The sequence below is a fragment of the Neolamprologus multifasciatus genome, chromosome 18 (assembly GCF_963576455.1).
Source record: "Neolamprologus multifasciatus chromosome 18, fNeoMul1.2, whole genome shotgun sequence".
NCBI lineage: Eukaryota > Metazoa > Chordata > Actinopteri > Cichliformes > Cichlidae > Neolamprologus > Neolamprologus multifasciatus.
The window spans coordinates 13,940,077-14,228,434 of NC_140456.1; the positions used below are offsets into that span (position 1 = coordinate 13,940,077).

General features: G+C 39.1%; 8 protein-coding genes and 2 long non-coding RNA genes across 13 annotated transcripts; 3 read left to right on the top strand and 7 right to left on the bottom strand.

Annotated features, from left to right (window-relative positions):
* Positions 1 to 3,326: 3,326 nt before the first annotated feature.
* LOC146497523 (macrophage mannose receptor 1-like) lies at positions 3,327 to 23,308 on the top strand. Its single transcript, XM_085141855.1, has 32 exons — positions 3,327 to 3,915; positions 4,138 to 4,494; positions 4,620 to 4,790; positions 5,482 to 5,637; positions 6,520 to 6,630; positions 6,875 to 7,012; positions 7,115 to 7,291; positions 7,575 to 7,729; positions 8,631 to 8,744; positions 9,166 to 9,281; positions 9,417 to 9,565; positions 9,654 to 9,853; positions 10,707 to 10,828; positions 10,972 to 11,044; positions 11,126 to 11,279; positions 11,615 to 11,653; positions 11,898 to 12,061; positions 12,180 to 12,244; positions 13,781 to 13,881; positions 14,016 to 14,158; positions 14,303 to 14,408; positions 15,483 to 15,607; positions 15,773 to 15,820; positions 16,007 to 16,042; positions 17,344 to 17,446; positions 17,980 to 18,212; positions 18,419 to 18,584; positions 18,762 to 18,929; positions 19,017 to 19,133; positions 19,936 to 20,097; positions 20,505 to 20,528; positions 20,604 to 23,308. The coding sequence occupies exons 1-32, from the start codon at positions 3,852 to 3,854 to the stop codon at positions 20,816 to 20,818; spliced, it is 4,272 nt and encodes a 1,423-aa protein (XP_084997981.1). The 5' UTR covers positions 3,327 to 3,851; the 3' UTR covers positions 20,819 to 23,308.
* cacnb2b (calcium channel, voltage-dependent, beta 2b) lies at positions 22,854 to 68,317 on the bottom strand. Of its 2 annotated transcripts, none has more exons than XM_085141857.1 (13): positions 67,704 to 68,317; positions 35,146 to 35,211; positions 33,257 to 33,379; positions 32,668 to 32,807; positions 31,728 to 31,789; positions 31,604 to 31,629; positions 30,318 to 30,398; positions 30,172 to 30,230; positions 29,936 to 30,045; positions 28,054 to 28,205; positions 27,778 to 27,873; positions 27,354 to 27,527; positions 22,854 to 26,023 (listed from the first exon to the last, which is right to left on the bottom strand). In XM_085141857.1, exons 1-13 carry the CDS (start codon positions 67,749 to 67,751, stop codon positions 25,190 to 25,192), a joined length of 1,971 nt encoding a protein of 656 aa, XP_084997983.1. In that variant the 5' UTR covers positions 67,752 to 68,317; the 3' UTR covers positions 22,854 to 25,189. The 2 variants fall into 2 exon arrangements, with proteins under 2 accessions (XP_084997983.1, XP_084997984.1); XM_085141858.1 differs by lacking the exon at positions 67,704 to 68,317 and adding an exon at positions 56,956 to 58,361.
* On the bottom strand, positions 35,765 to 42,620 carry LOC146497525 (uncharacterized). Its single transcript, XR_014870936.1, has 2 exons — positions 38,441 to 42,620; positions 35,765 to 36,596 (listed from the first exon to the last, which is right to left on the bottom strand). It is a non-coding gene; the product is annotated as an uncharacterized LOC146497525 (long non-coding RNA).
* On the bottom strand, positions 45,074 to 56,949 carry LOC146497526 (uncharacterized). The gene is made up of 2 exons (XR_014870935.1): positions 50,077 to 56,949; positions 45,074 to 50,042 (listed from the first exon to the last, which is right to left on the bottom strand). It is a non-coding gene; the product is annotated as an uncharacterized LOC146497526 (long non-coding RNA).
* Positions 68,318 to 68,440: 123 nt separating the features above from the next.
* LOC146497527 (transmembrane protein 236-like) lies at positions 68,441 to 87,082 on the bottom strand. The gene is made up of 4 exons (XM_085141863.1): positions 81,221 to 87,082; positions 80,560 to 80,632; positions 79,608 to 79,731; positions 68,441 to 77,409 (listed from the first exon to the last, which is right to left on the bottom strand). Exons 1-4 carry the CDS (start codon positions 81,472 to 81,474, stop codon positions 76,781 to 76,783), a joined length of 1,080 nt encoding a protein of 359 aa, XP_084997989.1. The 5' UTR covers positions 81,475 to 87,082; the 3' UTR covers positions 68,441 to 76,780.
* A 138-nt stretch (positions 87,083 to 87,220) lies between these two features.
* Positions 87,221 to 95,481, bottom strand: stam (signal transducing adaptor molecule (SH3 domain and ITAM motif) 1). Its single transcript, XM_085141860.1, has 14 exons — positions 95,190 to 95,481; positions 92,385 to 92,469; positions 92,145 to 92,220; positions 91,854 to 91,949; positions 91,582 to 91,728; positions 90,814 to 90,904; positions 90,344 to 90,539; positions 89,922 to 90,016; positions 89,119 to 89,207; positions 88,857 to 88,944; positions 88,647 to 88,701; positions 88,369 to 88,522; positions 88,014 to 88,135; positions 87,221 to 87,519 (listed from the first exon to the last, which is right to left on the bottom strand). Exons 1-14 carry the CDS (start codon positions 95,227 to 95,229, stop codon positions 87,288 to 87,290), a joined length of 1,566 nt encoding a protein of 521 aa, XP_084997986.1. The 5' UTR covers positions 95,230 to 95,481; the 3' UTR covers positions 87,221 to 87,287.
* A 953-nt stretch (positions 95,482 to 96,434) lies between these two features.
* Positions 96,435 to 128,765, bottom strand: colec12 (collectin sub-family member 12). Its single transcript, XM_085141856.1, has 10 exons — positions 128,303 to 128,765; positions 124,822 to 124,872; positions 104,807 to 104,929; positions 102,178 to 102,264; positions 100,994 to 102,037; positions 99,972 to 100,523; positions 99,034 to 99,176; positions 98,795 to 98,904; positions 98,567 to 98,709; positions 96,435 to 97,944 (listed from the first exon to the last, which is right to left on the bottom strand). Exons 1-10 carry the CDS (start codon positions 128,307 to 128,309, stop codon positions 97,925 to 97,927), a joined length of 2,280 nt encoding a protein of 759 aa, XP_084997982.1. The 5' UTR covers positions 128,310 to 128,765; the 3' UTR covers positions 96,435 to 97,924.
* A 2,838-nt stretch (positions 128,766 to 131,603) lies between these two features.
* clul1 (clusterin-like 1 (retinal)) lies at positions 131,604 to 138,472 on the top strand. Of its 2 annotated transcripts, none has more exons than XM_085141861.1 (9): positions 131,604 to 131,733; positions 134,513 to 134,624; positions 134,807 to 134,955; positions 135,046 to 135,216; positions 135,700 to 136,135; positions 136,461 to 136,583; positions 136,667 to 136,881; positions 137,519 to 137,697; positions 137,901 to 138,472. In XM_085141861.1, the coding sequence occupies exons 2-9, from the start codon at positions 134,522 to 134,524 to the stop codon at positions 137,914 to 137,916; spliced, it is 1,392 nt and encodes a 463-aa protein (XP_084997987.1). In that variant the 5' UTR covers positions 131,604 to 131,733; positions 134,513 to 134,521; the 3' UTR covers positions 137,917 to 138,472. The 2 variants fall into 2 exon arrangements, with proteins under 2 accessions (XP_084997987.1, XP_084997988.1); XM_085141862.1 differs by having other exon boundaries at positions 131,616 to 131,733; positions 134,489 to 134,624.
* Positions 137,776 to 171,422, bottom strand: yes1 (YES proto-oncogene 1, Src family tyrosine kinase). The gene is made up of 12 exons (XM_085141859.1): positions 171,021 to 171,422; positions 156,266 to 156,556; positions 155,214 to 155,313; positions 153,018 to 153,116; positions 151,083 to 151,186; positions 149,624 to 149,773; positions 148,128 to 148,283; positions 145,751 to 145,930; positions 143,965 to 144,041; positions 143,001 to 143,154; positions 142,388 to 142,519; positions 137,776 to 140,131 (listed from the first exon to the last, which is right to left on the bottom strand). Exons 2-12 carry the CDS (start codon positions 156,549 to 156,551, stop codon positions 139,923 to 139,925), a joined length of 1,647 nt encoding a protein of 548 aa, XP_084997985.1. The 5' UTR covers positions 156,552 to 156,556; positions 171,021 to 171,422; the 3' UTR covers positions 137,776 to 139,922.
* Positions 171,423 to 177,592: 6,170 nt separating this feature from the next.
* On the top strand, positions 177,593 to 183,510 carry adcyap1b (adenylate cyclase activating polypeptide 1b). 2 transcript variants are annotated; one of them, XM_085141864.1, is made up of 5 exons: positions 177,593 to 177,758; positions 178,011 to 178,115; positions 179,072 to 179,206; positions 179,639 to 179,743; positions 180,377 to 183,510. In XM_085141864.1, exons 1-5 carry the CDS (start codon positions 177,754 to 177,756, stop codon positions 180,558 to 180,560), a joined length of 534 nt encoding a protein of 177 aa, XP_084997990.1. In that variant the 5' UTR covers positions 177,593 to 177,753; the 3' UTR covers positions 180,561 to 183,510. The 2 variants fall into 2 exon arrangements, with proteins under 2 accessions (XP_084997990.1, XP_084997992.1); XM_085141866.1 differs by lacking the exon at positions 179,639 to 179,743 and having other exon boundaries at positions 177,597 to 177,758.
* The last annotated feature ends 104,848 nt before the right edge of the window (positions 183,511 to 288,358 follow it).

Genomic DNA, 288,358 nt, shown 5'->3' on the forward strand with positions numbered 1-288,358 from the left:
AGACAGTAAGATCTCAAAAGCTGCATTTATTGACTGCATGGAGGCATCTACATGCTAATTTATTGCAATATTTACTAATTAGTATTATCTAGCAAACAAATATAAAAGATTTACTTACCCTAACTGGAGCACAGAAATCTTGGATGTGCTGTTTGTACAATTAAACTATTTTTTTTTGATAAGTGCATTAAAAAGTCTCCAAAACACCAAAAACAATTAAGTGATTTAATTTACTCTATTCAACAGGTAGTGGCTATCCATCCAACCATTCACACTTGCTTATCCAGTTTAGGGTTGGGGGTGGTCTAGAGGCAAGGTACAACCTGGGCAGATTAACAGTCTGTCCCACGGTAGTGGCTACAGCTGTCAAAAATGGTATTGAGCATTTTTCTGAGTTTCTGCATCAACTTGTAAATTCTAACATTGTAACATTTGGGATTTTTGTATGCTTTTGTAGCTTTGTTGTTTGCTGTGGACTTGCTCAACCTGCTGAATTAAAGTTTTGTTCTGTTTAACCTGTCTACCTTCTGTCTGTGATTCATGACAATAAGTTGACACAAGTTGTATTCATATCATCGTGATTCATGCTTAATAAAACAAGCAAGTAAGACCTATTCAGTTTGAAAAAACAGGCAATAATATTCACATGACGGCACAATTAATGTTTTCATGCTGAAACCTGCAAATTTCTCTTACTCTCACTCTCACCCAGCTACTTTGTCTACTAAGCAGTTTATAATTTGACGTCTCAGCTGCTAAATTTTTGGATTTCTTCCTCTTCGTTAGGGTTCATTTCTCAGAGTTCCACTACCCACTTCCTCTTAACTAGGGCCTCTAAACAGTGTTTAAATTTTAATTAGCCACTATGCTGTAGAAGATAAATAACTGTAATTGGCTGTGTCTGTGAAGGTTCTCAGTCATCCAGGTCATCGTAGTCTAAGGAGCTTGGAAAAAAAGCGTCTGGACTTCTTTGAGTTGCTTGAAGACGTTTCACCTCTCAGCCGAGAAGCTTCTTCAGTTCTAAGAGTCAAATGGTGGAGAGTCCCAGATTTAAACCCCACCCCCACCCCCCAAAGAGGGACAAAGGACCCCCTGATGATCCTTTACCTAATCACATGAGCCAAGGTGTTAAAGCGGGTGTGGGTCACAATCAGCCAGGGTTTCGGGTGAGCTCATTGTGAAACCTGGCCCCACCCTATCATGTGATTTCCTGAGGTCGGATGGCCCAGGATGTGAGTGGGCATTAAGGTGTCTGGGAAGGGATCTCAAAACTGGATTACAGATGGCAGACAGTTGGTGTCGTAAACCACCGCCTCTGTTCAAAGATGGTCGCTCACAGTGGACGTGGGACTCTCCACCATTTCACCCTTAGAACTGAAGAAGCTTCTTGGATGAGAGGTGAAACGTCTTCAAGCAACTCAAAGAAGTCCAGACGCTTTTCTTTCCAAGCTCCTTAGACTGTAATTGGCTGTCATCAGATATGTGTGCTTAAATTACCATTTCAAAAGAAACAATAATCTATTACTTTAATAAAATCACTCTTCAGCCATGCAGACAATTCCTCTACTCTCTTTGCAAGCCAAGACTTACCAAGGTTATTATCGTTAACGAAAACTAACGAAATAACGAAAACTAGAAGTGAAAAAACATTTTCGTTAACGGAAATAAAAATAAAAACAAAAAAAGGAAAACTAACTAAAACTGGAATGAGTGTTCACAAAACTAACTAAAATTAACTGAATTTATAGCAAAAATGTGTTTAGTTTTTGTTGATGTGTGCATGTCATACAAGAGTCAAGGGTGAAAATGAAATTTAGTTTCCAGATTTTTTTCTTGCTGTGTCTCATTATGCCAGCCAGTGTTGCCAACTTAGCGACTTTGTCGCTATATTTAGCGAGTTTTCAGACCCCGTAGCGACTTTTTTTTCTACAAAACGTCGCTAAAAAAAAAGACGTGAAAGCGCATATCGCTTTTACTCTCAACAAGCAGCGGGTGCTGTAACGCAGTCAGTTCTTCTTTTATTCTTTTACTCTTATGCTGTTTTGTGGATCACAAGGTTTAAAACTACTTATAAACACACACACACAAAGTAACTCCACCAGAGTGCCTATTTCGGGTCACTTTTGCCGGTCCAAGCCCGGGTAAAGGAGCAGGGTTGGAATTGTGACATTAAAAAAAACAATAATTACTAAAATAAATTTAATTTGTAGTTCTAAATAAATTCTAAATGCATTTAGGACGTTTTTTACTCACTTTATGTCTCTTCCACGATGTTATTTCTCTCTCCAACAACATAGATTACAATTACATTAGCATGACCAATTATGCAGATTAGGTGATGACATCATTTAGCGACTTCTAGCGACTTTTAGGACAGCCAATAGCGATTTTTCCTTACTGAGGAGTTGGCAACACTGATGCCAGCAGGTGGCAAGTACGTTAGTCGAGTTGTCTGTGTTGCTACTCCGTCCACGCGCAGAATCATGTCAGGAAAAGTCGGGAGAAAGCGCCAGAGTCCAATTTGGGATTACTTTGAATATGACTGTGTTTTGGATAAAGCAAGTGTCTTGTAGTGGAAAGAGACAAATTATGAGGGACATTTCTAAAGGGAAAAAAATCCCACAAACCTTAAAGTGCACTTGAAAAGCTCACACAAGAAGGCTAACCTAGCTTACCTTGAGAAGGTAAGGGAGCACACTCAACCCTCATCGCCAGAAAACAGAAGCTAACCCCAGGCAAGGCAGTGTGATACATCCCGAGACAACAGGACGGGGATATCTACACAACTGTGTGAGTCAATTACCTTCAAAAAGTTTATCAATTCACTTGAACCACAATTACGAACACCCGGTGCTGCAAGAGTTAATAGTCTCATTGGGGCCAAGATATACGTTTTATAGTTGCCTGGTATCAATGTTTGTTCATCTGCCTTTATTTATTTATTTAAAGAACCCATAGGTGGGAATGTGAGTTGTCTGTCTCTGCATGTTAGCCCTGCGACAGACAGGCGACCTGTCCAGGGTGCAGGGTATGGTAGCTGGAATAGCAACATACCCAAGGATAAGCAGAAGAGAATGACTGATATGATGAAACTGGGATTTTTGTTACACTTAATTATTGCAAACACAACTAAAACTATAACTGAAACTAATCAAAACTAAACTGAAACTAAGGATTTTCAAAAAATAAAAACTAAACTAAACTAGCAAACAATTGGTTAAAAACTAATTAAAACTGATATAAATTGAAAATCTGAAGTCAAAACTAAATAAAAATAAAAACTAATGAAAATTGCAAAACTATTAAAACCCTGAGACTTACATTGTGTGTTTTCTCCTCAAGGTAACACTGATTCATCAGCTATACTCAATCTTGAGTTTTAGTAATAATAAAGCTTTAATTGTATTGCACGTATCAAAACTGTTAATGTAAAGTGTATAAGAAAAACACATGTACATCCATCATATAGGTAGGGGGCAAAGACTAAACAGGATAAATGATAAAAACCGGTACATCAGTTTAACAGAACCAGTGCATCCACGGAAAGTCCACTGAGTTCTTTCAGGCCTTCACAGAAGGATATCATAACTTCCTCAGCGTGGTTGTTGCAACATAATTGTAACTGCAAATCTAACACTTCCTGTTTCACACACTGATTTGTTCATTACTCAGTTTCAATCACATAGTAATTTGTGTAATACTGGAAGTTGATAAGGCCCTCCTTGTTCCTCTGAGACAGAACAAATAATACTCTTTGGACTGGTGGTCAACAGTCATTCACACAAGCCTTAAACACTTTGCAAGAAATGAATGTATAAAGTTTTCTGCTACGAAATGCAAGAATACTAACAATGAGGACAACTTGTAAAATCTTTGTGATCCTCATCCAAACATTTGATTGTTTGGCTTCAGATGGTACAGTAATCCAACTTTTAATTTTAATCTTTTGTCAGATTTTATTGATTTCCTCTGCTCTGTATTTTTAAAACAAGCGTGTTTATCCTGTTAATTTATGTCAGCATATCATTTGGCTCTTCTTGTCAGCAAGAAGAGCCAAATGATTCAGAGTCAATGAGGCACCAAAAGCAATCCCAGTCATGGAAATGAAGTGAATTTATATCAATTATTTTTCAACAGACTCACCATTTCAGCTAAATAACAGGGGCACTGGTTTTTGTTTGATAAAAACAATTAACCACTGCAATGACATTCGCTGGACAACTGGTGATCGACTACTGGTTCTGCAGAGGAACAAGTGCCTGGGTGTCCAGGGAAAAAGTGTGGGCAGTGAAGTAAACCTCTACGATTGCGATGAAGCCAGTGAGCTCCAAAAGTGGGAATGCAAGAACGAAACAGTGCTCGCTCTTAAAGGCCAGGAGCTTTACATTGAGCTCACTGCAGATAACACAGCCATTCTCTCCAGGACAACAGGACCAAATAACCACCTCACAATTTCAGGAACATCCAGTGGTGCCTGCACAAGAACTTATAGAGGTATTGTGCCATGTGAAAAAGAATATAATGCAATTTATAGCTTCATGTCTTAAAGCTGTTTGTGATAAATGTGTTTTACAGTCACTCTTTGTTTTGTTTGTTTGTTTGTTTATTTGACCTTTTAGAGCTTTTTACCATCGGTGGAAATGCAGCGGGAAGGCCGTGTATGTTTCCCTTTCTATACAAAACTCAGTGGTATTCAGACTGTACTAAATTTGACTCCTCGGAAAAGCGTCTTTGGTGTGCAGTTGAAACAAACTATCAAAGCGAACGCTGGGGGTACTGCCCAACTATATGTGAGTAATGAAATCAATTGAAGTAAATAATTGAACTATTAGGACCTACAATTATTTTTCAGAGCTCTTACAAGGATTCTCTCGTTTGTTATATACTTTTAACTTAAGTCAACTCCCATAGCTGAACAGAGGCAAAAAAATCAACATTGAGTTAGAGAAGTAAAGTATTACCTTAACTATTGCACCAGCGTTGTTGAAGACCGGGGCCAGAATTGGCCTGGGAAAGACTCCAAACCAACCCACTGGAAGACTCTGGAAAATATGAAGAAGTGCATAGACTTTAAACTTTTAACTGTATTTTGATAAGTTCTGCTGCTTTTCTTATATTCCCAATTTTCCTTGATTATGACTCAATCACTATTTCCATTCATACTACAACAAAGTAGTTACATTATAGAAAAACAATTAAATGACAGAAAAGCTGTTTTCCCCCCCCAAAAACAGACAATTTTTCTTTGAATTGAAAAAAAAAAAAACTTTTATCTTTTAAAAAGATAAAGGACAGTGTGAGCTACCAGAATCTTTTCTGTCATTTTATACATTTCTCATGCGGAGAACCTGAGCTATACATTTGAATTGCATTGAAGGAAAGCTGAGTTTCACTGATTTGGCTCACTAAAGATTAAAGTTACCCATGATCTAAAATGAGTTTGACATAACTTATAAACATATATGCATTTTGTATATACAGCCAAGGAAGACTGGAATATGCACCCAACAACGGGAGCGTATTACCAGCTTAACATACAGTCAGCTTTGACTTGGCACCAGGCACAAGTCAGCTGCAAACAGCAGGGAGCTTCTCTTCTCAGCATCGATGATCCTCACGAGCAGGCTTATATCACAGGTAATGTGCCTCGGACACACTGAAAAAGTGATCATGTATTTATGTGCATACTTTAACTCCTGTAAAGTATGTGTATCCAAACATAGTATTTTATTCTATTTTATATAGTATGTTATTCTTTTTATCTTATTCTATTCCATTGTTTTTCTTGACTGTTGCTCCCTGTAACTTTGCACTGTCCACTTTCTGTCGTGACTCAACAAATTTCGCACATGTGTGACTAATCAGAGTTTATCTTATCTTATCTTTTCTTATCTCTTATCTTTGTGTTATGGATTACATGATTTTTCCCCCCCATCATTTAAAAAAAAGAACATTAACACTAGTTTTGATTATTGTTAAGATAAGATAAGATAACCTTTATTAGTCCCACGCGTGGGAAATTTGTTTTGTTACAGCAGTGGACAATGCAAAGTTGCATAGAAAAATTAGAAGAAAAAAACACTGGAATAATATATCCATAAGATACTGTACACAATAGAATATAATAAAATAAAATAAAAATAAAATAAAATATTATATACAATCGAATAAAATAGAATACAAATGCTATATACAATATGAGTATAATACAAAGATGCCAGAAAGAGTATTGCACTTAGTGTTATTGCTATTGCACATGTGTGGATGTGTGTGTTTGATCAGTTGAAGTCTTTGTTGTGGAGTCTGACAGCAGTGGGGAGGAAAGACCTGCGAAATCTCTCCATCCCACATTGTGGGTGCCGCAGCCACTGAAGGAGCTGCTCAGTGCTGTCAGAGTCTCCTGCATGGGGTGGGAGATGTTGTCCAACAGGGATGATAGAGGTTACAATTAGAGATTTATTTAACGCAAAGTGAAAGACAATTTTTCTTTTTCATTTCTGTACTCAATGGCTCCAACAGCACTGCTATGGAAAGGGGGCAATACACTTTGGATTGGACTGATCCTAGATCCAGAACATGGCTGGAAATGGATAAATGGCAGGCCTTACCGTTACATGAAATGGGACTCAGGTGATATAATATATTCTAGCAGATTACTGGTAAAACAGCTGTTTAAGTTAGCATAAAGACATGAAAGAGGCAGAACAGTCTGACTCTCTATGACGGCAATAATAAAACATATTAATAGAAAATATACAATTTGTTTAACTGAAAAAAACTGAAATGCATCTGCAAAAAGAAAGATAGAAATTGGAGCCCCGGTATAAGACTGTTATAGAGTTAACATGTAAAGTATATCTATCATCATGTTTAGGACATCCACTTCCTAATCTGGGATACAACTGTGCAGTTGTTGATCCTACTGTATGGTACCTTTGGCAAAGTTTACCTTGTAGCAATAAACTGGGCTACATCTGCTACAGTAAAGAGGCTGAAGAAGCTCCTACACAAGGTAAATAAAAATATATTTTTTTTTCTTCAGATTTTGGTTACAGCATAACTGAAATATTCCTCAACACTTATTTTATTACTTTACTTTGTTATTTATGATCAGCTGGGACAGGTTTTTGTTCAAACCCCTGGATACACTACAATGGCCACTGCTTCCACAGGAATCAGGCTCAGAAAACATGGTCTGAGGCTCAAGTAGCTTGCCACCAGGATGGAGGAGACTTAGTGAGCATCCACAGTGTGGAGGACCAAAGCTTCATCATCTCTCAGCTTGGATATAGTATGTATGGATATTTATTTTAAAAAGGATCATTGTTAAGGAACAAATAATTAAAACAAAAAATCCCCGTAAATCCTCAGGTGCTGGTCTCTATTCCTTATGTTAATGAATCAATACTTTGACATCAGGAAAATATAAAGACCATTGAGGTTATTCAAAAGATTTACAACCATGAATAAAAACAAGCGAACTGTATGGAATATGTTTTCTAACATGCATGTAATCCATTTGTACATTTGGAAAAATACAAAAATGTCCTTTTATTTTTAACCAACGTCTGCAGCATCCACTGATCAGCTTTGGATTGGAATGAATGACAGGAAGACAGAGGGGTTATTTGACTGGTCTGACCACTCGACTGTCGCCTTCACCAGCTGGGAGTTTGGGAAACCAGCTGTGTCTTCTGAAATAAAAGACTGTGTTCTCATGTGCGGAGAGGTACGCAGCATCATCGAGTGCATACGGTGCACATATTACTTCAATCTACACTCACTGGCCACTTTATTAGGCAGTTTGGCAGCAACTCAGTGCATTTATAGGGAGCCGTTGATGTTTAAACAGAGCATCAGAATGGAAAACAAAAATGATGATGACTGCTTTCAGCTTTGTCTACTTTGAGAAGACAACAGTAACTCAAATATTCAATAACCAATACAATACAACCTGAGGCTGTAGAGCATTTCTGAACACTAGGGATGGAAATAGATAATAATTTTGTGATTCAGATTCCATTATCAATATTACTCATTGATTCGATTACTTGTCGATTCTCTTATCAATTCTTTTCGGGTTCTCATTGGCTCTGCTTTGAGAGTCACCACCATTGCTGAGCAGTATATCAAAACATTATAGTCATGCAAATTAATTGCACACTGTGTGGTCAAATGTTTGTGCATGTTGGAGTTATTTCCCTTCTTTGTTCTGATCAGTGTATTCTCATTGCTTTTGTTACCTGTTGAAGCTCAGAGTCTGCCTGCCGGATTGGGGTCAAAATTCACTCAGCTTTATCGTCACTCTGGGTTTTCGGCTAGCTTAGTGTTAGGATGCTTTCTGCGCAGGTGTTTGCTAAGAGTTGTGTCAGGAGTGTAATACATTTGTTTCTGTCCCGGATGCAGTTTGCACTTTATCAGCGCTCTCTCTTTTGTGCAATAAAAATAAAAGTCCATATATACACACTGAAGACTGTACCACTGTCTTTCTCTTCCAACATACTATACTGAACACACAATGCACAGCATATACAATAAATATTTACATTAACATATGACATTAAATTTTTAAAGTTTAAAAAAATACCAATACCAGTACTTCCAGATCTACTTATGGTACTTTGTTACAGAATGGAAACTGGGCAGATCGTGTATGCGAGGAGCAACATGGCTTTATTTGTAAGAAGATGAGTGCCTTAAGACCATCTGGAGAGGAAGTGGAGCAGAACACAGGCTGCAAAAATGTGAGTATAATTATGAATTTGTTTAAAAAATAAACCATAAGAATTGTGAAGTTATTAGGTTGGGGTTGAGGTTGCATGAAATAATGATTATTTAATTAAATGAATACTGTTTTCTGCAAAATTTAAAGCTAAAGAATAATTTCGTACAATGAGACAATTAGGTGAAAGTTAGTGGACTGGGTTGCTTGAGCGTGTTGACAGTCGTTTTTAACATGACCGATGTTTGACAAATACTGTTGAACCTGTTCACTCATTTCAAGCTCCATATTATTACTCATGGGAGCCCCACACAGCTGCTGGGTCATAATAAGAACTGACCATAACTGAGCTTTAAAAAAAAAAAATCCCCTTTTCCTTGTCATTGTTAAAAATCTGAATCATTTACAGTGTTTCTTCATGATCTTCTTTTCCATCAAACCAGGGGTGGAGGAGACACGGCTCATACTGCTACTTTATAGGAATACAGACTAAAACATTTGATGAAGCTAAAGATGACTGTAAAGGTTCCCTTTCTTACTTAGCTGATGTTTCAAATGGGTAAGATTTGTTTTACATGTGTTTATTCCATATGTTTTGAGCGCACAAAGCAAAATGTGAACGAAAAACAAACATAAATAATCACATCAACTTTTGAAGCTTTTTAAACGGCTGTACTCTTGAAATTATTTTCAGGGTGGATAATGCATTTCTTGTAAGCTTGGTGGGGATGCGACCAGAGAAATACTTTTGGCTGGGGCTTTCAAACCAGAAAAATACTGAAGAATTTGTATGGACCAACACAGACTCAGTGAGATTCACACACTGGAATGCTGAAATGCCAGGTATGGTGACACATTTAACTCCGTCAGTAAGACATTGCAGAACGTAGCCTCACAACTAAATTTTTTATTATTTCCCTGACAATGAAAGGGAACAGACAGGGTTGTGTTGCGATGAAAACTGGGATTTTTGCTGGCCTCTGGGATGTGGTGCCCTGCACAAATAAGGAGAAATACATCTGTAAGCACCTGGCCGAGGGGGCAGTTTTAACCCCTCCACCACCCACTCTTTTCCCTCCTGAGTGTGCATCTGGCTGGACTCACCTGGGATTTAGTAACCGGTGTTTTAAGGTACAATCTCAAGGAAAAACTTAATTTGATCAGGTTGTCCTAACTCATACTAAAGACAAGATCATATACTTATATATGAAGGGCCATCAAAAAGTTCCCAGTATAGATCAATAAAAGTGATTTAAATGTGCTAAATCTCCCTTTTAAACCAGCTTCTATTTTCACATCACTTCATTGCAGTCTTGTGATCTTCCTTTGTGCTTGTAACTCTGCAGTGCATGCTGGGTCTCCTCCAGTTGTGATACTCAACTTAATTTTACATTTTGCGAAGTGGACAATGTTCCAGCGAGGCAAAAATTGGGAATGTTTCAAGTTGGCAAGCAAAGATTATGCTGGTACGGCCAAAGTAACACTGTGTTTTTCAGTGCTCGCTATAGTAGTGCACGCTAGCATGCTAGCATACACCATGTTTCAGGCTACAGTTCAAGTAATTCTGGTCTCACTCTTCACACGGCAGTCTGTCATTGTGGTTGGAAACTGTTCAGCTAAAACCTGCAGAAAACTGCTCAGTCATAGCAGCAGACCCAGCTTCCATCAGCTGTGTTGATCCTTTTGTAAGACATTTGCACCAATTTAAAACAGAAGTTGTTTTTTGCTGTTTGTGCAAGTTTAAGGTCTATGTTGAAACTGCAGAGAGCACAGTGTGTATGATCAGAGCAGCACTTCCAGAAAACAATTTAAAAACAGCAGCCTGACAAAAATTTAATTGGGTAATATTTTAATGTTTAAGTCCAGTAACCTTTTGATCACCCCATGTGAATACAACATCTTAGCCTTTGTACAGTATATAAAAGTTCTGTGACCTTGACATTACCAAATCACACTGAGCATCTTTATGCCGGTTGGTGTTAAGTTGTTTGATAGGTATTCTACACAAAAGAAGACCTGGTATGAAGCCAAAGATTACTGCAGGGCTATCGGAGGAGACCTGCTCAGCATCCACAGTTCTGTTGAGCTTCAGTCCATACAACCTAGGTACAGTATAAAAGAAAATAGAACTAGTTGTTATAATAATAATAATAATTGCTAGCAAGTTCTTCCACAGATAACTAATGAGTTGGAAAATGTCTAACAATTATTTTTTAAGTTTATATCAATAATGTAAATTTCTATTACAGATTACAAGCAGCTTGGATTGGACTTAGTGCCCCAGATCCTGGTACAGGTTATGTATGGAGTGACGGAACTCCAGTAAGTTGTTCATTTTTATGCATTATTCAGAAGATGCAATTAAATAAACAACTTTTTTTCATTGCTTTCTTCTTTTTAAAGCTAAATTTCCAACAATGGAAGATTGGAGAGCCAAACAATAAAAATAATGTTGAGTCTTGTGTGGAAATGAAACCAGAGCGCACATTCAGAAGACAATCTTGTAGCGACATACACTGTGAGAAATACAGCGGATGGCTGTGCCAGATCCGTGCAGGTGAAATTGCTAACCAAACACATTTCTCTCTCTAAGATGCATTTGTTGAAGGTGAACTCAGTGAGAGTAACTTTCCCACAATGTCTTCCTAAGATTTATTGTCCTCAGATTTTGGAGTAAACATCAAACTATTGATAAAATCTTTATTTGGGAGCTGATTTTGTGTACAGATTGGTTTGTTCCTATATGCACGATTTCTTGGTCTAGTACCCATGTTCTTGAACACTAGGATGCACAGTCATATTTCTTAACATATTCTCTGCTTATAGCTGTGTTGCAGAACCTCGAATTCTCTGTCCAGTGTACTGTTTTTAAATGATTTTATAACAATACAGGAATTACCCCAAATCCGCCTCCAGACCCCGTCACTCCAAGTAAGTCTGGCATTTTTTTCATCAAACCTGAAGAAAATCACCTTTATCTCCATTTTTTTGTTCTTCAAAGCACAATAAAGCTTATAACTGTGGGTTAACTTTTTAAAACCTATAGCTGATCTGTTGTTCAGTCCACTAAATTTTCAACCACACAACCACTATGTCTTCCTAAAATAAGAGAAAATCAAAAAAACAACAGTTATAGTGAATACAATCCATATTGCATGTTTTGATCTATTTCCAGGCTATAATAAAACATCAGATGGGTGGTTTGAATGGAACAGGAATCAGTATTATATTAACAGAAATCAGATGGGCATGGAAGATGCTCGTCGGTACTGCCAGCAGAGGCATAGTGACTTGGTAACTATCAGCAGTGAAGCTGAAAGGGTCTTTCTATGGAAACTGGTGAGCAGCAACATACTGTACTACACTACTAGCATCCATTTCTACAGAATTTAAGTTCAGGTCATGCTACAAGTTAAATATTTCTGATTCAGCCTCCTTTCTACATATCTATGGCTAGATACAAGACACAGGTCATCGTCCTTACTGGATTGGCCTCATTGTAGATCTTGATGGAACATTTGCGTGAGTATAAAACAAATAATGTTTCTAAGTAAATTCCAAAAAATTGATTCTGTTCATCTGTATGGAGCGTTTTCAGTGGGAGAAATGTCCAAGTGGCTTCTTCAGTTTCAGCTGACTGCAGGTTTCACCAACCTTATAAACAGTACATTTGCATAATGACTGAAAGCAGCACCACTTAATGAACAATGGGCTAGCCCCACCCATCATGTAGGGTGAGGCTAGGTTTCACAATGAACTCACCCGAAACCCTGGCTGATTGTGACCTACACCCGTTTTCACACCTCGGCTCATGTGATTAGAGGATTATCAGGGGATCCTTTTGTCCCTCTTTGGTGGGTTACTCCCACAGAGCTTAAATCTGGGACTCTCCACCATTTAACGCTAGAAATGAAAAAGCTTCTCGGCTGAGAGGTGAAATGTCTTCAAGAAACTTAAAGAAGTACAGACGCTTTTCTTTCCAAGCTCCTTAGACTTCCTTGAACATTAATATGCAAATTCTCATTCTAAGTAAATTACATAAAAATGTAAAAAGAGAAAGAAACTTAACAAAAATAGTTGACATATAGCCGATATTACCTGATGAACACTGTGTTGTGTTATTTGCAATTTGAAAATTAGGAATGAAAAAACTACTTTTTCAGGTACTTTGTCAGGTACACCTTGCTTGTACCAGTTTGGACCCCTTTTTACTGCCAGAAGTGCCTTAATTCTTAATGGCATAGATTCAACAAGGTGCTGGAAATTAGAGGTGGGTTCGATAATCGATTTTTCAATTAAAATCGATTTTAGCTTGAATAAAGCAATATCGATTTATTAAATCCTGAATTGATTTTTAAATATAAAAGTGTTTTGCCAGAAACGGCAGAATCTCAGGTTAAAGCTCACAAAACTATTTCAACAACCAACAAACAGCTGAAACAGCAAATGAGAGCAGGTAAACAGATTTCGCACAAAGACGTACACACAAAGTGCGGTCCCAACGCATCAGAATCTGCGAGATGTCGGTCAGGGTTTTGTCACTATTCAACCAAAATTTACTGAACCAGCAGCAAAAGAAGTTCGAAACTACGCTTCACATTTGATAAACATCATCATTAATTCTCTCTTACTTTTGCTGTTTTTCTTTCCCCATGATAAAATCACACAACCATAACCACATCCCAAAGTGCTCTATTGGACTGAGAGCTGGTGACAGCGGAGGCCATTTGAGTACAGTGAACTCATTTTCAAGTTCGAGAAACCAGCTTGAGATGATTCGAGCTTTGTGACATGGCTCATTATCCTGATGGAGGCAGCCATTACATGATGGGAATACTGATTCATGATGTGGAAACCTTTTTTACTTTTAGGAATACACTTAAAACTAAACTAGAAGTTTCCTTTTTTGATAAATCCTATAGTTTAGACTGGTCATCCTAATGAGAAGTGATTTGGCACTATTTAAAGATTTTTGAATTGTTCCTAACACACAGTGAGTGTAGAAGGTAGAAAAAAGAAATGCACATTTATGTTTTTGAAAATTTGTGTTTCAAAAAGCTGGATGGATGATTCTCCAGTCGTCTTTCAAGCGTGGAGTGAAAATCAGCCCAACTTCCAGAACAATGACGAGAACTGTGTGGCTATTACTCCCTCTAGGGGTGAGTAAGCTGATACATTTTCACTAGCTTTCATCCAAATATTAACATGAGTATAAAACACTAATGAAGTCCATTATCTGCATATTTATTCTTTCAATTACAAAAAATATTTTATATTTGGAATCGGCTCACAGGGTTCTGGCATGATTATAACTGTGGATTTCAGCTTTCCTTCATTTGTAAACGCAATAGCTCAATGCCCGAGCACATTTCAGTGGTACCAACTGTTCTTCCAAAGGGTGGCTGCCCACAGGACTGGAAAAAATTTAATTCAAAGGTCAGAGTCACTCCTAAATATTGTCTCCTAAAGAAATGTGATGTAACTCATTAGTGTGTTATAACACTGCATTTTAAAAACTACAGTTATGCATAAGAATGAGCAAATCTGAAGTATCACAAGCTGATCATTTTTCAACTACAGTGTTACAGCATCATTAACAGGGAGTTAGAGATGTGGGAAGGAGCAAGAACACAATGCAAAAACAAAGGAGGAAATCTGGCCTCTATTCTCTCAAAGCATGTGCAAGGTTTGTCCTTTTTATATTATACATTCTCTTTTATAACAAAGGAGTCAAAAGGTCTGAACCCAATCATTATTTGTGTTTTTATGCTCTGTCATACTGATAGAAAGATCTATTTTATGTTACCAGGAAAAATATGTAGTGGGCACATGAAAGTGTGTCCATAAAGTGTGGCATCTTTTCCTCTGATCCCTTCAGTTTTTTGGTTGCTTTTCTTTATCACATACATTTTCCCTGCAGACATGCTGATGGGTTTCCCAATCAGGCTTCAATAAGAAACATAGTTATGCTTTTGTGTGATGTGCATGTAGTAACCTGTGATGTAAACTGTCTAGATGTGTGTAGGACAAGAGACTATTTTATTGCATAAAACAGCGCTTAGCTTATTGCGCTGCTGGATACACTTGGCCAGACAAGGAAAAATAATTTACTGACTCCAGTTCGGTGGTCTGGTGAGCCACCTGTCACCTGACTCACAGAGACTTTCCTCCACCCTGTCCTCATTCATAAAGTGCTTTATAAGCCTGAACATTACAGCTAACGGGTGGATTTTCCTGCTTCAGTGCAGCTAGCCACACAGCATACAGCCTTTCACTGCTAACAAAATAGAGAGTAAAAGTGGACAGTATATCCTCAGTCTCTTAACATAAAACTTGTTGCAGCCAGGGACAGCACAAAAGTGATCCCCCTAAACTGATTTTTAGTTTAATTTTCTCTTGAATTACTGGTTCTGTTACTAGTTAGCTAACATAAACTAATTTAAGTCTATTGACCACAACCAACCAACCAAACTGGTCATGTAACGTTCCGTACTGTCAGAAGATGGCAGTAAACGTGTTTTTAAAGTTTAACTTTAAGCACTTATTTCTTAAATCCAGCTACACAGGCAGTGTTACATCTATGTCAGTTTTTGAGAGCAGGGCTCCATAATGTAAAACCATAAATGTAAATGATGACACACAGTGCTCACCAGTGCCCTGTCCTACCATTTTCTTAATTTAAACTGCTAACATGAAATTCAAAATAAGTATATATTTGTGACAAACACAAAACAATGTCTGTTTTTTATATTATTTCTAGTGTTTTTGACTTCTAAAATGTTGGACGCGCCTACTACAAACCTCTGGATCGGTTTACATTATTTGCTTGGTTATTCATTTTACTGGACCGATGGACAACCAGTGCGGTACACCAACTGGCATTCTGTGAGTGGTCATCAGTGTACTTGAAGTTTAACCTTGTCAGTTTTGTTATTCCTCCTACTTTACAACAACAAAAAATTATTAGCATTATAGTCATTTGTATACATCTGAATTGTATACACTGTATTTCTGTGCATTGTTAAGCATGTTTAACGTACCAGTCTTCAGTTGCAGATGACTGGGCACTGGATGCATTTTACGGATGATGAGGATGAGGTACTTGATTATTTAACTGGAAGGTGCAATAACAGTTAATTTGTTACAACTCACAGAAAGGTCTTGTGTAGTTAATGATTCTAGCACATGATACATTGAGCTTTTTATTTAATTGTCATTATATATAATATACTTTCTCCTTATATTCAAATATCACTCTAGTTCATATCCTAATTTTCATTGCAGAGAGATCATCGCGGTTATTTCTCAAGAGATGCCAGGGTAACTACTCTCCTTATGCCACATTGAAAAAAAAAAACAGTTAATATTATTTACCCTTGCATACTATTTGTATTCTATATCTTGATCCAGACCAAGAATTCCATCATAGTATTGATACAATAATAATTTAGAACAAAGCTCAATTTAGCACGATAAATAGTCTATCTGGAATGGATGAGGAATCCATCACATAACTGGAAGTCTGGGACTTCCAGATACAGACAGGCAAACTGGTGATGGCTAACCAATCAGCCATAGTGTGGCCAAGCAGTGGAAGACACCCGTAGTGAAGGGAACAGTGGTCCTAGTGGTAACAAGGGCACCCGGGGCAGTGACCTTGGCGAGTATGTGCGTCAGATCCCAGGAACAACATACGAGATCTCACGTTAGAACAACGCAGTCCTAGGAACAGCAGAGATGCTGTGCAGCCTAATCCTTTATTGACCAGAAGGTCCCTTTCTCTCATGTTTAACCTGAGTAGCGAAAGACCGCAGGGGGTTTGCAAACGATGTGCCGGGAGTTCGCTGTTCTCGCCCTGGCTAGCTATCAAGATGGTGGGTAACAGACGTCTCCAAAAAACGTCGGAGCACTTTTGCAAATATGTGATATCTTGATAAACAGAGCAGATATTTGAAGTTTACACAGCTACATTCAAGCCTGAAAATATGTTAAAAAATAATTTTGTGACCCAGAAAGAGTAAAAAGAGTAATATTAAAACTAAGCAGCTGCTGCCATTGTTGGAAACTGGAATTGGCTGGGCTGTGCTATAAATTCTGGGATATGGTAGGCCACGAAGGATACACCCAACCCATCCTTCAAATCTGGGGAAAAGGAGGACGCATTTGTCGGCTGCTATTGAAGGAGTCTCTCGCTGTGATGTAATCGGCCTACAAATGCGGCCTCAGGAGGATGCAGCCTATGAATTTTGACACCCCCATTGACCTGGAACAGCTTCAATGTTCAAAAATTCGTATCACCTGTACAACATTCAAAACATAATAAATAACCCCACCCCACCCCCACCCCCCCAAAAGAAAAAAGAAAAAGTAGTATTCTTTTTGTTTAGTCATCAAATGTCATAATAAAATAATGACATTTAGGACATTTCTCCTGTCAAATGTCAAAACACATCAAATTTGACCTGAAAAGTATATAAGGGTTAATAATGAATTAAAGAAATTGTTCACAGTAGTGTATTGGCAATAAACACAAACCATAAATATGGAAAGTAAGGCCAGCAAAACAGATCCAGATATAACCTTAGTTTCTTTATTTCTATTCTTTCTGTCTGTCTCACCAGAGAGGATGTGCTGTGATGACAACTGATCGTACCAGTGGTATTGGGAAATGGGACCAAAGGTCCTGCAGTGACAAATATGGATATATCTGTCTTCGTAATCTTGGTGAGCCAAGATTTTCAAATGCTTGTTATATATATTTATTTAATTGTATTTTTATACTGTAGCGCATCAGGAAAATGCTGTAGCTCTATGTATGTAGCTCCTCCTGTTCCAGCATATCCCTAAGGTGCTCTATTGGGTTGAAATCTGGTGACTGTGGAGGCCAACTGAGTACAATGAGCTAATTTCACATGTTCAAGAATGTGTTGTATTGCTGCCATGAGAGCGTATATAGCATTAGAACACAGAAGTTAGTATATTGTTTGGAAAAAAATGTTTGACTAACTATCAGTGCATTTTGTGTCATGGTCCTGGGTCTTCAAATCAATGTTTTGAGTTTTTATTTTGAATTTAAGAGTTTCTCAGTTTTGTTTTGTTTTTAATCTAGCCTTATTCCAACAGAATAGTGTCACAATTGGGCAAATAAGTAATTTCTTCTCGGAAGCAGAACAATATTCTAGCCTTCAAACATAGATGAAGCAAATTAAAATTGAATTAAGTTTTTTAACTATTTTATTTATTTTTACTGTGCACAGATCCATCTCTCCCAGACTCCCCTGAACCAACAGCTAACAATGGCTATGTGAAAATACTTAATGATTCAATCAAAGTTGTTACTCAGGAAATGAACTGGGATTCAGCCAAAAAGTACTGTGAGCTTGATGGCGCTAACCTGGCTAGCCTGCGAAATGAGTGGTCACAGGTCTATGTTGAGCTGATGGCTTTGGAAATGGAAGGTCCTTTGTGGATTGGACTGAACAAAAAGCAGGTACAGCACACAAATGGTTTCACCTAATCTACTTGTAACTTTACTAATGTAAATGTTTGCGTAATTATTTAGTTATGGTATGGTAATTATTTCGTTTTGCTAATGTACCTGATGTTAATAAATCCCCTGTAGGGAATTTACACTCTGCATTTAACCCATTCACCCAGTGAAGCATGTTATATATCATCTTCATCTTTTTCCTTCAGACTGGATATTTCAGACCTATTGACGGCTGGGAAATGACCTTTTCCAACTGGGATCGATTGGAACCAAACATGCAACAATCTTGTGTGTATGTGAATAATAAAAATGGAAAATGGAAGACTGCTGATTGCACTCACAACATGGCCAGTGTTTGTATGAAGTCTACAGGTAGGGCTCATGTAAAATCTGATAAAGCGATCCTGCATTTCTGGCACTATGAACTATTTTTTTTATTTCGCTATTTTAGATCTGACATAGTTTGTTTATTGTATATCAGTACCAATTAAAGATACTTGAATGCTCATTGGATTTAAACTATATATCTGGTTACTTTTGAATTCACAGATGTGCCACCAACAGAGTCAACAGAATCAGCCAGTTTTCCAGGAAATTGCCCTGAAGACCCAGCATCAAGAACTGGTTATACCTGGATACCCTTCAAGGGTTATTGTTACCTCTTTGTCAAAGGAAGTTTTGACTGGGGAGATGCATCTGCACTATGTATAAGATATGGTAAGGATATGGGAATGGTATAATGCAAATTCCCAGTCCATCAGCTGTGTTTGGATTTAACAGTTTGTTTATCTTTTGTTGGTCAAGGTGGAACTCTAACCAGCATTGAAAATCCTGCTGAGCAAAGATTCATTTTTAACAACGTGCTAGTATTTAAAGACAGCCAAACTTTTTTCTGGATTGGCATGTATCAGACTCACAAAGGTACAGTCATTTTTTTCCACTCTTTCATGGAAAAATGTTAATGTATACTTGAAGATAAATAAAAACAGAACACATAAACGGAAAATTATAATTGTAACCGTGACATAAAATAGCTGGTTAGTCTGTCTGGTGCTAGTGTATTTATTATCTCATTCTTATTGGCTGTTTATGCCCTGTCCTTATCTTCAATGTCACGCTGCTCTGTTGTATCTTAATTGCCCCTTGGCAATAAATAAAGTCTCTCTGATTCTGATTCGATCCCATGCTGAAGATTCAAGCTGAGTGTCAATTAACACAATCTTAGTGTTTTAATATAAAATGTGATAAGTGACAGGTTGCTGTGATTGAGAAAGTGATTTTCCTGGACTCTCTGCAGTGACTTGTTACTTACAAGGTAGACCAGCCTTTAGACAGATCCCCAGAGATCAAATTTCCCCAAAAGATTAATGTTTCATGTTGCATTTAGAAAGACATGAAACAAACAATTGAGACAAACTCAGTGATTACTTCAGACTTCTAGACGTCCACACTTCTTTTGGCTACCTGATGACTCATCACCTGTTGACCATTAAGAAGGAAGGGAAAAAAGCAAACTGCCAAACACAACTATGAATATTTGGTAGTGGCGCATTAAGGTGCTAGTGTTGTGTTTTCAGTCACTTCTACTGCTCTGAAGTGGCTAATTAATGTAACTTTTCAAGTTATTCCCCTTTATACATATTTCCTATTGCAAGAGTAAAAATAAAGTACTAGTTTTCTTGCAACTGAAGTAGAGCAAAAGAGAAATTCTGTTTGTTTCTAGGCTTGTGGAAATGGTTGGATAAAACAGCCATTGACTTCGTTAACTGGGGTCCAAATGAGCCTGGCGGTATTGGAATCTATGGAGCAATTGCATCTCTAGATGGGAGTTGGACAACAGGCAATGCGTATAATAGCAAGGGATTTATTTGTAAAGCACCTAAAGGTAAGTCCAGAAATGTAATAGCACAAATGTGCAATACATACACTTAACAACATGTTTCAATTAGTGCTGTCAGCGTTAATCTCATTAAAATGACGTTAACACCATAACCGCATTAACGCGGCGGTTCTCTGTTAGCAAGTTAACGCGGATCACCATGTGGGAGGAGCTGCATGGCGCTAATGCGTTAACAACCTAACCGCGCTGACGCGTTGACACCTTGCAGCCCTCACACGGGGCAATCCGCGTTAACTCACTAACGGAGATTTGCCGCGTTAATGCAGTTATGGCGTTAACAACATTTTAACAAGATTAACGCTGACAGCACTAGTTTCAATTGATTTAGCATTACAGTACCAGTTCCTGCAGTGACACAGAAATTTTTATCTTTTTTTAAATCTTCTTTTTAGTATTACAAGCACCAACAACAATTGGTAAGTTGTGTTTTTTTTATATTTGTCTTACATTTATAATTTAGTTGGACTAATCTATGTGCTCAATCTATACAGCAAGTTCTTCTATAGAGGATCCTAAAGCCAATGGCCACATGGTTTTGGAGGTTATGCTGGGCATTACTGTCACTGCCATAGGGATAGTCATCATCATCTTCCTGTTGAAAAAGTCTGGTATCTGCCAGTCCATCTCTCAAAACTTAACTACCTTTGATAACCCGATGTTCTTTAACAATGAACGGGTCCAGGCTGGTGTAGTGGGTGAAAATTAATTGGTATCAAATGCATATGATGAGAACTCACAACTAACTGTTTAATGTGTATACCTGCATAATCTAATAGAGCTCTGATTTAGAAAATTTCGTTTTATTTAGTCAGTTAGCAGTAAGTGGCATATTTTCAGATAATCTTATTTGATATTTAATTGTGTGTTTTTTTTAAATAATAAAAACTCCCAATTAAAAGATAACTGATCAGTAATTTTAATCCATACATTTTTTTTTCTTTACAAATATAAATGTTAGAATAGCTCTACATGGATAGGTGTAGATTGATTTTTGTGTGTTAACCAAAGTTGGGATGTGCAGTTGATTGTAAATAATGCAAACACTGTCACATACGTGTCCTACTGATCCATTTTGTCTTTGAAATCTTGATCACAGGAAATGAAACAATTTGATTAAAGTTATTTACAAGAATAAAATATCGGTTTCACTTTCTCCAAAAGTTTCATCTGATTTATTCTAGTACTTCCTTTGCTTAGTTTAAAATGTCTCAGCATAATGTCTGGTTACACTAGTTAGTGCAGTGCAGCGAGGAATGCCCAGACCTCTACATTGGAGAGACCAAACAGCCGCTTCACAAGCGTATGGCACAACATAGAAGAGCCACCTCCACAGGACAAGACTCAGCAGTCCGTCTGCATCTAAAGGATGAAGGTCACTCTTTCGAGGATGCCAATGTTCACATTTTGGACAGAGATGGTTTGAAAGAGGAGTGAAAGAAGCCATCTATGTCCACTGTGAGCGACCATCTTTGAACAGAGGCGGTGGCTTACGACACCAACTGTCTGCCATCTATAATCCAGTTTTGAGTTCCCTCCCCAGACACCTTAATGCCCACTCACATCCTGGGCCATCTGACCTCAGGAATTTGCATGATAAGGTGGGGCCAGGTTTCACAATAAGCTCACCTGAAACCCTGGCTGATTGGGACCCACACCCAGTTTCACACCTTGGCTCAGATGATTAGAGGATCATCAGGGGGTCCTTTTGTCCCTCTGTGGGGGGACACTCCCACTGGGACTCCCCAGCATTTGACCTTAGAACTGAAGAAGCTTCTCGGATGAGAGGTGAAACGTCTTCAAGCAACTTAAAGAAGTCCAGACGCTTTTCTTTGCAAGCTCCTTTGACTACTTAACTAGCAAAAATGCTTTATTTTATACACCCATTACATTTATCTACTGGTTAGGTTAGTATTTCTTCATTGGATATAAATGGAAAATAACACTTATGGAGGCATGTGACACACGACACAGGAGCTCTAGTTTTACACTCCAACTTTATTCACCTCCAAACATGAACTGAGCATATCGCGCCAAAACACAGCAGAATCTTTCCTCCCAGCTTGGGTGTGAGTGGAGCCCTCTAGTGGGTCGCCACACATTTTATCTTGAATGTGTGATCATTCTTTTCCAAAAACAAAGCAATAACTTGTAAAAGTGGTTTGGTTTATTCACCGCTAACAGTAATTGAATTCTTCTGATGAAAGGTTTAGTTTCAGAGACGATGATGCTTTAAAATTATACATTGTTGCATTCATAGGAGCGACCGAAAAACATGTTTTAGACCAAAACTAGCAATAATTTATTCAAGTGTTTCTGTTTCTGAAGCAGTGAAAATACCTAATAAAAAGAAAACTCACTTTCTCACAATGGGGAAAATGTACCGAACATGCATTGTAGGGCAATGTAACTGTTCTATGGTTTACTTTATATTAGGTGAACTTTAGCATGAAACATTAAAGATACCCAAAAAAGAAACAAGACAAATACAATCAACTGCACCGTAAATCAAGGAACTATGAAACTATAGATGGGTACAAGAAATCTAATTCACAGAAGATTCACAGTTTGTCCTCTATGATTTTCTTCACAATTACTCTTATTACTTATGAAACATAATTCTATGCAACTTTCAGTTCTCAGATCTGTCAAAAAATCCAATAAAAAATTAGAAATTAGAGCTATGCATGTTGCTATGCTTTGTATTTGATTAAATATTTGAGTTTAGGGCTTAGTGGTTTTGATTTTCTTCGTTTATTAACAAACTAGACTGTACTGCATCGTTTTTGTGGTTTATGATTGTGTTCTGTTTACTTACCCCTCATGTGTGATAGTGGTCTGATCAGCCATTATATATATCCTTGTGTCATTTCCTGTTGAGGTCAGTTATGTTTGTTTGGGCAGTCATTTGGTTTGTTAAGTTTGCAGTTGTTTGCCTGAGTTTAGTTTTGTTTCTTTGACCTCTTTTATGAGCTCAACATTTATTCCTTTTGCTTCTACTCCACTGTACTTTGGATGTAAGTATTATTCTTTGTACTTCATATTTATTTTAAAACTTTACTCATTATTTTGCAGATAATTTTCAATATTATAGGTTATGCTACACAACAATAGTAAAACAATCAACAGCTACATTGAACTCTCTTGCAGCACCACTGTTATCATATTAAATCTATAATGGAACACGTGAACCTGAAAATTGTGCCCACTGTTTTCTGTGTCATTTTCTACATTGACTTTGTTTCTCTTTAAATACTGTGCATTAAACCATTCATCTATCTTGAGAGAAAATTCTCCAAATACTGTAATGGAAAGATAATTTGCTGACAATATGGCTCAGGATTTTATCAGCAAAACACAAATTATAAGTCATGCTTTTCTCTTTCTTGGTACTTAGTCTAGTGGTGGTACCATAAGACCCAGGAAAAGTGTAGCGATAGGAATTTATGTTTAGCTTTCTGTTGGTTTATTTGATGTTTTAAATAAAATGAAAAATACATATGAGCTTGCTTAAATGTTTGTCCATCTTGGTTCCTGTGACCTTAAGTGTTCGGGCAAGTTACCTTGTTTCTCTCTTGCAAAACTGCTGGATGATCTTGAGTTCATCTTGAAAAAAACCTTTGCTGATAGATTCAGTGGACAGTAATTAGTGAGTGAGGTGTCATTTAACACATTTTACAGTTTAATGATTTTCAATAATAGAATGCATATTTGTCGAACTTAACTTCTGAACGCTGTACAAAACCAACAAACAAACAAACAAAGATAGCCAAAAAAAAGTCTTAAAAGGAACAGAGTCAATCCCGTCTTGTTAAGTCTGTGGTTCTACCAAAGTCTTACCAAACAGTGCAAGAGGCTCTCTGGTTCTCCTTACGTTTACTTAACAAGGCAATTATGAAGTATGTACAAATGCATAGAGATTGTATTCAAGCAATATATTTTATCACAAGAAGATGCATAGAGTATCCAGCATATAGCACAGGTCAGTGTCACCAAAAGATTATTCATGCTTCCAGACACAGCAAACACGAGTCAGTAAATATACTTGTACACCAGTGTAAAAAGTAGGAAGTAAAGTAGTGACTTCACTCTCAAATCATGTAGAAAAATAGTTTGACTTTTCATAACAGTGTTTAAAATAACTTGTCTTTGGACACACCAATTTAAATGAAGATGTGACACCGAAATGCACAAGTCGGTTGTTCGCCACAGTTATATGAACATTTGATCAGACAAAAAAAATCTCACTGTGCAGACATGTAGAAGAAAATATCCTAAAATACAACATTCATTGTTGTAACTTTTCTTTCACATTTTGTGCATTTAATGAGTTAGTTAATTGTCAGATAAGGGAGATAAACATTAATGGGCTGCAAATAATGATTTTGTTTAATTGATTAACCTGCCACTTTATACATTAGTAAATTTACTCTTTAGTCAATAAAATGTTCAAAAGATTCAAATTGCAGTTCAATAGCTTAAAGTGACATTTCCAAACTGATTGTTTTGTTTGGTTCAAGAACCAAGTTGACACAAAATAATGTTTCACAATATCAAAACAAAGTCACGGTAAAACATTTTAGTCTGATGTCACAGCTACTGTATACTGAATTAAAACATAATACATGTTTTTTGTTGTTGCTGCTATTCTGAATTACTGTAAACTGAGCATCTTTAGATATTGGACTGATGGTCAGACAAATCCATTGGCTGCAGTGATCATGACAAATTAAAAAAGTAACCTTAGTGGATACTGAAATTATATATGAAATTATTATCGTGAACACTAGACTAGAGCGAGTCATGAGTGTTCTGATGCAGTTTAACCTTGACCACTGTTTGTGCCAAAACACGTATGGAGCCGTAAGACTTAGGATAAAACATACAAAAAATTTTATCTTACAAGAGCTAAAATAAGAAAGAACCAAATGTGTGCATGTGGGACAGGGTAAATCTTTAAAAAATGAAATATGAGGAGAAACATTGACTACAAAGAAGACATAACCTGCCCTGCCCATTAGTGCATTATAAGGGGAGAAGCATAATTCCATGCATCAACCTGGAGTAGAAACAACAGTCACTAGTGTATATAGGAATCTCTGTGCCACTGTCGAGCATCTCTGTCTCTATCTCTATCCCTACCTCGATCCCTATCCCTGTCCCTTTCCCTGTCCTTATGTCTTTCTCTATCCCTATCCCTGTCTCTATCCCTGTCTCTATCTCTGTCTCTATCTCTTTCTCTGTCTCTGTCTCTTTCTCTGTCTCTGTCTCTTTCTCTTTCCCTGTCTCTCTCCCGGTCTGTCTCCCGGTCTCTGCCTGGGTAGTGGTGGTAGCTGTGATGGTTGTGTGCAGTATAGTGATCCGTTGTGTGGTGTGTCCGTGGTGGAATATGCTGGTGATGTCTGTGCTGCCGGTTGCGCTCATTGTGCTCCTGTTCGTAGTCCTCCCCAACATATGGCTGGATGTTTCCACGATGATGTTGGTGGTGGTGGTGGTGATGGTGTTGGTGGTTACTGTTGTGATGATGGTGGTTATGAACCCGGAAGTTACAGTAAATCTCCTCCTCGTCCTCCTTTAGGACATCGTCCACCTCGCCATCCCTCTCCTCGGGCATGTACCTTCGAGGAGGCCTTGAGGCGTAATCCCTGCTCGACTGTATTTCCATGCCACCCGAAGGCTGGCTGTGCTGGGCGTGGCTGTGGTGCTCCGTCCGTCGGTGGTGGTGGTGATGGTGATGGTGGTGGGTGTGCTGGGGTCTTTTTGGCTCAGTCCTCAGGAGCTGCTCTTCCTCCTCTCTCTGGCCCTCCTCAGCGGTCTGCTCCTGAGCCGGGACTGAAGGGGGCTCATGGTCTAGATGGTTCTCCCGTGAGCCTTTCCTCTTAGGGGCACCTGACTTCTTGCTTTTCTGCTCATCCTAGGAAAAAAAGAAAGAAAAAACATAGTGTTTTCTGACTAAATATAACCATTATATCACAGATTATACATCTTACAAATTTAGGCCAGGAAAAGCTTATGGACAGATCTTTATGAAAGTTCTTTTTGTATTATAAATTATAGAACTTGAAATGGTAATTGGGGCAAAAAAGTTAAAAATACGACTTTTAGGCAAAATATTCTCATGAATTAAAAGATAAATGTGATTACATTAGTATAACTGGATCACTGGTTTAAAATGGTCATTCATGATGGAAACCATCATTTTAGCTTAGAATAATATTTATCTTCTTGTGTCTAATGATCTGGTCAAAACTGTCGCCGTAATTGACAGATATCTTATTTTTGTATGTAGTGGAGGGTGGAGAGCTTAAATCCACCATTACATTACAGGTCACGACTGTTTAATAAGTATTGCAAAGATCTGTGAGACATTTACTTTGATGTTTGACTTTTATTTTCTTTGTCAGTATTTTGTCCTCAAAAATCTATTTTCAGTTTGGTGAATAAAGACAAAGTTTCCATATTTACTGTAAAAACTAAAACTCAGTATATGCACAAGGTAGAAATGGTGCTGTTTTATTTAAAGCTCAATCGTTGAAACTGTATAGATGTGCGCAAGCATGAGCCTGATTTCCATAGCCAACACTCCTTTTTTAAATCATTTACATATTAAACTGTTTGCACCACAAATATTTATTTAAATCAATTAGGAGAATGGTAAAAAAGAAATGCAACTTCACCAAATGTTAAGCTAAGAGATTCATCAAAGAAGAGAAGAAAAGTACATGTGTTTTAATTGATAGCCTTAGCTTGGGATAATTAACTTAATTAAATAAAAGTAGGTCAGCCTATCAATCCAACTATTGCTTTTTGTTTGTATCTACTACAGTATTAGTCTATCTTTATATAGTCTGTGATATTTCTGTTGTTTTCTGTCATTTTCCCAGGAAGTTTCACGGCACTATTAAGTTGTTTCTACATAGATTACACTATAGTCATAATAAACATGGTACTAACTACTGTAACTCATCTCCACTGCTACACGGGAGTGACAATAGAGTCTGAAAATATCTCACTCACCAGAGGTAGGCCTATCTCATTTCTTCAACTTGAAGTATGATGAGAGGAAATGAAATGAAAGTGTTAGATGAATTCTGATGAGATTATTCACAGTTCAAACATTTATTTTCCACACTCAGCTGTCTTTCTAATACATGAGATGAATGGGATGAGATTAGATGAAAGGAAGACTTTACATCTGTTTTTTCTTTGTAGTTTTTCTCTGTACTTGTTTGTGTTTTAAGTACCGGTATTACTGTAGGACTGGCAGGCAGTGTATTCTCAGCCAGCTGGGCCACCACTGCGTTGGCAGACTCCATCTCTGGCGGATGAGTGGCTCTCCAATAGGACTCCAGGTAATCAGCAATGTGCTCACAGGCATCCGATAGCTGGTTTTCATCTAAGATGACATCAAACATTTCCTACAGGAAATGGAAAAATTCAATTGAAAAGTATGTAACAGTCAGGAGACAAGGGAAAATCTGTGGTTATTTTTGAGAATCACAAATAAGGTCTAAATTATGTTTCAAAGGCACACCAAAATTGTCAGTTATGTTGTTGTTGTTGGGCCCACAGCAGTCCCACTGGAAATAACACATGTAGTATATATTCATACACTAAAGTAGTCACAATTCTGCCAACTTTTCTCATCTGCCACTAGATGGCACTCACTGGTGGACATTGAGCAAGCTTGTCTGCTGCCACAAGCTGAACATTGAGATGTTTGGTCTGAGACTTCCCCCTGGTCTTGATCAGTCTTGTCAACACCTGTTTGTCAGGAATCAAGAGAAGGAGGAGAATAAAAGAGGAAGTGAAAAAAGGGACTTGCATTTTAAAGTTTCTTTTTAGTATTAGTTCAAAACATTAAAAGAACTGAAATAGTCCAAAGTTCACGTTTAGAAAAATCATGTCTCATCGGATTCCACAGTCTTTTCCGGTGAAGCTTACTTTTGGTGAGGAGATCTTTACATAGACAAGAATTGGAGCCAGGGAGGTCTTGGACACCTGCATAGGGTGGTTGACGGTGTCTGCGTCTAAAATGACCAACTGCAGACTGCGGGCGAGCTCAAAGATACGCTCCACCTCCCCTTGGATCTGAGCTGCAACACCAGAAAGCAAAAGCAAGACTTTAACATCTAAAATCCAGGAAAGTTACTCTGTGCATGATTAAACATTTTAACATGTACAACAATAACACATCTTAAATATAACTTGTTTTTAGGATACGGTTGTGTATCAAGACATACCAGTGACTTATCAAGACTGTATCAAGACAGTACTTTTATATATTTTAAGGGGAGGTGTTCAGGCTTGATAATGTACAAAAAATAAATGTCAATATTAGTTTTAAGCACATCTCACTGTCACGTGCAAAACCACGGACTCTCTAGGATATGTGCTTATTTGTAATTATTGTCATCCTTTCTCTGCTGTACCATTTCTAATATAGAAAATAAATGACTACCAAACAAAAAAGGTACACACACTCACTTCAAAACAAAACACATCAGCAGATTAAAACCTGCGTTAATGAAAAACATGCCATGCTTAATAAAACTTCTTTTAAAGGTTATTTGTTTTCATTTTCTTGGTGAGCTAATCCACGCGGTGAGTAAGACTTGTTACACTCATGGGAGTGTATTTAAAGACTGGCCACGAGAGGGAGCGTGAAGCAGGGCATACAGAAAATGTGGCTGCTTCTGTCCTTAATGAGTTATAGTGTTCACAAATAACAGTGAAGCACATGCATATCTCTCAACCCAGCAAACTGAAAAACTTAATAACAGTCGATTTTCAATGTATACATACAGAGTGTTAAAAACGTGGCAGCTGAGACAGATGTGATGAGGTAATGATAGGAGAAGGAAAGTGGAGCATTCAAAAACACAAGGACTACCAGTGCTTTCAGTCATACGTACCGGCAGCATCTGGGATGAGACAGCAATGAGAAAGACAAGAGTAGAGAAAACCAAACAAATTTTTATCACGCTTCTGATACCAAATATTTACTCTTCTAGGAAAAGGCGAGATTTGCACTATCCTAGTGCACAGTGTCACTGGGACAAAGACATCAAATCCACAGTAAGTTTCCAGTCAATGTATAACCGTAACTGACAGACAACAGACTGCTTTATGCAGATCCGATGTCAGTGTTCTCTGTCATATTTAATTATTCATTTCAAACTCTTTGTCTTCATGGCAATGGATAAATTATTCTCTCACATTATGAATTTGGAATAATCTTTGGACCATATATAAAAGCAAACTCTGTGAGCATGAGCCACACTGTGTTAATGGGATAAAGCAAGCATCATATCAAACCTGGGTCAGACAGTATTGGTTTCCTATTTTATCCTAATTAGGTTTCCAAAAGTTTTTTGCCACCAGAGACCAAAAAAGTGAGTCCCAGAACTCTTAAACAATTAAAGAAGTGTAGTCAGACCACTGTCGTTTGAAATGATTGATTTATTACAGCAGCAGACAGTTAGAGCTTGATGTCCATGCTCTGAGCTCATAGGGATGCTTCTTTATCACTATGTGTTTCACATTAGAGTGATAAGTTAACATGCCCTGGAGCCTGAAGGTGGATGCTGGGGTGGTGGAGGGGTTGAACTTGCGTGCAGGGAAGCCGTAACACTGACATGTCAGAGGAAGAGATGCTAAATTGGGACATTGTGTTTTCATATATGATGCATTTTGAGTGGCTTTCATGATTTTCTCCATTTGTTTTTGTAATTGATTTATTTTCTTATTGCTACTACTGCTTCAGTTGTCTTTATGCTGTGAATGTCAACCAGGGAAGCTGTTCTGGAGATGACAGACGGCATACCTAAATTGGAGCGGGTGTTGGAGCGATCCATTAAGGCCTTTTTGCCAGGGTTGTTGAGGATGGATCGTTTTGCCAGTGAGATATCTGCTGTTACCCGCGTAATAGTAATTCTGGAGCAGAGACAAAATAACAATCGTGATTACACAGTTATGATTTTTGTTTTATTTTATTTTGGGGTTTTTTTTTTTCAAATAAATTGTGTGATAGATTATGTGAAGAATTAAATCAGAACTTACCTGCCTTCAAATCGATGTTTTAAAAAGTCAAATAGTGCTTTTTGCATCATATCTGTAACCTACAAGAGGGAAACAAATAAAGTTACTCCAAATTCAACAAATAATACTAGAGTTTTATATTTCTTCAAAAGTCAAATTAAGCTCACCTCTAAGCCCTTCAGTGATGGTCCCATTAGAACCACAGGACGCATTGTAGGCACTACATCATACATAGCCACCTGCTCCCCCTGTAGCAAAAAAATAAAAATAACAAAAATCCCCCAAAGTTAGATTTTTGCTTATGAAACAAGAGCTACATAAGGAACCACCATACCCATCATCTAAAGGCTAAAATGATCTTATTTTTATATACAACCTCAAGGTTTGATGATGCATGATGATCACAAGCTCAATTTTGGCTGTACTCAAATGCTTAAACATATGAAGAAGAATAACTTATTAACATATTATTAATACCACTTTGAGCATTAGATTTTGTTCTCATATGAGATAGCAACTTAGAAATTCATGAACTATTTTTTTAGCCCGTAATATACCAAGGTGATCTAAATGCAAGTCAAAAGTTCAGTTGAAAAGTTTCACGGTCCTGGATCGGTGACCCAGTGTTTTGAGTTTTGTACTTTTACTTTTGATTTTATCATGGATTATGACTGTTTGTGTTTTGGTTTCTGTCCTAGTATTTGTAGCTCCCTGGTTCTATAGTACTTTCTGAGTTCTAATTCTTAGGTTTTATTGTTTGGTTTCCTGGTGTTAACTCTGTGCCCTTCAGTTCTACATTTCAGGTCTCGATGTTCTGCCTCCCCAGTCTCTGTTAAGTTTACGTGTCTAGAGTTCAGTTTTACTTTGAAGGTCTGTGTCTCATGTCAGCGTTTCTAGTTTTGCTTCACTTTGGTCTCGTCATGTCTCATTTCTCCCAGCTGTGCTCTCCTCCTGTGTCTCATTCCCCTCGTTATTCCCCAGTGTATTTAAGCCCTGTGTTTCTCTGCGTCAGTGTCGTGTCGTCCCTCATGCTGTGTGTTTCCTTGTGTGCCTCTTGATGAAGTTTATATTTTCCAGCTTAGTTTAGTCCTGTATTATTTCCGTGTGTCAGCAATAAAGCTGAGTTTTGAGTTATTCCCACGTGTTGGGAGTTCTGCATTTTGGGTCCTCTTCCTGCCTGTACACAGCTGAATCATGACAGCCAGTTTTACTGACGCTGTCAGTCAAATGGACAACACACATATCCTTGCTTTAGTCTGAAAGTTAGAGCAACACTTGTAAAATGGTACACAAGACAAAACCAAAGCTTCTGCATTCAAGAATTCACTGTATGCAGTGAAAATATGAATAAGATAAAATAAGTTGTTGTGTTTCTAGAAAGCAGTGTTCTTTATAATGAGGATCGATGGGCTGAAACAGATGTAAACAGAGTGTAAACACTTTCGTCACTTACCGGCTTCTTTTTCACCTGCTGATTGGCTGCTTGTGCAGAATGACAAAATAGCAAACATTCCACAGTTATTATGAATAAAAAAGAAAACATATTTATTGTTACTCCCTTGTATGCACATACTGACCTTGTGATGGAGGAGTATATTTCTTCGAGTTCATATCTTGAGCTGCCTGAGATGCAGCTTTGCTAAAATGAGAGGAAATCTCTGATTTAGTTGAAGTTTGCAACAACCAAACGCTGATTTTACCACACTCTGAATTTCAGTGCTTTAGTAATGATAAAAATAGACCACCATGTTTCTATGCAATGAAGGATTTTGGTGCTTAGAGACTGTGTGTCTATTTATAGCATAAGACACAAATATATGAAGCTTAGAGGGCAAATCCCTCAAAGTGGTTCAGTGCAGTTTCCACCAAAGCAACATTTTTAAGATTCTTTAGATGTGTTACAGTCTAACTGTGTCAAGTTCAAATCAATGAGCTTTTGCCTTCTGGTGAGGGGGGTGGGGGTGCAACCTTTTGAAGTAACAAAAGGGAAATATAGTCATCGCCGTTATAATTTACTACCACACATGATGACATGAAACAAACTTAAGTTAAACAACATAAAATACATAAAATAACTAATGTCATTCATACATGAACACACTAAATTACTAAAAAGTAAGCTGGGAAAGTGTATGATACAAGTTTTAAGTCAAAATGTTATTTGCATATCACTACAGCAAACTTGTTTACCAGTCTGGTTGATAATTTTTTAAAATTGAAAACGTATTATTCCACACCAGTAAAAAGACTTTAGAATTGTCTTTTTGTTTTTTAAAAAAGGTCCGCTACCGAGCCACCACCCGCAGACAGGCTGATATCACAACCTTTCCTTTTTATTTTTCGTCTTTGTGCCAAAAGTATCAGTGTATACACATTCGAACCAACACTGTTTTCTCAAAGTCTCTTTGCTCCAGCAATTTTATTTATTTGTGGTCAATTTAAAACACAACTTTTGCATTGAAATTCCTGCATAAAAACCCTCATGAAGGAAATGAAAGAGCATCACGATGTACATACCTGGCTAATGCCTTGGCAGCTTTCCTCGCTTGGACTTCTCTTCGGATAAGAATGGTTTCCAGATTGACTGGACTGGGGACGAAGCCCACCACACCATCCTCCTTCACCGGCCGTCCGATCCACCAGTCATTGTTAAACTTCTGCTCATTCAGAAGAAAAAAAAAGAGCGGACATTTAAAGATTGATGTTCTCATGTGACTCACATTATTTTTATCTGATGATGTTAATGGTCCAATTTAGCAACTGTAGCTTTGCATTTTGTGTTATCTGTATCTAAAAAATTAACCCAAATCTTAATTAACAGGTGTTAAGCTTTATCAGCTAAACCACAACACATTTCAAAGTGTGTGAAAAGAAGAAGAATGCACCAAAAGTACGTCACTATCTGGAAAATTTGGGATGTTGTGTTGCTTCTCCTCTTTGGATTTCTTTTCCATCTCTTGGGTTACATTCCATCAGTTTGTTGTCATTTTGCTTGTCATTTTAAAATGCGTCTGGTTCTGCCCTGTCAGTTACGTCCTTCTAACAACCCCCATTTGTACTGTTTGTAATTTTGCATGATATGTGTATTTGTGTGTTTGTTTCAAACCTCTTTGATATGTAGGAAGTCCCTGGCCTCAAAGGTGACAGCCTGGCCTGGTACAGGGACGTTGTCATCGTCTGCTGGCGTGTAAGAGAAGTTGCATCGTACAGCAAATGCCACAGGCTTGTACTGGGAATACAAGGCAGGAGTTATGATTACTAATAAATCATATTATATACAATACAATCTACATCAGGGTATGAGAGTAACCTTGTGTAATCCATTTTACAAAAGCTAAAAGCTAAGCTTTTATAAATATGACATTTAATGAATTAGGTCAGTAATAATAGGTAAATAAAAAAATAGTAGGTAAAAGTTAAAAATACAACCATTAGTCAAGAAAAGAGAGTTACTGTGATAATACCACAAGCTGTAACGTACGACCAAACAAGTCACTGATCTTTTATCCTTGTATTAATATTCAATCCTATTTTACTGTATGTGCAGTTGCACATAATTGTGATTCCTCAGTTCAGTAAGGAATAACTAACTATTAGAGAATTTCAGAATGTTGACCTCCAGTGTTTTAACATCATTAGATCATTTTTCTTCTCCCTTTTCTACAGTTTTTTTAAATTAAGGGGTGTGGCTAAACTGCATAACTGTGTCAAGTACAATTGGCTGTGTTGCCAGCATTTTGTGTACATACACAAATATGTGGCCTGATGCACATATAAATTAACATTTTGACAGATGTTAGGAAAACAAGTATAAGTTTAATGTGAAGTGCTCTACATTTTAGAAATATAGCTCAGACACAAATTCTGGAAGATTCTGCATTTCAGCTGTATAAGATGAAGCTACTGATGATTAAATTCCTGCTGTCTGACTGTCATGGGACATGATAATGTTTTGTTTGATTTTTCTTCCACCAAAGGGATATGTATAATTTATGCTTAGGAAAAATGACCTGTTGCTGTTTCTTTTTTGTTGCACTGTAACTACTGTATGCTTCCTCCTGACCGAATGTTGGTGTTGTAATCCTATCAGAATCAAATGTCGGTGGCTTGTCAATCAAGCTGCTAATTACTCCACTTTGGAAAGATTAGAGACTGTGGGAGAGGCTGCAGGGTCAGTAGGTGACAGGTCGGGTGTCTTTGCCGCCTTAATTACAAAGCAACAGTGGGAGCACATTAAATCTGTAGGTGAGGATTTAATTTAATATAGACATCTCTAATGACCTTAATTGTGATTATGCCCCAAAAGGAAAACCTATATCGCACATTTTGTATGTATGTAAGCCAGACTTAAAAATGATAACCATATAAATAAACTGGTAATCTGGTAAATCTGGTACTTTATTAAATTTTGCACTGAAAAAGATTTTCAGGACATCATAACCATAAAATGAGCAACCAGAGAGAAGACCATACCTTTTTTAAATAGATTATAGAAATACAAACTGTATCAGAGGGTAATCTTTAACTGCATCTGAACAGATTTCAGATGCAGATGTGCCTATGATTTGAAAGTATTCAACTCACACTGCACTGTTGTTCTGACGGCAAAGTAATTAATCACATATCAAATTTCTTTACAATTTAAATGTTGTTGCATTACAATATAGTTTGTGTCAGTTAAATTGGTTATTTTGCTATTTTGCTAGAAAGCATATGGCTAAAGATGAAAGTATTGTAATTTATTTGAAGCAATAATCAATATCCTTGGTCATCGTCCTTCTCCTGGCAGTGAGCACATAAAGGAACGACAAGGATGAAGACTATGATGACTCATTTCAGTAGAAGAATATTGCTTCGCTAATCCAATGTCCTGATGTGTGTGTTTCATGTCTGTGATGTAATCATGTCCTTGAGAGCAGCCTCTCTCAAAAATGAGTCTGTAAGAGCCACAGTGGGTCAGATCAGGTGTTACATGATGCAACAGAGCAAAAGTACCTTTGCTTTCTCCAGCTGCACCTGGGCGTTTCTTTCCTCAACGACATCTGTGTCCTTATGCTCTCCCTGCAGGAGACACAAAGGAAGAGCAATTAGTTTGATCAATTCACTGTAAATAAGACAAGAGAGGAATGCTGCAGAAGGAGGACAAGAAATTGCATATTTTCTGCTGCAGTCATTTCAAGGGTGGTTACATAGTGGGGGACATATGAGACATTTAAAATGTATTTAAATCAATGCAGCAGCAGCAGCAGCAGCAGGGTTACAGTCCAAGCATGGTTCAAACTCCAGAAACACTGGATTCAAAATAAAGACCTTAGAATAATAGAGAGGAAAGCCCACCAATCAGATATGAGCAAACATGCAGCAGTGGAAAGGAAAAGATTCATATTTTAAAATTCTATCCAGTAATGCAACTCAGCAGCGTCATTAGTTAGCCATACTCTTTCTGATGAACAAACAGCATAATTTACATGTCGCACTTTATTTTTTAAAGTTTCTCTGTCCTAGTCAAAATCGAATCTATTCAAGTCATGTAGGGACCAAAAAACGAGAGCTGCAGTTGTTCAGCAAACGAGAGCCAAAAAGGAATCGTTAAACAGCAGAGTTTTAGCAAGAGAAAAAACTAAAAAGTCATAATGAAACTAACAGGAAAACCTTTATGGAATTTAACCAAACAAAAGAAAACTAAATAAAATATTGCCTCACAATAAGCTGTCCCTTCCTATACATTTGCCTTCTCAACTGCATGGACTGTCAGTTACACAGGTAAACAACATAACATAAACGACATAACATGTTATATATTATTTTTACAGAATTTCAGCAACAGAAAAAACATTCTCTTATTCTACCTTACTTGTCTTGTGTCCCAGTTGCTCTCGGGTCAGTCCTATCAATGCAAATATGGATTTATTACTAACGACTAACAGCTGATTCCCAGGAAACACAGATGCAAAATAGAAACTGATCATGTGATCAATAATTACAATAATTAAACAACTTATCAATTAGCTTTCAAGAAACTTTGCATGTAATTCTGCAAAAATGTAGCAGCAAACTCCCCAGGGACACCCAGGTTTAGGCACCATGTGTCCCTAAGATTAGATTGTCCTCTCAAAGACATGGTAATTAATGCTCTCTGTGTCATAGCCAGGAGGTGGCAAAGCCCATCGCGTCAATCTGGCACTCGTGATACGCACTCGCATCCCAGAGTCGCAAATCAGGTCTGTTGTTGAAGACAGTCTGCTCTGTCTGATGCATTTAGATCATGCGCCCTTGGTGGGTCAAAGTCAATATTCTCAAATCTAATCTGAAATTGTTGGTGCACAAAGTGAATTTTGTATTAGGTCCCTACCAATGATATAAAACATTAAAATTAGTTTGCAAATGTTTGCTCTGCTTCATTTAGATGCTCTTTAACTTGTTAGCACATTGAAAATCATACACAGCTAAATGGTGAAGTAATAAATAAACTCAGTTATGGCAATCCACATCCCAGTCCTAGCTAAAGTGTTTTTTCTGAAAAAAACTGGAATTGCTACTCTTCTAAAGTGGAATGGAGAGTTGCTTTAGTTTGCCCGCTGCCCACCCTGAGCAATGCTCCCCACAGTGTTTCCACTTGATCACAGTAAAGGGAACAATTACATTCTCCAGCAAACATTGCAGTCAGCTGCAATACCTGCCTCCTCGAAAATCTAACAAAATGTCGACATAATTTAAACATTTAACATGAAGACTTCTACAATCCACTAGTTTATGGCTGTTCGTATGATTAAGACTTTTTTTTTTTAAGTAATTGAGAATATAGGCTACTCTTAACACACCCCCGTTCTCTACTAGCCATCGGGGCGGGGGGGCTGGGAGGAGATGCTGGCTGTCCGATTGGCCTCCCTGCTGCTGCGGAGCCTGTCACGGTCTGCTTGCCTCCACCCCGGAAGGAAGGGTAACATCTCTTGGGTCTGGGCGCCGTTTCCCCCTCTGGGGGCGAGGGTACCTGGACCTGGGGTATAGAGTATGTTTGGGGAGTGTGATTGTGTGTACATGTCCATTTATGTTTATCCCTACGTTGGGTGAGTGCTGAGTGTTTGTATATGTGTGCATGAGGGTGAGAATGCATGTCTGTGTCTGTGTGTGCCTGTTTGTCTGTGTCTATATGTCAGGTCGGGTCTTAGACTCCACCTCTCTGGGAACTCCCAGGCCCTCCAAAGTGTGGAGGCCTTTCTCCCCTCACCACACTCCCTGCCGGTGACTGATGCCCTCAGGGGTCAGTGCATTGGTGGTTCTTGGTGTCCGGGGCTGGGCACTCAGGTATGTACCAGCTCACTCCTGGTGGCTACTTGGCGGGGCCTGGCGCCTGTTGCTCGGTCAGGCCTCTTCCGGGGCGCGGGGGGCCCTCGGGCCTCCAGCCTCTGTGCCTGCGGCTCGGTTCACTCTGGCACAGCTGGCTGCTGGCGGAGCCGGCGGGCACGCCGGTGCAGCCCCCTCTAGCTTCTACCCGGTGGCTACTGGGTGACCCCTCATCTGGGGATCCTCAGCCCTTCCCATGAAGGTGGCACGGATGCCCCTCCGGTGGTCCTCCTTGGGCTCTTGCACTCTGGGGCCTCTGGATGTCTGGGGCCTGGATCTCCTCCATGCCTGCTTCATGCCCTGGGGGACAGGGCTATGGCTCTCTACATCCTCTTGCAGACCATTACACGGGGAAACCATTTGAATACAAGCGCGCCGATCCACACAGGTGTGCACACGGGTGTTCACTGTTCGTAGACTTAAATCACACCTTTCTTGGCTGCTACTTCAAAGCACATTGTGCGCTGTCTGTCCTGCGTGCTGCACAACAACATTCAATATTTAGTATTTACTGCTGTTTACACTTAGCTAGATTAATGCGATGGTGTTGTGTTTAGTATGTTGCTTTGTTTTGTTTTGCTTGTTTTCTATTCTTTTTCTCTCAACAGGTGATCCAGGAGATATTTTTCCCCCTTTCTCACTGTCCCTCTCCCCTTCTGTTTTTCTTTTCCTTCCTCTTTCTTTCTCCCTTTCCTATCCCTCACTCATGTCTGTCCCGTCTGTAACAGACGGGACAATTTAAAATGAAATTGAAAGAGAATAGCAGGGACTGCAACGAGGAAGGAAAGCATGAGGCGTGAGGGAAGCAACTGAGAGCGCTACAGTGCTACAAGAAGAAAACAAAGTAAAAGAAAAATATCTTCAGAGAGAACAAAACAAAAGCACATTCAGTGGTGGCACAAAGTTTCACATATTTGCTCATTGGGGGGGGGGGGGGGACACACACAACTAATACCCGAGAAACAACAAAAGTATTGATCAAAGAATCACAAGGACATAACGTATCAAAGTGTTAGATTGCTGGTAATTACACATTACAGTTATGAAAAGCTGGTGGATGCAGTAGAGACAATGTCAAAACAGAAAATGGAAAATCAGAGAGAAGGAGGAAGTAAATCTCCCTGGGGCACAATTATGCAAAGGCAAGGATTTTTGTTTACCCATGCCTGGCAAAGACATCTGGTCGCACAGCACCCAGCTCTCCTGTGAGCCAGTGTCACCCAGCCAATAGTACAAAACGCCCCCGCTGAATTATTAAGCAATACTGAACTACTGCTGATGACTTTATGAGAATGAGTTGAGCTCTCCAAGAGAAAGGAAGCAAAAACCAATTACATATATGTGTATATATATATATATATATATATATATATTAGGGGTGCAACGATACACAAAATTCACGGTTCGGTTCAGTTCAATACTTTGGTGTCACGGTTCGATATTTTTTCGATACAAAAAAAAAAGTTCATGCCTTTTTAATTTGTCATTTATTAAATTTTCATGGCACATTCTGCACCATATCTCTGTGCGTTCATCGTTTGTTTGAAGCCAGCTCACCTCCTGCAACCACTTTTCAGAGAATACGCGCTTCTTTTGTGGTTCGGACTCCTTCTGACATTTCTTTGGAGGCGGAGGTACATCACAGTAATTGCTTAAAGGAGCTTCTTCGACATCTTTAAGAGTTCTAAACAAATGTCTGTCCTCCTCCTGAAAATCTTATGTACGCAAACACGCATTGCAACTTCTTATCTTGTGCACGTTTTTTATTTTGACAGCGAATGCGCACCTGCGGACCACTTATGTGCAGCCCTGGTCATATTGCAGCCACAGAAATTCTTTTGTCCATGAAACCATAAAGCTGCACTTTCTTTTTGCCTTATAGTCTGATTTGTCATAACTTTTCCGTTTTGTGGTAAGCTTTTCTTTGGCTGTCACTTCTTCACCCTGACCTGTCTTATTTGGCTCAGCAGAACTAAAATATATATCCTGCTGCTTTTACACAGGCACTCACTTAATGCTCAGCGATTCTCTGCGCGATCAATCTCTCACATGTTTAAGCTGCGGGAGATTTCACTTGTCATGTTTGCATAGTAAGCTAATGATTGATAAGACGATGTCAGAGGAATTGGTGCGCAAATTATCATCACTCACCAATCAGTGCTGTCGCTCTCTATACACAGTTCACGCGATTGCAAAGTGAAAGCAAAAAACAAGCGCAAATTCAAACGCGATTTCAATATGTCACATATTGACAGTGGCTCACCGATGCCAATGACACAATTACCCAGCTACATTTCTGAAAGAATGCAAAAGCATTGACATATATTTTTCCTTCCTACGATAGGCCGACGGGCAGGGCAGAGATAGATTTTGGTAGCCCGACTGGAAAAATCGCTAGCGATTTTGCGAGCCCTGTATCTGATTGAGGAATCACTCATCTTTGGAAAAGAGAGTTTATTACAGAGAAATGGCTCTTTCCAAAATAAAAGCTATACTATACGCTTCTTCTGGGCTATATTCTCAGCAGCATATTAAACATATCAGGTCCCCATAAGGAGAATCGTGTGCTAACGGCTGTCTAAATGACTCGGGTAAAGTTTGTAGCATGCGTGCTTGTTGTTTTTGTCTGCTTCCACTTGTCTTTGCACTAGGATGATGTCGGAGTAAATGTGCAGTCATATTCGTTGTGTTCCCACTAGTGCTGTCAGCGTAAATCTCATTGAAATGACGTTGACGCGCTACCGAGGATCGCCCCGTGCGTGGGGCTGGACGGCCAACACGTTAACGAGCTAACTGCGCTAACACACTAGTTCCCACCCATGTAATTGAGCATTGCTGGCACATCCAACATACTGTTTTACTTTAGTCCATGACGCGCTTACCTTCAGGGTCATACTTCACATGAAAACCAAAATAGTTCCAAACGCCAGATCTGAATGAGGGTGGGGGAGGTTCAATTTGCCATGTTGCAAGGAGAGCTTAACTTCTGTCTGCTAGCTTGCGCTGTGCTCAGTGAATGCTGCGTTCGACTACTCCGCCTAGGCTGCACTGTCGAGCGCAGATCCACTGAGCGCTCAACACAGACAGCACCGTCAGAAGGAAAGTTGATAAAATAAATTAAAAATTTTGTATTGTTCGATACATATGCGTACCGAACCGAAAGCACTGTATCGAACGGTTCAATATCGATACGAGTATCGTTGCACCCCTAATATATATATATATATATATTAGGGGTGCAACGATACACAAAATTCACGGTTCGGTTCGGTTCGATACTTTGGTGTCACGGTTCGATATTTTTTCGATACAAAAAAAATGTTCATGCCTTTTTATTAATTTGTCATTTATTAAATTTTCACGGCACATTCTGCACCACATCTCTGTGCGTTCATCATTTGTTTGAAGCCAGCTCACCTCCTGCAACCACTTTTCAGAGAATACGCGCTTCTTTTGTGGTTCGGACTCCTTCTGACATTTCTTTGGAGGTGGAGGAACATCACAGTAACTGCTTAAAGGAGCTTCTTCGACATCTTTAAGAGTTCTAAACAAATGTCTGTCCTCCTGAAAATCTTATGTACGCAAACACACGTTGCAACTTCTTATCTTGTGCGGGTTTTTATTTTGACAGCGAATGCGCACCTGCGGACCACTTATGTGCAGCCCTGGTTATTTAGCTCGTCATATTGCAGCCACAGAAATTCTTTTGTCCATGAAACCATAAAGCTGCACTTTCTTTTTTCCTTATAGTCTGATTTGTCATAACCTTTCCGTTTTGTGGTAAGCTTTTCTTTGGCTGTCACTTCTTCACGCTGACCTGTCTTATTTGGCTCAGCAGAACTAAAATATATATCCTGCTGCTTTTACACACGCACTAACATAACGCTCAGCGATTCTCTGCGCGATCAACCTCTCACATGTTTAAGCTGCGGGAGATTTCACTTGTCATGTTTGCATAGTAAGCTAACGATTGATAAGACGATGTCAGAGGAATTGGTGCGCAAATTATCATCACTCACCAATCAGTACTGTCGCTCTCTATACACAGTTCACGAGATTGCAAAGTGAAAGCAAAAAACAAGCGCAAATTCAAACGCGATTTCAGTATGTCACATATTGACAGTGGCCGATGCCAATGACATAATTACCCAGCTACATTTCCAAAAGAATGCAAAAGCATTGACATATATTTTTCCTTCCTAGGATAGGCCGACGGGCAGGGCAGAGATAGATTTTGGTAGCCCGACTGGAAAAAAGCCCCGTCGGGCTAGCGATTTTGCGAGCCCTGTATCTGATTGAGGAATCACTCATCTTTGGAAAAGAGAGTTTATTATGGAGAAATGTCTCTTTCCAAAATAAAAGCTATACTATACGCTTCTTCTGGGCTATATTCTCAGCAGCATATTAAACATATCAGGTCCCCATAAGGAGAATCGTGTGCTAACGGCTGTCTAAATGACTCGGGTAAAGTTTGTAGCATGCTGCTTGTTGTTTTTCTCTGCTTCCACTTGTCTTTGCACTAGGATGATGTCGGAGTAAATGTGCAGTCATATTGGTTGTGTTCCCACTAGTGCTGTCAGCGTAAATCTGAAATGACATTAACGTCACAACACGGCAAATCTCCGTTAACGAGCTACCGCGGATCACCTCATGAGTGGGGCTGGAAGACGTCAACACATTAACGAGCTAACTGCGCTAACACACTAGTTCCCACCAATTGAGCATTGCTGGCACATCCAACATACTGTTTTACTTTTGTCCATGACAGGCTTACCTTCAGGGTCATACATCACATGAAAACCAAAATAGTTCCAAACGCCAGATCTGAATGAGGGTGGGGGAGGTTCAATTTGCCATGTTGCAACTAGCCTAGCTTCTGTCTCGCTAGCTTGTCCTGCGCTCAGTGAATCTGTGTTCGACTACTCCGCCTAGGCTGCACTGTCGAGCGCAGATCCACTGAGCGCTCAACACAGACAGCATCATCAGAAGGAAAGTTGATAAAATAAATTAAAAATGTTGTATCGTTCGATACATATGCGTACCGAACCGAAAGCACTGTATCGAACGGTTCGATATCGATACGAGTATCGTTGCACCCCTAATATATATATATATATATATATGTAATTTTGAAAGAGATTGTAATTAATACCGCAAGTTAAGTAACCTTTTACTTTACAGTTCTGATTCACATATTTATTTAAAAGTTTTACATAAGTGGGGAAGATCTTAATGGACATGTCTGTGGTCTGGCATAACAGTTACAGTGTGTGATTCTAGACCCTATTGTAGATAAAGACTGTGCCTGGTTTACTTTATTCACTGTGTTGCTGCATTGAAGCCATCTACAGGGTGGGCCATTTATATGGATACACCGTAATAAAATGGGAATGGTTGGTGATATTAAAGTCCTGTTTGTGGCACATTAGTATATGTGAGGGGGCAAACTCCTCAAGATGTGTGGTGACCATGGTGGCCATTTAGAAGTCGGCCATCTTGGATACAACTTCTGTTTTTTCAATAGGAAGAGGGCCATGTGACACATCAAACTTATTGGTAATGTCACAAGAAAAACAATGGTGTGCTTGGTTTCAATGTAACTTTATTCTTTCATGAGTTATTTACAAGTTTCTGACCACTTATACAATGTGTTCAATGTGCTGCCCATTGTGTTGGATTTTTTAGTAGTTTAAAGTTTGACAGCCCTTAGGAGCCCCTCCACTGACCTTAGTTCCCAAGCAGTTGCCTGGTGGCAAGACAGGGAACTGCTGTTGACAGGAAGCATCTCCAGACCTTTGGTTAAGAGCCTTTGGTTGAAAAGGAGTAATTAAACTGAATATAAAGATATATATAATATATATATCTATAATAATATATATATAATATATAATACATAATATATATAAATATAAAGAGACCACCTGCACAGCTGAGTTTTTTTAAATTAGCGCTTTATTTATACAGCTTTGCCTGCAGAAGCAGATTAAGTGTTGATGTGCCATGTTTTTAAAACACTGGGTTCTTTATTTGAGATAAAATAAACAAAACTGTTTAGCAAATTTTATTAGTTGCAACTGGTGAATTGATAATACTGATGTGTGTTAATTAAAACATCTTTAGAGAGGTCGCTTGAACTGAGACATTTTCTCATTGTGTCTCATAATTATTGGATTATTCTCTCAGATTTCCCAACCTGTGCATAATCTGGCCCCAGCCTCTGAAATGTGAAGATCTGATCTTTTTCTTTGAGATAAATTACATTTAACTAAATGTTTTTTTAAAAAAGGCTTTTGTTTCATTGTGTTATTGTGATTTTAAAGACGTGATCAATTCAGAAAATAAATCTTCACATTAACCTCTTAAGCCCCAACGCCCCCTAATACGGGGGCAAAAAGCAGGAGATCAGGTAGGCTTGGGGCTTAAGAGGTTAATAGATGATCATTAGTTCATTAGTTGTTACAGTCCTTTCGCTTTTGATATTAAATTGAATCAGCTGAGTTAAAAGAAACTGCATCTTTGTTGACCAAGAATACCCAGACTCTTCCCTGTACAGTATTTTCTCTCTATCACTAAACTTTTCTCTTATATAGGTACTCCAAGTTGACTTTTCACTTCACTCTTTCAAAGTCTTTACCCTTAACTGATCCCCTCATCATTTCATTAAACCCCCTTCTTTCTTCTCTTTTGTCCTTCTCTCTCTCCCTGTTGGAGAATCTTTTTAGACCATTACTATGATTACATGGCTTAGAAGGTGGGCAAAGGAAGGTAGAGGGCAAGGATGACGTGAAAAAACAGGAGTAAAGGCACGCTCTCTCATGTGCTACCTGAAGGTGACTCCTATTCTGCTGAAAAGTGTTTACACAGCTCTTTCAACACACGCCAGGAGAGTGCATTAGGAAAGGAGCATCTGATTGGGGAGATGGACTCCATCCCTAAACCTAAATAATCAGAACCATCGAGTCACCAGGAGCCAGCTGGCTGCCCTGGAGGATTGTGATTCCCCAGAGGTCGAACTAAACTCTGAACCAGTTTTTAAAAGGATCCTGTTATCCATGCAGCTTGCATCAACATCAGATATTTAGCAGGTATTTTAAGCCTTGCATGACAAAATGTGCAAAATTATTAGATCATTAATAACCAAAGAAACCGAAGAAAAAAGAAAAGTGTGGCTTTGTACCAAGTTTGGTAAACTAAACTAATATCTTGATGCATGCTCAGTCATCTATGCAAGGAAATCCCAGAAAGTTTCTTATGTTCATCTGGACATAAAATTTTAAAGGGGGAAAAGTTTCATCGAACATTCGTCAAACATTTCGTCACTCATCCAAGTGGATAATGTCTTCCTCAGATGACTCAATCATCCAAGTGGCGTTCCTCTCACTAAAACACTGTGTCCAGATGTACAGAATCAACTTTTCAACTTTGAGTGCAGAGAGTGTGAACTGAGAACTCCACTGACTGACATTGACCGAATAGGAGATATATGAGGGCTAGTTACACAGCTGTCAGCTGCAAAACAATGGAGGAAAGCACATCTGTTTATACAGATACAGCTTCATAAAGTGCATAATTTAAAAAAAAAAAGTATTTCTCAACTTAATTAATTAAATAAAATATCAAAAAACTGCCTTTCAAAAAGATCTGGTAATGAACGTAACCTCCCTTTTTTCTAGGGGTGCAACAATACTCGTATCGATATTGAACCGTTCGATACAGTGCTTTCGGTTTGGTACGCATATGTATCGAACAATACAAAATTTTTAATTTATTTTATCAACTTTCCTTCTGACGATGCTGTCTGTGTTGAGCGCTCAGTGGATCTGCGCTCGACAGTGTAGCCTAGGCGGAGGAGTCGAACGCAGATTCACTGAGCGCAGGGCAAGCTAGCGAGACAGAAGTTAAGCTCTCCTTGCAACATGGCAAATTGAACCTCCCCCACCCTAATCCGTTTGGAACTATTTTGGTCTTCATGTGACGTATGACCCTGAAGGTAAGCGCGTCATGGACTAAAGTAAAACAGTATGTCGGATGTGCCACGCAATGCTCAATTACATTGGTGGGAACTAGTGCATTAGCGCATTTAGCTCGTTAACGTGTTGGCCGTCCAGCCCCACGCACGGGGCGATCCGTGGTAGCTCGTTAACAGAGATTTGCCGTGTTGTGGCGTTAATATCATTTCAGATTAACGCTGACAGCACTAGTGGGAACACAACGAATATGACTGCACATTTACTCCGACATCATCCTAGTGCAAAGACAAGTGGAAGCAGACAAAAACAACAAGCACGCATGCTACAAACTTTACCCGAGTCATTTAGACAGCCGTTAGCACATGAGTCTCCTTATGGGGACCTGATATGTTTAATATGCTGCTGAGAATATAGCCCAGAAGAAGCGTATAGTATAGCTTTTATTTTGGAAAGAGCCATTTCTCTGTAATAAACTCTCTTTTCCAAAGATGAGTGATTCCTCAATCAGATATATATATATTTTATTATTACTTTTTTGTTTCAGCAACATTAAATTTAAAAACTGTACTTTTGAGTTAAATTATATATTTATAATTTTAATAAATGACAAATTAAAAAGGCATGAACATTTTTTTTGTATCGAAAAAATATCGAACCGTGACACCAAAGTATCAAACCGAACCGAACCGTGAATTTTGTGTATCGTTGCACCCCTACTTTTTTCATTACCTTACATCAACTGAGTGTTTAAGTTTCTTGATTGGTTCATGACTGAGTGACTGCTAAAGCAGTAACTACAATCTCGCAAATGTTATTCAAAGAGGTGCATCGCCCTCTCTCACTGTAAGTCAGGTGAGGAGGGACCAGGTCATTGCCTGGTCATCCAACCATGTAGTGAAGTACTTGGATGCATGTGGTGGAGCTCAAATGATCATTTCCTTTTTGAATGTTTGAGACTTCTTTATGACCTTTCCCTCCTTTTCCTTTCTCTTTCATTTAGTTATCTTGCACTTAGCACTATTTGGAAAGCTTTTACTTTTTGCACTTACAGTAACATAAGTTAATGACAGCTGGACAAACTTTTTCTTTGCTACACCTGTCTTTTATCTGCTCCATGTCAGTAAAACAGAAACATAAGTGGTGAAAAAGAGAGTAGGTTATGGCTAAAATGGCTTTGACACTCTCCTGAAAGTCCAGTCTTGAACTGACAAGTTTGCCAAATTTCAAACCACACAGACCTTTGGCCCACCAGAGGCTATAACTGTAAAAAAAGAAGATATTTTCAGTCTTTCACAAAGAGTAATGAAACATTAACTATCAAGGATGAAATCCCAAGTAGGTTGAGAAAATGTATAGAGTCTTCATGTCTACACATACTAGCTGTACACTGGGAGGCACGCTTGACTCCTTGCTGTAGGAAACTGTATCAAACAGTACAAGAACATTTTCCTCTTGAGTTGAGGAGATGAGTTCAAATACAAGATATACGGTGGGAAAACTGACAATTTAAGATAATAGATGATCTTTCGATTTGATTTGATTTGTCAAGGGAAATAAAAAAAGATTACTACATTAAATAATTAAAATACAGTGATGTGCAATCCAAATTTCCTTCAAGGTGCAGCATGATAGGTGGTGACACAAAAATGAAAATGCTCATGCATCATGATGTGGAAGTTCAGAATATTTCAGAATATAATCAGAGGGAAAATCCAGACAGCTATGTGCACAACCTGTCATGTAGGTCTCTGCACATTAATTGTGGGAAGACTCACATGGGGAGAGTTTACTTTAAATGACCGCTCTATGATCTTTGGCCATACCACCCACCATTATTCAAGAATAAAAAGGAAAAAGTAAATATTACTATGAATGCTGAATCACAAAATACCTCCTCACAGGGTTAAAAACTAGAAAGGAAAATCCATCTATTATCTTAAGTTTCTTTCAGTGTCTCCTCTTGAATATATTATTCACTGTACTGTGTAGAGTGTATTGGCTGAAGATACTCATACAGTAATTCCCGCGTCATATTACTCAACATACAGAAAGACATTTCCATGGCAACCATATGCAACGTGAGCATAAATTACTTCCACTGATGAAAATATGTCTGCTGTTACATTCTGTACACCACAATCCTCAGAAAAATATACATAAGAGCCACAACAACCCATACCTGACACCTTAACTCTCCTTCAAATTCATCCTTATAGACAGACTAAAGACATTAAGTGAGCATTACATAAAACTCAATGGGAGAGCCATCAAGGAGCTAGTTAAACCGTCATAAAACTTTCATTATATTTATGTCGGCTTCATTACTGTACTTCCACCCTCAGATGACACAGCAGAAAACTATTACACCTGTACACTCATCTATAAATAGTATTTTAAATATGTCATAAAAATCAATCTTTTTATCTTTTCACGAAGTTCAGACGCTAATCCAACAACAGTGTAAAACATCAGCATGAAAGACAGGAAGCAGAAGTTAGTTGAACTAAAGATGCTTTTTGGATTAAGACAACTTTTCTATACTTATTTTAACTGCTGAAAGGATGAAAGAAGTATCACCCTTTTAATATATTTAAAGAGCAGGAAAAGATTTGAATTCTACCAGAGAATTAGAGCTCAGTTTTTATGGTATCTTTTGGATTCTTTTAGTGTAAATATATAGGGTTTGGGCTAGACATTAATATGTTAATTGGACAAACATGAGTGCACTAACACTAGTAAAATTCTAGCCCCCTAAACAGCAGAAAAGGACACATCTTAAATGGATTTATGTGATGGAGTACCCATTGTCAGCTCTAATACCACTTCGGAAGACAAGCAATTTACAGGACAAAACCCAGAGAAGTAAAACATAGATAGTTATTTAGGAAGGTAAGGATATAGTTAATCCCATAGTGATTTGTTCAAAGCATTCATATTCATATGGGGAAACTTAATTTGGTTGAGCTCTGGTTGTGTGAGTATGGCGATTTGTTACTACCCTCCTGTACCCTCCCATGCATTCTTGGATACTCCTCGGGTACTGCTGTGATCTCATTCGTCACAAAAAAGACATCTAAGGCTAGGAGTTTCCACTTCAGTGAACAAGACCAAGGTGAACAAATCGGTGGTGCCTTCATCCCTGTGGCAGTTAACTACTATAATAAGAGCCTTAAGTTTGAGAAGAGAGCTCAAACACTTGGCAGTTTATTATAGGACTGTGACTCCAGCATCATTCACTGACATACCACACAATGCAAATGAAAATTATGACAGCAGTTCTGAAAAAATGACAGTATGGTAATGATAACAGAGTTTTAAAACTGTAATATTTGGGTACTTGTAAAGCTTCAAGCATGTTTTTTGAAAAATTGTGATGCTGCTGTGTCGGTAAAATCATACAGAAAACAAAACATAGATGAGTCACAAATAAAAACAAAAACTAAAAACTAAACAAAAAGCAATGTGTTGGACCTTTTAACCCGCCTCTGAGCCATTGCTTTTAGTTAAAGGATGGCTTTGCCCATCTTTCAGGTTTCACGAGATACTGACGAAAGTGTAACTATTCATAGGAACCACAGACAGTTTTTCTTTCATGCTACACTATAGTGTGGGCTTACATTAAGAAGTAAGCTGTTGCTCCTATATGCAGCCACAAGAGCTTCTGTGCGATTTGGCATTGGCTCTTCAAGTGTCTGGAATTCTGCTGGAGGGAGAAACACAATTCTTCCTAAAGCTATTTCCTCAGGAAATTTGATGTTTTAATGTTTGTGGTGCAGACATGTCAGTCCAAACTCTTGCACGGGTTTTTAACTGGGTTGAGATTTGATGACTGTGATGGCATTAATACAATTTATTGTATTCCTACTCAATAAATTGTTCCACAGCTCCGCAGTGTAGTGGCTTACACATGTTCACACGAGGGAAGATCCCCAGGAAGAGATTGAATCCCTTGCGAGTTGCTTTAGGAAAGTAAAAATCTGCCCAATCATAAATGTGGGAGCTTCCTGCTATGGTGACGCCTTGTAAATAAGAGAGAGGCTTAAAGTCGCTTTATACAAACCACTCAGTGTGCTATGGATGACATCATCCAGGAAGAGACTACACCACGCTCCAAATTATTATGCAAATTGTGTTTAAGCGTCATAAAGATTAAATAAGTTGTTTTTCAATTAAACTCATGGATGGAATTGTGTCTCGGGACTCTTTTTATCACTGAAATCAATCTCAGACACCTATGATCATTTGTTTGCCAGGTGAGCCCAATTAAAGGAAAAACTACTAAAGAAGGATGTTCCACATTGTTAAGCAGACCACCATTTTCAAGCAATATAGGAAGGAAAAAGTGATCTTTCTGCTGCTGAAAAGCGTGAAATAGTTGAATACCTTGGACACCCAATGAAAACCTTAGATATTTCACCAAAATTTAGGCGTGATCACCATAATGTAAGAGATTTGTGGCTGAGTCAGAGCACACATGGGTTTGTGCAGATAAAGGCACAATGAGGAAGGTTTCTGCCAGACAAATACATCAGATTAAGCAGCAAACACATATTTGAAGCTGCTGGTGCCTCTGGAGACCTGCGAACATCAAAGTGTAGGATCCTCCAGAGACTTGCAGTTGTGCATAAACCTTCTATTCGGCCACCCCTAACCAATGCTCACAAGCAGAAATGGCTGCCCAGGACTACATGAAGACTAAGTTCCAAACAGTCTTGGTCACTGATGAGTGCAGTGCAACCCTGGATGGATGCAGTGGTGGATGGTTGGTGGATGGCCACCATGTCCCAACAAGGCTGCGTCGTCAGCAAGGAGGTGGTGGAGTCATGTTTTGAGTCGGAGTCACGGGAAAGAGCTGGTCGGCCCCTTTAGGGTCCCTGAAGGTGTGAAAATGACCTCTGCAAAGTATGTGGAGTTTCTGACTGACCACTTTCTTCAATCCTGTTGAGAACTTTTGGAGCATCCTCAAGCAAAAAAAAATTGAGGATGGGAGGCAGTTCACATCCAAACAGCAGCTCTGGGAGGCTATTCTGACATCCTGCAAAGACATTCAAGTAGAAACTTTCTAAAAACTTACAAGTTCCATGGATGCAAGAATTGTAAAACTGCTATCAAATAAGGGGTCCTATGTTAATATGTAACTTGACCTGTTAAGATGTGTAGATTGAAATAACTTTTGGTGTCAGTGAAATTGATCTACTAATGCTGCAAATTCAACAAATGATCATTTTCAATTCTCTACAACCTATAAAATCTTTTGAAACTCTGTGTGCATAATAATTTGGAACAGTGCATTTTAAGTTTATTTGTTTTTGAAAAACATACTGTTTTCATTGGGAGTTTTGTTTAGTAACATTTGAATTATACCCTATTGGTCGATGACTCGAAAATTATGCCGACTGTCATTTGAATCGACTATTTAGGAAAAACAGAGAAAAATATCATTTGGATAATAATTCTGAACGCTGTGTATTGCAGATCAGACAGGATGAGGCTGATCTTACTTCAGTTCAGGATTTCAGTATTTATATAGTACGAATTCACAATAACAGTCATCTCAAGGTATTTGCAGCAATCCTTGCATCTACAGAGACAAATGGATTAGAAGAAGGTATTGCTTCTACAGACAGCACCATCAGATACCCCAAAGATGGCAATGGTTCTGTTTTTTATTTTGATTTGTCACCTGCCTAAAGCACCTGCCAAAATACACTAAAACATAGCGAAAGCAGAGTGAAAGTTGCCACCACAAACGATGTTGCACACACCCAACTGCTGACACACACAGAGAAACATATTGCCATCCCACTTCTAGTACCCTTTACTCATTACTCAATGGAGGGACCTGCACTCATCTTCACATTTGGCCTTCATTTTGGCCTCAGCTATAAAAGTGCCATGGCTCTACAGATGCAGTGCGGTTAATTTGACAAAATCTGTCAGAGAGGCATATAAATACCTGACTGACATGCTCTAAACTGCCTATGTAGACACTGTTGCTGCAGAAGGTATCTCAGGGACCATATTTTTCCATGACAATACTTACTTACTGTTACTTACTGCTTACTGTTGCAGCACTTGGAAATATCTTTCTACTGCAGCTGTTTAAAGTAGATGTGCTGGTTTTGGCTGAGAAAGCATGAGTGTAGAGTCTGTTGGTGAGTTTGACGTTTTTATCTTGTATGAGTCAATGATTTATTTTTTTTCATGAACAAGATCAAAGATGTAATATCTTTACTCATATCACACTTTTGATCTGTGCATACATGCTGGGATGGTTATTAAAAGCTTGCTGCTGAATAGAGAGTCATGCATCAAAAAGGACCCAAACACAGGCCTCTTCCACTTCATTACAGTTTATTGTTATCTGCAGAGCAGGTCAGTGATCTAATTGTGACTAATTTCCTGTCGGCCCACCAATGAGGCGCTGGCAACAAGCCCAGGTGTGGTGAAACATTTGTCAATTTTTGCCAATAAATATTTCCTCAGATTTTTTTCTGTAGGTGAGGAATAATGAAACTCAGCTCTCTTACACCCATCTTCTTCTGCAGTTCATTTTTTACTTTGACATCCTATTCTGTATATTGTGATGATTTCTTTGCTACTGTATCTCTTGGTCATTAACAGCCAGTTCATTTGCATGCAGTGAGTGTTCTGATCCTGTTTTCTCCAAGCCCTGTCTAATCAGCTGCTTTGCATCATCTGTCTGAAGGAGACTGGCTCCATGCCCTCTCCCTGATGCTACCATAGAGCAGATACGGCCGGGCTGGCACAGCTATCTTTACTTTGGCACGAATCTCCGTCTGTGGAGTTTAAGGCTGCATCACATCTCTTTAGATCTCAAATTATAGATCAAAAGAGGCAGTAAATCAGTACCACGGTAAATGTATTTTAATTCAGATATAGTTTGTTAATGTGAGCTTTATCATTATTATGGCTGCTGATATTGCCAGTAAAAATAAAGGGTAAAAAAAGGTTGCTGTGGCTGCAGTGAAAAATGTAGAAACTGTAGAGATTCGATTATTAGTAACTTAATGGCTCCTCCAATTCAGACAGATTCAATTCAATTCAATTCAATTTTATTTATATAGCGCCAAATCACAACAAATGTCGCCTCAAGGCGCTTCATAGATACAGAGAAAAGCCCAACAATCATATGACCCCCTATGAGCAAGCACTTTGGCGACAGTGGGAAGGAAAAACTCCCTTTTAACAGGAAGAAACCTCCGGCAGAACCAGGCTCAGGGAGGGGCGGCCATCTGCTGCGACCGGTTGGGGTGAGAGAAGGATGTAGACAAAATCTGATGGCTGATACATGATCACATATTTAAGGGCCCATACTGTCAGCTTTTGTTTCTTTAGAGCAAAGAGGAATAACAACCAGCAACATTCCAGCTTGTCAGGAACTGAAATGTCCTAACCACGTGGCCAATGGGTCATCCATAGTTTGAATACTAATGCTATATTAGTTGTATCTAAGTGGGTTTTGAGAGAGTATGCTTAATTTTCATGTTACAAGAGAAATGAGTTTTACATACTGTAGCAGACCAGTCCCCATCCTTAGCACACAAGAGGATACAGCATATTTGTTAGAATGAGAGGGTGGTGCAGTGGTGGGGTGGGCATCCTCTGCCTGTCTCCCACTGTTCAAAGGAAATTTTAAACTGGCTGCAGACGTGGATGTGAAGGTGAATTGTTGTTTGTCTCTTTATTTGAGCCCTCTGACGGACTGGCGACCTGCGCCCCGTCTGTTGCCTATGAGAGCTGGGATAGCCTCCAGCCCCTGTGACTCTGAATTGGATAAATGGAGGGAAATGGATGGACATCTGTTCGATAAAGCTCTTCACCACCGTCATCTAAATTTCTGAAACTTCTAAAGGCACACTAAAGTTTCTGGCAACACGTGGTGGCAACAGCTTTTTAATGCAAGCCCACAACTTAACCATACTTCTAGAAATTCTGTTAGGACATAATTTCTAGAAACCAGAAGAATAGGAGCATAGTTTTTTAATTTCCTGGAGAATCTGTTAAAAGACGGTTAAAAAAAAAGGATTCACACACAAAAAATATATAAATTAGAGTCCAACTGACATTGGATTTTTTAAGATATCTGATGTGTGGAGAAAACCCAATATAGAATAGAATAGACATATTCTTTATTTTCCCTCACTGAAGTAAATTCAAGTGTTGCAGCAGCAAAGTGACAGGCAGATTGAGCAGGTGGATTCACACAAAAGTAAAGAATATAATAATAAAAAAATCTGAAATAACAGACTGTACAGTAAGTATGGGATATGTCATGCTTCTAATTTTTTGCGTAGTTATTCTTTGGTTCTGCCCAGTTCTGCTAAGATCAGCCGGTTGGTGCTTTTTTGGAGATTTAAACACATTTCATGAACAATAAAGTTGCAGAGCGCCCTCTGGTGGACAATCTATGTAATGCCAACACTCACTGGTGAAGGGTGTTTCAAGTTCATTTATCAGTCATTACTAATGATGACACCAGTAGATCGATATGACAAATAGTATGAGCCCACTAACAAATTGTTCAGGCTCCAGTATAAAGTGCTGAAAGAGTCTTGAATCACTGGACAACAAATAAACATCGGGAACTTATTGTAGTAGTCAGTGCCATCAACATGTCATGCTGAGAGAAAGAAAAAGGCCAACAAAGAAGAAATATCACTGAACAGTTTAAGATGGGCTTGCAGTTTCGTATGGAAGATTTTTTGGATTACCCCAAACTCCCTGCTTTATTGGCAGTGTTCAAAAATACATTTAATGGCAGGATTTCATTTCATTCATGTATTCTTTTTTTCTGATTTCATCACCCTGCCGTGTCTAATTACAGTTTGTAATTGCAACTAAAGAAATTAATAAACATTATTTGATTAATTTCTTTAAATGTATGAAGAAGAACAGGTCGCTGCTCTGCTATGCCTGGGCATGAAATTAGAAGTCATCCTGCAAGAAACACATTGTAGCTGCTTACATCTGTGGGAAACATTAAAACATACTGTGGAAAAAAGACTCTTGGAGTGATTTAGAAAAGGTGGCATTACAACACTTCTGATTCCACTGCTTGCAATACTCTTAACTCTATCAGCACTGTGTGCAGCACATGTAGCAGAGTATGCATCACAGCTGGACCACAGTTGTGTCCTAATATTAAGCTGCTAACTGGTTTGTGAAGCTCCTCTACCACCAACACATCAATATCAAATTTATTTTCCCCAAAAATCTGTGTCTGTATCATCCTCATAAATCCAATATTGGTCAATCTTTCAAGAGTAACATCTCATCACTCAGTCTCATCACTTTGCAGTTAATGATTACTCATTCAATCAAGAAATACAAAAAAACAAAAAAAAGATATTTGCTCATATTGAGTGTGTGTGTGTGTGGGGGGGGGGGAGGGGGGTTATAAGCATAAGAAGCAAAGTGTATTTGGATCCTTTTCTATCTCTGTCTCTCTCTCTCTTTGGGTCATGATTGTCTCTGAGTAAGGAGATTAAGATAGCATGCGTCAATCCAGGATTTAGAGACAGAGAGACAAACTCCTCACAGACAGCCAACACTGCAGCTTCGACTGGATGTGCTCAAGTGCTCCCTGACAGTCATCAGATATACATAAAATAGAAGCATTTGTCGTATCCATATCACTTAAATCCTGGCTTGCCGGGCCCCTGTAATAGATACATTTCATCTATAGTTCACAGAAATCTCTCTGCTCTTCTGCTCTGCACAACGCTGTGATGCAACGTGATTAGAACTGGTGTGCGGAGGGGTGTGCGCATGTGTGGGGATTATAAAATATCATTTTGCCAGCCATTGGTGTTCTGATCATTTCTCACTTAGTTATTGCACAAGTACTGAGCAACCACTATCACTGGAACTGTCACTCTATGAGCACAAAAACCTGACATCAAGTTAAACACAAAATAAAATAAATATAGAGTAGTTTTTGTTTTATTTTTAAATTGCAAAAAGTTTGATGCAAACAATAACATTTTAAATTTGGAAACAGCCCCAATTTGACAGGAAACAGGTTTACTGATACTTCTGGAACTTTCCACACAGCTCCACATCTTATTACTCCACTTCCTGCCTGGAAGGAGAGCAGGTATCAGCATGTAATGCTCCAGTAACAACTACTAAGAGGCTTTTCCTATTCTAAGTAACAAGCAGTGGGCCAGCACTAACTAGCACTGCAATCCAAGAGAGTAGGCCAGCCAAAGTCTTTCTGTGATGTGTTAGTATTACATCTCCAAAAAAGGAGAAAAATATCAGCTTTGTTAAACCAAGAAGCGTATGTCCAAACACTTCCTCCTGTTCTAAAGGTATTAATGAACCTTTGAAGGTATGTTTCCAATTATTTTGGCCACTACAGCTAGCGTGTTATCAAACTATACTTCATTTTACATATTCTGCAGCTACAGAGGAACATTAGTATTTGAAGTAATGTTTCTAGCCACCATGCAAATGGTATTCACTTTCCTATAGCCATTTTTGTTTTCCGGCAACTACTGTCTCTTACACTCCCTGCCCACTCTGTTTCTCTAACTTTGTGTTTTGTTAGGTAGTAGCACAGTTTAAAACAAAAAGGAAAAGCTGTATGTCACAAAAACAATGAACCTAAAGACCAAAATATAGAAGAAATTCTTATAGTTGCTTCTGGAAATGTGACAGACAATACTGGCACTGTATTTTGTAATATGAGATGTGAGAAAATAAATAAACAGAGACCAATATGACTGATGATTAGACGTATAAATATGGTCCATGCTGTACAAATTCAGTAAGGCCACTAGATTATTTCCAGCTAAGAAGTTTGCGTGTGTAAGGAAATAAGATTTGATGCTGTGATGCTGATTGTTAGAGGAGTCTTTAAATAGATTTTGGGAATACCCCCTAACAGCGTTAAGTACTGTTACTTTACCCTCAAGCTGTTTAAAAGACTGAGAAGTGGGTGCCTCACTCTGTGAAGTTTACCTGAATACTACAAACTGGAGCTTGGTTTCATACCTAAAACAAAACAATGCATGGACTGCACAGCATGTGCAAGAGACACAAAACCATGCTGCTGATGGCTGCTCTACAGCTGCAACACGTGAAGTGAAAAGAAAGCCAAACAGGTGCAGCACATAGTTTGGGGTTTAATACCACATGCCACAAAGTTCACCGCGAGTACAAGAGTCATAAATGAGAGGGAGAAGCTCGAGAAGATATTTAATCCATCCGATTTTCACAGACTATTGGTTATGCAACCCTATCTGAAGTCTGTTTTTCAGCTGGACATATGACATGATACAAGCATGCGGATATGCATCTCTATCTGCCCTGCGCGCTGTTACATAGCGAGTGCAACGATGTGGAAAGGCCTCACACAAGGATTAACGCCCAGTGCAACAGATGGCGTATTCTCCAACCCTTCCTGTTCAGCGCACGCGCACGCGCATAGATATGCACGAAAAAGAAATATCTGAAATGGTACCTTCTTTTTGGGCGGCATGGCAGTTAAAGGTGTCCTGTAGCGCTATTCCAAGGCTGTAACGACCACTTCAAATCACCATTCACCTGGCTCCAGTAAACAAATGGGCAAGCATGCCATGAGAGTGGTTCTCCCTCCACTCAGGTGGATAACTCCGAGGATGCTCTTCAGTGCAACAGATACGCGTGTTCCCTGCGCGCCAGTTTGAGCGTGAGGATGCAATTTCTTCTCAGAACCGCGACGCCGAGGACACCACCGGAGACTGCGAGAGTTGCGTGAAGGGTTTCACTTAAGTCGCTGATGTGAGTTGAGTGTAGTTGCCCCTTCCCGAGTCCTGTGGGTATTAAAGGCTTATTTCTCCGTGCGGCATCTGTTACGCCGCACACCGCTCACTCTGACCTCGGGCACCAAACACACCAGGAAAGTCTCCAACCCACCCGAGCTTTCTATGAGTTCTAAATACTTTCTTTCCCCCCCTTTTGTTAAAGAACAGAATCCATCCTCTGTGCGCGCTGTCCCTGATTAGTGTGTGCGCGTGTTCCTAGGGTTTGTGTGCAAAAAAAAGAAAAAAAGAAAAAAAAAGAATTGGAGTGTTATAATGGCATGGCTCCAAAATAGAAAGGTGGAAATTAAAAAAAACAAGCAGACCATAATTCCATTGTGCGCCCGATTTACAGCATGGAATTACAGACAAACAGAATTCATCATCCAGAGAGCGCAGAGAGACTCTTTCATCACATTGGTTCGGTGTCATTATGTCACCACTAAAACTCGATGCCAAGTATCAGCCACACATAGACGCTGCTTCTTTTGAAGCTAAATCAACAGAAGGTTTGCAAACCAGTTATTAACTATCTTGTATATTATCCATATTATTTCGTCATTTTAAATAGTGTAATAGCTGTTTATTAAAGATCATTGAACACAATGCCAATTTAATTTTACTGCTTAACTATTTTGCTGATAATACCTCTGATTTGAAAAGGTTTATAAAGGTTTATAATTTAATTTTATCATTCTGTCTTTACGCATTTCATAGGACCTAAAAAAAAAAAAAAAATGTATACTTCCTCTTCTACTGTTTAAAGGTAAGTAACAGTGTTTGGCTTGCAACCTGGACAGCTGGACAGGGGACATGAGCAGATGGGCGTGTGGTACCAAAATCTCCAGGGAGAGCTTATAAGGAGAAGAGGGACAAAGATGCGAGTGTTACATAAAACTGAGAATAGAAAAGAAAATGCAGACCTGTAGTCAGCTGAGCCAGGCTGTGACTCTGTGGAGAGATGATAATAAATCCTGGGTCAGATGTACATGTGGGCTCTATACACACATAAACACGCACACGGCTCTTGTCCTTGTCAATATCTATGCTGCTGATCAGAGGTCAGACAGCTGCAGTCACCTGAGCTCTAACAGAGTTTGGCCTTTACTAAACTCTGATCTATGACACCTTAAATCTCCTCAAGCAATAGGAGGTTCCCCTGCAGAGCCAATGAAACACTCCAACAAAGTGAAAATTTTGGCTGAAATCATCATCATCAGTACAGAGGGGGTCAGGAAAGCGATATGACAGTGAGTGTCGACAGACATCTGCAAAAAACGTTGGAGGCTCCATCCTGGTTTGGTGCTGCATTTAAGCCAGTAGTTTGGGGGATCTTGCCAAAATAGATGGAATTTTAAATTCAGAAAACAACAGATGGATTTTGAGCCACCATGCAATAACATCTCAAAAGCATCCGAATGGCAACAGTTTCATTTTTCAGCATCACAATGATTCAAATGCACTGTTAATGCAATAAATTAGATAGAAAAAGACAATGTGCAGCACTTTTAGACATGGATTTGACTCCCCAAAGTCCAGACTAGTAAAGCAAAGTGGGAACAAAAGGCAGCCAACATCCCCCAAAATAGTTTTGAATGTCCTTCAAGAAGCATGAAAAACAGATTCCTGCAGACTACTTCAAGAAATGACAAGAAAGTTGCCTAAGAGACTTCAAGCTGTGATGAAGAATAAAGCTAGTCACACTAAACATTGCCTTTCAATCTGCACTGATTTCCCATTTTCCTAGTAAAATATAAAGAAATGAGCTCAAGACTTTTGTACCGTACTGTAGCTCTATATAAACGCTACTTTCTGTCTGCACATTAATCGGGACCATAATTTACAAAAGGAAAATCATGTTGTATTAAGTAAGAACTGAAAATAGAAACTGAACCCATAAACTTTACAGCGGTCAAAGATCAAGTGACACAAGAGCTATTTTTCCCAGAACTTTTTATACAACCAGATTTCTTCAAAAGAATTGGCCAGAATTTTGGCCATTAGACAGATAACAGTCTCTACAGCATACACTGGTTTCACTTATCAGACACAAAAGCTACGTGCAACTTGTCTATACTTTCTATAATACCGCAATATTTTTTGGACTTACAGACAAGGGTAACGTTAACCTTTTCGTGTTTTTTCCCTGAACTATCAAAGCCTTTAGAACAATGTTTGGCAGATTAAAAGAGATAAAAACTTTTCAACTTCTGCTGCTGCCATATACTCAGTAAAAACATATGTAAAAACATATATTCAAACAAATGTACTTATCAAAATCTTCACTATAGAAAAAGTAGTTGACAGAACTCACTACACTAACTTAATCTGAGACATCTGACAGAAACAATTTTGTAGACTTCTTCACTCAGTTATCTCTCTCTCTCTCTCTCTACACACACACACACACACACACACACACACACACACACACACATATATATATATATATATATATATATATATATATATATATATATATATATATATATATATATATATATATATATATAGTCACAGATTTTTTTAGTGTTAAAATGCAGAAATATAAAGCACACATCTTTCATCTCACTTGTCATCCACTCCTCCACACATGAGTCCATGTGCACATGTGCTTTTACACATACATAAACAAAGACCTGTCCATAAGCTTCTTATAACCTTTGTGTGTGTGTGTTCTGTCAATCTGGGGCTGGTACTGTGAGACTGCTGAGCCAGAGATGGACAGCATGCATAATTTTCAGGCAAGACTAGACACTCCACCCTCCCCAATGTCCATAAACCCACACACCTCCCCTGAACTAAAATAATAAATAAATAGATAAGAAAAGACTGAAAATTTTATTTTTGGTAACAAGTGAACACAACCAAATTTTTTAATCATTAACACTGGAAGCCTGGTGAACACAAGTTAGCCCCGAGTGAACTAGAGTTATTTCCATTCATCGATTTCAGCCCAGTCAGTGTCTTTTCATACGTTTTTGTCAGTTGATGCTCTGACGGTGTACGACTGACACGGCAGGATGGTGCAAAGCAAGCTGAAGAAGAGCTGAGCCTTTTATCACCACACAACTGTTGGACAAACCAAAGCAGATGTGCAGAAGAGGCATCACCGACAGTGAGTTTGTCTTTTGAATATACAAACCAAACTCTGATATAATGAAACTTCTACACGCATCATTCCTTAGAAAATGCAACCGTAGACGACAAATTTCAAAGCAGATAAGCCTGACAGAATTGAGAAGCATTAAACATTGAGCTGAAATAATCTGCCTCCCCCCATCAGCCTACCAGACAGGCAGTACTCACCCAGGACACATTTTTGTTCTTGAGCAATTTTGACATGACTTGCAGGTGAAAAGGTCAAGCACCCGGCTCGTGATAAGCTTAGCATCCACAAAGACCCAGATCTCAGTCCACCTTTAAGCGCGATAGCCTGCTTGGAGATGGAGACAGGATTTTCATTTGACATCCTCTGTTTTCCCCTGTGCCAGCAACCCTCACCAGATTTACATCTGCCTGGAGCGTTGCCCTCCAATCACACCCGGCAGAACATGCTCCAAAACTCAGTCAAGAAGGAGGAGGAGGCGTGGGAGTGAGACAGAAACAAAGATAGGATGACTCCAAAAGTGCCCGTCAGAGGCAGAAATAGCACATGGAGAACATTCTTTCATTCGTCCACCTGAGTCTCACTGCTCCTTCTCTTTATCAGTGGCTTCATCTTCATGAAACCTGTATGAATAACTTAGGAGGGGCTGATGCCCCCATCCTTGCGATGCTGGTGGTTGGATGCTGGTGCCAATCCCACCCTTCTTACAACTGGGAAAGTAGAGACTGACAATGGAATACGAGGGATAGGGCAGTGAGTGTTTTAAGATGGAGGGAGAGTGAGTTAGGAAGGAGAAGGTTATGAAGTGGAGGAAGCAGTACAAAGAACTGCAAAGACACAGATGTGAGAGTCGGTTACTGATCCCTCGTGTGAGATTAAAGAGGAAACATTAAATTGGCTGCTGTGAAATATCTCATTTTTCTTCATAACCTGCTAAAGCAGGCAGCAGTGAGAGTACTATAAGAAAGTAAAGTTCATGGGGAGTCTTGAAATCTTGAGATGAAAATTCCACTGCTCACACTGCACTGAACACCTAATGCAGAGAGAGGACTACAGGCAGTGCGCACCGATGCTCACTGTCAGACCATTAACCTGCTGACTGCTGCTTATTTCGAGACTCTGCAGTTCATTTGCACTGCTGTATTGAATCATGCATTGTGTGAATAATCTGGCTACATTTACTGAATACACACAGCACCATATGATCCACAGCACATGCTGAACTCAGTCAACTGCAGTAAAAAGACATGTAATACATGTGCAGGTAAGCACTCAACTGTAGTCTAAGTAAGAGTCAGCAAACCCATATGTTTAAGGCGAGCAGTTTGGATTTTAAACATTTGTTTTTCTGCTCCCTGGAATTACAACAATTTAAGAATGTCGAAAACATTCGTAATTCCGGGATACTATGGGGATAGTAGTGGATACTATAAACATTCACAGGATTTTTAGTAGTATCCACAATTATTAGTGATATCAGTTATATGCAGCCTCCCCTTGTGTTTGCTTCTTCTTTCCTTCTTTCTTCTCTTCTGTTTCCCTCGCTCCTCCCTCGCTCATCTCCTCTGTCTTTCTTAGGGTGGTGGTGTAACCCCACATTTAAAGGAGGCTATCTCCAGCAACCTCAGATCCCTGCTCTTTCCTTTTTGGAATGCTGATCCTGGTGTCTTTGTTGCTGTATTTGTTAGTTCATTTTTGCCAGACCTCCAGACCTTTCATTTATTTTATTTTATATTTTAAAAAGAACTCTTTCTGGTAAACTGAAACTCAGTTTAAACTTCTTTGTATGCTGGGGAATCTGTGATAAGTCGAAAACATCGTTTTTTCTGACTGTGGCTGAAAAGATAATTTAAAAATCCCTCATGCAAGGATACTGCGACAGTGTCGTCAAAAACATTCGCACATGCTCCGTTACAACTTCATCCATGTAGTACTGTAACTGCAGCAACCCAGTGACCCTCGTAGTACAGCTCAGATAATGGGCATGAAGAGGTTAAATGGGTAGTATCACTGAAAGCAACACAGCTGCTGCAGACAAAGCAGCAGTGTGAGTATGCATGTGAAAGGAAAAGCACTACACAGTAGTTTAATATTAAAAGTGGGCACTTTAAGGGCTTTAGTCAGTAGAGCTGGAAAAGAGTTACTATATTAGTAAAGTTTATCCTATTTGAAGCCAGGGAAGAAAGAGGACAAATATGCTGACTGTGTAAGTTAACAGATTTATCAATATCACAGCTCTGTCAATTAAGACACAGGAGAATCTGATGGCTAATATTTGAGTATTTCATTAAGTTACCTGTGTAAAAAACAGTTGTAGTTTTTATGCCTTCAGCTGCAGACTTGATTGAGAGAAAAGAAAGAAAGAATATAAAAGCTGAGGTCAAACTTCGGCCACTATGTGCAAATCTGAAACGAGATCAGCAAGTACAAATAGATGCCCAGAATTTGGGTCATATATTAATAGCTGAAAATACAACTGTGGTCAAATTTAAAAAGAATTATATTTCTCATTGATAGTCCAACATTTGATGGTATTAAAAAGCTTAAGAACCTCCTACTCTAAGCTGCTCTGGAGCAGGTCATGTTCACAGTATGGGTCCGTGTGTGACGCACCATAATGCTTGGCCACATTATGTGATTTAATTTTGTATATTGTGTAAGTTTTCATATGCAATTTTGTTAAAGAGGGGCTGTAATTTTATGATTTTTGTTGAAGAGCCAACATATTGCGCGATCCTAAATTACGCCACGAGGGGGCACTTCCACCCTAACGTGACAGCGAAGTGTGTCGCCCATCTTTTTTCAGGTTAGTAAGTAATAAAATCACACATTTGATCCATATAATAAACATACCAAGTAAAGGTTTGTTTTTGCTTTTTGGAATGTAATGTGCTGCTGCTAGGACAGTAGGAGCAGGAATGTTTGTCCTGTCAAACCCTGTGTGAAGAACACAAATGATTGTTTGGGTTTTGATTATATTATTTGAGTTCATTCTGATTTTGAGACAAAGAGATTAAGAAGTGTTGGTAACACAGGAAAACACACTACCTGTCGTCCATCTCATCATTTAACTGGTCTGTTCAGGACCAAATCTAATCTGTCAGTCGACCTGCCACTAGGGGGCGTGTTACATAAGTTACTGTGGTGATATTCCCTGTAACAACTGAACTAACTTCATGCTGCAGACAACTTCAGCGTTAAATCTGAAATTACCCAGGTAACAGGAAGTCATAGTGGTATCCAAGGGCCTTTACTGAGGACACCACCTAACAACAATCAAATAGCATTTTTAGCATTCTAGCCTGTGTACATCAGAGATGCATGTTTGGGAGAAAACTGCTTCCTTCTGTCTTTAGTAATTTATGGTCCACTAAGCTATTAGACTCTTGTGTAAGACTCTGTGTGTGACACCCACTCTTAAAAAAACAAACAATGATCAAAAATAATTTTATATTTTTATTTAAAAAAAAATTGTATTGATTTGACCATATGACCACAAATAATTTATTCATTATAACTCTCCTTCAGTGAACAGTGCATCTATGTTTAAATACATAAAAAAAAGAACTATATTTGAGCAGTGCTGAAGGGTTCTTTTGGCCTGAAGAGATACTCGAGTATGAATCACAATGCCATCGCCTCCGGTGAAGGAGGATATAGCAGCATGAGTGAAGAAACAAGTCAATACCAACCACGGCTTGCAGCGTGTTCACCAAATCCAAAAGGTTTTGATTGAACGTTATAATCAATGCCCACCCTAGCACGGTATAGATCTGTGGTCCTTATAGAGTCACTTCTGCAATATAAAAAAGAAGCCAAGAGTTCATGTTTAATGTTAGATTCTGTGCAGGAAATAAACCTAAAGGTGAAAATATAATTTGAAATGTTCAGAAATGCTGTTGGACTAAAAAAGGGGAAACATGCTGTGCCAAAACCATATCTTGGCATGTGTGAGAGTCGGTAAATATGCACTGTTATTGTGATCTGCTTTGATTATATTAGCATGAGAAAGAGTCCCACTTAAGAACTTGTGAATAAGAAGAAATAAAAACAGAAACTTCTGTGTCACAGATAGAAAAAGTGACTTTATCTGTTTGTTCAAACAGATCACATAAAGTGAAAAAAGCGAGCCCTAAACATGTGAGTGTTCAAGTTTACAGCAGGAGTATCCAGGCAAAAAGCACGGCTGCTACATCTATCATTTAAAGCTTTGATTCTCTGCCAGAGTTGGTTTTAAATTCCCCTTGTTTTGAATATCAAAACCCACACGAGTCAGCTCAAATGATCCCAAAGTAAAAATGACTTTAACATGCATTTGTTTTGCCTGTTCCACAACCCTCAGTTTAAAATTTTACCAATGTGATAATGAATGAATGATGATGTGTCCTTGCATTAAACAAGCCCTAGTGGAATTATTATTTAAATGTGTTTTTATTTACATTTACTTTCAAGGTTTCATTTGTTAATGGGTTTCTTTTTTTTGGTAAATGACATTTGGTTGGTTAAAGCAGCCAAACAACAAAATATTATGCTCATGTCGTGCTAACATTCAGATAATGTAATGAAAAAAGTAACGTCAATGTAAGTGAATGGGCACGATACTGGACTGTGAGCACAGGTCCCATTAAAGGACATCGGGAGTTGGTTTCTAACAGTTTGGGCAGGAACATGCATGAGTACCCTCCTGGAAGTAATTCTCTAGGTCTAGCGGTGCGCCTCCTGTGTAACAGCCAATTTCCTGGTACCTCCCCCACAGTTGCAGTGCTTTACTGATAGAAAGTGTGGTTTGTTTGTCTGAAAGAACTAACTGTGGAAACTGTTGTACCAAGTGTGAAATAAATAAATAAATGAAAGTTATAAGACTCTGCTGGGAGACACAGAAATCCTTGGAAATGGACATGTGGCTCTGCCAACCTGGAGTAGCTACCATATCTGTACAACCTGAATGGGATACAGCTACCGTCTCATGCTACCAGTCTTGACAAGAACCCGAGCAAAACACAAAACTAGAGAAAAATCAGTCAGGAGGGATGAGGAAAAAAGGAGAAAAAAACAAAAAACAGAAACCATTCCTTTGTGGGGGATTGTCTTTTTGTTGCCTCTTCTGTGCACCTGTTGTCACTTCCATTTGCACCAAAGCAGCTGTGGATTGAAGTGGTTCCTATAAATACCTGAAGTTTAACTGACATTATGTTACACTGATGATCAAATGTTCCCTTCATTTTTTGTATGTATCGTTGTTTTGATTATATATACTTTTAAATTAATGCTTTTGTTTCTAAAAAAACAAACAAATACAACAACAACTTTAAGTGGAGAGGGAAGTATAGGGAATTTTAGGTAACATACAAACTGATTCCTGGAATTTATTTTGTGTTTTTAAGGTTTTATCACATTTGTGTAATGGGGATAAGCATGACTTGCCCTTCACCTTTTGGCTAAGCTGTTCTGACTCTCAGTGTAAAAAATGGCAGCCACTACAGAGAGAATTGTTTGATATCTAAAGATGTCCATAACCTCCTTCTTAGAGCCAGATGAGCACTTAAAATAATCTAGCTTTATTCTATGACGGCAAAAGCCCCACCCGGAGGAACACGGTGAAAATAAGAATTTAAATTGACTAATGATTCAGTTTCTTTGCTATATATATTTATTTAAAACGGTGACAGCAAAGACAAAATATAAAAAATCGACCACTTAATATTTCCAAAGCCTTGTTAGTAGAATTTGGATGTTACATCTTAACTTAGCTTTTAGAACAGTTTACAACAGTTCAAATTTCTTAAAAATAATGCAAGATATTGCATTATCTTGCTAAAATAAGTAAGTCCTTCCCTGAAACATGCATTTGGGGATGGCAACACATAACGCTCAGAATCCTTCAGGTCAGAATGTATATTCTGTGTTAAATCAGAAATCTATGCTACTGTATGACATATTTAATAACAAAGAGCATACGATTATGGAAATTGTATATTAGAACATGTTTATTTGATTATTTATAGATCTGATTATTGAGGTGGTGACTTCTGTGATTTATTCTCCAACCTTTATTGGTCCAGCAGCCTCCGGGCTGTTTATTTATTATAAAAGTATTTATATCTCACTCAAGTGTAATTAGCACCCTGACACATAATGTATCATAGCAACGTGAGTAAAAATAATGCATGAGTAATGTAGTTTCTGCACAGAAATTAGAAAGAGTGAGTGCATCTACAGAAGAGATTTTGTAGAATTGTGTCTTAGTTCTTTATATTTGCACGCACTTATTTAACACTAGGTGCTAAACTAAGCCTGCAAACACACACACATGTCAATGAAACTACGCTGAATGTCGGGAGGATGTGTCACTGCTTTTACCCAGCCGTGCCTTTTGAGTCTGTAAGCTCCTTTCCTGGCTCATTGCTGAGGTGGGCACACATTACATGCAGCGCTACAGTACGTGATAATCTGCGCGGCTCTGCGCTGACAGCCTATTGAGTGCTGAGGGCTGACAGTAAGCCTGTTTCATGTAGGAATGTGGTTAGGGTGCTCTGCAGTCAGCGCCATCGCACAATGCACAACTCTCACTCCATTGACTACAACACAACTAAACAGAGGATACACAGAGACTGGATAGAAGGAGATAGGAGGGCAAGTGAAGAGAGAGTTAGATGACAGGCAAAAACACGAGAAAGAAAAACAGGTGGATTAGAGCTGGAAACTGTCCTCCCTTCTCATCTCTGTCATTGAGAGGACAGTAAACTTGACTTGCAATTAGATAATAGCACATGTCTGTCCTCCTCCGCTTCTTTTCACCTTCAGAAACCTCAGCCAGGACATACGATGTGAGGAAGACGGGTACTGTCATGTTGTATCACTTAATCGTCTTAATTTTGAAGACAATTTTCACACATTGTTTACTTTACTTGCTCAGTGACCAAACTGTTGCCTGGGTGGGAAAAAAAGGAAACTGTCCATTACCTGATATTCCATCTTTTGGTACGGTGCTATTAAGTCCTGTACTGGAGTCAATACGCTGAGCTGTTTGACATTTTCACCATCTGGTAAAATGCAGCCCAGGTGAAAACTCATTGTTACTGAGAAATGAACAGCTTAGCAGCAAATAAAAGGTTGCAAGACTCATGCTCACAGCTGCTTGCAGGCAGTAATTCTGTCATGCTTATACGTTGCATATGAATGACAACCCTGGATATAAATATGAATGCATCATCAGCATTTCCTTTTGCAAAAGTATACGATAAATCCACACACCACCAAACAACTCCAATGTTGCTACGAGATCAAAAAGATGGGATGGATGCTGTAATGGTCACTTACATAGGTGGACTGCACTCTCCGCCAGTGTCCCAGCCCACAGCAATACATCAAGACATCTAGTTGGGGGGAGAAAAGGGGACAGGCTGATGAAGCCTCCGGGATGGGTCGTTTCAGGACAGGATCTTCATGAGACAGGTGATCCACCTAATTGCAAGCTCATCAGGGAGTTTTTTTTTGTTTTGCTTTTTTTTTTTGTTAGGGGGAGGGATCCCACAAAAGAAAAAAAAAAGCAGAGCTTCTGTGTCCACAGGTTGTCGCAGGAGAGAGTCACCTGGGAGTTTAGTGGCTGGTTCTATTCACAAGTTCAGTCCTCAGATGAATCCAGGGGATCCCGACGGCAGACGTTTTAAAGCATTTTCAAAGTCACGCACTTTGCGAGGAGCAAGGATCCAATCTATCGTGAATCCTGCGAAACTGTCCTGAAGACTCGGTGTGATGTGCCAAGTGTGTGCGAGGTTTCTGTGTGTGCTTCTGTTAATGTGCGCTCACCTCATCTTAAGAAGGACAGGTGGTTCTTTTTCCATCCTGTGTGTGTTTACCTTCCCGATACCAAACCTGACCCATTTCTTTGTCCCAGCTCACCCTGTCCAAAAAAATTAAAAACCTCCCATTCAGCCTCCCCCCGGCTTAAGCCCTCCGAATGGTCTTGCTATTAAAACTAAATATCATTTTCTTCTGTGTCCCTTAGTGCTTTGCAGCCTCACAAAATTGTCCAATAAGAACACTTGCATCGCTCCACATCCATCTTTCTTTTTTTTCCTGTCTATCCTTCAATGTAAGCCCACCCTGGGAGTCCAGATTCAGAGATTTTTAGCTTCAGCGTGATTCCTCTTTTTCTCCCTCCTCAAAAAAATGCCAGCTCTATGGCTCCTCCTTCAGTATCTCTCCCTCTCACTGCACACGCTGCTTTGCTCTCTCGAGGGTCGTCTTCCATCAGGGGCGTTCCTGCTTACCTGAGTCACTCTTCGCACTCCTGTTGTTGCTGTGCATACACGTGTGTGTGTGTGCATGTGTTTGTGTGTGTGCGTGTGTGTGTGGAGGCTGCAGCTGAAGCTCACCACTCTCCCTCTCTCTGTTGCCATGCTAGAGCAGGTAACATTCGGCTAGCGCAGGAGACACACAGCCTGAATTCAAATGCGCTTCCAGCCTCTCAGATTTACAAAGCCTCACCCCTCCCTAAACATCACCCCCCAACTTTCCTCCTCCCCGCCATCTCTCTCTGTTATCTGTTTTTTTCCTCTCACTCTATCGTATTATCCTCTTCTCTTTGCACAATATCCTCTCTCTGTCTCTCTTTCTTTGCCATTGCTTCCTTTTGTGTCATTTTCCCTCCGATGTCAGGGTTTTTCCATGTTATCTTGAGACTGGGCTTAGAAGGTACAGGAAATTACTCTGTTTCCGTTTGTGACAAAATATGACGACTGTTTCCTTTACAATTAAGTTAAAAAAAAACCCCCACTGAAATCAAGAGAGGAAAATCGGTGTATTTATCCGTACTATTTCCATCCATTTCCACTTTAGACACAATTTTAGCAAGTGTCAAGTGCTCAAATGACATCAGCATGTAAAAACAGGTGTGGAAGATCCTTGATGGGAACTGCATATGTCTGTGGCAACATTTGCACAACTCATAAATAAAACTTACTGCTGATGGTACAGTCCAAATATAGACAACCCCCCCCCCCCCCCCCCCAAATTTAAAAGATTTAAATCTTTTATGATTTACTAATGAATGTGAGTTAAGCCAGTAAAAATGCAAAACAGTGTACCATGCTAATATAAATACATCTTTATACAGGTATTTATCCATGTTTTCTAACAACCCATTGCATTGTGGGAGCAAAAAACCCCAAAAGGCAGAAAAAACACTGCACACTGACATGTTTCATTTTGATCTTGGACTCTACCTGAAGAAATATCAAGACTTATATTTTTAATTAAAATCATGTACCTCGAAAAAACAACAACAAAAAACAAAAACAGAATAATCATATTTAGAACATTTTGTTTTGAAAGAGTCGGTTTAGTCAGAAGTATTTTTGAGTTTGAGCTTTATATTTAACATGTGAACAGTCAGGCACAGTTTGACCAGTTTGTTCCTGCCAGTTTTTAACCTCAGGCAGTCTAACAGTGGGTGATATGACTATACTAAGGTTAGCTGCTTGCTTCTCTCAAGACTGTTGGTTGGTTGGTTGGTTGGTTGGTTGGTTATACACTGTAAATAATTTTGACTGCTTACAGATATAAGCAGGAATAGTTTGGGGCGCCATCACAAGTTTTGTAATGTGTTAATTAAACTACAGCTAAGAACCACAAGATAACCCAGCCCTCACGACTGGGAATTACTCCATATGAGTAAGCAAGTGCAATCTTATTTGTATAGTACCTTTCAAGAAAAAAATCACAAAGTGCTTCACAGAAGCTAAAACATTAAACAATAAAAACAAAAAATTAACCAAAAGCAAGTTTAAAAGGATGAGACCACTGAGTCCAGAGATCTCAAACTCAAAGGGGAGTCTGGGGGCCTCAGTTACAAAAGCTCTGTCACCTTTCGTTTTCAGCCTCGTATGATGGCCAGCCAGCAAGCCCTGATCACATGACCTCAGGGACCTGTTGGGGATTAACGGATGTAAAAGATCTCTGATGTATGTTGGTGCTTTACCATGCAGAGCACTGAATGTCAAAGTCATGATCTTAAAGTGGACTCTGAATTTAATAGGGAGCCAGTGCAGCTTGATCAGCAGAGGTGTGATATGCGAGTACTTGGAAGACTTGGTCAGAAGCCCTGCACCAGCATTCTGGACAACCTGCAGACATTCCAAGGAGGCCTTACATAAACAAGAAAACAAAGAATTACAATAGTCCAAATGAGATGAAACAAATGCATGTAACAATTTCTAATTCAAAGCGTGACACAATGGGACTCAGCAATATTTCTCAAGGAGCAAACCAGAGATTGAACGTGAGTGTCCAAAGTCAGAGCTTTTTAGACATTTACCAGGCTTCACGCGAAAGCCAAGCTAAAGTCCAAAGTTTTCATTCATTCTTTGAGATTAAAATGCAAAGAGCAGATTTATCGCTCTTAGTTTACAGTCTTAATTGTTAACTTGAAAATGACAAACTGTGTTGATCCATTCTTTGAATTATTTTGGTTTAGCAGCAGTGGAAATTGATAAATACTCACTCACAGCACATTTAACAATGGTAAAATTAATGAAGTTTAACACAATCCACAGAGTGTAATCGCCACGGGCTAAAGATGGAAAAGTGGTCAGCATCAGAAAGGGAGGAAATATAACTGGCTATGCAGCTAGCTTACGCCCCTTGTTGTGTAGCTGCGCTGAGCAGGATTTTTCTTTCCACAGCTTCAACAAAGATTTAGGGTAAAATAGGAACTTCTTTATTTGCAGTTTGTGCATCAGAATCTAGTCAATAAAGGAAAGTCTTTGGATATAGTTTTGAGAGACATTTGCAGATAGTAAAGTAAGATATGAATGGAACTATTTGAAAGTCCAGTTTTTCTTGATTGCTTCATTGCTTGGCTGTTTTGGCACAGCGAGGATTCTCTGTCTGAATCTTTGTGTCCATTTTCTTAGCGACTTATTCAGTTCAGGGTTTCAGAGGGATGACACCTATACTAGCTGGAGCCTATATTACTGGGTAAGAGGCAGGGTACAAACTGGACACGTCACCAGTCTATCACACCCTCACATTAATACCTTTTGATACTTTAGGCTCACCAGTTAACCTCATAAGTATGTTTCTGGACACTGGATTAAGAACCCACAAGCACAGAGAAATTGTATAGACCTGTGGAGTCAAAGTAACTGTGATTTATCCTCTAAATGCATCTATAAAATTAAATTAAACATCATTAAAAATCATAAATGAATACGTCTTTACATTGTACAACCAAAAAAATCACCTTTTTAGAGGCAGTATGAATATTTCTTCGAGCAGAAGATTATTTCCTCCTGTTATAAGGAAATTGGACTTCCAAGCCAGACAAAACTACTTAACAAAAACTATTTTCACTGTGCTGAATATGAATTTTAAAATGCCAAAATTAATGCAAAGCCTCTCTCTCAGCAGGCTTGATGGGTTAATTTGATGGCAGATAAATAAATAAATAAATGAAAGCCTGCCTCAGAGAACTCTCCATCCATGAATGTGGATCTTAGTCTCTTATTGTAAAGCTGTTGGTGTTTTTCCTTTGATCATTTGGAGCATTTAACCAATGTCACAAGGGAAAGAAAAAGTGCTCTCCATCCTGCCAACATGACGTATTGCAACATGGTCATAATCACTCGAGCTGCACTAATGCCTTCTTGCAGATTATAATATGAATCATTAAAGAGTAGGCTGATGGTGGCTATGGGGAAATTAAGGGAAGATAATTTTAGTTTCCATACCGGTAAATGAAAGCAGGCCAGCTATGGTCTCTCACTGTGAATCATAGCTGCTTGTCTATTGCCCTGTCATTTGTATATCATTAATAACACCTTCAACAAATCTTCTCTCTTAGTGTGGCAACAGATTTACAGCTCAGATTTATCAGCAGCAATCCAGCTGAATCCATTCATTTCTTCCTTTCTTCGCTCGAGAATAGTTGCTGGTTTGAAAATTCCCTTAAACAATTAGTCCTGCAGCCCCGGCTCATGCATCAGAGGAACAAAGACCAAATGCACCATGGGTATAATTCTGTCAGGTTTGTCCTGGTGGAGGACTGCCAATTACAGTAAACACCAACAACAGCTCTCTGTTGTGTCACAACAACAGATACACACAGAAGCATGCACACATGCATATCAAGGTTCCAGTCCACTGAGTTATACAGCCATAGAACCACATAAACTACCGCTATGCCTTCATGCTATAAACAAAAGAAGAGGGGAAATGCTCATTTGTGACATCCAAGGACAGAAGAGGCAGCACATAAAATCCAAGACTTTTCGACTTCTTAGTTTTTTTGCATTTTTTTCCACACTTAATTGTTTCAGATCATCAAATACATTTTAATGTTATCCAAAGATAGCTTGAGTAAATACAAAATGCATTTTTTAAAATCAGAATTTCATTTATTAATGGAAAAAGCTATCCCCACCTCCACTGTTAAATGTACTCGCCACACCCAGGCCTGATAGCTGCCAGATCACTTAAATAGGCCCAGAAGGACGGCCTTACCTGCCTTGCCTCAGTTAAGGTCAGAGTTCATGATTCAATATATAAGAAAAAGGCTGAACAAAAATGGCATCCATAGACAGAGGTGGGAAGTAACAAAGTGCAAATACTTCCTTACCGTACTTAAGCACAATTTCCAGGTATCAGTACTCTACTTGAGTACTTTTTTACTTTTACTTCCTACATTTTTAAACAAATATCTGTATCTTCTACTCCTTACATTTTTAAAACAGGCTTGTTTCTTTTGCTTTAACGCTTTTGGGTCGAGTTATTATTCCGTCACTGTGAGCCTCCAAACATCAAACCAAGCCTAAACAGAAACACATGAAAGGCAATCCTGTTCATTTCTTTATCACCAGAGGATGGTGCATAGTCGGAGGCTAAAAGAGGAATGGGGGGGTGGGGTGTTGTTTTTGCCACAACACCAGAATTATTGCAGGTGTCTGTACGTTGCGGTAATTCAGCATCTAGCTAGTCCTGACTTTTTTAAAGGGAGTGACTTTTTTAAGTGGCAGGTAATTTCATATGTAACGTTTCTATCAGCTCAACAACCATCAGCAAACACACAAACTGTTTGTGTGCAGCTTGTTACACAGTGTGTCGCTAGCTAAGGGTCCAGCTGCTGTATTTCACAGGGAGAGAAAAGAAAGAGCTTCACTCAGAGATGGAGAAAGATAAGAAAGAGGACAGAAGAGGAAGAAGAAAGGTTAGATTTAAAGGTAAGGATGCTCAGTGAGATTTGATAAACTTGGAAATTTAAAGCTTACGTGTAAGCCCTCGTGCTTTTAAATGTTTAAATGTTTGATTTTTCATATTGTGAAACATGCTGCAAATCAAACTGAAGCAGACTAACTGCTACTGTAGCAGAGATTCATTTGAATTTTAGCCCATGATGCTAAGATCCACTCCAATATAATTAGTATGGATGCTGATTAAACATCCACAGTATTGTTATTCTACTTTTCATCTTCAGTATGTTTTTTTGTACGCTATCTCCTTTAACACTGTTCAACTTAGAAAAACTATTCAACCACCATTAGATTCCTCTTCTTTTAGACATGTGTGCTTGTATTTTTCTCATTCTTAACTTATATATATTTTTTAATTATTCAACTTTATTCAACAAAAATTTACAGTGTATTTCAATGGGAGAATCTTCAAATTCTCACTCAACTTACGCCTCTTTCCAATCTAACTACTTCCACATACATTGACCGACAGACACCATTCAAACTGTAAAATGAAGCCACAACATTGAGCTATTCATGTTGTATTTATCTTTTTAATATCTTTTATACTTTTTCTTCAGTTCCAGTCACCGTTTCTGAGTTTATAATGGGTGTGTATGGGACGCAATGTTGGAGGTTAGAGTGAAACAGCTCAACTGCTTGAGTGGGAGCAGGGGAAAAATTGATCTTAAAAGTTTCTATTTAAACTGCTGCTGTGTCCACAGTGTTTGGTGTACAGCCATCATTTTACTCTCAAAACGTAGCCATCGTCGTTCCCTTTCATCCAATGTTATTTTTATCGTAATGGATGTTATGGTTCTTTCATAAATGCCTCCAATGCACAGCCTCCTCCATGGAACTCTTCAGAGTCCAGTGATATTATTTTCTCATTATGCTAATATAGCAACTAGGTTCAGTTAGCTTTGCACAAAAATAGAAACATCCTTGAAAGAGCTCATTTTTACTTTCTTACTCTGACTACATTTTAGAGCTGGTACTTTTTTACTTGAGTAAATAAGTTGAATCAGTACTTTAACTTTTACTGGAGTGTTTTTTAACAGCAGTATTTATACTTCTATTTAAGTACAGAAGTACTTTGCCAACTCTGTGCATAGGAGAGTTCCAAGGAGAAAACTGTTGCTGACTAAAAAGAACACAAAGGCTTGTGTAACATTTGCCAAGAACTATATTGATGATTCCCAAAATGTATGGTAAAATATTCTTTGGCCCTTTTTGAATTCAAAGCTGTTTTAGATAACGCTTCAAATAAGTGTGCAAATAATTACCCACAGGCATATTGAAATGGCTGCCAAGTGGCAAGACGTTCTTCAGGAGGAAGTTAATCTGTGTGGTCTGTGTGGATATTTCTGCCAGATGAGGATAATAGCTGTAGCCTAGAAGGACTCATCAAAGATTTTGTGGACCATGAAAATGATTATCACATGCTATGATCTCCACAATTATTAAATCCCAACCCAATCAAATTCTAAAACAATGTTTAGAAGCACAGCATATCTTTTGGAAGAATGGTGTTTATCTTTTTGGAAGCTTGTGATAGCCCAGATACTTGTTAAGGTGTTTTACTTTTTGCCTTTAACAAACTAACCATCTGTTTATGAGATTCTTGATTGGCTGCCCTGTGGCACTAATTATATGACCATTACTGCCACACAATTTCTTGAGACAAATTCCCAAAGATTGAGCAGTAAGCCACTCCATCTGAACAAACAAGATCTTTTATAAAGGATGTCCAGGTGAGTATGCTGTATAATAAAACTGTACTTATCGAGCAAAGACAAAGCATCAGCTCTTAAATCACAAGTTTAATTACCTTGTCTGAAATCATCATGCTTATCACCTACTTGACACACCCAGAAAGTTTACCGAACAGTTATTTATTTCTAAGTTAACTTACCTTCATTTGTTTGTTTGTTGCATTTTTGAGTGGGTTGTCCATCCATGTTCTTGCGCTAATCTAATTCTGGGTTGTGAGGGGAGCTGCAGAATATCTCAGTTGTAGCAGGGCCAAATACACCTGGACAAGTCACCAATCTGTCGCAGGGCTAATACCATACAGACAGTCAGTCATGCCCATGTTCACACCAGTAGTCACTTTAGGATCACCAATTAACCAGCTATAAAACCAGCTCCTAATTTAAATTTGGGAGATAAACACTCTCTTAAGCTTATGCTTAAAAATGTCATTATAGTTAGAGCTGGACTGAACCAATAGGCTTGGGCAGCTTGGGGGCTTCCCATGATGAACTTCTTTACTTGTCTATTTTAACTCTATTTTCACTTTTATACACCACTACTGTATTTAATGATTAGCAGTTATTAAACTCTGGTGCTCTCTCCATAGTTTGCTTTTTGTCCTGTTTCACTTTGCTCTCTTCTCTTTCTCCTCACCTCCAACCAGGCAGATGGCCGCCCCGCCCTGAGCCTGGTTCTGCTGGAGGTTTCTTCCTGTTAAAAGGGAGTTTTATCTTCCCACTGTCGCCAAGTCCTTGTTCATAAGGGGTCACATATTTGTTGGGGTTTTTTTCTATAATATTGGTCTTTACTTTACAATATAAAGTACCTTGGGTTGACTGTTTTGGGAATTGGGACTATATAAGTAAAGTTGAATTGAATCTCTTTGAGCCTCACAATGAAAATTACACTTTGAATTCACTTCAGAATCATGTGTACTTCATCTGATATAGCGCATCAAACCATTGTCAATCCACCTAACTTTGTCTCCTTTAACAAATAAATAAAATCAGATTAGCTTTGAAGTATTTACAGAATATACACCAGTGTCAACATAAAGGATTGTTTTTCAAGGTTTTATTCAAAAGAAATGTAAACCAATTTAAAGTTAAAATACAAAACTAAGCAGATAAACATTTGCACCAATAAATATATTTTAATCAAGATGAGAGTTGGCTTACTTTATACTTCCATCTGTACACCTGTTTTTTAAACAAAATTCAGAATGATTTTTGCACTTTGCTTTGAATGTCCTTTTAATGCATTAGAAGCCAGAAAAATTCAAACATGCTGCTCGCCATCATCAGCACCAGCATCTTGTTGATTTGGTGCTGCTCTCCACACATGAAGACCAACTGTCGAAATACTCACAGTCGAAGTGGCTTTTTCATCAACAACAGAATGTGCCACTCCTCCTCAAAACAGGCTGTGATGTCTAAAAATTTTCAGCCTGGTCAGAAATGTGAAATAGATAAAAGCTAGGCTTACCAGGACATTTTTCAATGGGTATAAGAGGGGTGTTACAAAGCCAAACACAGCAATCAGAGCAACCCGGAAAACAAAGAAAGGGAAGTCCTGAAGAGCAAATCCAGCAGAAGACAACAAGGGGTTGTGAGGCGTGATAATCATACGAAGAGTAGACAGGAAGGCGAGGATGTAGACTGGGAACACCCAGCCTGAGTAGAACACTGGGGGCAGTCCTGCCACTCTCACCATCTCCACAGTGTCAAACCAGAAAAGGAAACTATCCACAAATATTTCTGACCTTCCGTCCCTTTTCCACAGGATGCTCGGGCGACCCGAATACGACAGAGAGCGTGAGGTTGAGGAGTACAAGTAGGCAGTTCTGGTGATTCGTGTTCTTGGTGGTGAGTTGGCAACATCATGGAATCTGTTAGAGGGACTGCCATTTTTGGCCTCTGGTTGGCCTTGGGTCACACCGTTCTGGCCTTCTTCAGGATTCATCTGGCTTGATACGGTGGTCACTGGTTCCATGTGGGTGAGGACAGGGCCTGATATGTCAAAGTCTGAATCTAAGCTGTCTGCTATAAATGACAAAACCAAATTTTTCTGTATAAGTTAGGTTATCCGAAAGACTAGCTAATAACAAGAGAACTGGTCTTTTTTTAAATCATTTTTTAAAAATAAGAGAAGAAAAATCATCTTTAGCATAGGTAACGACAATCATGTGACGGGGTAAGGTGGTTAGTGTTAGGGTTTACTGTAGACTGTAAGGTCCAGCTTCCATGAATCAGGCTTCTTACTGTACATTTAGCAGATACATGATTTGAATTTGGAGAATTTGTCATCTTGGTCATGTTTTGTGCTCTTGTGTTCTCCAGCTGTTTAGGTGGGTTGTATTCAACTGGTTAGAAAATGCACAGGAAGTCTATGACCAAAGTCTCAATAACTTGACTCTGTTCATCTGGATGTAGAGTTTTCAGTGGTAGAAACATTGTCAAGTATCACTCATTCAAGTGTTTCTTCTGTCTCAGCTGACTGCAGGTTTCCCCGACCTTATAAATCGTCACTTGGTGATGAAACATTTCTCCCACTGAAAATGCTATGTCTAGATAAACAGAATCAGGCACTGACGCAATGTAGCAGTGGTACAGGAATGTATTAGGGAAAGCTGGAAAATTTTGCAGCTTACTAAACAGCTAAATTAGGAAGGGTGTGTTTATTATCATCCTCTTTGGCTCTTGGCAAAGGCAGTCACACTTTTTCTCCTCTCCTCTCCCCCTTATCTTCCCTGCTTAGCCTCTTGTATCCTTGTCTAGTGTCTCGTGTATTTTTGTATTACTTTTCCCTGGAACACTCTCTCACAGTCTGTTTTCTAAAACCTAAAGAGGAATTATGGATTTGATCAACTGGTCCCTGAATGCAATTGACACCCTTTTCTCAACGAGAAGTCTGGGCTCGGGTGAGCCTGAGTGCTGAAGATATCTACCTATTCGGAACCATGATAACAGGGTTCTTGCTGATCGGAGCTGGCTTGGCCCTGACTTATTGAAGATTAAAGAAAGTGGAATCGGCTGTTCAAAACCCCACAAGGCTGCCTGCTGGGATTGAATCGATGGTGAGTTCTCAAAATGGGCTCATTAAGTGCAGCACGGATAAGATCTTGGAGAAGCTTACGGCTGCCGTGAACACTCAGAATAAGACCTCTGAGCAAAAATTGGATTACATCTTGGAGAAGTTCTCAGAATCTGCTCTTTGAGCACAAGAATGAAAACATCACGGAGCGTAAGTTTGATAACATCATGGAGAAGCTCACGGCTCTCCAACAGGAGATTGAGAGACCAGTGTTGGACTGTTAGAACAGCTTTGAAATTCACATGAGTTGTTCGCACTAAAGTAAAAACCACCATCACTTCATGCGGCTACCACTTCGGCGCCAGCTGTGATCTCAGGCTGGAGCTGAACAAAAACACCCTGATAACAGACTGTGCTTAGACTGTTCTTCCTATCCTACGCAAGGCCACCTGGGTTGGCTGGAAGACTGTTTACTTAGCCTAGCAGAGCGAAGGACACTATCTCAGCTGAACTCTGGACACACACACACACACACATACATACACTGATACACACTCATCCCCCCTCCCTTTCCAAGCGCCTTCGATGCTTGTCCCCTCCTGGGGAAGATGGCGGTCGACTGGACCAGCGCAGACATGCTGCAGGACCGGATGCGCGGTCTACACCGGCTCTCTCTTACCCTTTACCCGCCCCTGTTGCTTGTCTTGTGGATCTATGGTGTATTGATAGTCATGTGCTTTTTGTGCTGAGGTGTTTTTTTCTGTTATCAAACTGTTCTCCCACTAGGAGCTCAGTCTGAGTGGAGTTTTTTTTTCTCCTCCTCTCACCTCATGTTATGTATTTTCGTTGTTTTTTTCCTATCAGCCTACCTCTCTGACATGTCTTCCCAATGTGATGTTTGTGTAAGGTTTGGTCAGAAGGTTCCTTTGTAAGTGCACATGCGCCATTAGCGTGCTGCCTGCTGTAACCCTAATTTCCTTCGGGATTAAAAAAGTATTCTGATTCTGATTTGAAATCTGATGTGAGTGAAGTGAGAGATATTTCTCTGAACTAGCTTGCAGTCTGTGCTGCATTAATGAAATAACAAACCAATAAAATAAGCGCAAAGGGTCTATGGCTTCAGTTAAATAACCACTCCCACAGAAGATGAAATGTGACGCAAAAATATTCAATAATCATAAAAGATTTGGAAGAATTCAAGCCTTACACTTTCCCATGAGTTTGCAGGGTCGGATCCTCTCAATGATATCCACCCAGATGAGGAAGAAAAGCACCAGGGAAACTGGCAACTCAGAGAAACTGTCCAGTGTCTGTCCTCTGTCCACCTGCACCTGTGGTTTCACAATAGAAAAAAAAAAAACAATGAATGAATAAGCAATGGTAAAGAATAAAGTGAGGAAAAAAATGAAACTGACAGTCTTTGTAACATTTGTCTCCAATGAAAAAGAAGCGCCTGCATTCCAAGTTTTATGAACCCATTAGGATTTACTTCCCTATCCTTGCAGATTTACATCTTTACGCCCGTAAAATAAGAAACACTGGGTGAATAAATATGAGAAACATCTTTGTGCTTATTTATGTTCTTGTTGGAACAGCAATAAAATACTAAATGACAGTGTAATGTAGGAATAAAAATTCTTTTCTTTTTAGGGTCGGGGATAGCATCAAACCTTAAGTTAATGGACAACCTGTTGTTTTCACTATAGGTTACTGAATAGCTCAGAGGGATGGCAGTCTTGTGACTGGGGACCTATTTTCCCTGCCAAAGTCCTTCTCACAAATTCTTTGACAATATGGCACAAACAATAGGTGTACAAACATGTAGTATTTACTTCATTACTATATAATTACCCAATAAAGAATACAATACAACTGTTTAAGAGTACAACTTCTTGCTACCTGTAGATTGACATTGAATAAGTAAACCTCAAGAGATCATTGTGAGTCCGTGAGAAGGGATGCTTTTCTTTCTGTGTGGTGCAGTGTAGCATGTCGCTGTTCACTCAGTGAATAATTATAGTGTCTTAATACTGTGGCCTCTAAGGGACTGTTTACAACAAATTCTGTATGCCTCTTCAAGGACCCTGTCAGAGCATGACTGAACAAAACATCAACAAGTGCTCCTCAGTGACAAGATCAATCAGTCTTGGTGACATTACCTTGGAGCTGGCTATTAGGATAGCAAAGCACGGTAATGTGCACAGGATGAGATATGCCAATGCTGTTGGTCTCCTGAAAAACACACAGCTTACATTTACATAATGATCATCCCATAATGAAGCGTAACTGTTCTTTTTTTAACAAGTGCATGAGTTTATATTTAGATTTTTAATTTGTGTTTGAAAAGACTTTGAAGTAGTCTTTCAGTTTTATGCAGCTTAATAATTCTACTCTATAACACAGCAGCTACACTCAATTACAGTTGTTATCTATGCTCACTTGGTTTATATTCCCTTTTGAGAGTAAGGGAAGACTTCATTTCTAAGACATAAATATACTTACATGAGCTAAAAGGTTGTATTATTATGGGTAGCACTTAGTAGAGAAGAGTCATTAAACAAATAATTAATAGTTAAAATAGTTGATCCTTAATTTCAGTTGCAATAAATACTACCAAATGATGAGCTGTAATACCAGACAATTTAAGACTGTAGCAGCAAATCACAGAACTGAACTAAAGTTTACTCAGTAAACTCGACTTTTCACATTTAAGATAGATTTATAATTTTATTTTTTTTAAGGTTACACAGACTCTGTTTATGTTTATACACACAAAACAATAAGCTTGTCACTTATTACGTTCCAAAAGCCTCAACTCACCACTGCATGACCTCTCTGATGAATCCCCGCTGCTTAATAGTCATATATCTGACAGGAGCCCACACCAGCAAGGTCACAGAGGTCACATAGGCAATAGAAGCCGCCACAACGAGCCAGTATGCTGTCTGATCCCGTCCTTTCACGTTGTATATGAGGCTGGCAAATCTCTCCATGATTACAAAGATGGGTACAATCAGTGCTGCAAACTGCAGCACCTCATACAGGATGAGCTTGACTTTCTTCCCCGAGGGCATGGTGCTGGATTACCAGTTGCTGATCTGAACTCAGAGCTTAAGACTTTAACAATGATCTCCTAAAAACGAGCCCGTGGAGACGCTGGACTCTGCACACTGACATTGCTTACACTGCACTGGAGGCTGTATTATTTTATTGCTGAGGTAATGAGGTGATCATGCTTGACTTTTTTTTTTTATGGGGGGTGACAAAGAAGAGATCTCCCATCCTATAATATCACAGGGGTAGATTACACCGAGCTATAATTGTGCACACCTTCCAAAAAGGAATAGTGACATTTGTTTTTAAATGCCCATCGCAGGTGAATATGGAGGATTTTTAGGAATGTGCCATCCTGGATACTTGTGTAGTTTTGGGAACCTCTCTGCATTCACTTATGCGAAGAGGAGATGTAGGTGGGATCCTAAAAGTGTTATCTTAAGATATTTGGTTGTTTGACCCATGTGTTGTTGTTTTTTTTACAGTAATACACACATTGTTTGCAGATATAATTTTCCAGTGAGTTGATGGTAAAATTTCAACCAGATAAACCTTTATAGTGAGCATAAACTATTCTTAATAGTTTCCTACTGCAGTTACAATCACAGTGACATGCTGAATGGCTACATGCAGCTTTGCTCAGACATGCTCAGATCTCCACCTGGTGGCAAGAAGCAGAAGGATTTTCTAGGTTCTTGCTTTTCTCTAAAGAAAAATTACTTAAAGTTATGAAATACATTCTTGATATATATAGCATTAACATTTGGAAAACCATGGATGGATTTGTATGTGTGTGTGTGTGTGTGTGTGTGTGTGTAGCTGAAATGGAGGTATACCTTTCCATTGTTAAATTCCCAACCAGATAAAACTTAATTACTTCCTACTGCATTCATTTAAAGAAGCCAGTTGTTGTGATTTGGTGCTGTATAAATAATTTAATTTAAAATCACAGTGACACGCTTACAGCCTTGCTTACACATACACCAAACTCCACCTAGTGGCAAGGAAGAGGACAATTTTCTAGTTTCTTACTGAAATGAAATCAAACTATATAATCATTTAGTTTTTCCAAGTTTCTCAATCATGTAGGGCTGATTGTAGGAGGGGTTTGGGGGGAGCTTAAGGAGTTTAAAAGTTTGGCTGGCCTGTCTTTGACTGGTGAGTACGATATGAATCCTGGGTGCTTGTGTAATTTTGGGAGAACTTCCCTGCATTGTGTTATGTTAAAGGCAGAGGGCATGTAGGACAGAGACTGTACAATATTGTCTTACCTGTTGTAACAGATATGTCCATTATGTCTAATTTATATCAACCAAATAGGTATTTCTGCATGAGGAAAACTTAAGTCTCACAAACAGTAAACAATTAAACAAAATTGCTCAAAAACTTAATCATTAAAGCATCAATCATCACAGTATAAAAGCAAATCGGTTAAACGTCAGTGATATCTTCTGTCCAGTTAGAAAGCATAACGTGTTGTTTCTTTTTCAGATCTGGCACATCTGCTTAGCACGAACCTGCTCTCATCTGTGAAGAGAACAGGGTGTCAGTGGTAAACACCAGTCAAGCTGCATGATGCTGAGCTGTGAGCATTGACCTATATGACACCCTCATGGAGTCTCTTTCATAACTCATAGAACATAGAACTCTGGCAGCGTTCTTTTTCACACAAATGAATACCGGTCCTGCTGCTGGGTTTACACCCCCTCTCCTTCCCTGTTAAGCTCTCTTTGCAGTAGCAGGTCCATTTCCTGGTATGTCCTCCACACTCTGGGAATTGCGCTGGGAGACTACCTGTGCAACCTGAACCAGCTGCAGCAAAACCAGAGAAAAATCAGTCAGCAGGGAGAGAGCAACAGTCTGCATCGACCATCTGCAGTCTTTGCTGTTTTGGAGGGGTTGTTTGGTCGTTGCCTAATCACTGCACCTGTTGTCACATTGAGTCACACCAAAGCAGGTGAAACTGATTCATGGTGGTTTATACTTCTTAACATGACAGACGGATAATCCTTTAAATAAGTCAGACTGTGTGTGTCATACTGTGATAATCAGGACTATCCTTACTTGTATAAATATATGAACACAATATCAAGCCAAGTGAAGTCATTAGTATTCTGTACATTTGGCCTGGTTTTATTGTGAATACCAATTAATAAGTATGGTTAAAAGAATACATACAAACAGCAGGGTACACCTTTAGACGGAACTTTTACAATAATGTTGCTTTAAAACTAAAAAAAAAAAAAAAAAATGGCAGCATCTCAGTCCTGTACAAAACAAAAAAAAATACATCAGGTTACAGTCCAACTCTGGGGGTGCAACAAGATGTGACATTTGGATGATACGTGACAATAAACTGGCTCCTATGGTCCCAGAACAGCTGCTACCTGGATATTTTTAACCCTCTTTGAACAAACAGATTAATTTTCCATTTCACTCCTGATTTTAGTTGAAGGCAACAAAACAAAGAAACAAAGAATATTCCTCATCTTTCTAGCGCTCAATTAAGGAACTGGAGGTACAGAGCTTAAAACACGAGTCGGTTTGTAATCTCACAGTGGTGTCGAGAAGTAGGAAGTTTGAAAAATAGTACCTCCTGAAAAACTTAAACGACACCAATTTGTTAGATCAACACACTAATTTCACCAGAAATTGAACAATTCTTAATAATTCCTTCATGTAACATCATTCGATGTCAAATACAACAGATAAATTAGTTTCCTTTTTTATAGTCCAGTCAGTTTTTGTAAACATGAACTCTTTCCCAAAGGCTTTGTCCGAGTAGAAGCAATATAAATTAGATAAATATGAAGAATAAGGTGAATACGGTAGGATATGAGGAGCAGACCTGTACATTTGATCTTGAATGACTTACATAGCGCTAACTGTTTAGCTTAGGGAGACTTTGGTAAAGAGCCGTTTACAAATCCTGACTCTGAATATTCAGAATCAGAGACACCTTCAGGTAGAATCTGTATTAGTGTTAACGGACAGGTTTGAAAAGCATGGAGGGGTTCAGTCAGCTTTTACATTATCATTTGAGCCTACAGTACATCAAGCATGTATCAAACACAGAGAGAAATGTCCATGTTCTCGTGTAAGCAATTAAATATACAACTAAGTTAGACAGAATATTACATATCCTGATCTATTCTCTGAATACATACATCCTTCACTGCTTCTCCATTTAAAATATCTTAACAATAATCCAAACATAAATTAAAACGTACTACAAAAAGAAAAAAAGAAAGCATTTATTTTTCCAACACTAACTAAAGAAATGCTTTAAAGACACTGGGGAGACACTGGGGCTCTCCCACTTAGTAGCCAAGTCTGTGGTGCGGGTTTGCTAACACAGCCCCTGATGGGTACAAAGCAAAGCCATCAAAAAAGATGCGTAACTGCCCGATTTAAAAGGAAAACTCTGCAGCATGAATTAAGCAGTCAGTCTTGTTTCTTTGAGGGGGGAAAAAAAACAATGCAAAAAGAATAGAAATAAAGAAATATACCATTTTGTTTTCAGACACTTTTTCCCTGCAACCACTTTGTTCTCTTTGGCTCGACACCTTTCAACACATCTGGAAAATCCCGACTGCAGAGTTCGCCTTTAAGGCTGAGAGAAACAGCCGGAGCTGTGCTAGCATACAGCGCCACCCATGAGGTCATCATGTGGCTTCACTACTAGTTCAGTACAGTATATACAAGAGTTATGTGCATGCTTCAGTTCCTCTACCTTCTTTTCTCTCCAAAAACAAAGTGGCTTCAGTTTTCAGTACTTCTAAAATTTGACAACATATACAAAATGTAAGTGTATCCTGATGTTTTCAGCAGATCAAAAGTCCTTTAATTAAAAAAAAGAAGAAGAAGAAGAAGAAAAAAAGTTGACACCCCTTTCTGAGACATGATTAGAACTATAGTTTGTTTAAGTGGGTGAGAAAGCTGTGGGACACTGTCATTTTATTTCTATGTCAGTGTGTGAATGAAGGAAAATGATCACGCACTACTACAGGATACGTGAACCAAGTAGTGCAGGTGTGTCTGTATGTGCATTCGCTGCTGTATGCCAGCCTGTAGTGTGCATTGTGTGTGTGCAGTCTCAGTGTGTGTACTGAGGGTGGTGTGAAGCTGTGTGTTTGTGTGTGTGTGCATATATTTCACACTTGATCAAATAGTAATTGCATTTTTTTTTAAATAGCTAGCTAGAAGTGGGAAACTGACATTTCTTATTATTATTTTTAAGTTGTTGTGTGAGAACTATTAAATTTAATAATACAGGGGAAAAAAAACAAAAATAATGGCATATGCTGAAGTCGAGCTTTAGCATTAAATATTGGAAGAGAGAATCTAATATTTGCTTTGCTGAAAAACGACCCTTTTCTGCATGCAAATTTAACTCCATATGAACTAAAAACAACTTCTTAGCACCAAATTTTTAGTTTTTCTTCTAGGAAATAATTGGAAAAAAATGTTTTGTAACCCAGTGTTGCCATAATTGTTCAATAGTCTGAAATAAATACAAAGCAATTAATGCCATAATGGTTTTGCACGTGACAAGAAAAAATTAGAATGTATGTATTGCTATCAAATCTAGATTTGAAGTGATCGGGCTTGAGAGATGGAAACTGAAAGCTGCTCCATACTTTTATGCTAAAGACAGGACATCTGTGAAAATGTGGGAAAAAATAATAATACTAATAAAAAATAAAAAAACAACAGTGCCCACTTTGTGACTCAGTGTAGTGTGAGCTCTTTAAATAAATCCCCATGATCACTTCTTTACTGGTAAGAGAAGCAGAACTGTGTATTTAAAGCTGGAGTGTGGGACCTTTGCATAAAAATGAACGTCTGCTATAGTCAAGGCTATTAGCACCTGATAAAACTCTCTAAACTTTGCAGTTTATTGAAGTTTGAAATGTGAGATGTGTGGCGAAATAGCCAGAGCTAAACTTTGGGAGCTGGAGTTGGGCTAGACGTATGGCAGATAGAAACTGAATCCTTAGTAGATTTACGCTTCTAATTTCTTTGAATACTGTGGATGAAAAAAATAAAAGTTCACCAGTCAGATGAGAGACTAAGATCTAAGAAAGATGCGATCTTTCTGGCTATCTGAATAGTTGTTTAAAAAGAAAAGAAAGTTTATCCAACTATTTCTTTTCCTGAAATACATTGTTCCTTTATTTTACTAGCACCTGGTAGGATGTAGTGTCTACTACCACCAGAAGATGATGGGACTACACCTAGAAACTGTTTGCAAGCCAAAAATTACATAACCAACAAAATCAAACAAAAACAGAAGAATAAAGACTTGTATCTAGTTGGCATCAGGCTTGTAGAGCGTTTGGTATTGTGAGATTTGATGCTTGTATAAACAAGAGAAACACGGAAAGCCAACAACAATGAACACTCTCCAACTCCTTCAAAAAATAAATGGAAGTCCAGTGTAAACTCCGCCATATAAAAGTAGTATGTCAAACGTCTGCTAGACATACGCGCAGTCATTTGACAGCAGCATGAATCTTCAAATAACAGGTTAACGCTTTCCAGTGAAAATCAAATAATATTTTTGTTTAATTACTCTGACTGCCAGAGGGAGGAAATTAAAGTTCTGCACTGCAGCTCTGACTGTATATCGGCTGAATACAACAGAAAACGTGCCAATGTTAGTTTACTCTGTTTAAATTGTGTTTTAATTGATCTGGTGTCAACTTATGCAATAAAAACACATTTTCAACTATAACTATTTGATCAGGTCTGTTTTTTTGTGAGTGTGTGTGTGTGTCTGTATGTAAGAGTGCATATGTGCCTGTGAGGATATCAGTGAGCTCCTGTGGCCCTATAACAATGCTTTCTCTGAGAAGGGGGCCTGTGGGACATCTGTGGAGGGTGCTATGCTCACGCCAGAGGCAGCGCTGTAGTTTGCGGTCTGTGTCATGCCTGCGGGAGTTGTGCATGGTGCTGGGCCAGGGTTGCTGGCTGGATTCTGGTAGGACTGAACATCTGCTGGTGCCATGCCGCCTGGAGCTGCAGTGTACACTGGCGGCTGGCCCATGTACATATGAACGTCACTGTGAAAAGAATGATGGGGAAAAAGTGAATATTATACTACAGCAAGAGGGAGATATTAACACTAGTAAGACCTCTGTCTGTTTAAGAACAGAACTGTTGTGGTGTGTAAGGAATTGCTCAATGGTGAGAAATTATTGCTTTCAATTCCAAGTACAGCAAATACTTTGATTTAAAATGTGGAAACCAAGATTCAATTTCAATGAGGAAAAACCAGAAGTTGTTCAGGTATTTAAGAAGGCTTTGTCTATAACGCTGGAACAAGTGAAAGCCTGGTTCTGCAGCTGAGTAACAGCCTCTGATACCAGCGGAAAATTTACCATATGTAAAAATAACTTAAAGAATAAGTGAAACGTGAATGTAATTAAGCATTTAAATGTATTTGCCATTTTTCATCTCACATAAAAGAGAGGAGAACAACAGCGGAAACTGATACCGATAATCTTAGTATTTGTACTGTGTGCTGTAGCAGGACCGTGGGTAACCTCAAACTCACCTGGGAACTGGTTGACCAGGAATGGGAGTTCCAGGAGGAAGTTGCTCCATAGGAACGGTATAGCCTTGCACCCCAGCACTGCTCATGGCATATGAACCTGATGCAGGCTGACCAGGGTAGACCTGTGGTGACAAATATAAACACAAAGGAAATATTAATATTCAATCAGCTTTAAAGTCCTTGAAAGAATGACAACACCTCCTAATGTTGTCTGTGTAGATTCTCAATCATTCAGGTTCATGGTAATCTATCTTTTCTTTCCAAGTGTCTTAGACTTCCCAGCGTTGGTACTTCCCTTTCAGAATGTAGCTGCTTCTCAAATTTAAAAAAAAGAAGAAGTTTGTATTGACTTCACCTGTTGTGCGGCACTGGCAGGCTGCTGCATGTAATACTGTTGGTTCTGCAGCTTGGCATACATGGCATAGACGGGATCTTCATTCATCAGCTTGGCATATAAAGACAGCGCTTCCATCACCTTCACGTTCAGCTCTGACAGCTCCGAGTGCTTCCTGGTGATACAAACAATCAGCAATCCATATCTTGTCAAACACCTTCTGCGTGTTATTCGCTTCTGCTGAGCTTACAATGTTCTGAATTTCTATGAATAAAGCACGCCACATCAACACAATGTACCTGTCAATATCCTCCAACTTCTGATCAATGAGGGGCCCCATTTGATTGCAGGCACCTGATGAAAAAATTGTTTAAATCTCTTTCTTTGGCTGACAGAAATCCACCTTTCCCAAAATGCAGCATGTGTACAATGTTATTAAATATTTTTCTTTCACTTTCATATATTCATATTTTGCATAAGAAATTAATAAATAAATGAATGAAAATTACCTTCAAGCTGTAATAATTCAACACTGTCAGACTGGTTGTCTGTTGGATCCGCACTTTGAATCATTTGCAGTAACTGGTCCATTTTGTCCTGAGAAGATGTGATAAGTATCGGATAGATGTGAGATCATTTCACAACTTAATCCAGAAGTAATAAAGTTTTTTATCTTATACTGGAAGAGATTTTTTTATTTACTGTAGCAACTTGTGACCTTAATAAATCTGAATGATCTGAGTAAGAAAGCGCACACAGCAGAGCACTCACCTCGTCTATGTACACTGGCTCCTGTTCGGGCTCTATGGTCTCTACCTGAATGTCCTCACTGAACTGTACTGTCTTTTTCTCCGTCTTCACTGTGGGTTTTCAAGCAGCCGTAGATGCAGCAGGAGAAAAACAACACAACAGTGGCAGTGGTCAGCAACACAAACGTAAGAGATAAGGACAAACTAACTTGATCACCTGTAATGCTCTGATAGAAGCATGCAGCACAGGAACAGATATCAGATAAAAATAGAAGTTAGATAAAAGTTTTTCTTTAACTTGAATTACAAGAAACGGTGGCACACAGCATGAAGGCAGTAGAAGTGCAACAGCATGATGTACATACCCAGTATGCAAACCCACAGAATCAACAATATGACAAAGCCATACAATTAGCAAGCAATAACAACAAAGGTTATCTTAATCAACAAAAAGTGGATGTGATGAAAAAGCCAGAAAACTCCTTTTTAAGACTACACATTTCTGTGGAAACAGTGAATTAGATAGAACAGAGCATCAAGATACCAACATATGAATATGAATGTTGCATTTCAGAGGGCTCTGTAATTATACCAGAACAAGATTTGGTACATAAGAAAAGAGCATCAGCAGGAGAAAGTGCTGATCACACACTGCTTGAACTCCTTCCCAGAAATTTAGGCAGTGTTATTTTTTCAGTACCTATTTTGTGTCTCTTACTGCACTCTGCTCTCTGGATATCACACTCCCAGATCTATAAAGCAATGTTGCTAATGGACTAAATGGGCTACCAGAGAAACAGCAATGATTCAAGTGTGTGTACTCACTCATCTCAGGCTCTGCAGTGAGATCAGCAGTGACAAAGTTGGAGGGAAACAGCCCCACCCCCTGATATGTTTCCCCTTTCCACCAGTTTGGGTCACTGGGAGAAAGAAAACAAAAAGCACATTCAATTATGAGAAAAATGTTGCCTTTAGTAACTGAATTTAATCCTTAATAATTTCATTGGCATTTTCCAAAGTCATTTCCAGACCTCTTTAAAGCATGAATACATAGATGTGATGTTTAAAATGTGTTTTTCTTTTGAGTTCATGGATTCTGTGTTTTTCTAAAGAGCATTTCAAAAAGGCTTCAAAGAGAACAGCCATCAAATAAGAACGCAACATAGGCCCAGGAAATCTGCTCACTATTATATACTGAAAGTCCTGGTTTGTTGTGTGCTCTTGATTATATTTGTGTAAAAGTTCACCTATCGTCCAGGATAGTGATGATTTCTCCCGACTTAAAGGTGAGCTCATTGTCCTCTGCAGCCTCAAAATCGTAGATGGCACGGACTTTTCTGCCGTCAGACTTGTGTGAGGAGAGCAGGGTGGAGGTGTTTGGGTAAAGACTCGACATTGAGGTCTGCGGTTGCTGACGCTGCTCCTTCAGAGACAACTCGATAGCTGCACACAAGAGAGATAATAAGATAATCACAAGAGTGTGATTGTGTGTTTGCCCTTGAAAACCTTGTGGAACATCTGCAATTCATTAATCCACAATAACAGGGGGAGTTTTGCAAAGCCAATAAACAACAGTTAAAATGTGTTTAATGAACATGCTTCTAATGCATTTCTATGTGTGTCTGAATACTAAAAAGAGTCTTTACACAAGAATCCTTTACAAAAACAAAATAAAAAATGGTCCAGTGCTCTGATTATCTGATAGAGTCCTCTTTACCTTTGGCCAAATCCTCCTCTTCTTTTTTGTTTGTTGATGTGGAGGGATCCTTTGCCACTAAAGCTGGGCTTGCTTTTGCTTGCTCAGCAGCCTGTGAAGACAATAATCATGTGCTTCACATAAATAATGACTTACACTCATGAATCAAAAGAATAAAAGAACGTGGATGGATTTTGAGCAAACCAAGAGAGATACTAGCATTACAAATAGAATGAGCCAGAACTTAAAATTCTGATCTTAACCACTAGCGCTGCAACGATTCGTCGGCATAATTGATGACATAGACTATAAAAACATGTTGACGTGGAATTTTAAAGGATTTCCCAGAAAACAAAGTTGAATGCAGACTGTCAAAGCGGAGCTTTTCCTTCCACAGCAGCACGACTGCAGTGCACCAGAATGTAAAACGTCAGCAATCTGGAGCTGTGACGTCAACTCTGAGTGGGTCAGTTTTAGAGAGTTAAGTTAGTGTGTCGCTTTGATACCTTGTTTATATTAATGTTTTTACAGTAATGTTTATGTTAGCTTACCTGTCATAAGGTAACGATGATGCTTGTTGAGTGAACATCATTTCAGTTTTGTTAGCTAATGAGTGAAATGCGATAGTAAACCATTAAACAGCAGTCGCTACACTGTCTCCTAGTTTTTGTTTTTCTCACATTAATATTAGCGTTTATTCTGAACAGTAAACATTTTCCAACTTGCGTCAGGTATGTATCCACTGCAATTGTGGGGGTGGGGTATAAACCACCATACTCATATACCAACCTGGGAGCCCACAGCAGGGAACGTGACACCCTGTTCCCGTAAATTCTTGATCATTGCTGAGATCAGACTGAGCTGCGGATCATTGCGGAAGTCTTCCGCCCACTCCACCATCAGGGCCTTCAGCTTCTCGCAGACTTTGGGGTGGCCCTGGAGAACACACATTAAAGCATTTTATGCCAACACGCATCAAAAGTGAACCTTTTTGAAGAAATCCCACATAGTTAATGTGGCTTATTTGGACAACACACAAGAAAGTGAAATTTACCACACACCTTGTTTAAGACATTACTGACTTCACTGGCAAACTCTCTGGAGCACACCTCCAAGTGGAAAATTTTCCCACAGTTTGAGACACAGGCACCGAGAAGCTGCGAAGACAAAGTGTACATCCTATTCATGAACCTCATGAAGTAAGTAAACAGCTGAAATACTTCTGACATACGTAATTTATCACTTATAAAAGAGTAAATGTGGTTACTTTATAAGCTTATAGCTTAGTGTCATTTAAGAAATAAGTTATCAAACATAAACAGAACATGGCTGTTTGTTAAGAGTCTGCTTACAGTCAGTGCCTGCATGGCTACGTGAGGGTCCTTGTGGTTCACTCTTCTCATTATAGAGCGGAGGCATTCTTTGGGCCTGGAACAGAACAGCACAACTCAAAGGTTTGAGAAGGTTAAGCTATATTAAGCTCTTCTTTTAAACTTCTTTAGACTTCCTTGAATATATATTCTAATGATCCAAAACTCAAAAATATAAAAGAAATGTGATGGTATGCCTCAGAATGAGGAAAGTTAACTGACCCAGTGCGTGACTGCCCTATCTTGTCACATATGTCCAGAATGAGGCCCCAGTCCTCAGCAGTGTTCATCTCACTGGTTGCTTTCTCTGCAGGAAAGAAGAACACCAACTGGCGTGAGAAGAAATCTTTACAGCAAAAGCATATTTTTTCTGCATGACTGTATTTAGAGATGGGAAAGAAGAGACATGGGAATTCTGTAGAGGAGTAATAAAGCTACTGTAATCCTACAAAAAAAAAAAAAAAAAATCACTGTTGTAAACGATCCGTGAGAATCCTCTTTTCATGATCATGTTTGGTACTGAGAAATCAAAACAACAAGATTACTATGTTCCTCTACACATAAGCATAAACATGATGAGGTACAAAGGGCTGACAATATATGAGAAGCGCCCCATCGACACTACCGCACTACAGTGAACACAATCTAACAGCTCATGATCTGCGAACTCTTCACCTGAAGTTTATCTAAGGATCAGTGCATTTCAATCAGCAGTGAGTTCTATTTGCCACTTAAGAATTGGGTTTTGGGGTTTTTTCTTCCAAATGAAATGGTTAGTCTTGAATCTACTCTGTGTGTACTGTATTTAACTCCTCTGGTCTTGGAAGCAGCTTCATGTTTTACCAAGTACCACTTGTGCAATTTTGAGCAGATAAGGTGTTTAACAAGAACATTTTAGATTTAGATTAAACAGATGTTAAAATGCTTTGTCTGACAACATTTTAACATCTTATTGAATGTTGTGCCAATAATATTTAGCCAATAATAAACATCAGCCAGTGGCATCACATACCATCCCTTTATTTGCCCACAGCAATCAACAGCGCTGATATTTCAGGGTTGCAGTTGGACTGGAGTCTATCCCAGCTGTCATAGAGCAAGAGTCTAAGTTAGCCCTGGACAGGTTCCCAGTCTATTACAGAGCTAAGTGTATTCCAAGTATAAACATAGGAATGGAAATAAGATGTGTAAATAGCTGACATTGCTTTCTAACATGAGTCATCAGTTGCTGTTATTGGGAAGTAAAAGTAATAATTGGGAAGTAATGAGTACATTGAAAGAAGCATTTTTTGCTTCTTTTGTCAAGAGCAAAAGAAGCATTAGAAAAATATCTCTATATACCCTAAACAAGATTGGAAGTATTAGAGATGGACAGAAAGCCAAAATTCATTATCCTTGTTATGTGGCACCCAGTTTTATCTACCTGCCACACCTGACTGTGTTCAAACCATAAAGAACCTCTTTGAATGTTTGGAAGATCTGGAATCACAGATGTAAAAAAACAAAAACAAACCCTTAAACTAAAGAAAGAAACTAAGAAAAAGTGAAGTTATTTTATTCAGACCCCCCGAGCTACACAACCATCCTCAGTGAGACAGTTAGTCCTTTAACCAGACAATCTTTGTGTTTTTATGAGATATTCCATGAATTTTAGCAATCAAAGGAATGCTGTGAAGGAGAGCTTTTACCAAGTGAAAACCACTGCTAGAGCCAAATCTCACCTGATCTAATGCAATTCTCTGTATATAGGATTGCCCATTTCCACGTTGGTTCAAAACGCAGCTGATTGACTCTTGTACAAAAAAAAAGATAGCTCATCGCTCCTGTTTTAGTTGAACTGCATTGGCTATCTGTGAAGTTTCAAATAAATGAGTTCCACAACAGATATTTTTTTTTGTCTGCAGGTCACCAACTCATTATCCCAACAACTTCTCTCAGTGCCCCTTACTCGACTAAAAGCTAAAGACAACCAGGCAAATGTGGTTATGCCCCCCTGGCTCTGGAATAATCTGCTTCCCCAAATAAGAACCTGATCAACAGCTGATGACTTTTAAATCTCTTCAGATTTATTTAAACTTGCTTTAATTAAGTCTGAGGTCCCTCATGGTTTGATCACACTCACTGCAAATGTCTTTTTTCCACCCGTTTTAGTTGACTAGTAATGATTTTTATTCTTATTTCTGACGTTTTTTTCCACTTATTATTTTTCATTATGTTGACTGACTATGTGAGTTTCAAGCCTCTAAATCACTTTGGCTGCTGTCATGTCATACAAAACAGTATAGTGAAGTAACAGATGCTCACAACAGTAGTAAAAGCCAGGAACAGAAGAGCACATTTACTGCTGGGTTTGGGCTTGAGGCTGTGTATGGGGCTGTGCAAGTGAACGGTGTTGTGTATTTTTCATCTATATGAAAACTACACACTCTACATGAAAATTAGGTGGCTAACCACTCGACAAAGATCAAAGAGACGACAGGAAATACAGCGATACTCTGTGGTTTCACATAGCTCCGCATCCTCTTTCACTTCCACTCACTGTGAGAGGTCAAGCACATAATTGTGGTTAGCTAACAGAAGATGGGATACATAAAGGTAGCCAGTGATATGGCTTGCTAACTCAATTCAGTGATCCGATGACAAGCCTGTGTCTCCGCCTTCATTAAGAGTTGGCCTGACTTAAATAATACACGTAATATATCTCGAGAATAACATCACCAGTTTAGGATGCTATCGCCAAACGGTCACTTGCTGTTTGCTAGCTAAATATACACATAGGATAGGGGAGCAAGCTAGCCATCTATGCTCCTCAAAAACAAGCAAAACAGACATCAAAATTAATATCATGGGCTTCAGGTTGTCAGTTTACACAACCTACAGTATGTACCAAACGTTACCCATATAACAATAATATAAATCCAGTGGCTAAGTGAAATGTTGCCCACAGCTGGAGAACACAAACAAAGCTGTTTGGTCACAGCTACTTAGCTAGCCTGCTAATAACAGCCTCCAGTTGTGATTACTCACCAACATCTTGGTCAAAGGGGTTGGTCGTGAAGAGAGGCATCGCTTGGTGTATAGACGACAACAGATTTCGCCTTTCCCAGATATTTTCTTTCCCTCTTTTTTCTTATTTCATACAATACAAATGCATAGTAACGACAACCTAATGGGTATCAAAGGTAGCTAACTGATTCTTTTCTACACAGTCACTCCTTCGCCAGACGGCAACAAGCAGGGCATTCTGGGTAATCGAAGGAGCCCTAACTGTATTTAATAAACGGTTATAAACCTCTACAGTTTAACACTCCCTGTCAGACTACTGCTCATTCCTGTGTGCTGTCTGCAAACTAGAGAGAATGAATCATAAATCACAAATTGTCCTTGGCATAGAAAAAAATAACATGTCATCGTCAGGTGATGTCGATCACGTGACAAAATGTGAACGTGAGGCTGCAGCGCGTGAAAATGAGTAACACATAAAGACTTTAATCTTGTAGTTAAGAGGATTTGTGTGGCGTAAGTGAAGCAATAAATGGGTAATTATTAATTTAAGTAATTAACAGTGGTCTAAACGAAACTACATTAACCAATATGTAATTCTAGCACAGATGACATTAACTGCTGGATGTCTACAAACCTTTTAAAATTGAACAGAGACAAGAAAGAAATATTTGATATATTTATCCAGTTATATTACTGGATATATTACCAGTTTAAAGCAGCGGCATCCAGAATCCCTACACAGAAACAGAAACTTTATCAAATTACCCCAATATTGAAGTCTTCACTGGGTCTTGGTTCCACCCAGGATTACGTTTAAAATCTCTGTTAGTTCATACAACTCTCAATGGCTTGCTCTTCAAGTACATCTCTGACTTGCTCAGTAAGACCAAGTGGACCTCTCTAGAGAGGTGCAAATCTTTTAACTATTCCCTGAGTTGGACCTAAATGCGCTGAGGGTGCTTTGCCTCACTGTTGTCTTGTCCTTTGGACCAAGCTGCCTAAAGTCAAGACACAACTGGGTCTATGTTAAAGTTCTGTTTAGTTGTTTTAATTGCTTTAGGACATTACCGAGATACAGTTTAAAAATGTTTATATAATGTATGGAAAGCACACTGAGTTTAATTAAATGTGTATATATGTGTATATATATAAATAAAATTGGCACCAATATTAGCATATATATAATTCAAGTATAATTTTGAAAAAATTATACATTTTAAGAATTTTGTTAGTGCTTAGAACAAGTATATCATCTTAAAAAGGGTATTATTGTCCGCATTTATTATTTTATGCATTTTTCACTTTTTAGACAAAGCATACATATCAAAAAACAAACAAACAAACAAACAAACAAAGCCCAAAACATACAAATATACTTTAGTAAATCTGAAATTATCTATCTTTCGAAAGAATGAATATTACATTATATAAATCCATTATTTAGTCATGGTGTTGTAATTGTCAATTTATAATATTAGCATGTTATTATTATATTATTAATACAATGGTATGTAGGTTTAGGCAGATGTTCACACACTCTGTCTAGAGTGTGTTAAATATGTAAGTTTAGCTGAAGTTCAGATTTTTTTGTAATATTTTGCTACTTTTTCTCAAAGTACTGATGCTATACTGTTATACACTAGTTTTATTGAAGACAAAATAAAAATGCAAATAATACATAAATAGCAGATTAGCAGTAATATTTGAAATTTAAAGTTTCTATTTTCCTTCAGTTTTTATGTGTAAACACTTGGCATTTCATGCTAACCAATCTGCACGCATTTACTGAAATATTTTATGGACAACAGTCAGTGATTCCACACAAATTCTTTCCCCATTTTATTGTGTTAAGCATTCTGACCTGATCCATCGGAATGTGGTGATTGAATGAACTCACAGATCAACCTTAAACTGGATTAAACATTGCTATTCAGTCCATAAGATCAACAACAAGAAAATGATTATAAAAATTATAATGTTTCACATATTGCATTTGGCATAATGAAGAAATCATCTGATAATGGATACATTACAAACCATGTGCATACGGATCATGTATATATCAGATTAAGATAATACTGGCAGGTCAAAGTCCAAGAAATACAGTCCTTTGTAAGGCAGCAACACTGCTCACATCAGCAATCAATTCTCCCCCATCCTCCAAAAAAAGCACTGAGAAAATTTACTCTAGTTTTCTTTCTTTTTGTTAGGTTACAGGTATTTATTGGGTAATGATTACAAGTGGTTGCTCACCATGTTTGTGGGAACTTGCTTGTAAACAAATGATGATTCTATGATTCTGTGGAGTATTTTATCGGATACAAAGATTTCTACTTGAAGTATACTCTGACAGTTTGAATGTGTAAAGACTGAGTAACTGAACAAATTAAACAATATCAAATTCAGTTCCAACCAACTAATTGTCATTTGTAAAATATTATTTACAGATACACATGTACAACTGTGGCTGCATCAGCCTAAATAAATGAAGATACTCATGTTTTTTCAGTACAAAATCTAAATTAATACAACAGTGGAATGGCTCTGTGTTTGCTCTGCCTTTTGCATGGTACTATGTTGTAAAGTGCCTTTAAAGACAAATAAAAGTCCAAGTGTCAGTGATGCTCCACTGGGCTGGCTTTATCAGAGTCCTCTAGTCACGTAGCGCTCCTCCGCATGGCCCTCGTTATAGTGACGTCTTCAACCTCTTCACCTTTCTCCTGAAAGGAGACTGATCACTACTTCTTAGATGGATGCTATAAAACTGGAACTTTCACTGTGAAGAGAACAAAAAAAAATACAACACATTTTGTATCTGTATCTCTGTGTGTGCGCCCAAGATGTTGCATTTACAGTTATAGCTCTCACAGTGACATTTTGAGGTGTTATTGTATGAAAGAACAGCTATTAATGATGACTAAGCTCCACTTAGCAGGGGATGTTCACTGTTACAGTGCAGTATTCACAGTGCTTATTACAAAATTCCAAAATAGATTAAATTCTTTCTTTGTGTGTGTATATGTCTCTGTGTGTATATCTATATAACTATAAAATAAACTAGACTGTTTATTTTTCTTTTGAAAAACTTAATAAAATATATCAAGGTGGTCTTGAATCAGTCCAATTTGAACAGGGGATCATAATTACTGGATCTGTTTAGATAAACAAAACTGAATAAGTCTACAAAAGAACAGCGTAAATAAATGTAGTATGTATGCCTATTTGAGTAATTTTTTAAGACATTATACATTTGTCACACATTTTAAAAATATACATTTGGAGTTGAATAAACAAACTTGGTCGCCATATGGGCTTTGTTTCCAAAAACACAAATTAAGCAACTATGGAAATACACACAACTAGGAAATTTAAAAGTCCAATATGAAGAAGGTACTAACTGTCAAAGGCATGTTCACAGATGAAACCAATGCGGTCAGTGCAGTAAAAGTCATTCCAGTTGGCCTCATGGATAAGGCCAGCACAGTCCTCGCCGTCTTCGTGACCATGCTTCCAGTTATCAGGTTGGCCAGGCTTCCACTTCCTAAAAACAACCACAAAGACACTTGGTTACACTTTGTTAAAATTGTCCTGTACAGTTAAAATACATACACAAATTTGCAACTCACGTGAAAACTGGTATGGTTCCATCTACCCACTTCCAGACATTTTCCTCCTCTCTGTCACTCAGTCCAAGCCAGAAATATCCTTTTCCTGTGATGGCTTTTTTTACAAATTGCTAGAGGTAGAATAGAAAAGAAGACGTAACATGAAAAAAATGTTTAGAATAATGTTTTATGTTAACTTGTGCAATTGTTTAAAATTAGCAATAGCTTTATATGGAATATATGGATCTAATTTAATTTACCTGTTCTTCATTGTTATTGATAATGAGCATATGAGCTGAACGATTAGTACAAAACCGGTTGGCCTCATCAAAGTTGAGCCTCTGTGAACCAGAAGAAAAGTAATAGCAGCTGTCTCCAAAGTTTCTGAATTCACGTGGACAACCTGGAAGAATGAATTACCACATACATGTTATCCAAGAAAACAAAATCACTAGAGATGCTGTTTAGATGGTACAAGGTATCAACATTTACAAAAATGTCCTGGTCTAATTTATCTAATCACTTGATTCTATCCATCCATTCATTTGCTTCCGCTTATCCTTTTCAGGGTCGCGGGGGGTGCTGGGGCCTATCCCAGCTACCATAGGGCGAGAGGCGGGGTACACCCTGGACAGGTCGCCAATCTGTCGCAGGGCCAACACACAGGGACAGACAACCATTCGTACTCACATTCACACCAAAAAATCTAAATTGCCTCAGGGCAATTTAGATTTTTTTAATTAACCTATCCCCACAAAGTGCATGTCTTTGGACTGGGGGAAGAAGCCGGAGTACCTGGGGAGAACCCACGCAAACACGGGGAGAACATGCAAACTCCACACAGAAAGGCTGGAGGGATGCTCAGGCTGGAATGAACTCAGGACCTTCTTGCTGTGAGGCAACAGTGCTAACCACCGTGCCACCATGCATGATTCTATTTTATTTTATTTATTTAGCACTAAATCACAACAACAGTCACCTTAAGGCACTTTATATTGTAAGATAAAGGCCCTACAAACCCTAATACAGAGAAAACCACAACAACTAGACAACCTCCATCAATAAGCACTTGGTGACAGAGGGAAGGAAAAACACCCTTCTAATAGGAAGAAACCTCGAGCAGAAGCAGGCTCAGAGAGGGGCAGCCATCTGCCATGAGCGGTTGGGTTTGATGGGAGTGAGACAGGACAAAACTCACCAGGCTTTGGACTTGTGGCAACAGGAGGCTGGACCGACACAGAGCCCTGTGGTTCCTGTACTTGTTTAGAAGGTTGAGATGGTTGAGGGACCGGACGGGGCTGAGTGGGCTGAGGTGGCTTTACAAATATGGGAGTTCCAGGAAGTCCTGGGAGACCGGGAGGACCTGGAGGGCCCATGGGTCCAACAGGTCCACGGGGTCCTTCCATACCTGAAGGTCCTGCTGCTCCTCTGGGCCCTTGTGGCCCGAGCGGTCCTGGCATTCCGGAAGGTCCATCCCTCCCAGAAGGCCCTGGAACCCCAGGGTCACCTTTCTCACCAGGGTTTCCAGGTCGACCACTAGACCCTCTTGATCCTTTAGGTCCTACAAGACCTCGAGCCCCAACTGAACCTTTTGGACCTGCTGCGCCTGGTGGTCCGGCTGCACCTTGCTCTCCTTTAGGTCCGACCAATCCTGGCATTCCTTTGTCTCCTTTATCACCCTTTTGTCCCGTTTGGCCCATTGGCCCCTGAGGACCCCTATCACCTCTGGGCCCTCTTGGACCTGGTGGGCCTGAAATACGAGCAGATAAGTGAACTATAACTGATAGAACAATGTGTAACAATTAATGTTTACATGCACTGTCACACAAAACGTCACACAAATGATTTCTTGTAATCTTATATTTCTTTTCATCTTGCTGGTACAAATGCATACTACAAACCAGAAGAGGTACAATCCTAGTCACTGTCAGAAGTCACAAATAATTCATAAATATGATTCTTCTTAAGACCAGAAGGTTGTAGATGATGTAACTTACCCCAAGAAACTGAAAACTGTTGTACTTATTTATTTAACAAAATGGAAGTGGAAGAAATCTATCTATATATTCTTATACTTTTCTACATTAATTAAAATGTACTAGTTCCATACCTAGAATAATTAAATATACTGGTCATAATTTTCACAAATAATTGGAAAAGGTGCTTTATTTACATATGATGATGAAAAGCTCTAAATCAGGCACACCAGGTATTCCTCACCTTGTAGGATGGTAAAGTTGGTGATAAGCTGTGTGTGCTTGCTGTCCACTAGCTTCATCTCCTCCATCACCATGGACAAGTTGTTGACTTCTCTGTCCAACCTGGCTGTTAGTTCATCCTGCTGGGCGCGCAGCTCTCTGTTGTCTGCGTTGGCCTGTGTCACACTTCCATTCAGTCCCACTAACAGGTCAGAGTGCTGCATTACTGTCTCAGCACAGGACCGCAGGCCATTCAGCTCGGAACTGATGACACCAAGAATCTGTGCGGCAAAGCTAACGTTTCCAGTCACGCGGTTCATGTCATTCTCGTGTCTGTCTAATCGTGCTTCCATTTTGTCAAACTTAAACGAGGTGGCATTATCATGGTCTCTCTGATGGTCCATCATCTCATGCAAGCTCTGGTCATTTCCCTCTGTGAGAGCTGAGGTATTCTGGATTTGGCTGGCTAAAGTGCTGAGCTGAGCTCCCAAGTCATTTAGAGCTTCTTCATTGTTTCTGGCCAAGGCGGAGTTATTGGCTGCCAAAACCTGAAGGTTCTGAACTTTTTCCTTCAGCCACTCTGTGTCAGCCCGTGTTTGTCTGGCTGTTTGCTGCAGAATCTGATAGTCATTTTTCAGTTTCTGAACTTCCTGTCCTGCATTTTCAATTGTCTTCTGTAGTGTGCTGAGGAGATTGCGCTGCTGGGCCTGCGTGATGTTCAGCGCACTGACATCAACCTGAGTCTGGCTCTGTACTTTGACCTGGCTCTGTATCTCAGACTGGAGCCGTGCAGTGTCCGCCTCAAGGCTGTCAATCATTCCACTGTAAGAGGTCAAGGTCTGTTTGATGCCACGCAGTGAAGCATCATTGTTTTCCATAAAACGCTGCAGTGAGACATGTCCACTTTCCGTATCACCTCCTGTTATCCTAAGTTCATCCAGCCTGTCGCTGTTACTTGTTGCCCTGTCTGCAATGCGCTGTAGTTGATTCTGTAACGCTTCCAGATCTGACTTGAAAGTCTTCATCTCACTAGTGGCATTAACTGACATCACTCCAGCCTGATCATCTGAAAAACAGTCACACACTGTTAATAGGACATACAAATATAGTATAGTGTCAAAGCCAAAACCTACTTTCTTGTACACGTCACTGAAATCTCTGCAGTTTTCTGCATCTATGATATAATCTTGTGTTACTGGGACTTACCTAGTTTCTTTAAGTCTGTCTCCACAGCATTGATCTTGCCTCCATAATTCTGCATGCCCTCTGTCATGTTGTCCATTTTCTCAACCACTAAGAAAAAATGAAAGAGACTGTCTTAAAGTTGAAGATAGATATAGTATATTCTGCAGAAGGGCTTCTTAACAGCAGAGGGCATTGTTACACTCATACTGCTGCAATGAAAAACTGGAAAAGTTAAACACCACTGATGGGAACATGGGATTGAATTGAGTGAAAAACTTTCCTAACATTTTTGTAACCGGGCAACTGTGTATCCGTTGATCTCCATCCTCAGTGAACACTCACAAATTCCACTTCATCAGTGTAAATAATGTCAAACACATAATCAATACCACGCCAGCGCTTTACGACTCTGGTTCCATTTTCTCCCTCCTTACATCTGCAGGAAGAGTCTCCTCTCTTCCATGCTTTGTTTTTCTCTCAGTATGTGGGCGTCTAAATACTGAACTGGAAAACACCCTAAGCGTTCACTGTTATCATTCCAGGAGTGACAAAAACATGAAACAATAACATGCACTTGGGACAAACAAAAACAGCTTCAAAGAGCTGTTGGGTAACTGCTGAGAACTGAAGTTTGAAAGTAATCTCCTTTAAATCTGTCTTAGTTTCTCTGAAATGGTCACATGCTTTTCTTTTGGGTGAATCAGAAACACTATAAATTTATTCCATTGATAACAGTGACAAAAATCTAGAATAAACTAGAAACACCTGCAAAACTCCCCACTGATCTTGAACATACCTTCTCATTCACCCCTGTTAATCTTTCCATCCTTTTCACATCCTTATATTGGAAAGGCACTGCGAGTTATATAAGGCTGCTAATTTAAGTAAGTCTTTTAGTAAGTCTGGCTGCCTATTGGGACAAGTTATGAGCAAAAGCTAGGCAGTTACCCAAACTGAGATTAACACTGATGAAAGCTGCTGGAGCAGACATTTAAATAAACAATTCTTTAACAGGAATTAAAGCATTAACTTGAAGAATAGCAGCATATCTATAACAAAGTGCATAGAAAGAAAGTCATAGAATGCAGAGCTCAGATTGGTTTCTTGCACACTCAAAGTATTTTGGACACTCGCAGCAATTTGTGAGTTAGTCTGTAGTTCACGAGATAACAAATTGCAACCAAGCCATAAAATCTGCTTTGGGCTGTGAAGCCTGGGTAGTCGCTGCACAGTCATCTGGTAGACATTAGAGCCAAGACATCAAACTCACTTGGGCTCGACGCTAACACAGACGCAAAGCTGGAAGCCTAAAACAAACCTGACAGCACCTAATTCTGATTTGAATCTAAACTTGTGGAGTAGTTTGGATTAAGTCTTTCCCCATTAGGCAAATATGCCATCCGTTGCCTCTGGAGCAGGTAGGACTGTAGCAGTGTTTCACTCGAGGATACTTTCGGCATATTTTTCTGTGACTGCTTTGGACCACAAATGTGTAAGGCACAGAAAGCATTCCCCGATGATAACCCCTGAAATATGTGGAATTCCTGTCTGTTTCTATTTAATATTATTTCCATTGTTCAAACAGGGAGTAACAGCAGCATGCATGCAGTAAGGACAGCACCACACAATCTGTTTCCCATTTAGAGCTGTGGCTAAAGATGTCAAATATGGTGGACAGTAAACAACGGTTTCTGTCAAGAGAGTGGTTAATCTTAGGCCAAAGCCTCTGGCTTGACTGTTAGTGATACAACCATTTAATTTTTTATCAAACATCAAAGAAAAAGACGAAGGCAAAGAGAAGCTGTGGGACCATGGGAGTCAGAGGGCAGGGCAGGAGTAAACAAAGGGGAAAAAAACTATAATTGTGCCGAAGTCAGACATCTTAATTCTCTGTCTGTCCAAAGTCTTTCCTGAAGTTTACCTTATCATCCTTTCTGGACTTTCTAGCAAGATTTTGTGTATTTGTGTATGTATATTTTTTGTTTGTTATCGTTCTATCTATTAGACAAAAAAAGGAAAAAAACAACCAAGTTTGTGTGAAGAGAAAGAACTTCATAATAAAATTATACAGAATTTCATTCATACTGATCCCCTCTCACTTTCTGTGAATCATGTCATACTAAACCAGTATGACATGATTCCTGTATTGTACACCTACAGGAGTACAATACAGGATTATACATCCAAGGGCAACAGGGCCAGTTGCTATGCCTTTTGACAGTCCAGGGGCTTGTACAAGTAATATCACCATGGCGCACAAAGGACAGGAACTTAATTCACATGTAAATATAAGGAAATGGCAAGAATATGTTTTTTACATTTACATAATTGGGTGATCTATTATGCCAGTCTGTGGAGGGGTAGTGAAGAACGCAATTTCCTAATTAAATAAGTGTTCAATCATCTGTAGTTAAAGGAAAGTCTATGTATTTGGCTTAGAGCATCAATATTTCTTGGCTTGTAAGAAAGGGTCTAACTGAGCCACTCTGGAAGAACTGAGGTCATCATCTGCCATTCCACTTCTACCCGTTTTGCACACATTGGGGGTTCAGTGTTGTCAGGTAAGTTGTTGTGGATGTCAGAAGTTGCAATCCAGCTGAAAACTAGAGTATTTGTTTAAGCAGGCATTTTAACTTCAGTTACGGCTTACCTTTGTATCCGAGGACAGCCACCGCTATGGTGAGCAGGGCACAGAGCACATAGAGGAGTGCGATGGCTGCCCTTAATGCCCAGTCATTTTTGCACTTGGTGCACTCTGTACCCTCCTGAATTCCTGTAACACACAACAGGGTCTGTGTCACAAACCAGTGAACAGTGTACAGCACTGTCTATTTATAGTTTATATATTTTATTCCGGGACAGTTGGCGTGGGACACCCATAATGTCGTTGTACATTTACAATGATAATAAAGTGCTATTCTATTCTATTCTATTCTATTCTATTCTATTCTATTCTATTCTATTCTAGGTTGGCTGTAAGCAAGAAGAATAAAATCGCAGTAGTAACCCATACACGCTCCAGCTGAAGAAGGAAGTTCATAAAAACATCCCAAATGCTTTCATATAAAAAGTGAAACCACATGGATTCTTTCTTTTTTACGTCATCACTAAGTTTAGACCTGCGTGTCTGTGGTGGCACACACTGTGCTTTTCTCCAGTTGAGTATCAATTGAAAACATTTGGCCCCATTAACTGCCAAGAAAACTCACTATGAAACTTTGAAAACACTGCACATGTGTTATCCATATGACTGAGGAACCAATACAAAACACTACTATTCCCCTTCTGTGTCATTGGCAACAAACCTAGAACACTGGGACAGTGAGATTTTTGGTCATTCATGTCACAGACGTTTACTTCTGCTTCCTAAAAATCACCAACACTAAGTGATTTAATGCTAAACATTGTAGGCAGGTTGGTTGCTTGACTTTACTCGAATTGACAAAGTAGCATTTAGTAAGCAGAGATACAAGACAGCTGCCGTGAATTCACAACAGGCCAAAAAGCTCTTAATGTAAGAGGTAAGAACTTCAGGTCATCAGGTTATTTAGGAAAGGAGAATTTATGGAAAATTGTCACACATTCCAGATTTGGATGTTTGCAAACAAAATGTGAAAATCGTGCAATATCACCATCTGCCGTTACAAACAAATCACAGCAGCAGTGTGGATGCAGGGCTTACAGTTCAAACTTTAGTTATAACTAACATCAGGGTTTGTTTATAACTTTGCTTCTTGACCCGGACGCTCATGTTTCTCTAGTATAATATCATACCATTATCATAACTCATCAATACAACTTAACCTGTTACAAACTATTATTTAAAAGATGTTGTTAAAAGGTGTCCTGTACATAAGATCCATAAAATAATTGTCATATGCTATAGATAATCATAAAACAAAGTGGGTCTTCCATTTACTTTCAACATTGGTTCTATTATTTATAAAAACAGTGCACTCACTTAAGCAACTGCTGTGATCACTAAACACAGTGACACTGCTGAAAGACAAGACTGACTGGGGAAGAAAGTGCAGCTATCATACAGACTGTAAGCAAGCTAAATGTTTGGAGAGACTGGCTATCGCTTCATTTGAAGGACAAAGGAAGCAACAGTATGGATAAAGGTCTTAGAGTTCAAACTTCAGGTAGCTAACATCAGGGTTTGTTTACAACCACTCTAATGTCCTGGCTGCTCATCTTTCTTTAGTTATCATTATTGGAACTCATTACTAAAACCCAAGCTGTAATAAAAAATTTTTTTTTTAATTTAAATCTGAAATACATTGAAATGGGTCAAAGAACCTCACAGAGCACAACAGCAGTCTTCAAGGCTGTTGAGCAGGAATAATAACAATAATAAGGAGATAATTGTTTATAGAAACATGTTATCTACCCACCATGGTCACAGAATACAGTCAGAAAATTTAATCCAAAAGATAACTTGTACAGTTGAGTATATCTTGTATTAAAAGATTGAAATGGAGACAAAACATGATACTAAGGATCCTTCCATTCAGCCGTGTAATCTTAACAATGGCAGAATCTTAAAGATTTCCACAGTAGCAGTGTTGATAAAAGGTTCCCTTCAAACTTCAGGTATAACCAAATAGCTCTGTTGGCCTTACTGCTCATAGTACAATATCATTATCATAACTTATTAATAAAACTCATTAGATGATCAGCGAGGTAATCTTGTATTTTATTTGTTGCTATGTATGCAGGAACCTAGCCAAAACCTATGGCTTCATATGTCATTTATAAAATGTATTAATACTATTTTAACCCTTTCATGCATAGTGGTGACTACAGTGGACAGCTATTCAAAGGCTGTTTTCTTGTATTTGTGTCCGTGGCGATGGTATACTTGCACATAAACCACAACATTGGACACTGATGTGTCACTCCAAAGGTGATGTTGTCCACCTAAGTAGACATGTAAAAGACTTGAAAAAGTCTTGAAAAGTACATGTTTAAAAAACGAAGTTCAAAAATCTTTTTTTCATGCCTACAGATGAAAAAAAATACTTAAGAAAAAAAAATCCTGATTGAGGTTGTCATAATTCATACATGAAAGGGTTAAATGTTTATTCAAAAACTGGAAAGGATGATATCAAATGTAAAAATAATCAGACTCAGTACAGACTTCAACCTGACTGAAATACTTTGGCAGGACCTTAAGAGAGACTTAAGGAACTGAAGCAATGTTGTAAAGAAGGAGCCAGAATTCCCTCACAACAGTCTGAGAGACTGATAAAGTCATACAGAAAATGGTTACCTTAAGTTATTGCTACTAAAGGTCATTTTACAGGGTACTGAAACATGGGTTGCACTCACATAAAAACCGGTGAAAACTTTCTTTTTTACAGGACTATGAGTAAATGAGTGCATTACATAGGTAATGCTTCTGGGTCAGTCCTCTGGTGCCCCTTGACATTATGGGTATGTAGACTTGCACAGCTGGGCTGACTTTTTCACATTACTTCCTCCTTCAAAAAGCATCAGAGTCCTAGATGTGTCCCTTTAAGTCTCGTCACCCATGATGGGATAGAATCTGTAGCCAAAGGAGGCTCTATGCTTTAAAGTCAGGGGTAGGCCGGGACCACCAAAGGGGCAGTGAGGGTTTGTCCTTTCTGCTTTGTACCCAGACATCTGTACAAACATCATATCTGACAAACTAAGGGGGGGGGGGGGGGGGGGGGACCACCATGGAGCTAGACATGGATATGCTGGCCACTGTTGTCCTTATGTGTGGAGAGCTCCATCAGAGAATCCCCCACTGGCCCTGAACACACGCTGTTTAAAGTACAGCATCGCACCATGTAAACATGCAGCTGAACATCTGCAGGTTCTGGGTTGAAAGCAAGGAAAGTGTAAGGTGATGAATTTCACATACGTTTTTGCATCAATAACTTTTCTCCTGGCCGGATTTCTCCCACAGAAATAGAAAAAAAAAATGTGTCTGTGACTTTAAAATCTTAAACAAAGACAAAAAAAGAGTGTTTTAATTGTTGTGGCAGAAAAATAATTGTGGGGTTTTTTTTCAAGACTTTTTAGTATCTACACTTAGCATAACAAGAATTTAGCACATACTGTGTATAACCTGGGTTAAAAACCATAACTGCCATGTTCTTCCCCACAGCGACGCTTAGACTGAACTAACATGGAAATTCATTCTGGGCAGAGCAGCTGATGACTTGTTCCAGGGCTGTAACATTTTCCCACTGCTTGTCACTGCCGGGGTTTTTTTTTTCTAACCTCCAAGAGATTTTGCATAAACAACAATTTTGTGTGATGCGGTCCACACTAACACTTCCAAGGTAGCTAAAAGATTCTTTTACAGAGAATCAAGAAGTAAAATAAACCTACGTTGTTTCTATAACCATTCATCAGACATTTTTGATTGTTTTGACACAGTTTTGTTTTGACGTTAAAATGTGCAAAGTGAAAGGTAGTCAGAATCTCTGACATTACACTTATACTGTCCATTTAATGATGTCAATCAAAGTACATTACAACAAAGTTTGATAATTAAATTTACCATATGGAGTATTTTAAGAAAAAAAAACTCACTCAGGTACTCTCTTTATGTACATGCAGACAGCAAATCTACTTCTGTACCTCATTAGTCAGCACATGCATTTTGTTTTATATTCATAGGACCACTGTGACTGAATCATAAATATGATGACATATGTCATGAGTTGACTTAAAAGGGACTGTTACACCAAAGGCCTGGTGCAGAATGCCGAGAACCATTGAGGCATGGTGAGAGCTGAGAAGCAGGAGAGCAGCCAGATTCCTCATCAGCAACCTGGACTTGAGCCAAATAATCCCCACAAGGCAAATAAATGTCATAAAATGCTACAAAGAGCAGAGGTATAGTGGAGGATATACTGCAACTTACATTTTATTGATGTCAAATGAAAACCTTGTGCTTCCAGTCTGTTTTTTGTGGTTTGTCCTTTTGAATGAAGACAAAAAGAAATATATTTCTAGAAAAATCCAAGACTACTTGTGTCTTATCTGGAGAACAACAGCTAGCAGTGTTGCTCTACAAGGATGGCACTGCTTTGTGTCTCTAGCTCAGGAAGCATGGATTAGCAGGGAACGTGCTGCAGATATTGAAAAATTCAGCATTTTAGAATTGTAGCTGCTGGTATAAACATTGCTAACCGAGTATTAAGCTCTACACTTCCCCATAGAGTATTTCACTGAAGGATTGACTGCAGTTTTTTATATTGAATACTAAAATGAATGCTAACCCATCAGATTATTTAGGCAGATCCTGTGGGTCCTGTAGTATGCAGGATGGCGTCTCTATGCATCGAACTTTTTCTAGTGTATTTTGTTCCCTTTTGGAGATCTGGGATATGGAGAGTATGGAGCCTGGGTCATTGTTCCGAACTGTTGTCTCCCCTGTTGTGGGATACTGCTGCCATTTCAGAGTCCTATCGCTGTCAGCGTGGATGAGAGGCTTGGTCAAAGTAGCATCTGCATGAATGCCAGAATCCAAGGTTTCCCAGCATATCGTGTCATTGTAATGATAAGATCAGTGATGTTAAATTGACCTGTGAGTGCTTTTAAAGTTGTCGGTGATACTTAGGAGAAGTTGTGCTCTGTTATGAGTCAGTTTTATCTTTGGCAAATCCTTTATTGTTGCTATGAAAGTAGAAGAAAGACAGAGGACGAGGATTAGGAGACAGAGGGAAAAACAGACAGTGAAAGATGAAGCCTTCCACTGCAGTGTCTCTAAAACAGCTGTACTTCATCTGGACTCTAGCCAGTGAAAGAAAAAAATTCCCCAGTTCCTTATACCTGACATTAGACTTGCTTGCAAGCCCTCTCTCCCTCCTGCGTAGCAGTGGAAATTTCCATAGCAACACAAAGAAAGCCTGTACAGGTCAGAGCCTTACATACAGTAGCTGTGGATGGCTACCACATTAATTCTTTGATTTTGCCTTGTGTTTTGTATATAAGTGGAAAATTATGATAAGCCAAAATCCAGATTAGTCACACAGAACTTTTCTTCCCCACATGAATGGAGACTGACACATTCTGATTCTGTCAATAGAGCATGTTCACATTTCCTAAGGAAACGCAAATATTCTTCTTTTAAATGGTAAACCCCTGTGATATCTGTCTGTCTACAGCTGTAAACTGTAGATCTATAAACCGTCGTAACTTTACTTAGATATATTTGTGGATCGAGTTCAAGTTTGTGATTTCCATAATCATTCTTGGACTTCTCTTTTTACAATCTGGTTTGGAAATTGCTTCAACAAACTGAGTAGATACACAAAAAACACAAAGATTATCAAACAAACATGTAGCACAGTGGGCCAAGGAGGATGCAGCAATCCATTTAATAACTGCCGAGTTATTTCAGCACAGCGAGAAGATGTGGATTGAATACATCAAAGCAAACGACACTTCTATCTTGCCGGTGGAGTTTGGGTTTAAAGAACTTGATTATGTTTCTCCTGATGCCATTTTTAGGACCATGTTAAACAGTTAAACCCTGAGAAGGTTTTGCAAGTTGAACCGATGTCCTTACATCTCACTCCTGCAGCTAACAGTCGCCAACAGGAATGCTAATAAGTAAGCACTATGCCACAGGGGAAGCTACCACTGAGACAAATTACCTAGACATTAGGCACCTTGAACTGCCGAGCTAGCTTAGCCAGCCTGCGGGGCTCTCTCTCTCTCTCATGTTAGAGATGGCACGTTACCACTTTTTTATGTCCGATACCGATATCATAAATTTGTATATCTGCCGATACCGATATAAATCCGATATAGCGTATTTTATAATCAATAAAAGTTATTTTTTAAATATCTTGCTACATTTTGTATAAGTTCATAATCAAGTTTAAAAAAAATAATTTATAGGGTTATTGAATTATGGTTGGTAGAATTTTTTTTTAACATTATCTGCCAATTACATCTGCCACCCTTCTCCAAATCTGTGCCCCTACCTGGCCCCCCCAACAAAAATTTTCTAGACACGCCACTGCAGCTACGTAGAAAAGGTTCCTGGTGTAGAAAGTAATATTAAATAAATTCTAACAAATGCTTATCAAGCTTAACCATTCTACTGCTGTTTATCCGCTGCTTTCTTCTTTCTAGGGCAAAGTAGGCGATTTTATTTAACTTTACAGTGTCATAAATCCGCTGACAGGTTTATAACACTTTAAATTGAGCCCCAGGTTCTCTCTAGCACATCTGGGCCTTGTTACAGTGGAGCCAAATCAAAGGATGCATGCAAACATTTGATACATCATTCCTTCGTGCCAAGCAAGTGGCTAAGTTCTAAACTTTGCTTTCAGTGGACTATGTTGAGTGTTTTTATAAGAAACCTTCCCACTGGTATTCACTTCCTTTTCATGATGAGTAAGGAGTTAAGAGTGTTACAGTTAAGAGAGATCTGTATGTTGTTAAATAACATATAGAGGACTGCATGTCTGAACAGGATGACATGCCCATGTTTTACACACACACACACACACACACACACACACACACACACACACTGGTTAAAGCTGAAAAAACTGTATATTGTACTCATAAGGCTTTGGCCAAAGACAGTAATACAAACACTCCACTGGGATATACAATGTGGACGGGTGACTCAAACACATCCTCTCTTCAGAATGCCATCAACCTTTGTCTTACACAACAGAGGCCTCTTCTTTCCAGTTTCAATTTTAGCTAGTGAGATTTAATGGTGAAAATATAACAAATCCAAGTATTACTTACAGAAAGACATGCCAGTTGATGTAATTCATGTTTTCATATCTTGAACGTGTAATCAGGGGTATTTCGTTTGACAAAAAAGAATAAACAAAACATTAATGACCATCAATCCATCAATAACTATTATGACTAATTTTCCAGACTCTCTTGCTTGCTTGACTTATGCAACAACAACAAAAGAACAACACAATTTCATGCAAAATGATCTCCTTAATGAGTCTTTCCTAATGCCACCAGCTGCTTTATAAAAACAAACATTAATTTCTGCCTGCAACATTTGTTTACCTAAAAGCCCTTTGAGTACTTAGTTCCAGTAAGATTTCATAACAACACAGAGCGAGTAAAACAAAAAATTGGAGCTACTGAAGTAATTGTGCAAACTGTGAAAAGGAATAGAACTGAGCTCGTTTTTTAGGGGAAACTTTATGATGCATTTCTAATTTTGAGCACTCTGTGTTTTTATTTCCAACTGGTAGAGGGAAAAAAAGAAAAAAAAAAAAACGGTTAGCTGGAATATCAAAGACAATCGCAGATCCAAGATGGAGTTGATTAACCCCCAGTTTTGTCATTCCATCTGTGCTTGGTTAAAGAAAGACAGACTATGACAAATGGGTCATATATTGTAATCCTAAGACATACATTTAAGTGTGCATGTGTGCCTCGTAAACAAAGCTGGGCCACTGTATTGTTCATACTTTGTGTGGCTGTGACCAAAAAGCCTTTCTGTTCTAGTCAGCAGTTTCCATTTAAATCCAGGCCAATAGTGTATGATGGGATGAGGAGATATGTAGTTAGAGTCACATCTGCTGCCACAATATACAGTGGAAGAAATGCCAACTGCTGATACAGCGTGTGAGGTAGGTCCACTACGAGCTGGCAAGCAGGGGCAGTGCTCACAGGCAGGGCTTTTTAACATAACTGGGAGTTAATATTACCGGGGACTGCTGTAAAATGCAACTCAAACAGCACCTGCAACCACAGGCGCATGCAAGTATGTATTTTTATACACATTAAGTGCTTGTAAATGTTTGATATCCCAGTTCACCATAACTGGCATAAAACCATTAATTACAATGAGAAAGATTTGCCGTTTTCATGTGCAGAGGGGCACTAAACATAAATGTGAAAAGCTGTATATTTAGTACAGCCAGATAAAGTATTATTACACAAATAAACACAGACATTTTTGAAACTACATCACGAGTAAAGCTCTAAAGAGAGACACGTTAAATTCCAGGCAGTAGTCTATTAATGTATAAAACACAAACTTTTCATCCTTTTTAGTTCTGGAACAGAATATTTTAAGCTTCTTCTTATTTTAAAACAGATATCCATTCATTTTCTTACGTTTATCCAATTCAGAGTTACAGTTGGGTTGTCATAAGGAAAAAAAAGGCAGGGTATACCTTCACAGGGATAACATAGGGAGAAAGACAACCATTCACACTCACATTCACACCTACAGCCACATTAGTGTCACCAATTCACCTAATGTGCATATTTTTGGACTGTGGGAGGAAGCTGAAGTACAGAGAGAACATGAAACATGAAAATCCCACAAAGAAAGGCCCCAGCCAGCAGGTAAAACGGGCATGCATGAATTTGAAAAACAAAACAAAACAAAAAAACAGAACAAAACCCCAAAAAGCAAAACATAGAGAACCCATAAACAATTTTTATTGGCCTGTGAGCAGTACAACAGACCCCCTGGTCTCTCCTGATCATGTTCCAATGTTGGCATGTTGGAATGAGTTAATGTCAAGTTAAACAGTACCCTGGAAAAGTTAGACCGCTTAGTATCAGTTCTTGATGAAAGTCAATGGAATTCAACCAATTATAATGGTCAGTAATTTCATTATAGTTGTTTTAAATTTGAACAGCAAGTGATAGTGTATTAAAAACATTAGTGGTGCACAAAGTCAAACCAACCTTTTAGCAGGTATAATTATCTCCAACAAATGAAGGTAAGTAGTGTGAAACACTTGTGGAAACATTTAGCTAAAATAGGCTATGACAAAAGCTTTGCGTTTAACCTGACATATAGCTAATTAAACCAAACAGGAACTTCTAGCGAATCATTTGAATCATCACACTCCGTGTTTTTTCTGCAGCTTAATAATATACTAAAAATATGAACAGTTTCAGGCAGGAACACAAAACTGAGCTAGGAAGCGATGTGTGAATTGGCAGGTTACCCATCTGCATCATGTCGCCAGAACATTCTGTCTTTAGCAGTCCCTTGTTGGTTGTTTTTCAGCAAATCAGTCAGAGTGAAATCGAAACACAAGGCTTTCATGTGTTTTTATAGAGTGGAGGCTTGCGTCTTAGCTTCTGCTTTTGCAACAGAGTCAAAACATATTTGAGCAGCAGATAAAAGCAAAGTACCATTCAGACACGTAATTGTTTATATATAATTAGCCAAATTTTGTCTCTCTAAGAAGTATTTCTGCTTCTGACAGATTCCTTTGGCACTCTTGAGATAAAACAATGGTTTTTAGGTTGAAAAACAATTTCTTCAATAAGCATAATAAAAGGACCAATATTAGCTAATCACATCATACGTGGGGTTAATGCTATTTTCAAATCCTTGCCAATTATATTACTCTATCTGCCAGAAAAGAAATAACATAAACAGCCACTCACTTTCAGCATCCCTGATGCAAACAATAAATTATGAAGGAACATTGAAAACTGGTTTTAATCACTTAGTCCCACAATAAAAATCCCTGCAAAAGCAAGAACAGCTTGTATGCATGAACATAAAGTAATGTAAGATTCAAGTGCATACATTTAGCCTGTACTGAATGGTTTTGGTATAATTGAGCCCTCTAGCCCACAGAAATCAGTTAGTGTTGAGTTGTTCTGTGTACTTTGAGGTGGCAGTACTTCATATATTCTGCCAATACATGAAACAAACAAACAAAAAAACAACAAGAATAAAATAATTGACCATATCAGTGAGTCCCTCAACCTCCCTAGTGCTTCATTCACTAGATGCTACTAAAGCAAGCACCTTTTTTTAAACTTTGGAAACCTCCATGTACGAATGCGCCATATCTATAATCTCATTATGCCTCAAGAACCACGCAATTTTCCTATTACCAGGAAAGCATGCTGTGCTCGTTGGTAAAATGTGGATTGCATAAGTGTGATCAATATCAAACATTTCTTTAATTGTAACCATGTTATTCAGAGAAAATTGTTTTTATGATGGCTCCCATAGTGGAGCCTCACGGAGAACTATCTGTGTCTCGGATCAGCGGTCCCCAACCTTTTTTGCGCCACGGACCGGTTTATGCCCGACAATATTTTCACGGACCGGCCTTTAAGGTGTTGCGGATAAATACAACAAAATAAAACTAGTACTGGTATCAAAAAAAGAAGATTTATTCATAACACATGTGAAAAGAACCAGGAAAACCGAGTTAACGATAAAACGATAACAAAATAACGCTGAAAACCGATAAAAACCCTGAAAACCATACATTTCACACTTGAGCCTCAACTCTCGCGGCCCGGTACCAAACAACTCACGGACCGGTACCGGTCCGAGGCCCGGGGGTTGGGGACCGCTGTCTTGGATGACATTCATGGAGTTCACTCACAAAGCCCCACAAATCTCAAATTCACCACAAGAACATGACCTGAGACATATTTTGTCAAGAAGGTTACGAATCTTTCATTGCGTTCTCGTTTCAGTCCAAACTTGCTCAGATTTTGACTTGAGCGCTGGTGTTAACTCCACATACCATCTGTGCAGCTGGATTTTTGTGTGGTCATGCCGGCTGGGTGGCCCAGCGTGGAAGCACTTACTGAATCAGCTACAATCATCACCCAGCCTGATGGTCATAACCCTAAGTCTGTCTGAGGTGGTGCTACACTCTATCCCATCGCCACAAAGCACTTTCTTTCATGCTTCATTGCCAAGTAGAGCCAATAAAACCACACAGCGTGGACTGAGCAGGCTGTCCAGCCAAGTCTGGCTTTACTTGTGGGGAAAGATGCTGACCACAGAGACGATGGTATCTAACTATTTGTTAAGCAGCTGCAGTTTTACTGTGATGCATATCAAAGTAGTTATTTAATGCAATATACCTTTTAATCCGAGGATGCCAATACATTTCATTTCTCACTAGTCTAATCATTCAGACAGCTTTTACTGTATCTAATAAGATGTGGTATGTCGCCACAAAGACACAGAATAAAGAGCTCCCAATCATTTACATATGTCGTGGGCTCTTTGATGGCTGATTAGGCAGTTTGAAAGTACAAAAACTAAACATCAGATTTTTTGATGTTTTTCCCACTGATGCAAAATAGCGCCATGAATTAATGAAGAAAATTTAAGATCTGATTTCACTGCATTCCTTCCCAGAAACAGTGCACCTATTACTCTGGTCCACATTTCTCAGAAGTAAATTAGCAGCTGCTATTTGTTTTATGTCAAATGTATCGAATTAAAAAATGCATGCAGTGTGTCACAGGGCCACAAAATTATTTCAGCTTTAATCACAAACATGATTTTGGCTTCCCACAATTAAATAAACATGATCTACTGATTTAAAAAACAATGCTCGAATGCAAAGCTAATCTAATGCTATTGCTCCCTAAGCCACTGCCTGACCACATGCCTGCATCTGCCAATCTAAGCTGTTCCCTGTGCTGCAAAGTTTCTTGGATAAAGTTTGGATCAGTATCATTATCTTAAAAGACAACAGATAACAGACGGTCAAAACAAAAATCAAATGTCTGGCACAGTTGAAGGCAAAGAGCTTGTTCCTAAAGGTTGCTTGTCTATTGTTTGGAAATACTTCAAATTTAGGGAAAGTGACTTTAACCCAGAACAAATCATATGCAAAGATTGTTGTAGAGTGGTGCCTGCATTGCAAAGCTGCACAATTAACTTATTCAAACGCCTGCAAAATCACCATTAGCTGCAGTAGAATATACTGTAGGCCAAGAAATAGTTGCAAATGTGAATCACCCAACATTTAGGCTACGTTCACACTGCAGGTCTTAATGCTCAATTCAGATTTTTTGATCAAATCCAATTTTTTTGTCTGCTTGTTCACACTACAAATAAAATGCGACAGCAAACGCTCTCTAGTGTGAACGCTCAAAGCGGCCCGCATGCGCAAAAGAAGATGTCACACACAACGCGCTCTGTTTAGACCCAGAGCAAACAATATTGTTTGACTGATGGCCCTTAATATAAAGACTTCGGACTTTTCGGACCAATTTTTGCTTTAAGTTATTTTGTTATTTACATAATAATGCAAATAACCTAATAATTATCCTTATTGCTGTTTTAGAGGAGCGGTGCTTCAAGGGATAGTTGCAGATTTCTGTCAGAATCTGCAGATGATACAGTACAAATAAAATGTTCACGTTTCTCCAATGTTGTCTTCCCAACAGTTTCACTGACATCTACACTGGATGGCCAGGAAGCGTTTGCGATGTCTTCTCAGGCACTTCTCCGGCGCTGATAATTGGCGTCTGTCTTGTGTCAGTGACGTAAAAGATGGATTTAATGCGACATGACCGTTCAAACAGCAGTCGCTTTCTAAAACATCGGATATGTATTGGATTCAGTACCCCATACGAAAGTGACCCAGATCGGATTTGAAAATATTGGATTTGTGCCGTTCAAACTGTCATACCATGATTGGATATGGGTCGCATAGGGTCAAAAAAATCAGATTTGATGCGCTTTCGCCTTCAGTGTGAACGTAGCCTAAGTCAGTCTCAAAGGTGAGCCTGTACTGCACATTGGATATACATCTATCCATTTTACAAAGACACAGTGAAAAAGCCAATACTATTACATTCTATTTGGCCAAAAATATGTGTCCAATAAACATGGTGAGTAATGAAAGCTTTATTTTTCCACAGTGCCAACACCTACACTGTGTGCGAAACACACTGCAGTGGAGACAGAGAGGGATCTCACAGCTGTGAGGACCTGTTTTGTTTACATCAATCATGGAGGCAGAATAAATGGTCTGAAGTATATTCTGTTTCTTGGCGCTTTGGTAATGTGAACAAACACCTTGTTTTTACTTAAAGTACTTACACTATTACTTAACATCTTACTACTGTTTCTTCAAGATGCACTGAATTTCGGTGTAAAGGGAGGACCAGTATTTTTTGGATGCAAAGATGTGTACATTAGGGGAAATATAGCACAGGCCAGATGTAAAAATTATGTTGAGTTGATGTGACAAAGCAATAAAAACATCTTTGTCACTGATATCAGTGAATAATCATGATAAAATATCCTGATCTCAGTCTTTTAAATCTTTCAAGTATTTGCATGCTTTGAAAGTTTCTTTTACACTTTAAGCCCCAGAAAGGAAATTAATTCAGTGAGTCAGTGTCTCCAAACTCCAAACTTGACTAAATCTAAACTATTCACTGACTCTGACTATTTGTAAGAAAGTCTGATTTACAGGAGTGTGGGTGAAAAACACTGAACTATTGTACTGAACTACGTGTATTCAGTCCTGCATAGTAATGCTCAGGGTGACTGGGCGGTTCTGATTTTCCTTTGCAGCAGATGCACAGATGTGAATACACAAATGCATACTTGACACAGTCATTTAAAAGACATGAGAGCTGAGTAACTGGAAAAATTACATAACCTACTTTTCTGGATAAAATGTAGACATTTTAAGCCATCAAAATAAAAGTATTAAGGCATAAACAAGAAAAACACTTAGCTCTGTGCTGGACTGGGGCCAATGTAAGCACAGCCAGAGCAACAAGAGTCCCTGAGCCAGGTCTGCGAGTCAGACAGCGAGCAGCGAGGTGATTCACGGCAACGCAATGACAAATGCACAGTTTCAGTGAAGTTTTCTGCTGTTTTTCAAAGAGAGGAAGCAGATAAGTTTATGTTGGCCATCACTGGGGCCAGAAGACTTTCATTAAGTGTAACGCTGATGCTGAGACATATACACAAGTTCGTCATCCAGCCCGTCTGAGACTGTAGAGAGAAAATACAGTCAGATGCTTCCAATATTGTCCGTGTTATTCTTAAGCCAGAACCTGCCATGAATGCAGAGCTTGACAAGCATCCATTATGTGAGAGAAGGTGACAGTCAGTTCCAGGGATCTCGTTAAAATTGACCAACATATCCCTTGGGGACGAAGGATGAGGTGGTTAGGCCAATTTCAGTCAAAAACAACTGTGGCTATATATAAAACTACTTACTGACAGAAACTCTGCTGCAACTCTAGAAGTATCATGTTTTAAATTGGAGATCCTTTTTCACTGACATTTTGAGTTATTGTGTTATTGAGTTTATATCTATGTGGCAATGTCTGTACTAAAGGAAGTCTTGTGAATAAGATGTAACTGGAGGCAGCTGGAACGTACTGTGATCTCCAAATTGCCTTAGTGGAGTTCAGACAGAATCACAACTCAATACATATTCATATACACCATAAAACATCCAGCTGTGCATGGCTAAGACCTATTTTGGATACAAAGCAGTTTATATTAAGTTTGCACTCCTACTATCTGCGTACAAATGCTGGTTCTGGAAAATTCCATTCATTCTCAATTTCTCTACCTCCTATATTTATGTACAAGTGTATTCACAATCGTGCTCTGCATGAGGGTTCAACTGGGGACAGAAACAAAAGAATGGTTGAGATATCTTAAGGTTTGGTTAGGCTAGTGGTTCAGGCTAGACAACTAAAATTATGGCAGGGCTAAAAAACAAAAATCTGTTGGTCTGTAGGAAATGACTAACTCTGCTACTGCAAGAAAGTCAGACGCACTGCAGTTTCACCCCACCTGGCTTTCACATCTGAACACCCTTTTCCACAAATTTGGAGTCAAACATTGAAGATGAAACAATTTATGGTCAGCTGAAGCTACTGCTTATACACTCAAGAGGCCCTCAGTCGGAAGCAGGGTGAAGTCAAGAAAGGTTTATCTTTACCGTCCCCTTTAAAACACAGCTGGATCCTTAACTTCCTGTCTGACAGACGCCAAGTGGTCAGACTGGGCAGCATCACCTCATCCCCCATCACACTGAACACTGGTGCTCCACAGGGGTGTGTACTGAGCCCTCTCCTGTACTCACTCTACACCTACGACTGCATGTCCACTAGCAACTCCAACATCATTGTGAAGTTTGCGGATGACACTACAGTGGTGGGTCTTATCACCAAAGGTGATGAGATGGCCTACAGGGAGGAGGTCAGCGCCCTGACCCACTGGTGTCAAGACGACCATCTCACCTTCAACATCGCAAAGACAAAGGAGTTGATAGTGGACTTCCAGAGGTGCAGAGAAGTACACATCCCGATCACCATCAACGACGCTACTGTGGAGAGAGTGAGCAGCTTCCGCTTCCTTGGTATACATGTGGCTGAGGATCTTACGTGGTCAGTACACATAAACAAAACAGTGAAGAAGGCGCAACAGCGCCTCTTCTTTCTCAGGAGACTGAAAAGATTCGGCATGAGTCTTATATTTTGCTTGTTCTTATGTTATTGTATTTTTGCACACTTCTGTTGCTTGTGAAGCTTGCACACAAGAATTTCACTCACATGTACTGTAGCAGTTTACCTGCACATGTGATGTGACAATAAAAGTGATTTGATTTGATTTGATTTGACAAAACTCAAACAACGAGCTGACTGTGAAACTTGAGCAGCTTTTGCCAAATAAAAATGCCGTGTCCGATATTTGGGAACACTTTTGGTACAACATCAAACAAAAAGAAGAAAACAATTGATCACATAGTGGTGATTTTGAATTGAGTTCATATTTTTTCAGCCCCAAACCAAGGAAGGCAGAAGAGCACCCCCGAACACACAACACATTGAACCTTAAGCAGATACGCTACTCCAGAAGAAGACCACACCAGATGCCACTCCTGAGAGAACAGGAAACTGAGACTACAGTTCCCATTCCCAATTTGTGCTCACCAAAACTGCATAAGTAACTGGTCTAAAGAGCCTAATTTTTTCTTGCGACATTCAGATAGTAGGGTGAAGATTTTAAATAAAGAACATGAGAGCATGGATCCATCCTTCCTTGTATTTATGGTTTAACCTCCCGGAGATGGTAATACTGTCACAGATTTTTTTGGCACACTTTGGGGCAATGCTTACATGCAACAGTCTAACTCTATCCCTTTATGACCACAGTGTACCCATCCTCTCTTGGCTGCTTCAAGCAGAATTACGTGCTATGTCAAAAAGCTCAAATCATCTCAAATTGGCTTCTTGAACATGTCAATGAGTTCATTGTACTCAAATGGCCTCCCTAGTCACCACATCTGAATCCAATAGAGCAACTTTGAGATGTGGTGGAATGTGAGATTTGCCTCATGTAAATCTGCAGCAACTGTGTGATGCTATCATATCATTGCGGATCAAAATCTCTGAGGAATGTTTCCAGCACCTTGTTAAATCTAATCTCCTTGGGTCTGTTCAGCTGCCCTGCGACTGTCCCTCTTTGATGTTCTGAACAGAAGCCCTTGTGGCATGCTTTACCCTGGCCCCCACAGACAAGTCCAGACTATCACTGGTCAATCCAGGATTAACTTATCTTCTCTTGACTCCGTGTATGGTCAAACAGAACAAACCAGCAAAGTTGTGCGTGTGTGTGTGTGCGTGTGTGTGTGTGTGTGTGTGTGTGTGTGTGTGTGTGTGTGAGAGAGAGAGAGAGAGAGAGAGAGAGAGAGAGAGAGAGAGAGAGAGAGAGAGAGAGAGAGGGAGGTTTTTTTTTTTTTTTGGGGGGGGGGGGGGGGGGGGTTGTCCTTCATTGTTTCTATTTTAGTTACCTAGTTTCTTTCTTTCTTTTTTCTGTTTGCAGTCATATTCATATTTTCACTCTGTTTCCTCCCAAGACTCCTGCTGTTTATTGAAAACACCAGAAAGTGTTTTTTCATTACGACAACGGAACATAAAGTGCATGCATGCGTGTTCTGGAAGGGGGGTGTAAGTAACAAGGAGGCATTTAGAAAGCATTCTTTTCTTGTAATAAACTCTGCATAAATTAAAACCACTTGTTCCCAAAAATAAGTCAAGCAAAGAACGTGACTCATCAGCTCCTAAAAAAAAGAAAAAAAAAAAAAAAAAAACAACAACCCAAAAACAAAACAATGGAAAAATGTTTCCCTGTGGAATTAGTCAAAAATAAATGCAGATTACAAACTGCAAAAACAACCACTGGGCACTGAGTGATGCTAAGATAAAGGAAGCATTTTAAAATAAAATAAAAAATAGACTTTCCCACCTCCCTCTCTCTCCTTTGGCATTTTGCTGACACAGCACAGGCCAGACCTGAAACCCACACTCCACCTCTGTCTCATTTTCTTTTTTGGAGTACGGGCCGGCAATGAATAAACCTCCAGTATGGACACAGGAAGCAGCTCAGCAACTTTTCAGGTTTGGACGTACTCTCAGTGGGAAAACAGACCACTTGTGAAAAGTAAACGTCAGAATGAGTCAACACCACCTTTCCTGTCATTAAAAGAAGACATAGGAGACGCAGGGCAACATACCATTTTTTTGCTAATGTATAAGTGTAGGAGACAAGTTAAAGGTACAGTTTAACATTTTGCGTTGGAGAAAATCCCTGAAATGCAGCGTGGATGTATAAACTATGCAGGCTACATGTTTTTCTAAGCTTCCCGTCTTCATGGCTTCTAGCTCCCAGTTTTATGCAAAGACGTGAGCGCAATATCAATCTGCTCATAGTATGTGACTGTTTATATCGAAACATCAAACTACATCTTGTCATGGTTCCATCTTGAGTGGACAAACAAGAAATGCTGATGCTTCCCTTTAAGACTGAGGACTTAAATGACTAGTTGTAGTATGAAAAATATAGAAATGACGTGCTGAGTGAATATGTTTTGAAGGTCTAAGAGCAACATGAAACAAATTTCTCCCTGCCAATCCAAAACTAATATTGCTGGGGAGGGAGGGATTGTGTTTCTTGTACAAAATCTATGCCAAAGAGCTACTTGAAAAAATACAATTTTTCCCTTATCACTTATGTGATCCCACGCAGCTGTTTAGAAACCAGAGGTCAAACAGCTCAATAAAAAGTGCAGATGGTCTGAATAAATAATGGGCAACATAAATATTGTCTGAATGACACAAAAACACATTCATAGCAACAACGATGTTTGGTTTGGAAGCAAAGAAATGCAAACTGCCCTATTCTTGTAAGAAGAGTTGGATCAGCACATGCATTCACGTGTAACGCACATACAGTAATAGACGGCCTAGAAAATAAACAAAAGCTACTTGTAAAAGTAAACAACATTTGGAACGTCTTGTACATGCGATACATTGTTGATCCAAAATGCTGCAACAAGAGTACAAACAGGAACCAGGAAGAGAGAACATATTTCTCCTACATTAGTCTCTCTTCCTGATTAAAACCAGAACTAAATTGAAAATGATTCTTTCCATATAAAAAGTCCTGAATAATCAAGCTTCATCATATCTTAGCGACCTCATATTCTCCCAATACATCACTTCATTCTCAGACTGCAGGTTTACTTGTGGTTCTTAGAGCTTCCAAGAGAAGAACAGGAGGCAGAGCCTTCAGCTTTAAGGGCCCTTCCCCCATCGAACAAGCTCTCAGTTTGGATTCAGGACAAAGACACCCTCTCTAGTTTTAAGACTGGACTTAAGCCTTTCCTTTATGATTAAACTTATAGTCAGGGCTGGATCAGGTGATCCTGAACCATCATCTAACTATGCTGTTATAGGCTCAGGCTACTGAGCTCTTCCTCTTCACTCACCTATTTTCACCAATAATGCAATTACAAGCTAATATTGTGTGTCACTGACTTGTCTTCTTTCTCCCAAAGTTCTCCCTATGCTGTCCTTTTTCTCTTCTCCTTCCAAACTGTCATGTTAGACAGCTTCCCCCACACAGAAGTCTAGCTGTGCTGTAGGTCTCTTCCTGTTAAAAGGGAGTTCTTTCTTCCCACTGTCACTAAATGCTTGCTCGTAGAGTTGTTTCTCTCTAATTGTAGGTTCTTTACCTAAAATTAGAAGACTGTTACTGCAAATTGGATCTCTACACATAAAATTTAAACTGACTTTAACTTATTTAAGGTAGGTATTTCACACACTGCATTTAGGCTGCATAAACACTAAGGACTCTGTAACACTCAAATATTAAAGGGATACAATTTGATCTGTTTTTATTGGGCATTTATGGGACTTGCAGGAAACTGCATTCCATTTAAGCACCACACATGGTGTCTGAAAAGTAAAGCCAGTACAGAAATGTCGGAAATGTACATTTTTCATCCAACAATGGGTACCTCCTCTGTAAAAGAAAATCCTATGTAGTGTTTGTGGACTCTCAGATCCACTTTACATATCAGAAATCTTTCCTGTTGCCTACAGATTCTGCATATGTCACAAGCCAATGGCTGATATCAATATAGCCATACATCTAGGATGTTAACAACATCTGTTTTGAGGTGTATATATATATATTACCTGATGAGTGGGTAAGTCAACAAACCTGTCTGCATAAGACCCAAATACATACCAAGAACAGATCCAGTGGGAGGCAGTTTTTATGTTTTATACAGCTCAGGGTTTAACAGAAGTACACATGTGCTGATAAAACTGCAAAGTTATCAGCTAGTCGGGAACACCCAGGATATTGTGGTTTCTCGTTCCACTGTAATCCTTTTCTATTATAACAAAGAAATAAAATAAAAATGAAAACCACAGCCAAAAATAAGTACCTTTCTCGGAAATGAGTTGCAGTCTGCATTTAACCTCAAGGATTATTGCAGATGGGCTACAGCCCAGACACACACACAAAAAGTGTGCAAAATCACTGATGTGTCATAAGAAATATGAACCAGTTAAGGTGGTCACAGCAGATGGTTCCAGAAGTCACTTTTTACTTACCAAACCTTTTATAACCAAAGGACTGCACCTCCTCCTCATCAGCAAAGTCGTCTGGAAGGAGAACAGCAAAAGGGATAAAATTTAATGGAAAGTAAACAAAAAGAAACCAAAAAGCAATACAATGTTAAATTCAGTCAGACAGAAATAAAGAGATGTGAGCTTGAATATACTGTAAACTGTGCCTGTTGATGAAGCGATTGAAACATTACTGAAACCCTAAGCAAACAAGTAAGATTAGCTTTTGTTTTCTACACAAATTACAGTTTAATAAAGAACAGACTTCTCCAGTCAATTTAAATCAAAATATTCCTACGTAGAGGATATTTAAAACCATGTCTCTCTCAATGAGTACTGTAAGAAAATCATATAGGAAATGTATATTTGTTGCCCACTGAATCTGCCCTAAACATTTTAAAAACATGTCCAAAATTTGTCCAACTGAGATCGTCTAAGTCAGACTATCAACATGTCCAACCTTGACAGGATTGAACCCCCAAAACCACTGTGTGGGATTATTCTCCCATGTCTGTGGGAACAACTCTAACCCATGAAAATAAAGAAACAGAACATGTCCCAATAATCTTATGACAAAACCCCCCTTTTTCATCTATATAACCTTAAAAGGGGCAATAGATGTCTGAAGACTAGAGCAGTGACTCTTTTCTATCAGTGCTTCTTCAGCTGGAAACGGGAGAAGTAAGAAACATGTGATGGGAAGCTGCCTCTTTCCAAGGTCTAGTACTGAAATAAATGACTCTGACCTTTTAGCAGACCCCATGGACAGAGAGCAGATGGAGCTAAGAGGTGACCAGAACAATCTAAAGTGTTGTAAAACATACTAAACCAATCTTACAATTTGTGTTTCCCTATTCCTATACCCTCAACAACCTCTTTCCTGTTTATGTTTCCAAGTAACATGGAAACATCCCATTACAATAGTTATATCAGTGTAAGTCTGGAGCTGCTGAAAAGTCATTTTTGGGAAATGGAATTTTACCCGAAGGGCTGACCTGAAAAAAGCGCAAGTCAAAGTGAGTGTTATTTGGATTTGGCGATGTGTACTGCTGCATGGGGCCAGGATACTTAAGAAAGATTGTTTAACATTCCAGAAGTGGATACTAGTGAGACTAATAGTTACATAATACTGAGAGGACACAATTTGTCCATTTTGGAAGGTTAGGCTATCTGTCTCTCTGATATAAACAAAGTCCTGCATGGAAAAGAAAGTTTAAAATATATAACAATGATAATAATAATAATAATATAAGATTTTTCAGACCGCTACTGATATTTACTGATTTAAAACTCTGATATATATGTTGGCTGATATTTTTTAAACATTGCCAGATTTCAATAACATTTGTTATATATAGATATTTATGAGTCCTTACTAAGATAATACAGAGAAAAATGATGTGCTTTATTGTCACAGCAAGTGGTGGATTACTTGTTTCTGCACCGCCTGACTTTGCTTGGATCAGCTAGCATTCCAAAAGTGTTGACAACAGAGAAGTTGCATTAACAATCATAACACAATTGAAGGGTGTTTCTTCAATCTCTTCTTTAAATGCTGATACCAGTATATTGAAAAACAGCTAATATCGCCCAATATAATGGCCCCATCAACATCAGTATTTTAAAACTTGAATCCTACAGCAGTCCAGTGCCTTTTTGTGTTTTCCTTCTGTAAGTATCTATTTGCCTTTAATTATCTTCTGTATTAAGACGTCCCTTCACATTTATATTCAAATTTTAAATGAATGCAGTAACAATACATACAGATAAACAGTGTAAATATATACTGATATTTATTCTGTTAAAATCTCTGCTTGTATTAGCAATGTGCAGTATCTGTAAAGCACAACCACTTTAAAGAAATAATTAAACTTATTTTCTTTTCTTTTCTTTTCTACTTTTTCATTGAAGATTAGATTTTTAAAAAATTACACTTCCATGTCTGTATATCTATATAAAAATAAGCAGTAGGATTCAGTAGAGTGGAGTTCCTAAAGGCTCTGTGCTGGGGCCTATTCTGTTTTTGATGTACATTCTTCCTTTAGGCCAGATAATACAGCAGTTTCTTGATGTTTCTTATCATCTTTTGCTGATGATATTCTGCTATACTGCTCATTTAAGCCTTCTGAAGGTGACAAACTCTCCAAGGTCTCCAAATTTAGGTTTTATTTTTGGTCAAGCTTTTTCCTTGGAGTGACACTTAAAATGCATAGTAAGAACCTGCTTTTGTGATTTGAGAAACATCTCAAAACTTAAGATTAATTGAGTCAACAAGTGAACTTGAGATGATAATTCATACTTTTGTCTCTACAAGACTGGACTACTTTAATCGTCTGTTTATTTGTCTAAACAAGAAAGGGCCAAGAATCAAAACCTTCTAGTGGTCCCCCACACCCGTTTCAGAACTCGAGAGGAGCCTTCCAAGCTGTTGCGCCCAGATTGCAGAATGCACTTCCTCTATTTCTACAGAGTATGGACTCTGTGGAGACCTTGAAAAAGAATCTTGTAGTTTTTGAAAGGTAGTTTGTGATGTAGCTGATTTAGCTTTTTTTTTTTAATTTATTTTAAGTTGCTGATCCTAGCAAGTATTTACCTCCCTTAACAATGGATTTTATATGATTTGCATTTTTGTTTTGTTTTGGGGGTTTTTTTGCATTGAGGTTATGCAGTGCCATAATTTCTGAATTCTTTAATTTGATGGTCAGGCCATAACTCATTCCCCTTTCATTATTATTATTATTATTATTATTATTATTATTATTATTACTATTATTATTATTATTATTATTATTATTATTATTATATTTGTTTTTCTAAAATCAGGAATATCAGAAATTGAAAGTATAAGGGCAATGTCTGTCATTCTGTTGGGTGGAAATAATGTGAAATCCCAGAGATGATCAAAAATGTGGTCAAAATGTGAAGCTCTCTAAGAGAGACCACAAGATGGCAGTAACCATGCAGTGTTTGTTATTTGTAAGAGGGAAACAGCTTACTGACCTATAAAGCTTGGACCTCAGAGACTGATATGGAGGAGCTTAATTTAGTCCAAAACACCAGGGCAACAAATGAGAATCACATCTGGGAAATCTTTATCTAAACCTTGATTTAAAACAACACGTTCTCCCTCCCCAGGCTGTCACTCACTGCACCATGATTCGTTTTTTTCCTCCGTTTTGAAAAGTTCTCCTAACACGGGTTAGTGTTTGATGTGCAGCAGTGGACAGATGCAAAACAATCCCAAACAGAGTGCCTTAATTGATTCCAGATGTTAGACGCCAGTTGTAGCCTACGCATTCCTCATGCCCCAGACTGAGAGAGAGAGAGTGAGAGAGAGAGAGAGAGAGCGCAGAAAAGTGTGACAAAAAAGCGCGAGAGGAATGTGGGGTAATCAGAAAGTAGACCGAAGTTTGCTATTTAGATATTTTCCATCATTTGAAAACTTTTTTCCCCAGACTAAACTTACCTTTCATTGTGGTTTACAGGACTCTACCGTTGTGAAGCTGCTGTTTGAAGTCACATCCACAGCATCGCAGTGGCATTTGCCCGAAACCTCCCGTTATGCGCCAAGGCACCTTGAATCCGTGGGCTTTCCCGGTTTCCTTAGCGTGTTGATAGGTTATTAAAAAGAATAATAAGAACAATAATAAGATTTCAACGCTCCATCCGCAGCTCTTTAAGCTAGACTTCCTTCAGCGCAGGTAACTTTAGTGCTGCATAAAAAAGGACGCACTTTGCTAAAAATAAGGAATGGAAGAAGAAGTTCTAAAAAAGCAGGGAGGAAAAATGTAAAATAGTTATGTGGTTGTTGGAAGGGATGCTGAGTTTGAGGGTGTATCCGAGTCATGAGCGCTCCAGTCACACCCGCAAGAGTAACAGGAGAAACTCCAAAGTGAAGGAATCCATACGTGAGAGGAAGTGGCTGCTTGGAGAAACCACGTGTTCCTCACATCTGTGCGCACCGTCTGCAGAGGGTGTTTGCACATACACACACAGCGCACAGCTGCCATTGTGCGGTTCATTTTGATTTCCCCAGTCTTAATATGGGAGAATGATTCTGAATTATAGTGATTCCAAATGTTGTGTTCCCCGTTATTGGTTCAGTTTTTATGTCCGAAAACACAAAACAGAGTGGACTGAAATGTTTGTCTCATGGCAAACTAACTAACTAAATACATAAATAAATAAAATAAAATAAAATAAAAGGTAGAAGACTTCTATTTTCATTTCAGATTTTCCATATTATAGTTTTATTTTTATGTCATCATTCTTCTTATTATTACTTTTTTAAGAGGAGCTCCAGTTGTTTAATTATAGTTAAAAATGTGAAGAAATTGGAGAAGATTTTTTTTCTCTCTCTTTTGGTCGCACGTCCAGAATACATGAGGAGCACTGGTATTCATTTGAGGATCTGAGTACAATAGTGCTCCACACTTCTTTTCATTCTCTTTTGGTCTGTATAAATAACTTCTCAATAAAATGGAAAAAGATGCAATTATTGAAAAAAGGGGTTATCAAATGAATAAATACAGTCACACACATTTTATTAGGTGCATGCTGCTAATGCAGGTGTCAGGCCAAAAAGTCACTTCCAATGTTTGTATCTGTTTTCATGTCTAATATTCCTGTTCCTCTTTGTAAACAGGCTGCAATCAAGAGAATTTATCAATGGGTTTTACCTGTTTTGCAAGGATCTTTATGAGTTCCTAGTGTGAATTGTAGCCTCGGTTTTCTGTTCTTAGCTGAGTGGCACAGTTTTTAACAGTTTCATTCATTATAATTCAGTTCTCCGCTTATGTCTTCAACCCAGGACTTCAGACTTTCATGAAACACACACCCAGCACTATTTGTGTAATTCATTATTATCAGGAAGTCCAAAAAACTCCCAGAAAAGCCTTCAGTTAATCCAAAATGCTGCAGCAAGAGTACTGACAGGAACTAGAAAGAGAGAGCATATTTCTCCTGTATTGCCTTCCCTTCATTGGCTCCCTGTTAAATCCAAAAATTAATTCAAAATCCTGCTCCTCACATACAAGGTGTTAAATAATCAGGTCCCATCTTATCTTAATGACCTTGTAGTACCACCCTATAATATCACCCTATTAAAGCACCTCACTTTCACACTACTAAAAAATAGAGTGGGAAGCAGAGCCTTCAGTTTTCAGGCCCCTGTTCTGTGGAACCAGCTTCCAGTTTGGATTCAGGAGACAGACACTATCTCTACTTTTAAGATTAGGCTTAAAACTTTCCTTTTTGCTAAAGCATATAGTTAGGGCTGGACCAGGTGACCCTGAATCCTCCCTTAGTTATGCTGCAACAGGTGTAGGTTGCTGCGTGATTCCCATGATGCATTAAGTATTCCTTCTTTAGCCATCTTTCTCACTCACTATGTGTTAATAGACCTCTCTGCATTGAATCATACCTGTTATTAATCTCTGTCTCTCTTCCACAGCATGTCTTCCTTCTCTCACCCCAACCGGTCGCAGCAGATGGCCGCCCCTCCCTGAGCTTAGTTCTGCCGGAGGTTTCTTCCTGTTAACAGGGAGTTTTTCCTTCCCACTGTCGCCACAGTGCTTGCTCATAGGATGCCATATGATTGTTGGGTTTTTATCTGTATGTATTATTGTAAGGTCTACCTTACAATATAAAGAGCCATGAGGCAACTGTTGTTGTGATTTGGCGCTCTATAAATAAAATTGACCTGAATTTCTCAATGAGTAATTGTGTGCTTGAAGTCTTATACAGCCAAGTGCTGTTTTATACATTCAACTGTTTTATGTTGAGCTGTTAGAAGGACATGGGAGGAACAGGTTTCCCCTGCCGTGTTATAGGAACCAGGTGCAGAAGGTGTCAGTGAGGCTGAAGCACTGGCTGTTTTTGATTATTATCCATAAGGACTCTATTATCTGGGTCACACCATGCAAAGAGGGCACATTTTTGAGAATGATGGGAGCAGCAGTGAGAGAGTCCCTCGCATTTGACCAAGAATGAAAACTTTTAATGGAAACAGCTTTCTGCTGAGGGGAATGTGTCCCTTTACTAAAAAAATAGGCTGGACTGGCTTCTATTCATATAATATATAACAGAGTGTACTATTACTTCAAAGCGAGGATTTGTGTGTATTTTCTTTCACCTGTGCCAGTATAGGTTATGAGATCAGTCTGGCTCAGGTCCAAAAAAACAAACAAAACAAGCTTAACAACAGAAAGAATAACGTGTAAATCTCAGCTCACTGTGTTTATATCACTCATGTGTGTGTGTGTGTGTGTGTGTGTGTGTGTGTGTGTGTGAACAGGACTGAGACAACCATGTGTGCTTGGTTGCTTGGTTGACTGGTTAATGGTTAATTTAACATTAATATTTGTGTGTGCAGCAAACATTTCCAAAAGCCTTTACACAGATGTACAGCTGCTGGTAGATGTAATAAGAATTTGCAGTTGATTCTGAGACATATTTTGACTCTTTTGTGGTTATTTAACTTGAATCCCTTCAGGGACATCTTCTCTGCACCTCATATAAAAGGCAGCCAGAGAGTAAACCTCGCTCAAACCTTTCAGCTTCTAATGTGCACGTACAAGACTTCTGGCCTCTGATGGTTAGTCTTGTCTGACATGTGCCGATACCCCATTACAACATTTGAAATAAATACATTTTTCTGGTTGTCAACAGTACGTTTGATGTGACTAAGCAGTCTCTTGTCCAAAACAAACCACTCAGTCAGCGTGACGACTGCCGGATTAACGGGCATCAACCTCAAGCAAAGACAGTAATAGGATAAAGCTGAAGTGGAAAGATTACGAACAGATCTCATCAGGTCAAGATATCCTGACGAGATCTGTCCACACCGACCACTTTGTTTATTTCGGTCGACAGAGAAGCACCTTCAGTCTGCTGCTGGTGAGTTGCGCCTCATGTAATCGCTCTGTTGTTGTTATGTTTGTCTTTTAGTTAATCAGCACTTCTTCAGCTAATTTTTATCATTAAGTGAAGTCGGAAATTTTCCATGAGCTGTGATAGCACAGTAACAGTTGTAGATAGATAGATGCTTTCATTATTGCCATAAATAAAATTAAAATATTCAGCAGCTGTATTTAAAAAATTAACCTAAATTCATAACCATAACCATAAATAATTAAATCATGTTAAAAAAAAAATACACCATTCTTCCCCCTTTTTTTTACCCACTCATCCTGGATGTCAGCTGGCAAATGGCAAAAAGTGAGATACGCCAAGGAAAAGACAGGAGTCTGTTATTGGGTTATAGTTGAATCAGTTTAAACATATTTTAATAAAAACTGGAGACAGTAAAATAGAATAGAGAAGCTGTTTTTAGCACATCCCTAAAAAGTTCATCCCTGTTTACTGTAAATCCCTGCTGCATGCCAAATTGTGTAACTCACGAGGCTTATAATTAGGGCACAGGCTCTAGAAAATTCAGGCAGATGATTTAATTGTTACCAAACTGGCAACCCAACTCAAAACAATTCAAAAATGTATTTTTAAAGTTTCCTCTTTTGTGTATCCTTGTGATTTTATGGAGCTTAACCTCCTGACACAGCAGATTTTCCTGTCGGAAACACAGCTTGCAAGATTTTTGAGCTGAATTTGACCCTACGGTGCCTTTTGCTTGGTGATCACCGCCTGCTGCTGACCTCACACTGGTGCTGCTTAAAGTAAAAACTAAACTCAGTCAGCCAAATGAATAAAAAGATAAGAAAAGAAAAAGGGCAAAGCCTCCTCATAGAGTCATAACAGGCTACACCATTGCTCTAAACAATATAAGTTAAATTTGTTTAAATGCAGTAAAGTATAGTGATCACTATTCTGTGCAGGAAACTATTGGTGAAATGAGAACAAAGTATGAGAGAGGTGGGATTTTTCAGCGCCTAGTGGCTGTGTAGCGCCACCAAGTGGCAGAGGTCTATATGACCACGTTAAATCAGGCTCACGCTCACCCTTAAATCCTGTTTCCTTTGTGGCTGACTAGATAGCACTTATTGTTTTCTTGAAAATGGATAAAGATGGATTTGTGTATGCAAGCACAAATAGGTCAAATTGTTAGATTTGAAAGCAAAGGAAAGAAAGCCTAAGAAAAAAACTCCTCCGCCTCTGCAGCTCACTCTCTGGGGAGTAGTTACATTTAAAGGAAAAGAAGTGTATTCTTTATATATTCATGTTATTTTCATCGTCCTTTTTAGAAGTTCGTAGTGCAGTAAAGCCAAGTGCAAAGTGCAGGTGTTTACCATCTTAATATACTTGACATAATTTTGAGTATAATTGTTATTTTGAGTATTTTTTATTTTTATGCATATAGTTCACATGTAGCATTCATTTCATTGATTATTAAAACAATGGAATGTTTAAATGTTTAGGGATTAATATCAAGTTAAAAAGGTTTTAAAATACTCATGAACATGCTATATGTATTAAAGTTGTTATCAATTTAAAGTACATAAAAAATAAGATTTAGCTGTACTCAAAAAGTTCTTGTCAGTCTCAAAACTGACATTTGAAGTAACTATGTGCAGCATTATTAGCATATTAATCTAGAAAGGTCAGATTTGACATGATATTTTAAATACTTATATGGTGCTTTCTATATGTTGGCAATACACAGCACCCCTGGTGGTGCATACTTTCGAAGTTAAAAAGCTTTTTGCCATTTTTTGACCAACAAATCATTAAATTGAAGAGCTGGGTGGATGTAGGAGAAATGTTCATGCATTGTTAACATGACCTCACTCTATACCCCTACAAAGTTTTAGCACAGTTCATTCAAAATTTTCAAGCTGTTGTGTTCACAAACAAAATGACATGCAAATACCACCAAAACTACAACGGCAGAGGTAATTAGATGTATCACCTTCATGTTCAGTCAAAGGACTTTCCCGACTTTGTTGGATTGTTGAATACTTGTTGAATACTTGTGTATGTTATTATATTATATATATATTATTTTAAGCAGTGCATAACTGCATTTAGCTAGACACCGACAGAAACAGTGGGCGCTTCTTTGACGTCTTCAGTTCATCTATGGAGAGACTGGCAGCTCTTTGAAGTGCCATGGCATCAATGTTATTACAGTTAACTAGAACAAAACCAAAAAACTGAACTAAATGTTTTAGTTATTTAAAATTAAAGTAAATAAAAAACTGAGGCAATTTTGTGAACCTGGAAAACTAAGTAAAATAAAATAAAAATTTAGAGGGAAAAAACCCTTAGTTTTAATATTTATTAATTTAGTAAAACTCACATTGACATGTTTATTGAGAGTTTGGATGTCTACAAGACTGAGTCAAGTATAAAAACAACAACAACAACAACAACTAAAAGTCAAAACAAAATAAAAATAAAATCAATTAGAAATACAAACTCTAATAACTCTGTATGGTACATCAGTGCTCCAAAGCCTTTGGACCTAAAGTCTATCCATGCCTTATATTTACCTATATTAACTGAATATTTGCAGGTTATTGGACTGAGTATTCATGAGTGTAATATTTTCTAAAGTATTTGCTTACTCATCTTTGCAAAGCGATCTCTTTGATAACAATCTTAAAGTTTATGCACAGATAGGCTCTACTTGTGTTTAAATCTCAGTGTCTAAATGTGAGTCGGTTTCATACATAACCCCGAAACCATACCCTGTCAGACTCTTTATTTGTCGCTGTGACAGAGCTCCAAAATGAACTTCCTGCTGGGTTTAACACTTTTGTTGGTGATGCTGGGTCTCCTCAATTCTGTACCTACGGATCAAGGTGAAGGCATCTCAGAGGACACTTTAAAACGTGAGTTTGCAGAACAGACTCTTCCAAGTAGATTTGTTTCATCTAATTATTCTTTTGTTCAGAAATATTTTTAACTGATTTTGAAGGAAATGTGTTTCTTATTCTTAATATTAAACTTTTAGGGTTTAATAGTGTGTTTATGTGTAGACTAAAATGCACTCAGATTCCTTTTGTTTTCTCAGAGTTGTCACTGGGTGGTGAGGAGCTTGTGGATGAGGAGGTGAGAAGAGCTTTGTATGGGGTGAAGCAGATGAAGGAGGTGATGTGGAGGAACGAGCAGAAGCATGAACACCTGATGAGGTCTTTGAAAAACAGCAGCGAAAAGAAGAAGGTTGGATCGACGTTTGATTTCCTGCAAAAGAAAATAAAAGATTCAGGTCAATGATGAAAATATATTAAAGAATCCTATTTTGACCACCAGGGGGCAGCAGAACTAGCCAAGGAGGTGACTGAGAAGCTAAAAGAGGCAGAGGAGCAGTGCAAAGACTCCCTGCAGACTGAGTGGGAGGACTGCAGACCCTGTCTGGAGGATGCATGTAAAAACTTCTATACCTCCACCTGCCGCAGGGGCTTTGTTTCTTTCCATGCTAAGGTATGCAGACTTTCATGCCATTCAAATAATGCTGCTAGAAATAAAGTTACATGTTCTCAGTTGAAAAATGACAGTTGTACAGTTGGCGCAATCTTCTCCCACTGACAGACTGTTGTATTTTCATAACAATGCATTGAATAACATTGACTGAAGTCGCTTGAATACATTAGTCAGTAATGGGAATTGGTTGGAGTCATAAAATTGCAAATCTATTTTAAAAATAGATACATACTGAGACAAAAACTTTATTAATTTAGTATCATTAATTAATTTTTTCATTGTGTATTTGTTATTTTAGCAATTTTGATTTTTTTTTAACAATTAACAATAAAACAATACCTCAAAATAAATCCTGATGTTTGAGTAGCAGATGCTAAATTCAGCTAAAACGGGAGGTTTTTGAATTATCTTCCAATCCTGAAATCACAGTTGTTCAATTCTATTCTGTGAAATGCATCAATTTCCATCACTTCTGTTTTGTAGGTAGAAAACTTTTTTAAAAGAGTTTCCCGGCGCTTTGGTCCCCGTGAGCCCAACTTGGATGCAGGGGACATTCTGGTAAACCAGGATAACAACACAGACACAGAGATCATCCAGATGGAAGACTCCTTCAACCGACTGGTCAATAAAGTGGGAAGGCTGGTGAACCGTAGCGTCACCCTGGTCTCTAAGCTGAGCAGCAGGCTTGACAAAGCACTTCAGAGAGCCTTTCTGAACAACACCGATATCCTGATGGAAGAAACCACCTCTGATCCCTACGACCCTGCCCGGGACTCGGGCTTCATGCAGGGTGTGGGGCTAGAGGAAGTAGTGGAATCCTTCTTTGACTTTGCTAAAAGTGTGGTGGATGAGTTTGGAGCTGTGGTGACCCAGGTGTTTGATGATATCCACAAGACAGTGGAGGAGGAGAAGAAGAAAGGTAATGATTAAGCTGAGCAGTTTGCCTCACGTGTGCCAGTGTGGTTAAAAATATACAAAAAATGATAACAGCTGCAGATTTCTCTGGTTCCATCTGTAAATTTATAACAGAGGTGCTGCTGGAATTGGTTGGAATTAAAATATGCAGATTCCTTGCTCCCAGTGTCACATGGTTTGGAACTACTGAGTTGAAATCATTTTAAATGTAATTGAACATATTTCAGTGCATTTTCATATTTGTAAGTTAACTGTACAGACTCAGTTTTATCATTCTTAGCTGTTCCATAAAGTGTTAGCAAACTAAAATAAAATAAATTCTGTTGTAGAGAGGGAAAGTCTTCCTCGCTTCCTGCAGAACAGGAAGCTGTGCAGAGCCCTCCGCAGACAGACATCAGAGTGCTGGCAGCTACAGAGCGAGTGTGAGAACTGCCAGGGAGCTCTGCTCACAGGTGAGCAACCACCAGCCTCAACCTGGACGTTCATTCGAGCTGACATTTTGAAACTTAAAACCTTATCTTCTTCTTGGCTCCAGAGTGTCCCAGTGTACGGGAACTGCACGTGGAGTTGGATGAAGTTTCTCAGCTGCTGGAAATCTCCAAAGAGCAGTATGATGAGATCTTGTCTATTGTCCAGCACCACACTGATGAAACAGTCAGTTGGCTCAGCAACATGTCGGCTGTATACAGCTGGGTGGCTCAGGCTGTGAGCAACAGCAGCGCTCCACAAAATATCTTCCACGTCACCAAGGTGAGGAGGGATGGTGGAAGAGGTGGCAAAGCTATGATGAAATATGAAATAAAAACAGCAGATGTATGTTTTCTTAAAGAGAAATTTAAATGGAGGTATATCCACAGAGCTTTTGTCATGGAACTCTTAAATCTTCAATAAACCGAATTTAAATCGCAAACATTTATAAAATAGTACCCCCGACAATAACACAACCTGCTATGAGCAAATACTTGGTGACAATGGGGAAAAAAAAACCTCCCTTTCAACAGGAAGAAACCTTTAGCACAACCAGACTCAGGGAGGAGCGACCATCTGCTATGCCTGGTTGGGTGAGGGAAGGAAAATAGGACAAAAGATAAAATATAGAAGAGAGACAGAGTTTAATTGCTAATGATTAAACACAGCAGTGGAGAATAAATGCACAGAGTGAAGAGACGAGTGAAGAAGAAATGCTCGGTGCATCACGGGAAGCCCCTCCCCAGCAGCACTCACCTATAGCAGTGTAACATAGGAATGGTTCAGTCATCTGATTCAGCCCGAACTTTAAGCTTTAGCAAAAGGGAAAATTTTAAATCTGATCTCAAAAGTGGAATATTTATTGTATATGCCACTGCAAAGGAGTGCTTGATGTAAAATGACTTCTTCCACTCTCCAGGTGGCACCAGAGAGCCACAATGAACAAAATGAGGCTGTTCGTGAGACCAAGGTGGAGGTAAGCATCCTAAACTCTCCTCCGCTTACCCTCACCGTTCCCAGTGAGCTGGAGCTGCAGGACCCAGCCTTCATTCAGTATGTGGCTCGGGAGGCTCTGGAGAAGTACAAGGAGATGGTCAGGTGAGAGCCAGAATGACTGAACCCTTCACCCATGCTTTGGTCAGTATCACTTGTCCTTTTCTTTAAAAAAAAAAAAAGAAAAAAAAGGCAGAAATGTCATTAGATAGCAAGGCTGAATCTTTCTAAAATATTGATGCAATATTCATCAGTTTTACTACGACGCTGGAGATCATTTAGGTATTGCTTTCTCTGCTTCTTTACAGGTTCGAAGATGAGTAATACTGCAGTGTGCAACAGTGAATACAACTCGAGCATGTTTGTATTGTAGCCATCATCTTGTTGAAATCTACAAATGTCAAATCAAAGTCAGAAACCATCGGTATTCAGTAAAGTAAAAAGAAGCATAAATTTAAATGAACTTTTAAAAAATGGCCACGTTTAAGAAAACACCTGGACGTCTTGGGTCCGACTCTTCAAGAGGATCACTGCAACTCGTCAAGAACACAAGTAGTAAAAGTAACCTTTGAGTAAACCTTTTATTTTTTTTCCTGTACAAAAATCATTATTAGTAACTTTTCTCATTAATTTCATTATTCATGTCCCTACTAGTTCAAGTCCCCATGTCTTTATGTTTAAGAACAATCACATATGTTCTTTGAGTGATGAACAGAAAGAATTACAACAACAACAACAACAAAAAAAAGTTCACATCTTTGTAGCTTTCATACTCCCAAATTTCCCCATCACACACACCTGGACAGAGAATGGAAGCATTTCTTAGAATTTGATATTAGATTTTGATCTGTAAAAGCACTAAAGCCCTGTCTGGAACACAGTGTGTGCCAGGTGTTTGTTTTGTCTGTCTGTGTCTAGTTAACTCACACACGAAGTGATATATCATCTGTACTGCCGGGAACTGAACTATGAAAATCACAGGAGAGGGGAGCTGCTCACATGCAAATACCACTGGAGATGCTTCATTAAACATCACCACACGGCTTTGCATAGTTGCATTTCAAACCTATGAGAATACTTGATTGAGGTTGTGGCTTTGGATAAAGCTTTTCCCTCCAGCAAAATCTGAAATGAGGACAGTGTCGATCTGGACACAGTCCCACGTATGGCGACTCCTGTGCCGTCAGTCACGGCGCTGCAAAATTCGACTGTGTAGATGTGTGCAATAATGAAGAGAAATCTACAAGAATCTTCTGTAGCAATCAGAGCTGTGCAACAGGGAAAGAAAGACAAGAAGCAAATCTTATAGAAAGATGAAGACAATCTTAATTAAATTTCACAGCTGAACTGTCTAATCTTTTCTTTTCTTATACAAAACGTTAATCAGGAAAAACTGTTTGCACTTGTAAATTAGCAAAATACCTCTTTATGATTTCAAGTCCCAGATTAAATGACAAAAAAAAGAAAATTTCATTTGAGATTCAAACAACCCTGTTAAAAAAAGAATCATATAAAACACTTGTTATTCCTGCTTCTTCCACCTTGTCACACCTGCTCAAATACACTTTTTATACATACTGTATGTACATCTGCGGTCATCTCTCAGTACATTCTTGCATCCATACGATACCACCGTTTTTCCTCCTCCATTTATTCCACCTCATAATGCTCCACACTTTACAGTCAGAGCACATACGTAACATCTCACACAGTAATTGGGCGCCCACTACATACATATGGCTGACAAATTAAAGGAAATACTTGAATCCTTTGCCCCTTTTGTGCCCACTGAGTCGCCGTTTGTTTTTCCTTTGATTTGTCAGCGGTCTGTTCTTATCAACCTACATATTCATACCAAACTCATATACATATAAAAGCTCTCACTCGAATATCAAAGACTTTTTGTTGTTAAATTTAATTTAAAAAAGGTGGTGGATTGGAGAAAGGGTAGGGGAACTTCTCATTTAAAAAAAACGTTCATTAAAAAAATGCATCCGCGAGTAACCATTCATTTGAAAATTTGGATCACAGTGTTGTGGCCAGCCTATATGGATTATTGTGATATGCAGAGTTCTCAGAGTTCAACCCGCCAGCGCCGATCTGCACGCTTGGACATTTCCCCACGTATTTGCCCCCCCAGGTACACAAGGGACAAACCTCTACTTCTTCTACATCAGGTATGTCAGTTTGGAAAAGTTTGTGTAAAAAAAAAAAAAAGAAAAAAAAAAAAAGTATTTTCTGCAGCTTCAGCAGAAACTTGTTGGTTTTCCTGGATTTTGATCTCTGCCGATGTACCCCGGTTTGCCAGAGTTTGTCCCAGATCCTCCCGACTAGAGGTTGTCTCCTGGCTGATACTGTGGCTCTGTGGCTGTGAAGTAGTCTTCTAAAAAGGACTGGATGTACTCGAAGGTCGGCCTTTCATCTGGCTCCTTCTTCCAGCACTGCTTCATCATCTCGTGCAGTGAATCGGGGCAGCCCTGTGGGCAGGGCATGCGGTAACCTCGTTCTACCTGCTCGAGTACCTCTCGATTCACCATGCCTTAAAGGAAAAAAAAGGACAAGAAATACAATATAAATGGACAGCCATTATATAGTCAGGTTATCCAAACATGCATTACAAAGGTACTTCATACATCTATTCATTTATTTGATCCAAGTAAGGCAATGGGATTGTAATAGTGGAAATTTACACTATAGACAGACAAAAAGGGAGATTATTGCACCATCTAACCTATGTGCCGAGTGAAGCTGTGCACTCTGATGGATGGGAATAAAATTTCATAAATTGGTGGTTTAATATAACTCTAGACGTTTTATATATAATTTATTTTATTTATTATGGTCATGAGTAATAGATCTTCAGAATTTCTGAAGATCTCTCAAAGTTTTTCTTTGGACATTGGCAGCTTTTTCACTAATTTTCACTCCAGTCCTTGTAAGGATGTATTCATTTATTTTTGCCTTTGAAGCATTCAAGCACAAAAAGGCACCGAGCTCAAGGGATGAACCAATGTTGAGGCTACACATACTGGACCAATTGATTGCAGTTACATTTAAATTGTATGTTTAAGGCACTTTGTTACAAACAGACTGGCAGAAAATAAATTAATCTTCTCAATCTCTTTAGTTGAATCGCCAAAAACAGATTGCCAGGCATTAGCGCTATTAGCTACTAAATAAATAAATAAAAATTCTATAGTATCTGAAAGTTGTGTCTTTTGGAAAATATCCAGCCAAGACTGGACGCGCGTACGCATGCGCACGCACGCACGCACGCACGCACGCACGCACGCACGCACGCACACAAAATCAACTAATATAGTTTGACTTCCACATCAATATGACTTCTCCTCTCCGTGGTTATTTGAAAAACCATATAACAGAAGGAGTCTTCCAAAGTTTTCTGGTCAAGAAAACTAGTACAACTTTTGATTAGGAAATAGCTCAGTGTGCAGCCTGACTGTAGAAAGCGCTGCCGTCATACAGCTGACAGCAGGATTAAATGCCCACGTAGACCACTGTGGTAAGGGGGGGAAAAAACATCAGTGACCCAGTTGGAAGTTCACTCATTATTTCCTGTTAAGACTTTTAGTCAATTTTAAAACATACAGGGAGATAAGACTGTTAGCAGAAATAAACTGATCGATACAGGTGCTCCAGCGCTCTCACAGAGAAGTCTGCGTAGCTTCCTCCAGTTTACTGGTTTACTCATAAAACTGAACAACAAGAAAACAAACAGAACTGCTCCAGCTCCGGGTCCCAGTGTCACAGATTTCTTCCCAAGACAGGAAGACCGTGATCATGGACTCTGTGACACAGCACAGAAACAGCTCCGTGGGGAGCTCAACTGCAGCTAAAAGAGGTTATGACACAGAGTCAGCGGCATGGTCACAGCATAGCCGCATCCTCCCCCCTCCATCTCTCTGTGGGAGAGTGGGGATCAGATTATCTCACAGTCGGAGAGGAGAGGAAAAGCCCCTAGCAGCTGCTGAGACCAGGATGTGGTGGCAGCAATATGTCGGCTGCTGAGGTGGTAGCATGATTTACATCTCGCATGTTAAAACCTCAGCTCTAACATCATGTCTGCCTATTCGGGTAACAGTAGATACCTATACACACACACTCGAGATAAAATGGAAAAGAAATGACACATCATGGTCCAGACACTTGGTCTAACTGCATCCAAATACATCTGCACTGTCTAGCATCGAATTCAAATAAGAAGAGCAGACCATACATGTACAGTTAGACACATTATGGTTTAAAAAAATGCAAATAAGTGGGTTCAACCCCCTGAATCTGCAGCTCTGGGGTGAAATAATTAGAGGAATAATTTGCACTGAAACCAAGAAGGCCACTGGAGCCAGATGGACCTCTACAAGACATCGTTAAGTCGTCCATATGGCATGCTCTGTAATCACTGTCAGTTTAACACAGTTAAAGGCACACACTGCAGTACGGCTCTCATACAGCAGGGGGCAGAAACGAGGTGGAAGAAAGGGATAAGAAGGGGGATCACACATGCAAGGGTACTTTGCCTTGACTGACAAGTCACTAAACACCTGAGATGACTCATATCAGATCACATGTGTGGATTTCTATTCTAATTCACAGGGTGAAAAAACCCCAGATGACTGAGGATGACAATAGCGTGCTGGAAAATAATCGTGACGCAAAACTGTCTCCTGGGGCAAACCATCACGAGAACTCCATTCAGCTGAACAAAGGAGGGGCCAAAAGCATCTACAGCAAAAATTAAAAGTGCATTACATGTATCTGCATGTGCTGTCTTTACCTGGATATGGTACTCTGCCCTTGGTCACAAGTTCAGTCAGCAGGATACCGAACGACCAGACGTCTGATTTAATGGTAAAGCGTCCATACAAGGCAGCTTCAGGTGCCGTCCACTTGATGGGGAATTTAGCACCTGGCAAAAAAGAAAAGGAAAGAGCGAGGCGAGTCAAGCATGGGCAAAGAAAACATCGATAAGACTGCTGAATATTTCCTCAGTTGGTAAATCAATAGTTTAAACTTTTCAAATGTTAGAAACTGTGAAAAAGCAGCACATCCTCACAACAGGATGCCAAATCGGTCAACTGATTAGAAACGTTAACTGATTTTTTGAACACTTCAGCTCAAAAAATGTAAGCATGTGTAGCCTAAATGAACAAAATCATGGTTCATGTAGCGGGCCTACAAATTGCATTTTTATTTATAGCTAATATCAAAATCTGCTGTGACATTTTCAGTTTCAACCCAATTTATTTAAGGTCCAAGTCCTGTATTAAGTAGCAATCATAACTAAATAGATCGGAACAGGCACTGCGAGGCCCAGTATAAACATGTTCTCTATTTATAGTCAGTGCAGACAAACATGCGTCCAACTGCATCCGCTCCCTGTCACACACCTTGTCTGGCGGTGTACTCGTTGTCCTCGATGAGCCGAGCCAGGCCGAAGTCTGCGATCTTACACACCAGGTTATCAGCGACCAGAATGTTGGCAGCTCTCAGGTCCCTGTGGATGTAGTTCATCCTCTCAATGAAGGCCATGCCATCTGCAATCTGGGATTAAGTTGGATTGGACAGGACGTAATGGTGTTATTCTAACAGCTTCAGAAAGCAAAAGTGCAAGCATGAAAAAAGGACATTTTATTTTCAATTATAGATCAAATAAACATAGCTGCATTTAGGTGTCAAGAATACACGAAGACAAAACTCAAACAAGGCACTCTACACCTGTGACAATGACACCAACAGCATCTGGATAAACATCCTAAACACAGCCATTCGACACCATTCTCACACTTGTTGTAAACTCCCTCTGAGGCGTCTCTGGGTTTCAGCCTGTTTCAGTTTTAATTCCCCCCCCAAAAAAAGGAAAAGAAAAATTACTACTCCGCAGAGTGGAGAGGGAGCCTGTGAGCGTGAAGAGGCAAATTAAGAGCAGATCACAGTAGGTGACTGAACCAGCGAGCTTAAATGGCCTCTGGTGAGCAGCGTTTAAGTGCTACAGGCAGTTAAGTGGGGGACAACGAGGGGAGGCACACGCAGCGGTGAAGAGCTGTCGGAGGGGGAGAGGAGGCGCACATTGTTGCACAGGAAGCGGCAGAGAGGGGAAGGGTAGATATTAAATAAATTATGCCAGCCAGATGGAGAACAAACCGAAACCCGTATTCACAGGGCGTGAATATTTGACTCATGCACACCTACACACACGGCTGGAAAGAAGCCCGCGTGGAGCTTTCTCCGCTGCATTGCTGATGTATGATAATCTTTCCCCTCAGTCAGAGTTAAAAGAGCAGCTGGGCAGGGAAGAGACATGAGGAGCTGCTGCACCTGTGTTAGCATTTAAACACTGGGTTTTCATCCTACCTGTGAAGCCATGTCCACTAGCTGGGGAAGCTTCAGATACTTTCCATCTCCCTCCTTCAGAAAGTCCAGTAAACTACCTGCCAGAGTTTAGAAGACTACTGTCAAGAGAATCAATACATCCGTCTGCAACGTGTATAAAGACAACACAAAAATAAACAGAAACAGAAATAACCTGGAGGCACCATGACTGTTAAAAAGTGAATACAACCCTTCAAATGAACTGTGATGTGTTTTTAAAGGCTGATGGACTGCTGGGGATCCAGTGGTGCAGGGGTGAGCAAGTTGTTGACTGGAAGGTTTGTGTGTGTTTAATGGGGTCAGATTAAGAATGTAATACTTATTAAATGATGATGGAACTATCTGGCTGTTCTAATCACAGTTCTCTACCAGTTAATGAGTTCAAATTTTACCTTTTTGCTGCTTTTGTTTAACATCTGCTCAAAAAATATATCAATCGATCAGAGTGAAAGGAGTGGCTATGGACTGGCTGACTATTGATCGCTTGGCTTAAGTATAATCGGTGTGACAGCTCTAAAAAGAGCTCTGAGGCCAGGGATAACATTATATAAGCTCTGAAATAATTTGCATTTACTTTTCTGAGGTTAAAAGATAAACAGAAGATCTTTCATAGAAACACTCTAATGGAAAAATTGACAGACACAAATTATTATTCCAAGAGGACGTCAGTTTTTTTTATTCTTTGAAAGGTCTGTCAATATTTTCACTTCTAAGGTTTACACAAGATATGTCAGACTTCATGCCTCACTCTTGGAGTGGAAAAAAATGTATTTATCTCAAAGCTGCACTCAAACAAGCTCTGCATAAACATACATTTTCTTGCCGCTCTGACTCTCTATGCCACCACAGTGGATTTAAATCCAAATAAACAAATCAATTTGTGCTTGAAGGGAAGATTTTTCAGCTTTAATTCAGAGGTTTTACAAAAATGAATGCATGAAGTGTTTGGGTATTTTTTTAATACGCAGTCTCCATTTTCAGACAACTGACTGACGAGCAGTTTCATGGCCAGGTGAGGCGAGCTCTCCTGTTATTTCATGCCAAATGAAGCACACATCTGAAGTTGATTCAAAGTGATTGTCTTTTGATTTTTAGTGTTATTTTAACTACAAGCCCCAAAGAGACGTCAATGCAAACGGTATGGGCATGTTTGGCTGGCTGTTCCTAAACAGTTTATGGATGAAAAAAATGAAAAGAAAGATGAAAAATGAAGCTGAAAATCTGCTTTTCAGTCACAGCACGACTCTTTTATAATATACTTGAATGTTTTAGATCATATTATATTATCACTAACAGAAAATTCATCATCATCTATGGAGATCAACCACTCGTGACTTCTATGGCGTTCCACAGGGCAGTTGTCATGTATTGTTCTCCTTATACATGCTGCCACTTGGAAACGTCACCAAACAGCAAAACATTTGTTAGTGTAGTTGTGCAGTCGATACACACCTATCTGTAGAGCTAGGCGACACTGATTCAATGAGCATTTTAGCACTGTGTTTAACATATGAATGACTACAAATGGTTTAAAACTAAATTTCATTTCTTCATTTATTGGCTCTAAAACCAAACACGATTTGTGTGTTTATTTGTGATGGACTGTTTGTTTATTTAAATGTCTGTTTTCATATGGGTTCATATGCTTTAGTTCCTGTGAATCTCTTTGGAACCTCTGTGTTATACTGGGCTATACAAATAAATTTAAGATATACATTCTTTGTGTACATCTTCATAACATCTGGTTTGGAAACTGAACAGTTCTTACCTTTGCCCATAAACTCAGTAACAATGTATATGGGCTCCTCGGACACCACGGCATAGAGAGGTACCAGTTTGTCATGTCTCAGTTTCTTCATGATCTGAGCCTCCTGCAGGAAAGCCTCTGGAGACATGGTGCCCGGCTTCAGGGTCTTGATCGCCACCTTAGTCGTACCGTTCCATGTGCCTGAATATATATGAAACAAAATGCGAATGATCACTTATTTACTTTGCAAAAGTAAATACTTTGCTTGAAAGATACAGAGGAAATACAATTGAAGACACTTCCAATTCATTAAAAGACTAAAAAGGCCCATTTTTTAACCCTTTCACGTGATTAAAAAGTCAATCCTAAAATCACTCGGACCTCTGGCAGGGCTCCCATGTACTGAGAGAACATGGCAGCTGAAATAATCGGCCACTTCCTGATTGAGAGCCACTTACTCACGCCCTGCTTACATACAATAAGCCAAAGCAGGAGATCTACTGCTTTCGTCAGAGGGCTGAGCTTCATGAATGAATCATAGCGAACAAACTCTGCGTGCACGCACGCAAGCTGAAGGACAAAGTAGGACAATGATAATATCTAAACGTAATAACGTGAGGTGGGGAGTGCATAGAGAACATCATCTAAAAAAAACAAAACGCACGAGCAGCACGAACTGCACGAACTGCAGCTGATCAAAAAACCATCACGAAACCACGAAGCAGTGAGCGACAGAGAGGGATTCCTGGGATTGCTCAGTGGAGGCTTGCAGGTCGAGGCTTGCTGCAGGGCAGGCTTAATTAAAGACTCAACGATGAAAGAAGAGAGTCGTGTTCACTCAGAGGCCCCCGTCTCACAAGCAGGCCAGTGAAAAGAAGCGTAGGAAGTGACCTGTGATTACTGGAGCTGTGTGTGTGTGTGTGTGTGTGTGTGTGTGTGTGTGTGTGTGTGTGTGTGTGTGTGTGTGTGTGTGCGTAATCAGCTCTGACATCAGTACGTGTGCCGGTGAGGCAGCAAGACAAGCCCACTCTTGACGTTAGTGCCACTCAACTTAAAACTCTAATATAAACCAGTGTCATTTGTTTTTCACATTAACTTTACATAAGTTACATATTCATGCGCATATAAATCATGCACAGTGGGCATGTTTGTAGGCCCTAATGACTGTGTGTGTTTATGTCCACAAAGTTGTTCCTGTTCTTCACTAATTTATAAGTGTTTGTGTCAAACACCAGCACTACAGACGGGATTTATGTCTGCAAGTTGTTAACATCGGAAGTAGGAAGGCCACTGGTTTATTGCAATGTATCCCTTAACATGGCCATCTACAACCCTGTTAATAATTTCATTAATATTAAAGTGCAGAAAACAGAATGCAATGACCCACAAATCAATCAAATCCCATATTTAATTGAAAAGGACACAAAGACAACATATCAAATTTTTAAGACGTTTTCGAAACGCCGCGGCTCATTGCGGTCATGTTTACAGCTGTGCTTCATCACCTCGTCCTGAAACAGCAAATTCTTTGGAAACATGGCTCTGAGTAAAGTTCCTGTTTCTGGCAGCCTTTCCATGTATTTCTGACATATTTCACACAATAACTATTCAGCTACTAACACATTTACGTAGGCGTTTACTGTGTCGGATGTGCTTTTGCAGGGAAACATCCTCTTTTTCTGTCTCTTTGTGGTTTGAATAAACTGAGTAAATTTGAATCGACAAAAGGGGGAAAAAACAGCATCTGTTTTATATTTTCAAATCAATTCAATTATCTTGCTCTGTTAGAGCAGAAATGGATCCAGACAGATGCAAGACAGCATCTTGTTTATTTAATTTGTACACGCATAAAAACAAAACAATAAAACCCCAAACAAACAAAAAAAAGTTGCTCCACCTTGGCAAGAATTCCCCTTCACAGTCAGGATGCTTCTATACTACTACTTCCTGTATACTGTTTACTGTAATCCTTCTAGAAGCAAGCATTGCCACCCAGCAGCCATCTTGAAATGCCTCCAGGCACTTATTCAAGCACTTGTGCATCAATAAAGATTATAATAAGGGTTTATACTCCTACCAACAGCTTCCATTCAGGATTCTTTCAGTGACATATCTCTTTATTATGAAGCCTCTGCTGTTTTCAATCCCCAGCTCCATATTTAACAAAGACATAAAAGTAGCGTCCTTGCTGTCAACCAATTGTGCAGGAAACAAAAACTACAACCATCATTATCACATAACGTCTGGAGGGCATGTAGATGAATTTTGCTTTGTCACTCTTTAGTGTGAGTGTGCACAATGAAAGATAGAAGCATTGGTTTCTGTGCCTGCAGGGCTGATTTCAATAAATAATATCATTCATACTGTGTGCTTGAGTACGGCTCTAGTGGCCTCTTACCCATCCAAACTTCTCCAAAGCAGCCCTGTCCCAGTTTGACCTCCAGCCGGAGTGACTCTCGTGGGATTTCCCAGGCGTCCTTAGCTAGTCCCTGAGTTTGCGGCTTTACTGTGGGACACACAGTCGTCAGCCTGTAGCACAGACCATCCGCATGTTCTACACAGGAAGAAGTACATAAAAAAAACAGTGAGTTTAAACAACAACATAAAAAACAACATGAGTGAGTGAATGAGCTTTGATCTGGAGTGCTTTATCCACATGCAGTCCTGGCCACCAGCAGGTAGCAAACTACAATCAAATCACAACAGATTTGATTCCCCGTCCCCACACCTCACAGAATAACTATTTATTTCCAACATGCCCTCCAGAAATAATCTGATTTTCACCATAATAGTATCCCGTGTTTTATTTTGATTTCAACTTCACTAAAAAGGCAAGAACATCAAGGTTCTGGGTTTTTGTTTTTTGTTTGGCAGCAGCAGCACTCGCTACATTATGTCCTGCTGGAATTCTGCACACAAAATAGGGGAAAACAGAGGAATGAGTGGAAATCCAGCCTGTATTCAAACACTGAGCAGTTAAGATCCAGTGAAGATTTTCTCACTTGTTCCTGACTTTCTGTCTGCAGATCAAAGGCTACACTGCTGCAGAGCTTTGAGCCGTAACAGTTCTTTAAAAAAAAAAAAAACCCCACAAAAAAACCCCACAAAAAAACCCCCACACAGCAGCGAGTGATTTCTATCAGTTATGTGGAAAAATGCGGTCAACACAACCAGAAACGCACGGTCTTTTAACAAACACTCTTTTTTAAAATAGATTTTCTTACAAGTTTAACAGGATTTGTGCAGTTCTTACAAACAGTTTGTACTGAATGTGTTTACACACCATGCGCTGCAGTCGCTTTCTTTTAAGATACCAAAGGAGACCTTTAGAATGACTGTTTATCAATACTGTGCAGATTTCAGCTACATGAGACAGTTTTTTTTAAAAAGTGAAACATTTTTTGTATTCATGGCCTCCTCTGGCTTAAGTCCCAGTGGGTTAAACTTTTTTTTTTTTTTAGAACCTCGTTACTGAGTTACTGAGCTGTGACCGTGTCGGTGAAAGCGCTGCTTGCGACTAGCTCAGAATCACCATAGCAAAAAAGCCTCTGTAACACGCATACATATTCAACGCATAGATCTGCAGCTGAATAATACATTTCCCACTGTGAGCACTGAATCTGCTGGTCTACACACTGTATGGAGCCAGAGTAAAAGGCAGGGGACTACTTGCAATGCTAAAACCCTTCAAAAGAGTAAGTCTCTATGGTCTCAGTGACTTTTACATCACATCTCTCCAAGTAACACCACTAGGCTTCATAAAATATGCATCTGAAAAAAGGAAAGAACAAAAAAAAAACAAAAAAACATCTGTCCAGTTATAAACAACACTTTGTCTAGATGCGTTCCACATGTAAATAAGACGCCCGAGTGTGCAGAAGATGGGCAGCATACCTGTGTAGTGTTTCACCAGCTTCTGTAATGACTCAAACTGCGCTCGTGTCGTGATGTAATAACCGCCGTTGTCCAGCTTGCGGATCTTGTAGTGTTTGACGTTGTCTCCCTTTACATCATCCCAGTCACGGATGGACAGAGAGTACGCACCTTAACAATCCACAGAAATGAAATTAGATGTGTTGCTCGGGAAAATAAATACTCTAAAATAACTAAACCGATAAGAAATAAAAAAATATTTAGCCACAGTCACAGATGAGCCTACAAATCTCATGAAAAGACAGACAAAGACAGACAGATAGATCTATGGTTCTATTTTACATTAAACTATACAGTAAAGCGATAATGGTGGGTCAAGTGACAAAGCATTACAGCCATTCGTATAGCTACGCTGCTAGTGTGTCTGGTTAGAGAAGGAAAATGAAACACGAAAGTGCCAAAAATTTCAATTCACCAAATGACAACTTGAGGCACCGGATCTCAATATCATCCAGTATTTAAAAATGCTACACTCATTCCAGTCTTTAAATGTGAGACCTTTAAACTTTGTTTTGTGGTGTTGGTGCTGGCCAAGATGTCTGTACTCCATATTACAAATTTTATTTGTATGTTACTTAGCCTGAATCAGCAGGTATCTGTGTTCCTGTGATGCCCACAGCACTCTATAGAAACATCTTTTTTTTTTTTGGGGGGGGGGGGGGGGGGGGGGGGGGGGGGAGAACCATTTGAATACAAGCGCGCCGATCCACACAGGTGTGCACACGGGTGTTCACTGTTCGTAGACTTAAATCACACCTTTCTTGGCTGCTACTTCAAAGCACATTGTGCGCTGTCTGTCCTGCGTGCTGCACAACAACATTCAATATTTAGTATTTACTGCTGTTTACACTTAGCTAGATTAATGCGATGGTGTTGTGTTTAGTATGTTGCTTTGTTTTTTTTGCTTGTTTTCTATTCTTTTTCTCTCAACAGGTGATCCCAGAGATTCCCCCCCCCCCTTTCTCACTGTCCCTCTCCCCTTCTGTTTTTGTTTTCCTTCCTCTTTCTTTCTCCCTTTCCTATCCTTCACTCATGTCTGTCCCGTCTGTAACAACTGAAAATAAAATAAAATAAATAATAAAAACAAAGGTCGATCAAATGGACCAATACGGCAATGCCATGATGATCCATTTGGCAAAATAAATCCATTGGGTATCCTTGTTGGTCTTCAGACAACAATTCTGACGGCTAAAGAACCAAATGGGACAGGCAAAAAAAAAATAAAAAATAGAAACATCTTTCTAAATAAATTGTCAGCAAATGTGACGTGGCAAGCTAACACTTTGCTCTCGTGTCCAAATAGAGTCACTTATTGCTCCAAAAGAAGAAAATCATCATAACGCTAAAGTTCAAGTTTAAAGGGAAGTGGTGACGTCTCTATACCCACGCCCATCTTTATGTCTGTTATAAATCATCCTACCTTTAGTCGTCTCACTCTCTCGTACCAAGAAAGTTCCCCGCTGGTTTCCTGGAACCAATAAATGGCGTTCTGCATCTTTGCGGCCCATTTTACCAAAGTACCATCTGCCAAAATAAAGTCAAACAATCAGTCACAGGAGGAGGGCCCACTGTGATACACTGCACACAATTGACATTTTCTCCTTCATATAATAGGGATATGTTTTTTAGTAATGTGACAGCGGGGAGTTAAATTTCTTCAGAAATTAAATATATTTGGCATCAACCAGTTGTCAGGTATTTATATGTGGAGTTAATATTATTGCATTGAAAATAAGACAAGGGAAAAATCTAAAATAAAATATAAGGTAAAATAATAATCACTTGTTTAAAACTTTGCTTCAACAAGTGTTTTGCATGTTTCAATTTATAGTCATGTGAAAATGAAGTTATCACAAGATTTTGCAATCCTTTTAAAAACATATACCATGCTTTAATAGGTCAAAAGGTACAACCACCTTTAGCAAAAATAACTCGAAGGACTCATTTTCTGTACGACTTTATCAGCCTCTCACATCATTGTAGAGGAATTTTGCCCCACTCTTCTTTACAGCGTTCCTTCAGGTTTGCATCTCAATCAGCTTGAAGTCTGGACTTTGACTGGGCCATTACAAACCTGATTCTTTTCTTTTTCAGACATTCAGTTGTAGATTTGTTGCTGTGCTTGGGATCACTGTTCTGTTGCATGACCCAATTTCAGCCAAGCTTTAGCTGTCGGACAGATGGCTTCTGACTCTAGAATATTTAGGTATCTAAAGACGAATTCATGGTTGACTCAGTGACCGAAAAATGAACTGAGGGGTCTACTACAGAGGAGGTTCAAGAAAGCGAGGCTTTTTTTTTAAATTAGCTGGCTCGGCAAAATAAAAGGCTCAAGTCAGAGGACATGCACAGTGTGGTTAATCTTGTGTTATAATAAAACCCTTAAAACCCTTCACGTCCTGTGACTGCAAAAAAAGCTCAAATCATCACGCCTCCACCACCGTGCTTGCAGCTGGTATGACGTGTGTTTGTTCTGATATGGTGTGTTTGGTTTTCACCAAACGTGACGCTTTAGCTCACCGCTCTAAAGAACATTGGTACAGAAGTCATGTGGTTTGTTCAGATGCAACTTTGCAAACCTAAACAGTGCCGCCATTTTTTTCTTCACCTGGCATCCCTTCTAAACAAGCTATACTTGTTCTGTTTGTGTATACAGTGTCTGGGCTTTGTTTGCAATTTCTCTGAACATCGCACGGTCTGACCCTGGGATGAATTTGCTGGAACAGCCATTCCATGGTATATTTTCTATTTACCACTTGTCTCCCAGATGTAAATGACAACAAAAATCTACATTTTCTTATTTGTAAGGCTTACTTTGCGAAGTTCAATCAAAGAAATGAGTTAATTTTTTTTTTTTTTGCTTCATATACTAAAATCCTGCAAACTCAGTCACAGTAAGTTATTTTTCATGCTAAAGGCAAAGTTGGGCAGGTTTACCCAGTTTTTTTTTTTTAATTTAAATGAGCAGTTTAAACCTCAAACATAAGTGAAAATGTGAAAATGGCCAACAGCTAAAAGAGAATCTAGGCCACAACTGTGTAAAAGCAGCACAATGTTTCTGTCACACAAGAAGAACAGAAAAGAGAACGCCATCGGCTCCTGTGACAATACATGGCTTCATTGTTTAGACTCTCTGCCATGTGTACATGATGGGTTTGTCACATTGTGTGTCCTCCCAGCATCAGCATTTTGTCTTAATCAGAGGAAAACTAAGTTGGGTGAGGAACAGGAAAAAAAACAAGAAGGGACAAAAAAAAAAAAAAAAAAAGATAGATAGACGTGGAAATAAAAGTTGTTGGATGACGGAGAGAGGCAAAGATACTATGTTTGGAAAGGCAATTGTGTGAGTTCTTACTCTTCAGCCTGTATGGAGTCTGCTGGAGCCACATAGTTACTGGGGATATAACCTTTCTGCCCAGTGTTGATGGAGCGCGCCTCCCACCAGTCGCCTTCCCTGAAGAGAGAAGTAAATTAGAAATCAGAACCACATAATACAAACACAAAAGTTTGACTTAAAAAAAAACTATCCTATTCCAAAAGAAAGGGAGCTGGTATGAAAGTATACAAAGGGGGGAAAAAAGACAGAGAGGTAGGATTATACATCATCCAAAGACGTCAGCAGTCTGAGTCATCAAAATGTGGGTGGAGTTCAGATGCTGAATGTTGTTGTTTGTTTTTTTTAAATCAATTGAAACTAAATAACTGATATATTATTTAATATAGTATTAAATGAAAACAAAATTATTTAATATATGATGACTAATATTAGCTTTTTTGTAAAAAAAAAAAAAAAATCACTTGTACAGATGATAAAAACATGTTTAAAATAAATTTCAAGGGTTTGAGTTTCTTTATTTTAATTGCAAACAACTGACAAAGACTTGTGATGTGACACAAGGACCACATATTAAGCATTTAGTCAAAACAGGAAGTCAAGATCAGCTTGCGATCAGCTGATAACATCTAACCTCAGCAGGAAGCAATATTTAAATAACTCAAGATCGCCTACAGTTACTGCTGTTGATGCAAACCCATTTGGAACCCACCCTTAACCCAGCTCTTCCTTTGCATGCATTACTTAATTAAAGCCCCAGTTACACAGACCAGATTGGTCGGCAACCAACTGCTAACCATAAGCTGCAAATGTATTCCTGACCGGTTGCTCTGTCCTCCAGAGATTTATAATTCCGAAACTGGTTCGCCATGTATGCGCTGACTCGACATACAACAGGGGTGGGCAATTCCAGGCCCCGAGGGTCGGTGTCCTGCAGGTTTTAGATCTCACCTTGGGTCAACACACCTGAATCACATGATTAGTTCATTACCATGCCTCTGGAGAACTGCAGGAGCTAATTTAGACATTTAAATCAGCTGTGTTGGTTCAAGGACACATCTAAAACCTGCAGGGACACCGGCCCTCGAGGCCTGGAGTTGCCCACCCCTGACATACAAGGTACGAGAAGGTATCAGGGTAGGGCAAAGGCGGTAGGTCATCAAGGTTTCTACTCCACAGCTGTATTTCATACGGGTCCACATTACCAACGCACTCTATTTTTTCCAAGTACCGTCTCTTCGCATTCGGACGCAATCAGTCTCTATCCCGTTCCTTTTCTTTTGAGCTGCTTTTAAGCATGGTTCTAGCAATCGTCCAACACAGTGTGCTTGTTTTGATTCGTGACCTGCAAATATGGCGCCGCGGTCCCACAATACATTGGGCCGTTATATCAACTCCAAAGCCCTATATAATGTTATATATGCGTTTTCTATTATTTAAAAAAAAAAAAAAAGTAAAACTGATTGGAGAAGAATCAAAATTTTCTAGAACGCTAAAATAAGCAAGTAGCCACAATTACTAGTGTGTTTAACAGCAGATGTGGAGCTTAAATTAAAAGTGAAGGAAGAGAGAATCTGTCTGAAAACCTTTAGCCAATCTGTACTCGTCCCACGTCTTCTCTAGAAGCAGATGGTATTTTCATCACTGCAAAAGCAATGTGAACACACACAGCGGTAGGATGGGACGTGGAACGTGACAAACAAGAAGAGCAGAGCACTTGGCACGCCGCCTATTTTCACACCTGAGCACATGTGGGGTACAAGGTAAAGCTGCTGCGGCAGGTATCGAGTGACATATTTCTCCTTCTAAATCATGATATCCTTACAAAGCACTATGAGAGCTAACATGACTGATACTGAATTATCAAATTCAAGACTTGAGTAATCCACAAAATAAAATTAAAAGAAGTAAATGAGCATTGGTTTACAAAGCTAATTGGTTTGTCAGTACTCTAATGAGCTTGACCTTCAGTTATCATCAAAGCGCCAATAATAAGCATCCTTTTTTTGGTATAATGTCATAAATGTAACTGCATGTTTTTCTTTGGCAAGAGAAAAGCAATGGACACTAAACAGATGGCCCATTAAAGGAACCCATTAACCCAGACAGATCTCGGCCTTAATATCAGACCTGAATACACTGAAGGATTAAAAACACACACACACACACACAAAATCCGCCTAGCATTTTGTCAGTGTAAAAAGCAAATATACTCACGTGTTGTTGATAATCTGAAAGCGATCCCCTTTTTTAAAAGACAGATCGTCTGCCGTCCTCGCTTCGTAGTCGTACAACGCTACAAAAAACGTTACACCACCTGAAAGTGAGAGAAATTGAAACGCCTGATTCCTCTAAACACACACTCATTTTGATCGCTCTTTGTTACAGCCTTAAATTACAGATTAATACAAAGGTAAAATGGAAATATGGCAGAACACGGCGAAATATTGTTTCAGATATTTATTTTCCTTGATATACCACCAGAGGTGGTCTGCATATACACCTGGCTCTCTCAGCTCTGATTTATTTTTAATAATTCATCAGAGAAGCAGAATATTCCTCCTAGCGTTCTCAAACTGAGTGGCATCACCTCAAATTAAAGGGAGGTCATTTAATTTTTTATTCACAATAAAAAGAACTGACAAGTGATGGAGTGCAGAGAGACAACGGGACTCAGATATGTTTATCTTGAGGAGAAAATTAAAAGGGCTGTATTAGATCCATAGGAGCCCCTCAGGCCACAGCATTGTGAAAGAGCCATGAAGGGAATGAGGGATGTGTGCGTGCTTTAGGAGGCAACATTATGCTTTGTTGCATATATTTCCTGCATAATTTAAATATAAATCCACTCAGAGTCATTCTATGACCGACACACCTTTAATTCTAAAGTCATTCTAAGTCTAACTAGTGTAGGAAATAAAAACTTTCAATATGCAATTTGCATTTACTAAAGCCACTCAATCCAGTCCATGTTATTGTTTTTCTTGGCTCAGGAGAGACCATGCCTCTGCATTGCTTCCCATAATACAGACCTATTTTGGGTCTGTTCAGCAATGATGTTTTGGCTGACTCGTTTCAAATGTCTCATTTGCATAACATCTGCTGCTTACGTCCTCTGCATAACAAATGATCAACTGAGTTTATTCTAAAGTTGTACAACAGTTTGTGCATCACACAATAGAAAGGAAAGCTGTTCAAGTAATTCATTTATAACTTCTCTAATACAGAAATCTATGAATACAGAATATGTTGATTCACCACAAACTAACCTGAGATGACACTGGGAAAGGGACTGTTCACAGCCACTGAAGTAAAGGAGGTGGAGGCACCGCCAAAGGGCGTCATGACTGAAGACGTCCCGCCAAAGGGTGTGAGGCCAGCAGCATGACTGTTGTAGCTGTTGTTGTGAGCATTCATAGCAGGGGAATGCCCCATCATTGTAGGCTCGGGCCCGTAGTGGACCAGGGGCGAGCTGGCCAGAGCGGCATTTGAGTTGTCTGGTCGGTACTTCAGAGCCGGACCCTTGTCCTCTTTACTCCTGACACAACCCATCATCAAGCCTGCGAGGAAGAGGAAGATTTGACGATCAAATACCAGGATACCAGTAGCCCAAGAAAGATGCTTTGGGTTAAAGATGCTTTTGTCACCCTTGTGGTGTAAATGTGATGCTGTTAACTATAAAATATGAAATGCAAATGATATCATTTCCAAAAAATGTGTCCAAATTAGGCAAATTTAAAAAAACAAAAAACAAAGTACAAATCTGTGAAAAATATCTGTAACATGAGCTACCATCATGTCTCGCTGGATAAAATAAATTTATGCTAAACACCATAAATGTTGACTTGATAATAAGCTTTGTCATGAGGGCTGAACTTGAATGACACAAATGAACAGAAACTACTATATTGTTCATCATTAGCCTAAAGCATTTTGGAGGGTTTCAGCCTGACTCTAGCATACAGAAAACAAGGAGTGACCTCACGTGACTTTACAAGTCCCGACAAAACCTCTCAAGGCTGCACAGCAAGAAACGATTCCAGCCTACGGGCATCTCTCCCCTGTGTTCACACTACACTGACACAGATTTGAAAGGGAGAAAAAGCCCTTTGGCATTCAGAGCTGGTGCTCTTCCCTCCCAGGCTTACTGATACACATGACTCAGTGAGTTAGTAGTGTGTGTGTGTGTGTGCGCGTGCGTGCGTGCGTGCGTGCGTGTGTGTGTGTGTGGTCCAGGGATTACTCAAATTGTGAGGACCTGTATCTGTTTATACAGTCACATTATGGGATATTTGAAAAAAGTAATATTTTGGCTCATATCTTCAGAATAAGTTCCCAATAAGCCCCAAAAAGGAACTTTTCAATGACTGTACTCAGTGCAAGCATACCAACCACACCTGCCCTGGAGCAGTAAACTGGATGCTCGCATTGTGCATGAAATGCATGCTGGGATAAAGATATATAAAAGCATGTACATTGCATTTTAGCAGTCTAGTCTGCACAGCGTATGATCTGGGCTCAAATTAGGAGAGCGCATGATCGCAAAGAAACGTATTCGGTGTCTGAGTGTGAGAGCTCGTGTGTGTTGTCAATGGTTGACAGCATCCTCTACAGTGCCTGCTCTGTTTACTCATTTTTCTCACCTTTGACCTCTATGTCAAACTACTTGTGTGTATGCAGGTCGAGTGCGTGTGCACTCGACGTGCATACACACATGCACGCACTCTGCTGTCACGCACATGCGCGTGACAGCAGAGTGAAACAAGCTGCCACTACACAGCAGATGGATGCTCAACTCCAAGATTGCTCCAGTTTCAGTGACTCATATCCTGGCATTTGTAAAATGTTACAACATAGTTTCAAGTGCCCGTAAGTGAAGGGTCACATTGGTATTTGTAACAGAATAGCTGAAGTGTGCACTCATCCCTTATGATACCGTTAATGCTGAAAGGATTTGCATACAACTGTTACGGGTTTAATCAATCTACCAATAAAATTAAAGTCAGCACTTGGTGGAGATAAAATTACTTGTGGAAAAACTACATTTTCAATCAGTCAAATCTTCAATTCACACATAAATAATATGTGATGACACACAAAAAAATCATGAATCCATCATATTCACTAAAACATAATCTAATCACTACCCTCTCCAAAAGGAGTTAATTAATTAATTCCAAACACTATCCACCTCGTTTTATAACTGTTTTGATTATGCAACCTATAATATATTTATATGGTATAAATAAATATGCCAATCTAATACACAGATTCAGCTTCATGAAAAGATGTTATATTTATTTATACATCACTATAAGTTGTTCTGTAATTATTTAGCCACACGTATCCAAAAGTACTGCTTTTTATAATATGTCATTATAAATGGATAATTGTTTATAGAATCTACAGTGTACAATGTTACTGTATAATCGCATATACTCTATGATAATACTAACAATAATTATGTTAGGGATCAGTGGTAAACGGCAGAGCTGTGGCCAAAGTGAGTTGGTATGAATGAAGATATTAGATCATGGTTGTTTTTCCCATCACACTTTGCGCTCATTACGCTCGGTCAGAGAGACTGAGGGAGAAGGTAGAAGGACGCTGGTTCAGTGCACGCCATAAATGAATGACTCACAGTCCCTTCCTCACAGTGAGAACTACAGTTCATCAGTTTAAAACCATCACGTCATATTCTCAGATACTAAAAGCCAATGTAACTGGTACTGGGTGGGAAACTGAAAAAAAAGCTGGATCGAAGCATCTTTAGCTTTAGTCGCTGATTTTATTTTTAACTTGTCATTCAAATGTCAAAGAAAAAAAAGAATGTGTGTTCAAATGCTGGATTATGGTTGAGTGTTTGCCTTGTTTTCTGTTTTCTGTTTTGGTTGGCTTAAATCACATGGCTAAACCTTTTCATTGGTGTGTGACCTATGGTTGCACGGGCTGTAAATGTTTTAATAGTGTGTTTATCAGATCTGTAACATTAACATAATGGATTCATTGTTTATACCGTATCTGAAGCCAAAAAAATTCACAAAAGTTTTCAGTGTCTCAGATATTAGGATTTCCAGTTGTTCTCTACCGCAATGCTATCTTTGTATTCCAGACCACATGACGCGGTTTGAAGACACGTGAAATCTGATAAATATGTGCAAATTGCTGTTCTTTCACTCAACTTCACAAAGTGTTCTTCAGTCATTAAAATGGAGCAAAAGTGGTACTTCTGACTAAAGAAACTTTCGCAAGCTTGCAGCCTTTCAGTTAATTAGCTACAGTTGACTACATTTGCGAGGAACATGACCGGTTGACTAAACTTTAAGTGAACTTTTTTTCTCCTCCAGCTTGTTAAGACATTAGCTGTGCGAGTTATCATTAAAAGTGTGAATCTTGTAATTTGGAAATTGCAGCCTTTCAAAAGCCTGAATAAACTTCAGTATCTCTGTAAGCGAAAATAATAATAATAACCCTAAACATACCACAATTTAAGCCTAATTATGGGTTATATAAGTACATCAAATCTCTTTTAATGTTCCAATATGAATTAGTATCTTTGTTCTGAAGCTAGTTAAGGATTATAGCACTTAATATGTGAGCGGCTGAGTCAGGTGAAGTTATTCTTCTGTGCTAAGAGGTTAGGCTGTAGCTTTGGTCGCTCTGAGCTTTGGCTCCAAGGTTAAGTGGCCTTGAAGCTAAAGAAACACTGTTCAGCAGTCACCTCCCATTAAGTAACAAAACACCCGACAAAGAAACTGCAGCACAAATCCCCTGCTCGGCCCGTTTGTTGTTCTCTATGCATAAATGAGCCCTAACACAACGACTGCACATTTCTCTTTGTGTGTAGCTCAGTGCAGCTCTGCACCACAGAGTAAATAAAAGATTGAAAACATGCCGACTGTTGGGAATAGCGCCAAAGGAGCCCAACACAGCCTGATCGCAATCGCAATGTGCAAGCAGCAAGGCAGCAATTATATCAGCAACAAAATCAAAAGCTACACTGCACTGAGACCTACAACGTTACTGCTGTTAACCCTTTGAGCCTTTCTACTTAAAATCCAGCTAAAGGTCGACAGCAACAATAAACAACAAAGCAAGCAAAAGACATTAGACGCCCAATTTGTCTCATCAAACTGGAACCAACAAAATCACTTCTCGGATTGTGAATTGCTGTGTTACAACCACAGCAACACAGCAATTCAAACTTCCTGTTTCACATCGATCCATTTATATGAATGGATGGTGCACTGACTTTCTCGGAACAAATAAACAGGACTCACGGAAAGCTAATGCTGAGCCAGAAGAATCAGACCTGAAACAATCAATATTTATATTTATACTGTACTGCACAGTCAGTGTTGGGGAGTAACGGAATACATGTACCGCCGTTACGTATTTAAAATACAAAATATGAGTAACTGTATTCCGTTACAGTTACCGTTTAAAAAGGTGGTATTCAGAATACAGTTACTTTGTTGAAATAAATGGATTACACGGCGGTACTTCCCTCTTTCATATTGTGGCGGGTCAGGACTGTTTGGTTTTGTTTGACAGCTACGTTCTGTTGTTCCAGGCGGCATCGTTACGGTTGCCATGGTTACAGGGTGACGCTCTCTCTCTCTGTGTTTCCTGGGTGAGAGAGGCCTTTTTGTCGTTGTTGTGCTAAGCTACTAGGCAGAATGCTACTGGTATAGCTCTAAAGAATGTAGCATCATAGGCAGTGTAGTCCGTGCTGCAGGGAGAATGGACTGCCATACACGTTATGTGTCTGTGAGCGAGGGAGGGAGAAAAAGGAAAAGTACGAGCTGTCATCGAGCAAAAACGGGAGCTGGAAGCATGTAAATATAATAATAACCACTGTAGCCAAGAAGAGTGCCTGACGAGCCCAGTTGTAAGTAAGCTATTAAGACTCCACAGTACGCGGTGTTCATGTTTTCCTCCGAAACAATAAGTTCCGTTGGAGCAGCCTTTCAATGCCTCTCTTTGTCTCTCTCTCTTTCTGACCCAGACAACAAAGTAAAGCTAGTTTTCGGCTACGAGCCCAACACAGAACCCACCGTGTTAGCCAGAGGTCCTTTTACTACGGTTCGGAGCCGTGGACCTTCAGTAACAGTAATAAATCACAGCAATAGTACATTCATGCAGTTGTAAACAGCATGATAATATATTAAGTAATCCAAAGTATTCAGAATACGTTACTCTCATTGAGTAACGTAACGGAATACGTTACAGAATACATTTTGGGGCATGTATTCTGTATTCTGTAATGGAATACATTTTAAAAGTAACCTTCCCAACACTGTGCACAGTTGAATTGCAGTTAAATTCTATTTATGTGTCTAGAGCAACAATGTTAGAAGAAATCAAATGCAAATATGACAATTATAATGAAATATATTACTAGAAATCATGAGGATGAGTCAGCTGCTTTTCAGAATCCAGACATCCTCTGCAGAAGGAGGTCTAGCTAACAGAAGTTTTAGCACGAGATAACCAGCTGGTGACAGCAGCATGTGAGCTGTGTGGGCACGGCAGCACTACGACTGTCAATTAGTTAAAGTCGGTTATTATAAAATGCAACAACAACAAAAAAAAAACTAGATTAGAAAACTGTTTTGGAAAACCAAATATGCTGGGATAGAAAATAATATTCTCCAGATTAATTTTTTTTTAATTTGTCTACTAAATTACTAGTATAACAGAATACTTACGCAGGTATTTCAATGGAGAAACTCTATACTGCTAGCAAGATGACCAAAAAAACCAAAAACAAAAAAAAACAGGTCCAAGAGGATTTTATGGGAACAATGATTTTTATTTTGATGCCACCAAAATGTACATTTGCCGTTTAGGCCTCCCCTTTAATGTTCTTAATGTTTCTAATGTGTGATGGATCTGAGTTGTGTCCAGGTCAGTTCAGCACTCAGCCTGCTCCGCTATGGAGTTGTGTTTTTGTAATGAATGATATCATCTTCTGAGGCCTTTCCTGAAAAAGAAACCACACAATTGGCAGAATAAGCTGCTCGGAAAACCTATATCGTCGAAGTCCTTCAAATGCAAGCCTCTCAGTTTGGCAAATATCTCGAACTAGCTCTGGGCACTTCATTGGTTACCAAGACATATTCACCCAAAATAGACTATAAAAAAACAAAACAAAACAAAAAAACCCAAACACTTGATACTTTTACTGACTTTCTACCAACAAAATATAACTCACATTTAAAGTCACATGCCTCTTTTATGATGTCCATGATTTTGTTTAGCAATAATGGAGCCTCCACAGATGTATAAAGATGCCATGTGCACTAATGCACCTCCATAACTTATCAATACTGACTTTTGAACATTGATGACGCGCTTGCATATACTCCCCACTTCTGTGTTTTTTCTCTGGAAGCTCTGGGTTTCTTCTCATTCATAAAACACAACACACAACATCAAACTGTTGCACAACTCTTAATCACACGATCAAGTAAAGAAGTAAAAGTCAGATTTTTACCAGTCAGATTTGCTAAATACTAGGAATCTTATTTTCGTTGGCATTTTGTCACATTTTCATGAGAAACGGGAAGCGTGGAAGTTAGCTGAACACCCCCATCCCACCGTGTTAGCTGGGAAGGGGGGGGATCACATGCCCACATCTAACATTACTGCGGTTAAGGAGGTTACTTCTGATTGGATCCATTCCAAACTCGTCCCGCCTTTCTACAACACTTAATTAGTTCTGTTTGGATCTCATCTCTCCAGAACATGTTGGCCTTGACAATTCTTGATACATTACATTATATTTTTTGTCCTTGTGCATTAGTTTTTATTTAGTTATCCTCTTGTTTGAGTTAGGAAATAAATGGTTGTTGACAGAAACTATGACTAACGTATCATTATCTAATTTGTTATACTTTTTTCCCCATTGCACAACCTTTTTGGTCTATTGTTTCACTTTCCCACCTTTTTTCAAAACGTGCTGCTTCATCTGTCCGATACACAAAGTGCAGAACCATAGAGCTGACCTGGAACAAATCTGTGAAAACATTTCTGAAAAAACATCCAAAATTCTCTTTGTTTTGGAAGCAGCACTTTAGCCTGCCGCTAATAGCATAAAAACTGAAGAAGAATGTAAGTGGCATATCTGCTTTAAGATGAAGAGTCAATAAGTGGAAAGATGAAGACCAAATCAAGTTAAATCAGTATGGATCACTGTATCAACATAAAAATGTTTTACAGATTTAAAAAAATCTAGACAAAAGCATGGCTTTCTCTTGTGAAGACTACCGTTTTGTTCCCAAAGTCACAGATATGTTTAAACAACCTTTGCTGTTTACACCATTATGATTTCATATTATTTGCTCTCTAAGACAGTAATGGATGGATAACAAGCCTGAGCAAGTCCGAATGTCAAACTGGCTCAACAGCCACAAGTTTCACTTTAGATCTCAAGAATTGGCCTGAAGCAGAATCTAGACATAACACAGCAGCAACTTATCAAATACAAATCTTCAACGATGCCTTAAAAACATGTGGAATGTGATTCCTTTAGAACTGGAACTGGCTTTTCTACTGTCCATATCAAAATATGCCCCAACATCATTGGAGTTGTCCGTCATATTCTGGTTCAGTTTTCTATTTTTCCTGGGGGGGGGGAGAGAGAGAGAGAGAGAGAGAGACGTAACAACCCAGTTTTTCTTTAAAACTTAAAACTGGGAAATGTGCTCTGAGAAAGGCAGAAACTTCACCTCTCCCTCTGGCTTTCTCTTTTGTCTGCCCCCACCTTTTGTTATGGACAAAGAGAAAGGATTTTGTGGTGCTCCCCCACAGAGCACATCACACTCACAATCCCCCGAACTATACGATCCCATGCATATTCCTACAACACCAACAGCACAAAAGCTTATAAGGGCCCAGAACTGTTCTTACAGTGGCACCCAACAGCCAACTATCAATCAAATGCTCCAATTAAATATTCAAAACAACCAGATGGCCTCATAGACAAACATTTACAAGTACAGCTGGCATGAATAGAAAATGGTATCATTACAACAGCTTAGCCAAATCATTGTACTATACATCAACTGCAGTTTTGTAAAAGGAAAAAAAAAGCCAGAGCATGTCACAAAGATAAATATTACTACCAGTGTTTTCTCTAGTGTGACAAATCTGCCAACAGCAATGACAGCTTAAATCGCCTTCACAGCAAATCAAATTACAGGCAGATTACTGTATCTTCTCTCAGATGGCTTCCTAAATGAGGCTGTTATACACACAATGAGATTAGCTGAAAGAAATGTGCCATTTTTCTGGTGGTTCCAAGGGGCACGGTAAATGGTGCCTCAAGCCCATACAGTGATTTGGGTCATGATCTGATTTAAGATGGATAATGTATAGTGCATGTTACCATTGTGTTATTGCCCTGTGCAAACTATACATTCTTAAAAACTCAATTTTTCGTGAAGCTGAGCTATAATTTTTTTTATTTAAGAAATGGGAGTATTTTGTCAGCTCACAAAGGACGTCTTAGTCCCATAGTTTCTCAAAAACATAACATAACAGTGATTTTGACAAAACCGGGCATGCCGATCTGGCATCGGCTTGATCCTGTTTCAAAAGGTTTTACTAGATAATCAGCAACACTGCACTGCTTTACAGGCAGAACTATTTGTTCTACAGTTTAACAACAGGAGCAGCTAGCAAAAGAGCTATGCTCAAGTTTTGCTACAGCGTGAAACCTACATTGTGACCTATGACATAACCACAAAACCCTCTGAACTCTATGCTGTAACCTGACGCGCTCCTATAGAGAACCGTAATTACACGTCAGGTCAGCAAAGCCCTCAACTATTGTGATTAGCCTGTTCAGCACCGTCGATTCTTCCTATTCAATTCTGGCTAGTTTTTCGCCAGTTTTTTTTTTAAAATTATCAGTAAGAGAATAACAATCATCACCTTAGTATAAAGAACACTAATCATAGTATCAATATAAGGGCTTACAAATGTTAGCAGATTCCTGCAGGCAGATTACTAAAACTATCGGAATAGAAGAGATCGTAAAAATAAGTACAACAGGAATAGACAAATACAAATAGACACAAGAATGAAAAAACATAATAATCTTGGCATTAAAAAAAAAAAGTCTATCGACTGGCACCACTTGGAACAACCACAGTAATTAAACAAGCTGTGTACTACACATCAGCATAGGTGTGGGCAACATCATATCATGTAATGAGCCTATGATCTATGGCATTATGAGTTAGAATATTCAACTGGAACAATCCCCAAAAACTTCCAACCTGAAAATTCAAAGACACCCTACCAACACGGACATCACCATCGAAGATGGAAGCAGTGCTTGCAAACAGCAGTAATACTGCTAAACCTGTAATCTGAACTATATTTTTATTGTGTACTGATTAAATGGCCTGTATTTGTATAGCGCTTTACTAGTCCCTAAGGACCCCAAAGCGCTTTACACAACCAGTCATCCACCCATTCACACACACACATTCACACATTGGTAATGGCAAGCTACATTGTAGCCACAGTCACCCTGGGGCGCACTGACAGAGGCGAGGCTGCCGGACACTGGCGCCACCGGGCCCTCTGACCACCATCAGCAGGCAACGGGTGAAGTGTCTTGCCCAAGGACACAACAACCGAGACTGTCCAAGCCTGGGCTCGAACCGGCACCTTCCGATTACAAGGCGAACTCCCAACTCTTGAGCAACGATTGCCTGAGTAGTCGTTAAAGAGAATGCAATCATAGTAAAATTAGAATTAACCATGTCCTATTGAGAAATGTTACAATTACATTAGATTATTTTTAAATTTTCAAATTCAAATGTTCGTGAGTCATTATTTTAATTTGCTGCGGGACGAGACAACAGGGTGACATTCACAGGTGAGCAGACTTGAGGAGGTGAGGTAGTGGAGCCTGGTGCAGGAGGTTTGCCCACACGAAGTGGAGATAAGAGTTATTGAAACAATCGTTGGCACATTAGTCGACTACCAAAATAATCATTAGTTGCAGTCCTAGTTTGCATTAGCAAAAGCTGTTGTGGTTACTTGCCAAACTTCCTGTAGATTTGTAACCTATAAATTCCTTTTAGGTAAGAACTGGAAATTATTCCAGTTGGACCAGGAAGGGCATTAAGCGTAAAGGAAAAAAAATTTGCCAAATCAAACATACAGAGTTGCCTGCTGCGGTGATCCTTTGTGAATAAGCGAGCAGTTAAAAGTAGCTTCTTTTATAGACTGTATCCAGACAGGTTATTTTGACAAGTGTCACTTGTTGGCAGATGATAGCTGTGGTGGTCTCGCCTACCATTAAATGTTGTCTGAAATAAACTACCCACTGATGTTGCCCCCGCAAACAGCGCCACAAAGGGTGGCCCCACATCCGCTGGTGCGTGCCACGCTTTGTTGTTGTTCCAGTTGGTCGTGTTGTTTTTAACCACCACCTCAGTGATAGCACAGAACCTCTGATTTCCAGAGAAGATCAGACTTTCCGGAGAATACTTTAAAGGAAAACAAACAAATTCTGATTTTCTTTGCTTGTCTTTTTTGACATTTTCTACTCCTAGACCAGCACTTGTGCTGTATAGAAGTCTGAGTGGCAACACCAATCACTCAGAAGAACACTACAGTGAGTATGGCACACCCTCAGCGGCTGTATACGTGGTGACTGAGTTGTGGTGTCATCACAGCTTGCGTCAAACAGGATCAATAAAGTGACCTTAATAATGTTGATGCATTATAAATCATGTTCGAGGATTTTTTTGTGAGTTATTTTGTGGTCTCTTTGATTTCTTTAGTAAAGTACATGTATTTTTAAAAAAATGAAGCACTGATTTGGACATTGATTACCATGGCAGTGCTTGAAGCTTTGATGCATTTAGGTCAACAACATTAATTGAATGGTATTTTTTTATATTTACCATAAACCTTCACGTTCATTAAATTTTATTGATCTTTCTTCAGATCAAAATTACCATTTACAGAAATGAAAAATATGTTAATTTAGAAAACAAATGGTGCAATAATAAAGAATGACAATACTGATTAGTTGCATTGCACTTCAAACAACCACCACTGTGTGGAATAACAGAAGAAAAGGAAATATACTTATCCAGATACTCCCACGCATATTTATGAATAACTTTACTCCCAGCAACTGGTGTGTGTTCAAACAAATTCTGGCAATAGACTCTATCCAGGGACATGCGACATGCAAGGCTATGTGCCAGACTACCAGTGATGCTGATGCAGATTAAGGAGAGACAGGCTGCTGCTTCCCAGAGGGGAAAATACAACAATGAAGCTGCACTACAGGCGGGAAGCTATTTGCTGCGGCTGGCATGCATCAACATTCAAATTAAGAAAAATTCCAGCATTACAAACTGTTAGCCTTATACTTGTTATAATGGCACGAGTCAGCGAGCTACCACACAAGAGATAACCAGTTATACAGTCAGTTTAGCAATTTGATGCAGATATCAGGCAGAAACTGTAAGCAGACTAACTAAGCAAAAACAGGGAAAAGAAAACATCATGTTAAATCTCAGATCAGTCAAACGAAAAGAAAACAAACTCAATCCTAATGGACAAACTGGTTTTAATTATTTGAGGGCTTTTTTTTTGAAAAAAAGAAATAAAACAAATTCCAGCATGTCTGCTCTCAGAAAAATGGTTCAGTACAGCTCTGTATAAATGCGATATTCATGCATTATGTCCTGTGAGATGAAGCTCCTTACTCTGGCTACTGAGGTGACAGATCGCGAATGACGCAACTTTGGAGAAGACTTTGACCCTTACACAACTGCCTTTTGCAAACTTTGCAGTCACTTGGGACATTTCTGTGACGCAGACTGGGCTTGTAGGGTGTATACCAGAGACCGGAGCTCAACAGAGGATGTATTTTTTCAGAGTGTAAGACTTTGTATATTAAGTCAGAATATGTAAGCCAGAATAGAGTGTAAGTCAAAATATAAAAAACACTCAAGTACGGAAAGCTATCAGCAAAGGTTTTCATCGTTCAGTCTGTTTCTGACAGTTTTTTAAGGCAAAGTATTCTGGTAGCTTACAGGCTTATCAACATTGTATAAGCCAGGTTTCTTCTAACTGGTTCCAATCTCGTTGGATCACAACTGTTTGCATTGGTAGTGATTGAGATTGCTATAATGGGTAACTATGAAATGACTGCAATGTAATCGCACTAGACAACTGTCCATGTCAGACTAAAAGTGCTGTGTTTGTCACTGAAAGGCTCAGATGGTAGCTGTAAATGCCTGAATAATACTTGATGTTATCTTGCAGTGATAACATATGTACTGCTTCCAGGTCAGCAAACTCATTTCAGCTATAACATACTTTTGTCTGTGAAATTGTAGGCAGATTATTTATTTTAATGGTCTGTCAAAGACAAGACATGTAATGTGTGGAGTAACCAAGGTAGCTGTTTGGGACCATTATTATTTTGTCTTTTTATTAATGATCTTATTGAAATAGGCTCAGATTGCTATATATGCTGATGACTCAAGAGTATGTGTATTTATAGCCTCAACCGATAAGTTAAAGGAAACACGTAATGAGGAGTTGAAGGCTGTAGAAGATTGTGTGACAGATAATAAACTGGTGTTAAATGTTACCAACTGAGTGTTAAGAATGTTCCTACCGAAGAAAACAAAACTATTTGATATAATGGTGGATTGTAAATTAACATAGTCTGATAATAATGTAAGTAAAACAGGTGGAGGTTTGTCAGTCATTAGAAGACTGACAAATGAATGACATAAGAGGTTATAAAATGCATTAGTGTGATCTGTTCCAGTGCTTCAACAAAAGGAATAAATAAGTTACAAATAGCTCAAAATGAATCTGCATGATGTGCACGGCAATGTTCTCACGAGTTAAATCAGTTTAAATATCTGTTAAAGCAGTATTAACAAATGGATAATGAAGACAGTTGATGGAGACAGGATGTAAATATACTGTGTGAATATGAACGCAAACTTAAAGCCCTGAACTTAACTTAAACTTAAAGCCACTATTTCACAACTTATAGAGACAAATATAGACTGAAGCCCTATTTGGAACATTGCATAAAGAAAAACCTTTGTATTGAAATACTCAAATACCTGGAGAGCCAGATTATTAGAGCAGGTGCAATTACAGAGAGAAGCATGTTTATACTCTATATCCAAGAATAGATGAAAACGTGCACCAATTTCCTAATGGTTATGGGATCCGGGTAGTGGATTAACCCTATCAGCTGGAAATCCTTAAGAATGAGTTGTTTTTGAACTTTTTGGACACTGAAAACAAAAATCGAAAAAACTGAGTCATAGTGGTGTAAATGAGACAAATGCAGAAAAAAACCTCACATTTGAAAAGTTTGAAAACCAGCAATCATTCAGTATTTTTTTGTAGATTCTTCAGATGAATTCATCAATCACTCCAGCCTTGCTTATTTGTTTTTCATTGATCTTTTCAGCACCATAAAAAAGTTATTAATGAGCATGTGCAATATGCATAAGTAAACATTATTTCTACAGCCAGACTGCTCATTCTGATAAAGATAAAGCCATTGCAATAATATTAAAGTTAATCGCCTTGGTTTTTAACGCCAGCCACAAGCACTGAGCAATGAAAATATACAGGGGCCTGAAAACCCATTACTAAAGCATGACACAGTAATTGCCCTGGCACACTCTCTGAGGCCCAGCTCGGTCTTATCTTCAGGGCAGCCTGCCATCTCTGCCAATCACAGCGAGAGGAGGGGACTGTCGGAGCGCTGGGAGATGAACTTCCTTCCGAATCCATTCATGCCGTCGAGGCCACCTGCTGTGCCCGTCAAAGGCTAGAGTGAGGCTGGGAAAGAGAAAGAGCCATCTTCAAGCTATTAAAAAGAAGAGCTCTTCTTGTTCCCTCTGCCCACGGTGAATTCTCCTCTTTTATTTTTTTTTATTTTTCACCAAAAATCCAAACATTTGTTCAGATTGCCAACATGTGTGGAGCTGCCTTACGACTTCAGCCTTTCCACTTGTGGCACAAAAGACTGGAGGCTTCTAATCAGCAAACTTTAATGACAGTGTAGAGTCTCATTCGTGCCATGAGGACACTCAAAGAGTATGCAAGGATCCTTCAACCCAGTTAAAATTCAAGCTCCTGGACCGCAGCCAACACCACCTGTTAGTGCTCCTCACTCCTCTACCAACTGCCCTCTCCATTCCAGCTGTGTGTGTATATGTGTGTGTGTGTGTGTTTGTGTCTGTGTGAGAAGGAGACACAACTGTCCAGCCAACTGGGGCTGTACTAACAGAGGGATTACCGTGGCACCAGAGTATATAAGCACACCGACAGACACATGCATAGTCAGGGGCAGTAAATGTTAGGATACATACACAATCCAACACAGCAGCATGCCTGAAAATCTTACACACGTGTGTATAAGTCTGAGGAACAGAGCTGCACTATCCCAATAAGAGCACGCAAGAGCAAAGTTGGCATCAAAACACTGGCAACATGTAATTAAATTGCATGTTGCCATTTAGAAAAATCTGATGAATGCCTTGCATTAAAAGGCCTATCACAGCTGAGGCCTAAAGCAGCTGATGCATGTGTGGAGAGGGAGACTGGGTGAGGCACAGAGATAGGGACAGGGTGGTAAACTTTTATTGTATGAAAAGAACCAAAGTATGTAGTTGAAATAAAGATTTACAAGATGTAAATGAATAAATAATACCTCTCATCATAGCTACAACTCTGCTCTCGTCTTGTCCCAGGACGGTTTTGGAGCCTTTCCAAACAGCTGTCCTCTCCAACACAGGACCGACCCCCCCCCCCCCCCCACCCACCCCCACCGGGGTCTTAAACGCGGATTAATAATGAAACATGCTTTTACTACAATGTAACACAGCGAGGAAACTCCTCTGGTCCCTTCCCAACTTTCTCCAAGTGTCACAAACACAACGAGGCCCTGCTTAATCGACTTCCAACGTAAAATGTGAGTTGTTGGCGAGCGTTTCTTACCTCAAAAGCGACCGTAGCAGTGTGGTGAGTCGGCTACATGCGTCCTGTGAGCCTTTTTTCCCCCAGCGTTTTCAATTTCACGTCGACAACCTTAAGTGGAAACGGGCGACACAAGCAGACTCTACTAACGTGGAATCTCAGTCTTCCGTCTGTCCCATACCGATTAACTACTTCACGAGCACTGAGCCCTTCACTGGGATCCTTTTTTTTTAATTATTATTCCCTCAAAGCGAGGACACGCCGCCAGCTGACAAAGACTACTTAATATGGCGGTGGAGGCGCTGAGCAAAGCAGTTTAAAATATCAGAAATCACCGCCTGCCGATAGGTCAGGGTTGCCCCGAAAGACACACAACAATAGCCGGACTAGGACCGAGGAACAGACGAGGCCAAAGAAGGAATCATGCTGCCTTCACTTGCTCAGATTAGACTCGAACATCGGCAAATCCCAACTTCAAACGCCAATCAGACCTCCAGTTTGAGAGGCAGCATAAGATAAATATCCATTCTTATCCAGTGTTACTATATATATAATAGCACTTTTTGTTTGTGTGTATACTATAATCAGGATTGAAGACGCTTATGTTATAATAATAATAATTATTATTATTATTATTATTATTAATCTGACCATTATTTTTCTGAATCTTTGGCCTTTGTTTCTTTAAAAATGTGATATCACCAAATTGCTTCTTCTAATTGTCAGACTGTACGAAACCCAAAGATTTTTAGCTTGCTCACAGAAGTACAGCAAATAACCACACCGAGGATAACTGGAAAGTAATTACTTTTGTCTAGATCGATCTGTCAGTAAACTACTCATGTGTAACGGATATTTTACTCCGTGGTATATTTTGTACTGCAACAAGATAAAGAGTCTTTTAATCTGAATAATTCAATTATTTGGTCATTTAAAAAGACAAATCAAACTTTTATCTAGCCCACGCCTGCTCATGTCGACGTTTTATTATTTCCGATAGAACTTGAAGGTATCATTGTGTCCTATTGAACGGTTTTCCCGTGTGCCCAATATGGCCGACATCCCTGTAAAGGAGAAAGCCCACCATCTGCCCGGACAGCTAAAGCGTTTTCAGTTATGCTCTCCAACAATCTCCATTCATTCTTTCTTTTTCTTTTTTTAAGATGTATTATTTGGCCATAAAAATAAAGCGCAGTCGCATCGTGGTGTTCACCTCTGAACTTTGTTCACATTGTGCAGGCATCTGGGTTTTACAAACGGTTAAAAGAGGTGTGTTCACGCAGATACTTGAGTTAACAATAGGTGTAAAAGACTGCGCGTTTCAGCGAGGCTGTCTGCGAAGCACAGCCTGAAAAATCATAGTGTGTAAAACACTTAAAATATTCATTGTTTCAATAAGATTTCTAAACTTACACAGAGGCGGTAGCTTAAAAATAATCATATTTAAAATAATTTCAAAATATTTATGAGAAAAGGAAGGCGAGCGGGAGGCTAATGTTGGGCTTTCATCTTGAACACCTAACCAAAAGCTAACTACAGACACAGCGGGAGTGTGTCTGTAAAGGGATGAAACAATTTTCAAGTGATTTGCTGACCCCTACTGACTAACTACACAGTGCGCAGGCGCCACAGCATGTCCCCCAGATGCTTTTTTCCTAGAAAGTGGCTCCCTCTGCAAAACACTTCGGATGCATACGAGCAAGGATTCTCAGAGTTTGCACGGTCACTGTTTGTCATCATGCAATGATTTCCACTGCTCGATATCTGCATTTTTTTTTTTTTTTCCATCGGTCAGATTTAATATTATATTTTATTATCGGTTAGCCTTTGAAGTTAAATAATTTAATTCCATTTGATCTATATAGCATCAAATCACAACAACGGTCATCTCAAAGCACGTTATATTCTAAGGTAAAGACCTTACAGCAATACAGAGAAAACTCCACCATCCACCAATCAGCCCCCCCCCCCCCCCCCCCCCCCCCCCCCCCAATGGAGCAAGCGCTTAGCGACAGTGGGAGGGAAAAACTCCCTTTTAACAGGTAGAAAGCTCGGGCAGAACCAGGTTCCGAAAGGGGCAGCCATCTGTCGTCACCAGCTGTGGGTGAGGGGACAGACTGGACAAAAAAGGACAATATTTACAGTAAACATCCATGCTCAGATTAAATATAATGCAAACCAGTTATTGGGGTGGAAATAAACACAACTGTTGCTCAAACACGTTGGTTAAATTCCATTCAGGGCAGCGGTATGCAATTAATTTTCCCTAAGGGTCACATAAGAAACTGGGACTGTGGAGGAGGGCTGCAGCAATAAGCTACACTCAGTTTGCTCAGTGTTAATTTGATCTCTTTATGAGCTTATTGGTGGTGCCCTCCATTAATTGCTGACCTCCTGATTCAGGGGTATCAGCCAATGGGCCGTGCATGGCTTGCAAGGTGATGAAAGATTAATAGCATTTCAAAATGTCCTTAAGAAAGCCCTCCTCTTATTTTTGTAATAAGGTCAAGATATGGGGGAGTAGCATTTGCACTAGTGGCAGCTATAGTCCAAATAACCTGATTAGAAAGTTTGAAGCTGTTGTGGAGAGGCCACTGAGCAATATACCATTATCCATCATAGATAATCCTGACCACCCCACCTCACCCTTCTTCTTCTTCTTCTTCTTCTTCTTCTTCTTCTTCTTCTTCTTCTTATTATTATTATTATTATTATTATTATTATTATTATTATTATTATTATTATAAATAGCAGTAGTATTGTAGTTCAGTACTGCCCCAATTCCAAAAAAGGTGGACATTGTGAATAAAACGAGAATGCAATCATTTGCAAATCTTATATACCCATATTTTATTCACCATAGAAAACTGAGCTGAGATGTTTTACTACTTCATGATAAATATTAGCTCATTTTTATTTCATGGCAGAAACACACATTAAAACAGTTGGGACAGGGCAACAAAAAGTGGAACTAAAAAAACACGTGGAGCAACATTTTGCTACTAATTAGGTTGATTAACAAGAGGTTGGCACTATGATAGGATATGAGCTGCGATTGGACAGGCAACATGACTGGGTATAAAAAGAACCTCTTAGAGACAGAGTTTCTCAGAAGAAAGGACAGATGGAAGATCACCAATTTTCAACAAAACTGTGTCTACAAATTGTGGAGCAATTTCAAGATAATGTTCTTCAATGTAAAAAATTGAAGATTGTGAATATCTATATATCTACAACAAATAACATAATCAAAACACGAGAATTTGAAGAAATCTCTGTGTGCAAGGGGTTGAAAATCAATATTAAAGAGAGAGAGACATAAAACCATTTGGGATTGGGTTAGGAAGGTAATCTAGTGCAAGAATCTATGAAATCAAACAAGCAAAGCTACCTGTGACCCCTTGTGAGTGAGGGAGCAGTCGAAAGTAGCATTTCTATGCAAAAAAGAAGCCGTATGCCGATGAAAATTAGCCTGTGTGGCTAAATCTGGCATATTTACATGATGAATTTAAGTTCTCGTGTTAATTAATAGACATGATCTCTTTAAATAAACATAAACATAAGCTTGTGCTACCGTCTTCTCCTTTGGACCAAAGCTAATTTAAAATGGACTGAGGCAAAAGTGGAAATCTGTTCTGTGTTCAGATGAACTGAAATGTAAAATTTGAACCTGTGTCTCTGATAGTATGAGGGTCCATTAGTGTCTGTGTAATTGGCAGCTTTCACAGCTGGAAAGACCAGATGTGTGCAGTACATCAATGCTGAAAGGTATATGCAGCTTTTAGAGCAACATATGCGTCCATCCAGATGACATGTTTTCCAGGGAAAGCCTTCAGTAAGAGAGTGCTAAACCTGGCTCTATTAGAAAAGAATCCCGCAGAGACCCTTTCACCAACCGAACAATTAATTAAACAAATATGACAAAGACTGTTGAGTGACTAGAATCCTATAGCAGACAAGAATGGAACATTTCTCTCCCCAAAGACCAGCAACTGGTCTCCTCAGTTCACACTTGTCTACAGACTTTTTTAAAAAAAAAAGAAGACGTGTTGCCATAGGGTGGTCTGTTTTCTATGGTCTTTTGCTAAATATGGCTTTTGAGATCACTGAATCATTGAATTCGGTTTTATTTACATTTGATAAAGCACATAAACTGTTATTATTATTACTGCATTGCATTATGTAATAGATAAACATGGACTGAAGGGAAATCTGAATTTGGGCACTTTAAATCACTTTAAATCACAGATAACAAATCGGACAGAAATCTGTAGAAAAGCTGTTGAACATATATCCCTTTGCCTTATCTCTGATCTCTCTGTGGTGTTGTGTGTTTCTGATTCTGATGGTCGATGTTTAGCAACTCACAGAGGTTCCAGTTCGAAAAAAAGAGCCTGCAAGAGTTTGCAGGTACTTCAATTATGGGTCAGTCATATAGGGAAACTGGCCTTTATGAGCCTTCACTAAACACATGCAGTGACATTCAAGGCCACGCTGGAGTAGCTCCATTTTACGCGTCTGTGTTTTAAATGCAAAATAACCCTCTCAGTTGTAATGTCATGCCGAAATCACACGAATTTTAAATTAAGCTCTCAGTTAAGCTGTTTCACTAACAAGGTGACACTTTATGAAGAGGAATTACTGGTGTGAGGATTTGCTCCACTTCTCCCTTCTTTCTTTTCTTCTGTGTGCTTCTGTGATGATGACTAAACCTCGGCAGAATGGCTCAGCGTGTTTGTCCTCTGTCCTCATGATGGCGCCGTTTGCTCAGGCTAAGGAGCTGCATGCTACCTGCTGTACCCGGCCTAATATTAGCAGTCTGCTCCAGTTGAAACGCATGGGCTTTAAGTTGTTCTCTTCATATGAATCAAGGAGAGGTTCTAGATAGCCCCCCTCCCGCAGTGACTGGCTCTTTTCGTCATATTGCGTCAGCGTAAACAAAACGCTGACGTGAATGTCTCCGTCTCCCCTCTTTGGCAAACTCTTCAATTGGTTGGTGAGCTATAGATCTGATTCAGTGGGGGTGCAGAGTTAAACCTGAGCGTCTCCTGACCCCTCCATTTGGCGAATATTACCAGTCCCCACGAAAAATATTCAAGTTTGCTAGACCGGCCTCCCAACCTCCAACATGAAAAGTCTCATGTATGGAGTAAAAAAGAATGCTAAGTTTTGCTCCAATCATCTGACTGCGGCATTAGAACAAACAATAAAGAGCAAATTGCTCAGAAGCTGCAGATACAGAGAGATTCGACTTACTCTCCACGAGCTCGAAATTAGATTAGACGTTACCAGTCCGGTGGAGAGGATTAGGCCTTCTTCTTGGTTATTTGACACATGTTCTATATAAAAAGCATTGCATCGTCGTTTTTCGTTTAAACACATCAATCAGCAGATTGTAATGACATAGATAATTTGAGAACAATGCTGGGAAAACGTGAATCGTTTATTCGGCCACGCAGACTCTCCGAACCAGCATCGTGCGTCACCAGCCCTCGTTCAAATCCGATTATGTGCCTCGTTTATTTCAACAATCCAGAGGTTAGGTTTAGACCTTAGCGTTCTCATTGCACGGCCATTAAAGCCACCCCTCGACATCCAGTGAGCAATTGTTGTAAACGATTAGAACAAAAAGAAAAGTGAATGTAAAGTCTTAAAGCCGCAATTTGAGACGAGTCATTTCAGCACTGGACAGCTCCTGACTCCCCAGGGGCCTTGGACTTGGTCATCGGAAGCCTGATCACCCTCCATCAAAACCATCAAGTCATTTGAAACCACCAGCACCACTTCCCAGATCAGGGATAATCACTAAAGCGTAATTAACCTATTGGTGACGTGAGAGTTGTATTTATTTATTTTATATTTTAAAAAAAGAAGAAAAAAAAAGAAGAAAAGCATGTAGTGGTTAAGGCGTTGACGAACTGATCTGTATTGGGCGTCACATCAAAACTTGATGATTTCATGTATGCATTCACAAGGGTCTCTCTCTCTCTCTCTCTCTCTCTCTCTCCCTCTCTCTCTCTCTCTCTCTTTTTTAAAAAAAGAAGAAAGTTTGAAAGTAAACTTCCATCTTCGGAGGGAGGTGGGGGTGAGTCTGACGGATGCATCGATGAGGAAGGAACTGTACTATTATATTCCGGGAGGAAGACATGATGACGTCTATAGCATCCTTAATGTGACTTATTGGAGGGAGGGGGAGGACGAGGAGGAGGAGGAGGAGGAGGGGGGCAAGGCTTGCGATACATGGATAAAAATCCAAGGCAATCACAGCACAGGACAAAAGTTTAGAGCAACGATATGTAGACGCACAGACAGCGTACTCTCCCATCGAGTTTTTGTTTGGCTTTGTGACCGGTTGAGTCCTATTAATTGGGTATAAAAGTGAGATAGGCAGCACTGAGGGGAACATAAGGAGACGACGGAGGCGCTTCAGCCAGGGAAGAAGTGCCGTGAGAAAGATACCGTCTCTCTCTTTCTTTCTCTCTCACTCTCACTCTCACACACACGCAGACACGCACTGCCACAACCGCGCCCGGATCACAACCTACAGCACAGCCTCCTCTCTGCTTTCCTGCTATAGGTATGTGCTTTATCTGCGGACTGTCTTACAACTCGGAGAAATTTATGCTCCAGAGCGAGATAAAGTAATGGAAATTTTTCCCTTTTTGTGAACTGCGTGGAGATCTGCAATTTTTTAGCTACTTTGACGCTGAACATAGAGGATTTGGTGTCATTACCGCAGTGTAACTTTTACAAGATGAGGTGAATAAAACACAAAATATCCAGTTTTTTCTTCCCACCCCTCGTTTTTAATGATCCTTTTTTGGTATAAACCAGTGGACGCTATCTTTATCCAGTTAATTCAAACAGGTTCATGTTCGAACCAGCTTTTTAGTTTTATTAGTAGTGATAAAGTAGCACCGCCTTGTGATTTTGATACAACAAAGAAAAAGCCGCTTTATTGTCAGGTAACTGCTCTGTTTAATGTTGTGTCTGTTTCTCATTTCCTAACAGCATGGCCAGTTCGAGTAAAGCGACTTTAATCTTGCTCATCTACGGGATCTTTATGCACTACAGCGTCTTCTGCACACCTCTTGGACTAAGTTACCCCAAGATTAGGTAGGTTTCTGGGTTGTTATCGTTGTCCTTTATGTTCTATTTGAAATGCTCCTCAGCAACACGTTTCATTTAATGTTGCTGTTAAGTTTGTTGCAATCAACGAAAAAGAGGTTTGTTCACTTTATTTCAAATAAATGCGCGCTATTGCGCAGAAACTCCGCGCGCAAGTTTTAGAATCTCCCAGTTAAGCATGGTAACAGAAGGACATGCAGGCTTTTAAACAATCAAATGCAAGGCTGGTGTGGAAAATGAGTATGGAAATTGCACAGGAGTATCTGTCCGGTGGGACGGTTCACGGAACTCCCCTTATTAAAAATGAGAATGCAGTCGATGCAATGGATAGCCCTCGGGATGACGGTGGACTGGCGTCACCAAGGAGAGGCGAGGCAAAACGAATAGGAGAGCTTTATCCATTTAAGATTTAGTCTTCTTCTTTTTTTTTCCTTCTTCGGGAAAAGCGTATCCATTTTTGGGCGTGGTTCTCGTTGATCAAATTATAAATAAATAAGTACATAAAAAAGGTATTTTCTGAATTCTTTTTAATATTTTTGAGCTCCACGCCTACACTAAATGTGATCATTTTCACACCCATTGTTTCGAGTTTTAAATAATTAATAAGGTTGGAGCCGGCAGCATCAAGTGGAATATATATATTAAAAAAACCCGATTTCTTCCAGAAAGAAAAACATATTCAAAGAAAGAAAACAATACAGCAGGACGCATTTAATAAAATTCAAGTCATTATTTTCGCCAAATTTAAATTATTCGTTTTCTGGCTTATTTTTATTTATTTATTTACTCTAAAAAGCCTCTTTCCCCCCCGTTTTCACCCTTTTCCATTGCATTTAACCGCCCGCTGTTTTTAAAGGCAGATACAGACATTTGGCATCCTTTCACTCCTGCGTCCACACGTGTTCATTGATCAAAATTGTGATGAATGTTCTTTCTTTTTGCAGACTTGAAAACGACGCATTCGATGAGGACGGGAATTCGTTATCCGACATGGGTTTTGATAGTGATCAGATTGCTATACGAAGCCCGCCATCCTTAAACGACGACGCATACACCCTATACTACCCACAGGAGAAGAGGTAAATGCGCCTTCGTACCACAGCCAAAGCCTTGGGCTGGATTCCAATTTAATGACTTTGTTGCTGTTTGCTATAATGTTTGCTTGCTTTATTTTTCCCAGAGTTTCTCATGTTATTTGTCCTGTCTTATTTTCATACCGAGTAGCCTAAAATGTTGATTCCCTGCAGTTTTAATCAAGATTAAAAAAAAAAAAAGGTCGGCAGATTCGTAAAGGATAGCCTGTAATTCCTTTTTTTCTTTCTTTCTTTTTTCTTATTTATTTATTGCACTTGATGTGATATTGGACATGCGAGTGGGCGGGAACATTTTAGGCTACTTTTGATCATTTTGTCCGCGCTTTTTAATATATATTTTTTTTAATTTTGTTTTAATTTATTTATTTTTATTTTAGTCACTGACGATCTATGTGTTTTGGCGTTTTATCATCTCAGACCAGAAAGGCATGCTGAGGAAGAATTAGATAGAGCCTTGAGGGAGATCCTGGGTCAGTTAACAGCGAGACATTATCTGCATTCTCTGATGACAATTCGTGCAGGGTAAGGGCATTTCTTATTAGCGTTCACCTGCAGTCATCATTTTTATTTTATTTTTTTTATGTTTCTGCGCTGCTCAAGTTCAGGCTGCTGTGTCACTGTCTGTCATTTTACGTGCGTGTGTGGTTTATTTCTTCTTCTTAAAAAATGCTACCCCTCTATATAACGTCTGGACATTTTCATTCCACCGTTTTGCTCCTATTTTGATGTGGCGTGACATTGCATCCACGATTTATGTTCTTTAAGAATAAGATACTGAAATACAGCGCTATTTGTAGCCCTTGTCTTACCTATCAATTGATTTTGCTTTTACAAACATTAATGGGTGGTGGGGGAAAAAAGCAAGCGTCAGAATATGTAATGGGATGTAAATTAATATTTGATAACCTTTCCAAAACGCTTAAATCACTAAATCTTTCCTCACATATATATTTTTTTAACGTAAAAAACAAAACAAAAAAATAAAAATGAAATAAAATAAAAATAAAGGCCCATAAATGCATTATTAATGACTACTGGCCAGATGAAGAGATGATCAAAGTTGAAATGCCACATCAAAAAGAGCACAAACCAGTCAAGACCTCGCAGCTTAAACTAATGTCACTGTTGTTTTATTTATCTTCTGTATTTTTTCAGTGACGACAACAGCATGGAGGAAGAATCAGAGCCCTTATCCAAAAGACACTCAGATGGGATCTTCACTGACAGCTACAGTCGCTATAGAAAGCAGATGGCCGTGCAGAAATACCTGGCAGCGGTTCTGGGTAGAAGGTACAGACAGAGAGTTAGGAACAAAGGACGCCGGCTTGCCTATTTGTAGCGCTGTTAAGGCGCTCAAACTGCCCTCCTGTGTATATACATCCAGTCGTTAAATCGAAGTCATTCAGATATATCTGACCAACCAGTGGATTGCGCCTGTGTTCTTTCAACATGTATTTATGTATGAAGTAAAGCCATTAAAATGAATATTTTAATAATAATATCGTTTTTTTTTCTTTTTGTACAAAAGCACTTGATACCGCACAGTTATACTTTGTGGACCAATATTTTATTTTCATGTTTAAGATGTTGAAAACAAAACAAAATGATTAAAAAAAAGAAAAGAAGAAGAAACCAGTAAAAAAAGAGATAATTGTGCACCTTCAACATTATGCGCTTGAAATCTTTAAAAGTCATCTACATATGCAGAAAATAAATAGATTTTAAAAAGACAATCAAAGTATTGAATGTTATACTTATTTTTGTAACCAACGTTCTATTTTTTTAGTGTTGTTTGTTTTCCAAACAGGCCCAAAGAAGCAGTGAGCATGCTATGTGAGGCATATCCGGCTTATCCTAAATGATAGATGTTGCCCTTGTCCACGCTTCTCCACGCTCCCTTAATGGGAGCTCTGTGGGTTTGTATAGCCTGCTGCCCCTCCAAGGGGAATTCAGACGGCTTTTGTTCCACAGCCTCTCATTTGATGGTTAACCGATTGACTTACACGTTCAGTCAATGTAAGTGCTGGTAAAAATTCAACCTTCTTTCCAATTTCATTGCAGTCTTTTGCAAGGGCACTGATGCCTTTACTAAAGGAAGCACTCGAGTTGCTGTTAACAGTATGCAGAAAACACTGCTTGCTCACTCGCCTCGAGAGTCATTTACAGTGGGAGATAAATTATGCTCGATACGACTGTCTAAGGAATGTTTCACATATGTGTATTGTGTACAGTATAAAAATTACACAGAGCACATAGTCATCTCAGTGTTATCTCTGTTCAGTCAACAGGATTAAATGGAGAAGAGAAAGGGAAAAAAATGCTTAAACTGTTGATTGTATTTTGGCAAAGCTCCGAAATATTCAGAAAGGACTCAGAAGGAGCAGAAAGTGATGCAGTTTGACAAAAGAGGAGGAGAGGGAAGGTAGCGTCTGAGTTGGGGTTAGAGATACTGGACTCTTATTTCTGATTTAATGGTGCATGTGAAAACTGACACCGTGCTAATTTTCACTTACAAACTGCATGCGATTGTGCTTTTGTTGCTGTGTAGGAGATGAGCTGTGCTAAGCCTCTTTCAGCACCCCCCCCACCCCCACCCCCCTTTCAGATGTTTTGTGACAGAAATGTGAAGAAAGAGGGCTAGAAGTGGTAGAAACTGGTACTGCACTGACTTGTTGATTTTATTTTTACCTGTCCTGCTGCTGTCATTGTGGATATCATAGAACAAGACACTGGACCCCCTCACCTCCCTTATATGCTGATTGCCTTTGTCTTGGTTGTAGTAGTAGTTCAAGTTCTTTAGCTTCTAGATTGCCATGCCAAGTTTCTGGTTTGATGTTAATGCTCTAGTTTCACTGTAAAGCTGATCTGTGTTAGAGTATGTGAGGAAGCAGGTGAAGAGTGTTAGCTGATAAAGAGATGTGTGTGTGGAGTCGAAGAAAAGGCAGTGGGAAAAGAGACGGTGTGTGTTTGTGTGTGTGTGTGAAAGAGAGAGAGCGAGAGAGGAAAGGCAAGCAAAGTAGCCTGTTGCATAAGACACAGGTTACAGCACCCACGAGCCAGAGGAGGTTTGTCGCACGTCAATACAGAAACAAACAAACAAACAAAACAAGTGATGGCACCACTGCCTCTGCTCACCTGCTGAAGTGAGATCAGGGTTAATGAGTCTGATAAAAAAAGATGTCAGACGTTGAATTCCCTTCACTTTGGTTTCATAAGAAGGTTTAAGAGTATGTGAGTCAAGGTGGATGAGACCAGCAGAACAGAGGTGAATGAAATTCAGCCCTCCAGCAGAGGGATATTCCCTATGACTTTTATTAGAGAGATATCTCATGTATTTATTCAACATTATGCAAATGCAGCTTTATGCACCCCTGCAATCTAATCAGTGGCCTGTGTTCCCCCATAGAAACTATCAACACACTCCTTCTTCAATTTGGCTCCATCGTACAGGCTTTGCGTGAGTGCGTATGTGCATATTGCGTTTATCTGTGAGCGTGTGTGCATTTAATGTTTGTTTGTGTGGACGAGTGACTGAACATGCATGCGGAGGTGGAAACAGCTTTTGGCTTTTGGTGCCTTGCTTCGACGTGAGAAAAACATAAAAAATACTAAAAAAAAATACTAAAAAGAATATTCACCACAAGTGACAGATGGCAATTTTAGTGGCCCTACAATGCTGCAGTCCATTAGCTTACATTAAAACTTCCTTTTCCTCTGTTTAATCGCTCGGCTTAGTCTGCCCCAAGAGTAGTAGAATTAGGCTTTCTTTTAAAGCATGGCAATGATTTGTTGAGTATAAAGTATATTAGAAAAGTGAATAGAATGTGTATGTCAGTGGAGCAGGCGATGTATGTGTGTGTGTCTGATTGTTTGTGTGTGTGTGTGCATGGGGTGTTCAGTGTCTGTGAGAACAGTAGACAATGACCAGTGTTCGTTACTGTTGATTATGACGTGTTGTCGATTCTTTTGGGTCAGTAATTTATCAATGAGAAAATATCCCCTACATATTACAACTTTGTGCATCACTATCTAGATTTAAAAGGGTTTGAGAATATAATAGAGATGTTGTTCAGATCATAGAAAATGCCTGTTGTTGATATTTCTGAAAGCGCCGAACGCCTTACTTCAATGTTTAATCTCTTATCTATCTGAAAACAATGTGTTTTAAAAGTGAACCTTAGTACAAGTGACATCGTTATACACACAGGAGTCCTTATATGGGGTTTTACGTTTGTCATTGTTATGAAAGTGTTGTAAGATTTGTATGAATAAATTTTTGTAAACAACAACATTTTCTAATCAATGTCTAATCTTTGAAATACATCACTTTGTTTTTCGAGGAGACGTGTCTTTTGAACAAAGAAAGTGCAGCAGAGCCACAGTTACATCACACACGCTGACTAGAATATATAGATTTTGTTTGCAGTTTACTGCCCGCTTATGAATGTTGAGCTTACATGAAGAACCACCTATTTCCATGAGCACAGATCTCCTCCTGTAACAAACATAAAGCACAGCAGAAAATAAAGCAGCAAATGCATTGTGTGAAGTTGGTCTAACTTTTAAAAGACACGTTTGCAATGCGTAAAAAGTGAAATCACAGATGTGTTTGTGCCTTTCAAGTTGAGGAAAGGAAAATGGTTGAATATGCACAAATAAATGAACCTGCAATTCAAACTGAAGAACCATCAAACATCTCCGAGGAGCTCATCAAGAGAAGCTACAACTGAGCTGCAGAGCCCCACACAGGGCTTCTCTCCTCCTGGACTGCCTTGTGTTTCTCCTCACTCCATCCTTGGCCTTGGAAGTGCAGCTGTGTCCTGTGGGAGACGAGGAGGATGGGTGTGGCAAAGGATTATGTGTGTGATCTGATACTCATAAGCCAGCAGGAGTATGTGTGTGTGTGTATGTGTCTGTGAGTGCACATGCACCAGAGCTCAACTAACCCAATCAGAGAAATGTTGCATGGCAACGGTCCACAAAGGGACACGGTTATGTGTACGCATGTGTCAAGTGTGTTTTTATGTGTGGAAAAAGGGAGCGAGACAAAGACAGAGACTCTGTGCATTTGTGTGCATGTCTGAGTGTTTTGGGCTATTTGTGTGCACTGCACAGGCAGACCTTGAGCGGGCTCTGCATTGGAATGGGGTTCTGCATCACACCTTACATTTGTGTGCACACGCTGCCTGTTGAACAGAAGAAATAGATGCACAATGTGTGTCTATCAGAGACACAGTAATAACACCAACAGCCACTGCCACAGAGGAGCACAGGTATTAAATATGATTAATGAAATTCAACAAAGTGAGTTAGCCATGAGAAACTGCCACACACTCATTCGGAGACGCGCATCTCTGTTTCTTCCCCGAAGACACCAATTCATGGGAGTTGCCCTGTTGCTAAGAAAAGGCTGACAGATTGTTGGTTGTCAGGGACCTTTTTTTTGTGCTAAACCTACCTGTGTGCTATAAATGCTGTCTCCGGTCTTTATTTATACCCCCTCTAACCCTTTGCTCTTCTGCTGTCAAAGTGAAAAGCAGCTTCGGTCCACCTGACAAGCAGAGACTGCAAGACTTGTTCTGTATGGAGCAAATGAGGCAGGTGAAACGGACAAAAAAATGTATTCATACATAAATTGGATTTGATATTCACCCCCACAAGTGGATATTGAGACAAATGCATCAATTTGTTTGCACAGCTTCCACATAAGGGGCCACCCTTGACCAATTTGTACATAATGTACATTAATGCCTGAATCAATAAAAGATGGCTCCTCCCTCCTCATAGTGCCGCATCATCTCTCCTCTCTGCACTCTACGTCTTAAATCTGTATTAGCATCTTTGAGCTGTTCCACAACTGATTTTTTCGCAGGAGTTGTCTCTCTGGGTTTTTTGTTTTGTTTCGTTCTCTTGGGGGAAAATGGAAAGATCTTCTAAATTTAGAGTCTAACTCCCTCAATAAACAGTTTGGAATCAAACAAGCTTTTAATAATCAGCTCTCTGCCTCCAGACACGTCTTAATCACGTATGGAGGGGGAAGGAGAGGTTTTGTTCAGGGCTTTTCCAGTGGGGATACCCACACCTCTCCCAGTCCCACATGGCCACGCCCATCTTTCTTTGTCACCATGTTTTGATGAGCATGTGAAGCCAGAAGTGTGTATGTGTGTGTGAATGAGCACTACTGCTCTATTGTGTGTATGATTAACATTTCCTTCCCTTCGCAATACTTTTGTGTGTGTGTGTGTTTGTGTGTTTATTTATCTCAAGTGCAAACACTGCCCCCTCCTTCTTCCGTAACATCTCTCTTGCATGTCAGGGTTAGGAGTACAAGAAAGGCCCAGACACAGCAGTGATGCAATCACCCTCCCACCCACTCCACCCCCTTGCATTTTACCCCATGAATCATTCAGTGGTCAGGTTTGAGCGGGGTGGGGGTGGGGGGGCAGTCTTGTCATGCCTGCTATGAAACTCTTGATTGTGGCAGCCACAAATACCTCAATCCTCCTCTCCCTTAAATCCCTTCTTGTGGCGGGCTCTGTCACATCTACCATTGAGCAGGCGGCACACTGTGGTGAACATCAACCCCTCTGGGAGCAACGTGTTAGAGAGAGAGAGACAGCAAAGACAGGGAGGAGAAAATAGGAGATGTGGGCGAGGGTTTGCAGACATGGACCACTGATCAAGAGTTGCTTCTGGCTTAGAGGGAAACACTTTACCTGTGCTGCTTGAGTAATCATGGGTGACCAGAACTATCCATCATTTATTATGAGGCTATTTGGCCTGGAAAGAAAATAACCTCAACCATCATTTTCTCAGCTACTTTACTAAATGTACACGTCTCCAAGCTAAGCTTGAACATGAGTGCACCTTGAAAAAACAACAACCCGACTTTACAAAAATAAGCTCAAAATATCACGTGTAGTGGTCATTACAACAGTCGCCAAGTTAGGAGTTAGGAGTTTTAAAAATGGCAGAACAAATGATGAATGAAGCTATAATAAAATCAGTTCATACATGGTAAAAAAAAAAAAGTGAGAAAAGATTCAGATTTGGAGAAATGAAAAGCAGTTAACAACAAAATAGAAAAAAAATGAAAATGAAAGCAAATGAAAATGTACAGTAATGTAAAACATAATGTGCAAAGTACCAATAAAATAGACTGGACACAGGATACAGGTTACATTGTAACTGTATGTGCAGATCCTCAGTCATTCAGTTCACAGTAATCTTCAGAACTTGAAAAAAAGAAGGCAACTGTTGTCTTTTAACCTCCAAAGACTGGATCATGTGACACACATGCAAAGCTCAAAAGACCTACCTCTTTGGACGTAGGTCAACTGAAGTTTCGTCTTGGATGTGAAGCACATGAAACTTCTTCACAAACTTGAAGAAGTCCAATTGATTTCTATTTTTCAAGCTCTTAAGAGGTGACGTTGTTGCTGATGACTACTAATAAACTGACTAAAGAATGGTGCATTTAGCAATATGCCTGCTATAAACAAAAAGAAAAGAATTAAAAGTCATGAATAAAAATTACACATTCTAACCTATTTAGAGAACAGAGAACACATCTGTGAAAAAAATGAATCATCTCTAGACACCTTGAGGCTAGCACGAAAGGCTAGAAAAACAAGATATTATAAACTTATACAGCTTCTATGCTAGCAAACAGTCGCCTATTTGCATATCCTGTAGATATGCAGCAGATCTCAGATGTGTAGTTGTGTCTCCATCCACCTCTCCAAGTGTAGTTCAGACCCTTTCAGCTTCTGAGTTTTTCTTTCTTTTTTTTTTTCTTTCTTGTTTGTCTACATCTTTGTCTTAAGCGCTCTGGTTGCCCATTCCTCTGAAAAACGTCTTGCTTTTGTGGCTGAAAGTGAAGTTGTTGCTGCGCTCGAACTAAAAATCTGAACAATAAGCAGTAAAACTTTAAAACCTTCTGCGGAGCTGCAGGAAACGGATGAACCATCTGTACAAGTATGTCCTTTCGTATCACACAGTAATTTGATCCAGTCAATATAAACATATTGACTGGAGCAGTTCTGAAGAAGAATTCAAACAGCCATATCAAGTCTTCTATTTGTAGATGCTTCAGGTGTTATAAAGCTGGGTGTTTGTTATGCTTGGGTCTAGTCTACATAGATGTGGATTTACTTAATAAGACAAAGCGTTTGCCAGAAGGTCTGGGACTGTGCAGACAATAATCTTGTCTGTGGGGGCCAATATATACACCCATTGATCTAAGTGTAGGCTCAAACATAATAAATAGAAAATAATGAATAGTTTGCAAATTGGACCCTCAGTTAAAGACTATTTGCACACTGTCTCTCACATGCGAGTCCAGCATGCCAGTGAAAACCCTAATTTGTTAACACACATTTTAATAGGCTTATTCCCAGAACCCCCTATATTCCCGTTAGTCACTGCTATTTAACTGTAAAAAAAATTCCCCAAACCCCATTGCTCTGCGTTGTTCGACATCAAACAATTTTCTTTAAAGTTGTCTGATCTCAGCTTGGTTCTCCAAAAGACTTGATCTGAGAGCTGTTTTGTCCCATGTGCTTCTCAACATTTCTGCTGGTAGCAGTGGTAGTGGCAGGGTGGGTTGCATTTGAACTTCCTGGGGAGTGGGAGCGGTACTGGGACGTTTTGTTATGCTAATACGTCAAACTCAAAGAACATTTTTGGCTCTTGAAGAGAAGAAACACGGTCACGAACGACAATATCTAAACCTTACGCACGCAGACCTTCAAGGTTCAGCGGGATGCAAACAAACCAGCATCTTGCAGCCTGACCGTCTTTTTTGCCTTTAATTTTTCTTGCAGCTCGTACATTCGCTGTGCCCATTCTAGTCTAGGGCGAGGCTGTGCAAACACTGAATAATGTATCACTGCTGGTGAAGTTAGGTGCGAAGACTCAGTGTGAGATTTGCGAGAAGAAATATGTTCATGCTCTTTTAATTCTCCTCCCAATCTCTTTCACCTGCCTCTAAAATGAAGGAGGAAGACAGCCTATTACTCCTTCCCCCTACAGACACCCACTGCTGCACCCCTTTCCACATCATTCACCCTCATGTCTCTAAAGTTGTGAGAGATTTCCTGAATGAGATGAGTGTTAATGAATGGAGAACAGTGGAGAGCAGAGAGAGAGAGACGCTTGTCAGGCTCAGGCTTCATGGGTTATGTGCTCATGAGAGTCAAATTTTCACACTGACACGCAGCTTGTGGTTATGTTATCTTTCTTCTTCCGTTTTAATGAACGCAATATGAGCGTGTGTGTCTGTGAGGGTGGGAAATGCTTTAATAAATAGGCAAAATATTTGAGGAGACTGTAGAATACAGACAGATGGAACAGTACTGCTTTTGAATGCATGACTCCTGACAAAAACAAGTTTTGTGGACAAAGAAAACAACAAATGTTTGAAGAAAAAGTTGCTGGAGAAAAGAGAAATTGCAAAGTCCCCTTTCTCCAGTTTACATCACAAAAGATTCAAGAAACCTGTGTTATTTCAACATCTTTTGATTATAATAAGAAGAGTTTCCTGTTTTAACATTCTTTTTTTTCTGCCTTTCTAAAATGCATCTTCTCCTTTTCTTCCAGTCTTACAAACGTCTCATGCTTCCAAGGGTTCACATATAGAGATCCTAGAGATTGCTTTACCCCAATCCTCACACGCACACCAAAAAGGTAAGTGATCGCTTTGAGAGGCAGAGGCACAAAGCAGGCTTTTCCCATCTTTTTCACATGTATTCAAAACAAAAGGAAATGCCTGTCACAGAGAAACACACAACTCTTTGGGAATTGTCTGTGGCAGCTCTATAAAAAGTGAAGCTGTGCTATAAGGAGAGAAGTGTAAGTGGGAAACATAGGGAGGCGAGGCAACCAAGCAGGTTCTTCATTCACACCTGTGAACAGAATCCTGTGCTCCCCGGGGTAAAGCATCCAAATCGTGTAGTAGAAAAACAGACTGTGCTTGTGCATCCCACCATTTCTCGCTTCTTCTTTTTTTTTTCCTCTTCCGTTTGTTGGAAGGGTTGCCCTCCTACACAGCTCTTCCCATCAGGTAACATTTGTTACAATGATTGACACACTGCTGAAACATTAATGTTCCTAAGGCAGATATCCATGTCATTTGCATTTCATACTTTGTTACACAATCGCAGACCTACAAACGACAACAATGCCTGTTCCGCCATTTACAAACCGTTACTGTGGTGGCAAGGTTTAGCAACACTGTCTATAGCAGCATGGATAACTTGATAGCTGGACTGATGACATTAGAGAGTGGGCCAAATTTTTAAACACAGCCTGAACTTTTTTAGATGAGCGGACTTTAAGTAGTCTTCAGGAATAGTTCTTCAGGCTTCTTGAAGGACATTCAAAGCTCTTCTTTGGATCTTGGCTGCCTTTTGGTCCATTCTCTGTAAAGATAATTCCACACTGCTTCAATAATGTTGAGGTCTGGGCTCTGGGGAGGCCAATCCATGACTGATAGTGCCACGTTGTGTGTTTTTCTATCCAGTTATGGTTCTACTGCATTGGCAGTGTGTTTGGGATCATTGCCATGCTGAAAAATTAAGCTGTTGCCTATTACAAGGTTTCCAGATGGTATTGCGTGTAACTCAAAAATGACCGTACTTTTCTGCAATTATAATGCCATCGATCTGGCAAGATCTCCAACACTACTGGCTGAAATGCTGCCCAAATCATGACAGAACCTGTTTCTCTCCCTTACATATTGATGAACATATACACTAAAAATGACAAATTTGTGTCCATTAGACCTGTTCCATTTGATTTTAACACAAGTTCTTGGGTAATATGGCATAACTCAGCCTTTTCTCCTTGAAGAATGGCTTCTTGAAGCATGAATCAACTATAAGGCCAGATATAGTTGGATATTTTTTTTTGTAGATTCAGCTAAAGAAAGTGCCCTGTTCAAAAAAGATACAAATGAGTTCTTTGTTAAGCTCTCTGCTGTGTGCATCCATAGATGGACAGATCACTGCATTACTTTTGCATTACTCCATAAAATGACCTGAAATCAGTTGTCGTGTAACTGTCAGATAACAGTATAAACCTGAGACTACAGTCCCACACACCAAAATGAATCCCTATCCTGATGAGGTCACACACAACTTTCTTTTAGTTTTTAACCTATGAACACAAAACTAACAACGCAAAGCAAAGTTAAAAACAGATTTCCAAGCATCACCAAAGTAGTTATACTGTACAAACATGTACAGGCGGAAAAAAGGAGGCTATAGTCCTGCAAGCCTTACTGCTCACTCTCATTGCTTTCACTATCCATTGAAGTAGAGGCTCTGGCTGCTGGGCTGGGGTCAGCATACAGCTTTAACATCACTTCGCTATGCAGATGCTTGCAGAGAGCTGAAGTTGTGTTGTGCTGTTGCAGTTGTTTTTATCCTGGACACAGTTTGCATTTCACCGTTGTATTGCATTTCTTGCATTTCTTCTTTTGTGCAATAAAAATAAAAGTGACGTCTGTATCTCCACTCCTAAGAAGCTGTAGACTTCTCCAACATTTCCACAAACTGTTGTTAAACCCAACACGGGTTCATTCTGTAAGTTTGGTACCATATTTATGCTTGAAGGATTCATTGGTTAGTGTTATCTGGCTCAACAAACAAACAACTGTTCCTCTGAAAATGATCAGGTACTGTCAAGGTACCTGGGTTGTTGACCTAGTGTTTTCAGTATGGACACTGCTTAGTTTCCTATGTTTCCTGCTTTATTGTGATAACCTGTTGTTTATGTGCATTATATTTTGTTTTACTTCCTCTGTTCCATTAGTTAGATTCATTCTGTGTTCTCAGCTGTTTCCAATTCTCATTTACCAGTCCAGTTTCTGTCACTTCCTTGTCTCATTGTTGTCAACTCCTTGTGTGCGTTTCCTGTCATTCAGTCATTTATGTTCAGTCTTTCTGTTCAGTCAACAAACACTCCTTGGAGGCAAAACAATAAGAAATGAGGTGTGCACAGTATTGCACATGGATGGCAATCTTATCTTATTATACCTGCTTTGGTTTCATGTTAAATTTGTGATGGTTAGTTTGCCACAGTTGGTGCAACTTGTTAAATTTTACAATAATGCCAAAGTTAGCTGGCTGAGAAAATTTGTTCTGTTCGTTCAAGCAGTAGTGGTGACTTACTTCTGGAACTTTCCCCCAAAACTTTTTGGGACATTGGAGCATTTCCACCTGGTGAAACTTAATCTAAAGGAAGACTGACACTGAATCTTAATGCTGCCTCTGGCTTGAAATGAACTGCAGAATTTCCAAGGTAAATCTTTTCAGATTTTCTGCTGAGAACACAAAGTCTTTTGTCTTCTCTGACAGAATATAAGAAGTTGTATCAACAACTTTTCAGTTCACTTCAGTTTAGGTTTATTTATATTGTGCAAATCACAACAACATCGCCTCAGGGCACTTTACAGAGTAAAGATATTACAGTATTCTTAAAGAAACCTGGGAAATCAAGCCACGCCCTATGAACAAGAGCTTTGTGATGGTGCAAAGGAAATATTCCCATTCAACAGAAAGAAACGTCCAGCAAAGCCAGGTTGAAGGAGGGGCAGTCATATGGGGGAAAGAGAAAAGGAATAAAGAGAGAATAGACAGACAGGACAAAACACAGAATAAGAGAGAGAAAAGACAAAAATGTAATGACACACTGCTGTGGTAAATTAACATGTGTGAAATGAAAAGAGATGAGACTTGGTGCAAAATAATAAAAATGTAAAAGGTTTGGAAAATTGTCCAGCTGCCTGCTCCAAACTCAAATCAATGGAAAGCAGCATTTTTGACATGGAATCATTCTTCCTTAACATGTCGCAGATATTTTTGTCTCTTCAGACATGGTCACTGAGGCACTGTGTTAATTTCATCCCTTCTGTTATTTGTAGTTGCAGTAGGACAGCTCATGCCTGTTTGTTTGGAGGTTTGGCAGCTGCTGCAAGTCCAGTGACATCATCATGCTGGCACAGTGATTACTGAGAAATGCAGTGAAAACAACATGGCAATGACTGCTAAGCACCAAAGACATCTCCAAATACAAACAAACAGACTGCAGATAATCACTTAGAAATAATTTCATTGACTGGTCTTAAGAAGAGTGGAAACATAAGACACAAATATGAAATAAAGGCATTTTCAGGTTTTTTTCACCGCAAAAAATAAGTAGCCCGGATTAAACTTGGGCCAGGGCTGCTTAAGTCCACCAATAATCGACCGAGTCAAGGTCAACAACCCAGTCAGTCCTGCATAAGCCCTGTGTGGATTGGTCAAATATTTCTCAGCAATGATCACACCAAGCTTTCAGATGCTTTTCTTCCAGTGAGAGCTTGTGAGTGTTTATTTCATGTGAAAATGACACTATTTGTGCTTGATGAAAATGGAAAATCAGCATCAATGTTTAGTGAAGCCATTCAGCAAATATTAGATGCTCACCAAACTTTGGAGGTTAACATCACAGTTTTCAACAAAGTTGGAAAAGTCAGGTAAAAAAAAAAAAACACAGATGAGAAGAAACTTAAAAATGAGAAGCTACATAATGACCGGATCTACGATGTTACATCTTTGTCCGAATTAAGTGTTGAACGGATTCAAATAATCACACACATTTTGCTAGTGTATGATATACTTAAATGACTGTGTGATAAGTGTTTAAAGACAACAGCTAAAACAAAGTCTTCCGAAACAGAAAAATAATGTAAAAAAACAAACAAAACAGTAAACAAAGGCTATAAATATTGAAAATGAGGCAGTAAAAAGTTAAAATCTCTTAATGACCCATTAGCTTCCCAGTTTTACGGTTTTCCCACGGTGTGAAGCAATGAGTGTAATCAACCGCTACTTTACAAATGGGGTGTTTAGATGGTTCAGATACATAATATCTCAAACCGGAGATACATGCAGCTGTTCCTTAAGGTTCCTTTGTTCATCTATAGTAGGAAATCAAATCACGAGGATGCCTTTGCATCTGTGACTACAACCTGAGTTCAGACTGTTTTGAAATACCTCATTCTAAATGAGCAGATATTGGACACAATCATGGATTACTGAACACAAAATATATGTTGTATATTACAGCAAAGCAAACATATATTTAGACCCCATTTATAACCATGTATAGGCATAACCACATGTCTATATATGTTTTATATGTGTATACAAATAAATAATCAATATAATATCATCAGTTTTGTTTTAACTCTCCACAACTGGTATCAGTAAAGTTGCTAAAATCAAGGTTCTATTACAGTACATATCTATTTTCAGAAAGCATTGTAATTCAGTGTTCAGTGGGCTACAGAAAAACAACGCAGCTTAATGAGTTTATTTTTAGAGGCTGTGTTTTGAATATTTATGAATTTCTTTAAAGAATGAAAAAGTTGCTTTTATATTCAAAAAAGGATTTTACAAAAAAAAAAGAAAAAAAAGAATGACATTTTATGCAGTTCTTTAAAAGGTCTATCCTGTGCCGATTCCTCCTACATCATTAGTTAATGATACACCGAAGGGCACATGCTCATGACATCACATCTGTGATTAAGCTTTTTGTGCCAACCCCCCCGGGCAGCTGATTGCACAGTAAACAGACACGTACTGAGAAACAGCTGTCACTCATTCGAGTCTCAGAGGTGTCCATCACAAAGGCTCGCAGATCCAGAATTCTCACCATCTGCTGCTGTTTTGCTGGACGTGCAGTGCAGGCCCAGATCACTTCCACTGTTTGGTGTAGGAGGAATCGTCACTGACCGACGGCAGCTTGCAAGCATGTTCGGAGCCATATGGGGAAAGATTGACTAGCGCATGTTTCACAAGGCAAAATCATTATTGTTTGACTCACAGTTTCAAATTTCGCACCTTCCCGGACACACGCCATCTAGCTGCTCGTTTAGGACATTAATTTACAGCTTATAATCACCACTACAGAGGCCAGGACATAAATAGGGGAGACCGGGGATAGTTGTAACGTGGGTCAGTTGTAACACTTCCAATTTCTCCAATCGGGGCTAAGTTTCAAATGATGTGACTCATTCTGTGCATGCCCAACTCAGTTCTGCTATCACATGTGAAAAATCAGCACATTTTGTCAAACACAGACAATTTAACACGAAAAAAAGTAATTTGTATGCCAAAAAGTTATAAAAAAAATAGTTTTTCTACTTTATTTCAATTTCTAATAGCATTATCTGCTTTGCAGTTAAACTCATCAAACTTAAATTATGTTATTTGTATGTCTATGGGGATATATTCTGTGTAGGTCTTTAGTGCTAATGTTTTAGCCGTTGGCTGTAATGTTAGCTAGTTCATGGCTATAGGAGTCTGGGTCAGTTGTAACAGCAACAGTCTGGGTTAGTTGTAACAATAATGCAGATGTTAAAACTTACCACACTATTACTTTAACTTATATTAAACAAGTTGGGGCAAAGACATCAGCAGAGAGAGGTTCACTGGTCGCTTTTGTATATGCGGTTAATGCCATTGGCAACAGAATTCCCCGACTGTTTGTGTTCCCACACATACATTATGCAGACCACTGTGTAAGAGATGGACCAGTAGGAAGTACTGGTAGTGGAAATAAATCAGGATGGGTGCAAGAAACAGATTTCCTCATCTTTCTGAAGCACTTTGCAAACCACACCAAGGAAAGCCATGATAAAAAAGTAATGGAATTGCGATGCTGGTGAACAACTACATTTTTTCAGCTTCATTGTTATGTTCAAAATTGGTGCAAGAGTTGTAGGTTATAATGCCCACTGAGCCAATGAGGCCAAACTCAAGGAAGACCAACCAAAATTAATGAAATATTCAGTTGCAGAAAATTCCATTCCAATTCCAATTTATGTGGAATATGTTCAAATGGCTCTAAGTGCATTCATGTGTTGAATAAACAAAGATTACATGTTAATGTTTTGTTAGTACCCTTATTTCATTGTGTTACATTTCACCCCAGGATATGTTACAACTAACCCAGACTATGGGGTTAATTGTAACATTTCACTCTTTGTGTTTGAGGCCATATCATGCAATGGGTAATTGTGCTGCAGAGAAAATAGCTGCACTATTTAATAGCCGAGACATGTAAATACTTTGCATTACATTTTGAATCCACTACCTTAAAAGAGCTCTAATTTACAGACAGAAATGTCAAAAATGTTACAACTATCCCCGGTCTCCCCTACTCGACTCAGCACCCAGTGTCACATCACTGTCTGTCATAAATAAATTACTTTATTCTCACATATGTACGACCAGATAACTACGTTAAGGACAGCCCATGCAAATTCCCACATTACATGAAGTAATACTCCCTGTGTATTCACACATTTACAGGGAGAGAGCCAAAGAGGCAGATAGAAACTGGAAATGCTGCACAGGAGGACTTGGTAGCCATGACAATAAAAATCAAATATTTAAATTCAAGTAGATGCTCGTTCATTTAACTAGAAGTTTATCATAGAAGCCAAAAAAAAAAAAAACAACCTTTCTTGAAGTGCAATCTGCAACCCACTGTGCATGCTCATTAACGTTTCTGGCTCAGCTTAAACACCCAAATTTGCACTAGAAACATAAACAAAATATCTCAATTTACACTGAAGTTCTGCAGCTATAAAATGCTAATGTTTTTAAAATACTTTTGCTTTCTAATATCTCCACATGCCAACACTGTCCTGATTATGTTTTATATTATTATTAATGATTATGATTAAGTAAGGATTGTATGACTACAGTTAGGCAAACGTGGCCTATAGGTAATGCTGTTCAAACAGCACCACAGGACATACATTTCTGTGTTATGCAAAAAAGAAAGAAAAGAAAAAAGAAAGTTAGACAAAAAAGTCTAAGTTCATGGTTTTTAGGCAGATTTATTGAAAAAAAAACAAAAAAAAAAACAACAAAAAAACAACCTTTGAGCACTAATGCTAAACATTTAAAACTAATGTTTCCTAAGTGGCTAAACTTCAGTCTGCATAATTCTGAGGCAAGCTGACTCTGCAGGCGCAAGAGTCTTTCAGAGGTAAACTTTATTACAATCAAAACCACCGTCTCTTCAGTCAGTGCATGGCCAGACAGGAAAAGGGAAAACAAAATGCAGCGCTCAGACAAAATGCCTAAGGTTTAAAGCAGGGAGGGAGCGAGAGAAAGAGCGTATCGATCTTTGGTCCCAACTGCTTCCTCTGTCAGCAAAATTCTATTTCTAGATCCAGCATATCTCATGAAGCCAATCAGATCCTGATTTGCGCTGAATGGCACTATATTATCTTGTTGTTCCTCAATTTGCAGTGATCTATTTATATACGAGCTTGCTAAACTAGACTGTCATTTAAGTTAAATTTAGGTGAGACGGAGAGACTGACAGAGGCAGAACTCCTTGTCATACTGTTGTGAAGCATGCACTGCATCCCAGTTAATTGCCTCATCCCATGAGTAAATTCCCACTCCGAGCGGTGCTATCAACCCGCGCGACACATTACCTAGCTAGCATGAATGAAACCCGAAGGTAATGAGCAATCCCCCTTCCTCGTGTCAGCAGACGTTCATGAACAGTCTGGTAATGCAGAAACTCGAAGTCTACACGGAGACTGCTTTTGCAAACAAAACTGCAAAAGTGTCAGAACCTTCCCCGCAAAAGGAGGGGTGTGGAGATTTTTTCCTATCAGGCTGCATTGGAGACTCTTGTGGGGCTCCTGAGCGGTGCCAGTGACAGGAAAGTCTCCTGAGAGGAAGGGTCTCATGTTCATGATCTCGAGCACTTGGATGTCGCACTTGGTGACAATATAATGTGGAGAGCAAAACAAACAAAGTCCTGCTTTACTGCTTTAACAAAGATGCTCTAACTGAACACAGCTGACATCGAGCAGAGTATTTATTTATTTTTATTACTTAGCCAGAAAAAAAAGCCTCTGGAGAAATGTTCGGAGCAATCAATGAATTCCGATTAAATCAACATGGGGGCTGTTGTAGATGAGAGGCATCTGTGGATGATGCAACATGATTCATGACGATCTCAAGAGTCATTCATCCGCTATCAGCCAGTCATCTTCCCAAACCTCTGGGTCAGCCCCGTAATAAATATAGATGTTGACACACAGATTCTACCAGTCACGGGAGCAGACAATCCATGTTGTGGGTGGACTGAATCTGGCCCCATGTCCACACCTGACACCCTCCAATTATACGTGACAGATGCTTGGCGTGTGCACACGCACATTAATACTCTACAGCATGGAATGAAATCTCCATATCTGACACTGCCCCCCCACCTCCACTTCTTTTGTTCTCTGGGTGTATGTGACCAGATGTGGCCCTACTACAAATTTAATAAAGGGTGCTGCACTGCTACTGTGTGTGTCTGGCTGCAGCGTGTGATAGACTTTGACACTTTTTTAAGTGTATAAGCCACATTGTTGTTGTAGCATGCATGTAGGTGTATGGATATGTGTGCCTGGTGTCTGTTACACATGTAAATACTGATCCTATGGATGGGTTTTACCAAACCACCTTATTAGCAGGCTCCATGTGTCAGTGGTTAATCCCCTGGTCTCTCAGGGGATGCCCCCTCCCTCTTTTCCTCCTCCTCCTGTCACCCCCTCATCACCACCTCCACAGATGGGTCCTTTTATTTCCCCACAGAATACTAATGATGGCAAAGAAGGATTCCAAAGGGGCTGGTGCCCCCCCTCCCCCTTTTAATGCCAGCAGCGGGGAAGAATGGCAAGCAGTGGATGAGGGAGGGGAGAGGGAGGGTCCTACGAGCAAACAGACAACAGCTAATACAAACAAAGATGGATGTTTAAGTGCTTTCCTTTGAATGAATGAAGTGTTTCTATGTCAGCCCTGTTTTTAAGAAGATGTGTCTATATATTTTCTGATGAAGAAAATGAGGAAATGCTAATACTTTAGATGTCAGTTTCCCAAATGTTCTGACTGTATGTAGTACTGAGCTAAAATCTGGTTTCAAACCTGATTTCTTTATGTTTCGCTTCAAAGGAACCAGACTTAAACCATTCCTGTAACTAACACGTGAACAGTTCCTGGTGTGAGTCTGTGAGGAGAGAAAAATACCTCTGAGGTTGACTCAAGACTTTTGCACAGTACTCTATGTTTGCAGCGTAAACATGCAGAACATCTGGCTACAAAACTTGGTTAACATTAATGAAAAAGCAAGTTCAGAAAATGTCATTCCTATTAATTAACCTAAGTGTACAACAACACAGAATCGGGAAACGTTCTTCCCCCAATAAGAATAAATTAGAAAAGGTTCAGCAACTCAGCGGATACTGTTTATTACAGACACATACACAGAATCAGGAGGGAAATTAATGTGCTGCAACAAAACTGTGGATATTACAAAGTTACTTATATTGCAGGTAGCCATATGGTGGCAAAGTATAGCTCATATACTCAAACAAGGGATGAAGGCAACAGCAGGCTGAAATGAAAAAAAAAAATAGAAGTGACACTAGAGTTTCTAATTATAGACGAACATTACTGAGTGTTTCAGTGATGTGACAGTGGATTCTAAACATAGCCCTGGAGTAAATCACTTTGTCTCTGAGGCTGGTAGAGGAGAGGAGAAGGAGGGTTAGCGTTAGAGAGGACGACAGAAAGATTTTAAACTGCTTAGGTGTCCCACTGCCAAATTGATTGCTACTGAAAACTGTTTTCATGACTCGTATAGCATCCAACACAGCAAGCAAAATTAAAGACAAGCTGTTTCATAAGGACATAAAAGAAACAAACAAAAAAATTAAGTCACTTGGGCTGCTGGATCTCCAGCTGGCAGGACTGCAAACAGCTGCATGAAGCTTTTGTCAAATTTGGACCAATTGTGTGGTCGGCAAAAATAATGTGAGCTGATCTTCCTCCACCACAAATATTTAGTTTGGACAGGTAAAAAGAAAATGATGATCAAACCTTTTCTTTCCTTCTCCACAATAGATTACAGCTATTGATATGCACTTGGAGAGATACGGGTAACTGAGGTTTCACATAAAGCCATGGGATATTCCTAAGAAGATACAATAATGGGTTTAAAGCAAATCTATTTGGGTGTGTCACAATGTACCACAGTCCTTGTGTAGATACTGCTTGCTTAGGAATTGATTTAAAGCTATAGATCACCCATTAATAGGACGCTAGATGGATGTGCTTCTCATCACTAAGCTGTATCACTGCTTTAAATACATCAAAGGACATGTTTCCAAATGGTCACTGCATTAAATATAAAGTTCATAAAAGTATTTATTTCCCTTTTTTGTAAAATGTTGTTTGTTATTGAAAACTGTGATAAAAAGTAGACAAACTATTTGATCACAAAAAGCTATTTGAATGCAAGAACCATGACACAAATAATGCTAACAATAACTTTCATTTGTAGACCTTTTTTCTCTCTCTCAGTATATCCATTAACCCAAAGATCTTATTGGATCTTGACTTTTTGTATTAGAGCTTAAAGTCATTTCCTTTATAAGGTGATTAAATTGTCCTAGGTAATATTTTGCACAAACCTTGGATGTTTTACTACTGCAAGAAAATCGCCAGCACTTTTTTTTAGATGCCCTAAAAGCATGTTTCTGTTTGGAGTATAGTAGACAATCTGTTGCAAATGTAGAAAAATTATCAATTGTTTATGCTCCATATAATATAATTAGCTGTTGGCAACCTTTTTATGTGGGCAGTCCCCAAAATAAACAACAAGAATGTTCAATGACTAGTTGGAATTTGCTTTGTATGTTTTACTAGCAGGACCTGCCAATACTATTACAAATTAACACACGGACTGAGCTGAACCCCAATGTCAGCACACAATGTCACAAATGCTTTACTGACTAAATTGGAGCAAACAAATCCTTGAGGGCTCAGCCTGACAGTGGAACAGGATTACGCACCTGAGGTCCCTTCAACATCCTCATCAAAGCCCTGCTCCTGGTCCTTGTCCAGGCACTTCATCAAACCTTCCTCCCAACCTTTGATAAATATAAATTAAACTGTCCAGTAATTATTCATGCTAGTCTTGTAAACTCAATGACAAAATCTGCTGAACTAGTCACTCATGTGTTTAAAAATACCTGTAAGGTCAGTTTATACGACCCTCAAATAGACACAAATAAGTAGAAACTTCAGTAATACAAAAATGTATCTTAAGTTGGGCTAATGTATTTATTAGGGCAGGAAATCTTCCATAATTGAGTTATTTTGATAAGTAGTGTGTTGGGGTCATTACTCAAAAGACTTAATGCACTGCACATTACTCATTACTTTTTTTTTTAAACTAATGCATTCATTGCCTACTCACTTTCAGGAGAAAGTAATCTGTTACTCTTTGTATTGCTTACTCTGTAACTTGTATAGTCACTACACACTGGCACAAATCACTATGCTAATGAGGACTGATGTATATATACACATGGCCACAACAGCCTGGCACCTCCTCCTCATGCTAGTCTCAACTTGGTCATACAATGTCGTGGGAGGGGATCTCGTTTTTCAACCAGCAGTTGCCCTGGTGTCCCTGTGAGATAGGAGATTGCCTGTGTGCGGTCTGTTCTGGATTGTCTGGGTAGAGAGCAGACAGCCACATCGTCCTGCAGATCTGTAGAAGACTGCCGGTTCTTAAGTGCTGACATGATGAAGAAACAGCTTCCTGTCGTGTTATCTTATTGGGGCCCCACTGGTCTGTCTCTGACATCTCCCGTGTTATGGAACTTGCCCTGTAATTTGGAGATGGCACTAGCAGTCACTCCAAATAATGCTGCAACTTGTCTTTGTTAAACATCAGTTTGATATTACCCTATGGATAGGGCTCTATCAAGAATGTGACATGCTGGGAGTAGAGAATCAACTGGCTGCTGTAGCAAGGTCCAAGCTCATCAGGTACCAACCAGAGACCTGATTTTCAGAATCTGGGGTACAAGAAGCTCAAAGTCAGTAGCAGAATAAAATCTTTGGCACTGGCAAAGATTTAACAAGTTTTTCTGGGTCTAACCCACATACTCAACTCTGCTGCTCAAACCACAAATGTATTTGCCACACAAATGTGGTACCATTTAAGGGGAAATAAACAGGCTTTCCAACTTTATAAGATTTATTAACAAGAACCATTGTTACAAGTAAGAAATAATCCACCAAGCAAAACTTCCTTTCTTTTTGTTCTAAGTTTATATCCATCAATTTTCTTCCACTTATCCTGTTCAGGGTCGAACTGGAGCCTATCCCAGCTTTGATCCTTAACCTCTCAAAGGTATATGTCAATTGATGCTGGCTCTAAAGCACCAATCTTTCCTTACAGAACTACAATTACACAATTGCCCACCTACACTACACATTCAAATTGTTCTTTTAGTTTCAGAAGAAAGGTTTCATATTTCCTCCTACTCACTCCAACACCAACAGCATCTAGACTGAGGAAATTCAGTCCTATTTCTGTTTTTATGGCTCTATATTGGGCCTCTCTCAGTGTCAACAAATATTTCTGAATCCTAGTGTGACCTTTAATTTACATTTTGAGTTTGAGCCTTTAGGAAAAAACCTGCTTTGGATTAGACTCAAAGATATTAGACAAGTTCTGTAGAATCTAAAGGAATATTAATTTGCCGAGAGGAAGCATCTTTTCTCAGAGGGACAGACTGAGTTAGAGTGCTTACAGCAAGTGAAGGGCCACAGATTGAACAACCAAATGGAAATATGACACAAAGTGCTGAAAATGAATAAATTGTCTTCTTTGACTTGGATAAGGCCAGTAAAAACGGTGGCTTCTGAAATTGCCAATATGTGTAGATTATTGGGACATGGAGTGATTTGTTGTTGGTGGGAGCTTGGATTCCAAATAAAGTGCAGATTCACATGGAACATACAGTTAGTTCCCACAGTAATGCTAGGAGATAAGACTTGGTGATCAAGCAGCGGTTTGCAGGAAACCACTAACTGACTTTTGAAAATCAGTGCAAGTGAGTAAACCATTTCCCCCATTTTTCATTTATGTAGCTTATTGAAGACAGTTTGCACCTTTTCCTCAGCTCTAGTGGGAGCATCTCACTGCCTCAGTGAATGTTTAATAATCCCACTGAGGGAGTTAAAACAATCCAAAACTTTCTTTCTGTGAGGTTTTACAGGAAGAAAGTTCCTAGCTTGAAGTCCTGGTCAGCTCGAGCCTTTCTGTGTGAAATTTGCATGTTGTTCCCAGTGATTGTGTGGGTGTCCTTCCACAGCCCAAAGACATACTCGTTAGGTTTTTTGGTGATTCTAAATTGTCCATAAGTGTGAGTGTGCAAGTATGTGGTTGTGTGTGATGCACTGGTCCCAGCTCCCATGTAGGGATGGGTACCGGTATCCGGTGCCATTATGGCACCAGTTCTGACATAAACGGTAGTAACCAGACCGAAAAGCAGCGCACATTTCAGTGCTTTATTTCGGTGCTTTTTTTCCTGAGATGTCATACACTTTGGATTCTAGCCAATCACTTTACCTTTCCGAGGATAGTAGGCGGGCCCAGGTACGTACGTTCTTTTAGAGCAGAGCTACAGAATAAAAAGTCTGGCTGTACTTCACAGCAAAAGATGCAAACTCAGCAGCCTGCAACAAGTGCTTTAAGCTGATACTGTGATACTGTCAAAGGAGGTAACACCTCAAATCTGATGAAACACCTGGCGACGTATAGCGTTTTTTTTAAAAGCCGAGAAATGCGCCGTATTTGATAGCTTGCTGCGAGACCTCACACCGTGCACATCTACTGCGGGAGTGGTGCCTGTTATCTGACCCGGAGTTAGCAATATCCCCCAAGAACCCGAAGAGGAGAGTCCTGGCCCCTAGCCCTGCCAGTGTAGCAGAAATGATGACGGATGATGATGGCAGCAGCAGCCGTTCTTCTCTGCGTGAGTAGCTTAATGTTGTTGGTGTGTAATTTACATTGAGTAGGCTAACCACGTTATTACATTAATGCATGTAAGGTGAACTAGCAAACACCGTCGTAGTTACATGCAGCTGTCTTCTTGTTTGATGGCAGATACTCCCTTCACCCTGGCCAAAAAGGCTAAAATGACCAAAGAAAAAGTGGGAAACAGCTAAACATGAGAGGTTTTTGGACAAAGTTTGTGTTTTTTCCATTTATTAAGCACTGCTTCCAGCCAAGAGTGATACCATATATGCTCTATAGCTGCAGAAAAGGCTAAAATTGTTATCTTTGTACAAAAAAACAGCTAAACATGAGAGGTTTTTGGACAAAGTGTGTGTTCTCCATTCTTTAAGCACCGGTTCGAGCACCGTTTAAGCACTGGCACCGTTTCAAAAGTACCAGTTTGGTACTGGTATCAGATAAAACCTAAATGATACCCATCCCTACTCCCATGTGACCCTATGTTTGTTAAGCGGCTAAGAGAATAATAAAGTGGATGTGGTGAATGGTTCACTCTCATGAAAGGTTTGAAAAGGATATATTCACTGCTGAGAATTTCTCTCACTGCTTCTCCTCAAACATGCTTGGTGCAAATTTACATTGGCAGGTGCAGTCATAAGATGAAATCAAACTGATACACTGTCTTCACGTATCTGCAATTTCAAGTCCATCGTGTTAGGAGAAGTATGCTGTCCTCCCAGGGCCTGCATGGAACAGAGCGGAACATTTATCTGTGTGTATATTTCATTTCTTCCTTCTGTCCGCAGCTGAATTATTGAACAGAATGCACTCAGGAAAGTAGTATTTTTGATGGGTTTTGCAGATACTGCAAATTGTACCCTTTTGGGTCTTTCTCTTTCTTTTGGAATGAAACAAGGGGCTCTGCAGAAGTTTGAGAGAAGGAAAGGGTGGTGGAATTCCTCCCTGCTGGCTACAGCGCCGGCCGACTCGTCTGCCTGCAGAAGCAACAGATGGCCATGGTCTTGGGTTGCTAGGAAACTGGTAATCAAATACTTTAATTCAGATTGATTTGGGAATCTGAGGTTTGTTAAAAGCAGGGTGAAGTCTTTTGCTATTCAGATGGCAAGATGTCTTATTTCTCCTTATTTTAGTTGGACAATATTTGGTTGCTTTCAGAGATGGATATAGACTTTGCATTTTAGTCTGGACAGACTGTAGTTGTTGTGCGCACAGAGCTGTGAATTTACATTTTTTACTAACAGTGACAATGATGTGAAATAAACAGACATGAAAGCAGAAATATCCAATATGTGTGCTAGTAAATTTAAACCAGAGGTGATATTGGCTCACTGGGACCATTTTATGTTGCTGTCTGTGGTCTCACATTCCTTGTCCTTATTTCTATCATTATGTTATGTAAAACATAACATATATCTAACATAACATAACATCTCAAATTAATTGTTTTTATTACTCTTTGTTGTTTCGTGCTTGTAGCCCATATGCTGAAAAAACTAGATGAAATGAAATGTTCACACACGAAAGAAGTAAAAAAAAAGACATTCCTGTGCTCCTCCCATATTGATATGTTTTTCCCTGATTCAACCCATTTAGTCCCACCTGGTCAACCTGGTTATTTTGTGATGACATAATGCACTTTCAAACTAGCTTTTGTAGGTAAGATACCAATCTGTGGATTTCAAATGTAAAGCACAAGTGACAAAACTTGTACAGATGTCGTTTCCATATATGTTTGTGGGGAAAATGTTTTGGAGGATGAAGATGAATTTTTTTGCAATAGCTAACGGCAGCAAAAGCAGCTCCTTTAACATCTCAGGCAGCTGTACCACTACACATAGCCAGCATCACATCTTGGCTTGAAAGTAATTCACTCAAAAGCAGCTTCATAAATAAATTCAATCTGCTATTATTTTTGTAATGCCCCACTGAAATCACGACGGCTCCTGTTCAGTAAGATTGACAAAGATTTGTAATAAATATTTGGATGGATTCCAGTGGCAGTTTTTCCAGCTTTGAAACTGTGTAAATTATTGTGTGACTTACTCCAATAATGCAAAACAGAGACTGATCATTGACTAAAATGAGAAAATATATTCATTTTACTAGCATGAGTTTGGAATCTTTTTGAGCATGATATGAACTTTGCCTATTTTAATGTAACTTCTTTCTGTAACATCTACCATTTACCATTGGCCACAAATAAACTGACTTTGACTCCTAGATTTTTAAGTAAATGATCAAGAAAGGGAAGAACCACAAGAGAGCCAAAGTGAATGCATCACTATTGGCAAGCGCAGCATTCTCCAGATGATGACTGTTTTGCACTCGAGTTTTTATTAGAGAGCAGATTTGTTGATTTGGCCGGCTCTAGTGCAGGAACAGTTAAACCTCCTGTGATGCTGCAGTGCTGCAGCTGGTTCCCTCAGTCGGTGGGACTGATTGGAGCTGATATAACATTTCCCTGGTGAGTTCACAAATAGATCCAAACACTAGAGGAAAAACGTGGCCGTTGACTGTTGGTGTTGACACTAACTGTTCAAAAATGGTGCGTTTTATTTATTTTCTCTTTCAACTAAAAATAAACCTTAGACAGTATTCTTCCAACCCTTTGTTCTTTTTATGTGTCTGTATGGCAGACACATCTGGGGGTGAAGGTATGGGGGTGAAAAATTATAGGAAAAACGAGCCTAAAATATCTTCCTAACAGCTTCAGTGTATGCTGGCATTGACCCCACAAGTTTCTGTGACACAGGTGGAGGGATGCAACTCCATTCTTCCAAAAGATATAACCTAGAAATTGCTATGTAAGACCTAAAACCTCGTGACCTTGAATGCCATTGCATATAATTTTCATACCCAGTGTCCTGTTAAAGGGAGCAGCAAGAAAACACCACCACACCATCAAAGGATAAAGGTGATCAATGAGAGCAACTTTTTATTGATTTATGGTGATCCTTTCCTCTAAAAGGAAACTCAAAGTCTACGTTACTATAAGTCTCCATGTCCCTGAAAGCTGCATTATGATCTATAGGACTGATCTACACACAAATGAGACAGTTATGGTGTATTTAGTTAAGGCAGATCAATCATTTAAATCACTGCACATACACCTGCTCGAGGATCGAATACATGACTGTATCTCTAAAGAATAAGAGAAAGGATTTTCATTTGCAGTAAATAACCTGAGAGTGTGCATTCAGCTAACAATGCTGTGTGTTAGCAGATATTTTTTCACCTGCAGCGCATTTGTAGCGCTGCACCTAAATACACATTCATAAGAGACTTGCAACAGAGACTAAATTAAATCAGCTCAGCCCATTTGTCTTTACTATCATATCCATGGTATCACTACTGTCTACAAACACAAAAATACATCATTTTTGCTTGTCTTTTAATTGACTTTAAGCAAGTACACATGAGAGACGGAGACATACAAGGAAGGCCCCTTTGGCAGAACTGAACTGTGAATATTGGATTACGACTTGCTTTGTTTGTGAAAATGTGAAAAATCTCGGTCAGATTACCTAAAAATGAAGTCAGACATGGACAGCAATATTTTAATTAGGTGTGACTAACACCTAATTAAAATGGTGACTATTTATTTTTTGATGAGAACAAACATTTTAGAATTATATCTTTCTAAGTCATTAGGAGGCACTCAGCTGGTCTCAGCAGATGATAAATCAAACTGACTCAAGCACATCTAATATCTACTTTTGCCTAATAAAATGAAAATAAAATAATACTTGACATTTATTATTTCTCTCATCCTTGTCTGAGGTTTTCTTCTGTTGAGATGGCGCTAGAGAGACGATACTTTTTTTGGCTTCTTTTTCCTCTCCTAAGAATAGATGTGAAAAGTTTAGTCTCAAGGTGATTTCCCGCTCATCAGAAACCATTAGACGGTATCAAATCCACATGTCAAAAGTTTGCATCCTCAGAAGCATTTCCCAGTGGTAACACGTCATCAACCTGGTGACACATCCGGTCCCCATACACCCCGTTCATGGACCAGCAATCCATGAGGCACATTTTCAAACATGCCCTACAGATAAAACAGGAGAAAGCTTCTTTGTAAATAGAGGACAAAAATCTCTTTCTCCAAAATCCTTTCTTCTATCCTTGAATATTGCTTAGGAATTTGAAAATATAGGCCAGGGAGTAAACTTCACAAGACGTTCAAATATGATGCACTTCTTGTGAAGCTCACAGGGTGTCTCACACTGTCTCCAGTTCTATAAGAAAGTGCAATCTAATATATATATATATATATATATATATATATATATATATATATATATATATATATATATATATATATATATATAGCAAGCCAGAGAAAGAGGCAGGAAGGTCACACTGCTGCAGGCAGCTGACACAAAGCACTTCAAGGTGGCTGAAAGAGGAGTGTATAAATGCATTTTTACATAATGCCATAAACATGAATTTAAATGACAACATTTATAATAAAAATGCATACTCAGTCATAATGTTACAATTAAAGGTATAAACTTTATAGTACGGAGTCGTTTTTTGATCAGGGTTTGTCCTTTGGCTCACACATTAAACTTATATCTACGGTCGCCTTTTAACCCTGCCTCCTCCTTCCTATTAAAAGAGAGTTCTTCTTTTCCTCTGTTGCCAAGCGCTTGGTCATTGGGGTTGGTCTCATCACCGGGGTTTCCCTTTACTACTACAGCATCTCTATCTTACAAAATATGGTGCCTTGAGAAAACTGGTGATGTGAACTGTTACTAGAATGGAAATGAAGTTATAGCTCAGTTGTCTAATAGAAGTCAATAGAAGTGTGTAGTTAAATACCAACAATGACATTTGTTTTAATATAAAGTGATTTATTGGGTTTGTAATTTACTCATTAATCACAGTGCTCATTATCAGGTAAAATAATGAGCGCTGTTATGTAGACATGGTGGGCCAAATTTCCAGTCAGTAAATAGTCTGCAGTGCATAACCTCGCTGTTGTCCCTCTCTTTCTGAGCAGTAATAATGTCTCAGGAATTTTCTTTTAGAATGCTAACAGTCATTCCCAAAAGACTGTCAAGTTCCCAATACTTCCTTCCGCACTGCTTATTTTTCCTCTACTGGCAATGAGTGCAATGATGAACTTACACAAACTTCAGAAACATTGGGGTATGATGGAGGAAAATCACTTTCTGTAAGTATGGAAAAATCATTTTGTAAATTAGCTGCTTAACACACAAATAATATTTTTTTTTTTGTAAAGATCAGAGGGCAGAAAAGCACTGGGGTGGATGATGAATTAAATACTCAAGTAACTGGAAAACATAATTAATGCATGTGCTACAATCATTCACACTAAAACATCTATCACAAACAAGCACTCACTCACATACTCGCCACACTAATTAAAACATTCTGAAAAATGAGATGCAAAAGATTTAACGTCTCTCGCTTACAGGGGATTGTGAGTCTTTAACCTAACGCTGTCATGCAGCCCATTCCAGAAGTGACGCGCATAGTACCAGAAACTAGCAATCTACAGTTTAGAGTTTGTAAGAAGAAGTTTCAAACCCTGTCTGTCATTATTATTAGCTCTGAACTGAAGATGTTCAATATCTCAGAAGGCCTTCCTCTCTGCTTTGAGAAATACTCAATATGCCTGCCAAGTGTTTTATCCAGGAGTGGGTGAACCATTAGTGCAGCCAACAGGAGACTGAATGGTGGATTTGTGTGAGTTGGGTGACCATAGACACAAGTCTTAATGAATATTAAACATTCATCTGTTGATACACTACCATGTCTCCAAAAAATTACATAGACTAGCAAATAGATTGCACTGTTTCCACTCCAAAAACAGTCTTATACTTATATGTCCAACTCAGGAGGTGTGAGGAGTGGGATAAGTCACACTACTCATAGCCAAGAAAACATGTCCCTTATATCTGAACCATATTTTTTAATTAAAAAATAGACAAATCTGATCTAATTCCATAACCCTTCCTCTGGGGAATTAGTCACATTTCAAGGATACAAATGGGTCAGCAGGTGACCAGTGTTTAATCAAAGAACTTTTTGGTAAACTAAAGTCAAAGTCTGCTCCTTGAACTGGAGGGACAGGGAAGCAATCCTGAAGTCCACGAGAGAAACCTCCAACATACAGGCAGGAAGCGAGAGAATAACATATACCAAGCCCCACTTGTTACCTCTCTCTGAGGGCAACTCCAGACGCTCTCCAGCAAACACATTCTAATCCAACCTGTCTGTTGAGGTGATCCTGACTATATGTAGTTAGTATCTGTCAACGTCTAGTTCAGGGTCCTTTCCCACCAGAAAGGTGAAGTTCCATGTCCCAGGACCTAGGTTCAATAGCCAGAGAATCGACTGCCAGGGCCTCCATCCCTGACTGACGCCTGAAGCACACAAGTTGGTCCAACAACACAAAGAAAACAAAATGCAAGAAAACACGGAGCACACAAATAAACGGAGGTAAAAAGAGGACTCAATGAGTAAAGGCGTAGACATGGAAAAGTCTCATTAGGGATGAGACACAGGAGGAGAAATGAGACACTGCTGAACACAATAAACAAGACATGAAAACATTCAAGCAATCAAGTTAATACAGATCAGAGGAGCAACTAAAACAGAACAGACAAAAAAAAGACTAGAAAATAAAACAGGAAATAACTGAAGAAAATTAACCCAAATCAAAAAACAAACACTTTACAACAACTACAGGACAAGGAAATGCAAAGGAACTGAGGCATAAACACAAGACAACAATCTACAAATATTAGACGATGTGAAACACAAAAAACTAAACTATTCCCTAAAAATCCATAAATAAAACAGAAACCATGGACTCGATAAGGAAAGAAGGTCATAATATAATAATGAGCAAATCAAATAGCAATCCACTTTCTAAATACAGAACAGAAACTTGGTTGTATTCAAAACAAAAACAGTTTTACTGGAACAAAAATGATCACAGAAAGACCAAAGAAAAACACTGATAACACCGAGGAAATTAAAAACAAACACAAACTTCACTAACACTGAGCTGTAACTAGAGCATAAATGCCACAAGAAACTAGAGTACAAAGAAAATCAAGGCCTCAAACAATAGTCAAGAAAAACTGAGAGCAAGATACCACAGTGAAAATAAAATACCTGTTAAACAAGAATCAAAACTCCAATAACACCAAAACCTGGTGGCAAACCACTGATCATGACATGTTTTATGTTTGCTCTTACTATCTACAAACAAATCCAATTTATAATCCAATTTACAATCAGCAGGAAAAACAAACTGAACAAACTCATCGGCTGTCTACAAAAAGAAGAAAAAAAAATCAAATTCGACATGAAAATTTGGGCTAAATGTGTTTGATTAAACCAACAAGACATCACTTAGATTTTTAAAAAGCTTTTGTAATCTGATTACATTTATAGTCAGTGAGTAACACATTGTCCACCGAGACAAGCTGTCAGCTTGATGCTGAAAACCCTATTAATTTAGGCACACAGCTGTTTTATCTGCCCATCTGTTTCAGCTGGCACTCTACTGCTGACAGTGCTGCGCTGTGTTGTTTGAATCTGATGTTTGTGCTGTTCCCACTATGAGTCTTAGGACTTTCCATTACATCCCGTCAGCCAAGTCGTGATTGTCTGGATGCATCCAAAGCTGGCAAATAAACTTCTGGGATCTTTGTGTGTCCTCTGTCATTGTGTCTTTGAAGTGTTCTTCAGCTATTAAGCATATCTAACAGGTCATGTGGAACACAGATGACTGAACACTGAGAGACAAGTTAGGCTCTTTTTTCATGACAGCATACGGTGTGGGCAACAGGGGGGATTTGTGGTGTGTATTGACATTTTTGCTGTATACACGGTGGGTGGTTTTTCTTCTACACTTTGGATCTTTACTGTGAATATGACAAGTGTTGAAATGGGTGTTGTCGTGATATTTTGGATTTGTTGTGTTATTGTTAACACAGTGTGGGCTTTGGAGTTGACCTTTAGCATCAAATTCAGGTTGAACCAAAGTCACATTTTTACTTATTTGCTTATTGATTTCTGTTTTTACTTGTTTGCATTCACAATGTTTTCTTTCCTTTCCTGAGTAGGTCATTACCAGGGTTAGATCTTTGAAATCAATATTATTACTAGTGCCATAACAATTATGGAAACCAATTTACAAATAGAAAACATAAATTATTTAGGATTTTGATACACTTAGATGTCACCATCCTGGAGCTCTAGGAGAGATTTAAATAAAGCTGCCAGGGCAGAGTATGGATCACAAGTCCCCAAAATCTATAGTTTCTCTTCATATCTTTGTTTTTCCTTCCTGGATACATGATCCAAGTAGTCTTTGCTCGAAATATGTGAAAAATACAAACCTTTGGCCTGCAGTACTATTGACTGTCCACGATTTGCAGTCACAATGGAGTAATGTTTTGCCAAGGTAGTGAGTTGGTCACAAAGAAATGGTATCAGTGGCTGTCAAGAAAATGTTCTTAAGGAAAGGTTAGAGGAAAATAAGTATGGGCCAGTTGCCACCAGAGCTGGCCTGGGAATCAGTGCCAACAGGTTTTATGGCGTGATGAATCATCTATATGCATGGAGGTGCTCAGGGGAGAGGTTCAACTGTGAGTCGATACAGGAACCTGTAAAACACGGTGGAGGCTATGTCATGGTTTGGGACTGCATTTCAGTCCGCGGTGTTGGGGATTTTGTTGAAACTGTAGGAATTGGGGATGCAGAAATGTATCGTCAGATTTTGATCCACCATGCCATACCATCCGGAAAGCATCTGATTGCAATGGGTTCATTTTTCAGCATGACAGTGATCCCAAATGCATTGACAATGCCGTAAAAGCATATCTGAATAGAAATGCATCATGGTGAATGGCAGGACTCAAACACAGGACCCTGAATGAGTCACACCAAGTGCTATACAGTGGTGAAGGGAAAGGGGCCCTCCAGGGAAGGGAAAACACATCAAGGCTCCCCTCTTCACAAAGCCAGTCACTTACACGTCCAAATTCGCACTCCACGCTGACGCTCGCTAATGAACACTGAGCATGATGCAGGGTGGCACAAAAGGCAGACAATATCCAAGAATGTATCTGGGATGTCCTTGAAGCCTAAAGAACTGTTCCTGAACTGTTACAAGAATGCTTGCCTAACGTAGTCCGGGCTATTTTGAAGAATAAAGGTGGTCATTGCTATTGCTACCAATTACTAACTTTCGAGCTTGTTAGAACTGAACAAACCGTTTGCTTATGTACTGTATTTCCATGTATGTTCTCCATATTTTTCAATAAATTGCTGCACTTATTTGCCATTTTCCTAGCAAAATGTCAACTTTTACACAGCACTTGCTAATGCATTACTATTCAGCAGATGAGTTACTTTAGTTTTGGCTGATATTGGTCAGGCTCCAGTTTTTATAGTCAGGTTTAGATATATTTTCAAATTTACTGAACTTTCTGATTGACAGCGTGGACATAAAGTCACCTTCATCTATTTTTTAACATTGGAGAGGGCCTGACAAGCTCCAATCAATGAATATGAATGAATCTTCGTGTGGTGTCAGCGGGTGCCCAGATAACAACAGATGGCAGACATACGAACCTCTTCAAAGCCGGATGAGCGGTGGAAACAGGATGAGCCTGACCAGGTTCTGTACAATAGTGATTCACTATTGCATTAGTCATATCAGAAAACTCCAGTGTTAGCAGGAAGACTTCAGAAAACATTTTGTATCTCATAAAATAAATATGAAAAAATAAGTACAACACTCTTTGTTGGGATGGAAAAGATCTCCCTGTGCTTGTTAACAGTTTGGATCCGTAGCCAATCCTTCCCAGAAAAGACAGGCATTTTGTTTCCTGGAAAAGGTCAGGGTAATCTACAAATGGCAAAACTGCGAAATTGAGATGTTTTCCGGTTCACTTTTGCAGTAAAGATGTAAAAAGATGTTATCAACTCAATGTCAGGTGCTTCTTCCAAAAGACATATCGCAAGATTTAAGGAACTGCTGCTGATTATACTGGGCTAACTCACTGCCCAAACACCTAGTCGTGCAACATCAACTGTAATACTGTCTGTAGATGTCAGTGCTACACTGGTACTGTTTCTTTTCAAAATATTATGTGGTGTTGTGCAGTTTATCATCCAGTCTTCAGTATATACATTACTCAAAGTAAATGAGCAAGTACATTCTTACACACAAATATGACTCTTTGCAGGGCTAACCAGACTGATGTGGCTGAATTAGCACAAGATAATCACTGGACTTACCAGTTGACTTAAATGGTCATGTTCTTCCACTTACAAAGCCACATGAATACTAAGGTACACAATCAAAAGCAAGTTTGTTTTTTGGTAACACACTTTCCCAAAAAAGGCTAAATCAAAGTACTAGTTTCACCTTACAGATTGGTGCTTCTCAATACAAGAGAGCTGCACATTTTCAGTGATTCATGTGAAACTACCACACATGGAATGACAGCCCTGAGTGTTGTTCGGTGGCTTCTAAGACGTTCTCAGATCCTGTCACTCCGAGGGGAAAGGTGCAAGTTCAGTGATTCGCTTACTGAACAGGTTACACAACGAAGCTGAGTACCCTGAGTGAGTCAGTGGACTCAAACAAATCATCTGAGCAACTTTTTATTTTTTTTTAAAGAAATGCTCCTAGTGATTGAAGACACTGAAAAGTTGTGTTTTTCAGAAAAAAGAAACTCGATCCAGAGTTTCTGATTAATTGCATTGTTACCAGTAAGTCAGACCATGTAGAAAGAGAGTCGACAGAATAACAAGGTCCAATTTTTGAGAACCATGGTGATGATGATGTTAGTGGACAAATAGCAGAACGAAAGTCATTATCAGGAGCGACATTTAGATTTTGCCTCATTTAAAGCGGTTTTTCCTCATGTGCAGGAAACGGGAGTTTACGCGTCTTACATTCAAAAGTGTTTCTTTTTGTGCATGTGTAATTTATTTTCTAGTTCGATGCCTTTTTTGTTCCTCTGCTTTCCCGACTTGGTGTGTTCTCTTTGCCCAGGCATTTCTTCTTGCACATTGTTCACATATGTAGGCGTGTTAAGTCCCTGTATATTATTAACAGGAATCCAAGGTAGCAGGTCGATACAACTGCTGCCCACCAGTGTCCCCCTGAAGTCTTACACACAGCTTTGCCTTCCTATAGTCATCTATGGTAATCAGAGGGATCACATCACAGCACATCCTTAATCATGCTGGGGGTGGTTCTGGGAAGCCAAGTATGTAGCCAGTGAACCACTGACCTCACTGGACTTTCAAAACTGCTTTCATCTTGGAGGATAGTTTGTAGCCTACTCTGTCTCCCCCCAAAGTCTAATTTGGAACACACTGCAGCATCATGTGAGCTCGGATCATAAAGCTTTGAAGTTAGCATAAATCTAGTTCGTTTACTGCCCCTTATGAGAGTAAAGCGATGTAAGTAGTAGAATGTTTACTTATTGCATTGTATAGTACTAAAATGCAGTTAGGCACATTTACTCATGTAGTGAATCTGTCTATTTTCTTCTGTTTTATACACTACAACACCTTCAAAAGCAAATGGCAGGGGATCTGAACATGGTGGTCGTCGAACTGGAAGCAGGAGAACGGTGAAGTGTTCAGTGCTGTTCCCTCACAGCAAGAGGGCACGTAAAACATGCTAGGTTCATGCCACACATGATGGCCCAAGACACTCTTGCAAATGAGTTTCTTAATCTCAAGAGTTTCACTTCCCTGTAAATAAAGGTTTAATTATCTCAGAGCTTTTTCTACCACCACTTGGCTGTTTGTATTTATGCACAGGTCTGCAGCCATAATGACAAGTTGAAGTGTGTCTGCTCCTTGAGACAAACATCTGTGTTTATGTAGAGATCCTGTTAGTCTGTGGGTCATCCAAACACCTCTCCCACTGAACCCTTGAGCTAGGCATCCAGACACTCTGACTCCTTCATCACAAATATTTAAAAATTTCATTCCTAAATCAGACAGAAAAGGCAGCAGCAAAATCAGATGCTCAAATAATAAGTTGACTCATTATCTGCTGCACGTAGGCACTCTAATCAGCTCAAAAGTGCGGGCACCCGCACGTAGGAATATGTACGCAGTGAAGGTGATTGTAACCAATAACAGCTTCAAGCTCCTGATGTATGCAAAACAGAGAGATAGAAGATAATGAAAGATTAATGAGTAAATCTCTGCCCATGAATATTTGAGGAGAGGAAGTCTGTTTAATACATGATCACCCTGTGAAAGGCTTCCTGTACATGCCACCGCCTCATTCGCTGATTCAGAGAGGATGCTTATTAGATTTTCAGGCGGATGGCATTTTCATTGCCCTACTCTCCAATGAGCCTCTTTCATAAATCATGGTATATCAATTTTTATTTGGGTTTTATTCGTAGAATTGATATATACTTGGGGAATAAAACGCTGGCCTTAGACATTAGGAAAACAGATGATGATTAATGGTGTTTCTGATTTTTCTTGTCTTTCTTGATTAGATTTAAGTTACAGACAAATCTATAATGAATATAAAACCATTCATTAGTTATACATGTTGATCAATTTCATAAAAAGGGTTGAGTCTTAATTAGAGAAGAAGCTATTTCAACAACCTCTTTCTTGTGTACTACTCATAAACAAAGCTGCCATTTGACCATTTGCATTCCACAATATCTTCACATTGTCGAATCCTTGGTGATGAGAGCTACACTTGACATAGCATAGCTCTGCAGCTCGCAGCTTTAACTGCTTTGGTGGCTGACACAGAGTGGGATCAATGGATTAGTTTCCATGAGATGGGTGTTCTTGGGGGCCGTAGGCGTGCCTGTACATCCTAAAAGCGGGATTACGGCAAGGCAGATAGGAGGTCTCCGGTCCAACGGGCGTCTTCCGGCCCATCTCATGGCTCAAGATGGTGACAAATGGAGAACACTGCCAGCAGAGTGCACTCACATCTCCAACTCAATCACACTGTGTCAACACTGGAAGTCATTCTGTCAATCAGGCTTTCCCATTTATGCAAACACGAGCAAATCGCCAAACACCAGCATACACAGTCACGGCGTTATTTGCCTAGTTTTACATCAGGGTTTCATGCATTCTTTCATTTCTGGAATATTACTTTTGTTTTGTGTGCGGGTCTGTGTGCATCTACGAAATGCTGTCAATCTATTCAGCTTTGCTGTATTTCTATTATGATGTTAGGACTGACAAAAAAATCTCTGTGATGGAAGATCAGTCATATTCCTTACAGCTACAGTCTCTATCAAACTGAAATGACAAGGAGACTTTTAGAAATATGAGGTATTGTGGGGGTGGTGGGGCACACGTGTTTTTTCATTTTTCCATCACATCCGTTATCTTGTCAGAATTTTCAGATTATGTAATTATCCTGAAATGAACACAGACAATTTTTTTTAACAAGATGGTGGTTAGATTTGTCTCTGACAGTGCCTGAAAGGGGTGTTTCACCATCTAAGATATTTATAGTACAGAGGGGAGCTGTGTTCTTTTGTAGCCTGTGCAAGGGAAACCCAAAGCCTGGAAGATGATTTATGGCTTTAATGAACATTAGTACAAAACCAAAAGGAAAACTGGGTAACAATGACATTAAGCAAAATTGCATATTCTTCACACATGCATGTGCATGCATCCATGCACACAAAATACCTGTGCACATAAATGTAAGCATCTATTCGCAATTAGATCTCACCTCCACATGTTAGTATAGTCTCATTAATAATTTTCCTGCGTTCAACGTGATCACAGCAACTGGGAAAGCACCGGTGACAGCAGATGTAAGCGGTGCAGAGTCTTTCCCCCCTTCTTTGCATGTCTTCAAAGTGGTGGTCGGGACTTCCAATTCCCCTGTCTCCGTAGCAGAGTATAAATAATGCAGCAGTGTGGGGTTGCCTGGCTGACAGAATGACTTGATAAAAACAGCTGGGTGAGACTGTGGGAGACGTCACCACACTGATAAAGGACTGCAGCGGCTAAATATATACGCACTGACAAAGTCCACTGAGCCGTTCCCATACATTGGTAGTTACATGTATAGTCCTGGTGCTCTTGTGTTGACACAGTATTTTTCACATCTGTGCCAAGGCACACACTTGAAATGAGCTCCAGGATGTGGTGCATCACTAGCACCATACACAGCAGGTTTAAACAATGAGAGTATTACACAAGGAGAAAGGGCACAGGAAACAATATCAGCATGTTCAGCTATTAGGAAAGAGATCCATTGTAGTCTCCATTTACAGTGGCATCATGAATGAACAAGAGGAAAAAGGCTTTCAAAAGTTTTTACTATAATGACAGCTAAATACTTTGTAATGTTAAAGTATTTGAACCTATCATCTAGTCTAAATATTAATAATATTGCAAATGCCTCTTGGTGCAGGAATGTGTAGCAACTAATCTGTTACTTAAAATGATCATCTTCATGATTGCTGTTTTCAGCTCGGGTTGCTGAGCTGAGGTTGGCATTTACTCAGCTTCATCATCACTCTGGATTCTTCGCTAGCTTTGTGTTAGCATCCTGGCTATGCAGATGTTTAAAGAAAGAAAGAAGAAAAGAAAGTATACTTTATTGATCCCCGTGGGGAAATTCCTCTCTGCATTTAACCCATTCACTCAGTGAAGCAGTGGGTAGCCATTGGGCGCCCGGGGAGTAGTGTGTAGGGATGGTACCTTGCTCAGGGGTACCTCAGAGTAGCTGTTCAGGAGAATCGAACCCCCGACCTTCCGATCATGGGGCCATCCCTACACATCAAGAGCTGAAGTTGCAAAGAGCTGAAGTTCTGTTACCAGTGTAATTTAGTTGTTTCAGTCCTGGATGCAGTTTGCACTTTACCATTGCACTCTTTGTTCTTTTATGGAATAAAAATACAGATCTCCTGTATCGCTGTACCATACCATGATTTGCATCTTCCTGCACACAAACTAAAAACAGCCGATTGTTGTGCACAGGAAGAAAAAATAGGATTATTCGGTGATTTTTTTCTTTGTTCAGATAACTGAAGATGCTTTGTATCATAAGTAACATCATAATTGTAAGTGAAATGTAGCACGTTACATTACTGGGGTAAACTGTAATGTGATTGAAGAGCTGTCTACATGTTAGCTTTAAAAACCTGATTAACAAAGTAAAAGAAATCTTGTTTCCACTCTATATGACCGTTAATTTTGAGGTTTTGTAGACATGTGACCCAGATGTCTTGTGCTCTATTTTAGGATCTATATGGTGACAACGTAGATAAAGTGAATAAGACCACAGAAGCAGGCCTAGAGATAAGGAGTTAATCACTTGTGATAAGGGGGGAAATAAGCATTCCCCACCTACCTGTGAGTAGTTACAGATTGTTGGTGGTAGTTGCTTAAAAAGTTATTTCTTAAACCCCAGTGACACAAGCCTACAGATAGCCTAAAGCTTTTTGACCTCCTACCAAGCACATGTCGCTAGGGAATAATGTGCATTAACCAATCGCTTGGCAGAAACATCCTTGTGATTGCTCTGGTGGCTAGCACACTGCAGCAATTGTAGTTTAATGGAAATGATTGGGCTGTCTATAAACACTGTCCAGCTACTCTCTGAGCTGTAGAGAAATTGTGAAAAGTACAACACAAACTGGAAATACAGACCATTTACCTTCAAAGTAAAAGTGGCTCCTTATGAAATACGCTGGCTGCAGCACTGAGGTATAACTTGTACTTTGAAGGCAAGTTGTACCTATCCACTGGCAAGTAGTTAGCGAGTATTTACACACAAACATGAAAATCTGCAGGCAACTGTGGCAATCAATCAGCAACCAAAGCAATCATTGGTTGTGGTGCAGGACCTTCTTTGAATCCAGTTTCACACAACAGGAGCAACAAAACCTCCACAAAACACTGTTACTGTCATGGTCGGACGGTCCTTCCCGGGGCGACCTGCCTGTGTGTATGTGTGTTTCTCTCTCTCTCCTCCTCCCCTACCCAGTGGCTGACACACCTGCACCTGATTTGCCACACAGCTGTCACTGATCATCCTTCGTTGTGGGCTGAGGTATTTAACTGTGTGTCCAGATGGCAGTCGACGCTGGATTGTATTGGAAGCTTGGTAGTAAAGAGTGTGTGTTGACTTGTAGCTTAGCTTTAGCCGGCTAGTCTCCTCACCTGGTGTTTTTGCTTATTTGTAGGAGGAAAAGACACAGAGCTGGAGGTTGGAGAGAAGGAGCCCGCGAGGTTAAGCTATTGGAGGAGAACACACACTTGGATGTCACTTTGGGAACTCACCTGCGCACCACTGGGAGTTTGGAGAAGATCAGCGTTGGACTTTGCACTTCACTTTGTGTTTTGAAACTGTTTTTGGGCACTGTAAATAAATGCACTGTGTACTTTGCATCCAGAGCTCCGCGACTGAGTCTGTATTTTTTCCATTACCCGTGACAGTTGAGAAAAACTTTTAAGTATAACTATCTAAAAATGAACAAGTAGCTAAAATAAATAAGCTGGAAACAACGACACCAGGCTGTTGGGTGGATGGACCACAGAGACTGAACCTGAGGCTGACGTGAACTAGTTCAAGTCATTTAATGCATTGTTAATTATGATGATGCCAATTGAATTACACAGTATCGAAATCATGGTTTAATCATTGACTTGTTGACTTTCAAACTACTGTAGGACGATCAAGCTTGGAATATAGAAACATATGTTTGCATGCAATATTAAATTCAGTTCTATGTCTGATTCCCAGATGTCTTACCTTTGAGTTAGCTACTCATTACTAATGTGTTGCAGTTGTTGTATTTGTTTGTTCTTATTCTTAATGCACCTGGAATTTTCTGCGTCCTTGTCAAATTCAACTTACAAAAACGTCAGCGTGTTGCATCATTAACATTATGGTAAGATAACAAGAACAAGAAATGGCAGAATGTTTATTTTGAAAGCAGAAACTGCTTTTCGCATTCTCACACATCCTTTGTTTTGGGCTAATAATGATAGCCTGTCTCTTCCTTACCAAACAGTCAGACTGTGTTGTGTATCTATTTGGCTCTAACCCCCAAAGAAGCTTCAGACATCCTCATAAAGTGTTTGATATCACACTAACAATCAGGCAGAGTGGAGAGCACATAAAAATCTGTCACCCTCTTGAATAACTTAAGATATTTGTAATGGATGAAAAGAATGAGCCGTGAAAGGCATTTTCTCAAAGGTCAGCCATGTGTCATAAATCCATATTTTACTGAGCTACCTCAAGTGAAATATTTTCTGCAGACATTAAGTAAAATCTTGACGAACTTGATGAAATGAGCAGCAAGGTGACCTATACTACAGGCCTATTCTGGTGCTATTATTTATTCAGAGCAGCAGCTGTTTATAAATAGCAGAGCGTCACAACCTGTCACCGTTTTGTCATGGCAGCTATGATAAAAAAGAAAACTTGTAAAGCTGAAGTTAGAAAAAGTAGATTACATTACCATGGTGATTCTAACTTTATTGATGTGCAGCCAGAAAGTTATTTCTGTTACATGGGTAACAATAAATCACTATAAGGCTTGGAAATATCTTCTTTTTTTAAATTTCTATTCATGACACTACAATTTGTTAGACCACATTTGCCGATAAAGATGGTCATTTATCCATTAGAATAAATAGAATGTAATGCGGTTAGACTTGGAGAGCATACTTTGCATTTCCCATTCAGCTGCGATAGATGCCTCTTAGGGGATATAATTAGTATAAAAAATCAACCTCCAGATTACTTTGGTGCAGCTTCTAGTCTCACATGGCTCTCCATTAGAAATGATGCTCAGTACGTGCAGATTATATTCATACATCTCCGTGAATGCAATCTCCACACACCCAAAAGCAGCTAATAAAAAGCCACACATGGGTTTGGGGTATTTCTTAACCAAAAACTACAGGAAACTATATTAAGCTAAAGTGTTTTCATTGGTTATGTCATTTCTCAGTATCTTTGTACATGTGCCACATGATTTAATAAGCCCTAAAAGTCTATATTAAAGTGCCAAAACTTCAACTTTATTAAACTATGATGAAACCGGAGCAGAACTGTGCACGCATACATACTTGATTGGCTAATTTAATGTGTTGTTAGGTAACATTAGAATTAAGAAGAAATAGGACAAACAACACTGCACTGCTGTGGTTAAAATGAATTAAAACAAAGCTGGCTTCACTGTTCTCGTCTTCGCTGCGTAGGACAGCTGAGGTAAAGGCTTTCATTCAGCCCCATTAAGAGGCTGTCATGGTCCAGGTGTGTGGCTGGAATTTTCCATCAGGCTCCTGAGTCTACCTGGTATCCGCCCCTGGCCATCTTCTCCTCCGCAGTTCCACACACCTGGGGCTGATTGCAGGCAATCAAGCCAGAGTGATTTGAGCCTCACGCAGACGTTCATTCACCGCCAGTTTGTCATCAACTCACGTTGGCAGCCAGTTTGCATGTTTCAAGCTCTCTTTGTGATTTACCCTGCTAACCTTGTTTTCTTGTGCCACAATTCCTGAACTCATCTTGACTCAGGACTCAGGATACCTTACCCCCATTTTGTAAATCGCTCTGTGCCTCACCTGCCTGCCCTCCTGCCACTGCACACCATCTGGAACCTCTGGATCTCAGGTCAGCCATTCCACACCATTGACCTCACTCCAGATTTACATCACTCCTCCCTCATCGCTTACTTCCTCCACCTGCAATAAGAAAAGTTGTACAATATACTCACCATGTACAGAGCTCCTCTCCACTACCTCCCCAACTCAGTTTTCCTCTCTCCTCAGTGTGACTGCTTAACTGCCAAGCTCACTGCCAAGCTCCAGGCTGCATCTCTGGCCCAATAACCCCCCCCCCCCCCCCCCCAACCAACGTCCGCCCACCCGCCAATCCACGTCCACCTAGCCACGTTAGCTAGGCCTCGCCATATCAAGTTCTGTGTTTTGTTGCCTTTGCCCTTGTCGCACTTTTGAAGTTTTGAGTTTAACAACTTCAACTTTCCGTTAGCTCTTCTCTAGGTTCCTGCACTTGAGTCCAATATTTGTACCGACCTTTCGATCTTGTGGCACTCAACTCATCCTTTAAGTACTTGAACTTTGCGTAACTCAGTTTTCTTCTTCTGTATCCACAAACAGATATTGAGATGTTAGAAATATAGATTTGTTTCTCATTTGGACCTTGTATGCTAACTACTGTTATTCTGATTTATATTAAAGCAGAACAGTCACAGTTTGTGCATTGAGGGGACAAAGCAAGTGATACTGACACCCACTGCCAATATTTGCAACACATGATTGTTATGTTCACAGAAACGTGACTTGTGACTTCTAAATGAATGGAGTGACTTTCTACTTAATTCAATATTTCAAAATATACATGAATCTCATCAAAATTGGAAGTCATCAACAAAAACAAGAAATACATTGCATCACATCCTCTTGAGGGTCACTGTGTACAATTATCCAAAGATCAAACCATAATTACTGTGAATAGAAGATGAATAAAAAAAGCTAATAAACAGCACACAGACTTCAGAAAATGTAATATGCCGACTCTGCCATTGCACAGCAAAAACATCTCGTCCATCTTTATCAAGTTCCCAGCTGTCAGTGGGCACTGAACAGGTCACCAGTCTGTTGCAGGGCTAACACATCGAGACAGACAACCATTCACACTCACATTCACACCTATAGCTAATTTAGAATCACCAGTTACCCTAACATGCATGTCTTTGGCCTGTGTCCAGAGAGAACCCATGCAAGCACAGGGAGAACATGCAAACTCCACTATGTATTCAACACAAACAAGAGATGCACAAAGAAAAAAACAAAAAACATGAGAAGAGCAGACGGTGGCTGCAGTGGACACTTTTCAACACTTGGTTTCACCAGTTTCACTTGAGCTTTTTCTCTACAGCTGCCAAGGACCAGAAATGGCACAAGTAGCCCACAGACCAGTTTGTGACACTGTAAACAGGTACAACATGTAGACAGTCTGCAAAGCTGTCTGTAGGCTGTGCGTAGGATACAGCAGAGCAATGTTGGAGCCCCCTAACCACTGCATCGCTCTGCCTCCTGTGGAACACATGAAACAAAATCTAAAACTCATATTTCACCTGAATTAAAAACTGTACGTGTGTCCCTCAGAACTGTCTTATCAAAATTACTTGTCAACTGCTATAGACCACGCATGTCAATCAAGCCTAGGGGTAATATGTACTTAATTATGGACATATTTTTAAAATGAACACCAGCACACTAATCAGGAGGAGCCGATTTACATGATGACTCTTTGAAAACGATTAACTTGAATGGAGGTCCACTGGAGCCTAGAGTTATATTTCACTTTAAAGTAGTACACGTTGGTTTTGTCATTTGCTGTTGCTTGGGTTCATCTCATCATTATTACCCCACTCTTCTAAATAAATGGAGTATTGAATTACTTGGAATTGTGACACCTGGTCAATACCCACTCTGTTGATCCACTATTAAACAAACACACATGCATTGTTGCTCTGTGTGTGCATCCCCAGCTTTAGCACTGCAGATGCCATCATAATGGCCTCACAGAGTTTGTAGTAATCTGGACTGAGCTAAACAAAAAAATACTTGCTTGCAGCACCATGGATTCAGCCTGTAAGTATAATCCCAACAAGCAGTCGGTAATGAACTGCGACAAAGTAGAAGTGTAAAGCATTGGCTAACATGACTAGCACTGTTTGGTCCCATTTCCTTGGTTGCATAATCCTCTCTACTTTTTACCACAGTATGCTGAGTAAAGCTACATTCCCAGAGTCACTCTTTTGTTACATATTAATTCAATATTTGTATATTCATATTTTATAAAGTCGTAATCTTGGATGCAGTAAAAAGGCCCTCAAGTTAAATTTGTTCCAGCTGAGCTGACTTGTTTGCTGTGCACTGAACTCTGCGTGTGTCTGCGTGTGTGTGTCTGCACTATAAAGGCAGAAAAAAGAAGGAAAAAATGACAATCATGGATCCAGCTAGAACATCAAACTGCTAATGCGTGATGTTCTCCGGTTAACCGCCACCTCTCACTATATGGTGCACCATTTGTTTTATAGCAACATCTCAATTATTCAGGAGTCAGCCGAATCCATATGTGCTTCTGTGTATGTGTCCCTACATTATGCTTGCATGTGCGTATACTGCTGTGTGGGTGAGCCTGTGTGAGGGAAGGGATATGCGTGTGGCAGAAAGGGAATAGTGAGGTTACACTGAGGTTACATTCCCATTCTTGGCCGGGCACTTTCAGTAAAAAATTCATTCGACTCTTGGACTTATTTTTCCCCATGTATGAGAAACAGACTTGGACCTCATCTGGCCCCTGTGTGAGAAAACACTATGTGCTGTGAAATCATGCCTCCTATTACAGCACTCTCCCGTTCACCATGAACATGAATCTTTTGCAGGATTTCAAACAACTGGCAGAGAGCTGGGAACATAAAAAGGCACACAGCACTGTGAGCCTGCAGCAGGTGAGAGTGAAGAATATCAGACCAGAAGGATGCCAGCGTGAATCCCTGAACTAGTTAGCGAAGTCTGTGAGGAAAACTGAAATAATACTTTTTTCCCCCTCTCCTTAACTGCCTTGAGCCTTAGTGAAAGTTGTGCAGTTGCTCCTTACTCTCAGAATAAGTACCTTATTGTAACTTTAGGGCTACAATTGCATGTCACTGGGGGAGTACCATCTGGTGCTGGCATTATACCTTTGACAGGAGGTGCTTATCTTTGCCCCTGTGGACAATGTTTAACTTTAATGTAATAGTGCAAAAATGGACCATTTCAACCCAGGTGCAAAACTGGGTGCAAGAGTACCCATTAATTCATTATCTATCTCACATTTCCACCTTCAGCCGACTTACAGTGGATATATGAAATATATCGCAGTCCTGAGAAATGTATCCACAAAGACTCCAAACACTGTGATTGGCCCGTTCAGTACCGTCATTTCCCTCTATGCATCTTTGCTACTTGTTATATAAACATACTTGAAGCGACAAACTCCACTGCCATCTAAAAAAACTGGTAATGACTTGGCCACTCGTTTAGACTATGTCGTACACTTTACATAGATTCAACGAGGAAGTGCAAATCAAACCACAGAATCACAATTTAGGAACTCCGAAAGGAAATAAATAGTGCAAAAATATACCTTTTACTGCTTTCCATTATATTTATTAAAATAAATATTGAAGCTGCATAATGATCGCTTCCTCATCTTTGCACTTTCTTGCAAATAAATAAACCGGTGTGCTGCCTTTCAGGTCAAGACTGGAGCCTATCCCAAAGGTCAAGAGGCAGGGAATACCCTGGAGAGGTCGCCAGCATGTTACAGGGTTAAGAGGAAGAGACAGCAATTCACACCTATGGGCAATTTGGAATGACCAGTTAACCTCTTTATCCTCTGTGGGAGGAGTTTAAGGCAGTAAATAAAGTTTGCTTGTTTGCTTGTGTAACTGCTTTAAAACTATCGAAGTACCGATCCACTCAAAAATGTTGCAATAGTTTTGAAGAAAACGAAATATCTTGGATGTGCATGTGAATGGGAGCGAAAAGCGACCATTAAATAAAACATATTTTCAATTCAATTTCCTTAAACAATGGTGGCTTTTGGCTTTACTTTCAATAATAGTGGAAAGAACTCAGTTTATGTTTCATAACATTTGCATATCAGAAGAGATAATACTACATTATTATACTTATACAGCAGTTATCACTTCATATTTCAGCCATGTTTGCAAATCATTCAATAGAAGTGCTTTACGGCAATATGTTTACTGTCATTTCTAATGTCATAGCAAACCTAACAGCCACAACAGTCGCAATTTGCAAGTAGCAACTGAATTTTGAGACATCACAAGAAAATTTACAATTGCAATCACTCATCTCCTAAACAACTTTATCAGTGCTGTTATTTTATTTTTAATTGTAAGACTTTCGCAATTCCCATTTGCTCGAGTATAGCGTCATTCATGCTCTGCTTAACCTTCAGGTACAGGATGTGCAGTAGATCTCAGTGCTTTACTCATACGTGTCTACCAACTGCTTTGTCAGTTATTTCACCCATGTGCTATTTATGGGCCAAATGCTTTGTCTTCAAATATGCATGATGTGTCTATAAAGGGTTTAATGTGTCATCGCCTCTGTTTGAGTGGCAGAATTGTGTTACAGCGTGCCACAATGGGCAAGAAAACACAAATAGTGCAAGACAAGAGTGAGGTCTGTGTGTCAGGGTCTTGGTTTATTTCTGGAGGGAGTGTTTGGTTTGTGTGCTCCACATGATACACTGGGTCCTCATGAAAGGTTGAAGAGCACGAGGAACGTGAACCAAACTATCAGGGTCACACAGTGGGAGGATTGCTTGTGGAAATGATATTAAATCCAGAGCTGTGGGTATTTTAATGCATCCTAAAATCTAGTCTTAGAACATAATGTTTCATAAATCCTATTGTGGTCTCTGTTTTTCTCCAAAGAAAAGGACATTAAGAGTATAGGGAGATTCTTGCCTTCATGTTTTTAAATGGACTTTTGAGCTTTAGGAAGGGATTTGTATCATTCTCACTGTGGTCTCCCTGCTACAGCGCATGACAGAAACAGAAATTCATGGACTTTCAGTAACAAAACACATGTTATGATGACATATTCTTGCATTTTCCATTTTTCCCCTGCCATTTTCATTTAGGGGAAGAAAATTGCTACATATTAGTTAGTTTGATTTACTGTCCTATCACGGCTTAATGGTGAAGCAATATTTTAAAATCTCATAATCTAGAAAAAATATATATAGCACAAAAAAAGCAGCTGTGATCTTTCTATTTATGAGTGTCCCTGTTGTTCATAGAGACCATTTCCTCTACTTGTTTTCTTAGCCAATATTTTTTGGACCATGGAAGACAATCTATAATATGGATTATTATGTATACTTTTCGCTCTTCTAGCAGCATAAACAGCAAATGATTGGTTTAAATATATAAATCAATTTGCACTAGCTGCAACAAAAATGATAACCAATTTTTTTAAAAAAAATGAACAAACACCCACATGTTAGAAGTGAAAGAGCTGTCAAAAAATAAAGTCCACTCCCACTTGACCATGAGAAAAGTTTTCACAGTACATGTAGCGATGATTTAGTAAGATTTAGATCTGTTGCAAGTGCTGTGCAATGACCACTTACCATCACTTGAGATGCTAAATTCAATTTAACATCTCCTGGATTTCCACTCTACTGTAAAGCTGTTCTCACTTCCTCAGCAATAATAACTCCTTGCTGGGTGCAGTTAACTCACACCCACCTACAGTATGTATTATTATTTTCTGATTTTGCCACATACAGTATGGGAGACTCACTCAAAGAGTGTCAAAGCAAAACCATCAAGTATGTAATCTAACCTATCACCATTTATCATTTCATTTGTAGATTGGGATATGAATTTGATTTTTTTTTTAAAACAAAACAAAAAAAACCCAAAAAACAAAACATTCATTTTTTGGAGGATATCTGTTTCATCAGAATAGCGTCATGCCATCTGAGTTGTCAGATTTAATTTTCACGTTGTTAACCTAGACAACAGTACAGTCATATGTCAGTATGATAATCTGAAAGTGGTCCAGGGAGAGAGTCAGAGGAAGTAATAACTTCCCTTTCCTGTTTTTCTTCATCTGTAAACACGAGCAGCAAGCTGCACTACAACGTTCTGCTTCATGTCTCTGTGTAGGTGTATAGGACACTGAGGGCTTGTGAGTCATCCAAAAGTGCATCTGAGAAGTCTGACCAGGTTTCTCTTCTATCCATCCAGAGGCTCCATCTGTGGACCTCATGGGCCAGTTGCTGGCCTCTCTCACGCTCCTTCAGCCCAAGCTGCTTGGGCACAATGCACCAGTCGCTATCCTTCCCCTGCCAGCTCAGCCACCCTGGCCATCTCCTCCTCTCACTTCTATGAGCTTCAGCCTTTCAGCTTGTTTGCCTGACTTCCTGCATGCCTGTCTGGAGCCAGAGAGTGGAAACTCAGTTATGGACAGACATCAGTTAACTCCCTAGCCAGCCCACGCAAACCCAGCCCACGCTCTACAAACAATCGGAGGGCAACACGCACCTGTCTAACTCTGTGGCCTACAGAGCATGCGAATGGCACTGTACAATGCAAAATGAAGGAAAAAGCACAGTGTGTGCTGAATCAAGCAGGTAATTGGGAATAAGGAGATTTTTTTAAGCTTTGCAGATATCACATTATACTGTGAATGCTCTGTGGCTTTGCTTTGGGTTGTGTACTCATTAAAACTAAAAATAAACCGGACCAACACATTTAAAAACTACATCACATTTGTATTTGACCGTTTATTAAAGAAAAGCATAGGTATGATTTCCTGTTAAATTAGGTTTCCAAAATCTGTCTCAAACAAATAATGAAGGCAATATATGACTCGATTTTAGTTTGCCACAGACCTAAAGAAGTGATGTTAATATGCTACAGTAAGTACTTTTGAAATACGGAAAAACCAGTTACCTTTGTATGCCATTGTCAAAAGATGAGTACTCCTCAGTATTAAGCCATTATTATCAGTATTCACATTCTTAAATATGATCAAAAGTGACTGATACTGATACTGCCATTCTCTATTCAAGAAATGTCTCCACAAGCAGAGGAATAAAAAAGATCCTTAGAGTATTTGTATGTGTATTACTAGATATCTCCTCAAATGCTAACCTTCAGCTTTTTTAGTAAAAATAGGCTACTGGCTTGAATTATTAGTTCAAGAACAGAAAACTACTCAGTGGCTTTTATCAGGAGAGGTTTCAGATGAGGGAGATTATGGACTTACTATGAATCATTCCTGAGTGTGGTGTTGCCTTTCATCTGCATGGCTCCTTGCTTACGTCTGTTGATTGCTGTGACTTATCACTCATTCTGTATTGACATTTGATTTCACTTTGTAATTCATTCTCAAGCTACCATTCTTAAATTACTCTTCAAAGATGCAAAAATGGATGGCTTGATTTGAATTAAGCAGCAGGATTTGATTTCTTCCCAGTCAAACATAGCTGCGCAGTTGCCAATTAAAGATCCCACTTTACCCTTGTGCGTTTGCTCGACCCATTGATTTCGAATGCATACTGATTGGCCGGAGCAAGGGTTGGCTCTGGCGAAGTCAGCAAGGCCAGGTTCAAAATCGATAAGAAAATTATATCAGAGGCCGTATCTGATGATTTGTAAGCTTGATCTTAGCTTTGCTCGTGTCCTGTAAGTGCAAATTTAGATTTTATTTTATGTGTTCGTCACTCAGGGGGTTAACTCTTCATCAGTGGTGATCTTTTTTAGGGGAGAAGGAGTAGAATGGTGTAGCCTGTTTTAGATGTTTTAATAATTCATCAGTGACATGTTCCCAGGAAATGAGTCTTTTTTAATATATTCCTAATGGCCCACTAAAGGTTATGTCTATCAGATGGCTCTAACTGGAGACACGCTGGCATTTTAATCAGTAGAAAAGAAACCAGACTTTGGGTTTTTTCCCTAAAAGAATTTCTATGCACTATTGATTATATAGAAAATGTTACTTCTGTCTTGAGCGAAAACCAGCAGTCACTATGGTTACGTGGGAGATAGAAAGAAAAATTGTATCATGCACACAATTTAGCCTGATTCTATTTCAGGTGCCTTCTTTCTGTGGATAAATGCATTAGGGTTAGGAAACATGCACGTTTCTTAACCCTAAGTGGCTTCTTCAAAATTGAAATTCTACTCTTCAGAGTTTGTTGTAGTTGGAAAGTGTTAAACAATTAAAATATACACAGTAAGATTCTTTATTTGTCATTGTGGAAAGATTCAAAATTCTGTTTGGTGACTATCAACCCGCTGTAAGGGATGAACCATAAAAATAGCAATAGAAGAACCAGCAATTAGTGCTCAAACAGACAGATATTGATCTTCAGGGTGCTGCGCAAACCAGTGACAAAGAGATAAAATAGCAGGATGAAATCAAGATAATACTTGCAGCTAATGAATGTTATCACACGTGAGCTAATACAAAAGAATTCTAACATCCTAACAAAGACGCCATATCTGCATTTTAAGAATTTATACTAATGTGCAAATACAGATACATTTTGAGAGAACCATAATCCAAACTACAAAACATTTGCTGTACTTCATTTTGTTTGATCACAGTACATTCATTGCCTGAATCAGACCAGATGCCTGGATGCAAAATCGTATCTGTTTACCTGCTATTCATACTGAGTTGTGAGCCCACAGATGTTGTCTTCCTGACCAGAATGATAAAATAGTTTGTATTTTCTCTCTAAGATTTTAAAGGCGTTCAAATTAAGGAGGTGACCTACAAAACAGAGGAAACAGAGCTACAGATGAACACAATACATTACTTCCAAAATGTTAGTGGCAAAAATAAAGTGGCTTTATTCCAGTGTCTTTCTAGAGGACAGACTAGCCACACAAGCACCGGCACATTTTTTTGTAAATGGATATTCATTTGTGTACTTTTGCCGTTCTATTGTAATTGTCAGCAAACTCCCACATATCCATTTCTTGGCATTTGACATTCAAGCGGAAGTCCCTGTATATGTTTTTGCAGGTAATGAAGGTGCTTATTATTTCCCAGGACTCTCCAATCTTCACTATTACTGCCATTGCCATCATGATCGAAATTGTGCTAACTAATGTGACAAAACCCTAAACTTCTCATGCTCTCATTACTAAAACTGTGTTTGTGTACTGTGTCTGCAGGTAGATGTGCTGATGGAGTTGCCAAAGTCAATAGGGCACATGAATTTGTAATGTCCTCAGCACCCTCAGGACTGTGATAATGTCAGACTCCGGGGTAACATGGTACGATGAATCGAGGAATGATGGTGGTGATGAAAAATACATAGGAACCTTGTAAAGAATGACCTCTGTGAGAAAAATCTCTTGTTTGTGACAATTTCTGCATCTTGGGGATGCTGAATCTGAGGGGAAACACCTCATTTGATCATTGTTAGTTTTTAATGATAACACAGGTCTAAATTATGCTGAAGAGTTAGTTTTTAATAGACGTGCCGTTCTGGAATTAGCTACTACATGCTGTAAGAAGAAAGAAAATGAATGCATTTTGTGTTAAGGAGGGCTTCTTTTTGTAGGGTAGAGTTCAAAGTCAAGAGAAATATCAGCTACAAAGCAACGAGTGTGACCAGGGGACAGATGAGGACTCAAGTGTTATTAAGCTCTTTCACCATCTGTTTTTTCCAGACGGGTTAAAGCAGAGGCATATGGAGCAAGTGAGGATGATGCTGTATCTGAATTGTTAATGCTAGCCTGCTATGTCAGCTTGTGCCCACGACACCACTTTGAATGCACTGCTTTATGGCAGATTTACAAATTAACCCATGAAGCTCAAATATTTTGCCCCACAAAAAATAAGTGGCTTAAGAAAAAAAAATGCTGGGAGAAATAGGGGGGGAGAGGGGAGATTTAATCGAAAGCAGCAATAGGATGTTGAGAGGTCATGTGAACTAAGACTTCTTTTCGCATGAGCCACTCTAACATGGAGAGAGGACCTCATCTGACCAGCCCATTTCTTCATAAAGTGACTAATCATGGATGAAAACCTTTTTTTCCACCAATGAATTGTTTCCACCTCTCCTCCTGTCATATATTCAAATATTAATACGCATATCTCACCCCCACTTTGTGTTACCAAGCTAACTGAATGTACAGTATAGAGAAACGTGTCATACTGAGAGAAAATGCTCTATTAGTTTTCAAAAGCTACCTCAAAGGTAAACAAGTATATGATAAACAAAAAGACAGCTGAATAGTTTTCATGATGACTATTGTTTTGTTGATGCTAACGCTATGGTTTTTTTTAAAAGAATAGTCCATTACTTTCACATTTAAATGACCTGAATGAATTTTACTTTTGCACAGGTTTATTGCTACTTACTGGCATTTCCATCCTAATTAGCCGAGCTCCAATCTGTGTTTATATCTCCTTATTTTTCAGCACTTTAAAGTAGTGGTGCTGAAAATATGTTCTTCTAAAAATGTGGCTATAAGCTTACTGTGCAATAAGAGGGTTCAAGTTAACAGGGACAACAGATATGTTCTTCAATATGAACCGCTCCTCTTAAGGGATACCTTGACAATCACTGCAGCAACTATAGGAACAATAAATGTGAATTCATTAACTCTGATTGGTCGTCCTTGAAACTGAGCATGAACTCTTGAAGCATAAAAAGCTCGGACATCTCTCCCGCACTCCCTCTGATGCTCACCTGGCTGACACCCCTCCTGGAATCACAGCTGTCTTTTGCACCAAGAAGAATTCATTCCCCTCACTCGCCATCAAAATACTTACCTTGATGCCACTGCTCTTACTCACCAGATTAATCCAGCTTTTCCTCTCTTTCAAGGAAATCTCCTGTGATATTCGCTCCCTGCAGAAACCTGTCCCTTTAGATTCCTGAGTTTAATAAAACCTTTGTTCTAACACTTGCCCATCATGTCTGCATTTGGGTCCAACCCTTGGTATTGGCCTTCTCAGCCCTTGAAACAATCTGTGTATATGGTAAACATATCACAAGTGCAGTGCCGACAGTAACAATCAAAACTTCTAGATGAAAACATAATGATTCATGATAAATCACTTGTTGAGTCACAAACATTCAACGTAACTGTGAGCGTGGTTGTAATGCTGCCATTTTGATGTATGACATAGTGGTAAAAGGTCTTATATTTAGCGCCATTAAAATGGAAATGGTTTGCAGTATTCATGCTGCTATTATTCCAGCAGTCTGGATTGTAGAATGTTAATAAAATGTTGAATTATTAATGCTGCAATCACTTCCTATGTCAACAGCTTCAGTATAAGTTGATGTACTTTTAAATATCTGAAAAATGCAAGGCTGCATGGCATACTAAGGATTACCCAGGCTGATATCATAATGTGATATTGTCACTTTCACCTATTGTTATTCAGATGTGAACAGGAGGTCAAATTGAGGGGAGACAGAAAAACCTGCTTTGCAAAATTGATGATGGGCACCCTAAAACGAACAATAACACAGATCTCTCTGTCACTGCTGTCTATATTTCAACAAATTGCCCACTGGCAAGTCGACTGTCTACGTTTTGACACAGAGCTAACTTGTTTTGAGAGGATGGCAATATTGAAACATAAGAGGAGAGCAGAGGGTAGACCAACAGACAATTTTCTGAGTATACAGTGAGACGGCGAGGCAGATCTGTCTTAATTTAAAGGTTGTCTCAACCAGTGATTGTGTCTGGAGGGGCAGGCCTGAACTCATGCTGAATAAAGGTTATAGTGTCTGCTCTCTTCTTGGGAGGAGTGGATAAAAGATAAGTCTTGTTGGAGGTCTCAGGGCTAGTGGAATCATAACTGTGGGCTGGGCTCTCCCTTTAACTGTGCTGGTAACATGATAAAGGGTTTTTTCCCATTTCCCATTAGCCTTCAAGTTCAGCTAGGAGCCTTGTTTTATTTCCTGACAACGCCAGATTTGTGCAGTTTCTATTTTTGTGTGTCAGTCTTTCAGAAACATATTTTTATATTTTGTATCCCATGTTGCTAAAATTTTGATTAAAAAACAATAATAATAAAGGTAATACAATGGTATATGCTGCTTGTCCAGATTGCATACAGTACAGAGGTGAAATTACTAGCATTCAGCAACCATCATATTTTTATCATGCATTGCATCTAATGGTTTAGCTACCCATTTACAATATGAGGGGGGAAGCATTTTGAAAACAAAGCTAAATAAATTCTAGAGTGCAATACAAAATCAACAGCAACTACAGCCTCAATAATAAACAGAGTTTATAAAACGGGAACATTATATTTATAAATCTAGAACCTGTGTTTGTACATTACAAGAACAGCCTACTTAATTAAGAGCCATGCAGTGTATTATAAAGTCTATAAACCTGACTATGAGCAAGCACTTTGGCAACAGTGGGAAGGAAAAAGTCTAACAGGAAGAAATCCTCAGCAGAACCAGGCTCAGAGAGGGGTGATCATCTGCCTTGACAAGTTGGGGGTGAGGGGAGGTAGATGCCATAGAACAGTAGACTTGAATTAGATTTTGATTTAAAGATAATCTGCATCTCAAATCTGCAGCATAATTAGAAGGATCGTTGGCTTTTCTTACAAATATTTGTATTTTTTAACATTTAAACATTTTTGAACATTAATGACATTAAACTAATTGCATTGCTTTGTACTCTGGGAAATCTTAAAAGGCATTTTATTTCTCTATTTTCAAATTATTATGATTTATTGACAAATAAACAAAACTGATTGAAAAAATTATCAAAGTTTTAATTACTAATGAAAAACAATTTCAGTTGAATCCCACTGAATTTCCACTATGTTCCCTCTTTTAAGCATTTAAAAGAAGTAGATGACTAAAACTTGTTGATAGAGACACTTCATCTTGTCCTTAGTGAGCTTATCTGTAGTGTGGGTACTGTGGAAAAAATCTCATGTCTCGTGTTTTTCAACTGTGTTGAAGTAGAAATAAGTTTCGTTTTTGAACAACTTTTGTGTTGAAATGTTTAGTCAGTATTAGACTCATTACATTGGGATGTATATTTCAGGGGCTTCAAGAAAAAAAAAAAAACAATGACTCAAATGTTAGTGACAGGAAAAAAATAAAAAACCTCTATATAAGACTGTATATTGTAAAATAACACGTTTACCCTGATTTACATACACTTTCATTCGTTTTTACAGATTCTAGTGTTACATTATTATCCTTCCCCAAAAGAATATTGTGAAATAATTTCCCCAAAATTCCAAAACAAAAATATACATATTGTGTGAACAAAAATAATGAACATCTCAAAGTCACCCGTCTTTCTTTCAGATATTTATACACCACTGGCTAATCTGCTTTGAGCTTAATACACAGGGATTTCTCCATGCTGCAAAAGGTGTGTGTGATTGTGCACTGCAGCAGTGAAATAATGACTCATCGCTGCGTTTGCTGCCAGCCATCAGACATGTTGGCACACTGGTCACACCGAGTCCTCGGGATAGAAGGCATGTTCGTCTATTCTCCTTGGAATCTAGTTTTTATCCTGAAAATTTGGACATGGAGAATGTCTCGAATGTAATCCCCCAGACTCATCAGCTACACTAATCTAATGAGCATGTTAATTCACCACTAATGTCAGAGTAAACATGACAAAGGCCATGTTTCCATTAGCTAATCAATGGGCTTCCTCATTACGTTACTCAAGAAGGTAATGCATGTATGGCCTCATATCAACACCAAGCTTTAGTTTCTATAACCATAAGGAGGAATCAAAGTATTTCACAGAATTATTGGTGTAAACAAAGCAATATCTGTTAATGTTCCAAACATTTAGCATAAAGTATTATTTTGGGACATTGCTATGTTTGTCAAGCATGTTAATCTGATTATCACATTCATAATCAGCTTTGTTTGTGCAAAGCGCTTCATTTATTAGTGTCTCTGCTTCTCTACCATGCAGTGCAACTGTGAATTGTTGAACATATATAAAAGGTATAGTGTGGTCCACAGTAGTTTTCACCAGATGGTTTTAAAAATAAGTATTTATTGTCATTTCTCGTTGTAGGAAGATAGGCCTTCTACTTTTTTGGCTTCCAATTTTTCAGCCCACCTTCTTGATAAGCCATAAATACTCATCATAGAGTGCTTCTTGTCTGGCATAACAAGACCCCACACACCTACTGTAGTTACATTCGTTTATGAAAATCCTTTTTCCTGATAGTTTTATGTAAAAACAACAACAACACGTTTTATGATGTAGATATACGAATAAGTACTTCAATGAACCTCAAATGCACTTACATAAATCGACTCTTTCATAAAGTACTATAAAACACATAGTAATGTCTTCAGGCTTCCAAACTGAAGGTACTCAGTTTTAAGTTCTGACATTTGCACATCAAACAAATCAGTGCTGTCTGTGCTTAAATGGCTAACATAAAAGACAAACATGACAACTTTAAAGAACAATTTAGCAATGAAAATCATAGTCTCTCTCTCTCTCTCTTTCTCTCTGTGAGTGTTTACTTCAACCCCAGTAGCGTGTTGCACAGGACAACCCAAGGCGCCTGGCATACAGCAGTTAGACAACATCGATATGTATCTAGGCTCTATTGCTGGGATGAGACAAGAAAAGGTCAGTGGAGTGAGCTCCATAGTGATATGGTCAATGATTTATAGAGACCACATATTACACACACGCACGCATGTGCACAGACACGTATAGGTGTGAACTTAATAATACACATGCACTCCTATATGTGTGTGCGTGCATATGTAATATGTGGCGTGAGGTCTGCCATACCAAATCAGGACACATATTCACATGTTGAAATGTTGAAATGCAAAATTATATCATTATATGAGACACTGGAATATGACAGTAAGATTGACACAACCTTGCATTCATAAACATACAAGAAGAAAAACATTGGCTTTTTTTGACATATCTGGAAAAGAAACATTTGATCCTGTTTGAAATACTGCCTATTATGTGATAGAAATGTGAGACACTCAAACAAATGAAACATAAGATTGACATTTTGTTGTCATTTCATGTTTTATTATTTATATAAACAAAATAAGGTCTTGCATGTAAAAAAAATAAATAACCACACCCCTACCTTTATCATACCTTCAAATCTCCTGCTAAGGGAGTGACAGATGAAACCTGTATTATTTAAACCTCTGAAAATTTGTCTTGTGATATCTTTCCTTTTGAAGAGTATGTTGTCATCATCTTAAGCTCAAGAGTGTTCTAAAGCCTTCAGCAAAAACAAGAGAGATGGGGATGATTACTATATGAGATTTCATTTCAAGTTCTCCAAATTGTTTTAAACAAGTAATTTCAGTGCAAGGACAATAATGCAACATGGCGAACACCCCAAAGTTTGTCCAAGGCCGGCTGGTGAAGCTCCAATTCAGTCTAAGAACCCCATAATATGTACATGTAGTTTCAAATGTAGGTGCAGATCCACCCTAAGGATGAACTATCGCATGTGTGCAAATTTTTTGGCAAAAATTTAAAAATGAAAATTCAACAAACTAATTTTTATTTATTCTGACCTTTGTTGTCTCTATTAGAATTTGATAAAATGATCAAAAAAGTGTTGCATAATCGGACATAATGTGATCCATGCAAACACTACATACTATTAACACCAAATACAGAGACAGCATCAAAGTCATGTTTTATAATAAAAACAATTAGTTTTTTTCTGCAAATATTTGTGTCAGTTTTTTGTCTGTATTGCTTCACTGACACTGATCCATAAGCATTACATCTGTACATCCATTCATTTTCTTCCATGGATCCATATCAGGGTCCAAAGGGGGCTTATCTCAAACAGGGGACACCCTAGAAAGATCACCAGTAGACTGGTGATATGGAAATAATACTGGAAATATTAATTAATCTTACGAGAAATTGGCCTTCTTTGGTGTTGTTTGACCAGAGTTACAGCAGACTAAAGTAAGAATAAATACAACCTCCCATGAGATAGTCATCCGTCACTGATGAGGGTTGAAATGTTATGGTTTGGAGTTGCTTCACTGCTCACCAGAGAGCTTCCAGACACTGATCTTAGAATAGGATAATGATGCTAAATTTGACTCTCATTCAGCTGTCTGGGGGATTCAAAGGGGTGAGAGGTCCTATGAGTATGGACACAGGCATGCCGAAGACATTTTGCATGGTAGAGTGATGTAGATGTCCAACAAGGGGATCAATCTTCTGGACAGGGGCTGGAGCTCTGTTCCAGTTTGGAGTTGTCCTTGGTGAGAGTGCCGCTAGCAGTCCTGGGTATTATTGCATCCCCTCGGTTTGCTGCCTGCACATTGGAGTCTCTGCTGGCGGACAAGAGGGTTCTTCCCCTTCATCATTGGGTCGGGTAATGGGTTGCGCTTATGTGCCAAATGACATTTCAGAGTACCCAGTGTTCTTGAGTCACTGGATGGGTTACTTGAGGGTACTCCATCTGGCAACTCGTAGAGGGAGACCTCAATGCTCACATAGCCAATGACAGAAAGACCTGGAGGGACGTGATTGGAAGGAATGGCCTGCCTTATCTGATCCTAAGTGGTGTTCGGTCAAAAATCATGTTCAAACATAAGCATGTGCATAAGTGCACACAGCACCAGAACACCCTAGGTCGCAGGTCAAAGAGCAATCTTGGAATCTTGTATCATTGGATCTGAGGCCACATGTTCTGGATCTTGGGTGACAAGAGGAGCTGAGCTGTCAACTGGTTAACATCAGATGATGAGTTTGAGGTGGCAGAGGAGGCATTGTAAGGGTGTTCTGGGAATGTCTTCTTAAGGAATGTCTGGAAGAGGTGCCGGTCCTTGACATCTTAACTCCCACTTCTGACAGAACTTTGACAGCATTCTCAGGGAGGCTGGAGCATGTCCCAACCTCCTCAGTCCCACTCACACATCTTCCATAGAGGAAGCAGAGTATGGGGACCAGGGGAACAACTTCCTCATCACTGAGGCAGTTAAACTTTGGCTAAATCTTTGGCTGGGCCCATTAGGTGGATGAGGTTCAGCTTAAGGCCCTGCATTTTGTAAGACTGTCCTAGTTGACACATCTTTACCACATTGCGCGGAGATCTGGGGCTGTGCTTCAGGACTGGCAGACTGAGGTGGTGGTGGTGGTCTGATCCCCCCTCATTAAGAAGGGGGGATCAGAGGTTGTGCTCCAACTACAGGGGATCACATTCCTCAGTCTCTCTGAGAAGGTTGATGGCAGGGTCCTGGAAAGAAGACAACATCTGTTAGATGAACCTCAGATACAGGAGGAACAATGCGGTTTTCATCCTGGTCACAGAACACTGGACCAGCTCTTTATCCTCTCAAGTATATTGAATGGTACACGGGAGTTTACTCAACCTACATGTGTTTTATGGATCCAGAGAAGGATCCTGTGGTGAGTGGTTCAGGAGTATGGGGTTCCCGGCTCAATGTTATGTTTAGAGATGGCACGATACCACTTTTTTATGTCCGATACCGATACCGATATCATAAATTTGGATATCTGCCGATACCGATATGAATCCGATATAGTGTGTTTTTTAATCAATAAAACGTTTTTTTTAATATCTTGCTGCATTTTGTATAAGTTTATACTCAAGTTTAAATAAATAACAACACTAAAGCTATTCTGTTATACCTGTATGTAAAAAATACACTGCACCCAAAATATTTCATAGTTCAGCAACACTGATCAATCTAATAAACTTAAACCTGCTCCATTCTCCCTATTCTGGTATTTTAAAGAGTACTTAGCAGAAATATTAAGCAACCTAACTAATAGGGTTGCAAACTCCCAGCAAAAAAAAAAAAAAAATAGGGAACCACCCTCCACCTCATGATGCTTAATCGATGTAATCAAATTTAATTTGATGCAGGGGGGAAAATGCACAAAAATAAATTATTTTTCAAGAATAATTGAATAGATTCAACATCTTTCTTCAACAGAATTGCAGACTGCACAGATGGTATCTTCCCAAAGGAAAAAGTACTATAGCTTACTAGGGTATATTAGACTTAACAGTTACTATATACAGTGATGGACTTCTATATATTTTACATCAGATTAAAACTTTCGGTGTAAGATTCAGATAATTATTTATTAAAAGCTCGACATTTTAAATGAGAATAAGAAAGAAAAGTATGTCTTTGTGCCCCCTTTTCCCTGTTAATGCCCTATCGGCCCCCCTGGCTAAACTTTGCTAGATCTGCCCCTGCACAGTTACCAGCAGTCAGCTGCGTAGAAAAAGATCCTGGTGTAGAAAGTAATATTAAATAAATTCTAACAACAGCTTATCAAGCTTAATAGTGCTGCTGTTGTTCAGCCGCTGGTTTCCTCTTTCTGGTGAGAAGTGAGCCAAAAACAAAGAAGAGAGGCGGTCTCACGACAGAAAAGCCGATCAGCTGATCATTGATCAGTTTCAGATTGAAGTAGCAGCAGGAGAGAGAGAGAAGAGGCAGTTAAGCTTAACGCTGGAATGCTTTACAGACATTCAGAGATGAACTTACACACTTGCTTTACTTCTCTCTGGGAAAACTTCCTCGGAGATGAAATGCTGGTTTGCTAGCCAGGCTACAAATACACACAGCCGCTCTATCAAGTGATGCATACTGCTGCAACGTGCTACGGTTATGAGCCGAGTTATGCCATGTAACAAGTTTTGTGAGGTGCTTTTTTGATATTTAATGGATCGATTACATTTTTTTATTTGTCTCCGATATCCGATCCAGTAATTTGGGTCAGTATCGGACCGATACCGATACGTAATATCGGATTGGTCCATCTCTAGTTATGTTAGGGATTTGTTCACTATATATCCATTACAGGAGCTTGAGCCACATTGCTGGTAATAAGTCAAACAAACTCACAGTGCCTGAACAAATGAAAACTTCACACTTTATGTATGCTAATTATTAGAAATGAGACGAATAAAAACATCAGTTTAGTGATACAAAACTGTTAAGGCCTCTGAAAAAAGAACAAAAAAAGTCTAAAAATGTAACGACATGACTTAGTTGAGTATAATGTTCAGAGGTTCATTGTTTCAAACAAAATCAAATGTTTGCTTGTCCAAATATGTCAACAAAAAAAAAAAAGATTTCCAATGTACTTTACATGAAAAAATGACCAGTTTGTTCACAATTTAGAAGCTAAGGAGACAGTTTTCCAAAAAACCAAATAAACAAAACACTTTTATCTACCTGCGCAAAACATGATCTATGTTTGATACAGTAATAAAATCTCCCTTTAAACGTCAGTATTACTGTGAAAATGTTTGGATGCATTGGTGGAACATTCCATGTTTACTCCTAGTTTCATCTAACCTTGGTCACAACTGAGTTTTATCCTGAGGGACTTCCCTTAAGCCACATTTTTTTCCATCTTTGGACTCACCTCTGGTTTTAACAAATATTTTTGCTCATCTTTTGTAAAGGACCTTCAGTCTTTTCAGGTCCGGCAATTTTCAGGATCGAAAATGAAATTTTTTGTTCTTCAGATTTTTTTTGTTGTTGCTTTTTTTAAACCGAAATCCTTCTGAACTGTCTTTCCGATAATCGAAAATGAAAACTGTGCAAGTCTTCCACAGAAAACTGTCTTTAGTGTGCCATGTTGGATTTTTCCTTGATTGACACTGGATGTCCTGCGATGGAACTATTGTGAATGATCACACCACTGGGTTGATCCTAAAACCCACAATTTGAAAGGAACAAATGAAATGCAGTAGTTTGAAATGCAAAATGTTTTACTTTGTTCTTCATTTATCTGTGTTTCACAACTGTTCAGTACAAAGAAAGAATTTTGTAAACAAATAACATCACTAGGCTGTAATATGTTAATCTAATTCAGGTAATCATATCAACAAGCATTTGTCACTTTCATATTCTTGTTCACTATGGTGAGCTGATTATTATGTTCCAAATCTCTAAATCTAATTATGCTTTCCAATTAATCACTAGCAGACATTAGGCTCACAGTTTATGACCATAAAACCTAGCTTGTATAATTGCAGTGAATATAATCATGGCTGATTATGATTTTAAACAGAGTTTTGGGCAGAGATTTGGCAATGGCTACATACTGTTCTGGCTGACCTTGTCCCCGTCACTGGCACAGCAGCCTAGGCAGTCCCACTTGGCACCAACTGACCTACTGTAATCCAGAAAGCAGCAGCGGCTTTATATCACAGCAGCCAAATAGTGCAGCAGCCAAAAAGAGTGGGGCAGGACTCCTCCAATTAGGATGCAAAGTGTTTATTTAAAGATGTGGGGTTTTCTCAAACAAAGCAACTGACAGCAGCACATTAACAATAAATGTACAGTGAACTTGAGCAGTAATGAGACTGTAAAGTTGAGTGAATAAATAAATCAAGTAAGTTTAGGGTTAAGTAGAAAGACAAGCCAAGGACACCTAGAAATGTCAAGAAGGAAAAAAACACAGGTCTAATAGATGGGAATACTCTTGGCTCGATTCCTATTAGTGATCTAAGTAACATGCCTTCTATGCTGGCTTGCTTGCAATGTTGACTTAGACGCCTAAAGCCTTTGTTAATGTCAGTAGAATGAGTCACATGCTGCCTGTAAGGAAAGTTTGTAGGAAGCACAGAGCAAATTATATAGAATAGATAGAAACAGCTATAAATCGAAAGTCAATTCCAGAAGTATCGCTTTTACAAAACCGTCATAGTTTTGTATATGAATTATAGAAAAAGCATCCAAAACTGTATTAATATATATTATAATGAGTACACAAGATCTTGAATGAGAAACTCTATTTGAGAAATAGAAAATATTCATGAAATCAAACCAATATAGTGTTTGAACTGACCACCATCTGTCATGGCTGCATTTTCAAACTCATTCATATTCATTCTCTACAGACTGTGAAGGCCTGAACTGAAATACATGTTGGTGCAACATGCAGTACTTGCTGAGTCACATTAGTAAAGTGTGTAATCTTTGCCATTTAAAGAAAAAATACTAGAATCGCCACCTTGTGTTGCACGCCTTTAAGTAAAAATTACAGATGAAATCCTTGAGTGTCCGTAATATAAAAAAGACTGGCATGTTCTTCTTATTAAAATGCAGGACTGATACATATTCACTTCATTATTTTATTCAGTGAAATATTAACAATCATCTCCTGCATACTTCTGACACTGCATTAACGAGAACAACCCCAAAACTTTACGTCACCCACAAAATAAATTCCCGTGGTATGCATAGGTACAGCGATCTTAACCAGTGTTAGCACTGAGTACGACTGCATGACATCCAAAATGTTCCTTCTTTACATGTCAAGTGTGAAGAAAATGAACATGCCTAAAATATTTATTATAGCTGCCAGACTGTCAGAAAAACTGTACAGGTTGAGACCTGAGAAGTCTCTTTGATGAAATTCTAAAACTATTAAGGCAAATGCGCCTTCACTATCAGAGACTTCAATGGAAACTAAGAGACGTGGGAGTAAGATTGCAACAATGTACTCTACTTGATCTCCAGTTTTATTGAAGTTAAAAGTTAAGCTGATCAAAGACCCTAAAGCTTGTGTGTGAGGATATCCATCTGCACACACGTACTACGTACTGCATGCCTGTCCCTAACAGTTTTTCAGTACATTTTTCCTTAAAAAGTGCTGCAGACAGATCCTATTTGTGCATGCTACAGTAAAAGCACAACATGAGATGCAGTATCTCTGGGATTTTACAAATGAAAGAAGCTTGGAAAGGTATCCTGCACACCGAGCATCTAGACCTAAGCTTATCGTGTCCTCACTAACAGGCTTCAGCTTCCTGCTGGTTGCTCTGTGGTGTGTGGATGTCAAAGAGCATCTCTGTTCCCTTTCATATGCTGTGTAATTAGCCATCAGTGGGTATGCATTACTGGTGACTTGGAGCTTAGAAATCTCAATAAGAACTGTGGGGGTTTGATATCCAAACTGTTAGTAAACATTTGAGGAAATTAGCAAGACTTAAAACATGCACAGACACCTATTATCGTTCTCCTTTCAGTCTGTACATACGCAGCTTACCCCCGCCCTGTGGATACACCCACATTCACATCAACACACAGTCTCCAATAAAACGCCACGCCTCAATTATGCTTGCAAATACCCACATACCTCACAACCCAGCCTATAAATCATGGTCTTCCCTAACATCTGGTGGTAAGAATGTGTAGTACGAGTCCATGGGGCAATTGAGAAATGGTGGGGCTGGCATTCAACATGGGGGTGGGGGGATTGAGAGATGAAGACGGAAACATGGAGGCAACACCTGCAGTTGCGTATGTTTTCTTGCTAACAGTCATTTTTCTCAATCTGACCTGTCACACAGTGGAGTGCTCCTAAGCAAGATTAATCTCCAGTTGAGGATGCAGGTGACTACCGTGACATTTGTCATGTAATAAGAAGAACAAGAAGCTGAGCTAAACAAACACATACGGGCACACAAGCCACCAAGAAGGATGAGATTTAGTGACAAAAAATGATCAGTTTCCTATTCTTTTCTTCAAGGGTTTAACCCTTAGACCTGGAGCGCAAATATCCATGGCAAAAATGCAACAGTGACAAATAGTCACCACATAAGATAAAAGTTAACTCTTCGTATGCCCACCTGAGCTTTTTTTGGACCTGTAGAACTAAAGATATTACATAAACCTTTGTGCATTTATAGGATTCATGAGCCAGTTGACTATATAGCTGTAACCATATAGTTAATTTTGGCTGTATACAAGACTGTTGACAACAAAAGGAAAAATGCCCAGTCTTTGAACTCTATAAGTAGCAAGAATGGTGACTCGCATCCTGCAAATAGTAGGATTTACTTTTTCTTCAGATGAAAGGGTCACTGCAATAAAAAATAGTTTTCCATCATTAGAGCACACCAAAGAGCACTTAAATTGTTCTGCTGGTCCAGCACCTTGGAAGACATGTTTTTATTGAGTATTATTTTAATTTGTCACTTGTTCTATTGGATTTTCAGTCTGACAAGCTCATTCTAAATTTATTAGAGAAAAAAGTAATGAAAAGTAGTTTGGCTGAACTTATTACATCACATGTGCTGGACTGTGCTAGCACATACTTTTTAAAATGATGAAAAAAGTTTTTCTTTTCTCAGCAGATCATCGGTCAGCTGAAAAAACTGTGTGTTTTACAAAGAAATGTTCCGTCACATAAAACAAAGACTCACAGGTTTCAAAGCTTGGATTTAAATGACGTTATTTAAAGTTCAATGTGACCTAATGAGAGTAGTTTGAAATCTTTGTGTCTCTTATTGCTAAAAAGGCTGACAGGCAAATAATCTATCAAGGGATATGTTAACCTGGGTTTGCATGGTGGGCGAGTCTGCAGCTTCCTGCAAACAATTAGTGTGCATTTCAGCATGAGAAACGTTAACGCTAAAGAATAATGAGCAGGTCAGCTAACAAGTCGCCAGCAGCCCATGTCCTGATTAGCAGAGAAGCCAGTGAAAGGGCCACTCACACACTAAGAGAGCCATTTAGCATAATTAAATGTCCAGGGGAGAAAAGTGCTCGGACAAAAGGTTCATCACTTTAGATCTCTGCTATTGAACCTTTCATCATATTGTGGAGGCGGGAATAAGACATTAGCATTGCACTATACAATTTTGGAATTTTTTTAAAGTTTTAATGTCATGTCACTCATCATTGCTGCTGTGGAATTAGTTTTCTCTAACTTGTTTTGCAGCCTCCAAATTTATCCTCTTTCATTTTTTTTTTCATTATGTACCTTGAAAGTTTACCAAAATAATAAAGCACTTACTTGTGGATTGTACTTTTGAAGTTCAGCAATATTTACTGTATATTAGTCATCACTTAATCTGTGATTTATTTTGGATTGACTGGTTAAACTCGTCAAATTAAATGCGTAATCATTTTCTAAGAGTACTAAGCAAAGATTGCAGTTGATTTACTTTTTTTAAGCTTCTAGTTGAAAGGTTGTCGTGATGTTACAACCAAAACACATTATTGAACACCAGTGGGTTGATTCATCAAAGGTTTGTTTGAACACTGCTTTCAAGCGCTCATACAGAGCGAGAGTAACTACTCTGGATGTTGGGAGAAGGAAAAGCTTTGTAACACTTGTCTCGTGAAAGGTACGAGTCTTTCAACAGACCAAACAACTGCACAGCTGGGTTTCATCTTTTGTACGTCTACCATGTCCAGCTGTGATGAAGTGTGGAACTGGTGGAAAACAGTGCAACCCTGCTGCACAAACGGAGTGAAAAGTCATGTTTATTTTTTCTAGTTAGCATGGTCAAGCAGGAGCGTTTAGTTAATTTAGACTTAATTCAGTCTTTACACAAACTCTTCACAAAGTCAGGAAATATGTACAAAAATCATGTCTGCTCATTGTCCCACACATAAATAGATAATTTAGCATGCACTAAATTTAGTCAAGTATGTATTATTTTTAATATGTAAATATCTTTTAGAAGTAGTAGCAGTTAGGGCTGGACTGGTAATCTGGCCAGAGTGGGCCAATAGATCAATATAATTAATTTTTTTTAAATTTCTTTTTTCTTCATTGTCATAATTTTACAGGTTACAGGGCGGCTTGAAGAGCTACAAACACTGACAGCAGCCCATTTTTTGATTTTCATTGCTGACACTGGATTACTCAATGCTATTTTTTCTTCATGTTTGTAGTCAGACAATGTATTATACCTCTACACTGTCCTGACCTCTGAACTTCACAGGTCATTTTCACCCATTTCTCCAGTGAGGCAAATTGTGCTTTTCCTTTGATGTTGTCTTAATTGCCATGCCTAAAATCCTGAAGTGAAAAAACATCAATTTCATGTATTTTTTAAAATTTTACTTAGTTTCAGTATACACAGTTATAAGCACAGAACAGGATAAAGTTACTCAGTGTCTTATGTAGGACATTTTCTGATCCAGCAAAGGTATTCCCTAGATAGAGGAAGGCAATGCACATGAGACACAATCATTTTCTGGGAATTCTACGGATTATTACCTCTCCTCCTCTCATACAGGAGCCAATCTGACAGACAATCACACAGACTTTGCTGTAGGTTGCTGACATGTTTAATCTCTGATCTGACTGCATTCTCACTTGCAGATCTCTCGTGTCATGTCTACAAAAGTTCAGTGCTGCAGTACATGTGTGAAAACAGCTTGGGTTACTCAGTAGACTATCAGAACAGCAGGCTAAAAAGCAGAAAAGGCTCACCCTTGATCACAGTCAGCATCATGGGTGTGCTAGAAGGGTGCCCTGTCTAATGCACCTGCAACTATAAAAAACAGCAAGGGAAGATGCTAAACCGTTCCAGGCAGCTGTTGGTTGCTCTTAAAGCAGGATGGGTGTAATGCTAGACTGATTTTATATTAGTAGTAAATTATAAATTTTACTTAAATCTGGTTTCTGGATATTGCCAGGACTAATGTTGTTTTCTTAGAACAGCAAACTATAAGTTAGCCTAAATCGTGTTAAGGACCATTAAATACCTTACAAAACATATTATGACTTTGGTGAGGTTTTGTGGTAATATTGGACCATTTCACCTTACACTGCAGTTTCCTCCAGGGTGTTTATTTTCCTTCTTTTCAGTTATATAAGCTGATCAGTGTTTGCTTGCTGAGCTTTACTGAAAGTTCAAAATGGTATAAAGATGTTTAATTGGGCTCAGACAGCTGAAGTATTCTAGAATTAGCAGTGACATTTTTGCTGAGAAGCCCGAAGCAGAGCCGACAAACATGAAACAGAAAAAAATGTATTGAAGGAATAAACGGAAACTGCACCTGAAGGATGTAAGGAAAACTGAGAGAAGCAATATGATTTCGTTGAAGACAGCTATGTAGGGGGTATTCTAATTTGCTTTGAGTGTCTTGGCTGTTATTTTGTACTCATTCAAATTTTTGGTGACATCTGCACTTTTCTACCCTTCTCTAAGTTATGAGTCATCCCGAGCAAAATCTCCGCATTACAAAACAATTAGATCAGAAGGCTCCAGTAATGCAGCAGGGATCCAGCGCTCACACTACCTACTGCGGTGAGAAATAGAGGGGGAGAAGGGTGTCTGGAAGGGAGGGGCAACGGATCTGAGAAGGCAGTAGAGGAGGGAGGAGGACTGGAAGAGGAGTATGACTCACATATTAACACAGCCACTTCAGAGATACTGTCTATAAAAAACATAATAATTAAAAAAAAATAAAAGCTAGAAATTAGCAGTTTCTTTTTCTGCGTGTTTCGCATGTCTCTGTGTCATTAGATCAGCTTTGATGTTGCTTGTGTTGTGAGAGGCTGATAATACTGGGAAAAAAATAGCCACACAGAGCCTCACTCATTGCACCCTTTCTTTTCTTGTTTTCATGTTACTTCTGATACTCGGTAATCTAAAGCATCAAGGCGCATTCGATATGAATCGCTGGTGTGTTCTAATCTGAATTTTGCTAATTCATTCCCCTCGTGGATCTCTTCACAAAGCCTCTTAAAATCATTGACTGATAATGAAGCTCATTAGTGCAGCTTCGTATTCTGCCCATTTCCCCCTCTGAAGCTTACTTAGTCTTGACAAGCAACACTAACAAGCAGCTGTGGATCTGGTTGCATTTTGGTTTTATTTGTATAGAAAATATCAACCTTTTTTTTTTCTCCTTATTGGTGACATTACTATCTGGTGGAACACAGTTTTCCAGTAATAGATGGTTTTAAACATTTGTAAATGATTTTATTAGCTTGTTAAATAATCTCCTGTACTGAGTCATGATGTGAAGAATTTATTTGTGCATAGCATGACAGCTTTCAACTACACAGACCTACGCATTTATGAGGCTGATCAGTATAACATCCATATGGATTTAACACCGGAAGGAAAAGTATTATCTGACTCACTGTGCATAAATTCATTTTGGATGTCACGATGGCCGCTTCTACATTCAAATGACTACTTTCAGTCTGTTACTTCTCTAGTGACCGTAAAGCAATGGAAAGCGTCAGCATAGATCAAAATCATCAGGAGGCAGAAATCTGAACGTTTTGACGGCAGCCACAGAGCATCACGCAACTTCTGTTAAAACTGTGAAAGTATTGATTCAGTTGCTCTCGCAGTTTTTAGTCTTGTCAGCTGGCAACTAATGAATTCCTGCAGCATCCGATACTAATGAATGTCAAGGTGTCGCGAGTTCCAGTGGTGAGCAGGTGTAAAAACTAATGAAATCTCGAAGACCGCCTGAGCTAAATATCAAATTGTAAAAACGGTGGTTTTATCTGAGCTCCGTTATGTCTTTGTTCCAGTAGCAATGTTTCCGTGGGTTTTGTTAAACAGAACTGCCAATTACATGTGCTTTATGTCTCCAATATCACATTTTCATTACACAGATGCAAGATGTAATATGGATCTCCTGTCACCGCCACGCATTTAGCTTTCGAAATTTGCCATACCTAGGGTAGCATTATTTTGAATGGTCAATCACTCCACTGTAATTAGATTTTCCCTCAGTTTTGGCCGACATTCTCCCCCAGCTCCATACTGGGCATTTGTCTGTGGTAATAATATAAAAACAATCCTATGACAGCTGAAATTGAGTTTATGCCTTTCTCATTTTTAGTAAAAGAGAAGGGCGGTAACTGAATCAATCCTATCATCTAATGCCATTTGTTTTCAAGTTGAGATTATGTAATACCGTATAATACAATAGTGGACATAACCAATATCTTCAGACAAGGGAGCACTGAGGTGCTCGGCAAGCTAATAGCTGCTCATTACTGTTTTTTTGGCTCCCATGTTTTCCTTCCTTATGTGAAACTTGCTTTTATTAATTGTTTGCTTTGAGTTAACTCTTCCTTTGTGTCTGCCTTTACACACACACACACACACACACACACACACACACACACACACACACACACACACACACACACACACACTGCATACTCTTGTTTTTTTCGCCTGCAAAACTGTCATTTAATTGCTCTTTTCTGACACCAATGCAGTGGTGTAAAAAGTGTGCATGCAGTAGAAAACTGTGTTTCTGTGGTGCTTTCCTGCAGGATGTGTGGGTGTGACATCCATGAGTAGTGCAACTTGCTTTGTCTGGAATGTGTGCAATATAAAAATCACTTCTTGTCCTTTGGGCTTTTTATATATAATGTATATAATAACCCAATTTGCCCCCATGCTTTTTAGGGGTAATGAAATGGAATATGGAAGATGCCTTAAAATTAGTTTCCTTTATTCTAACTTGCAAACTTCCACTATGGTTTTACTTGTTGAAATTTATATATACACACACAAATAACATCAACATCATAACATCCCCCCCCCCCCCAAAAAAAAAAAAAAAAAAAAGATTGTGCATTTCTTTGAAGACTACATGTGCTATCTTTGTGTCACTGAAGTAAATCCTATTCTATGTTAAAGGCTTTTATCAAATATTATTTCTGTCTCTGCAGCACAGTTAGAGTCACGGAAGATTAATGATAGTGCAACAAATCAGGAGATTATCTTTTATTTATCGCTATCAGCTTTGTTCAAAGTGGGATTGTATGATATTTCTTCATTTGTGAGACCTTGTAACAATGAAAATGTTTGAAAAACAGTTAAAAATGAGTAATGATGCCATCCTTTAGACCTCAGACCTTAAGTGTAGCAGAATTCAATGGGTATAACGTTATTATCTTGGGAAATGTGCAACATTTTGTTTGATATGACAGAAAACAGTAACAACAGTGATGCATGTGACCAAAGTAAGCTGAAGAGTAATGATCTTGCCATAAGAAAGGCAAGAGCAGTAACAGTTTTCATGAATTATGCTCTTTATTAAAGGATGTTACAGGAGATCAAATCACATGTTCTCAGTCATAATGTACTCACAAAACTTTGTAATTTAAACCATTTGTATTTTTTTTTTGACAATTTTACAGTTAAGTGAGTCATGCCAGTGACTTTGTATATTTAATAGTTATATATGCATCACTGCATTTTAAATTGTTAAATATTTATATTTTTCCCCCTCAAAATATAGCAGTTGCACTATATTTTGAATGTGGGAATGAGCACTTCTGTGGCACTTGGAATATTATACTTGGAATATTATTATTATTATTATTTTTAATAAATATTGTTAGATTTATGGCTTGAGAATGTGCAATTGTTCAATTCACATTCATATTTTAACGCAGAAATAAAGTGCAAACCTTAAATGTTATCATATTTCTGTAAAGTCGAATATTTCTACAGAATGAATGGAAAATCACCGGGGAGATTTCTGATCAATCGCAAATGAATTGTGCATCGGTAGAAGCCTGAGTCATAGATGGATAACTGCAGCAACAAGAAAAAAAGAGAAGCCTGCAACAGATGGTTTAATCCAATAAGATTGCAACAACATACCTGCTAAACAGCATGAAAAGGTGGTCATACCAAATACTGATCAGAGTCAATTGATTTTTTTGGTTTTAATTTGACACTTTTGTTTGTTTGGCTGGTTTTCTGTTTGTCTTTCATTACCTGGACATTTGCATAGCTATGTAAAGATATCATTTGAACAACGTGTGCAATGACAATTAGAAGAGAATATATTACAACACAGTGACAGCTGGTGGAGGGAGGAGTGTCTTTATGAGTCATTTAACTGTCATTTACAGTACATTATAGTTCTCAGAACATATCAAGTGCAACTGTTTATGTAAAGGGAATGAAACACCTTTCAAACCTACAAAGGAGGATAGGAAGGAATATTTTTCTCCAGTTATTCCTGAAAAGAGTGATATATGTATGCAAAGCCCAGCTCAAGTGAGGCATTGCAATTTTTTCGTTTTTCTTTTGCGAATGCAAAAGATTTCCTCAAAAGATTCACCAGAATCCCCATCTTTATCTGCAAGTCATCTCTCACAGAAATCAAAGAATTTCCTTGGATTTGTGTCAAGCATTGCAAGTGTGTTCATGTAGATTGCAGATTTTTTTTTTTTTGCATTGAAGCCTTGCCAACTACAAACAACTCCTGGAGTACTCAAGAAAGTCTGGATCCCCTGAGCTACAGATGCACATGCATTCGATAATGAGGATTCATGAGGAGGGGAGGAGAACGTCAGTGCTAGTAGTTCTATTTTTGGCTGCAGTAATTCCTGTTTTTAGACATTTGCAGTCATTGAGGAATGATAACATGATCCTGGCTTCCATACTATTCATATTTTTTTTTAAAGTTAAGTTTGTGTTTGTATAAAGTCCCATCAGAGTCTGTCAGAGAATTTAGCACTTTCTCAGTGATTTGCCTTTAAATTGCATTGCGTTGGGCAGGAAGCCAACGTCTTTATCACTAGCACTATATGTTTTAACTTAAGTATTACATGAAGAGAGTTCACTCTTTATATTGGTCAAGGCTGTGACCTCTGCCGGATATTCACCTTGCTGGCAACCGGCAGCAATGATTTGTGGGTACGTATCATCTGCTGCACCTCTTTTGCTATCAGCATCAAAGAGAAAACTCCACAACAGCTACAGAACATCCAAGGCAAACACCCACCCACGCTTTTGCACTCTTCCATTGCATACACATATTTGCACACGTGTCTATTAAACTAATCTCCAGGCAGAGAATGGGATTCATTAGTGAAACCAATGGTGTGTTCCTCACCAATGCGGATTTCATGTCTCTTTGATACATTTCCTCTGTTATTGTTCCTGACAGTTCGGCCTCATAATTGTGATCCTTCTAGGTAACAAGGATGATATTAGAGTGACAAACACTATATTTTCCTCTGTCTATCAGCCAGGTGAGATAATTGAGAGTAATGACCAACTACTTTTGTAACTTATTGACTTTTGAATTAATGCTAATAAATCAGATTAAAAAGTCGAAATGAGCTGCATATAAACTGCAAGGAAAATCTGTGCTCGTCCATGCCAGATCTGAGCCACACAACAGGCAGTTTAATCACTAATAGCATGCAGCAGAACTTTATACTAGAGATGGCACGATACCACTTTTTTATGTCCGATACCGATATCATAAATTTGGATATCTGCCGATACCGATATGAATCCGATATAGTGTGTTTTTTAATCAATAAAACTGTTTTTTTAATATCTTGCTGCTTTTTGTATAAGTTCATACTCAAGTTAAAAAACAACAACAACACTAAAGCTATTCTGTTATACCTGTATGTAAAAAAAACACACTGCACCCAAAATATTTCATAGATCAGCAATACTGATCAATCTAATAAAGTTAAACCTACTCCATCCTCCCTATTCTGGTATTTTAAAGAGTACTTAGCAGAAATATTAAGCAACCTAACTAATAGGGTTGCAAACTCTCAGCAAAAGAAAATAGGGAACCACCCTCTTCCTCATGATGCTTAATCAATGTAATCAACTTTAATTTGATGCAGGGGGGAAAAAAATGCACAGAAATCAATTATTTTTCAAGAATAATTAAATAGATTCAACATCTTTCTTCAACAGAATTGCAGAATTCACAGATGGTACCTTCCCAAAGGAAAAAGTACTATAGCTTACTAGGGTATATTAGACTTAATAGTTACTATATACAGTAATGGACTTCTATACATTTTACATCAGATTAAAACTTTGGGTGTAAGATTCAGATAATTATTTATTAAAAGCTCGACATTTTAAATGAGAATATGAAAGAAAAGTATGTCTTTGTGCCCCCTTTTCCCTGTTAATGCCCTATCGGCCCCCCTGGCTAAACTTTGCTAGATCCGCCCCTGCACAGTTACCAGCCGTCAGCAAAGGATCCTGGTGTAGAAAGTAATATAAAATAAATTCTAACAACAGCTTATCAAGGTTAAACGTGCTACTGTTGTTCAGCCGCTGGTTTCCTCTTTCTGGTGCAAAGTGGGCCAAAAACAAAGAAGAGAGACGGACTCGCAACAGAAAAGCCGATCAGCTGATCATTAAGCAGTTTCACGATTGAAGTAGCAACAAGAGAGAGAGAGAGAGGCAGTCGCTCTATATATCTGTTAAGCTTAACGCGGGAATGCTTTACAAACATTCAGAGATGAACTTATACACTTGCTTTACTTCTCTCTGAGATAACTTCCTCGGAGATGAAATGTTTGCTAGCAGGCTACAAATACACACAGCCGCTCTATCACGTGACCACACTGCTCCGCTGTGCTAGGGTTATGAGCCGAGTTACGCCGTGTCGCAAGTTTTGTGAGGTGGTTTTTTTTATATATTTAATGGATCGGATTACATTTTTTATTTCTCTCCGATATCCGATCCAGTAATTTAGGTCAGTATCGGACCGATACCGATACGTAATATCGGATCGGTCCATCTCTACTTTATACATGACAACAGAAATTATTTGCACAAGGCTGAACTCACTGAAGACTCAGTACCAGTTACAGGTACTGTTGCCTCTCTTACCTGGTCAGTATTGACCGAAATATTAGAGAACTTCAAGAAATCTCAGCAGACCTTCCATTTAGTCCATCTGTCATTTTAGTTTATATCCTACCTGGTTAATCTGGAGGAGTTCTTGTTGTCTGCATTGGGAGTTTGGGAACATCTAAACTTGTTAGTATTTATTAGTCACTACAAGAAAAGAGAGCAGAGGAAAGAGGTAAAATAGTTTGCAAAGGTTTTCTTAGTGAAACCACAGTCTCAGGAGGTCTACACACTGTATTGTCATTGAGCTGCCGAGGCTACTGTTTTTCAGGGATTGGATCTTATATGCTTTACAGTCCTGCTGGGTTTACCTGAGCTAAATAATCATTTTATATGTGCCCTACACTAACGCTAGAAACAGTGCAGGGGCGGAGTGACAGAGTAAACACAGTTTAATATGGGTGTAAAGGGAGATCCATGTCCTTCACCAGATTTTAAAAACATTTTCTGCACTGAATGATAAATGCCATCTCGGTTTGCATTCTGTTGTCAACAAGGCCAACAACAAACATTAAACCACATGTATCTCTATGCACATTAGCAATTAAAAACAGCAGCTACTATCAACACATGATACTGTCTCCTTTCTTTCTTCCCTTTGGCTTTCCCTATGTCTCATGGCACTGCATACAAGGTTACAGGCTACTGGTGCAATAAGACAAAGAGACATGTCTTTTAAAATTGCAATGGAGAATATTGCCTCTAGTTTACTAAAAACTACTGGGTCAATTAGCCAACCAACAAAAATCACATAGCACAATGAAAAATTTGAGTTCAGCTAAACTAAGGCCAAACAGAAAGCAAATTTCTCTATTCATTAGTTGTCAATAATTTAACCATATATTTAATCAAATATACAGGGTGGGCCATTTATATGGATACACCGTAATAAAATGGGAATGGTTGGTGATATTAAAGTCCTGTTTGTGGCACATTAGTATATGTGAGGGGGCAAACTCCTCAAGATGGGTGGTGACCACGGTGGCCATTTAGAAGTCGGCCATCTTGGATACAACTTTTGTTTTTTCAAAAGGAAGACAATCCAACACAATGGGCAGCACATTGAACACATTTTATAAGTGGTCAGAAACTTGTAAATAACTAATGAAAGAATAAAGTTACGTTGAAACCAAGCACACCATTGTTTTTCTTGTGACATTACCAATAAGTTTGATGTGTCACATGGCCCTCTTCCTATTGGAAAAACAAAAGTTGTATCCAAGATGGCCGACTTCTAAATAGCCACCATGGTCACCACCCATCTTAAGGAGTTTGCCCCCTCACATATACTAATGTGACACAAACAGGACTTTAATATCACCAACCATTCCCATTTTATTACGGTGTATCCATATAAATGGCCCACTGTACACTAAAGAGATTTAATGATGCACCACTCTATTTGTTGCTCAATCTGCCTTTCTCTAATAAGAAAATTAGTTGTACCAATGCATGTAGGCTTGCTTTCATGATAATTCCCTACATGTGGGATTTGGTCATGACTGACTGATTATGGTTAGTAGCCCTGTGTCTGAAAACACAGTTTTGAGGATGAAGTTACAATACCCTTATCCAACCAATACCTAATGACCACTCCTCTGTCAAACACATCCAACCCTATAAAAAAGGTATCACAGGTTTGGAGAAATTGACATGGAGATGGGGCAACCTGACTGGAATGCTGGAGGCAGAGTGCACCACATGAGCAACGAGCCCTGATCTCAACCCCATTGAAAAGCTGTGGAGTTGTTTGAGCGACAGAGTGTGACAGTGTAAGTCTCCTCCACAGACCTAGCAGCAACTCCAGGCAGGAGTGACTGAAAGATGAGCCACCATCCCACATGATGGCATCCAAATGTTGTGCCTGTCCATGAGGTTGAATATTAGATTGTTTTGGTCAAACCCCAAAGACTAAGGTCACTGTAAAACATGTTTTTGTTATAACTCAAGACTTCATAATAGAATTATGTCAAAATGATACAAACATTTTATTTTATATCCAAAGGTCATCTTCACTGTGACACCATCGTGCTCAAGGAGTGGGGGCAAGATTGTAACCATATTCCACATTTGGTCAGATGCCCAGTGTGCTGCCCTCTTCAATTGAGGTGAAGAAAACAACTGAATGGCAGCAATTTTAGTTTGTAGCATTAAACAGCTTCAGCTTTTAAATATGTCACCAAGTGATGGATAGAAACTCTCTGAGCATTTTGGTAACAAATAGTTTCGAGATTCCAAAAAGAAATTCACATTCAGCGATCTCAACCCTTGATGATGGCATGATGATTTCAGTCTCTAATGCATTTTTTTTAGTTGATTGGTTAAAACAAGCTACTTCTAATGCAATACTCAAACCAAATATTGCCTCAGCAAAATAAATTACAACACTGGTCTCCTTTGGTCTCCCTCTAAACATGGGCAGTTCCTTTAAAAATATGTGACTTGAGAAAAATGTGTTTTTTCTTTGTTTATATTCAGCAGATGCCAGTAGATAAATGACTTTCATACCCTCTGAGAAAATCATCCAACATCATTCACATTTGTATTCAGCAAGGGAACTCAATATGTGAGGATGTGGCTGGTAAAGAATAGTATTTATGTCCTTCAGGATTGTACATTGTCAGTTGCGGTTTCCTTAAGGGGCCAAGGATTGTTGTCATGATGTGTGTGAAGTACTGCTCAGTTCACTTCAGGCTTTCATAAATTGTGTGAATGACTTCTTGTGGGAAGCTTCTTTAGATATACAACATTGTACAAAAGTCTTGAACATCCCTCATTTCTTTATATTTTGCCAGGCTTCTAGAAAGACATTCAGAACTCTTTGGACGTTGGCTGCCTTTTGTTCTTTTGGAGGCCAATCCATGACTGATATTGTTCCATTGTATGTTTTTCCATGTATGTATGTGCATTTGAGATCATTGTCGTGCTGAAAAACCAAACTTGTTGACACGTCTCAAAATCTGATAAGATGTTTCTGCATTCAAAATTCTATCAGTTTTGACAAGATTCCCAACAGCACAGACACACATGCAGCCCCAAACCATAACAGAGCTTCCACCATGTTTTACAGATGGTTGCAAAGATTCACTGTTGTACTTTCTTCCTGACTTCCTACATACAGATTTGAACAAAAAAAAAAAGATTTATCACTCCATAAAACCTGCATTCACTCATTTTCAGTCCAGTTCTTATATACTTTGGCAAACCTCTGCCTTTTCTCCCTGGTTGCCTTTCCTAAGAAAGCCTGTTGACAGCCACCTTCCCACTGAGACCATTTCTGATGAGGGTTCAATGAACAGTAGATGGATTAAGTGAAGGATCTCAGGTCCCGAGTCAGGTCTTTGCTGTTTTTTTCCCTATTTCTTAGGGTATGACTTTCAGATATAGTTCATCTGTTGCTGTTTTTTAAAAGGTGGCTGAAAAAGCAGCCAATGTCCAACGAAAAACTTTGAAAGACCTTCAGGGAGTTTGGAGAACTATTGCTCAAGATCACTTTAAAAACTACAAGGTCTGGCTCCTTGGAAGTAAAGTATATAGAAATGCAATTTAAAAAAAAACATTAGCACTTGAGTACTATAAATGAAATTATATACAATGTTGTATGCATTTGTTGCTATGAACAATCTAAAGTTGGGAGTGTGCTATAAAGTGAAAGAAATGCAAAGCCAGGGGGCTGTAAGTAATACCAAATCATAAAATATTTCAATAAAAAACTAAATAAAAAGCTGCATTGTCCATGGTTATATTTAGTAAGTAATTTTTATTTTCATATTTTTTGTTGGTAGTGTTGTACTTCAACATTTCTGTGTATAAGATAAATATTAGCCATGCATTAAAAATTCATAACTGAGATGCAAGTAATAAATAAAAACTATAGATTTTTCCTGTAATAGGAACAGTCATGAACTTCAAACTTGTTTTTTAAACCAATCTCCAAATGCTCTTTGTGCACATCCTACATTTGCTATATTAAACATCTAGAGATTATATCAGTGGGTCTAAGGGGATTTAAAGCTGTAGCTCTGGTAATATTTCATCAAAGCTCCAACAATTTTGCCCACACAGACACATATATAGCTACCATTCACATCATCACAGAATGTGGGAATCCTCCTTCCTGCTCCCTCTCCAGTTTCTCACTGGCAGCAGTACTCTACCAAAAATAGGAAAACAGAAGAAGTTATTTCATGGTACACTGACTGAGTGTTGTTGTTTACACTTTACCATGTAAACAAGAAGGCTGCTCCAACGGAACTTATTGTTTTTGGAGGAAAACACGAACACGGTGTACAGTCGAGTCTTAATAGCTTACTTACAACTGGGCTCGTCAGGCACTCTTCTTGGCTGCAGTGGTTATTATTATATTTACATGCTTCCAGCTCACGTTTTTGCTCGATGATAGCTCGTACTTTTCCTTTTTCTCCCTCCCTCGTTCACAGACACATAACGGGTATGGCAGTCCATTCTCCCTGCAGCACGGACTACACTGCCTATGATGCTACATTCTTTAGAGCTATACCTGTAGCATTCTGCCTATTAGCTTAGCACAACAACAACAAAAAGGTGCTCTCTCACCCAGGAAACATGCAGAGAGAGAGCGTCACCCTGTAACCATGGCAACCGTAACGCTGCCGCCTGGAACAACAGAACATAGCTGTCAAACAAAACCCAAACAGTCCTGACCCGCGACAATATGAAACAGGGAAGTACCGCCGTGTAATCCATTTATTTCAACAAAGTAACTGTATTCTAAATACCACCTTTTTAAACGGTAACTGTAACGGAATACAGTTACTCATATTTTGTATTTTAAATACGTAGCAGCGGTACATGTATTCTGTTACTCCCCAACACTGTGTGTGTATGTATATATATATATATATATATATGCTACCCTAAATGCAAAACAGTGAAAATAACACAAAAAAATTATTTTGATCTGGCCGCAGTACATTTGCTCTATTTCATAACCGGACTTGAAAGTAAAAAAAAAAAACCCAAAACGACATGGTCTTGAAAATTTGCATAAAGTTGTAAAGATAGGGTGGTTTTATTCTCATGCCTCTGAGCCATACCATTGAGAATGGATGATTTTCTTTTCTGGGCCAAGTAGAGGGTGTGAAGCTATTAGAAACTAGAGTTCAGATGGTCTCAGATGGCTATTAATAGAAAGAACCAGGACAAGATCAGCCTCGGAGAATGACTCACACAGGCAGTAACCCATCCCTTGAGGCCTCAGCTGGGCAGTGCTTTATTACCTAAGCCTTCCAGTGGATGGGTGGGATCTAAAAAGTTGCCAGAACATGTGCTTTTTAAGGTTTTGCTGTGACTGATGTCTGAACCTGCTTCTCAACTACTCAGTGTTCTATACCCCAATAGCTTATTTGCACACGAGTCATTGCTATAAATAAACATGTCTGCTGGAGGTGGCTAGAAGAAAATGGGGATGCAGTGAGAAAGAGAACAGCAGGAAAATCAAGGGTGATCTTCCAAGAAAATGTAAAACAGGAGGCTAAGTTTAAAATGCATGAAAGATGCCCTGGTTTATGTGTAAAGTCATTAATATGTATTGTTTTCTAAATGAATCGTGTATTCAGATGAGACTTTCGTTGTGGGGGGAAACAGTGTTTGCTTCAAAGAGAAAAACCTCTATCAGATGTCACTTTAGATAATTCAGCAAATACTTTAGAGAATTTGGCTCGATGCAGGGAATTTCAAGGCAAAAGCGACGTCAGCGTGGCACACCCATCATCAAAGCAATAAGGCAGTAATGTTAAATTTGAGCTCAACTACACATCTACATGAAAAATTTACATGATATTTGCAAGAAGGTTGCAGCACCGTTGTTGACTTGCTGGAAAAGTCAGAGCTGCCCCTGAGTTAGTCTTAGCTTGTCCAGAGCTTGTGTTCAGTGGCAAGCAGCAGAAAACAAGCAGGTATGTCAGAGTACAAAAACAATGACTTGGCTTGAGCACTGAGCCATCTGGAGAACAGGCATGGTACATGAGGATGTTCTTCACAAACTACAGCTCAGCATTCAACACCATAATCCCAGACATCCAGACAACTGGACCTTCCCTCTGCTACCTGGTCCTAACCTGCCTCAGTGCTGGTTCAGTACCCGGCTGCCAGATATCCTTGGGCATCCCGAGGGCACTCTGAGTTGCCCAAATCGAGCCAAATTCTCTATTTACCAATCACACATATTAATGCTCCGATGGAGTATGATCAAAGAATAGAGACTGTGGCTCTATGCATGAACACTGATACACCAATGAAGTATAAATGTGTGTGATTGGTAGATGGTAAGCACTCAAGTGAGACATGTTGTATAAAGCACTTTGAGTGCTACGGGAGAGGAGAAAAGCACTGTATAAGAATCAGTCCATTTACCTTCAGTCATCTTACCTTCCCCTAATGGTCTATGTAATTAAACTAGTATCACTGGACGACATTTTCTCTGCAAAGCCCTGGAAAAGGGAGGTGAGTGATAGCGTAAATGAAAGAAAGATCTGTAAATAATATTTTAATGATGGATAGTTGTGGGGATCTGAGAGTGTGTAGAGGGTTGAGTAAATGTAATATAGATGTTGCATTAGAATATCTTTACTAATTTTCATATTAGTAAGGATGTTCACTGCCTTTTTTCACATTTATTGCTATTTGCAATTTAAGTTAGATATCCCTTTGGTGTTTCACATGTTGAAAAATACATTTATATTAAAAAAAAACATCTGCAAGCATTGTAAACTATAAATGCAGAAATGCTGCAGGAATATTGGGTTCTAGCAAGCTCAGACTGGATGTTTAATTTGCAGGATTTTTTTTCTTCTCATTCTTGCATATTACCAAGCAGATCAGTGTCACAGTTTTACCTCTGTGCCACCATCCCACTAATGTCTTATAAATGTCTTTATCTACAGTATCTGTATGGTTAATGTGGTTACAACTGTAAGTCTTTTTCTTTTGATATTTGATGTTTCTTGTGTAGAATCACTTCTCTTTCCTGTCTTTTAATCTAACCTTTGATACAAAATCAATACTATGTTCCAATTAGGGAGATTCAAGGCAAATTTAGGGCTTCTACTCAGCCATTACTATGGCACCAATACCAAATCCGTGCACATAAACATTAAGCAATCTTTAGAAATTTAGGGCACAAATTTCAATCCATAGTTTTCACATGCCGTCAGAGCTAGTGGGGCATGCCCACCTGGAGGGCAAAAACAGTACTACCCAAATCAACAAAATGCAAGTTTTACATGTGATAGTTCATTTAAGCTAGCTATTTTAGCACTTTTACTTTAAAGATGAAGAACTTCTTGTTCTTCACCTCCCTTAACCATCCAGACAGACCATATCAGCATGTCTGTTGTCCTGTCTTCCTTCTCTCACCCCAACCGGTCACAGCAGATGGCTGTCCCTCCCTGATCCTGGTTCTGCTGGAGCTTTCTTCCTGTTAAAATGGAGTTTTGCCTTCCCACTGTCGCTGTTCTGTCCTTATTGTGCGTCCCTTTGCCCAACTGACAGACAGCTAACGGTTTCAATGAACATTGGAGGCGGAAGTAAGTTTAAGGCTTTTTACTTTGTCAGTAGTTCAATGATTGACATCCTTTTCTTCCCGTAAAACTAAAAACAAACACAAAGTAAATGTTACAAGATGTCTTTTCCTTTTTACTCACACTTCTAGGATATGAACTATACTGTTATATAGTATGTGTAATCAACAGCGACTCAGTATTAATCACAATACAACTTAGTGAGTTTAGCTTCCTCGAAGATAAACATAACAGATGAAATAACTGGTTTCTAAACAAATCTCTGTAATAGAAATACACCAAATAAACTTGTAAACATGTTGTACATTAATACTCACAAGCAATAACTCTCCAAGGCAGAAACGTTTTAAAGAGCAACAACATACTCTGCAGGCTAACAAGCGACCAGCTTCCTGTTTCCTCTACCCACAGGAACACAGAAAAACCCCACCAAAATATAAGCTGGTGAGTATTCCAACTATGACCAGCAGAGGGTGCTGAAGAGAAAGAACCTATGCATGTCATAACAGTCGCCAAAGTGCTTGCTTATAGGGGGTCATATGATTGTTGGGTTTTTTTTTCTGTATGTATTATTGTTGGGTCTACTTTACAATGTAAAGCACCTTGAGGCAACTGTTGTTGTGATTTGGTGCTGTATAAATAAAACAGAATGGAATTGGATGAGAATACTTGCAGCTGTCCACACTTTGAAAGCTTTCATCCTGGCAGCATGTAAGGTGAGCAATTTTGCAGAAGATGCACATAGATGTCAGTGAATTGGAGCTCTGGGGGAGACGTTGCCACTTTCAAGATTGAAATAAAGGCAGAATATGGATTGTTATTTTGACAAATTGCTTTGCTACAAGACACGGCCACAACACTAGATACTAATGCAGGTTAAGGTAATACTATTCTTAAGTGGTGCATTTAATCAATCAGCTGAACAGCAGTGGATACAGTGTACCTGAGTCTTTCAGGTCTACAGGACTTTGGGGGCCGTGGTACAGTTGCCAGTTTTACCCTGATGGGAATCCAACTTTAGATTAGCCACTGCTCCCACATGTCTTTAGAGTGTTGGCTTACACTGAAACCGTATCTGGTTCTGAAGTGCTTTCACAGTTTCATATGATGGCAGCTTCCATATTAGACAGGCAATACTTATGTAAATAACCCCAGTCACGATGAGTCATCAAAAATTTTCTTATGCTTGCAGAAGAAGAAGTGACAAACATGTCAAACAGGCCTGACATATATTTACCAATACAGCCAACCGAGGAGTGCTGGGTTTCTGTCATCTGACATTGTGCATTGCCTAGAAAAAAAAAGGTTTTCTGCTTGTTCTGTCTTTATATTTGGGGGGTGGGCTTTGTGGACGTATTTGCATTTTTTCAAAATCTCCTCAGTCCCAGAGTGTACACAGACACATCCAGAAAGTGAAACTGCAATTTTTGAGAGAAGAGAAAAAAATAACAGAAAACTTTTGAGCTGTTATTTGATCTAATATGTTCATCTGGGGATCGGGAAATGATCTCTAACGCAACAGCTCTGCAGGTTTATCCAGCCTCTCTGAACTGCATTTGGCTTGTGCTATGGCATTATAAGAGGCTGGCAGGAGCTGCTACCTATTTGCTGTTCTCCACTGAGCCTACCACTGTGCTGACACATCAGTTGAACCAATTAGCTTTTTCCGTCACTCTGCTGTCACACTGTAGCTCAGCATACTGAAACACAGAGGCTGCATGTTACAGCCAGACACCAGGATAGACCCTGTGGGATGATGAATAACCTGACCAATGTTGAATCCAGAAACGCAGTGTTTGTTTTTTTGAGTACTCTAAGTCCCAATAAAGTAAATCTATTTATGTATATGTTTCTACATGCAGTACATTCAGTATTTTAGACCCTTTCACTCTTTAAAACTGTGACATGGGGGCGGTCGTGGCTCAAGAGTCGGGAGTTCGCCTTGTAATCGGAAGGTTGCCAGTTCGAGTCCCGGCTTGGACAGTCTCGGTTGTTGTGTCCTTGGGCAAGACACTTCATCCGTTGTCTACTGGTGGTGGTCAGAGGGCCCGGTGGCGTCAGTGTCCGGCAGCCTCGCCTCTGTCAGTGCACCCCAGGGTGGCTGTGGCTGTGATGGAGCTTGCCATCACCAGTGTGTGAATGTGTGTGTGAATGGATGACTGGATATGTAAAGCGCTTTGGGGTCCTTAGGGACCAGTAAAGCGCTATATAAATACAGGCCATTTACCATTTACATTCCCTTGAAATGTTTATCCACTGTGACTAGAGTCCACCTGTGTAAAATCAAACTGGTCACAATTCTTAAAGGCAAACAATACTGTCTGACACCTGACAGTGTCTATTGGAGAGAAAACCAATACAGGTCACAGGAACAAAGTATTATGCCGGCACAGATCAATGACTGCTACATTTAATGTTCCCAGTAGCACAGAGGCCTGTGTTACTATTAAATGGAAGGCATTTATAACATCCAGGTCTCTTCTTAAAATTTGCTGCTTTCCCAAATAAGCAATCAGGAGAGAAGGACTGGTCAAGAGAGGTGACCTGGTGGTCACTCTGGCTCAGCTTCAGTGTGCAGAAAACAATTGTCAGTGTAGCATGACACTGATGTTGGTTTTATGGCAGAGTGTCAGACAAAAACCTCCCCTCACAGAATAATATACAGTTATTTGGAGTTTGCAAAAAATAATATAAAGGACTGTCATAAACAAGATTCTCTACAATGAAACTAAGACTGAACTGTCTGGCTTCATTTCCATGTATTGTATGTAAATGAACTGAGTTACCACTCCTCACCTGCCCTGCACCATCCCCAGTCAAGCACAGTGGTAGAAATATCACCTTGTGGGTAGGGGTGGGTATCGTTTAGGTTTTATCCAATACCGGTGCCAAACCATCGCCAGGTGTTTCATCACATTCAAGGTGTTACCTCTTTTGCACAGTATCACCTTAAAGCACTTGTTGCAGGCTGCTCAGTTTGCATCTTTTGCTGTAAAGTACAGCCAGACTTTTGACCGCTTGGCTTTGGGCATTTTTAATCTGTAGCTCTGCTCTAAAAGAACGTACGTACCTGGGCGCGCCTACTATCCTTGGAAAGGTAAAATGATTGGCTAGAATCCAAAGTGTATGACATCTCAGGGATAAAAAGCACCGGAATAAAGCACCAAAATGTGTGCTGCTTTTCGGTCTGGTTACTACCGTTTATGTCAGAACTGATACCGGTACCCATCCCGTGGGGCTGTGTTTCCATTAGCAGGGATCGGAAGACTCTTCTGGGTAAACCTACAGCTCTACCTTGATGAAACCTGTTGGCATCACAAAGTTGAATTTGTGTATAGGTAACAATTTAGCCCAGTCAGTAAACTAATAATTGAAACTGGAAACACAAAATCAGTCACCAATGACACCCATCCTAACTCACAGATCCTAAGAAAATCTGCAGTGTTGAATGGCGGATAATCCTTAAATCCAAGTGTGCTATGATTGTTGCATGATATGCAAGCAAAATTCAAGGCTGCAATAACTGCTAAAAACACTTCAGCTACATACAGTGTAAAAGGACTGAAATGTCATTTTTTCTTCTTTTAAGCCATTTTGATTCTGTCAATATTGTGCTGAGGTATGATACTGAGCGAAGACTGATGAGGGGAAAAAATAAAAAAAAATCTAAGACTCTTCAGATAAACTGTTTTAATCTGTTTGCAACCAAGCAAAAACATGAGGAGGATCTGAATATGTTTGTGCATCTGTTTTGATTTTGACCCTTTAGTACCATCGTTCAAAGGCCACAACCAACCTGAGTATTGACTGACCATGTCCTTCTTCTGATTCCAACAAGATAACATGCCATCAGGTCTCAAGCCAACAGAGCACTTTTGGGATGTGATGTAATGTGAGATTTGCATCATGGATGCCCAGCTAATAAATCCTCAGCAAGGACGTGATGCTATCAGAATCTCTGATGAATGTTTCCTGCACCTTGCTAAATCTATGCCAGAAAGAATTAAGGCAGCTCTGAATGCAAAACAGAGTCGAACTATTTAGTATCAGGGTGAACCTAATAATGTTTCCAGTGAGTGTAAACTAATACTTCTTCATGTATACCAGAGAGACCATCTTCCGCTGAATGTTTAGAAATCGCCTAGTGCCACAATTTTTCAAATTATCAAAACCGGCAATGTGTTACCTATGAATAGAAGGAGGTTCAGTGTAGGAAATGCATTTTCACATACTCACTTCTATTTTTATACAAGCAAATCTTGCTCTCTCACTTTCTTTATTTAATTACAAGCCCATTTTCAAATAAATTCAATCTAGAGGTATTTCCCATGTTCCCACACTCTGAAAGCTGTGAGTAAGAAGTTCCTCGAAGAGATCTAGTGATGTATAGAGTTGACTTCTTTCTTGAGGGCTACAAACAAAATGTGTTTTTGGATACTGATTTATGAACAGTACCAATGTTGTCTTTCAGATTTCTTGTAAATTCTGCACCTCCACATCAAAACCTAAAATTTAGATTGTCATATTTAGATCAGAACAAGCACATTCCTTCAACAACTTTGATTTCCCCCATGTCTATTCTTCTTCCCACTGGCATTATTTCTCTAGCTTTAAAATAAATGAAATGTCATATGATCTCTTCCTATTGACGTCACTTTGGTTGTACATTTTTTCATGCATTTAATTATCCTTTAATAATCCCTCACAGTGAGCAGGTTCTGACTGGATGCAATCTAAAAAGCTACTCAGATCTTCTAATATGTGTGAAGGCTATCCAACCAAACCAAGATCCAGTTTTATTTCATTTTATCCACTAAACACATTATAAAAACAACATATGACTGCACAACAGGGGCAATACTAGCTTTACCATCCCAGCAAACCCCCATCTGTCCCTTATGTATGCGTGCTGTTGTTCTGTTTGAGGTGCGTTGTGTAGGGAGTGCGTCATTTCGCCACACACGCAAGGAGAACAGGCAAGGAAACAAATAACAACAATACATCAATAAAACATGAGGCTGAACTAACCTGGGACCAAAGGCGGAGGTTTGAGGCATATTCAGCAGCAAAACAAGCTTCAGTGTATTTGGGGTGAAGGGGGTGGGGGGTTAAAGCGGAAGGTGCTGTTCTAGTTATCTAATGAAAGAACAAAGAAAAACAACCAGACCACAAAGACACTGAGTATGCCCTAATGTAACCTCTCTTGTACTTTTATGCATGTGGACACTGGTGAAAGGTACCACTTGCTACTTGATTTCAAAAAGTAGATATTAAAATTTCAGTTGTTTGCCTTGCAGCCTCGCGGCAGGATGCTAGGGATAAAGCACATCCTCAAGGTCCAATTTAAATTACAAATCTGCCTTTATGCCTTTTTGTATTACCCAGCGATCTTTAAATATTTAATAACAAAAGGATGCTTGTTCACTGTTCTGACAGTAAGACATTTTACAAGCAATGGCGTTGCTATTCAGTGTAGAAGGGATAATCCTTGAGATAAAAAAATATGAAACATTCATGTCTACCAGATGTGTAAACAATAAAAAAAAAACATGCAGACCTATATCATTTTAAACACGTAGTGGGAATGTGTACAACTCCCGCTTACTAAATACATGGACTACAGTGCACAAAATGTAGGAACCAAAAAAATCAGGAATTATTTCACTGATAAATTACTTGATAATATATTGATCAGTTATGAGTTTAATGTTTTTAAAAAAATGCAATAAAACAGCAAACCTCCAAAAACTAGAATTTCCAAAAACATAGAAAAGCACCAAATATTAAAAGGTTTAAAAGAGAGAATATTTCAAAACCTGCTATTAAATTTGAATTTCATTAAATCTTTTGTGCAGTCTTAGTTTGACAATTTTACATCCTTGAAACCCACATTAACATTTCTTGAGGTATTCAGACGTATTGGGGGGAAAAAGAAACTGCAAATATGATGTAGTAAATTTGCCAGGAAGCACTTACTTTCTAAATCCAACATTTTTTGAGATACGTTTATGGATATCTTACAAATATGAGACCAACTCTTTGCTATGCTCCAATCAGCACCTCTTGAAAAATAGGAATCTCGTTAGCTTTTTAACTTCTCAAACGTGACCAGACAGCGTAAACAAAAACAGACTAAAGAACCAACCTGGGTTGAAAACTGAAGAACAGTGCAGAATTAACTGTAAGCTTGCCATCTAATTTTACATTATACATTGCTATTTCAACTGAGGATATAACACTATGATTATGGCAACTTACATTTTGTACACTAACGTAATCTGTATGTTGGCAGTAAATAGCATATGTTTTAATTCTAAAATAAAATGCTTTTGTGTGCTTAGATCTCTTTTTATCCAGCCTTTATCCAGCTATATTAAATCAAATTTTACTCAGCTCTGGTCATAAACATTTTATTTTATCCTTTATTTTGAATCACCACACAAAACAGAAAGAGGTATTTATATGCAAATGTTTATATGCAGAAAAGCAAGGGAGCCCTTCAAGCTCTCCTCCTGATAGCATATACTTACTTTTTTGAATACATTTATTATTTTTAAACAAGATGGCAAGAAGGTCCTTGGCTCTAATCCTTTGTCCGCCTGGGCTTTTCTCTGTATGCCTGGATGGATTCTTTCTGGCTTCCTCCCACAGTCTAAAGACATCCACAGTAAGTGATTCTACACTAGTTGCAGGTGTGAATGTGACCATGAATAGTCTCTTTGTGCTGACAACATGTACAGGGTGTACCTCACCTCTCGCCTTATGCCAGCTGGGCTCCAGGCCAGCCTCAACCCTGAATGAGAGTGGAAGAAAGTGGAGGATTGCTTTTCAAACAAGACATACATCTACAAATGCTATTCCTGCCCTATAGGAAAAACGTGTCCATTAACTTATTCAGAAAAGGTGCAAATGAGAGTAATAAGTGAAATGCTGTTGGTCTAATTTTGAAAAAATGGGATTGATTGCACTGACAATGATACTCTTTTAACAGTAGACACAAAAGTAAACAATACTACCTGCAGGTGAAGGGAACTAAACACATACAACAGACTTAAAGTGGGAACAAAAAACAAGGATTTAAAACCAACACTACAACAGTAGGTCATTCAAACTTCATAAACCTTGAATTCAAAAGTTAACCAGACCATAATCAAACATGTAAGTCAATGTATCAACTGAAAGAACAAGAAGGAAAACAATCAATAACAAAGAGGAATCCAAACCTCCAAAGCAACTCAAAACCCAGACACCAAAAAAGCTCAGGAGCATGACAGTGAGCAGCATTGAGAGGAAAAGAAGGAGGAGGAGGCAAAGACTAAGAAGATGTTAAGGCACAGAGTCTAGTATTTCCATCAATCTATGGCTCAAGAGGCTGCTTCTAAAAAAAGATGTGAAGATAAAATATCATAGGAGAAAACTGTCTCCTTTGGCATTAAATATTATATTGTGAAATAAAAATGAAAAGTGAATCTAGGGATAGTGGTTTTTTTTTAAGTGTACGAAAAGTTTTTTATTTCTTTTTAGCCAGGTTAAATTATGTTTTAGCATACTTTCTAGCTGATCTGTCACCTAGCATCTACTACTACAGCCACCAGGTTTGTAGCAGTCAATGTGATACACGGCGAAGACAAATTAAAATACACTACTGGATCTCTGTGGGGCCGGCTCACACAGGGAAATCAAAAACCAGAGAAACATATCCACATGGGGCAATCGAACGCTATGGAAAAAATCCATGTGACGCCATGTAGATTCCAGCCGGGTTTAAAAGTTTGCAGGCAGGCAAGGTGAGATTCCCCCGGGGAGTTGCTTGCTGAGCGGTAAGCTGTAGGACAACACAGTACCTTTTATCACAAACCACACACAAACACCCTTCCTCTTAGTCATTCAAAGATGTGCCGAGTGCATTCACGCCACCCTTAGCCATGTCAATCGGCAGGGAAGAAATTTAGCATAAACAGTTTTAATATCAAGTCTTTTCAAATGTGGCATCACTACTGAGCTTTATCTGGAACTTTAGTTGTTCACCAAATATTCCAAATCCCTGCAGAAACCATGTGGAAGAAGCAAAAGACTGCTGCAAGGCATCTATGTTTATGCACTATTGTGAGTATTATATGTTTCAGATGTGATCTTTATAGAACATGAAATAAGAGAAGTCTTACATACAAACTAAAAGAGATCAATGAGTGAGGGATTGCCGGTAAGATATTCATGTGAAAGTCCACACACTTTCATTTAGTGAGTTTAATCCAATGTAGCTAGTTCGTTTGAGGATATGAGGACTCCCACTCTTACTTTGGGAAAATTCTCGGCCACACAGCCCGTGTCCGTTGCTGAATGATGCAGCAGTGTGTTGGTGTCGCAGCGGACTCGAGTGAGGAGATATATGATATCTCATAGCCTCTGCATCAGTTCGTTGCCAAGACTGTGAGTGGGCTAAGCCTGAAAATAGAAAAGCGTTTATATGGGGAGGTCAGATTGCTGATAATAGGAGCACTCTACAGAACCTTGTCGTCATGATATTCACAACTTCAGTTATCTCACAAGTTTTTCTGAACATACTAACTTGGATTTATGAATAGCTGAGTTAGAATGAGGAGCAGTCCTAAGACATTTAGGCAAAATGTCACCCCAAACCCCCACCCCTAAAACATGTGTTTTGCAGCCTATTAAACATGAAGTCCTGCCTTACTGTGCTGCATCCTGTGTCACCACTGGGGTCTCCAATCAAATGTGAAATATGGTCACAACCTCCACTTCTCTTACTGAGCTATGCTGGTTACTAAAAGGATTTTTGCAGAACATAATGTGACAGTAAAGTTAAACTTTTGGATGTAAAATGCAGTCACTTTGCTTCATTCTGTCAGACATCTCTGAGAAATGTTGTAATATGTACAACATGAATTATTGACCTATGACAAAAAAAGTGCATTTTGTAAGGTCAGAGTGATCTTGACATTTGACCACGAAATTCTACTCAGTTCATTCAAGTCATCTGGACATTTAAGCTAGATATAATTCTCTCTCATTTTGAATTCTTTCTCGCTAACTAGAGATGGCACGATACCACTTTTTTATGTCCGATACCGATACCGATATCATAAATTTGGATATCTGCCGATACCGATATGAATCCGATATAGTGTGTTTTTTAATCAATAAAACGTTTTTTTTAATATCTTGCTGCATTTTGTATAAGTTTATACTCAAGTTTAAATAAATAACAACACTAAAGCTATTCTGTTATACCTGTATGTAAAAAATACACTGCACCCAAAATATTTCATAGATCAGCAACACTGATCAATCTAATAAAGTTAAACCTACTCCATCCTCCCTATTCTGGTATTTTAAAGAGCACTTAGCAGAAATATTGAGCAACCTAACTAATAGGGTTGCAAACTCCCAGCAAAAGAAAATAGGGAACCACCCTCTTCCTCATGATGCTTAATCAATGTAATCAACTTTAATTTGATGCAGGGTGAATAAAATTCACAGAAATAAATTATTTTTCAGGAATAATTAAATAGATTCAACATCTTTCTTCAACAGAATTGCAGACTGCACAGATGGTTCCCAAAGGAAAAAGTACTACAGCTTACTAGGGTATATTAGACTTACAGTTACTATATACAGTAATGGACTTCTATACATTTTACATCAGATTAAAACTTTGGGTGTAAGATTCAGATAATTATCAAATAATTAAAAGCTAGATATTTTAAATGAGAATAAGAAAGAAAAGTATGTCTTTGTGCCCCCTTTTCCCTGTTCATGCCCTATCGGCCCCCCTGGCTAAACTTTGCTAGATCCGCCCCTGCACAGTTACCAGTCTTCAGCTACGTAGAAAAAGATCCTGGTGTAGAAAGTAATATTAAATAAATTCTAACAACAGCTTATCAAGCTTAATAGTGCTGCTGTTGTTCAGCCGCTGGTTTCCTCTTTCTGGTGCAAAGTGGGCCAAAAACTAAGACGAGAGACGGACTCGCAACGGAAAAGCCGATCAGCTGATCATTGATCAGTTTCACGATTGAAGTAGCAGCAGGAGAAAGAGAGAGAGAGAGAAGAGGCAGTCGCTCCATATATCGGTTGTTAAGCTTAACGTGGGAATGCTTTACAAACATTCAGAGATGAACTTACACACTTGCTTTACTTCTCTCTGAGATAACTTCCTCGGAGATGAAATGTTTGCTAGCAGGCTACAAATACACACAGCCGCTCTATCACGTGACCACACTGCTCCGCTGTGCTACGGTTATGAGCCGAGTTACGCCGTGTCGCAAGTTTTGTGAGGTGCTTTTTTGATATTTAATGGATCGGATTACATTTTTTATTTCTCTCCGATATCCGATCCAGTAATTTGGGTCAGTATCGGACCGATACCGATACGTAATATCGGATCGGTCCATCTCTATCGCTAACATTATCTGTTTCCAAATGTTTTTGTTAGTCATCCTGCACACATGCGGCAGACATTTCAATCCCTGGTGTAAGCACAAGGGCTTGGTTCTATCTCAGTTTTGTTTCAGTGATGCAGTGTAGGTCTGCATTTAAGAGTTTAAATCGCCAATCGTCCAGTCATCGTTCGGGTTTTCTTCAGCTCTATTGTCCTTCTGTCTTCTGTATCCACCAAGCATGGATATTTTGTTGGCTTCAGTCAATTTTTGTAGTGTACCGTCAATAAAATCCACATAACACTACTATTTAGGTTTAAAAACTGGTTTGAAGTTTTAAGTCTGCACTTTTGACACATGTCGAAACAGAGACTTGCTGGTACGTCGTCTTAAACTGGTAATGCGACTTCAGTGAGCTGGCTCTTCTGCTGAATCGAGAGGGTTAGTGACTTTTGTCACCATTATTGAAAATAACACAGTCAGTATTATTCTTTTAAAGTAGATTCTAGTATATTCACATTTATCTTATATGTAACATTGCACCAGCGCATAGCCACGAAACATTCACATCATAGATTTGTGTTTAGTTAGACCTGCATTCCTAGACTAGTGAGCTACAAAAGCTGTAAGCCTCCATTGCAAAGAACAGCTCTGGTTGTCAAGCAACACCAAGGACATGCCATTATTTTCCAGTGCAGCATTCAGGTTTTTTTTTTTTTTTAAATGTAACGACATTTAAAGAGGAAATCGCAGCCAAGGATGATTACAAACTGTTTGAAAAGCTTGAATGAATTGCAGTCGTCACCCACATCTTTCTTTGTTTCACTCAGTGAATTGATGTGGCAAGACCTGACTTTTGCTTTAATAGCATCACCTTGATGGCAAAGAACACTGAAGCATAGAAACTGTGAAAATATTGAATATTCTGTCAGTGCCTACACGACTTGTAGCATACATAAATTTGTTTTAATAAATACAGTTCACCGACACACTCCTTTTTCACTGAGTACAATATTCAAAAGATGGTGTTACTCTAAAAGAGAGTTGGTTCTTGGCAAGGTCAGAATACAAGGCTTTTAATTAAAGTTCAAATTAAAGACAGGATGTGACATTTTACTAAAAAGTTCTTGCATATTCCCATTTTCAGTTCTCATCATGTCTTTTCCAACGCAGATCTGAAACTAATTTTGCTATTCCATGTATAACACAGGACCTTGTATCCTGTCTGCTGACTAACCCCAAAACATTCCTGACCTCTTCTCCATTCACATGAAATATAGATCTTCTTTTGCAAGGTAGGACTCCAAACTAATAGCATTTTGAGAAGGGCATAGAGCTCTATCTTTCCATTTATTCTCTGTGCCTATTATCCATCGTCACAGGGAGATCGAGGCAATCCCAGCATGTAATGGGTGAGAGGAAGGTTACTCCCTAGGAAGGTTTCCAGTGCAAGAATTTTATCGCAGTTTAGAACACACCTCTAGTAAAATATTAATCTGCCTTAGAGGGTTTATCTATAGTAAGGTGGAGATTTGTTAAATCATACCAAAGTGTTAACGAACATTAAATCTCACATCACATTTTAGTACTTTCTCCACTTAGTAATACATCCGAGATTGTTGTTTTTCTCCCGCTCTTTCTTCCACCTACAGCTGGGCTTTCTTACAGAGACTAAGAAGAGACGGTGTAATTTTTCTCACACACAGTGTACAGCCTTCATTGGGGAAGCAAACTACAAGATCGCACTGCACATGTTCAAAGAGCTCATTCAGGTGAGCTGCTGCTTCCTACTCACTGTCACTCACTGAACATAGTAGCCACAAAAAGAGGTGGGCCTGCATCCAATCATCTGCCTCCATCTCTGCCTATCCCTAGCATCCGTCACACAAACCCTCTCAATGTCCTCTTTCACTACATCCATGAATTTTCTCCGTGGACTTCCTCTTTTTCTCTTCCTCCTGCCTGGCAGCTCTGTATTTAAAATTTTTTGCCCAATATATCCACTATCCCTCCCCTGCACATGTCCAAACCATCACAGGCTTGCGTTTCTAACTTTGTCGCCAAACCCGCTCAGCCTGAGCTGTCTCTCTGGTATACTCAGTTCTAATTCTGTGCCTCCTGGTCACTCCCATCAAAATTCTTAGCATCTTTAACTCCACCACCTGCAGCTCCACCTCCTGTCTTTTTGTCAATGCCACGGCATCACTAATAAGGAATGTCACAATAACCAAGACTCAAAATAACGTTTATTACCAAGCTACCGCTTTAGCTTTACCTAAACTCACCGATAAGAAAGTCAGTAAAAGTCGGCCGATAACTGATACAATAGAGACAATATGCACATAATGCAGATGTGCATTTCAGACCAAGGTAGGAAATATTTCCAGTTTAACCAAGCACCTATCTATACAACATCCAAAATATTATTCAATTCAATTCAGTTCACTTTTATTTATACAGCGCCAAATCACAACAACAGTCACTTTATATTGTAAGCTAGGACCTACAAGATCCTTTTGATTGTTTTTTGAGAAAGCTGCCATTGTTGTTTTAAATTCAACTCTCCATAGGCTGAAATGTTTGCAGAGGCTGATGTTATTTAAAAGCTTAAGCTAACACAAGTTCTACTGTAATGTAATGTTAGTTGTTGAGAAACCTGTTCAGAAACCACCCTATTTCAGTTTGTGTCCTGACACAAAATATAATGTTACCTTAATTAAGTGGTTTGCAATGACCCCTAAATAAAAATGACATTTTAAGAAAGGAGTATTTTTGCTTTGGTATTTCATTGAGTCTTTTAATTAATTAACTGAGAAATTTGTGATTCTACTGCCATTGCTGGCGTCTGCAAAATTTCTGGTTCCTGGTTTTCTTTGTCAAATTTCTTGTGACAAAAAGTAGTTAAAAGTCACTAAATTTAACACTTAGTATAACACTAAGTTTAAATCAGAAACAATGAAGTGAACTGAAGCAGGACGATCAATGCTGTAAGTGTGAGGGATGTTGAACATTCCACACTAATATTTATATATTTATGTATATTTGTAATACTTGTATTAAAAATATAAATTTATGTATACCCAGGTCTGCAGCTCTGCTAGCAGGAGGACACAGTGAAATGGGCTCATATTAGAGGAGACACACCAAGTTTTACAAAAAGATGTCATAAGTGTGGGTACACCAAATAATCACAATAGCATATTTCCCCTTTATGCCTTTTTACCACAGGCTACAGAGGAAAAATAGATTCTAGGACATCCTTGGGCTGTAAGCAAGCACAGGGAGTTCAAAAGAGGGTCTAGAGGATTAATTTTTTTGGCTGTAACCAGACAAAAAAAGCAGCTATGACTAATAACTTCAATGCCAGGAACAGTGTAGCGGGTGTGATTGTAAGGGAGCCATAAATCTAATTTATAGATTGCATATAAAATATAGATCACCACTGTGATGTCATTGGTTCATTTGTGAAGACCGAAGATGAGCCTTATGGCGCGCATGTATGACTGCCATCTTAGCTTTTTAAGCAGGTGTCACAAGCGAGGGGAGGATCTGACACACCCAACAGTACCAGCATATCAGTCACAATAAAAATAAACCCGAACGTTCAGTCAGACTTGAAACTATCGACCGAGTCCAGAAAGCCAAGAAAATGTTCACTAAGGCCATAGATCAAGGGAGCTGAGGACAGTTTTAGCATAGCATTCGTGCAGCAATAGAGTTGTTGTCTGCACTGTAGACACTTTTCATGGGAGATCACTGCCTGACCTCCCATAAAAACAGCTAGCAGGTTGCCATTTGATTTCAGACACTTGCATGTTTCCTGCAAAAACAGAAAGCAAAAGAGGTCCCCCACCTGCCATAAAGCTGTCTGTGATCTGATTAATCAGCTTCAGAGAGATAAGCAAGCAGCACCCACCACATCCACCACCTCTGTGGCGTTTCAGCAGGAATAAAGAATTCAAATCTAGAAAACAGTTTACTGGGTGTAAAATTAGTTCTAAACATTTTTTACTATCTTCCAGTAAATTCCAAATTCCAAAATATCATTAGGAATAATTAGGTATTTGACCAGATTTAGCACTATGGTCTCACAGCAACAAGGTTCTGACTTTGAATCACCTGGTCTCCAGGCATTTCTCTGTTTTCATTGCACCTGCCATGCATGATAGTTTAATTAGGGATTTTAGATTGGCTGTTGGTGTGCATGCAAGGCAACTAAAGTTCTTAATCGTACAGAAGAGTGCCATACGGAAATATATGAGAATGTAATATGTGCATGTGCATGTGTAAATGTAGCAGTTTGAATGGCCAATAAGATTAGAAATAGGCTGTAAAAATGCCACACAGCCCATTCCAACACCTGCAAAATAGATTTTTTGCCATTGCTCGAACAGATGCTGGGGTGTATGTGACATACTGTGCATGTCACATTATATAAAACCACTTACAGACTTGATTTGGCTCTAAAGCACCATGGAACAGAAAACTGTAGCTGGAATACTTGTTTGATGGCAGACACTCAAAGGCTGAGACTGAGAGGTTACAGCACTGATTAAATGGCATCTGAAGAACTTTTTTTGTTTTGTTTTTTTGTTCGCTCAGCAACATCGACCTGCAGGGCACAAGTATGACCCTGCCCTGGGTAAAATGCACAAAACAAATTGAACCTGCTGCATATACAGTACAGCACACAAAAGTCAAAAGAACAATTTTAAAAATATGAATAATTTATTTTCTAAAATCAGGTTCAAAACATTTGAAGAAACGAATGACCTCCATTGTAACATCGAACAGAGATGGTAAAACCAACCCAAATGAATGTAATTGCCACATAGTTGTAACGTAAACATTGCATCTTAATGCCAAATACTGCTGACTGCGTACTGTATTAGTGGTAAACAAGAACAAAATGACAAAAGTTATATTGTCCTCATTAAATCAGGAGGGTTTTCACGCTGCTTTGATCATCCATGGCATCACTTCAGTGGATCAGGCTGTTCTCCCTTTTGTTAGCTCTTCCACCCATGGTTAAACACAGAGCAATATTATAGCAATAGTAGGTGGTTATGCTATTACAAAAACCAATAACACAATAGGATGTTGTGAGCAATCAGGTCTTCATAACTCTCCTCTCATGCTTTTCATTGTCTTTTCTCTTGGCAACGGCATAAACATGTGTTAAATGGACTCAATATATATTTTAAACCTGATCCTTCTGATACTGAGCATCCTTGTTACTTTTAGAATGACACAAACCAAGAAAAACTGTTTTACATTGAAGGTTTAAGTGCAGGACTTCAGACATACATCAACACACTCTCCACACACATCCATTTGAAAGAGCACAATATAAAATCATTGGACTTTCCTCATTAAAATCCTTTTTGTGTATCTGACTGTTCGAGTGGGTTTTCACTTCTACACTTTTAATGATTTATCGACTGTACAGTTTTCCAAAATAATTGCCAAATTTGAGGATTCCTGTGCCTTTCATCAAGAACAATTATGTCCAAATTTCATCCATATATAAGTATTTTTTTAACTAACTTGAATTGGAATAAGTAAATGATGGCATGCTAATATGTTTGTCATACTTGCATTAACATTTAGTGGAGGAGATAAAGCAACAAAATGATCACTGACATCTTTCAGTACTCACATTATTCTGCTTCTCTTGTGTGGTTTGCTTCTATCCAGCATTTCGAAGACCCTTCTAGCATCTGCTCAAATTACATTTACTTGTTTGTCATGCATTCAATGTTCTGGTCAAATAATTAACCCCAGGCATCAGGGTGCTTTAAAAACAAAGTTTCAGATGTTTTTTTCCTATTGATGGCACTGTATGGTCATTTAAAAACACACAGGGTTGGTTGTGAGTAGAAAAGCCTCATCTATTTAAATTCTAAGTGGGTGGGCCTTAAAATGCTAATCTTCTACTAATTGGAGGCCTGGTGTTTTAATCCCTGGTTTCCCTAGTCTGTATGTTAGTATCCTTGGGTCCTTGGGCAAGACAATGAACCCTGATTTGATGAATCCTGATGAATCCTTTGAATTACGTGTGCGTGACTGTTATAGGAACAAAAATGCTTGAGTGAATGGGTGAATGAGGCTTGTAGTAAGAAAGCACTCTGAGTGCTGAAACTAAGTAGAAGGCACTGTATAAACACAGACTGTATATAAGGTGCAGCCAGTCAACAAAGGGAAGACAGCTGTGGCTTATTTCTGGGCGGCTGCTCCAAAGCTCGGTATAAGGTAAATAAGAATTGTAGGAATATTCTGAACTGTCAATCATGCAAAGCTAATCTAGCAGAGTCAAGCAATAAAAATGTGGAGCAGGAAATGAACACAATAGGGCTCCTTAAAATTGTATAACCTTCAAATGTAATCATGGATGGTAGCAGGGGAGGGGGATAAATATAAACTTCTTGTTTCTGTGTATACTTCCCTACAGGATTAACTCAAACTGAACATACCCCATTATTTTCTAAATTAGGAGAGAATATATTCTGAGCTGCAAAGGATAGCATTTATTTACTTTAGACTTTTGCTTTACTAATGTGGATTAGAACTACTTAATGCTTCTGGAATTCAGTCTTACCTTTGGGTTGTCTGAGCAGCACATGTTAGCTTAAATAGTGATTGTACACTGGCTGTAGGTGTGATTGTGAGTGTGAATGCTTTTCTATCTTCCTGTGTTAGCCCTGTGATAGACTGGCAACCTGTCCACGGTGTACCCCACCTTTTGCCCTGAAAATAAATAAATAGTTTGATAGACATTTATTTGTTTACAGCTTTTCACATGTGATGATTTGCTGGTAAAGTACACATGATGTACACCAAGCATTAGGCTTAGCATTAGCATGAACAGCAGGCCTTCCTTGTTATCTGGTAAAACCAATACCTACAGTGAGAATGGCAATAGCTGAATCATGCATGTCCATTCACAAATGGAGAATGATGTAGCCAAACATAGACCAGTTCATGAAGAAAACAGGACTGAGGCTGTGGCAGTGGCTAATATTGCAGCAAGACTGTGAACCATGCTTATAACCAAGACAGTGCCAGAGTGGCCAAGTCGAAATCTTTTGGATCTACCCTTAGATTATAGCTAGGCCTAAATTCTTTACTGGATCCTAAGAGATGAAGCTGAAAATTATCTACTAGGAAGAACAGAATAAAAAGCCAGAATTCACATGATGGAAAATTTGCAGAGTTTTTCAAGAAGACATAAAGCTGCATCTCTTCTCAAATAACTATATTTATAATGTACTTAAATTAATAATAAATAAATAACTGAAATAAGGACTTTTATAAATGAAAGAGTTATGTTTTGGCTTTTAGTAATTTTGGAAAGAATTTAAAACATACTTGGACATTTTTGGGTTATTGAATGTGGACTGATTAAAAATAAAGACTTTAATATTACTCATCTAACATAAATCTACAGCATTAAAAAGATTAGAAAAATTATTCACACTTCTGACTGTGACAAGACTACTCTAGCACATTTATCCATCCATCGATGTTTTAACTGCTTATCCAGCTCAGGGTCATGGAAGGGCTGGAGCTTATCCCAGCTGTCCTTGGGTGACAGGTAGGGTACAGCCTGGACAGGAAGCCAATCCATCCCAGAGCCAACAAATTAAGGTGTTTAATAATTAATTCCACAGAAAAGCTGTTTTCTACTTAACGAAAATAACCATATCTCCCAAATGTGATTTTAGAAAGAGGTCTAAAATCACTTTTTTCCAGGAAGAGTTTGCCAGAGGATCTAATTACGATCAGGCTCACTGAACAGCCTTCAAGGTGATAGTCTGCTGGTGAAATTTAAGTAAAGGCATTTCTCCAGTCATCTTTAATTAAAAGGTGAGATGAAGCAGTCACGATGTGGGACCTGGGAGGGTGAGTGGTCCAGATATCCGTGACGTGTCTTTTTGCATCATGTTTGAGGCTTCATATACCTTTAAAGCATAGTACATTTTTCATGTAGGGCGTGCTTGGGAATGGTGCAATATGAATAAATTGATAATAGAGGCACAGAACCCAAGGTATTTGAGGGCCAGTGTGAAGTTTCCACAGTCTGTGACGATTTGGGGTGGAATGTCATCTGCTGGGTTCATGATGGTTGGTCTTCTGTTTTTCATTGAGTTCAAAGTCAATGCAGTCCTCGAAGATACGATTTTAGAGCACTTTCATCTGCAGACAAGCTTCATGGAGATGCCAGTTTTCTTTAGCATGTGTCCACAGAGCCAACGCTACTATCAGAAGTTTGCTGACTGTTGTATCACCTGGCTTGGTTGGCTGATAAACATGTCTGATGATAACTCCACAGAGAAGCTATCTCGTCAAGATAATGTCAAGAGAAAGATGAGAAACACCCCGACACAAATGCAAATGAACTGAAGGTTACTATCAAATCAACCTGGGCTTCAATAACAACTCAGCTGTGCAAATTATGAACATACTTTCCAGAAGCCGGGCATTTTGTATTGTAAATATTTTTTCTTTTTAAAAAATGTATCTTTTATTAACCTCTTAAGCCCCAAGCCTACCTGATCTCCTGCTTTTTGCCCCCGTATCAGGGGGCGTTGGGGCTTAAGAGGTTAAGAAATGGAAGAACTGGCCTTCTGATTTTCTACAGTTTAAGCAATAGGCATGGAAATATTTCACTAGTCATGTTGGCTGTTGTTTCTGGACTGCAGAACATCACTCAAATATCCGCAGACCAAACAACCAGGGAGCTTGTGGAGAGTGTTAATTTAGACACTGGTTCACTCCTGAGTAATGCTTTCCCTCCACCCGAGAAAACCACATAGTTTATCAAAAGAGCAACAGGTAGAGAAATTGTCGCATTTGGCGTCTCTGCTGATCGTATCTCTGTATCAGTCATTGCTTATAATAAAGTCAATTTCAGAGCCAAGAACGTTTTTTGGGTTTTTTTGCCCTGAGATTGACAGCAATAACTACCTGTGGGTATCGTGATTTATCATCATGTACGCAAGCAGCTCATAGTGGAAGAAAGCTGAGCCGTTAAAGCCTACGTCCAACACAAAGCTTTAGTCACCCGGGAGCATTACAGAATTGCGGCAGATGTGGTAGTCAGTGAGAATGAAGAGATGAAAAACACTTAGGTGGAGTTATGGAAAGGTTGAAGGGGAAAAAATCAATTCACAGCCCATATCAATGCATTTTGTCACTGCAGTGGGATTCATTAACCTGGTCTAATAAGAACTAATAAAGTTGCTTTGCCATTGTTTGGTATCGATTTCTTTTCTCCTCCTACAGATGACTGTAACACCAGCTTTTATAAAGGCGGGTAAGTCCCCATGTTTTTTCATGTCTGTCACAGCCTTTGCAGCCTTCATTGGTTTTTCATGGTGAGTTATTCAATGTGATGTGTAAGGCTTTTATTAAGGCACCTCGGAGTTTGTGGAGATCTCATCTCAATTGACCTGTGGTAAGTTGAAGTTATTAAAACAGCCGCTCGTCACCTTCTTCTCACCAGCCTTGTCCCTCCATTCCCCAGCCTCCCTCTGAGCCGCACACCTACTTGATCACTTTCTTTCTGCTTTGACAGCTCCCTCCCACTCGCTCTCATTCTTCATTATTACTCTTCTCTAAGTCTATCTCTCAAACCTCTTTCTCTCCTTTCTCCCACAACCCAGACTCTCCCCAGAGTGTTCTCTAACTCTGTAAACCGCTTTCAACTCTTTCTCTAACCACGCTCTTGTCAATTTACCTGTCCTTTGTTGCCTGAACTTGTCATTGCCTTGTAACAAGGGATAGTTTCCCTGGGTCTCGTGACGGCAAAAGTGAACACTTGTCATATTACTTTTGTGACAGAGTGGCTCCTTCTGCCTCAGAAGTGTCTAGACATGCTTGTCTTTGTTCTGTTTCCCATGGTGTCCCTGTCCAACTCCGAAGCCTGCACCTGAATCCACACAAACACAAAGAGAAGCGGCATGTTTCAGGTTCCAGGTGAGTATCAACATAGCATTAGGAAGTGTTTAATTAATTATGTTGGTCCTGCATCATCATGAGAATTTCCTATGCAATGATAAGAATCTAACTTAAGGGACTTTTGGTGGGACAGGGTTCGGGCCGTTTAGACTTGCTCTGTAAAAATTAAAAAATAAAACAAAAATAACTTTTGTTTTGGGTTTAACCTTTCAGGGAATAAAATCGAATAGGACTAATACGGCAGCCTGTCATGGGCTGTAAAGGGTTACAAAGCACTAAACCTAATAGGTACATCAAGTAGCAGCAGTGCTATTAAATGGATCCAAAAATAGAAGCAAGAAATTGCGTTGCCAAAATTATAAATGTTTCTCCACGTGTAAGCAGATATGTGAAGGAAACAGGGTGTAGTAGCATTTTAGAGACTAACGACGACTACCCTCACCTACTGCATTGTTCTGCTTAAGAGTGAGCTCTAGTGGCAATATGCTGAACCACAAAGAGGCAACAATGAAGTGCCATGCTGTACATTCCCAGTTATGAGCATTAAAAAGCTTTAGCGATCATTGCAAAGACAAAATGAGCAAATCAGTTTAGGTTTGCCTCTGATCTAAGATCATTCATTTAGTTTCATATTAGTCTGTTATTAATCAACAGTACTGACATTGCAAACTACATTTTTTATAGAAAATGAAAACTTGATGTGCCAAATGCTTGGATCCACTTTCCCTTAAATAATTTGCTGTTTTAAGCATCAGTGTTATTAAAATAACTACCAGTGTTTCACCAGAGGAAAATTCACTGCCTTCCACAACACCAAAACAAACATTTAATTTTGCATATGACTACAACATAAAAACATCCAGCAACCAACAAACACTGCCTCAAAATTACTTAAAGAGGTATTCTGGTAAAGGAAGCGGAGCTTTAATAGCTCTCACAAAGTGCTTAGGAGATCACAATCTCAAGAAAAACAAAACAATAATCTTCAGTGTGGTAGCCTAGAGATTTCACTAATGAGGAGGGATAGGGAGATAAACTGTTGACTTATTTTAGAGTTGCAGCTAAAAGCCCTTTAACTGCTCTTAGTTGGAAAAGACTGTAGATCCAATCACTAAGTGTGACATAAGTTCTGTGAATTATGCCCCGTTGTCTTTTTCGGAGAATCTCTAAAGCAATATTGTCCAAAAAAAAAGTAATTAGAATTTTATTTGTTTTACTTCTCAGTTTTAGTAAACATTAACCAATTATTCTCAGGGCTGAACACTTATTTTGGCTCTCTGTTGCTCTTTGGCTGTGAGAGTATGCAGCTCTGTTTCAGGTAACTGACTGTAAGCAATTCAGCAATAAATCTCCTGCCGATACGACGCCGCACGCACCTTGATTAAAAAGCAAAGCTATCACACCGGAGCTTGTTCACCTTCAGAGGATGGTCCTTGCCTACATACAAATCACTGTAGCTGACCAGCTTCCCTCTGTATCTCTGACAGCACTCCCTCTACAAAAACGCTGTTTATTATTCATGTTTATCATCACACCATGTCTACTGTTTGCTACCAGTTTCATAGATGGACTGGCAGCAATTTAGAGTTGCTACATGAAACCCAGCTTTACCGTCAACACTGAAACGGATCCCACTTAGTATCACACACAGCCAACCACGCTGATGTGTGCTCGCAGCAAGGCACGTGTGCACACTTTTTCCAACTGCGACTGCAGCCGCCCACACACCAAACATTCAGATACAAACATGCACACATGCACACATCAGTTCTGGGAAATGCCAGTCTGTTCACCATTTGAGTTCATGTGTTTTTCTCAACACTATGGCCTCTGGCTTCTCACACACAGCTATCACTCTGCATAGCAGAAGGAAGAGAAATGAGAGTAATACTGCAGTAATCACACGTCTCCTCCAACAGTGGATAATTACCTCACAATGACTTCCTTGCTTATTAAAAACCTATTTAAGCTCTAATCCTTTTTCCTGGGTTCCGATATTACACACGAAGATAAGATTTTTCTGTTTTTTTTTCCAAACCCACAGACAGGTGTGTACAGTTATCCCCAGTCTTCGAATTCCCATCTTAACTTTGTGTTTATGAGCATGTTTGTTTACACTTTCATAGCCCAGTATTTTCGACTTTGCCATCTTTCATATGACCTCAGTTTTTGACAGACTTTTGATAAAAAGAATCACGATTCAGGCACAAAAAGAAAAAAAAGAAAAAAAATGAAAGTAATAAAAACTCTAACTTTTCAATCAGATGCTATTGCTTGAGTGAGTGGAGATTCGTGCCAGAACACAAACATTACTGAAAGGGCTCCTAATACCAAAAAATAAATTCAGAACAGGATACATATTTCATTCTGACACTAATTAGGAGACGCCAGCACACAACCACTACAGGATATGACAAGTGCAGGAGATCATTAGATATAATTTTCCAAACACAAACAAAAAAAAGTCTAATGATTTTGATTAATGAAGGTGCCTAAACCTTTCGTGGGGAATAGTGACTAGCCTGAAAAAAAAAGAAAAAAATGTTCACCTGATTTAACTTACAAAACCAAACAACCCAAACAGAATTTGTCTAAATTAGATTACATGATCATTGAAATTATACAGCAGCTGTTAGCTAAACACTTGACTGGGTAATTGACTCACTCCACAAATGGATCTACAAGCGAGTGCAGCTGAAAAGCAGAACACTACGAGGAGTTTCAGTTAGGCGTGAGAGGTGATTACCCGGAGATGACGCTGTAACCTAAAACTCACAGTTCGCTGTGCAAACACTGGACTAGACATGATAACCTAAATCAAGATTCAAATGGTTCTCCACGTCATGGGACGTGGCCAACGCACAGAAACAGACAACCATTCACACCAAATTGGCAATTACTACCAATTTACCTAAGATTCATGTCTTTGGGTAACCGCAGGGCTTTGCATTATCCCAAAACAGTACGAGAGAGCATGCAAAATCCACCCAGGAAGGCCCAAGCCAGCAGGCAGACTGGACCATCTTTCTGTGGGTTATAGTGTTAACCACCGCTATGCCACCTGGATAGGTCAGCATTTTTCAAAATATGTTTGAGAAAATAAAATGTAAGGGAGCAAGCAGCAAACAAAGCATGCAAACAACAAACCCTGAGGAGGCAGGTCCAAACGACCGACCGCTGTGAACACACTCTACAACTGCTCTTATACACCAGTGAAGATCAATCTGAGGCTTCAAGGAGGCGATATAGGCTAGTTAAAGTTAATCAGAGCTTTTCCATAGTCACAATAGTAAACAAACATGTTGTCCCTGGACAAATGTGCACTACTGTGCTAACTGCACTGAAGAAAGGAACAAAATAGATACAGGAGACAATGTGTCATTCACTAGTACTACATACTAAGTCTTGACTCTGTATTTGGCAGACTTACAATGATTGTGTTTTGACATTAGAGGGACTGGAAGGGAAATATAGCTCTGAACAGAGCAAAGCTAACTGTTCCCCAAAGCTAACTGGCAATAAATCTCTTTATACTTTATAATATAAAGTAGTATTGCTCATCTACACATCTAACTCTCACCAATAAAGCCTACTCCTCTAAGTGTTTCCCAAAATGTCAAACTTTCCACAGATGTGGCAGTGTGGGGTTGTTACTGAAATAGTAATGTATTACTCATTACTTGTTACTTTTTTTTTAAAGTCATGCATTCTGTTACTATATTACTCCCTGGAAAATGTTACATTACTTTTGAATTATTCTGCAACATGGACTGAAATGCATTACATACAGTGGGTCTTTGTAGTTTTTATGTTTTAAAAAAAAAAGATAAAAGCACAAAGCAAAGTTGAAAACCAACCCAGAGAGACTTTAAAGCAATCAGCACTCAGAGTCTGCTGTAGAAACATGTATAGGTAGAAATGGAGGCGCCAATACTACAAGCCTAATTGTGTGTCAGTTTTGTGTGAGCATGCTGTCAGTGCAAAGATATTGTGTTAGCAGTATAATATCGCTGTTTCTGTCCTTTACCATCGCCCTCTTACCCTTTCGTGCAATAAGAATCAAAGTAATGACCACATCTCCCCACCTCCAAAGTTGAAGCCAGCATTGGCCTCCTTCCTTATTAACTTAACTTATTATATCAGAATGTCTATTTGAAAGGAATTATTTCAGAACTTTTTAGGATAAACCGACTAACTTTAGGCCAGTTTAGTGGTTGATGTTAAACATCCGGACTAGCAAATGTCATCCTTTCTGCTGATAGGTTGCTAGCAAGTAATGTGGTCGACGTCAGATTTTTTTCTTGTATGCAGTCTTTCTACACTTGCATCACAGCAAGTTTCCCATGGAAGCAACGAGTTTATATGTATTTTTTCCCTACTTAACCCTCTTGACTAAAAAGGAAAAATGACAAATTAAAGAGTTTGTTAGATTTTTTTGCTGAATTTGCAAGTTTTTTTCTTTAAAATGTATAATTTTAAACTAAATACCCCATTAAATACCAAAATACTGGAAAATGTGTGGTTAAAAATAATGAATGAGTGAATGAAAATGAATGAACAAACATGCTGCTTGCAGAGTTAAGCTGGTGGCTTGACGTTTGATTGAGCCATCATTGTTTAACGTACTGAATTCTACTTTGAAAGCTTGTTTGTTCACCTAACACAAATACCTATCAAAATAAATAGTTTTCTATTGTCCACATTAACATCCTCAAAATCATCATAATAAATACACAGAAGATAAGAGAATGATAACGGTGTCATGCTTTTCAAAAGAAAATAAGGCCTTCCAAAACAGAGTTACAGATACGATGCACAGACCAATCCTACATCAGCGTGTAATAGTGATATAGTAAGAAACAACCTCAGTAAACAGAGTGACCCTGCATGCACTGTGGTTAAATAACAATGTCAGCTCTCACCCTCTACTTAGCATAAGAAAAAAAAGGAAGCCTACAGTTATAAGGCGAGTTTATTGACAGAAAAAAAAATTTATACACAAGCAAATGCAGGGGAAAAGCATTTATAAAGCCAGTGGTAATTCTGTGAAAGGATGTGAATGCTGTCAGTCAAAGCACATTAATAATAATTCACACATCCTTTTCTGGAACAGGACCATTAGACTTTTAAAAAGATCCTCTGATGGGGAGTGATTTTTATTTTTGATTGCATACATTTAGTTCACAGTGCAACAGGAGTTCATGTTTCACTCAGCCTATAGTAATATCACTAGACTCACAAAGACTAGACTCAGAACTGTACCTGCATTCACAGCACACCAACCCACCCAGAACAAATTGAGAGCCTGTAAATCCTGACAAGCGCTGTGTCTTACCAGCGGTCCTCTGATTCTCAGGACTTATCCACCCGTCATTCCTTCATCTGTCCGTTTCTTTTCTCGTCTGACTGGTTATCAAAAGGTATTATGACTGCATCTCTAATGCCTCCTGCTGAATGCGCTTATTCTGCAGAGGAGTTTGAGACAAATACTTTCTACCACTCCACTGACAGGAAATGAGGCGGTTGCATGATCAATGTGGTCAGTGTCTATTTTACACTGATGAGCTCAAGCATGACTTTTTCACAGATGTTGAGGACGATGACGTCTAAAAAATTACGCCTGGAGCCGATAATGTGTCACTGAATAAGAGGGAATGCATTAAAGCACTGTGTACAGTCATCATTGTCAAGGTTATGCTTTTTCATCTTTTAATATTAGAAACTTGAGATACTTTGAACTGTTTTTACATAGTGTACGTAATACCTCAAGACACCCACATGTATTCACACCCACATATACTCCCAGAAACTTGCAGACATAAACTTCACTACTACACTTAACTTATTGTGCTCTTGCAAATCAAGGTTTGTTTTCTTAAAATTTCCCCCACCAAAAGTGCAGTGTGTACTGCTAACAGCTTGTACACCTACACTCACTGGATACTATTTGGTACACCTTGCTGGTACTGGGCCGGATCCTCTTTTGCTTTCAGGGCTGTTTTAATTCTTCAGGGCACAGATCAAGCAAGGTGCTAGATTTTTATCCATACTGACATCATAGCATCACACAGTTGCTGCAGATTTGTCAGCTAGGCATCTATGATACAAATCTCCTGCTCTTAAATGTGCTGGATTGAGATCAGGTGTTTGTGGAGGTCATTTTAATTCAAGGAATCCATTGTCATCATTCAGAAACTGGTTTGAGATGATTTGAGCTTTGTGAGATTGTGTCTTATCCTCCTGGAAGCAGTCATCAGAAGATGTGTACACTGTGCTCATAAAGGAATGGACATGGC

What these genes read in the sequence shown, in the direction of transcription:
- LOC146497523 (XM_085141855.1), top strand. Translation starts at nt 3,852, where the DNA reads ATGAGGACAACTTGTAAAATCTTTGTGATCCTCATCCAAACATTTGAT. An exon ending in CTGGAATGCTGAAATGCCAG is followed by an intron (nt 9,566 to 9,653) that starts GTATGGTGACAC and finishes TGACAATGAAAG; the next exon opens with GGAACAGACAGGGTTGTGTT. An exon ending in TTACGGATGATGAGGATGAG is followed by an intron (nt 15,821 to 16,006) that starts GTACTTGATTAT and finishes TTTTCATTGCAG; the next exon opens with AGAGATCATCGCGGTTATTT.
- LOC146497527 (XM_085141863.1), bottom strand. Translation starts at nt 81,474, where the DNA reads ATGCCCTCGGGGAAGAAAGTCAAGCTCATCCTGTATGAGGTGCTGCAG. An exon ending in ATCAGAGAGGTCATGCAGTG is followed by an intron (nt 80,633 to 81,220) that starts GTGAGTTGAGGC and finishes TGTGTTTTTCAG; the next exon opens with GAGACCAACAGCATTGGCAT. An exon ending in TCCTAATAGCCAGCTCCAAG is followed by an intron (nt 79,732 to 80,559) that starts GTAATGTCACCA and finishes GTGAAACCACAG; the next exon opens with GTGCAGGTGGACAGAGGACA.
- adcyap1b (XM_085141864.1), top strand. An exon ending in CTAAGTTACCCCAAGATTAG is followed by an intron (nt 178,116 to 179,071) that starts GTAGGTTTCTGG and finishes TTCTTTTTGCAG; the next exon opens with ACTTGAAAACGACGCATTCG. An exon ending in TACTACCCACAGGAGAAGAG is followed by an intron (nt 179,207 to 179,638) that starts GTAAATGCGCCT and finishes TTATCATCTCAG; the next exon opens with ACCAGAAAGGCATGCTGAGG.
- yes1 (XM_085141859.1), bottom strand. Translation starts at nt 156,551, where the DNA reads ATGATGGGTTGTGTCAGGAGTAAAGAGGACAAGGGTCCGGCTCTGAAG. An exon ending in TAGTGGACATGGCTTCACAG is followed by an intron (nt 143,155 to 143,964) that starts GTAGGATGAAAA and finishes ACTTAATCCCAG; the next exon opens with ATTGCAGATGGCATGGCCTT. An exon ending in CGAGTACACCGCCAGACAAG is followed by an intron (nt 142,520 to 143,000) that starts GTGTGTGACAGG and finishes CTTTTTTGCCAG; the next exon opens with GTGCTAAATTCCCCATCAAG.
- colec12 (XM_085141856.1), bottom strand. An exon ending in GGCTGTCCTCGGATACAAAG is followed by an intron (nt 102,265 to 104,806) that starts GTAAGCCGTAAC and finishes ATTTTTTCTTAG; the next exon opens with TGGTTGAGAAAATGGACAAC. An exon ending in TGCCACAAGTCCAAAGCCTG is followed by an intron (nt 99,177 to 99,971) that starts GTGAGTTTTGTC and finishes TCATTCTTCCAG; the next exon opens with GTTGTCCACGTGAATTCAGA.
- cacnb2b (XM_085141857.1), bottom strand. Translation starts at nt 67,751, where the DNA reads ATGTATTGCTGTGGGCTGGGACACTGGCGGAGAGTGCAGTCCACCTAT. An exon ending in AGCTTGCTCAATGTCCACCA is followed by an intron (nt 27,528 to 27,777) that starts GTGAGTGCCATC and finishes CATTTCCTGTAG; the next exon opens with GAAATGTTTGATGTCATCTT. An exon ending in CCAGTCCTACAGTAATACCG is followed by an intron (nt 26,024 to 27,353) that starts GTACTTAAAACA and finishes TTTTTTTCCTAG; the next exon opens with GATGAGCAGAAAAGCAAGAA.
- clul1 (XM_085141861.1), top strand. Translation starts at nt 134,522, where the DNA reads ATGAACTTCCTGCTGGGTTTAACACTTTTGTTGGTGATGCTGGGTCTC. An exon ending in CTCAGAGGACACTTTAAAAC is followed by an intron (nt 134,625 to 134,806) that starts GTGAGTTTGCAG and finishes TTGTTTTCTCAG; the next exon opens with AGTTGTCACTGGGTGGTGAG. An exon ending in TTGTTTCTTTCCATGCTAAG is followed by an intron (nt 135,217 to 135,699) that starts GTATGCAGACTT and finishes TCTGTTTTGTAG; the next exon opens with GTAGAAAACTTTTTTAAAAG.
- stam (XM_085141860.1), bottom strand. Translation starts at nt 95,229, where the DNA reads ATGCCTCTCTTCACGACCAACCCCTTTGACCAAGATGTTG. An exon ending in TCCCTGCTGTGGGCTCCCAG is followed by an intron (nt 90,905 to 91,581) that starts GTTGGTATATGA and finishes TTGTCTTCACAG; the next exon opens with GCTGCTGAGCAAGCAAAAGC. An exon ending in AAGTTGGAGGATATTGACAG is followed by an intron (nt 88,523 to 88,646) that starts GTACATTGTGTT and finishes TTGTATCACCAG; the next exon opens with GAAGCACTCGGAGCTGTCAG.